Consider the following 246,029-nt stretch of genomic DNA (forward strand, 5'->3'; position numbering starts at 1 on the left):
TTTTTTTTTCTTTCTGGTTATATTGCCAAATATTCTCATTCAGATTCTGTAGGAAGTGGGAGTGAAGGCCTTTATTCCTCTTATCTATAACCTAGCAAGTGTACAGGCTCTGTACTCACCTTTCAGCACGGCGAACATACGTACAGTCCATCTTCTAGACTTAACCTAAATTCCAAGGTAAAAAATGAATCTGAGTTTGTAGTTCTCTCTACTCCTTCTCAGCTTTGCTATCTTGGGTTTAATGTCAAGACAGCATCATTGTGAATAAGGTCAATAAACGTGTAAGTAGTCCATAGCTAATAGGAAAATGATTGTTGTAACAAAGGCTCTCTTTTGCACTCAGACAAACAGGTTTACATAGTTCTGACCAAATACACACAGCAGTATATGGTAAGTCTGCAACAACCCTCCAGCCTGAAGACTCTTCCTTTTTTCTCCCATCACTCAGATTGGAATGACTATCTCCAGAATGTACATAATACAGGCCTGGAGAGGAGAACCATGGATCCAGAAGGAAAAATGCAACATGACTGATGTTTAAAGGTTCTTGGATACTAACAAAAGACAAATGCCCTGCAAAATAACACTATAAAACTCAGAAAACGTTAAAACTTATTTTTAAAATGTCATCAGTATACAGGTGAAGTGTGTAATTTTTTTTTAGATAGGGGAATCTGTGCCATTGGAGGCGGGGGATGGGATGGACACCGAATGACTCAAAAAGAGATGTTCACAGCCTGTCACTGAAAAGACTCACAAATTAGAAATATCATCTTCCAAATAATGTGCTTATTTAAAATTCTACAAATAAATGCCTGAGCAGTACCTGTCTCAGAGGTGGTGGTATCATTGTGGAAATAAAACCGGATGTTTCACGTTCTATTACATATTCTTTCAGAAAGGCCTTAAATAATTAGGCCAAATCTCCTAAATACACAACATAAAAACCATACATAAATAAAAAACCGTATTAAAACACTCACTCTAGAGATAATTTTAACTTCAAATGTTCCACACATCTTTGACTGTCCTTCTCTGGCTTCTACCACCCTCCCTGATCTGCTTGCTGCCTGTCATTAGGCAATGCCTGGCCACTCATTTACACACTATGGACTTGTCAAATAATTTATCATATATTTTCTCTCTTTTGAAAGCGAGGATTCAACACTGATTTTTTTGTTTGGGTTTTTGGTTTTTTTTGTTTAAATACACAGTACACAGACACAACATGCATCAAATTACAAGAAGGCTTTTACACCTGTCAAGGCTCAGTTCCTATCTGCTAAGTTTACTAGCCGATTTGCTCTTTCCTGTGGGGGTTTTAGTATTTGGGGAGTGGTGGCAGGAGCTGTTGGATCCTTTTAGACCATTCTTGCTTGGTTTGCTGCAGAAGTGCTCTTGTTGGCAGGACCTCCTAGAGGATGAGGAGCCTGAATGGCTAGGAGGCGATTTACTCCTCCCAAGGTGTGGGGATGAACTCTTCTGGTCATGGTGGGGCCGTCCAGCCCGGGATGGTGAAGAACTGGCTGTACGGGGTAAGGAAGAGCTCCTAGGGGAGGCACTGGGGCTGCGTCGAGGGATGACAGGGCTTTTGGGTGGCGTTTTTGGGCTATGTGGTGATCCTGGACTCTTGCACTGGGTGGAGCTCCTTGGCTTTTGAGATCCATTCTGAAGGATTTGAGCCAGACGAGAGATAAGGTCTGAGTCTGAGTTGCTGCTCCCTAGAACTCTGTACCTGCGTAATCTTAAAAAGAAATGAAGAGAGATTATTTCCACCATTTTATTGTGCTTTGTCCATTACAATGAATATATACAAACATAATATAAGTAGAAACTAGAGATGGGCCTTAGCTGCAGAGTTCACATCTGGATCTGAATTTACCTAAAGTTCAGAGGTATCTGGATCTAGGGTTTTAGTTTGTGTCCAGTTCAAATGGATACAGTACCCATGTTTGTGTAAGCCCCAACACATAACAAGAATGTCTTTATAAGTACTAGACAGAGGTGTCAAAGTGCATACATGCATACTTATTTTGCTGATAATACTGGAAGGAGCATACTGAAGGGCGGTGCTTATCAACTCCTTTTTTGGAGGGGTAGCGTACACTCCCTGTCTACCACTGTGGCTGCAATCTGTCAGTGTGGAAGAGGGCAAAGTAATCCTACTACACCTTCCTTCAGAGGGTATTGCATCACTGGTGACACGTACACTCCTGTTATACTTGTAGTCTACTCATACACAGAACAGGATTATGGCTGCCCATGCATAGATGTCCAGAGGTGAAGCAGAGCTTCTGGAATCCTCTCTGTGCTCCTTTTCATTCCTGTGCATAATCAGTCATGATCTGATCCTAACCAATTATGTCTAATATTGTTCATCAAAATTTTCAAAGTGTTAGGCTTCTAAATAAGAGTGCTTTGTTTGGTAATGGGTTTTGTGAGTGTTCAGCACTTTTGAGAATCAGGTCATTTTTAGTTAAGTGTCTAAATATAGCTATAACTTTAAGAACCCGGGTTTGAAAATTCTGGCTATCTGTATCTATTGGAGAGTTCACTGGAAGGCTGTCACATTCTTCTGTAACACTTCAAGATATTATTAATATCTAACTGACGTGTTAAAGCTAAAGCTTTTTAAAAAAAACAGTTAAGATATTTCTCAAATGCTTTTTTGTGGTCAGATCACTCAAATCCAGGATTTTTAAAAATAAATCGGTTTACAAATGACCAACGTTTTGGACAATCACACAAAACTCTTTGCAAGCTAGATCAAAGCTATTTTAAAATAAAATATGTATTTCTAGTTCATCTGTATTACCTGGCTTCTACCCCAGGCCTAGTTGGTGGTTTTCCTGGGGGTGGACGAGGAAAGAATTGAGCTGAGGTTGAACTGGTGACTTGATCAGTGGTAGCCCAGGATACTAGCCTTGGAATCTTGCTCTTTCTGGACTGAGAGCTACTTGGTGACAAAGAGCCATCCTCAGATTGTTTGCCCAAATGAGAGTCCAGTGTCACTCTGGAAAAGGAGGATAAGACGTCATCCTCTGAAAACGGTACAGGAGCAGCTGCCACTTTTTCCTCCAGTGACTTGTCAGAGGCACTTGAGAGGTCACCAAGGAAAGTCTTGAGCTGTCTCTTTTCCACAAGTAGCCTGACCAAATCTGTCTGATGGGCCTTCTTTAGGAGAAGCTTTTCCTTTGCTGAAACAGGAGAAGTGGACTCTGATGTCAAGTCTATTTCTTGTGCTAAAACTGGTATGCGACTTTGTCTGACTACAAAGGGTAACCTAACCAAGTCTTTCTTAGATTGATGAGAACTCTCGTTCTCAGAAACACAATGGAACAGCTCTCCATTTCTGGGGGTATTTTTCTCTCTTTTGCCCTCCTGGTGAAAAAATGTAGTAAGGTCCATCTGGTGGCATTCCAAGTCTTCACTATGATCAATTTCTTCATTATCATGGAAACCATTTTCCTGCATTATTACTATTTGACTTTCCTGTCTATCAGCAAATAGGTCTATGACTCTTGATGGTGAAACCTCTGATGTCTCAGCTGCTGCTGACTTCAGTACCTCATAGTTTGCATCTGAATTTGGCACCAAGCAGGAAGTCCTTGGCTGTGATTCATAAGCAGATTCAATAGCAGCTGGAGGTTTCCCTTCCACAAATTTTGAGCTCCCTGGTGGAGAAGAACTCTGCCCTTTGTGAGACATTTTTATGGCATCCTCAGAAACCACTGGAAGCCTTCCTTCTTCAGTTTCTACAACGAGATTTCCAGGTTCTTTTTCTTCCTCCCTACTGCTACATTGTTCAAGTAGGTCCTTTTGGCCACAGTCTGCGAGTCTGACACATTCTTTGACGTGCCATTCCCTCTCAAGCACCTCATGGTTGATATGATTTAATTGAAGTACCAGATCTGTTCTGCTGGTACTAGTGGGAAGTGCACCCTCTGTCACTACCAATCCAGGCAAATCCTCCTTGGGAGAGGAAAATTCCACAGTGTGTTCCATAGGATGGGTGTTTCTGTCCCTCTTCTCTAGCTGGTGGCCATAATGAAAGCTCTCAGAGACAGATTGGGTGGATGCCACTGATGGTCTGGGTACTGTTATCTATATTGGAAAATTAAAGAAAAAATTAAAAGATAGGAATATTATCTTATACAGATCATATTCTTTAAAATGCAGATTTGTTACTGTATGTTCAAAGTGTTATTGTTCCCATCAATCATTATGTTCATATTGGAAAAGTAACAGCTAATTTCATAAATGACATTTGATTTACAGAACTAGAAAATAAAATTCTCTACCATCCAAAATGTATGGCATGTGAAAACAAGCATTATCTCTGCTGAAAAGGTCACATTCACCAAGAACCCTGCTGGAGAACAGAGCCAGCCTAAGGAGTAAACTAAGTTTTGTTTGTTATTTTTATACAATTTTGCATATTTTTATAAAAGTTTTACACATTCAATTTCATAGTAAAAAGTAATCCTTAACAAGCTATACTATAAAAATTACAAGACCCTGCAGTCAGGGATGGAAGATGATGAATAGTATTTCATAGGCTAGGATTAAAGAAGTGAGATTTTTGGTCAAGGCAGCAGATAGTTCCCACTGAGTCACCATAGTGTATAGACATATAGTCAGAGCTTGTAATGTTCATCAGCAGTGGAAATGATTATGGAATGTGAGTCTGGCCACAAAAGCCTCCTGGATTCACCTCTGCTGGAAGGTGAGGCTGATGACAGTTGCCATCGAATCTGCAATTTTTATATCACACACTTCACTGGCACTTGCTGCAGAAATAGTCTTAAAGTGCTGGAGAGCTCAAAGGGCGTTTAGCATAATTAGCATAGTAACACCATTGGCTGGTAAAATCAAACTCACCCATTATATCCCAGGAACACATTTTGCATTTAATACTGGTGGTATTCAATCTACTTCTGTGAAAAACAAGCAAACTGGGATTTGATTGTGACATGCACCCTGCTGGGGAATCTGAATTCAACAGCTGCATGGAGACTCTCACTCCTTTTGTACATCCTCTTAATAGTCCCATGTAACAAACATCCATCATTATAGAGTCAAACTTACTTTCATCAAACACAAACATCCAACCGATGATGTAAATTATTCACAGGAAAAATATGGAACATTAGTCATGCTGCATCATGATACTGAGGTTACAGAAATTAATGTCATTTATGTTAAGGAAATTATTACCACACCATTCTGAGATTTATTACACTGATTTTCTAATGTGCCTCACTTTTGGGTCTTTGTTCCATATTTGGGCTTGAGGCTGGGTTGGGCAAGCTAGAAATGGGAGGTCTGGCTTGCAATGTGGTTTTTATACACCACTGTGTAGCTGGTCTCAGAGTAGCAGTGATTTGCAAAGCAGGTTCTTTGTAGTTCCACAGACAGCATGAGAGTCAAGCATTTTTCCTGTTACTTTTAGGGCAGAGAAAATGGGGTTTTCACTGAGTGCAGAGGGAGAGAAAGCAGGAAGTAGCACAGCAAAGAAGGCATCCTAAGAATTCCCAAATGGGACTGATTAAGCTGTATCTGCTGTTCTTACAGAGGATTTGCCAGGATCAATGGAGCAAGGGAAAACCCACACTCAGATGTCTGGAGTCCTTCTGCAGCAAGAGATAAACTTTTTTCTCGTTTACCTGCTAATTTGCTTCCAATGACTGGATCAATATGCACAGTCCTGGGTTCTTCTTGTTGACTGAATCAGAATGGCATGTTGACAACCTATCAAGCCAAAGAGTATTCACACCCTAAGGGACAGTCCTCACTTCTCTTATCTTAGTTTGAGTCTTTAATATGAAAGAAACATTATCTCCATTTTTGAGCAAGAAGCGTTTTTTTACTCCAGGATTCATGGAAAAATCCAGGATCTTTCAGGTGGGAGGGGGGATTTATGCTGTACTGATCCAATCTCAAAAAGCGAAGGGGAAGTAGGAATAAAATTTGCCTTTCCATGACTGGGTTCACTACTGCACAGATCCTGCATTTTAAACAATACCCTAGCAAGCACTCAGGGTGTAAAGGAAAAGGAACAAAGGACATTAGGGTTAAGAAAATGAGACAATTCTTTCTCCCCCATTCCCTCTCTGTCTCTGATTGATCTCTCTAAGGGATCACTTCTTTACGTATTCTATGTCTGAAAACTGGAGCTGCTCACCTGAACATACAGCCCACCTTTGTAAAGGTGTGGAGGAAAAGCCATCTGGTCACTTTATAAAAGTTTATTTACTCCTCTCTGTCTAGGAGGCCTAAAAACTGTGCAGGCTGAGTGTGATTTAATCCTGAGGAGAGAAGAGATCTCTGTTATTCTGCACACTCCTCTGGAAGCAGATTTTGATCCACTTAGAGGTTTTTTCCTAGATCATTCAAGCAGGACCAAAAATGAATCTACTCTCTCTAAAAGAATCCAACTCAGTCATGTACATTTTCAGAACCCTCCTATGGTAGGTTTTGCCCGAATTTTATTCTTAGAAATGAAAAAGAAGATAGGCCAAACAATGTCCTGGTCCAAATTAAATCAAATATGCAGGAGCCTGAAATAGAGCTGCTGTCCCCGGCTATACCTTCTAAGCAAAGATGATTGCTGTCAAAACCACTGCCTTAAGGTTCAGGAAGTGCAAGCTGAATGACAACAATGTTAAAAAGGATGCATCAGAGGCTCTCATATAATTTTTAAAAAACTCAAAAGGGCTACAAGACCTCAGAGGAACTAAAAAAAAGTAGATTTTTGTGAGGACCCAAGATACTAGAAGAAGGAACCTCCCCCCTCCTCCATGCATGCAGTTCCTTAAGGCACTAAGAACTGATGTCTGTACCTCTAAGGAACTAGGAGCTAAACTCTTATGAAAACCCTCTTGAAAGAAGTCTAAGACAAATGGGACCCTGGCCTTCTTGGATTAAACCCTCTAGCCCTACACCATGCTGATAAAATAGACTATACTAAATAGCAGGCAATGGAGGATCTGCTCTCGTGAGAGAGGAGCATAGTTTGAATTACCTTATCAGAAATCCTCAACACATTCAGAAGTGCCCTGTCACAAAGCAGGCTGTGAGATTTAGGGCATCTGGATTTGGGTGCAATATTTGTCTATATTTTAGCAGATCTGGACACAAGAGGAGAGGGAACTGAGCCACCTGAGAGATAGACTCAGAAGATCAGTAAAGAAGGTCCTATGTGGCCTCTCCAAAGCCAAAAGAATCAATTGGGTCCAGTGAAGAATTGTCTTTTTATTTTTAAGTATTTTCCAAGCAAGCAATACAGGAGGAAGTCATAAACAAAGTTGGTGTTCCATGGAATGGCAAATGTGTCAAGACTGTAGAGGCCCTAGAAATGGATACATGCCATAGAAATGAAAACAGCTTAATAGTTTGTTTTGCTGATGACAGAAATCTTGTGAAAAAATTCTATCTGAAGAGACCAATCCCTTGATGACATTTTTGACCTAACAAGCGGTCTCCTTGGCAATTCAAGTCACCTGGGATCCAGAGAGCTTTTACTGAGTACTCTTCCATTTATCTGAAGAGAAAGATGGCATTCTCCTAGAAGACTTGGGTTGTTGTGCCCCTGTGAGAGATAACCATAATTGTGTTGTCTATTTTTATGAGAATACTCTTTCCTTTATCAATTTCCAAAAGGACAGCAGTGATATTTTAACCATCCTTAGTTCAAGTCTGTTTATGTGGAAAAATCTTCTCTCTTTGAGCGTGCTCTCTGAGTCAACAGAATTGTACTGTCAGGCTACATTGGCTGTGATGTGAAGCCTGCTTTGTCCTTGAAATGGGAAGCCTTTCAACAGATCCTATTGGTTTTGCCACCAGAGAAGAGAGAGCTTCATGTTCTTTCAGATTTCTACTGGATAGTCCAGATATTCTCCCTAGGCCCAGGAGGCAGGAAGTGCTGGTTGTTGAAGAACCGTGGAGCAGTTAAGAGCAATATGTGACAGAATACCATAATGCTGAGAAAGGAGAGAACAGCTCTCTGGATGACTGAGCAGGACCATAGAATTAGAACTGCTAAATGATTTATAGCTGCACAATTCTCTCCTTGAATGGAAATATCCTTCCTTGAGCTCATCAGCAAACACACATAGCTCAAGTGCTCACAGGGAAAGGAAGTACTCATTTTGTGATTCACCATGAACCCAAGTCAAAAATGGCCATTGTCCCACTGACTCTCCTCAGAGCTTGGACTTTAGACTTTATCCACATATGCAAGTGATTTAAATAGCAGATCATGCAGAAGACTTTCCTGAAGATGGCAGCTGCAACTTCAGACATGGTGTTAATAAAATCCAAAGGAGCTTGTAATGGGGACTGGGTTTATCAGTGGTGCTGCATAGTTGTTTGGTTCCTGGGTTCCACCTCTCCTCCGTTTCCAGCATCCCTCACCAGCAATCACTCCAACACTGGGGCGGTCCACTTTTGGTAGGAAGTGATTCAGCCATTCCAGCTGGTCATCAGTTGAGTTCACCCCCTTCCGAGGTAACAGAGTCCAACAAAATATATATAGTTCAACTTCCCCACAAAAGAAAGGGTCTTCATCCCTCCTCTGAGCCCCTGTGGGTGCCATGCCCTTGACACAGGGCTTACAATGTCTCTATCCTCTCTTTCTCTCCAAGAGCAGGGGGAAAGATGGGAAGGAGTTTATGCCCCCTCCACGAAAAGGGTGGTTGGTAGGGGAGCCTGGGCTCTCCCTCTTCCCTGGGCTCTGACTCAGACCCCTGTGAGAGGCAGTGATAGCAAACACCCCAGAGTGTTTCAGGGCTGCCTCCCAAGGCCACTTCCTACCATTTGCTTCCTTGGTTCATGGTGTGGTCAAATGCCTTACCAATGATCCTCTAGAGAAGCTAGAGCAAATGTTTCCCTAGTCTTAGGGAAAGTCTAGCCCTTCCTGGTAGGGCCTGGGGTAGCTGTTACTGGCAGAACCTCTCTATAGCCAGGGCTCCAGCTTCATCATTATTCAGGAACTCATGAGATAGGTCTCACCTCCTCTACCATCCTCACCCTCTTTCTGAGTAGTCTGGCTCCCTTTTAAGCTCCTCCTATAGCTAGAGCAAGCTCTGCAGGTGTGGCAGGGGCGAGTCATCTGGTCCCTAACTCCTTCTGTCCCAGTGTGGGTCTTAAATACCCCATTGCAGAACTGACACCAGTCCAAAAGAAAAGATGCATTATTTAAAAAGCCAATTATCCAGAGGAAACCTTAGACCTATTAGATCAGATGAGACTATAAGGATGTAGAGGGAAGTATTTATTAACATCACAGAAGCAAGATATCCTTTTGGTCTCTAGTAGTCAGGGTGGAATCGAGGAATTCCATCTTGAATTTTGGTTTTGCTTAAGGCCCAGGATAAATCTGTCCCCCACACAGCTCTTTTGGGGACTATAAAGTACCTGACAAATTCCTAGAAAATATTGTTCCCTTAGCACAGAGATGATGGCTCTGACCTCCAAGAAGTGGGTCACCTCTGAAGAGCATGTCACCTTCCTTATTGGCTGAAGAAAGAGGAAGGTGACATGCCACTACCCTTGGGGAGAGGAGGAAACTGGAGGAATTTGAGAATATAAACCTGGGACACCATGGACAGAATACAACTCAGTGAGGAAATTCATAAGCCAACCAATTGGAAATCTTTCCTCCTTACTGTCCATCCCCAGTGCCTGTGGGTTTGATGAAAGCAGATCAGAAGCATTTATTACAAGTCCTTTACTGAGATTAGAAAGGGCAACAGGGATTTCTTAGGTCCATACTTCATGGTAGATTTCTGGATGGAAAATAATAACTCTTACCTGCAAAAGAGAGTTTGGGATTTCTCACACTGGGAAGCTGGGATTGGAAGAGAATCCTTATTATCTGAAAGTTCTGAGAGATTGGCATCTGAAATCTCATTAAAAAATCTCCTGATTTAGGAAGCTATAACTTCCCCCCAGTTTAATCTACAAAGCCCTGCAAGATACTGAAGACAAGATAAGAATGTTAGCTGCTAGGTAGAGGGAATCATGGATCAAGTCACTAAAGTTATTAACAACTTGAAAAAAACAAAACAAAACAGAAAAAGCCTCTCACTTTTCAGGGAAAGGATGTTAAAAAAAAAACCAACCCCCCGAAACTTCCTCATCCTGCCATACCTCTGACAACCAGCAGATGGCAGAACTGAGTATGCAAGGAATAAAATGCAATGGAAAACTTTAAAGCATTCAAATAAAAAATCTTTCTGGTGTTTTGACTCCTTTTGTTTTTCTGCGGTGAGACATTAGATTCCATAAGCAAGGCTTAGAGCATGACATAACATCTGAATCAAGTTTAGGTGATGAGAACCACTGGCCTGAAAAGTCCTTGGGAAGTTTAGAGATGTGTGAAGTGTTTCCATAATTTTGTGAACTGAAGGGTGAAAGGGGAGTGTCTCATCCTAATTTCCTTCCACCAGGAATAAAGGGAGCCCTTTAGAATCAATTTTTTCCCTAGGAGGACTCAGATTTCATAGTGGTGAATATACTTCTGACCAAATCTCAGTCTTTCTGAGAGACACTTTTAGCTGACTGATGAGATTTTGTTCTGAATGTGATAACATTTCTCTCCAACCCTCAAAGAGATTCTAAGATAGCAGAGGATGCAGAAAAACCCAGAGTGGACTTGTGCAGAGTTGTGTAGCCTTAGACATGCACTTAGACAAATACACTTGCATTTCAAAGCGCTGCCGCAGCAGCGCTTTGAAGCGCTAAGTGTAGTCAAAGCGCCAGCGCTGGGAGAAAACTCTCCCAGCGCTGTCCGTACTCCACCTCCCTGTGGGGAATAACGGACAGCGCTGGGAGCGCGGCTCCCAGCGCTGGGGCTTTGACTACACTGGCACTTTGTAGCGCCGCAATTTGCAGCGCTGCAGAGGGTGTGTTTTCACACCCTGCTGCAGCGCTGCAAATTTGTAAGTGTAGCCAAGCCCTCAAGAGGTACATGGAGGGGCGTACTGGAGGAGGTGCTGTGACAAATTCAATTGTATAGCCATGGCAGATGATGTTCAACACCCATTTGTCCCTTGTTATCACACTCCAAGTGTGTGAAAAGAGTGTTAAACAACCCCCAAAGCGGGTGGGATGGTCATTAGGTGGTAGGTGCAGCAGTTGGTGGCTCTTGGGTTTGCCTCAGAAATACTTGGCTGGAGATTGTATCTGTGACATTGAAGCCTATGAAAGGGGCTCTGGAAAGCAAGATCTGAGTCTTTTGCTGTTTTCTTGGGGACTCACAAGGTCTCTGAGGATAGAAATGGGGGGACCTATAGCACTGGATGAATGGTGGGCGGTGTAATTTGCACTTTGGGACAGGAGTGTAGATACCCAGTGAATAAAGGGTGGCTCTGGAGTCCTTGAGGGTATGTAGTTATTCATCTGTTTTTTGGTTAAGGGAGGTCTTCAATAGTGTTCTGCACCTCCCTCAGGAAAACAGAGGAATGGAACCAAGATTCCCTACACATAATTATGGCATAGCTATGGCCCTGGAAGAAGTATCTGCTGCATCCACTGCTGATTGGAGGACCGTCCTATCAGCTTCCCTTCCTCAATAAGCTCCTGAAAACAAGCTTGGTTGTGTGGTGGCAGTTATCAGTAAAGTCCCTGAAATAACTGTAATTCAGGAATCAGAGGGGTAGCCGTGTTAGTCTGGTTCTGTAAAAGCAGCAAAGAATCCTGTGGCACCTTATAGACTAACAGACGTTTTGCAGCATGAGCTTTCGTGGGTGAATACCCACTTCTTCGGATGCAAGTGGTGGAAATTTCCTGGGGCAGGTATATGTAAGCAAGCAAGAAGCAAGCTAGAGATAACGAGGTCAGATCAATCAGGGAGGATGAGGCCCTGTTCTAGCAGTTGAAGTGTGAAAACCAAGGGAGGAGAAACTGGTTCTGTAATTGGCAAGCCATTCACAGTCTTTGTTTAGTCCTGAGCTGATGGTGTCAAATTTGCAGATGAACTGGAGCTCAGCAGTTTCTCTTTGAGGTCTGGTCAGCACTAGCTAGTGAAGCTCCTCAAAATATCCCCAGATCTCCTTGTATAACAAACACACCTCTATCAACCTGTCCCACCTATTGCCTCCACTGTTCTCAACATCTACATCTAAAACACTGAAAGCAACTGGAGTGCATGCAGACAATTTCCCATGGCTCTTGCCAACTCTGGGGGGCAGAGTTAAGGAAGGGCATGTGGTATCACCAGGTAACCTTAACTCTGTTTTTCACCATTTAAACTATATAGCACTACTATCAACACTGCTGGCACAGTAGCTATACTGGAATTTGCTGCTCCATCCCAGCTGCATGACACTCCTCTGTTGAGATTTCAAATACTGTGCATCATAAATTAATGTTACTCAGAGCAGAAGTAACTTTAAACTGTAGGTTTATCTAGCCTCAGTTACACCTTTTTGGAGAGAGGAACAAGCTGTTCTGAGCAACTGTGTTCTGATTTCTCCCTTCTGCCAGGTTACACCCTATTTCTTTATACATCTATTTTACACAGAGGGATCACAGAGTGAGAGGAGGGAATGTAAAGAGTGTTTGTGATAGCTCTGTACTTCCATATTTTCTAATATATTGGGTGGTGGGAGCTGTGGGGGAAGGGTATTTTTATAGATTTACCTGAAGGTAAAATTTTCTGAGTTTACAGTTGTTGTGGTTTGAAAACAGCAATGTTCTTTTAAGGTGCTTTCTCCCTTTAGTTATTGATACAAATGTACAATCTTAACTCTAGATTAAGGAAGCTTTTGTGGTGTGACCTAATATAAATGCACTTTAAATGGATGAAATGAGTAACTGTTTTCAGAGAATATTAGTTACATCATTATAACAAGTGGTTAATAGGTATCCATATAACTACATGAGATGCTCACAAAATTAGAATATTTTTCTGGAAAATGTATTAAAAATTATAGAATGGGCACAGCATTTATTTACTGTTAATGGAGAACTGGGAAGCAGTTGCATTTATAATAGTATTACAGGATCTCCTGCTGTCACAGAATGATGGTAAAAGAAATATTTTTCTTGAGTGCAGTGGACATGTCTCCAAACATACAAGTCCAGGGTTTCACTTGACCCTAATTTCAAAAGGCCTGAAAGGATGGTATCCTAAGCTTCTTTCACCTTCAAAATTTCAGCCTTCCATTTTCACCTCTATAGTCGCCAAATTCCTCTCTCTTCATGGTTGCTTTCATCCCTCTGTAACAATGACTGAGGTAGAGACTATAATATAGCCAGAAGGATGGCCAAGTCATTGCTTTTCCTTCTAGAAAGTTAGAATCTACTGGCTTCATAAACAAGATCTTGGATTCTGTTGCAAAATCAACTGATGGGCAACTGCAGATCACACTTTTAGTACCATATATTATTAACTGTTTTTAAATCTAGATTTTACACAATAGCTAATAACTTCCAGTAAGATGTTAATTAGTTCCCAAAGGAAGGTTTTTCATAACTCTTACCTATATACTCTGCCTTTCTAATTAAGAAGCAACCTAAGTAAAATAAGACACTGAAAATTATAAAATAATATATTTTAACTCAATCACACACAGAGGCTTTACAGCTGAAATATAAGACGCTGTCCATTTGAAATTAAAAGGTTTACTTTACTTTAAATGCGAAATCATTGGTGCTAGCTTGCTTAAAACACATATTACTTATATAGCTGGATTCTTAAACAAGTTGAGTAGTAACTGCAGTGAGTGTGGATTGTATCAATATATATATTTTCCCTAGTTCTGAGATGGTTTCATTATATACAAAATATACGGCTGAAGTTAAGCAATTTATTAGTTCCTTCTCCAGCAGTTAAATCTATAATTATCAGAAACATTAAAAGCATAAGATAACACTATTCAGATTTTCCTTTCCAAGGCTATACTATAGCTCATTTCTAAAGAGCTACACTTTTCCAAACTGGATATCTGTTTTGGAAGATTAAAAAAATTAATTGTTCTGTTTTTTTTTAAACCCAGAGAGGGACCCCATTAACTCTAGTTTTAATTTGTCATGAGAGTGCACACATACCCTGGCACTCAATCACATGAAAACTGCTTTTATACATTAATAGTGCTGGTTTCAAGCAGCAAACTTGGGGTTGGATTTTGAATGCCTTCCAAAAGGTTTAAGATTTTTCAGATCTGGAGATGTGGTTAGGTCAAATATAAAGGTAGAAGCCATTTGCAAACTTCAGATCCTGGTTCAGATATTAAACACCCCAACATTTTGGTGCTCGTAAGTTTGAGTTCATTTTTAATTTTTGTTATTGCTCCTCTACACATGTATTTTTGTTTTAACTGTGTGCTATAAAAATGTAAAATATGGACCTTCAGCTTCAAAACAGGGCCAAAAGAGGTCTGTAAGGCCCCAAATCCTTCAATCAGATAGCAGGCCCATTCATGTGCATTGATCACTATTAAATTAAATGGGACTCTGCAAAGTGATACCCTCTCATGGATCCAGTCGTAGGACTGGCATTAAATTTACACTTGTTGCTCACAACTACTTTGTGCCTCAAAAAGGGAGAATTTGTGAAGAGAAACAGCATTTACAGGCATAAATTAAGCAGATCTCAGGATATTTGATCAGCATATGCAAATGCAGTTTGCATACACATTCTGTGTGTTGTAACATTAAAACTACTGTACACACAAAACTACAGGTGAAAATTAAGAATCTAGATCAAGGCTCCTTTGAAAATCTGATATGAAGTGACACAATCTTTAGGAGCTTGTTGAAATTGATAGGTTTCTCATACTCTTTTTTCCTTTCTCAAGATGCAACTTTTTCTCTTATCTCTCATTCTCTGTTTTTATTTATTTTTTAAATTAGCTGAACCAATGTTAGCAGGAGTGGGAGCGCTAATAAAGATAAGGCTTCAGCTGCTTCTTGCATTTTTACCCCCATGTTTAGTCAATGTCCTTTTCAGAAGATGATTCAGGAGGCAGGAGTCTTGTCTACACTAGGGCTTCCACCAATTTCAAAATGGGAAGGTATTTTTGTTGTTGTTTTCTTAACTTCTCCCCACCATTCACAAGCCTTTAGAGATGTGATTAGAGCCCAGTTCCTCCTACCTCAATGGTAAATTACTATATGATCCAGTCTGCAATACAAAATGTGTATATATGCACAGCGCTTAAACATTTTAGAGGCCCAACTATAATGTAGCATGGCTTTGCCTCTGTGGATACAAGGCCAGGGGCAGAGCATAGCTTTTTGACATAGTTATAACATGGTTAGGTGGTCCCAACCATGCTGGCAAGATCAAGTCATATTATAACACAGGTGATCACTATCACGTATAAAGCTCCATGTTTAGAGGAACACTATCAACTTTCTTCGATTGCAAGCTCTTCAGGGACAGGACCTTGTCTTCAAAAATATTTATATTGTATTTTCCACAGTGGGGCTCTGATTCTGTTTTGGTCTTCTAGGTGCTACTGTAATAAAAATATCAGGACTACTGTAGTGTATAGGAATGGGTAGTATCCCTCTAAATAGTTTTTGAGCCCTCTAGTGGCACTCATCATGTTCAGTGTTTTAGAAGTTGTCAAAAACTGGTCAGAGCTTGTACTTAGATCTTGAATGTTTGCGTATATGTAGTAAACAGTGTCCTTTTGGACCCAACTAAGTCCATGTATAAGAATAGGGTTGTATTCCTATACACTACTACTACTACTACTAACAACTTGAAATTGAGTCAGTTTGCAAAAATTAGGTATAGTTTAAGGTACCAGACATCTCCACCTAACCCCCCTGCCATTTTTTGTGGTTTTACCACATCAGCAATTTCCCTACACACACACACACACCCACACACACACACACACACCAGTTTTATGAACTAGTTACATGCAGTGTTGCCAATTTAGTGATTATTTGGAAATTTGAATTGAAATTGAAACATTAATACACTTTATATGCTTTTAAAGTGTGTATCATAAAATAATGTACCTGAAAAAGTATAATAGATTTGAAAAGTATGAACATAGACTCGCTTCCTTATACAGCTGTTTTTTATGACAACGTCAGTGCATTCATTTTGGTGATGTTCGCCAACCTAATATTTTCAAATTATGATTTCTAAGCGAAGTCTAAATGAGCTCTCCCTGGCAGCTAGTGATGAGCTGGGGGCTGGGGGGAAAGGCTTCAGGCAGGGGCGGCTCCAGGCCCCAGCACGCCAAGCGCGAGGTTGGGGCGACATGCCGCGGGGGGCGCTCTGCCGGTCGCCAAGAGGGCGGCAGGCAGGGCTCCGATGGACCTCCCGCAGGCGTGCCTGCGAAGGGTCCGCTGGTCCCGCGGCTTCAGTGGAGCCGCGGGACCAGCGGACCCTCCGCAGGCATGCCTGCGGGAGGTCCACCGGAGCCACGGGACCGGTGACTGGCAGAGCGCCCCCCGCAGCATGCCGCCGTGCTTGGGGCGGCGAAACGTCTAGAGCCACCCCTGGCTTCAGGACCAGATTGTATTTACATTCACACCTAGTCTACCTAGGTATCCAGCAAAAAGAGCTGTGTTGTCCAAGTGACAGATTTTGGCTGGAGTTGGGCTACAAATCACTTAATATGGGAGGGGAGGGGTAATGAAATGTTGTTATTCTTATTTTATGAGTAAAGGGCAGTAGAACTGTACTTAGCCTGTGCTGACTGAGGGCATCAAGAAAGAGGGTGAGGACTTGTGTTTTGCTCGATGGCCTGCCTGAGTCACAAGTACTATTTGACCTGCCCTTCTCCACTGTTTACAGACATTGCTGTTTAGGCTCCATAGATAGTCTTTTGTTTTGTTAAGTGACCACTACAGCTGAAATCACTGATAATCAGGTCTAAGTGCTTAGATCTGCTGTGAGACAATATTTCTGTGGAAGAGACGGCCCCCACTGAGAGCTCAGCTAAAATCACTGAGAGCTGGGTGGAACTTTAGGAGACCAACTCGCAGACGTCACAGTGGCAGCAGAAGATAACAGCGCAGGGCCATTGGCAACGAAGCAGTGGCACAACCAACAACAGTGGCCAGAGTGAACAGTGAGAAGCTGAAGGAATGAGCAAGGTGCCCTCTTGCTCCCCACCTGGGAGGTGAACTCATGTGAAAGCACCTCTGAACTCTGAGTCTCCACTGACCAAGGACAGCACCGGTGAGTGTTAATGAGGCTGTTAAGAATGCTGGAGACACAACACAGTTCATGCAAACAAACATGGCTGTGGCATCATACTTTCTATTTAAGCAAGAGATACCACACACTACAAACTGGAGGCCAATGTTAAGTGCATTGTTACTTGTTCATCCTGAAGTTGAACACTGGTTCTGAACAAGACCAGTAAATGCTCACTCTCTTTCTGCAAGAAACTCAACTAACTGGCTAGAAGCATGTGGTGCAACAGTGAAAGACTCAACAGTTGAAAAAGTGAAGAACTCTCTCACCACATTCAAAAAATTTGCATACATGGCTGATGAATGCGCTGTTGCAAATCGGCATCAAGTCATTGTGTACATTATCTTGATGTCAGTTGTAGGCCAGTAGATGCATTTCTAGATGTTCAAGTTATAGAAGACACATCAGCTGCATCTGTGACAACCCATATCTTAGAAGAGTTAAATGCTTGTCAACTGGACCCCAAGTAGTTGGCTGCTTGTGCATTTGATGGAGCTGCAAACTCCTCTGGAAGACATGGAGGAGTACAAGTTTGTTTCAGAGGAAAGTGTAACCCTAATCTCTCCGACACACACTGCAGAGGCCATCTACTCCAACTAGCACTAGTACGAGCTGCAGACTCTTCAAAAGACATTTTAAAAGCTATAAATGTAATGTCTTCATTATATTTTTTTTTCAGCAAGAGTCCAAAAGGACTGAATATCTTGGAAAATATAGAAGATACACTGGGACCAAAGTTCAAATTAGTCAAACCTGGGAAAATCCTCTGGCTTTCTCATGAGTGATCCTTGGCTATTGTCTTAAAATTACTCCAGCCGTTATTACTGGCTTTGGAAAGTATCTACCAAGATGGGATGGATCTAAGTAGTGAGGCTGGTGGATTACTTTTGCTACTACGTTCAGAAAAGACTATTTCCATTCTCTCTCTTGTAAGTCTATTCTTGAAACCATTTGGGTCATTAAACAATGCCATCCAGGCATCTGCTACAACAGTAGTAGATCTTTGCCCAGCAATAGAAGCTACATTTGGATCAATCAGAGAGCTGTCCATTGAAAAAGTACTGGAAGAAGCAAAGACTTCAGTCAAGAAGTTGACTAATAAAGGCATTTATATTGAATCTTTAAGTGAAGAGGACAAGAAGTGTTTGTTAAGACAACTGAAAAGAGTACACAGACTTGATTCTTAAAAATTTACAACAGCGACTTCTAGATTCTACTCAACCTCTACGTAGCTTTTACAGATCGCTGTCCTATAAAACACCGACAGTTGAGTGGAGTGAGGCACTACCAGCAATGGGGCTGCCATATGCTCAGAACAGAATAGAGAATTTGAACAGAGAGTGGAATATCATATAACAAATGATTGAAGATTTGACTTATCATCACTAGTGGCTCAACCCAATCTTTATGCTATGTTTCCTGGGATGAAAGAAGTAGGAATTCATCTCTTGCTACTCCCAGTCACAACAGCTACAGTCAAGCGTTCTTTTTCATCACTGAATAGAAATTTGTGCTCTGAAAGAAGTGGCCTTCTGCCTGATCATGTGAATGATCTAATGAGCATATTAATTGAAGGAATGGAAGTACCGGACACACGAGAAGCCACCAAAGATGAATGCATTGCATTCAAGAAGTTCATTAACAGAGTTGTGCAAAATTATAACAAGAAACCAAGAAATATGTAGATGCTGTGCTTCATAGAAGGCTTGAGTAGCCAACTTTAATCTGTGTGATGATTTTAAAACATGAGTTAAATCCAATAAAATGGTCATGAAACATTTTTCAGTTTTTACCATGGTGCCATATAGCCCACCTTCACCCTTACGGTCTCACCCCTCATTGGCCCTGACCCCCACCCCTGTAAATTCGAACACCCCTCCAATTTCAATTCCAGGGGAAAACACTGCTTTTCTCCTATTTTTAAAAATGATTTCTCACTCCTTTTGTTGAGTGAAAAACTTACACACACAACAGGGGAAGAACTGACTATGCAGAAAGTGCTAGTAAATTCACAAAGTAAACAAACTAAAAGCAGAAAAAAATTGTCCAATCTCTTTCAGTTTTAGTGATCTTAGGTGTTAATTGTAACAACAGAAGGTAAAATATTTTCAGACAGAAATGTGATTTTTTTTTAAGTCTGACAGTCCTTGGCATCTCGGCTGAAGCTGCCAACAAGTGTATCAATCAGTAACAGGCAGAATAATGGTTTTATGATGTATTAGGCCACTAAGCACAGGACCATAACTACCTACTCATTTCACATATGTCAACAGGATTTAGATTCCTAAGTGCCTAAATCTCATTAAAATGAGACATGCTCCTAAATCACTTAAGCATTGCAACGCTGACCGCAGCAATGACTAAATACCCTTACAAATCTGGGCCTAAATGAACCATCAGATGGTAACAATTTTTGGCTACCAAGGTAGACTAGCAAACTAGAGTTGAAAAGCTCCATATATCATTTCACTTCCTGGCCCAGCCTTCCCCCTACCTATAATAATGGATTTATGATGCAAAGAATATGTACCACATGACAATTATTTTGGAAGTGATTGGGGACTGGCATTAAAACTGATTACAATAGGGACAGATAGGATGGCTAGATGTGCAGGTGTGGAATTTTGCTCCCTCAGATACTGAGGTCTTGGAAGGACTGTGGGTTTAAGGAACTATAAATATCAGTAAAAAAATAAAACATCATTTTATATAATGCTTTTTTTTTTTAAACTCTACCACTAGGTACACATACATTTCCTCCTATATTTGGCTTGTCCTTCTACACAGAAAGCTAGTAATGCTGTATGTAAGTGCTGTTACTTTTACTATTTACTCTGCTAATCTTCACTCTGACCTTGTGCTGCCATTAGAGAAAGCTGCAGGTTGGGGGAAATGGACCAGAGGAATTTGTCACTGAAAATGGATGCTTTCACTGCTGATAGTACAGTACTTATTGTAACGTTTCATTCCATATTCTTTATGAAAATATGCTTATGATATGAATATGACATAACTGAGATGTACTTTATGCAAGATGGGTCTTGTAAGATATCATTGGAAAGGTTATGATTTACTGAATGTGATTATCCAATTTGTATGCCTGTATCATATCCGTATTTGAAGTTGGGAATATTGACTATGTATCTGTATTTCAACTATGCTACTTTGGGTGACGCCCACTGCTAACACTTCAGGTACAACAATGGAAAAGCCAGACAGGGCGGCTTGGCCTTCCTGCGGAGGCTCCATGCTGCTACTGACTCATGAATGCTGTGATACTACAGAGTCAGGTGGTCTTGTCACCTAACACTAAACATTACCTGGGACTTCTTGTAAGTTTCCACTCGAAGGGAAGGGGGGTGTCAAGTTTGGAAAACAAAGGATTCCCGCTTTATGTAAATCCTATTTAAGGGTGGGGAGGAAGGCAAACAGAACTCCTCCGCTCCATGACCTGTCTCCCCAAAAAGAAAGACCGCTAAAGCCACCTGAAGTGAAGGCAGGGGGGGAATCCAGACTGAGACTGAGACAGGGATCCAGTCTGAAAAGAAATATAACTGGAACTTTGCACCACAAAAACTTTGCAACCTGCTTAAAATAACATTTGGGGTACATTTTGTAACCTGTTTCTTAAGTATATTGAGCTTAGTTTACATATTGCTTTATTTGGAAGCAATCTGCTTTGTTCTGTTATCTCTTATATTCACTTAAAATTCACCTTTTGCAGTTAATACATTTATTTCTTGTTTATAATAGAACCTAGTTTATGTAATTTCTAGTGGGGGGGGGACACAAGACGTTGTGCATATCTCCCTCCACATTGAGGGAGGGAGCAAATTTCATAAAACCTTTGGGTTTGTACCCCATAAAGGGAGTGGGCACCAGAGTGTTGGAGCAAGCCCCTAGGGCTGAATTTTTCCAAAGTGGATCTCTGTCTCTCTGGGGGCCCTGCTTGTGTGCTTGGCTGAAAGAAGATTGTGAGCCTAACCCAGCAAGGCCAGGTAAAGGGGACCCAGGCTGGCAGAACAGGCTGACTCAGTGGCATCCCAGCACATCAGGTGACACCCCAAAGGGCCCAAACCTGTCACACTTATAAAAAATTAACAAGCTCACACTAACTGTCTTGTTGCCCTTAATTGTTTCTTCATTAATTTACAACTTGGAAAGCCTCTATCCTGGCATAGCTAACTTAACATGCTGTAAATCTGAATTTTTCATTGCACCAAAGACAGGTGTGATAAAAGTGTCGGAAGAGCTTCTCCATTTTCCAGAATTAAAAAAAATAAACAACCAAAAAACAAACCCTGCAGCACTACATTTCAACATGCCAAATAGTTGCATGCATCACCTGGACACATTAAACAAGCAAGAGAACTTTCTAAAGACCTGTCTGCAATAGAGGACAGTTTGTTGGCCACAACTGTTTATAAAAGGATACCACCAATCTGAAACCCACTTAATTAAAAAAATAAGGTAATTGCAGGTAGGGTGACCAGATAGCAAATGTGAAAAATCAGGATGGGGGTTGGGGGTAATAGGAGCCTATATAAGAAAAAGACCAGTAATTAGGACTGTCCCTACAAAATTGGGACAGCTGGTCACCCTAATTGCGGGTATTATGTGTGTCTTTGGATCTCCCTGCAAATGTCTGATTTTAAAATCACATTTTCCTATTCTGAGAATTTTTCTCTCTCCTCTACTGCCTACCCACACAAACAGGGGAAACTGACAAACAGTTTATTTGTCAACAATGAAACTTTTATTGGTGAATAGATGCTAGTGGCCACATTTTCAAAAGAGCCCAGAAGCAACCACCAATGAGAGCTGCTTTGTGCTGAGCTATTGTGAAAATCTGATCACAAGTGTTGTCAAATGCACAAAGTAAAAAAAAAAATGAAAAAATAGAGACATTTCCCCCCTTCCTAATTTCTTTCATTTACATTAGGTGACACAGCAGATTAACACTTTTGTCTGAAAATTGTCTTTTTTAAATTGGCAGTGTCTCTTTCATGAAAGGAGGTAGTTTAGTTTCAATGCACCTTTCCTGCTTTGCAAAAAGACTAAATCTACTCATGGACAGAAACTTATCAGCTGTGAGCTAGACTAAATCCTTACAGTTTCTATCATGATTAAACCTGATCTACTCTTATCCAAGGAAACTATATTAGCAACTTTCTGGGAAAACCCTTATTTAAGCATAATTCTTACACCGTTTCGCTACGATCTAGAGGGAGGCCTACATCCCTGTCCACAAAGGGATAACAACCATTTTAGCTACAACTGTGTCTAAACATGGTTGCTGCTAGCAGGACTCTAACAGAGCTTCACTACAAGGAGAAAAGAGTTTCCTCCTTCACCTGAGAGCCAGCCTGACCAATTTGCTAACTGTACTTGCAATACTTTATATCTGTGATGGAAAAAACTGAAGCTAAACTGTGCACGCACATTTAAGAAAATTAGGCCAATCTGCATCCTGGGATAAAAGCAACTCTAAGAAACATTATAGCATTAAAGCATAATTTTTAATGAGTTTATTTCTCTAACATTTTCATATCCTAGTAAATACAGTTCAACCACCATGAGGAACTGGATATTCTGGCTTCCCATGTGTTTCACAATACCACGTATCTAGTACCGGCACTTTCTAACCGACAGCACATTTGCCCATTTCCAAGTACCTGGGGTCCAGCTGGGAAGAGGGGCTAGCATTCTATATGGAGATGAAAAAAAGCTTGGTGCTGGAGAGAAAACACTGATTATTGGATTAGCTGACAAAATTCTGACATAATTATACCTACCGCACTGTTTGTCATCACCAGCCATCGATCCTATTAAAGTACTGTGAGAAGCTAACCATTAAACAAATCAATATATTTGTGCACACTTCATAGAAAAAAAACAAACATTAGATATATGCTATTTATAATAATAAATATGCAGAAAACAGAAGACAATGTGGAAATTCTTTTTAGACTAGATTAAACATTTATGGTGTAATGGTGAATGATGAGACGTTTGGATCTATGTGTAATCAATGTTATGTCACACTGCTTTAATAGTCATTGCAAGCTGAAGCTGCTCGGCAAATCTCAAATAACATCTTTGTAACCACAACATAAATTATGAGACACAAAGTATCATTCTGAATTCTAATCTCTTTTTTACTGGAAAGAAGCTGCAAAAATTGGACATAGCACAGAATGAGGACACAAGTTTCCCTATTAACTTTGCCAATAGCGATTCTCATTGATTGGTCCCAACATTATTTTATCCCCTGGAAGCAATGGAATGTTTTTAGATTATTAAGTGTTACAGATACCCAAAGAAAGCACACATGTGGTTCCTGATCCTATTTTTCTCCACTGAAAGCCTTCCAGGAGGGACAAATTGTATATTCCCCCCCCCTACAATTCATCAGATGTTCCTAAATGATCCTATTTTCACAAATGGAGAGTTCTTGGTTTTATTTTTTAAACCAAGAATCCACTTCTTGATTTATGCTCCCATCTTTTCCCACTAAAAATCCCTTGGAGGAACCTGAATCTATCCTCACCAGTAACGGCAGATCTACAGGACCTCCTGATCATGACTTCCCAAACAACAGATCCCTAAGTGATCTTGCCTATATCCTCTCCAGAAGAAATAACCACTAGATGTTTCTAACTGTCCTGTTCTCTGAAAGACTAGCAAGTATTTCTGACTCTATTTTTACCTCTTTAGGTGGTGGTAACTTATCTTTCTCAGGAAATGTTTCTGACTCTGTTCTTTGATGAAGTACACTGAGTGCTCCTTTAATAGATCTTCTCAATATGCTTTCACAAGAGAAATTTTATAGCAGCACGATTAGCACTTCCATATTACTGTGCTTTGCAAAGCACCTACGAACCATACAACTTAGCAAATGACTGATACAGTGCAGTTGCTTTTATGAAGACGAAGACTTATTCACCTGTTGGAGTTGTGATTTTGAGATGCGAATGACAGGGGGAAACTTGTTGCCACTGGGAATGACAGGAAGTTGCCTACGGCCAGTTGAGCGGGAAGAGGAGGAATGGCTCTCTGCTGATTGACTCCTGGGTAACCCAGCCTCTTTCTTAGGGTCCGAGTGGGAGGATAGATGGGCAATAGGGCTCAGGGTGCGGAGGATGGGACTTGAAATTCTCGGAGTGGAGAAATGCAGCATGTGAGATGAGTTGAGCTGTGAGAACAACATGGTGGGGAAAAAAGTAAGTTTTTCAAATATATTATTTTTAACAATTTATTTTTGACCTACTGCCCATGTAGCTTTCTTACAGTGACAGAATCACATCTCTCTCTCAGGCTAAAAGCTGATAATTTAAGAGAGAGATAAAAATCAGAAGCCTCCACATTTATCAGACATTAACAAATTAGTATCACAGTAAGAAGTGAGCATCCTTTTTCTCTTCGGCCATCTAGTCCTCTAACTTCACTCATATATTCAGCAAGCATACCTATAGGATAGGTATAAATATTAAACAAAGAAACTGTTGAAAAGATAATGAGTGCATGAAATTATTAATCATTGCATTTGTCTTTTCTACTGTTTAACATAGCAACATTGTTTTTTGACCAAACTATTTTTGCAGATCCATAAACAGCATGCTTTGCAACTGTGGAGGAACCAAAGCACAATGGGACTGCTGAAGCACCTAATTTATAAAGATAAGCACTGAGGCTGAAAGCAGCAACTTCTGGGAAATTTCCAAATCATGGGATGAAATTAAAGGAACAAACTAAAATGGTGAAGCTATAGCAATTGTGGATTCCTGTACTGTCTGGATGAGGCCTGAGCTAAAGAGTTCATCCCAAATGTTGCAACCAACAGGAAAAAAACAAACCTTGGAAAGAGCTTGGATGGCTGTGGTGTGTAGAATAGGCAATGTACAGGAACTGTAAGAACAAAGCCTTCCAGCTAGCAGTTTTTTGGAACACCTTTTCACTTAGGGTAGACAAAGCTCCAATAAAACCTATAGCCCTTGGATGCACAACTCTGAAGCCAACTACATCTTTGCAAGTCCTAAGCAGCACTGAAGCAAAACTGTTGAATATCTATTGCTTAAAATGATCAGATGAGATTATTATTTATCTCTTTTTTTGCAATTACTTTTAGACAAAATCAGAAAAGGGAGCAATATGGAAAAATTTCCTTTAAAGTTTATTCGATTTGATTACTTCTATTACTGCTATTCTTTTCATTTTCATTGCTATTTGGGAATCCCATTTGTCTTCTTATTATGATTGGATATTGAGAGTACTGTGGATGTACTGCACAGTTTCCAAGGAGAAGGTGTTAACAACAGCATCACTCCTAGAGCTTCAGTTCCCATACAGTACAGCTGTCATTCACTTAAAAAAACAAAACAAAAAACAAACAAAAAAAACCTATGCCCAATGAGTCATAAAAACAGCATGTGAAGAAGAAAGATACATTAAAATTAAAAGAGGAGGAACTCTAAAATAAAGGGAAGAACATTTCAAAGGAAAAGGAAAGGTAAAATTGTACAGCCTGTTTCAATTTGATACTAATACAGTAACAATACAACAACAGGTAAACAGCCTGTGAGGGGATACAAGCATTGTTTTGTCTGAACAGGAGTTTTTGTTGTAACTTATTAACAGGTGCTTTTTCTCTCTCTGTAGATCTATAAAATAGATAAAATAATTATAAAATAATAAATCTGACCAACACCTGATTATAACTGACCAACACCCATTACAACTTCACATATGAGACTTTGTCCCCATTATATTTAAAAACAATACTTGATTACAAAAAAAAAAAAAGAAAAGAAAAAAGAAAAACACTTCAAGAAATAAGCTTATATAGTATGACTCCTCTGGTGTGGATGGCTGAAGACACTTGGACCTTGGTCTCATGACTCATACTGCCCAAAAGTATGCAATTATCCTGGCAGTTTTCACGGTCCCCCACATCCTGTGGTGTGTTACTACTAATCAGCTCTGGGTTTTTTTGCCTTTTTTTTTCCCACGTGTGTGCATTTCCCACTTCTCTTTCTTACATAAAGGTTTCTCCTTCCACTTACCTACTCTGCCAATTTTCTATATACACATAGGTCTGGTCTACACTACGTGTTTAAACCGATTTTAGCAGCGTTAAACCGATTTAACGCTGCACCCGTCCACACAACGAGGCCCTTTATATCAATATAAAGGGCTCTTTAAACCGGCTTCTGTACTCTACCCGACGGGAGGAGTAGCGCTGAAATTGGTATTACCATATCAGATTAGGGTTAGTGTAGCTGCAAATCAACGGTATTGGCCTCCGGGCGGTATCCCACAGTGCACCATTGTGACTGCTCTGGACAGCAATCTGAACTCGGATGCACTGGCCAGGTAGACAGGAAAAGCCCCGCGAACTTTTGAATTTCATTTCCTGTTTGCCCAGCGTGGAGCTCTGATCAGCACAGGTGGTGATGCAGTCCCAAATCCAAAAAGAGCTCCAGCATAGACCGTACGGGAGATACTGGATCTGATCGCTGTATGGGGAGGCAAATCTGTCCTATCACAGCTCCGTTACAGAAGACGAAATGACAAAGCACTTGAAAAAATCTCCAGAGGCCACAGCAGGGACTCAGCACAGTGCTGTGTGACAAGCATAACGGAAAGCCAAAGAATCAAATGGATGCTCATGGAGGGAGGGAGGGGGTACTGAGGACTTCAGCTATCCCACAGTCCCCGCAGTCTCCGAAAAGCATTTGCATTCTTGGTTGGGCTCCAAGTGCCTGAAGGGTCAAAAACATTTTCCCGGCTGTTTCAGGGTGTATGTCGTCAATTTACACCCTTCACCCCCTCCCCCCGAAAGAAAAGGGAAAAAAATCGTTTCTCGCCTTTTTTCAATGTCACCCTATGTCTACTGCATGCTGCTGGTAGACGGGGTGCTGGAGAGCTAAACAGCAGCATCCTCTCCCCTCTCCCCAGTGGCAGATGATACAGTACAGTAGGACTGGTATCCGTTCTCGTCATCAGCCCTTGAGTGCTCCTGGCTGGCCTCAGGTGAGGCTGGCCAGGGGCACCTGGGTAAAAATAGGAATGATTCCCGGTCATTCCCAGTAGATGGTACAGAACGGCTGATAACCGTCCTCATCATAGCAACTGGGGGCTGAGCTTCATCAGCCCTCTCCCTTTCATGTGTAAAAAAAAAGCTTCTGTCCTGCCTGTACTCTCATAGCAGCGGGATGCTGGGCTCCTCTCCCCCACACCGCTTAATGTCCTGCCTGGACTATCATAGCAGCTGGAGGCTGCCTTCCCCTCATTTTATCTCACAAGTCACTGTTTCTTATTCCTGCATTCTTTATTACTTCAGCAAACAAATGGGGGGGACACTGCCACGGTAGCCCAGGAAGGTTGGGGAAGGAGGGAAGCAACGGGTGGGGTTGTTGCAGGGGCACCCCCCATGAATGGCATGCAGCTCATCATTTCTGCGGGATCTGACACGGAGCGGCTGTGCTCTCTGGTTCTCTGATACACTGGTTCTCTAGTACACTAGCCCCATATTCTAGGCAGGACTGATTCTATTTTTAGATACCATAAAGGAGGGATTGACTCAGGGAGTCATTCCCAATTTTGGCTTTGTGCCCCCGGCCGACCTCAGCCAGGGGCACCCATGACAGCAGCAGACAGTACAGAACAACAGATAACCGTCATCTCATTGCCAATTTACAACGGCAGCAGACGGTACAGAACAAGTGATAACCGTCTCTGCTATCATGCAAAAGCAAATGAATGCTGCTGTGTAGCGCTGCTGTATTGCCTCTGTCAGCAGCATCCAGTACACATATGGTGACAGTGACAAAAGGCAAAACAGGCTCCATGGTTGCCATGCTATGGCGTCTGCCAGGGCAATCCAGGGAAAAAGGGCGTGAAATGATTGTCTGCCGTTGCTTTCCCGGAGGAAGGAATGACTGACGACATTTACCCAGAACCATCCGCAACAATGATTTTTGCCCCATCAGGCACTGGGATCTCAACCCAGAATTCCAAGTGGGGGGGAGACTGCCGGAACTATGGGATAGCTACGGAATAGCTACCCACAGTGCAACGCTCCAGAAATCGACGCTAGCCTCAGACCATGGACGCACACCGAAGAATTAATGTGCTTAGTGTGGCCGTGTGCACTCGACTTTATACAATCTGTTTTACAAAACCGGTTTATGTAAAATCGGAATAATCCCGTAGTGTAGACGTACCCATAGTCTCTCTCTTCTTCCCTCCCACAATCATAGTTGTTTCATCACCCTCAATCAATCAGTTCTTCACAAGAGATAGGGACCAAATTCAGAAGCCCTCTTGAGGATGTCCAATGACAAGGGAAAAAAAAAAAGCAATGGTATGGAAATAATGAGCCAGAAATCTAGAGTGCAAGTGCGGAAAACACATACCTGCTGTCAATTCTGACACTTCCTACACTGTTCCACAGGATAATGATTATTATTATTTGAAAAGCAACACAAAAAGGCTACATAATTTTTTCCAAATAATTTATCATCTTTCAACTTCACTACATGGTTTGTACCATAAAACAGATGTGGGGACAGACAGAATGATTCTTTATTCCCCCACAGCATCTCGTGTCCAGTGTTCTCAGAGCTGTGTTCAGAATCATCTGGAGGAAGGAGGAAACTGAGTTGTTTCAGAACTTATATTAAATCCCCCAGACCCAGTGTTTTTCCACCTACTGTACTATTTCATATTTCTAGATCCGTTTTACCCCTTTTTTACTGACACTTTATTTGGCTCTGTAGTATTAAACTGAAATTTTATTCTTTGAGGCAAATTTTGCTCATAGCCACAGGTGCAATGTAACTGAAATCAGCATCAACAAGAGCAAAATTTGTCCCTTTGCTTGTTTGTAATTTTTCACATGGGCACACTATCTACATTAAATTAGAAAACAACTAAATATCAGTAAGTTTCATTTAAGGTTGCTATGATAACACAAACAATTCTGATACCAGTCTTATCACTGATTTTATCCACACACAAAACTTTTAAATCACCAGCATTCAAACGACATTTGCTCTACCCCTGGATTTGCTTTACTATTTTAGGGCCTGATTTAACATCTATTGAAGTTAATGCTAGTCTTTTCTTTCACTTTATTAGGAATTCGACCGGTCCCTTATGTACATTTTAAGCATCATACATTTGGATAACAGAGTACTGACATAAATAGCTCCTGTTTTAATGTACTAAACGTAGTTTTTTCATCTGACATAATAGTGATGTTTACTCTATATTCATACAGTAGCTTTTGTCTCTACTGATTTTAGTCTAATTAGGGGTACAGTAAATTATTTTGCTTAGTAAAGAAAGAATGCTATCTGGATGTGCTTACATACTACAGTGATAGAGAAACCTAAAATGATATATCTGGTATTCATATGTTCTTGAGTTGTTAAAATACATTTGATTTTGTCGATTGCTTACGGTTGTATGAATAAGATACGGTATTAAAGTTTTTAGGTACAATTCTGAGGGAAGTTATGAGATAAACAGATTAAGGTTAATTTCTACTTTTTAGTCATTCTGAATATTTTGTTACAGATGCAGAATCCAAGTTTTTTGAGTTGCGGTGATTAATATTAAATATTAAAATGCAGCCTCTTTAACAGTCTGTGGGAACACACTGGGTATTAAGATTTTTGTCATTTTTTAAACTTTAGCTTGCAATTTCCATATTTTTTAATATTTTGAGCTTTCTTAAGGATGTGTTTAATTGTATGCCTCGTCTTGAATTGCACAGTGCAACCTTAACTATAATAAAGTTTTTGTTATTTAATTTCTTATTTTTAAAAAATATTTTACAATGTTTTTGAACGTTATCAAAAGCTGGGTTAGAGACTAAGTGATAAACCCTATATGACCTACAGACACCATTGATGCTATGTATCCTAAGCATCTTCTATACCCTATTAAACTATTTTTAATCTTCAGGCTCTGTAGAATCCAAACTGTCGTCACTTTACACCTTATATACCATTTTCATCTAGACTTTTAAAGGCCAAAAGCTGTGTCATCTAAATCTGGAGATGACAATCTCATTTGTCAACAAATATACAATGGTATCTCTGATGTAGAAACACAAATAACTTAAAAAAGTAAATTTTATAATGATGAAATCTGTGAAAAGAAATCACAGCATATATTACAGTGCATTATAAAGTACATTAGAATGAGTTTCCAAACTTTTTCAACCAACCAGCATTCACATATCATGGGGTTATTTTTTTCCATTGTGAAAATCATTTTTTCTACTCTTTGCCATAAACCCAATTCAGATGCTACACTTCTGAAAACACACAATTCAGATCACTAATCACCTTCACTTAAAAAGTTAGAAGGAGGGTTACAATAAGCTTTATACATGTAATACTGGTTGCAACCTTAACTATGAAAGTGCTGCTCACTACTTCTTAATTATTCATAGATTCATAGATTCTAGGACTGGAAGGGACCTCGAGAGGTCATCGAGTCCAGTCCCCTGCCCTCAGGGCAGGACCAAATATTGTCTAGACCATCCCTGATAGACATTTATTTAACCTACTCTTAAATATCTCCAGAGATGGAGATTCCACAACCTCCCTAGGCAATTTATTCCAGTATTTAACCACCCTGACAGTTAGGAACTTTTTCCTAATGTCCAACCTAAACCGCCCTTGCTGCAGTTTAAGCCCATTGCTTCTTGTTCTATCCTTAGAGGCTAAGGTGAACAAGTTTTCTCCCTCCTCCTGATGACATCCTTTTAGATACCTGAAAACTGCTATCATGTCCCCTCTCAGTCTTCTCTTTTCCAAACTAAACAAACCCAATTCTTTCAGCCTTCCTTCATAAGTCATGTTCTCAAGACCTTCAATCATTCTTGTTGCTCTTCTCTGGACCCTCTCCAATTTTTCCACATCTTTCTTGAAATGTGGTGCCCAGAACTGGACACAATACTCCAGTTGAGGCCTAACCAGCACAGAGAAGAGCGGAAGAATGACTTCTTGTGTCTTGCTCCCAACACACCTGTTAATGCATCCCAGAATCACGTTTGCTTTTTTTGCAACAGCATCACACTGTTGACTCATATTTAGCTTGTGGTCCACTATAACCCCTAGATCTCTTTCTGCCGTACTTCTTTCTAGACAGTATCGTCCCATTTTGTATGCAACGATGCAAAGATGTCCTTATTTTCCCTGTCTTTATTTTTTCCCTCGCCCTCTATAGTTGTTTTCCTGTGTTGTGGCTGTGTAATACCGCAACATTCTTTTGTTTCCCTCTCTATGGAGCAGACCAAACCTCAACTACAATCACAACACAGGATATATGAAAGAGAAACTTTCCCAAGGAAGAGATTCAAATGAAGCCACTATGAATGAAAGTCATTGGATCTCCTCCACTCTTCCATTTTAGGATAGCATTTTACAATACATATGGGATACACTTTTCTGTTTATTCCCAGATACCGCTGTATGTGGATGAGATGCACTCATTCAGTGAACCTTGTTAAGGAGGAAGTAATAGTGGAGACTGAAGATACTGACTAAAGCAATTTTATTTTGGGAATGGGCTCTTTAAAGCCATAGTGCCTACCCTATAGGGTTCCAGAGTTACAGTTACTATATAAATGTGCCCTGAGACCAGCCGCGGCTCTATGTATTTTGCTGCCCCAAGCATGGCAGTCAGGGAGCCCTCAGCGGCATTTCTGCGGGAGGTCTGCCGGTCATGCAGATTCGGCGGCGTTTCTGCGGGCGATCTACCGGTCCCGTGCCTTCGGTGTACCCGCCACCGAATTGCTGCTGAAGCCGCAGGACCGGCGGACCTCCCACAGAAACGCCGCCAAAGGCTCCCTGACCGCTGCCGTCATGAAGACAAAACGCCCCCTTTCCCCCCCGAAGCTTGCCGCCCCAGGCATGTGCTTGCTGCGCTGGTGCCGTCCCTGCCTGAGACAACATATGTATAATATTCCACCTAGAAACAGAGACAGCATACAACAGGGCCTGTGGACAGTGATATTGACAACTACAGAACATGCCTAAGGTTTGCTGAATAGCACAGCACAAGAAGGATTCAATAAACCTGCCTGTACTTCAAAAAACACCAATCTTGCATGAAAATAAGTTTGTTGATTTATTGCAAAATGTTTTTTTGTTTTGTTTTTTTTTTGCTTTTTAATTGGAGATATACCAATCTCCTAGAACTGGAAGGGACCTTGAAAGGTCATCGAGTCCAGCCCCCTGCCTTCACTAGCAGGACCAAGTACTGATTTTGCCCCAGATCCCTAAGTGGCCCCCTCATGGATTGAACTCACAACCCTGGCTTTAGCAGGCTAATGCTCAAACCACTGAGCTTATACCTCTCCCTTACGGTCTAAACTGGCCTAAAAATGACAGTTTACGGATGACCTGAAAGTGCTCTTTTTAAAATTAAAATAAGGCAGTTATCAGGACAGATTTCACTGCCTATTCTAACTAGTGATTAAGCCAATAAAAAACTGCAATCTTTATGGATAAATACAATAAGACAAATTCTACTAAGCAAGGGGTCAAACCGTGGTTTCATGAATTATGTAGGCACAAAAGCCAAATCCAAAGAATGTGAAGACTCACAAATAGGTGAGTAGAATGCAACCATCCTCATTAAAACCTTTTTACACTAGAGTGTGCAAGATTTAGGATTCTTGTACTAGAGAAACAAATCCAGATATGGCTGACACATGGAATTTAACACCACTCAAAGATCGATCAGAGTATTTGAGTGATGAGAAATAGTTTAAAAGTAAGGGAACTGTAGAAGTTTACTGTAATATAATAATAAATCAGAACCCTTATTAGAGACCAACAAGAAAAACTTCTTATTTAAGGCAGAGTTCTTTTTCACAGAAGATTTATTCTCCACATGAATTTGCTGAACTTCTTGTAAGCAGCATAAGTCAGAATTCAGAAAGAGGTCACAATCCAAGCCAGCAGAAAGTTTCCCCTTCTCCTCTCCCTCCTTTTGTTCTGGTTGTTGTGTGCCTTGCTAATACCTTCTGGCCGAGAAGTAGCTGCATTTCAGTGGTGCAGTTATTTATGTATTGTATGAAAGGTGCTATGTAAAAATAAAATTCTCTGTCTCTCACATTAAATTCAGTTACTTCAGTTCATTGTTTTCTTATTCTCCTTACATGTACGTCTGTTATCATCACTCTATTCTGTTTCTCACTACCTTTGATTTTATTTCATTCTATATCTCTGCCACTATGTGCCCATTTTTCTATTTCCTGTTCTTCATCCAAACTTCTCCCTTGTTAGTTTATTCCTCGCTGTCTTTTCCATCAGAGCTGTGATTCATTTTAATACTTTAGCTGAAGTGGCTAGAAATTCAACTGATTCTGCTTTCCCTATTATTTCTGACAGTAAGTAAGTTATAAAGCCCTTCAGCTACAGTGCCAGGATTGGCATTTCAGACCTCTAGGAGATATCTGATGAGATGAGTAATGTACAATGATACGTGCACATTTTTGGTGGGCTGTCAAAATATTAGATTTGACTATTTTTCAGAAAGTTGGGCCCAAAGTAAGGAGGAATGGCACAGTTGTGTGGGATGCGGAAGTGAAATTACAGCGTCAAGCTGAATTTTATACCTTTAACCATGAATTCTCTTCCTTTTTTTGCTTTAAGTTGGATTCTTAATATTATTTAAGATGAGATTAATTCAACCACAAAAAAAGTTTATGTACTAAAAATTTATCCAAATTGCTTATCAATGGTCCCATTCACATTAGTGGCAAAGAACTGAGGTCCTAGTCACAGATTTGATCCATCCTAGTCAAACTCTAATCTCTCTCAGAACTGCACAGAAGTTACTGTCTCCAGTTCTCAGTTTACCTTCTTCCTTTAGATAATATCTAGGCTACGGGCTCTCATACTTTTTCATAACTTGGACCAAATCTTAATAAAAAGATATTTTAGTGGACATGTCATTTATCATTTGCACTATATGTATGTATGTCAACTAAAGCAAATGCTTACATGGAACAGTTATATTAGGGAAGTGTGTATGCATTTCTAATTGTTTTGAATGTGATAAGTGTTTTGCCCTTTTGGAAAAATGGTAATCAAAGTATTTACTTTTCATCTCTTCTTCTCCTTCTCCCGAACCCTTTCCCTCATCCATTCCTTCCTCTTCCCCATAATATTTCTCAACCCCTTTATTTCCCTCTCTCCTTGGTCCCCCGGGCATACTATCCAATGGAGTGGTTTTCTGCTCCCCTGGACATTCCATCAAAGACTTCAGACCCTGAAGACTAGTTCTATTTCTGTCCCCCTAGGTATGTGTGTGACCCCCATGATTATCAATCAGTGTTTCCTCCCCCTCTCTTAAGTAGCTATGAACCCTACTAGAGGTAAACTCTTCTTGCTTGTTTCCAACTGCTTTAACAGGAATCCAGGTCTCCTTTGAAATAAAAAGCCTACCAGCTGTAAAAGCAGCTAGAAATAAGGAGGAGGAGGCAGCACCATATTACCTACCAGGTATTTGTGGAGCAGCCTCACTTTGACCCTGATTCAAAGGCCACTGAAATAAAAGGAAGACAATCACTAACTTCAGTGGTCTTTGGGATCAGACCCTTTGAAACGCATTGTTTGGTAATCCTTTTCAAATTTACATTAAGTTACCCAAATCACCTCAACTCTTACTTCCAGATTCATTTTCAATTTCATACTGTTTATTCATTGTCAAGGCAGACAAGTTTCCTCCACTCACCTTCTCGGAAATGTCTCCCATTCCTGGTGCAGTTTAAATTTACCTGTACTTCTCTCTTTTTCCAGTTCAGGCCATAATCCTACCCCATTTACCATTTCAGCAAAAGTATCTTCCTCTACATAGTCCAATTCAAAAACCTAGATTATAGATATCTCCATTTCCCAGTGCATCTTCACTTTTCTCTCCAGAAATCCACATTGTTCACTACTATTTCAGTGAATGACAACTCCACTAGAATCAAGACAGTTTCAATCCCACCTATACTCAGAGTTTAAGTAAGCAAACCATTACCCATAAACTAGTACATTTGTATGAAGAAGGTCCATGCAAAATTGCAAACTGAGAACTGAAAATTAGCATTTTGCACAAACAATATTACTATACATTTATACATTGTCTACTATGGCTATAGTTAAAAAGCAACAGTTGAGCTGTAAATCAGTGCTACATCATTATGGAGTTCTCAACCAACTTTAAAACTGCAATATTTTGTGTTGATCACATTACTAATGTATGTTTCAAAATTCTTGTTCTCTTTAGCTTAACAGCAGCTGCATATTGTAAGGTTTTTTCTGTATATTTAATCTTTCTGTAAATTACACAATTTGCAAAGAATGGGTGCCTAAAAATAAATAACCATGGCTAAAATATTTCTACTGTCTTTAATATTCCATGAGAACATGGGAATATTTGCATATGTGTAGAAGAGATTAAGTAGAACTATTTAACTGCGTCTCTGAATTTTCCTAAAGTAATACAATTTCAGATTCCTGAATTATAAGTGATCAGGAGCATCAAGGGACATATATTTTTGCAGCCTCTCTTTTGGCAGAAAGGACTTCGACTTTTTAAAACTGTGGTATAAAGTAAGAAAGAAGTGAAACCAGGTTTATTAGGATTTATGAAACCTATCTGGGTTTTAACTTTGGGATTTATTTTGGAAAACAGAATATTGCCACCTCCACTGAAAAGAAGTCTCTTCTAAGCAATATGCTGCAGTTAACCATAATATAGAAAAAATAAGGAGTAGAGAGATTAAGAAAAAAAACTTTCAAATATGGGTACTTAAGGTTGCGTACTTAAATAAATGTGGCCTGATATTCAGAGATACTGTACACCTACAAATGCCACTGGTTTAATTTAAGTGCCTAAATATGGATTTCAATGCCTAACTTAAGGCACCCAAGTTTGAGAATACTGACCTGTGTGACCCAGTTGACACAGTAAGTGTAAAAGGCAAGAATTGAAATCACAAGTCCTGAGTCCCTATACCCTGGTTTAACCACTAAACCACACTCTCTCGCTAAGAAAGGAAGGGAGAAATGAAGTTGGAGGGAGCATTATTTGGTGATGGAGACATCTGAGGGGGAAGGAAAACTATTGGGAACTGTGCAGGTGAGGGATATATGAGACAGAAAAGAGAAACATGCCAACTGGAGAAGGAGCAGAGGAATCTGTTGAGCAATCTGTCCAGCAGGAGAGAGGCAGATGACAAGCAATTACAGAACTATTTCAGAAGTGTGAAGTAGCAGTGGAGTTAGAGAAGCCGGCAAGGAACTGTTGCTGGTGCAAAAGATATCAGGGGTTGCAGAAACATAACTATTACAGTGTCGGTGCACTAGAAGTTCCTATGATCTATAAACAGATTATAGCCAGTCAAACAGGGAAGCCAAAAAGTTGTTTCAGGGGCAGAAAGCAGCAGAGGAAATTCAGAAGGAAGAACCTAATTATAGGATGGAGGGAGCAAGGAACTTTGTTTTTTGGTACAATACTAGCTTCTGCCTTTTAGACTTTCTCTACAGGACATACCATACTATTGTATAGTACGGTATTTTACACATTTGTTAGACTTTCTGTTTATTTACTCACAACAACATACATATGTGTATATTTAATTGGTTAAAAGGTTCTTTTTAATGTATATTTTTAATTAAGCCCAGTTCTGAGGGTTGTCCACTGCTGAACCAATAGCAAACCTCTTGCAGAATTTAGACACAAATTTAGCAGATCCTGGGAAATCCCTGGTGCAGAGTCAAGTTCCATATCCTATAACCTAAACATTGCAGAACCCTGCTTACACTTTAGCCACTGCCTTTTCATTTACTGCTTTATTCTCATATAGCTCTGAATAGAGAGTAAAGATATGATTACAACTATGAGTTTTCTTACCAGAGTGAGGGCTCCTTCTGCTTGGGCCTCCATTGGACTTGAAGGTGTGGCTGCAAGAAGCTGGCCAGCAACTCCAGCCATAAATTCTAATTTATCTGAAAATTGTTCAGAAGCAGCAGTAGCATGATCAACAGGTAGATCTAATCCCACACCTAAGGCTTCATTCTTGGCATGGACGTTATTTTCTGCCCAAGTACTCAGTCTTAGCTGTTCCTCTTGGGGGGATTCCTCTAGGACTTGTAGCACCTCAGGCTCCTCATCTGAGGGACTTCCAGTTGTTTTATGTACTAAAGCCCCATTGGTCCTGAAATCCTGCAAATCCCGTTCCTTATCTACTATCACCCATTCCTTGGAATCAACCTCCTGCTGGCAGGAGCTTAAGTTGACAGCCACAAAGCCATTACTAACAATGCCATCAACTTGTTCTGGAGAACTGGCTGAAGCAGGCTTAGAAGCATCAGGAAGATATTCTTCATCATAATGCCAGACACGGTCAGCGCGGGCAGCCACAGCAGGAACAGACATTTTCTGAGGAAGAGGAGCAGCAGCAACAGCAGTTTCTTTCCCAGCATTTGAATCTTTCTGCATCTTCTGCAAGCTTAGGAGAGAAAGATATTACATATGAATTAATTAAGAATGAACTACACTATCTGAATTCTGCCATAAGAGCCAAGCTAAATTCACTTCAGAGTCTACTGAAGTGTTCCCTACCACTTTTTAGAACTAGCCTTCAACAGCTGAAACCTTCAAAATATGGGAGGGAAAACAAACCAAAAATAACCCACAGAGTTAACTTTGCAAGCATGTGCAGCATCAGCCAAGTGGTATGACTATGGTGAGTAAGGTGGGAAATGCTGGACAATACAGAGCTCCCTGTCCCAAGCCAGAGAAAGCTGGGGACATATAGGGAGAAAGAAAGAATTATTTCTTTTTTATTAATTTCTACCTCCCAGTTACCAAAAGATAACTCTGGCATCTGGTGACGATGGAAGAAAGTTCTTAGGGATTCTTATGTAAATTTCATGTATGTATTTAAACTGGGAAAATAAGAGAGAGCAGAGCATAGACATTAGTCAGGGTGGTATCAGATGGCCAGTGCAGTGCCAGTCATAGTGTGTCTTACAGATCCAAAGATGAGCATAAGAAACATAATTTTCAAGCAGCCGTTTTGGAGATGCCTGCAACCAAATGTTTCGCATGTAAACACGTTACTCCTGCCAAATAAGGGCTCTACAGCAATCTTACTGAAAAAGTCAGAGGAAAACTGGAAATAAAGAAAGGAAACCAGCTCCTCACCTCAGCATGAATTAATGCCAAAACATTTCAGCCTGGATTCAGTACTTCCCTTTTGCTATCGAATGAAAAAAAGGAGGTTGGGAGGCCAAGGGTGACATAAGAATAACCATGTACCCAATCAACTTTTTTTTGTTTCATAACTTTGTTATTACTATGTAATAAGCCAGCCTAAATATAGCTTTGCTATCTACCTGCAAGGATTTTCTAACTGCTGCAGTTTTGCTTTGTGAGAAACATGGACATTCGTCCCGTCTCTCTGCAGCACAGCATGTTTTCTTGTTTTGTCTGAAGAACACTAATGAGTTTTTATTAGTCGGGAATGTAAACCTCTCCCTTTGTTGTCCACTGTGAGTGAGGGGGTGTTAAGGAAATGATGAAACTTTAGTTCTATTACTGGTTGCCTTTCTTTGTCCTTAATTAAGTATGATGTACAACTCTATGTCTCAGTTTTAGTTTATACATGACTCATTCTTTGAACCTCTCTCGTTCATCCAAAATACTACTAAATTCCTTTTCCTCTCTGTCTACTCTGATCATGTCTTCCTCTACTCATGTAAGCTCTGCATCAAATTCAAATTCCTTGTTCTCATGTTCAAGGCTCTGCACAGCTCTACCAACGCCTAGATCTCAACTCTCTTCTTCTATTGCTTCCCAACTTAGCTTTATGATCTTCCAATACCCCCTCCCTCTAGCCTCCCTGTGTGTTATCCTTCCATAATACTCCCTTCAACTGGACTAAATTCCCTGATCCTGTACTCACACAACCTCATTCTCCACCTTCAAATTCTCTCTCAAAACCCACTCCTCCTAACAAGCTTTCCAGCACTGCTGCATTCCTAACAACTTTAGAAATATAAAAGTGAAACTAATGACACATGCACTACAGAAACAAGTCAACTCATTATTTTATTTCACATAAATCCTGCTCCTCGTACACATTACACCTTACCAGAGAATCTATGGCTATATCTAATTTAGTGCTTGATTCTGTAATGCTTATCCAAGTTAAGTTGCACTGACTCCCACAAGAAGTCCCACTGAAGTCAACAGGACTATTCATGAAGTGTGATCAACAGAAGTGTGATAGAAATGGGCACTTAAACTAAGAATTCCGTGAGATAAGGACTTTGTCTATAAAATGCCATGAACACCTTTGGCTTAGTATAAATAGTAATAAAAATTCAATAAAAATGTAACTTAAAAATGCAAAATGGGATAGAAGCCAGGCACGTTCCTCAGAGAAAATACTATGAATCCAGTAGACATTACTAGCCATACTTGGCATAAGCATAGCTCAGCAATTCTATTTCTGGTTTTCACTGACCACTGTCCATGGATACAGTACTAGAGAAAAGAAAATACAGTCTAAGCCAACAAGCCCCTAAAAAAATCCAAGCATAAATGCGAGATAGAAATTTTCTCTTTACCAGGTCTCAAGAAATTTATCAGTGTCTGGCTTTGACTCCAAGGTCAGGCGTTTCTCCAGTTCAAAGCTGTGGATTGAACGTAACTTTCTCATCAGTGGGACATCCCTGTCTGGCTGGGTGGTCTCTGAGCGGACTCGAACTGGAGAACCAAGGCTTGGTGCATTAAGCAGTCCGTTCACTGGTCCATGGCTGTTTTCCTCCTCTGTAGAAGCCTGTACAAATAAAGCACAAATAGAAATAAAAATGTAATTTTTAGGAGTTCTGAAATAGAGAAAGACACAACAGTGTATGCAGTGCATATAACCCAATGCTTCTATCCTAGTCCATCTGTCTTCTGCCATTTCCCCTTAAAAAACTAATACACATTAGCCAGGTAGAAAAATAAGTATTGCAGCAGTCTGGCCTCCCCCCAACACATTTTATGTATACCTGGAAAAATAATACACAGCCCTGTCACTAGATAGTATTTCGGCTTAAAGAACACTTCAGTAACACCTTCTTTCAGCTACTGATGACATTTTCACATCAGAGGAGCACTGGCTACAATTGTCTGAATATGAATTTTAGTGATTATGAGAGTGAGAGAGAGAGAGAGAGAGAATAATAGAAGTAATGATAGTGAGAGACCGGGATCACTGTCAAGAGCCAGCTATAATCCAGACAAGCACTGAGCAAGTTTCCCTTCCATGAATTAGTCAATGTATCTCAATTTTGACCCTTAGTACTTCTAGTTTTTCAGTAATGGCATTCTACTCAACAAAAACTGATGATATGTTACATTATGAAGACAAGCATGCAACATTGACTAAATGGAGAATACCAATCATTTATTTTGTTGACTGGAGAGTTAGTTCTGATCTATTTTCACATCTTCACCTTTAATTACTACCATGGAAAGTGCAAGAAAACACTTCTGACCTTATTCAGTGACTAGGAAACAAAACCATCTTTGAACCCAATATGAATCATGGCCTTTAGAAGTGAAAAGAGACTGATTATGCAGCCCTCTGCTTTGGAAAAACATTCTCTCTGGTCAAAATGCAGAATATTTAAAAGTAACAAATGAGCATTTGCTCTTCTATCACTCATCATGCCACATTATCGTGTTCCTGATGATGCCAGGAAATCGCTGAAAGAGGTTTTTCCCACTGCAGTTCTATAAATACCTTACAGATCCCCAGCTTTATTTTGTTTCTGTTGGCATCCATCTCCTCCCAGACATCTTTTTCCTGAGGACGTTGATGCCCAGGGGATCCAGGCAGTTTCTCTGGTGAGACTCCAACAAGAATACCATTCTCCCCATCACTGAGCTGCTCATCTGGAAACACCTCATCCGTGTTCTCTCGCAGCAAATCTCCTGGGATAGGTGTGGCATTGGCTATTCTACAAAGGAAGAAGTGAAAAATAATGCAGTGGAAATGACTCTGGTATTCCCATGCGCTCAAGGCACAGACTTCAGTATCAAAACTTCCAGTCAACATAAAATTTGAAAAATAAAAAATTACATCATACCATAAAACTGTATATACGTAATTCAGTTATGAGAATGAACTAAACCTTTTAAAAGCTATTTTTCTACTGACTTTGCAGTTACTTTCTAAAGCTGGAAATCACATTCTTCCTGATTCCTTATGTCAAAGAGACCATCTGGTGAACATATATGTTATATTTTATATTATATCCTATTGTATTATGTTGCATTCACATAAGTACAATACTTTTCATCTTTGGATCTCAAAGAGATTTGCAAGTGCTCCTCATTAGTGACTATTTAAAGCCCACAGAAGGCAACAGAAGTCTCTCAATGAGTTCAGTGGGCTAGGGATCAAGCCGTAGGTTCTTAACATAGGCCTTAGCAAAAGCTTGAATGGAGAATGGTAATCTAATAAAGTGATTTCTTAACCCAGGCATGTATCAACATTCATAACTGATGTTATATATATATAAAATTCTGTACATTTAGGACAGCAGCATTTTTTTTTTTTTTTTTGAGGAGAGGCTCAATAGTGACCAAGAGGAGACCTAGTATCCTGCAATACCCTATTAGTTAACACCCTGGAGAAACAGATGTGACAGATGACCTTCCCCTGGTGCTAAGTGGTTGTCTGTTTAGGTTAATATAGGAAATGCTTGAACATACCCAATTGCAGCTGGAGTCAGGCGAGTATGTAACTGAGGAGTTGTTGATGTCGTCGTCGTCGTCAGAGAGCCATCAGTTCCACTCTTCTCCCAATCAAAAGGGTCGCTTTCAATGACTCCAGAAGTTTTCATACTGTTGTCAAACACAGACATGAGAAGCTAAAGATAAAGAAAAAAGAGTTAATTAATTCTTCTTTCTTTGAATGAGAGAAAGACAAAGCACTCCAGACTCAGTTTCCCCTCAAGACTTTTCTAACATCTGGTTCTCCTTTAAAACGTTATCTGACAATTAATTGTTAAAAAGGTAAGGTTTATCAAAAGTGCTATATCAGCACTGCCCCATCTGTGGCTCAGAATGGCGCACTTGAAAATTATGAAATAGCTTTTTGTAATGCTTGGGTAGCATTACTTGTGTTTTGTGAAAAAAGCTATGCTTCTTAAAGAAAAAGGAAGCAAAAGAGCACACTGGGAGGTCTATATGGGTAGTGCATAGGAAGCCATCAGTATCTGTGAAGAAGTGTGGTCATCAGGAGTCTCTATAGAGGACTGTGGGAGTTTCAGTAATCATGTGCTTCTGTGGGAATGGGGGGACAGATGAGCACACTAGGAATGTCTAAGGGGTTGCAGAAAAATAAAAAAATAATCTCACTGCACATCTGCATTGCCTAACGATTAAAACTGACAGATCTACTATTTCTGTTACACAACATATTCCATGGTGCATGGTAAATCATAATACTCACATGGCATAAGTGTCAACATAAAAAATCTCACTGCTTTGTGACAGCAAATCAGAAGTGATGTCTGGTTGTTGTTTTTTTGTTTGTTTGTTTTTGTTTTTTTGATAACTGAGATGTCTTTGGCAGGTGGAAGTTGAATATATTTTTATAGTGTGCAAGCAAATTACACTATAAATGGATACGTTTTTAAAACGTCCTCATACTAGTACTGCTAATTTTGCTGAACCCATAGACAATGCAGAGCCAAGAAGAAACAAATGAAGAAGAGGAAGTTTGACAGAAGTTATACTGATTTTGGTTCTATGGAATTTAATGATGGACGCTGCAATGCATTGTATGCTTATGAATCCTATCAAATGAAGCAATGAAATCTGCAAAACTGAAATGACACCTCACAACAAGTTACCTGGAGTATAAAGATAAACCCAGAGAACTTTCTTTAGTGAAAGAAAGAAAGAAGAGTACAATAGACAGAAAACTCAAATGACAAACATTACATCGGTTCCGGGAAAGGCTTTGAAAGCATCTTTCTTAACAGCGCTTCGGACTGCAAAGAGTAAAAAATCCCATACCACTGGAGAACTACTGAGACTTCCAGCTACTGTAGAAATGTGCAAACTGATGGTAAGCAAAGATGCAATGAAGAAACTTAAGGCCACACCACTTTCTAATGACACAGTTAGAAGGAGAATTGAAGAGTTTTTAAATGATGTAAAATCCCAACTAACTGAAAGACTATGTACATGTGAACAGTTTGTAATTCAGCTTGATGAGACTACTGATACTGGTATTGCAGCACAATTATTAGTTTTTGTTCGTTATATCTGGCTGAGGGAAATTTTGGAGGATTTTCTTTTTTGTCAGGAATTAGCAGAATGGACAACAGGTCAGGAAATAGTCAAATTATTGGATGATTTCATGAAAGCTGAATTGCTGAATTGGGAGAAGTGCACTGCCATTGGCATGGATGGTGCTACCACTATGGCAGGCAATAGGAGTGGCAGTGTAGCAAGAATACGAGTCATAAACCTACATGTAATAGTACAATATATGTTGCATCACCAGGATCTTGCACCAAAGAAAATGAAACCCAAATTAAATGATGTGGTAAATGCAGCTGTGACAGTTGTGAATTTTGTGAAGTCCTGGCCTTTGAATTCATGCCTTTTTGCAAAGCTGTGTCTAGAAATGAGTGCAGGACATAAATTATTGTTTCATATGGAATTGTGTTGGCTATCTCACGGCAGAGTGTTGGAAAGAGTTTTTGAGCTTCGCAAATAGCTGCTAGGTTTTCTTTCTAGCACAATCCCAAGATTGCCGCAAATTTTTCTGACCCGATATGATCACAAAAGCTTGCATATCTTGCAGACATTTTTAACTTGTTGAATGCACTGAACCTGTCCACACAAGGGAGTGATAAAACCATACTTGAGGCGAGTGACAAGCAGAGCATTTCAGAAGAAAGTCAACATTTGGAAAACCAGACAGAGCTGTGGAATCTCAGATACGTTTCCACTACTGACAGAATTTCTGGATACTAACAACATAACAACTGACTGTGTGAGAGACAGGACTGTTGCTCATCTTTCAATTTTGGCAGAGTACTTCATTGTTTACTTTAAAATGTAAACATGGAGGAATATGATTGGGTTTGGGATCCATTCTCAACTTTTAATATGTGATCTTGCCATTTGAGTGGAAAAAACAGAACAGGAGCGGCTCAAAATATCCTGTGCCCACATACTGAAAATTAAGTTTCAGGAAATGACACCTTGCCTGTTTTGGCCAATTGTTGCTGCTGTTGGACAACTCAGTTTTAGTTTCAGAAGCAATGAAAGCATTGCTACCGTTCCCAACAAAATATATATGTGAAGCATCATTCTCTGCCATGACAGCTATGAAGACAAAGTTCAGATCCCGACTGGAAGTGGAGAATGATTTACGAGTTTGCTTGTCAACCATCACACCAAGGATAGACAGACTGCAGTAAGAAGCAGACACATCCATCTCACTGATATCTATAAATACTCGTATGTTCTTTTTCTTAAAGCATTACTAACAGTACATGTTTACATGACCATATATACTTTTGTCAATCAGTTTCTCAGTTGGGGGTCCATGATTAATATTGCATTTGAAAGGGGTCAGTCAACAAAGAAAGTTTGAGAACCTCTGTCCTATTGCATTGTCCACTGCTTCATTGCTCAGCTAGCAATGGCAACCTCTACTGCTCATTTCTGCCACAAACATCATCTTACTTTCTTTCATGCTACTCCCTAGACATTACATGTTCTCTGAACTAATCCATAAGGTCATTTCCCTTTCCCCCTTGAAAGCCCTTCTCAAGACTCACTTCTACTGCAGTGCCTACACAATATCAACTAAATAACGATGGGTGAAGACTGAGGGACACAAAGAGATAGCTGATATTTATTCTGATTGTTTTAAAAATCCATATATATGTACACAAACAACTGCACAAATTGAATGAGTTTTATGCTGTTCCTCTCTCATTCCTATCATAAGTTGTTGATATTTTTAGACAAGGCAGGGACTGTGTCAATTTACATGCTTGTTCAGTGCTCTTTAATAATATGAACCCAATCCTGACTGGGCCCTCTGGGTACCATCCTAACTTTATAGAATCGTAGAACTGGAAGGGACCTCAAGAGGTCATCTAGGCCAGTCCTCTGTACTCAAGGCAGAACTAAGTATTATCTAGACCATCCCTGACAGGCGTTTGTCCAGCCTGCTTTTAAAAATCCTCAATAAGGAAGATTCCACAACCTCCCTAGGCAATTTATTCCAGTGCTTAACCACTCTGATAGTTAGGAAGTTTTTCCTAATGTTCAACCTAAATCGCCCTTGCTGCAATTTAAGTCCATTGCTTCTTGTCCTATCCTCAGAAGTCAAGAACAACAATTTTTCTCCCTCCTCCTTGTCATGTTTTCTAGACCTTTAATCATTTTTGTTGCTGTTCTCTGGACTTTCCCCAATTTGTCCACATCTTTCCTAAAATGTGGCGTCCAGAACTCCCAATACTCCAGTTGAGGCCTAATCAGTGCAGAGTAGAGAGGAAGAATTACTTCTTGTGTCTTGCTTATAATACTCTTGCTAATACATCCCAGAATGATGTGGGTTTTTTGCAACAGCGTTACACTGTTGACTCATATTTAGCTTGTGATCCACTATGACCCCCAGATCGCTTTCCACAGTACTCCTTCCTAGGAAGTAATTTCCCATTTTGTATGCGTGCAACTGATTGTTCCTTCCTAAGTGGAGTACTTTGCATTTGTCCTTATTGAATTTCATTCTACTTACTTCAGACCATTTCTCCAGTTTGTCCAGATCATTTTGAATTTTAATACTAACCGCCAAAGCACTTGCAACCCCTCCCAGCTTGGTATCATCCGTAAACTTTATAAGTGTACTCTCTATGTCATTATCTAAATCATTGATGAAGATATTGAACAGAACCCGACCCAGAACTGATCCCTGAGGGACCCCACTCGTTATGCCCTTCATTAAATAGGGGACATAAAAGGCAATAAAAAGAGGTTATATACATACATGAAAAGCAAGAAAAAGACAAAGGGAAATGTAAGTCCACTTAATGGGGAAGGACAGCTAATAATGGATGACACCAAGAAGGCTGAACTGTTTAATGCCTTTTTTGCTTCAGTCTTCACTAAAAAGTTTAATGGCGGCAAAATGCTTCCACAATTAATATTAACAACAAGCCAGAATAGGGAAAGATCAGTTTAAAGAATATTTAGATAAGTTACATATATTCAAGCTGGCAAGATCTGATGAAATTTATGCTAGGATAGTTAAGGAACTAGCTGAATCAATCTTGGAACAATTAGCAATTATCTTTGAGAACTCACAGAGGATGAATGAGATCCTACAGGAATGGAGATGGGCAAATATAGTACCTATCTTTAAAATTGGGAACAAAGAGGCACCAGGGAATTATAGATCAGTCAGACACACTTCAATACAAATTATTATGCAATCTGTTGGTAAGCACCTAAAGGATAACAGGGTTATAAGTAATAGCCAATATGGATTTGTCAAGAACAAATCATGCCAAACCAACTTAATTTCCTTCTCTAACGGGGTTAATATCCTTTAAAAAAAACCAAATGCACAACTACAACATGGGGAATAAATGACTAGACAGTAGACTGGTGAAAAGGATCTGCGGGCTATAGCGGATCACAAATTGAATATGAGTCAACAATGTTATGCAGTTGCAAAAATAGCTAATATAATTCTGGGGTGTATTAACAGGAGTCAAGTATCAGAGGGGTAGCCGTGTTAGTCTGGATCTGTAAAAGCAGCAAAGAGTCCTGTGGCACCTTATAGACTAACAGATGTATTGGAGCATGAGCTTTCGTCGGTGAATGCATCCTACGAAGTGGGTATTCACCCACGAAAGCTCATGCTCCAATACATCTGTTAGTCTATAAGGTGCCACAGGACTCTTTGCTGCATTAACAGGAGTGTCGAATGTAAGAAATTGGAGATAATTGTTTCACTGTACTCGGCAGCTGTGAGGATTCAGTTGGAGTACTGTGTACAGTTTTGGGTACGACACTTTAAAAACGATGTGGTCAAACTGAAGCAAGTCCAGAGGAGAGCAATAAAAATGATCAAACGTTTAAAAATCCTGACCTCAGAGGAAAGGTTAAAAAAAACTTGAAAAAAGAAGACTGATGGGGGACCTGATAACAATCTTCAAATATATTAAGGGCTGTTATAAAGAGAATGGTGATCAATTGTCCTCCATGTCCATTAATCTGCAGCAAGGAAGATTTAGGTTAGATATCACGAAAAGCTTTCTAACAATAAGGATGGTTAAGTACTGGAACTGGTTACCAAGAGAGTTTGTGGAATGTCCATCAAAGGTTTTTAAGAACAACTTAGGCAAACACCTGTTAGGGATAGTCTAGATATACTTGTTCCTGTCTCAGCATGGGGGGGAAGGACTAGGTAACCTCTTGAGATTCCTTCCAGTTCTACATTTCTGTGATTCTATAAATAAACAACAAAGAACCAGGACACAAATCTGCATCACCAAACGTACTTTTACAACTGACACTAATTCAGGTAATCCAGGTATTGAATGGGCATGGAAAGTACAATACTCTCTTACCCCTAAAGGTATGGCCATCCAGTTCATAGTTATGGCACATGGGCAGGGTGGTGTAGGGAAGGTTGCACTGTAGCTGTAAAAATTCTATGAATAATCAAACAACATTAGTCTACAGGACTGTCATGGCTTTGCCTTGGAAGAGGTAAAATCTATAAACGTATCACTTTAATCTCTTATTGAGTTTCCGTGTCTACAACAGGGTGGGCCATATAAAGAAAGGTGGGGGTGGTGTACATACAGCAGACCTACACAGAAAGAAAGACAGAAAGAAAGATGCACTGGCGAATGAGGAACTTGATATCACTTGATATTTCCAGTTCTTATTTAAAATCCTAGATCTTGATTTATCTGTTAATGTTAGGAAGCCAAGTAATCAATAAGAATTAAAAAAGCAGCTGGCATTATGCTATGCAGCTTGATCAGCAATCTCGATGGCAGATAAAGGAAGTTGGTTTCCAGCAGAAGAAACAGTTTTACTGTAAATAATAGCTAAAAGGCTGCAGTGAGAAAGAAACATATTTCCCAGACAAAACTCCACAGAAAAATGTTGATGGCATTGGTCTCCTAGAGACAGACACAGCAAAGGTATAAGATAAATATAACAGAATAAACTGATAAACAGATGCAATAACAGAGCTTCAGTTGCTGCTGTTTTCTTCCTTCTTAGAATAAACAGTGATACATTAGTGGCCATCTAATCAGGTCGGCTTTGATTTGTCTGAATATGCTCTGTGAAAACAAGAGAACCAATGCACAATTTACTGATGTTACACATAAATAGTCTCTACTTTGGAACTGCACACGTATGAATATGGAACAGTATGAAAGAAAATTTTTCCAGAGGAAAGCTAATTAGTTTCACATGCCCAAACATAATTTAATGGTGATGATAAATATTCTTATCTGTAGTCTTCTGGAAGTTGTAATTCCAGAATTAGTTAATATAAGGCACTTATTCAGATTCATTCTCTGCAGTGTATGACCCAGCCAGTACATGGAATATCATTATCTACAAATCAAACAAGTCTATTTGAAAGGCCAGCAGGAAGGGGTTTACTGACGCTTAATTAGATCTTGATAGTTTTCCCACATCCTAGATAAAGGGTGGAGAAAGTGTGTGGAGGGGGTGGGAAGAAGGGGTTGGTCTCTTCTATTGCCATAGAACAAAATATGGAAATTTACAACAGAGTACAATTATTGTAGTCACACTTCTTGTCCTCCATTTTAAACCTATGAAGGAACCAGGGACTCAATCCTGCTCCCACTCAGGTCAGTGACAAAACTCCAATTGCCTTCAATCAATTAAAGGAAATGTTTACATCAGTGCCCATCTTGGTACATCCAGACCTGGCAAAACCCTTTGTTGTTGAAGCAGACACTTCCAACTATGTGATCAGAGCAGTTTTGTAAAGCAGCACAGGATCTATCACTGCATTTTATTCCCGGAAACTGACTCCCATTGAGAAAAAAAGACGGTTACTCACCTGTAGTAACTGGTGTTCTTCGAGATGTGTTGCTCCTATCCATTCCATGTAGGTGTGCGCGCTGCGCGTGCACGGCTCTTCGGAAGATTTTTACCCTAGCAACTCCGGCGGGCCGGCTGGGCGCCCCCTGGAGTGGCGCCGCTATAGCGCAGGATATATACCCCAGCCGGCCCGTCCGCTCCTCAGTTCCTTCTTGCCGGCTACTCCGACAGTGGGGAAGGAGGGCGGGTCTGGAATGGATAGGAGCAACACATCTCAAAGAACACCAGTTACTACAGGTGAGTAACCGTCTTTTCTTCTTCGAGTGATTGCTCCTATGCATTCCATGTAGGTGACTCCCAAGCTTTACCTAGGCGGTGGGGTCGGAGGTAGATGTCGCAGAATGCAAACTGCTAAGCCAAAGGCTGCATCAGCTCTGGACTGTTGGACCAAAGAGGCAATGGTCTGGATAGAGGACCAGGTAGTAGCACGACACAGCCCCTGGAAGGGTATTGGAGCCAGGAAGGCAGCAGAGAAGCCTGAGCCCTGGTGGAATGTGCAGTAAGGTGGCGCTATGGAACATGGGCCAAAACACAGGAGGTGCGTATGCACAACATCATTGAAGATGAAATCCTCTAGGAGGAGACAGGTATGCCCTTCGTCCGGTATGCCGGTACGATGAAGGTTTTGGGGGCGTTACAAGCGGGCTCTGCCTGCTAGATATAGGTTGCAGACGCCCTACGGATGTCAAAAGGAGGGCAATTGTTGCTCTCCACCGGAAGGAAGATATCCTGGTAGATATAAAAGGCAGACACCTCCGTAGGGAGGCAGGTCGGACGTGGTAATAACTGCCCTTGTCCTTGAGGAACACAGTATTTCAAGGAGCATGTTGACATTGGCTCGAATAGGGCAGTCGTAAAACTGGGCCGAACCAGAATGAAGAGCCAGGTTTATGGCGGGGCCCCACTGGGGGGGCGTAGAAACGCTCCCAGCCCTGAGGAACCAGATGGGATGGAGCGGGACCTCGGCGGGAGAAACATCGCGCGTTTCGGAGCAGTATGAGAAACGCTTCCACGCGGCCAGATACTTGAACCGAATGGACGATTGACTACCACCCCGGAGAATCTCGCAGAACCGAGGCCGAACAACGTAACTCGGATCGGTTTAGCCACGCCGGAGTCCTGCTGTGAGGTGCCGGGATTACAAGACCGGGTGGTGAAGGTTGTCGTGATTCCGCGTCATGGGGTCTGTGCCAAGAGGGTTGCTACCGACAGGTGTAGCAACATGGTGTGCCAGCGCTGCCCAGGTTACACTGGAGCGATCCCGATCAGGGGTGCTCTGTCCCTGCGGAGTTTGAGCAGGACCTCGTGAACCAGCGGGGACAGTGGACAGCGTACGGCAGATGGCTGATCCACGGCCTCAGGAAATCCTCCAAGACCGAGCCTGGGGAGAGGCCTTGGAGCGAGAGTCTCCCTCTCCCTTTCCGGTCTCGCGAGAGCGAGGAGGGCTATGCGGGGGAAGACCCACTTCTGGAAACGGAATAGATAAAGACGGGAGGAAACCACCACTTGTGAGACAGGAATTATCTGCTGAGACGATCCGCCAGCTGAATCGCCTGGTACACAAGGCAGACTGCTCTCAGCTCTCGGACATTGATGTGGAAGGCCAGGTCTTGCGCTGACCGAAGGCCGTGAGTGCGAAACTACACCAGGTGCGCACCCAGCCGAGAGATGGGCTGTCTGTCATGAGGGACCCTGAGGGGTGAATGAAACAGCAACCCCGGATACACCGGGGAGGACGCCGACTCCCGGTTGAGGGAGCCTAGGCTGCTCGGGGGGAACGAGACGACCACGAGTATGCCACCTCTGCCCGGGTGGCACACCCAGGTGAGCCACGATTGAAGTGAACAGAGGCGAAGCCTGGTATGTTTGGCTGCAAACGTATAGACAGCCATGTGACTCAGGAAACCGAGGCAAAGGCGAGCCCAAGCTGGCGGGAAGGTCCGTCGACCTTGTACAATTGTTACCCTCGCCTGAAACCAAGGCTGATGAAAGCAGGCTCTGGCGAGTCTGGAGTCCGGGGCGGTCCCAATGAATTCCTTTCCCTGTATGGGAATCAGAGTGGATTTTACTATTGATTATCCGGCCTAGACACAGGAATAGGTTCGTGTCGATGCCCATATGACTGGTACTTTGGGCCTGGGGGTTCTTGGAATGAGCCACTCGTCTAGACACGGAGAACGTGTATCAGACGGTGGTGAAGAAAGATGGCGACTACAGCCATGCACCTTGAATACCCCTGGGCTGCATAGAGGCCAACCGGGAGGGCCGTATACTGGGAACAACGATGGTAGGCCCCAAACCGAGGGTACCTGCTGTGTGGAAGAGAAAAGGCAACGTGAAAAACACGTGCCCTTCATATCGAGGGCGGCGTACCAGCCTCCGGGATCCCAGGATGGGATGACGGTCGGCCTGGGTACCATGTGGAACTCATCTGCATCGTGACCTGTTGAGTTCCTGCAGGCCTAGGATAGGTCTGAGACCTCCCTTCGCTTAGGGGAATAGGTTTCGCCCTTAGGCACCTCCTGTATAGCTCCGATGAGGAGGAGCGTCCGCACCTCTTGCCAGAGGAATCGCTCGTAAGAGGGGTCCTTAGGAGGGGCGAGGATGGGAAGGCTTTGCCCCATTGGTGGTCAGAAGGACCCTAATTCTGGCTCCTTTGGGGTGCGGATTGGTAGCCACGACCGTGTAAGCCACGCCCGCTGGCCATGTCCCGACCTTGTCAAGGCGTAGGGTAAGAGCGGAGGTTGGGGACGGAAACGTCGGCGCTGAATCACCGGCATGTGCATGCCGAGAGAGAGCAAAGTGACCCTGCTGCCCTTTAGGTTCTACAGCCTAGGGCCAGCGTTGTCAGAGAACAGGCCTGTGCCATTGAAGGTCAAGATCTTTATAGCGTGCTGCAGCTGTGAGAGAAGGCTCGATAACTGGAGCCCTGAAACGCGCCGCGTGGCAACACCCGAGGCCAGAGTCATGGCAGCGGAGTCAGCTGCGTCCAACGAGGCCTGGAGGGAAGCTCTCTCCAGCTCCGTCTTTTGCTGCAGGAGGGCCTCGAACTCGTGACGGGAGTTCCGAAGAACCGACTCTGAAAAGTTGCCCACCGCCACCCACAGTAGCGGATAAGCAGGGCTTGCTGGTGCGCTACACGAAGGTGTAGGGCCCCCTCCGGGTACATCGTATGGCCCAGTAAGACCACACGCCCAGCCTCTTTGGATTTAGGGGCTGGTTGCATTTCGATTAGAGGAGGGCCGGAGGGGTATGTTCCTGCCCCCGCCTCATCTGGGGAGGAGGAAGAAGAAAGGCCCGGGACAAGCGGGTCCTGTGTGGGCTCGAGCTCCTGGACAACCTCCTGATCCGGTGGGATCTGGGAGCCTGGTGCCGAACCGGGGGTTGCTCTGTACTGGTCGGACGGGGACGACTAATTGTCACCTCTGGCCCCCAGAGCTCAGAGGGAATGGAGCGAGATGGGATCACCGGTACGCCTCTGGTGCGGTAGTACACCCACGTCGTCCAGACTGACCACTGATAGGTCTCCTGGAAGACCCTGGAGGGCACATCGGAAACAGAGTGCTACGCCTATGAAGTGTCTGCACGGGACGACACTGATGCATGGCTGGATGGCCCTGGGGGAGCAGCAAGCTCTTGGTAGAGTCTCCGTCTGTAACTGACGGCGCTCGATGCGGCACTGGGGATCGGTACCGGTAGACCGACTGGTACCGAGAACGGGACCTGCCACCGAAGCTATGCCGGGCGGTCGACCGAGGGTGTGAGGCTCGATGATCAGGATTGGCCACGAGTGTCCCGGTGCCTGGGGCTTGATCGGTGCTGAGTGTCCCGGACCGGCGAATGGGATGCTGACCGGTGCCGTGAGCACTACTGGTACCAACATGGAGAACGGTGCCTAGACCTAGATCGGTGACGGGACCGAGAACATCTGCGGGACCGTGACCCTGAACGGTGCCGCTGTGCGGTGCCGAGGTAGGTGGCCTGATCAAGGCAGGCTTGCCCATCGACTATGCAACCCCCACCGGCGGTGCCGGGGGTTGAGGCAGCGTAGAAGCTGTCGTTGCAATCAGCCCCCTCGCTGTGGACACTGTCTCCGGCGTGGAGGGAACAGTGAGCTCGACCATAGCTGGCACCACGGATGCAGCTTCAGAGCGAGCTCCACCACGGTCCGTACCGGGGAGCTGTCCAGCACCGGACTCGACGGCTCTTGCCTGGCCGGAGTGAAAGGTGCGGATATTGTCGGTGCCGCGGCAGACATTGGTGCCGGGCGATCCGACTGAGCGTAGCGCTCGGCTGCGGAGCAGGCGGCTCGGATGCAGCTTCCGGGCGAGCTCGACCACGGTGCATACCGGGGAGCTTTCCAGCACCGGACTCAATGGCTCTTGCCTGGCCGGAGTAACTCTTCATCCTCCAGGAGAGAGGTCCATGCCGAGGGTACGTCGGAGTCAGCGACAGTGGTGCCAGGAGGCCTTGGCGGCACCGGCGGTCCGGTGCCGAGGGAGCGCGCCGTGAAAACGAACTAGCGGTCGGCGCCGAGAGCGGAGGAGCAAGAGCTGCCTCCTCAGGAGCTGTTCAAAACGAAAGCCCCGCTCCCCTTTGTTCACGGATTAAGGGCCTCACAAACGCGGCACTTATCTGTGAGGTAAGATCCCTCGAGGCACTTAGGAGAAGATCTCTTGTCGGCAGCGGCTTGTGGCCGGCCGAGCAGTAGAAAACCCTGTGGACCGGGCACCGGACCCGGCCCCGGGTGAGGGGAAGGGGATAAACCCCAACCCCTGTAAAATAAATACACTATTCTACAAACAAACAGGTTTAACTACCACTATAAACAGAACGAGAGAAAACTACGAGTAGCTAGGGAAGTGGAGGACAGCTAAGCTGTGCTCCACTGTTCCAACGGCCGTCACGGGCGGAAAGAAGGAACTGAGGAGCGGACGGGCCGGCTGGGGTATATATCCTGCGCTATAGCGGCGCCACTCCAGGGGGCGCCCAGCCGGCCCGCCGGAGTTGCTAGGGTAAAAATCTTCCGAAGAGCCGTGCACGCGCAGCGCGCACACCTACATGGAATGCATAGGAGCAATCACTCGAAGAAGAACTATAAGATATGTGACAAAGAACTTCTGGCCATAAAGCCTGCTTTTGAAGAATGGTTTCATCACCTTTATACCACACTGCAGGCATATGTGAATTACAAGAACCTAGAAACCCGAGAACAGCAAAAACTCTCAAACAATATCAGATCTGTTGACCCCTTTTTTTCCTCCACGTTTGATTTCACCATGACTATTGCCCAAGTGCCAGGAATGGTAAACCCAACAAGTTGCCTCATAAGAGTAAGTACTGGGAGAAAGGAGATGGGATTCTAGAAGCAGTCACAATCCGGAAACCCTGCCATTTCACCAACATGGTGATAAACAATACAGTAACTTGGGAACTCCCTCCTACTCTTCGATCCATTTGTGGTGAAATTTATGTTGACCGGTAAGGACCTAGCTCCTGACTCGAAATTCTCAGTCAAGAAAAGGAACCTTTTGTTTAAAGACCAGATTTATATTCCAAACAGTCAACCATGCCTAGTGATGCCCTGGCTATGTCATGATTCTCCCCTTGCTGTCCATTTCAGTCACTTGAAAATATTGAGGCTGGTCTCTTGAAATTTCTGGTGGCCAAAACTGCGTTTGTTCATTGAGTCCTACATTAACTCCTGTGACGTGAGCGCTTGAACAAAGACTCCCTATACCAAACCTCTTGGGTGCTTTGATTCCTCTGCCAACTCTGTCTCAACCCTGATTGTCCATCTCCATGAACTTTATCACTGACTTTCCCAATTCCCATTGCCACTCGACCCTGCTAGTTGTTGTCGACCTACTTACAAAAATGTCACATTTCGTGCCATGACTTCAAATTCTCTCTGTGGAGGTAACAGCCTATGCCATTCCAGGGTGCAATCAAGACCAATGAGGGGCTATGTCACCTTTGCCTTGAAACCTGGGGTGCCTCACAATACTTTGCTGCTGTAGCTCCCAATTTAGGCTCCTCAAAAACAGCCAGCGGAGACCCCTGGCTGTCCCTACGCATAGGAGCCGGAAGAGGGACATGCCGCTGCTTCCTGGAGCCATGCCAAGCCATGGCAGGCAGGGAGCCTGCCTTAGCCCTGTTGCGCTGCTGACTGGATTTTTTTAAATGGCCTGACCAGTGCCACCAGGGTCCCTTTTAGACCGGGCATTCCGGTCAAACACTGGTCACCTAGTGTGTAGGGTTTGGATGCAGGGGTGCATTCCGTCATATATCCCAACTGTTTTTCATCTATGTCTTCCAACTCTATGGTCAACTAACATTACATCTGATCAAGGATCACAGTTCATTTCATATTTCTGGAAAGAGTTATTCAAGCTTCTTGTGATGGGGTGACTAATGTACACACACCCTGCAGGGTCTAATGCAGGCCAGATGGGCCAATTAACCCATTAGGTGGCTGATTAAGGAGGCTCAGCTGGGCAGAAATAAGCAGGGCCTAATAAAGCCCAGGAGCTGAGAGGAGAAGAGGTGGCTGGGAAAAGGCAGACATTCCTAGGAGAAAGGGAGGTGTGAGCAGAGGCTGCAGTCACTCCCTGGGAAGAGGGAGGAGGCTTTGGGAACTGGTAGGCCCAGGAAGAATAGGGGAACCAGTGATAGGAAGAAGCCCTGGGATAGAGCAGTGAGGGCAGAGAGAGAAGGCCCAGGCTGCTGAGCTGAGAGTCCCTGGTCTGGGACCTGGAGAAGAGGGCGGGCCTTGGTTCTCCTACCAGGCACTGGCAAATGGCACAGAGGAAGTGAGCAAGAGGACTGCCTACGACTACTGAGGAGTTAATATTCCCCACAAGCAGGGAACATGGATAGTGATACAGCCAGAGGGCTGAGCCATGAAGAGGACGTTATGGTTCCTGAGGCTGCGAGAGGAGCTGCAGATGGACAGAGTGACAGTGTGCAAATGGCGGACGGGGGAGTGTTGGCCTCAAGCTAATCCCCAGAGTACCAGAAGGAGGCACCAGTCCAGCAGTGAGTGGTGCACCCCGTGACATTCCTGAATGTGGAGCTACGTGTCTCCTCATCTTATCACTCCAAGACTGATGGACAGACAGAATGAGTGAACCAAATTCTTGAGTAATACTTCTGTTGCTTTATCAGTTACCACCAGAATGACTGGGTTTCGCTTCTCTCTTTTGCCAAATTTGTGTACAATTACTCCAACCACAGATCAACCCACCAGAGTCCTTTTTACACCAACTACGGTTTCCTCCACCTGTCCATGCCACAAGTCTCCCACATACTTACAGCATCCAACTTAGCTGAACACCTGCACTGCATTTAGGAGGAGTTCAAAGCCCACCTAGAATTGGCCAAAAGAGATTAAAACAGTATGCAGACCTCTGTCTGCAGGGAACCTCTCACATCACAGTTGTAGATAAAATATGGCTCTCCACATGGCACCCTGGCTCTACCCCACCTTCACAAAAACTAGATTACTGATACAGTGGCCTATTGCAGGTCATCCAACAGATCAACGCTGTAGCCTTCAAACTATCTTAGTATCAAACTGCCAAACTTCACACCAAAGTACCTTATGGCCATTAAAATAGCTCTACAGTGGGACAGTCCATAATCATTATTGTCATGGACACAGGATCAGATCAAAGGAAGGATAATTATGATAAAATAAGGCAAAACAATATTATTTAAAAATCTGAAATACAAAAAAGTAAAAACGCTTACCTGGTAATCAGGTTTTGTACAGTAATCTAAATTGGAGATGTGATCTAGAAAGATGTTGAATTCTTGGGGGAGATGTTTCAACATGAGCTTGTGGTCATACCTCTCTTTTATGGAGCCCACTTGCTCCTAGGAACAGTTAGCACAAAAAAGCTTTAGCACACCACCATTCCCAACTGCAGAATATTCACATCATACATCACAGGCATCAAGTGCAATATTTTTGGTCAGAGTTGAAGGGTGTACGAAAAGGAGATTAATCCTTTAGGTTATAGCAGGGCCAGAGATCCTGTCACTGCCTTTAGCACCAATGTAAAATGTCCTTTATACCTCCAACTCAATACAGTAACTCCTCACTTAACCTCCTCCCACTTAACATTGTTTCAAAGTTACGTCACTGCTCCATTAGGGAACATGCTCGTTTAAAGTTGTGCAATGCTCCCTTATAACGTGGTTTGGCTGCCTGCTCTGTCCTCTGCTTGTAAGATTCTCTGGAAGAGCAGAGACTTTACAAGGGAGCATTGCACAAGTTCCTCGTCTTTGCCTCCTTCTCCTCCCTCCCACAGCTTCCCCCGCCACCAAACAGCTGTTTGGCGTCGCTTAGGACTTTCTGGGAGGATGCGGGAGGAGCGGGGAAGTGGCGTGCTCTGGAGAGGAGGTGGAGTGGGGGTGAGAAGTGGTGGGCCTGGAGTGGAGTGGGGACAGGAAGAGATGGGCCTGGAGCATCCCCCGGCAAAGTTGGCACCTGTTCTTCTGGGGGGGAAGCTGCCGCTGCTGCTGCACAAGGTGCTTCCTAGCGTCCGTGCCTGTGTGGGGTAAGCCAGGGGCACCTCCCAACCACAGTACAGTACTGTACAATATATAATGCCTTTTGTCTGCCCCTCAAAAATTTCCTTGGAACCTAACCCTCATTTACACTAAATCTTATGGGAAAATTGGAGTAGTTTAACATCGTTTCACTTTAAGTTGCATTTTTCAGGAACGTAACTACAACATTAAGTGAGGCGCCTAAGTGTGTGTGTGTGTGTGTGTGTGTGTGTGTGTGTGTGTGTGTGTGTGTGTGTGTGTGTGTGTGTGTGTGTGTGTGTGTGTGTGTGTGTGTGTGTTGTTGCTGTTTGACACCACTGATTATAATTGGGCATTACAACTCTACTAGAATCATAGACAGAGATTTAAAAGTTCTATTATGTCATCTACTTCAGTTCACTTCTGATACATAATTACTCCTCAGAGTAGACTTTTTTTAGTATTTTTATTTAGTCCAATATCAATTAGTCTGTGGTTTCCAAAGTCAGAAGAACAGGAGCAGTCCTTTGCGTGGCCCATCTTCATCTACCAAAATAGCTAAGTTAATCAGAAAGTGCTTTTGATTATGCTATACTTTCAAAATCGGTAGAAACAAGTAGTAGACACAGGCCATAAGAGGTTGCGTTTTCTTTGCATACCTCCCATAAGACATCTGCCCAACAGCATGACCACAGATCTACTGGGCTAACTTTGTCTAACAGCAAATACTGAATGTCTGTTTCCAAGATGAAATCTCAAACTATGAAATTTTGTACAAAAGGTTTGTGAAGGCAAAAAGCACTGGTTTCAAAATAGGGCCATGAATTAATGTATGTACATTTATATTTGCCCTCTATAATGAATCTGTAAAAATTGTAAGCTCTGTCTACATTCCCTTGCAAACTAAGACCATTTGTAACACTCCACAGCACTTTATGCCATGACATTAGCACTGTGAAGTGAGAGGGGGAAATCACTAGAAACTGCTCTAAAATATAACATTAGAATTTTATGAACCAATGATTCTTGAGCAGATTTTTCATGAAGGTGTTTATGTGCAATGCCCATCTAAGACACTTATTTCTAGATTTTACCTTGTCTTTTATTTTTCTCCAAGGCAGCTGTCCAACCACAAACTCTACTAACATGTAAAACAGGGACCAGAGGTCATCATGCCTTCCCATTTCCTGTGAAAAAGAAAAGGGATGGAATTTTGTTACTCCTCATAACTGCTGTTCTTTACCTTACTACTATGCAACCAGAGCTAATGGGCTTTGCTAGATCCTATATTGCTCTAGAGCAGGGGTGGGCAAACTACCGCCCAGGGGCTGCATCTGGCCGGCCAGCCATTTTAATCTGGACCTCGAGCTCCTGTTGGGGAATGGGGTCTGGGGCTTGCCCTGCTCCGGTGCTCCAGCTGGGAAGCAGATTCGGGAGCCGCTCTGCATGGCTTCCAGAAGCAGCAGCATTTCCCCCTTCTGGCTCCTACACGTAGGGGCAGCCAGGGGCCTCCACTCCACACGCTGTCCCCACCCCAAGCGCTACCCCCGCAGCTCTCATTGACCAGGAACCGCAGCCAATGGGAGCTGCAGGGGCAGTGCCTGTGGACGGGGCAGCACGCAGCAGAACCACCTGGCCACACTTCCGCATAGGAGCGAGAGGGGGGACATGCCGCTGCTTCCGGGAGCCACTTGAGGTAAGCACTGCCCGGAGCCTGAACCCCTGAAACACCTCTCACACCTCACTCCCTGCCCCAGCCTTCATCCCCCTCCCCCCCTCCAAACCCCTCGGTCCCAGCCCGGAGCACCCTCCTACACCCCAAGCCCCTCATCCCCAGCCCCACCCCAGAGCCCACACCCCCAGCTGAAGCCCTCAGTTCCGCCCCCCCTAGCCCAACCCCCCTGCCCCAGACCGGAGCCCCTTCCCGTGCCCGAATTCATCATTTCTGGCCCTACCCCAGAGCCTGCACCCCTAGCCAGAGTTCTTACCCCCTTCTGCACCCCAACCCCAATTTCATGAGCATTAATGGCCTGCCATACAATTTCCATACCCAGATGTGGCCCTCAGGCCAAAACATTTGCCCACACCTGCTCCAGAGACTTCAACTATTGTATATTCCCAATAAAACTGATTAGAAGAAAAATTGCAAAACATATCTCTATAATACTGCAAATAGGAAAACACTCTCTCCTTTTCTCATCACTTGAGATGGAAGAATAAAAAGCACAGAAAAAATTAGAAGAGGAAGCATGTTAACATATGATTACAGGGATGTACATCATTTTACCGTGAAGTGAAATGTCATCACACTGGCAATAGTAGTTTGTCCAAAATTCTCTAATACCCTGAGATCATGATAAGTGGAATATACTGTAAATATATCACCTGATAATTTCATCTTCCCTGTTATACTCTCTTGTGGTATGATTAAAACAGAGATGGTAATAATTAAAACAACTATTATGATTTCTGCAACCAGAACACCATTATGAAGATAAGACATTCAATTATCTACAATAATGTAAACGTGATCTATTCTTTCCTAAATATTTCCCACAGTCTAACATCTTTCTATATAATAATGACAGAGGGACACAGAAAATGAAGCAAGATTTATACTATACACACATTGACAGTGTTTTTAATTACTAGAAAATTCAGACAGGTATGATGTAAGCACAGATACTCACTCTGTTTCTGTGCGCATTGATTGATGCATATCGTACTGTTCCTCGAAAACCCGCAACAGCTCGTGGCTATCAAAGAAGCACAGAGACAAAAATCGAAGATTTTTCAGTATTACAGAAGATAAACCTCCTGATTACACACAGCAACATGTAAAACCTACTACAGCACAGAAGATGGAGCAAAGGCAAATGTCATTTAGATCCTCTGTCTACTTTCTAGTACAATATTACTGCAAGAGATTCATTGGGGGCTCAAATGGACATGACAAGATGGCGTGCCACATATCCACATATGGGTTAGCCCCAGGGGAAAGTTATCCTCCACCTAGGTTAGCTTTTGTTTTGAAGAGTGTCAAATCCTCACAGAAAGGCCTCTTAGGAAAAACAAGATGCATGGTGGGTTTACTAATATCTTTCTCCACTGAGGCTTGGTTCTAAATCTCAGGAAGTCTGAAGTTTAAACTATGAAAGGAACAGAAGCATACAAGTATCTTTGAACAATCTGAAGATACTGCTAGGTCCCAGCTATCTTACATCAGAGAACAGCTAGGGACAATTAGGCATTTGTTAAAATTATTTTTATCACCACAATTATTTTTCAGATCAAGAGGTCGTTGATTTCAGAAACTCCAAGAGGGAGAACCCATATAAAAGTCTCAAGGCTGTGGGCTGAGAAATAAATAGCATGTACTGAGCACCTCATTAGGCTAACAAAAGACAAAATATAGCTGAAGAAAGAAATGCATTTGCTGCATCAGATGTTGTAAGCCAGTAAGCACAATACCAAATCAACCTTTTTCCACAGGGCCAGAAGCACCTTCTTTGGCAGCTTCCTGGTCCCTACTATCTCTCCACAGAACAGGCTACTCTTTTATGGGAACTTTTTCCAGTGTGCCTTTCTGGTGCTGGTCATTTAAACTTGGCAGAACCAAGCAACCGTAGCCCTAAAGTGGCCATCCTTGGCACTGTAACTGGCAGCATCTCTCTCTTTCTTCTTTTTGTTTACTCTAAAAATTAATGCAAGAGACTTGTATAACCTACACCAGTTCTCACTTGATCTGAGAGGGAGTGAGGGTGCACTCTACTTGCCTGGGAACCCATGCAAGTTTTTAGATTTTTCAAAAATAATATGATGAAAAGTTTCTATTTATACACATTTGGAGACCACCACAATATAAAATTATTACCGTAATCAGGAAAAAAAAATTTAATTACCCAACATGGCTATCATTAGTTCACGTCCACCATTGCGAGCAACCTTGGGAGCCCTCACATCGGCAGGCAAGCAACTATTGTCATTGTTTGTAACACCACATTGATTAGATCTGCTCTCAAGTAGGATTCCATATCAGTGTTTAAAAAAAATATGCCCACAGTAACCAGTGGCCCATCTAAGCAATAGTGGAGCTGAACCAGGATTAGTAAAGGTGGGAAATCTTTTGCAAAAATTTGTAAATGTAGACAGGGTCTTTGAGTCTACTGTAAATAGACTGGGGGGTTTTTGCACTCTCACAAACAACCTTTAAATGACACTTGGAAGTAATTTTGTGGTTAGGTCTGCTAGAAAATTTAGTTTAAATTTCAGCCAAATTAGCTTTACAGTGTAAACCATCTTATAGTTTTTTTTATAATGAATCTTTAACTTGTACACCTCTACCTCAATATAACGCTGTCCTCAGGAGCCAAAAAATCTTACCACATTATAGGTGGAACCGCATTATATTGAACTTGCTTTGATCCACCGGAGTGCGCAGCCCCGCCCCCCCCCGGAGCACTGCTTTACCACATTATATCCAAATTCGTGTTATATTGGGTCACGTTATATTGAGGTAGAGGTCTATAAATAAAGGTACAAGTATAAAACCCCTGGGAAAGGAAGCGTGGTCCAGTGATTACAGGGGGGTTCTATAAGCCTCACTCTTCCACTCATTCTCTGCATCACCTTGGGCAAATCACTTCACTTCTCTGTGCTTTGGTTTAACCTTTCTGTCAAATGGGAATAATAATCTTTAACAACCTCTCACAAAAGCGGTGGAGTATAGCCAATCTTTGTGGGTCCAAATCCTGTAGTCCCAGCATTGACTTATTGAATCCCATTAACTTCAAAGGGTTTTCTGTCTGCACAAGAACTGTGGGGTCAAAGTTCCTGCATATCCTTGGATCAAAGGCACTATGTAAGTGCAAATTGTCATTAATTATGATCATACATGAGGTTTCCTCCAAGCAGCTCCACATATTAGATATGGATCCCTATCAGGCCAGTGGATCCTCAGAATTGCTGAAGTTCAGAGTACTTATGTTTGAGTCTTATATGTCCCTTGCTACCCCATAAGGGAGGTATCATGAGTTAGCCCCTTCTATCAAGTCTTTATAACAGATATGCCAGTGGTTGCATGTTATGCATGCTCTTCTTCATCTAACACCCAGCCAGGACTCTCTGAGAGCTGGTATGCCATTGGGCTTAGATTTTACCCTCAGTAAGAGGGCCACATAATTTCATGCTGCAGAAATTCCATGCTATAGTGTAAATTTAAGTAGGATCTTTCTGTAAGATTTCAGGAAAATCTCAGCTCCCATTTAAAAAAAAAATGTTTTTTTTAGCCCAGCAGTCCTAATGATAAACAAATCAGTCATCCAAGAGACCTTCTTATCTTACAGCTGTTTCTAAGACTGCTATAATTTAGGTAAATTTCCACAAGGATGTAAATAGGCTGAATGGTAGCACTTTTTTGCAGGGATGCTGATATATATCATATCCCTAAAATGCCAACACTTTAGTGTCCTCAGTATGAGCAAAGATGCAACCTGTAAATCCCAACAGCGCAGGAACCAAGAAGGTGAAATCCAATGCACTACTGACTTCAGAGTCTCCAGTTAGAATCTAAAAGCACAGCTGCACTAGAGACTTTACATAGCTGCATTGATGCAGATGCGCTGCTGTAAGCTCTCTAATGTAGCCACTTTAAACTGACAGGAGAGCTCTCCCATTGGTTTAACTACTCCAACCCCCATGAGTGGCAGAAGCTATGTCTGCGGGAGAAGCTCTCTTGCTGACATAGCACTGTCCACATTGGCGCTTATGTCAGTGTAACTTATATCACTTGAGGAGTGACTTATTCACCCCCCTAAGGGACCTAAGTTATGCCAACATAAGATGTAGTGTAGACATAGCCTAAATAAGGTCAGGAACATATTTACTATTACCAACTGAAATATTTCTCTTTTCATGAGGATAATGAAATACACATGGTGACTGGACAGGACAGGGACCCATCTTCTTAGAGTAATGACCTTCATTTTCACTAGATAACTAGCACACAACCAAATCATTCCCCCCCCCCCTTTTTTTTTTTTTTTTTTTACTTCGGGCAGTGAGATTGAACACAAAATAGTTCCTTTAGAGTTTTGATTCAAATTTTAAAGCGCAAGCTTCTCCACGCTCTATTGAATCCATTGGTTTGTTGTATCTAAGATCTACACCAGGACAAAAGAAGTTAGTCTTTTTTATCGTATCATATAAAGAAGGGAACTTCTCACTATGCCAGCTGCTTACTGAATGTTAAAACACCTATTTTAATTATACTCTAAGTTGCATCACTCACAAAACTATTGATTGTTTTGGAGGTAGAGTTAGTTGGGCCAGTTGAAAATGGGATTTCCTGCCCTCTGGGCATTTACTAAGCTTCTGAAACTGCTGTATCAGAATTCTTGATGCACATCAAAAAGCTTTATGTAATAAAAGATAAGTTCTCAAACCATCCACTTGACTGAAGTTTTCAAAGAAACCCCCCTCTACCACCAACTGTGAAGCTTATTTGTTTATAGATCCCCAAAATGGATGTGTCCAATACTGGTTCATCTACCAGCAACTCAGGATTCTCCACATGTAAAGGACATAGATTATTATGCAGCCACTATAAAATGACTAGTTATTTTTTTTTAAACTGGTACTTCCAAATTAAGGCATAGACAATACTTCAGAATGCTTACAGGATGCCAGAAAGGATTGGGTTCCCAAAAGCAGGATCCACAATTTTATCTTCCAGATTCAAGCTCTAAGAAATCTGCTTCAGCAGCAGCCGAGCTTTCTGATTAAAATGGATCACATCTGTGTCTTTTTCCATAAGAGGAGAGGCCTTTATGAGACCTCATCAGTACACGGCTGCTTTTTCACTTGGGACTTTGCAGACTGTATCTATCTAGATTGTAATTCTAGAGCAGTGGTTCCCAAACTTTAACAACCTGTGAACCCCTTTCAATAAAATGTTAAGTCTTGCAAACCCCCCCCCCTAAAAATGAATATTTCTAGGTATTTTCTCCTTTACCCGAGTATAAATTATAAAAGCAGTGATCTTGGAAATATAACATTTGTTTTTATGACATGCTTATTACACACTTTTAATTATTATTGATCACTACAGTATTTTTATTACATTATGAAAATGGAAAAATTCTTCTCACTTTTGTAGCTTGTATCACTTTGAATAAGCCTGTTATAAGACAAGACTCCTATGTTTCATCAAGGAGTATCAGATGTGAAACAGCATGAAGATATTTAAGAAGCCAACTCAAAGAGTTCCTCCTACACAAGCATTCAGGGCTTGAGCAGTCCAGGCAAACGCCGCACATTACAACAAAGCTTAAACTTGTTCTTCATAATAATTTTAAAAGCAATACTAGCTGCCTATTTAATTTTAAAAACAGCAAAAAATATCCACCTCCCTTTCCATTTCTTATAAGGAGTCTTAAGTTTAAATCTCCTCTTGATCTGCTTAGCTGCTGGTCCCTTGCTGCCAGGGGTCAGCTCAGGATTAAACAAAGACTGTGAACGGCTAGCCAACTACAAAAGCAGTTTCTCCTTCCTTGGTGTTCACACCTCAACTGCTAGAAGAGGGCCTCGTCCTCCCTGACTAAACTAACCTCGTTATCTCCAGACTGATTCTGGCCTGCATATTTATACCTGACTCTGGAAATTTCTATAACATGCATCTGACAAAGTGGGTATTCACCCAAGAAAGCTTATGCTCCAATACATCTGTTAGTCTATAAGGTGCCACAGGACTCTTCGTTGCTTTTTTACAGATCCAGACTAACATGGCTACCCCTCTGATACTAAGTTTTACATTCTCTAGTTTCAATTAGATCAAGATTTCATTTACAGAAGAAATATAACTATATTATTGGGGTTAAAATCAATAGTTGCTTTAATATGAGTGAATACAAAGACCTAAGGAATTCAAAAGTCTTCCTGGGACAATTCTCCCTTGCCTCAAATATATAAAGATAATACATCTCTAATCATTTCTTGGGCACGTACTGTGGATGCAGTCTGCCGACTTAATGTACTTAGAGCATTTTGTGTGGGGACACACACAATCAACTGTATAAAAATGATTTCTAAAAAAACCACTTCTATAAATTCGACCTAATTTTGCAGTGTAGACATCCCCTCAGACACTGAGCCTGAGACATAAATTTTAGGCTGAGTAACAAGAGAGTAGCAAAACATTTCTATTCAAGCAAGATAGCCTTTCAACCAACAACCCTCTCCATAATTTTCTAAAACTTTTACTTTTCCCTGCTCACTAGGAATATGTTAAATTTAAAGTTAAATTCAGAAAGTCCCATGGAATACAAGAACTCTTCTCTTCAATGCGGTAACATGTATTTTTGAATGGTGTCTCTTTTCTTTTTAACAAAATCACACTTTGTAATAAATTACTAAATATACACACAAATACACAAAAAACAAGATTACAAGAAGCATCTGTTCATTTAATAGAGAGTGGAATACGGAGGGCTGCAGTGAAAAATGTTTTGAGGAATGAAACAGGAACTCATTAGGAAAATAGGATTTCATTGTTTTATGAGAAATGATTAGATGTCATAATAAGAAGAAAGAGGATGATCTGAAGAGATGGGGTAATAGGCATACAAAGGCTATGTCAGATACAATACGGGAGAAGAATCCATAACTCCAATTCAAGAGCCATAAACAGAGATGAGAGAGGTCTGAATGAAAGTTTTGAGGATCATGAAGAATAAGAACAAAAAATTTTATATTGGATTTTTAAACAGACAAGCATGTGAAGATTTCTGAGTATGTGGCAATGTGTTCCCATTTTCAAGTATGGGTAAACTCCTCAGCTATTTCAGTGTCATGTCACACTTTGTACAGAAAGTCTGAATCAGATGGAATGAATGACCCAAAGAGGAGATCAGAAGCTAGGCCTCTGAGTTAGTGAGTCAGGAACGCCTAACTAATTATCAGGATGACAAATGGATATGTCATTAATTCACTGGCCCTGCAGATGGCTACATATCAGCGTATTCTGCATCAGCAGTTTTTGTGAGGAACTGGTATCTGCTAACTCCCGGGGGCTGATCCCTGGGATTGTTTTGCACTGTACTAGAAAATAGACATGTGGTGGGAAGGAAGGTGGTGGATGAAGGAATATGTAGGAGAGAAGAAGGAGTTAATAATTACAGTAGTGATTTCTTGGATTCCATCAAATGTCACAGTGTTTATCCACCAAGAAATCCTCCTGGGAGTCCTTTTTTTGTAGCCCCCAGAATCATTCGTATTGGCTCTTGCCTACTGTAAATGGAATGGAGGTCATTTGGGATAATCTAATCCAAAGGTGATATATCATGTTTCCTAATAGCAAATCACATTGGAGAGGAAGAGCACCAACAGTGGACACGCTCCACTGACACAAGGAACATTGTGTGAACATGCACAAGCAATATACTTACAGCGGTTTATGATCGTCAACATAACTTAAGTCCAATTAACTCTGTAGTGTAGACATGGACTTAAGAGAAAAGTAAGGGCGGGGATGAGAGCAGGTGCAATGGAGATAAAGATATAGGCTGGGATGGGGTCCACTGGGGCAAGTGGAGGGGTTACAAGAAGAGAGCAGATGAGAAATGAGAAGGTTACTTACCTGTAACTGGAGGTCCTTCAAGATGTGTGGTCCCTATCTATATTCCACTGAGGGTTATACCCATGCGCCATGTGTCCAGAGCCAGAGAATTTGAAAGTAGTAGTGTCCATTGATCCATGCATGAACCCTTGCTCAGCCTCATGGTTTCTTCTGAAACAATAATAGGTGGGGTGGACTGACTGCACCCTCAGTTCCTTCTCCACCACAAATCAAATAGATCCACAGCAGAGGGGAGGAGGGTGGGACTGGAATACAGATAGGAACCACATCTCAAAGAACCTCCAATAACAGGTAAGTAATCTCCTCTTTTTCTTCAAGTGGTGGTCCCTATTGTATTCCACTGAGGGTGATTAACAAGCAGTATCTAATTAGGAGGAGGGTGTGAGAAAGATGACAGAGCTGCTGAAAGAAGGAGAGCCACACCGAATGAGGCATCTATCACAGAGTCTTGCACCAAGGTGTAATGAACAGCAAAGGTATGTACCAAGCTCCACATGGCCCCCTACATATGTCCAAAAGCAGTACATCATGAAGCATGGCCATAGTTGATGCTTGTGCTCTCCTGGAATGGGCTCATACTCCAAGGGGTGGAGACAGTCCTGACAACCAACAGCAGAGCATAATGCGCCCCAAAATCCACTTAGAAATCCTCTGTGTATAAATCACCTGCACCTTAATCCATTCATCTTTTGCAATAAACAGTCTAGGGGATTTCTTGAATGGTTTTGTCCTCTTCAGATAGAAGGCTAAGGCCCTGAAGATGTAGAGGGAGCGAAGGAGCTGCTCCTTCACCAAACTGTGAGGCTTCAGGAAGAAAGCAGGTAAGTGTATGGGTTGTTTGAGGTGAAAGTGAAATATGACCTTTGGCAGAAACTTGAAATGCAGATGCAGAGAAATCTTGTCCTCATGGAACATGGTAAAAGGGGGTCCACCATCATGGCCCCAGTTCACCTACCCTTCTCGCGGAAGCAATAGCTAACAGAAAGCCAACCTTCATGAAAAGGAGAGACAGAGAGCATAAGGCCAAAGGTGCAAAGGGCAAATTCATTAAGTTTAAGAGTACATGGTTGAGATCCCACTTGAGGAGCCATAGATTGAATGGGTGGATACATCCAAAGGAGGTTTTCCAAAAGCTGATAGTCAATGGATGTGTAAACACACAGTACCCTTCCGCAAAGGGTGGAAAGCACTAATAGCTGCTACATGCACCTTGATGGAATTGAGAGCAAGTCCTGACACCTTCAAGGATAGAAGGTAGTCCAAAAGAAGGGGAATGTTCAAGTCCTCAGGGGCAAGACCTGCATCAAGGGGGTACTTGATGCATTTACTGTTGGTATGGAAGGGAAAGAGGTCCCATGTTGGAGTCCTCCATTGGGTGAAAATGTTGCTGGCTATGGTGTCATGGAGCTCCCATTGGTGGTAGGCCACAAATTTCCTGCTCAGAGTCTGCAATCACGTTCCGAGTCCCTGGAAGATCGGTTGCTACAATATGCTCTTGTGGGTGATGCACCAATCCCAGAGATGAACCACTTCTGCACAAAGTGCTGGCAACTGCATGCTGCCTTATTTGTTGATATAATAAAGGATGGTGGTGTTGACTGACATGATAAGAACATGACGGAAGAGAATAGATGAGAGAAACCATGCACGGTGCCCTCTGTACCACCCAAAGCTCCAGAATGTTGATGTGCATTCTGGACTCCCCATCTGGCAAGTGATGCATCCGTGATGACTTCTGTGCTCGGGGAGGACAGAAGGAAAGATATCCCAGTGCAGACCTGACCTGGGTCCATCCACCAGTGGAGGGAGAGAAGTACCTCTTGGGGAACTGTCAAAGGGAGGTCCGAGGTATGTCAGGAGGGAGAACAGACCCTCTGGAGCCAAAGCTGGAGACAGCAAAGGCAAAGACGAGCAAAGTTGGTGATGTATGCAGAAGCCACCATGTGGCCAAGGAGAGAAAAAGACGGTTACTCACCGTTGTAACTGTTCTCCTTCGAGATGTGTTGCTCCTATCCATTCCACGTAGGCGTGTGCGCCGCGCGTGCACAGCTCTTCGGAACATTTTTACCCTAGCAACTCCGGCGGGCTGGCTGGGCACCCACTGGAGTGGCGCCGCTATGGCGCTGGATATATACCCTAGCCGGCCCGTCCGCTCCTCAGTTCCTTCTTGCCGGCTACTCCGACAGTGGGGAAGGAGGGCGGGTCTGGAATGGATAGGAGCAACACATCTCGAAGAACAACAGTTACAACGGTGAGTAACCGTCTTTTCTTCTTCGAGTGATTGCTCCTATGCATTCCATGTAGGTGATCCCAAGCCTTACCTAGGCGGTGGGGTCGGAGTGAGACGTGGCAGAGTGTAAGACTGCGGAGCCGAAGGCTGCATCGTCTCTGGATTGCTGCACCAACGCGTATTGGGAAGCGGAGGTGTGGACAGAAGACCAGGTGGCCGCTCTACAGATGTCCTGGATGGGAACATGGGCCAGGAAGGCGGCCGACGAGGCTTGCGCTCTCGTCGAGTGAGCGGTGAGGCGGCATGGTGGCATGCGAGCAAGCTCGTAGCATGTCCGGATACATGCCGTCACCCAGGAGGAAATCCGCTGAGAGGAGACCGGCTTGCCTTTCATGCGATCAGCAACCGCTACAAACAGCTGTGGCGAATGCCGGAAGGGCTTCGTCCGTTTGATATAAAAAGCGAGGGCCCTGCGGACGTCCAGGGTGTGAAGCTGTTGCTCACAAGGTGAGGCATGCGGCTTCGGGAAGAAGACCGGAAGGAAGATCTCCTGATTGAGGTGAAAGGCCGACACCACCTTAGGGAGGAAGGCCGGGTGTGGTCGAAGCTGCACCTTGTCTCCGTGGAAGACGGTGTATGGTGGACCAACCGTTAGGGCACGGAGCTCGGAAACTCGTCTTGCCGACGTAATTGCAACGAGGAAGGCCGTCTTCCAGGAGAGATAGAGTAGGGAGCACGTGGCCAGGGGCTCGAAGAGCGCTCCCATAAGCTTGGCCAGAACGAGGTTTAAATCCCAGGCCGGGGTAGGACGCCGTATCGGCGGGTACAAGCGGTCCAGGCCCTTAAAGAAGCGGGAAACCATCTGGTTGGAGAAGATGGACCGACCTCTCATGGATGGACGAAAGGCGGACACAGCTGCCAGGTGCACCTTCAAGGAGGAGACCGCGAGTCCTTGTTCTTTAAGGTACCAGAGGTAGTCCAGGATTGTAGGGATAGGGACTAGGAAGGGATTAAGGCTGCGCTGATCGCACCAGAGCGCGAAACGCTTCCATTTTGCGAGGTAGGTGGAGCGAGTGGAAGGCTTCCTGCTTTCAAGTAGGACTTGCTGTACTGCCGCCGAACAGTCCCTCTCTGCGAGGGTCAACCACGCAGGGACCAAGCTGTAAGATGGAGGGACTGTAGGTTCGGGTGGTGGAGTCTGCCAAAGTCCTGCGTGATGAGGTCCGGCCATAATGGAAGGGGAATGGGATCCCGAACGGAGAGCTCAAGCAGCAGGGTGTACCAGTGCTGCCTCGGCCAGGCCGGAGCGACGAGTATTAGGTGGGCCCTGTCCCTCCGAAGCTTGAGCAGCACCCGGTGTATGAGCGGGAACGGAGGGAAGGCGTAGAGGAGGTGATCCGTCCAGGAGCAGAGGAATGCGTCCGAGAGGGAGCCTGGAGAGCGACCGTGGTACAAACAAAACAGGTGGCACTTCCTGTTCTCCTTGGAGGCAAACAGGTCTATCTGGGGAAACCCCCACCTCCGGAAAATCGTGTGCACCACATCTGGACGAAGAGACCATTCGTGGGAGAGGAACGACCTGCTGAGATGGTCTGCCAGCGTGTTCTGCACTCCTGGAAGAAAGGACACTTCCAGGCGAATCGAGTGGGTCACACAGAAGTCCCACAGGAGCATCGCTTCCTTGCAGAGCAGGGAGGAGCGGGCTCCGCCCTGCTTGTTCACATAGAACATCGCCGTCGTGTTGTCCGTGAACGCTGCCACGCAGCGGCCTTGCAGACGGGCGCGGAAGGTGAGACACGCCAAGCGGATCGCTCGCAGCTCCCGGACGTTGATGTGGAGGGAGAGCTCTTGGGGCGACCAGGGACCCTGGGTGTGAGGGTCGGCCAGGTGAGCCCCCCATCCCAACGCCGAGGCATCCGTGGTCAGGGTGACGGATGGGCGAGGAAGGCGGAACGGGACTCCTGCACACACGACCTCTGGGTCCAGCCACCAGCTGAGCGAATCGAGGGTTGGTTTCGTGACTGTGACCACCATGTCTATGGGGTCGCAATGAGGGCGGTACACCGACGCTAGCCAAGATTGAAATGGGCGAAGGCGTAGCCTGGCGTGAGTGGTCACGAATGTGCAGGACGCCATGTGGCCCAGGAGGCGTAGGCAGGACCGAACCGTTGTCGTGGGAAAGGCGTGTAGGTCCCGGATGATGGAGACCATTGTGTGGTGCCGAGGTCAAGGGAGGCAGGCCCTGGCCAAACTGGAGTCGAGGACCGCTCCGATGAACTCCACTCGTTGTGACGGAGTTAAAGTGGACTTCTCGGCATTGATGAGAAGGCCCAGGAACCGAAACAGGGATAGTATTTCAGTCATTTGATCCACTACCAGCTGTCGGGATGTCCCGCGAACCAGCCAGTCGTCGAGATACGGGTAGACGTGTATGCGACGACGGCGGAGGGCTGCGGCAACCACTGCCATGCACTTGGTAAAGACCCTCAGCGCGGTGGACAGGCTGAAGGGTAGCACCGCAAACTGGTAGTGCGCGCTGTTGACCATGAAGCGCAGGTAGCGTTGATGGGGAGGGTAAATCGCGATATGGAAGTACGCGTCCTTCATATCGAGGGCGGCAAACCAGTCTCCTGGATCCAGGGAGGGAATGATGGTCCCCAGGGTGACCATGTGAAACTTGAGCTTGAGCAGGTACCTGTTGAGCTCCCGGAGGTCCAGTATAGGTCGGAGACCTCCTTTCGCCTTGGGGATGAGAAAATATCGGGAATAAAATCCCCTGCCCCGCATGTCGTGTGGCACCTCCTCTATGGCACCCAAGCTCAACAGAGTCTCGACCTCTTGTAGGAGGAATTGCTCGTGAGAGGGGTCCCTGAAGAGGGACGGGGAAGGTGGGTGGGAGGGAGGGGGCGAAACAAACTGAAGGCGGTAACCATACTGGATAGTATGAAGTACCCAGTTGTCCGATGTTATTTGGGACCACGCCGGGAGGAAGTGGGAAAGGCGGTTGCAAAATAATGGGGTAGGATCCGGGAAAGAGTCTGATGGGCCGTCCTCGGGCGTCCCATCAAAAGGCCTGTTTGGGCCCTTGAGGGGCCTTGGAAGGCGCCTGGGCCTGGTTGCGCCTGTTGCCCGATGGTCTACGTCGGTTCAGGCTACCTCGCCGACTATTATACGGCCGCGACCTGGCCTGAGTAAAGGGCCAGTAGGGCTGTTGCCGGAATGACCTCCGCTGGGTAGCCGGTGTGTGCATACCCAAGGTGCGAATGGCGATTCGACCATCTTTGAGGGTCTGAATCCTGGAGTCCGTTTTCTCCTAAAAGAGACCCTGCGTGTCGAATGGGAGGTCTTGCAGGGTGTACTGCACCTCAGGCGGTAAGGTGGAGGACTGCAGCCAGGAGATGCGCCTCATGGTCACACCTGAGGCCAGGGTTCTGGCTCCTGAGTCCGCCGAGTCCAGAGCGGCCTGGATGGAGGACCGGGAGGCTTTTCTGCCCTCCTCAAGGAGGGCCGAGAACTCCTGACGTGAGGCTGCTGGGATTAGCTCCGAAAATGTTGACAGGGACGCCAAGATGTCAAAGGTGTAGCGAGTGAGGAGAGCCATCTGGTTGGCAATCCGGAGCTGGAGACCCCCTGCCGAGTAGACCTTCCGGCCCAACAGATCCATGCGCCTAGCGTCTTTATACTTTGGCGCCGGGGCTGGCTGCCCATGCCTTTCTCGGTCATTGACGGACTGCACCACGAGGGAGTCCAGAGTGGGGTGGGTGTATAAGTACTCATAGCCGGTGGGAGGAACCGAGTACTTTCGTTCGACTCCACGTGCGGTGGGAGGGACGGACGCCGGTGACTGCCAGATGGTAGTGGCATTCTTTTGGATAGTACGGATGAATGGAAGGGCCACCCGCAGCGGGGCCTCAGTTCCAATCACGTTGGTCACCGGGTCGTCATCCTCCGGAATCTCTGCCATGGGGAGGTCGATAGCCTTCGCCACCCGCTGAAGAAGGTCCTGGTGGGCCCGCAAGTCAATAGGAGGGGGGTCTGCAGTAGAAGCCCCCGCCACCGCCTCATCCAGCGAGGATGAGGAGGACAGACCTTGGACCACCGCTTCTGGAGGTGGTTCTTCCAGGGGGTGGGAAGCCGCCTCGGACCCCGGATGCTCTGCGGGACCAGGTGGTGATGGGGCCTCACCCGGTGGTGATGGGGGAGGCCTGCTCACCGTGGCTTCCGGCACTCTATGTTCGGCGCCTGCGTGCCACGGGGGGAAGGGGAGCCCTTGAGGCTCGTGGTAGGCCCAGGGGACCCAAAAACCCCACTGCTGCGGTCCACGGTCCTGGCCTTGGGGGTCGGCCCGGAGATCTCTCCCGCTGCCCGCCTGAGAGGTGACTGAGGGCTGACGAGAAGGCCATGGCGGGGCAGAGGCGCTAATAGATTGCGCCGTAGATGCCGGCAGTATGTCCCTGGACGGTGCCGAGGATCGGTGCCTGTCGTCGCGGTGCCGGGACGGAGAGCGGGACCATCGACTGCTTCGGTGCCGGGAGCTCGACCACGATCTCGACCGACGGTGTCGGGAGCGGCTTCGGGAGTCGCGGTGCCGGCAACGGTACCGGGATCCGGACCGCCTTCGGTACCGGCGGTCGGGTGACCGGGAGCGTCTCCGGGAGTGCGACCGGTACTGCGATGTTGAGCGGTACCGGGACTGCAACTGGTGCCGAGACGGGGAGCGGTACCGCGATGGTGAACGGTGCCGGGACCTGGATCGGCATGGCGGTGACCGTCTGCGGGACCGGGACCGTCGTCTATCCCGTCCGTCAGGGGAAGGTGGCCGCATCATCGCCGGCTTGCCCGCTGACTGGACAGCCCACACCGGCGGTGCCGGGGGCCGGAGGCTCGGTGCCTCTGTGAGCTCAATGAGCTCTCTCGCTGTCGAGAAGGTCTCGGGCGTGGATGGGAGATGTAGCTCGACTGCGGTTGGCACCGGGGAGCAGGGCGGTACTGGACTCAACGGCTCTTGCGGCGCCGGAGTCAACGGTACCGTGCACGGCTTGTGCACCGCCGCAGCCGGTGCCGGAGGTGGCTGGGCAAGGGGTCCCGGAGCATGCGGCTTAGAGGCCGTCTGCGCCGTCTTCCGTTTCCTTGCGGGAGAGAGGGAACGGTGCCAGCTGCGGAGCTCGAGCAGTCTTGGTACCGGAGCGGCTCGGGGCCGCTGGTGCGCTGCGCGCCGAAGACGACTTCGGTGCCGCTGGGGTCGGTGTGGGAGGGCGAAGTGTCGACTCCATAAGGAGCTGCTTTAGGCGAGAGTCCCACTCCTTCCTAGTTCGCGGCTTAAACGCCGTGCAGATCGGACACTTATCTGGCCGATGGGTCTTCCCGAGGCAGCGCAGGCAGGAGTCGTGCGGGTCCCCGACCGGCATGTGCCGCTGGCAAGCCGCACAGGGCTTAAACCCCGGTGCCTTGGGCATGAGCCCGCACCAGTTGTGGAAGAAGAGGGGTAAACCCCCCTAATTCCCTTACTACACTATATCTAACTAAACTATTCAACTAACTTAACTACTTAACTAACTTAACCAACTATATACACGTAGCAAACAGAGAAACGCTAGGGCTGTGGAGGTAAAGGAGCACTCCACTGTTCCAACTGGCCGTCACGGGCGGTAAGAAGGAACTGAGGAGCGGACGGGCCAGCTGGGGTATATATCCAGTGCCATAGCGGCGCCACTCCAGGGGGTGCCCAGCTGGCCCGCCGGAGTTGCTAGGGTAAAAATGTTCCGAAGAGCTGTGTACGCGCGGCGCGCACACCTACATGGAATGCATAGGAGCAATCACTCGAAGAAGAAGGGAAGTCCTTACCGTAACAGAAGGACTGGTGAACCATCTTGGCAATCAGCTCTTGTAGCGGTCTGGAACCTGTCCCTGGGTAGGTAAGCTTATGTCAAGACTGCATTGACACAGGCTCCTATGAATTCTAGTGTCTGTGTGGGACCCAAAGTCGATTTTTTAACATTTACACTCACCTCCAAGAAGGAGAGGAGTCTGAGCAGAACGGAAATCAAGGCTCAACCCGCCCTTCTTGATCACAATGCTAGCAGCCAGTCATCAAGGGAGGGGAATATGGGGACCCATATTCTGACACTGGAGAAAATTTTTTAGTGAAGACTCATGGAGCAGTGGTGAGTCTGAATGGTAAGACCCTTTATTGGAAGTGCTGATGGCCTACTGCAAATATCAGGAATTTTCTGTGGGTTGGATGGATGTCTATATGAAAATAGGCATCTGCATATCAAGAGCTGTAAACCACATGCCTTTTTCCAGCGAGTGCATGATGGCTGCTAAGATGACCATATGAAACTTGGGCTTGCATATGAACTGATTGAGACAACGCAGGTCCAAGATTGGTCTCCATCCACCCTTCTTCTTGGGTATGAAGAAATACGTGGAATAGAACCATGCACTGTGGTAAGTTGTCGGACCAAGTTCTACCACTCCCCTTTATAGAAGAGAGTTCACCTCTAGGCCGAGGACACTGTCATGAGAGTGGTCCCTGAAGTGGGGCTGGAGCAGAGTCATGCGTGAAGTAGCATTGTGAACTCAATCATATAGCCATGTTGAATGACATCCAGGACCCACTCGTCCGTTATCACACTCCAAGCTGGTAAAAAGAGTGCTAGGCTCCTCCCAAAGGGGGTGGATCAGGTGTACGGTGGGAGACAAGGTGGCTGTGGCTCTCTAGGTGCACTCAGAAATATTACTTTTGCAAAGACTAAGCATAAGATGTTGAAGGCTTTGATGCGGAGCCTGGAGGACAGGGCCCTTGGGTCTTCTGTCGCTTGAGAGGATGCTCATAGGACCATTGATGGAAAAACTGAGGAGTTCTGAATCATGTCAGTGACATGCGGTAGAACTTGCGCTTGGGTGCTAGTGTATAAATACCCAACAATTGTAGAGTGGCTCTGGAATCCTTGACAGAGTGGAGGGAATTGTCAGTCTTCTGATTGAAGCGGTGAGACTCATCGAAAGGGAGGTCCTCTATGGTATTCCAAACTTCCCGTGGGAAACCAGATGATATAAAACAGAATGATATGAGAGGTAGCACAATTCCCTCCTCATGATGATCCCCGTAGCCATTGTGTGTGAAGAGGTGTCTGCCGTGTCCACAGCGGAATTGGAGTGTTGTCCTTGCCACCAGTTTGTCCTCCTCTAAGATAACCTGGAAGCAGGCACAATATTGCTGGGAAAGCTTGTCTGCAAAGTCCTCCACCTTGCCATAATTTAATAAGTCATATTTAGCAAATAGCGCCAGGTAATTGGAAATCCAGAATTGAAGGCTGGCCAAGGAGAAGAGTTTGCAACCCAGAAGGTCCAGCCACTTACCCTCCTCGTGTACCACAATGAAGTGTGGGTGTTGTTGCCTGGCCCATTCCATTGCCACATGTATCAGATGTATGGAGGTGGGGGTGTTCCCCAACCTGGATATAACTGTGGCCTCATGGTAACCTCCATGAGGTGCTTCTTGAGGTGGAGAGCCCAGCCCTCCCAGTTATGGCTTGGGAACATAAACATAAGAACGTCCATACCGGGTCAGACCAAAGGTCCATCTAGCCCAGTATCTGTCTACCGACAGCTGCCAAGAAGAAGGAAGGAGGCACATGGGCAGTGGGTATCATAGGCCATGTAAATAGCCTGGCATAGCCCCACTCACGCTCCGCCCCCATAACTCCTCCTGCCTGCTTCCAGTTCCTGTTCTTCCATGGCCCAAGCTGGGGCAGGGGCAGACTAGGGAGGCTGGGGCTGGTGCGCAAGGCCTGGGGCTGCGGGGGCTGGGGCCAGGCCGTGCTGCCAGCCCAGCACTCCAGGGCTGGGGTTGGGGGAGCTGCAGCTGTGCCACCTGCCCAGCACTCTAAGGCTAGGGACGTTCGGGTGGACTGGGGCAAGGAGCCAAAGGCAGCCGTGGGGGTTCTCTGGGCTCTGGTGTGGGGGGGGAGAGGGAAGGGGGGTGTATCAGGACAAAGGGGAGCATGGGGGCTAGTCTCCCCCAACGGATGGTTCACTTACCACCCAGGTAGAGGTAGATACTGCACATGAATGAAATGTGAAATTAAATGAATGAGCTAAGGCAGGAAGCGCAGATCTTGACCCCAGTGTTTTCGGCATAATCCAGTACCTAGGCATGGGTCCTGGGGTGGGGACTGGGGTAAAACTGGTAAAAACAGTGTCTGAAAGTCCTTAAAATCCTAAAACTACTACTACTATTAAAACTACAGTAAAAGAACAAAAAACTCCACCTATGTACAATACTAAAAACAGTCTATTTTTTTTTAAGTATGTCACAGAGAGACAGAAGGAAAGCAGAAACTCTGATCTGGACCATGTGGCAGTGAGAAGGAACTGAGGGCGCAGTCAGTCCGCCCTGCCCTTTATCGACTCAGACAAAACCATGAGGCGGAACAATGGCATATGTGCAGACCAACAGACACTACTACTTTCAAATTCTCTGGCTCCGGACGTACAATGCGTATAACCCTTAGTGGAATACAATAGGGACCATCACTCAAAGAAAAGCTCTGACTGGGCGAAGGAAGAGAGAGTTGTAGGAGGGGAAAGGGAAAGGTTACATCGTATTTTGTTCTTGGGAGAAGTTGACAAGATCCTCTACAGAGAGAGAAATGGAGGCAGGGATAGGGGAGGATTTGAGGAATGAGTCAAAGGTGGTGAAAGGCGGCTGGGTTTGTGGGTGTGGGATTCAGTGAAGTTGGAAAAGCAGAGTTGTTTAATTAGGAAGATGACAGAACTGAAGGATTAAACAAATCTGTAGTGGAGGACACCAGCCTGCTCATATAATTTCCACCAGAGATGCGCTAGAGCAGCAGAGGAAGCGGATGCTGGGAGTAAGCTAGGGCTGGGGGTTGGCAGGGTGACCTTGCAATGGAATAGAGGGGCAACAGTGTCAAGGGTGGAGGACAGTGAACTAAGGAAAGAATTCACAACAACATCAAAGGAAGAAAGGGAAGAGAGGGCAGGGAAGAGAGGGCTGAGAGCAGACAAGTCATCAATGTTTATGGACTGGAAGTCACGGAAAGACCAATTGACAGGTCACGAGTATGGGGGCGGGGGCTGATGGGTGATGCTGAAAGAGAACAAACATTAGTCAGAGAGGGGATCAGAGAGACAGCAGTGCTCAGTGAAGACCAAGTCAAGTGAACAATGGTCCTTTTCATCAGTGGAAGTGTTGAACCTATGCTGAAGGTCTAATGAAAGTGAGAGGGTAAGGAAATATGCAGCCAAGAGGTCAGCTGGGTCACCAACGTGGAAATGAAGTCACCAAGGATCAGTGAGGGAGACTGTGAGGAGGGGAAAAGAGAGAGCCAGGAGTTCAAGTCAGAAAGGAAGGCTGACGGGGAGGAATTTGGTGGACGGCAGATGGAATTTGGAGGACAGCAACATGGATGCCAGAATACAGATGAGGAGTGTGGGGAGAACCATGGGTAGGGTAGCTACAGAGAGACAAGATTATTTTTAAAAGGTTCAGCTTACAAATGCTGGTAAGGGGTAAACTTGTAGAATTGCCAAAATCCTGCATCCTAACCTCTTCCAATAATAAACTGAGTTTTTGTTTTTACTTTTATTGCTGAAGTATAGAATCATCCATTTATTCTGCCATTTTTCTTTGCAAAATCCACTCTCTTGACTGAAATCATATATTTTCCATGGCAAATATGATCATCTCAGTCTTGTATCCTATTGTTCTTTACCATATTTTCAAGGCAAACTGAACCAGGGTAAGTGTACTCTTAGTATTATTTATGTCACGCTCATTACTTATGCTAGGGAGCAGAAGAGAATACAACAATCACATTATCCTTTGTCCTTATTTTATCTCATTGTAAACCATAATATAAAAGATTAAAACATGGGCTCATTCAGTTCAATGTAGAGCACCAGTTTTAACAGGAGAAACACATTCTCCGATGGATGAAGATCAAATCAGTATTAAAAAAACCAATCTACATAAAGATAGAAAAATTTAAATCTTATGCTCATGCTACACCACTTAGTATTAAATAAAGATTTCATGCTTTCTATGGTAAGGCAGGTTTCTAAAACATCATGGGAGCAATTTTTCCCTTAATTACATCTCCTTACTATAGAGAGTAATTTAATTTGTTACAGAAGCTGTAGCTGCTTTTAACTTAATTCTACAACCATATCAGGAAGGTAGAGGAGGATGATATAAAAAAACAAACTGCACTAAACTAGAGAATATCCAAAGCTGCTGTAAAATTTGCACAAAAAGAGTCTATGATCTCCCATTAAGACCCTGTGATTAAATTAATAGGATGTGTAGGGGAATAATTCTAAAGAACTGGATTTGGAGCATGACAGGCAGTTAAGTGCAGCTGCAGAAGTTGACATTTAGGATTTTTGTCTTTATACACATAGAAACAGAAGGTATAGAGGAGTCATCGGGAGGTGACTGTCTCTTCATTCTTTGTAAGGTACCTAACACAATGACTAGGGCCTTTGGGAGCTACCACAATAACATTAAACAATAGTAAGTAGGTACTGGAAAAGACAGCTAATCAATTCATTTGGACTGAATGAATCTCCATTTCCACTTTGCAACATAAACACTTTCTAATGGAGGTTTTCCTGAGCTTGGCCCAAAATTCCCTGCTCTTAACTGTTATAGAGCTTGCTGTGAAATGGTTTTCTGCCTGGCTGCCACCTTCGGAGCTTCATTTACACTGTATTATAGGCGGTGTAGGTAGAGACACCAATGGTAGGGTTGCCGGACACTGCCCATTACAAGCCCTTGTTTCAATTCCTTATAACTTTGCAAACTTTAATTGTTTGGGCAGAAATTTCCCATGCCAGATGTCTACTTCAGGCTGATTGATATATTTATTAACGTCAGCAAAACTAGCTCAATCATTTTTCAGAATGAAGTGAAAAGAAATTATGTCAATTTACTCACGTTAAAAAATTCTTACAACATTTTATTAAGAGGCTCTAGTACCTCCATGTTTTGGGGCAGGGTCTTGAAATTTTTCAAGAAGGGGGTGCCACCATGGTGTCAAAGCCTTTTGCTGTCCCCAGATAATTTGGCCACATTTGGACAAGCATGAGCTTCTGAAAATCTCAGTTCACATATACTCAACAGAAAGCTGTTTAAATTTGGCAGCTAATCTCTCCAAGGATTACATCTGTACTAAGTATGCTTCATCCTAGGGCTACGGGGCTGAGCACGCCTTTCCTGCAATTGCTCCTCTGGACAGCCATAGGCCACTGAGGTACCGAGCACAGGAATTGAGAACAAGGAGACTGCCTCTCCTGGACTTACAATATTCCCTCTGTTGGTACTCACGCAGGGAGGAGGAGACAGAGGAGATAGCCTCACTGGAATGCAAGGATTAGGAGCTAGGCCTAGGCAAGGGAGCTGGGAGGAGAGACAAGGGGCTTAGCTACACTTGAGAGTTACAGCGCTGGTGGTGGCTTTGCAGCGCTGTAACTTACTCCTCGTCCACACTGGCAAGGCACATACTGCGCTGTATCTCCCTGACTACAGTGCTGCATGTACTTCACCTCGACAAGAGAAATAAAGAGAACAGCACTGCTCTTGCAGCGCTGGGGTGCCAGTGTAAACAGTGATTAATCTTACTACGCTGTAACTGACCTCCGGAACCTTCCCATAATGCTTTTTAAGTAAAGATAACACTCTTTGTTTTGTTGTGATGCCTCTCTTTGTTTTGTTGTGAACTCAGGGCTCCCGGAACTGCTTATCTAAAAAAACCCAAAAAAACAGCTACTGTTTGCTCCAGCAGAGTCAGGCAGGGGGATGAATGTCCACAGCTAGTGTTTGCTTGAGGAGAGAAGCAGCCCGGAGGGGGGGGAGGGGGGGGTCCGTTTTGGAGCAGCTGCTTATCTGGTCTGAATGCATTTAGTGAATGAGAGAGGGGTGGGGGAAGGGGTTGAAAGTTGGTGCTGTGTATCTTCAAGTCCTTCGAACTTGCAAGGCAGGGAGCTGACAGTGTCAGCTCCAAAAATCCACTCTCTTTGTCTCCCCCACGCTCCCTGTCACACTCCACCCCACCCCCCTCTTTTGAAAAGCACATTGTAGCCACTTGAACGCTGGGATAGCTGCCCATAATGCACCACTCCCAACACCGCTGCAAATGCTGCAAATGTGGCCACACTGCAGCGCTGGTAGCTGTCAGTGTGGCCAGACTGCAGCGCTTTCCCTACACAGCTGTACGAAGACAGCTTTAACTCCCAGCACTGCACACCTGCAAGTGTAGCCAAACCCAAGGATACTGTCTTGAACCCAGGGCCAGCTGTACCTGCTGCTGCTCAGGTGACCCTAGGCAGCTGGCCCCAGGGCCAGCTGAGCAGCGGCTGATGCAGCTGGCCCCAGGGGCCACCGAAGCAACAGCGGCCCTGGAGCAACAGCAGCGCCCCCCCCTCACCAGAGTGGCAGCGGTACCATCTTCCCACCCACCACCTCCCCCGGAGCAGCAGTGGTGCCCTGGGCTGCCTCCCCCTCGAGAAGCAGTGGCACCCCAGAGCCCATGCAAGAGCAGCAGCAGCACCCCGGAGTTCCCTAGAGCAGCTAAGATTTAGTCAAGGGTATTTTCAGTACAAGTCATGGACAGGTCAGGGACTTGAATTTTTGTTTATTGCCCCTGACCTGTCCATGACTTTTATTAAAAATACCCATGGCTAAATCTTAGCCTTAATTATTAGCAATAAAATAGGAAAACACAAAAGCCAAGAAGAAAGTTTTCTTCCAGAACAGCTTTGAAAGAGAGATGTAATTTACTAGTTACATTCCTAGTAAACAACTTTTAAATAAGATGCTGCCTCTGGCCCAGATTTTCTATTTTAACTGAGTAGTGAGCTCGTTTTACACATATATGTTCAAAGAACTGCCAGTAGTTACCTAACAAAACAAAACACATCAATAGCAGAGAAAAACCTTTCAACTCACTAGAATACAGCAGTACTTCTCAGCCTTGAAGAACCAACTTTGTTATCAAATGGAGGAGTCAGCCTCACCTCAGTCCCTGGAAAAATCATGGAGCAGGTCCTCAAGGAATCAATTCTGAGGAGAGGAAAGTGATCAGGAACAGTCAGCATGGATTCACCAAGGGCAAGTCATGCCTGACTAACCTAATTGCCTTCTATGAGGAGATAACTGGCTCTGTGGATGAGGGGAAAGCAGTGGATGTGTTATTCCTTGACTTTAGCAAAGCTTTTGATACAGTCTCCCACAGTATTCTTGTCAGCAAGTTAAAGTAGTATGGGCTGGATGAATAGAAAGTTGGCTAGATCGTCAGGCTCAACGGGTAGTGATCAATGGCTCCATGTCTAGTTGGCAGCCGGTATCAAGCGGAGTGCCCCAAGGGTCGGTCATGCGGCCGGTTTTGTTCAATATCTTCATTAATGATCTGGAGGATGGCATGGACTGCACTCTCAGCAAGTCTGCAGATGACACTAAACTGGGAGGAGTGGTAGATACTCTGGAGGGTAGGGATAGGACACAGAGGGACCTAGACAAATTAGAGGATTGGGCCAAAAGAAATCTGATGAGGTTCAACAACGACAAGTGCAGAGTCCTGCATTTAGGACAGAAGAATTCCATGCACTGCTACAGACTAGGGACCGAATGGCTAGGCAGCAGTTCCGCAGAAAAGGACCTAGGGGTTACAGTGGACGAGAAGCTGCATATGAGTCGTCAGTGTGCCCTTGTTGCCAAGAAGGCTAACGGCATTTTGGGCTGTATAAATAGGGGCATTGCCAGCAGATCGAGGGACGTGATCATTCCCCACTACTAGACATTTGTGAGGCGTCATCTGGAGTACTGTGTCCAGTTTGGGGCCCCACACTACAAGAAGGATGTGGAAAAATTGGAAAGAGTCCAGCGGAGGGTAACAAAAACGATTAGGGGGCTGGAACACATGACTTATGAGGAGAGGCTGAGGGAACTAGGATTGTTTAGTCTGCAGAAGAGAAGAATGAGGGGGGATTTGATAGCTGCTTTCAACTACCTGAAAGGGGGTTCCAAAGAGCATGGATCTAGACTGTTCTCAGTGGTACCAGATGACACAACAAGGAGTGATGGTCTCAAGTTGCAGTGGGGTAGGTTTATGTTGGATATTAGGAAAAATTTTTTACTAGGAGGGTGGTGAAGCACTGGAATGGGTTACCTAGGGAGGTGATGGAATCTCCTTCCTTAGAGATTTTTAAGGTCAGGCTTGACACAAGCCCTGGCTGGGATGATTTAGTTGGGAATTGGTCCTGCTTTGAGCAGGGAGTTGGACTAGATGACCTCCTGAGGTCCCTTCCAACCCTGATATTCTATGATTCTATGAATAAAATATTGAAGACACCACTGACTTCCTAACGTTAGTTGACAATGTTTGCATTATGAACTTGCATCATCACAACTCAACATTTTAACACACAGATGCAAAAATCAGAATGCAATATTTGGACATTATGGCATGATTATATCGTGGATGTCTCCTTCTTGTCCCTCTGCTTCCTATCTGCTTGGAGAATTCAGAAGGAATCCTTGTAACTCGTGCGTTTTCCTCTCCGCTGTTTTTATAATTCCCATCTGCTCTACACAGATTCTTATGAGAGGAATCCCTAAAAAGAGATGAGGCACAGAGACTGTGAAGCAGCATGGAGTGGAATTAGACAATGTATCCAAGTTGTGCAATTCCACCCAACACAGAAAAGAAACAGACCAAACCGTCCCCAAGGGGAGTTGTAGATAAGAAAGTTAAACCTAGCTCTGTGCCACAAAGCAAGATATCAGTTTTGATGCCTCACTAATGCAGTAGACACATGAATGATAGATAAAGCAGCTGTCTACCCGAAGTATTTTCCATTATCCTACCTCTTCTCTTGATGCAAGGCTACCTTTCCTGAAATTGTGGTTGGAAACCCAAGGACACATGGAAAGTCTCTGGTACAAAAAGGAATTCAACAAGCAGACCTTTCTCTTTGAGGTGGTTGAAGGAGTATTAGAGTCCTAGCGATGGACTTGGTACACTTCATCTTCTCCAGTATCTCATCCATCTTGAAACTGAAGAAATCCTCCCTTCTCACATGGGAAATCTTCCATTCACGCTTGGGCCCCATAAAAAGGGTCCATTGACTTGAGCAAATGTACAGCCTCTCTTAATTTGTATTTGGATGCTATATGCTCCTAAGTCATCAGCTCCTTTATAGAATTTTTGTTCTCAGTAATTGTTCAATAAGAGTGTCTCTGGTCTTCAGAGCTGAAAATTATTCTAAGTCAGGAGCCTCAACCACACACCCTAATAATTTCAGACAATTTCAAGAGCTATCAGATGTGCAGATGGCATTATCCTTCAAAGAAGGGGAGATGAATAACATTTCTTGTTATTCAGGATTAAGTTGTTCCATATTTCCAACCCATTGTACTTCCTCAGACCCCAACAGGAGAGTCATTGCTACTGACCAACAGACAGAACCATGTCAGAAATGCCAGTAGCCCAAAGTAGCAGAAGCAGAGGAGATAGAGACGACCTGCTGGCTCTTTTGAAAAATGCAAGTGGGTGAGGTGGTGTCCCAGGTTTTAAGCAGGGCCAGCTCCAGCTTTTTTGCCGCCCCAAGCAGCAAAGAAAAAAAAAAAGAAAGAAAGAAAAGAAAGAAAAACCTGATTATTGAGCAGCTACTGAAATGCCACCAAAGAGGAAGAGAGGGAGTTAAGAACCCGCCGCTGAAGTACCGCCGAAGAGGAAGAGAAGTGCCGCCCCAATAACAAACGGACTGCCGCCCCTTTCTATTGGCCGCCCCAGGCACCTGCTTCCTTCGCTGGTGCCTGGAGCCGGCCCTGGTTTTAAAGGCTCATCTTTAAATATCTACCAATGACTACCAATGAGTTAGAAGAGAGTCTCAGCCAGTAATGCCACATGTAATGCCACCAAAAACAGAAACAAATTACAAGATCCTGTTATTTTAAAGGCATATTAAACTCTGCACAGTATTTTTCTGCTTTAGTCCAGTGTACTGGGAATTAAGCAATGGTCTTTAACTCACCAAAACTCTTTAGTATGATAATTTGGTGGGTTTCCCCATTTCCTCCTCCCATGGGTTTTCCAAGGGATAATGTTTCTACTTTCCCTTAAGGCCTTCCTCCCTAGCCTTCATGTACCCTCTATTTGTATCCCTGCTCCAATAATCCCACATTGAACCTCGTGCCCATTTTAAATATGGGGGTTTTATTATAATGTTTGAATTATATATTTTTGTAATTCCCTCCTACTCTAACCCATTTCTCCGGCATTTCTCCTCACCAAGGTCAACAAAACAGAATAACTTTAGAGTTTGAAAACCAAGACATTTTGGACATATGATGAGTCAAAATAATATTTAGCAAACTTTCAAAAAGTCAGTAATTGAAATTCTTAAATAGCATAGACCAGATTCCCAGGTCTAGCTGAGTTGCACTCAGGTCAGGATCTAGGCTCTATGACACCTTTCTGCTATCCCAGTCCTTGGGTTAACTGGAGGTGGGTTCCACCCATTTTAATTTACACAGTTCTGCTGATCAGGGATCTCCTGATTGAAGCGTGGCCCAGCCATATCCCCTCCTGCTCCAGGCCATGCCACAATTTCCCCTACACTGTAATAAGAAGCAATTGGTTTGCAGCTGGTAAAATGGCTTTATGACCCTCAGGAATTCCCAGCCTCAGGTGCCCTTTAGGGAAGCTGTCTAGCTACTTTGCACTGCCTAAGCAGCACAACGGAGCCAGAGAGCTGAGGACCTGGCACTATAACTTTAAAAGTCCTTTTCTGATTTTTACTAAACTTCCCATTACAATTCAAGGATTCAGAGACAATACATGGCATGAGAAGTTTCAGTGAGATTGGTTTCTTTTGGGGGAAGTTAGGGGTGTTGAAAAATCAGGCTTATTATAAAAAGCCAGAATCAACCTTAACTATGGAGCAGCAACCACCACTCCATAACATACATTGACTTTTATTATCATATTTTATTAGATTTTAAAAAATAATACAACTCAAAATTTTTGAATATTTTTTTACTATCTCCATATTATTTGCGAAATATATTGAGGAAAAACCTATAAGGAAATCTAGTGAAGATCAGAATAAGAATCACTATACGGCAGTGAAGAGACGATGTAAACACAGAGGATATTTTGCTTAAAGAAAATGCAACTCAGTTTTATTAGTAGTCATCTTGTTGGTGCAACAAGAAATACTTGCTATTTAACCGAAAGACACAAGTGATTGATTAGTGCAAATAAAAACTAATATGCATTTTCCTTGTTGATACTGTGTCATCATTACAGTATGCATTATACCATCAGAAAAGCCTGAAAATAGACTACATTTCATTAAATAACTACTTCAGTTATACTGCAGGGCACTACAATGAAAAACAAAGGCAACACATGGGTTTTTATAAGAGAGAAACAGACGTGTTAACTGCTTGCAACAGAAAATATAGTATTTCTCTCAATTTTCCTGAAAATACTACCATTGGTGGATGTATGTTTTTGAACTTATAGAATCTTAAGTATGTGTTTCATTTCAAAATTACAAGTCAGAAAAACAACCATAAACACCAGACACACAGAAAAAGACAAAAGCTTATGAAAACAAAAAACTACTTGCTCACCTTTCCAACAGCTGCAGCCACTCTGTTGGTCTCCCCTGCTCTTTGTTTTCATTGCAATGTCCAGCATTATGACTGAAGGAATAGAGTACAGCAGAACCTCGCTAATTTACTTTGCTAATCCACACACCTCGGAATTTGCACACACAAAAATAGCCATTTTACTCCACCTCTCAGCCAAGATTGAATTGTAAATGCTATTGAGAATGTTCCTATTACTCAACTTCATTACATGTACAAAATATTCTACATAATATTGACTACTACGTTATTCAATATTACCATAAACATTAAAACTAAAAACTAGTCAAACATATAAACTACATTTTATCATGTATTGTCATACATTGTGTTCACTTACTTCCCAATTTGCAAACTTCAGGAATTCACAATGGACTCCCAATCAACAGTGAATTAGGGAGGCTCTACTGTACTTATTGCGATGTTCTTATTCAGATCCCTGTATCTATGATCCTTTCTAAATCATAGTCATTCCCCAATTCCTAATTCATATTTGAAAATTACTATATTTCTTATGGCAATATTGTAACTAAATGTAGCTGTATTCTGTTTCATTCTACCATTCCACCCAATTCTTTCCTCTCCAAACCACTGTATGTTTTCAATGTACTGTTTGAATTTTTCTCCTCCATATTATTTTCTATAATTTATTTACTACGAAAAGTTTAGCTGTGTTGTAACATCCATTATTCAGCAAGATTGTGCTTTTTGCCTAATTTTCCAGCTGGACAGATTGATTGATATACAAGGCATTCAAGTACTGCCCAAGGGCACACAATAAATCTATATCTTAGGCCAAAGAAAGAACCCATGATTCTTCCTGATTTCCTGTCCTTTGAACTTCCCACTAGATCATATGGCATCTCTGTTCTGGAATGGAATGAACCAAATTTAGATACTGTTATCAATTCAGTCTCCAGAAAAAATTTAGTATATTATCACAGCAAATCAATAATCACTTACAATAATTGTGGAAAAAAAATTCTTACCGGTCTGACATCCCCACATGAGTTCGTAAACTGTCGTGCCAAGCCAAAATCCAGCATGTAACACTTCCTACACGTGCTAGGGAAACGTCCCATAGCAAAGTTTGACTAGAAAAAGAAACAAAAAAGTATACATTATTAATATATACATATTAATGCATGTCATTTTCCATTACTCTACATCTTCACTTCTGCCCATGTTCCATTCACTTTGGAGAAAAGAACACATTATATTGGCACTGCATACGCCAAGAGAGGGATGCAGAATGCTCCCTCCTCTTTTCTGGCTGCCTAGAAAAAAATCTTCAAAGACAAATGGGTTGGAGGGAGAGAGTGTGCATTTGTGGAGGCAGTACATTCTGAAAATTTCAGTTAGACGCAGTGGTTCTTAGAGCCGGTCCGCCACTTGTTCAGGGAAAGCCCCTGGCGGGCAAGGCCGGTTTGTTTACCTGCCACATCCGCAGGTTTGGCCGATCACGGCTCCCACTGGCCGCAGGTCGCTGCTCCAGGCCAATGGGGGCTGCGGGAAGTGGCGCGGGCCAAGGGATGTGCTGGCCGCCCTTCCCGCAGCCCCCATTGGCTTGGAGCTATGATCGGCCGAACCTGTGGACGCGGCAGGTAAACAAACCAGCCCGGCCCACCAGGAGGCTTTCCCTGAACAAGTGGCAGACTGGCTTTGAAAACCACTGAGTTAGAGTTCATAGTTCTTGGGTTTTTGTCTACATAGCCTTTTTTCCTAAAATTTCTCAACACTGCACTGGTTCAGCTCCTCTGATGTCAGCAACATTTCTAATATAACAGTCTGCCTATCACTTGTGTTTTAACCATATGACCTAGACTTGTTCAACAAGCCCTAAAAATTATCAATGGAAAAGAACAGAGCTAGCCCAAAGAGTTGAAACAAGAGTCTGTGCACTGAGTAAAACCCCTGTACAAGTGGGAGAACTCACCATATTGGAAATTTGGCACTGATGACTGTGGAAAAGCTATTGTTGATTTCTGATTCTCTACTGCCTGGTACTTCATGTACCCAGTTTGAATTAAACCAATGAATCCAGTAGCAGCCCTGGTCTTTATAAACTTTGGCCAGGATATCATCCATCTTGGAGCAAAGCAGGTCAAGTTCTACAAGAAAGAGACTGAACTCCTGTATCTCTGGAAAGAGACACAAGCCACAACGAATAATGCCAGAGGCAGAGCACAAGTTTATAGATGGATCAGAGAAAGTTAGTATAAAAAGAGTCGTTAGACAATTCTGACTCTTATAAGTTAGCTGCTTAAGTTGTCATAATTCACTGGCAAATGTTCTAGTGGCATAACTAATTACCAGAACCTAGTAATTTGCCACTCTTGTGAAAAGAGCCAAAGGAAAGAAGTGTTTATTTAGCTATTAAGCAGTCTAATATTCTATATTGTTTATTAGGTGCAGCAAGATGGAAAATCCTTGGAATTCCAAATCTATCATTTCCTGGTCTCACTCCCAAAGAATTTAGAAGAGTCAATTAAAAAAAAACATTAAAAACCTACACAGGGAAGCATTTTAACCATAGACTGGACTGTTGCCAAGTGAGTCTGTAACATATCGGCAGAGTTTAAAATGATAGGAGGACCTACCTTCTAGTCTAGGTCAGATTTAAGCTTGTTAACTGGTTGCAAGTCTTCTTCTGAATGAAGAAAGAGGATCATTTAAAGCATCTGAGAGCTGCCAAATTGTCACTTGTAAGATTTTACATCATCCATCAGAGATGATCAGATGAAACAAAAATTTGATCTTCAGGAATGGCAGGACCTGTCAAGTTCACCTTCCCACTCAAATCTAGACAGAATCTGAGATACGCTTACTCTGGAAATGAACAAAAGCTTGACATTAATTTAGAAAGATTCATAAAAAGACTCTTTAATGTGAATTAACTTAAGTGGTTCTGTAAACAGAAGGACCACAGTTCACAGATGTTATAATGAAGATCCACATGGGCCATGGCCAACTTAGAAAGGCTGGGGTATGCTTACTACCTGTCTCCCTCCATGCAGGACAAATACAGACAGATAATTGGGGACATACATTTCCTGATGATGAATTTAGACTGTTGACAAATGGACTTTTTTTTTTTTTGGTACACCAAAGGATTGCACTGAGAAAGGCTTGCCATTGAGATCAGAGGAAAAAAAACAGATAAGGAATATTACGCCAAGGAAGAGTACTTGGATAGTCTTTATAAATCAGACTTGGATGCTAGCAGAAATTCCACAGTAGAATTTGGCTTTGAGATGTGTCAAAGATAGTACCAAAGCTTGCATTGTAAGAACTGTACAGAGAGGGCATGGACACTTATAATATCCATTTTACAAGATAACTAAGATTTCATAACTTTGTTCTTCTCTTTTTCTGTGCCTTGTCAGATCACTCATCCACAAGTGCACATATAGATTCCTTGAGTATCAAGGCTTTTGAAGTGAGGCTAAGATTGGAAGACTTGGCATCAAGGCACTTACCAGGAACTACACATTTGTTTCTGGCTTCCCATGAGAAGCAAGCAAAGAATATGGCCCATCGCTTTTTACAATGCTTAAAACTATTTTTTTTATCATTTCAAAGCCAACCACTTTGAAACAAGCTTTTAGGCCTATAAGTTCTGTGTCAGGAAAAACACAAACACAAAGCCCAAATTTAACTATCAGTTTTCTAAAAACTATAAAAAGCATTTCTGCTCAATAAACCTGAAAAAACTAAAAATATTAGAAACATATAGCAGTTTCAGGTCCAATGGGTAGATGAAAAAAATAAAAATAAAACAGGAGCAGAAATGTATGTGTTCAGCAGTATCCTATTTATGCAGAGAGAGTTTCAATGCCCTCTCGTTCATGTCTACAGGTCTGTATCCACCACTGGACTTACTGCTTCTGGAATGCTGAAGGTCTAAGCTCTGGGCATTTTTCTCCAGTAAATAATGTGGACTTTTATCTGTAGGTAAAGAATACTCCAAGTCAAAAGTCCACCTTATCCCTAGCAAGTGAGGATTTGATCTAGTGTTATGTAGCACCTCTCTTAGAAGGAAGGAATAGTTCTAATATAATTTGGGTTCTCCCTATCGCTCCTGCTCCTGTCCTGGGTCAATATTTAAGTTCCCAATCACACCTCAACTCCAATGGCTTCATCCAAACTCTTTTCCCTACAGCTACCAGGCTGCCTCCATCCATCCCTTGCCCTCCCATCACACACATATCACCTTCCGCTTCCAACCTACCTCACAGTCTCTGCACCTTTCAAGTTTGATGCTCCATCTATCTCCCTCTCAACGTATTTCACTCAATCCTACCTGACTCTGGCTCCACTCACCACCCAAATGAAGTCATGGGTGACATACCATTTTTTTTTAAATATAATGCAAGAATGAAGGATAAAAATGAAAATTTCTTAATTCAAAGTGTCTTCAAAGAGGACTTACATCACACCATTCTGTGAACTGGGCATTATAATTAGGGCATGAAATTCAGTGTATACTGTCAGATAACATTAAGTCAGAAGATGAAAATAATAGTGACAAAAAATAGAAGACCTTTGCATGTATGGAATTCAATTGTACATGCTCACAGTAGAGTCTGATGACATTTTTAATGTACAGCAATATATAGTATGCATGTAGCAAATGCAGTGATAATCTCAGAGGAAACCAGAAAAATCAAATACCAAAAATAAGACCTACTTCACAGCAGAAAAGTATACTGTGTGATACTAACCAATAGATGAAAAAAAAATATTTCAGGTTCTCACTAAGTGCATGATCAAACAATACACTACAATTTATTGGGCAAGGCAGTAATTCTTATTAGTTATCACACTATACATTCAAAAGATAGTTCAATTTATTGTTGTTTATTAAAGGCTAACAATGCATTCATTGCTGTACAATGCAAAAATGTGAAGAAAGTCCCTGCATGAAGGAGCTTACAATTTTTGACATTCATAGAAAAGACAGGCCACAGTGCAATACCAAAAGAAGAGCGCAAAAGAAGAGAGGCAGGGGAATTTTTTGTATTTTAAAAAAAAATATCCCATCTCTTCCTCTCAGTAAGGTAGCAGTGGGAATGGGGCTTATTGTGGCAAAGTGTTCATAGGCTTCATGGAACAAGGGGTCATTAGGTGGAATGTGAGAGCCTGGTGAAGTCCCATGTTGTCTCTTATGCACAGAAGAGCCACAAACGTGGGAGTGCAAGAAGGGAATAAAAGAGGGCAGTGGAATTGACATCACTGACAGTTGTGAAAGGGGAGAGGATGTACACAATAAGAAATTAGATTTGATATATAGACTGAATCTTAGTCATGCAGGACTTTGAAAGGAAGGATCAGGTGAACAAAGGGCAAGAAGCTGGAGGTTTCAAATAGAGGAGAGATGTGTTCAGAGCAACAGGCAAGGAAAAGAACTTGTTACATTTTGACAAAATTAGTCAGTGATGTAGTTATCAGGGACTCCAAAAAGAAGAAGGATGCATTAATTAAAACAGAAGTGGCCAGGGTATGGACAAGTGTTTTGACTTTCAGACAAGAGAGGACGAGTTAGATTTTCTGTATGTTGTGGAGGAAGCAGGAACACTATTTAGTGACCCCTTGCATGTGTGGGGAGGAGGAGGAGTTAAAGATAACTTAGGGGTTGTGAATCTGTGTGACAGGGAGGAGGATAATAGTATTTTCTTCAGCAGTGTAGAACAGAAGAGACATCGAAGGAACCATAAAGAGCTAATTTCTGGCCATGTTTAGAAAATATATGGAATGCACTAAATAGCAAGGATAATACAGTCCTTTGGAAAGTCAATGGTTATAATTTTACAGAGGAAAAAGGCATGTTTAAAATCAATTATATGCTGAACGCAACACTAAATGCCTGTTATTTAACCTTAGTTCATTGTTAAAAAAAAAAATTAAAACACACTTGCTGTTCACCTTAAAATACAGGCAATATGCCAGCTTTATAGACATCTGTAGTTTTTATACTTCTCTAAAGAAAACATATACTTTGTAATTTAGAGAAATTTAACAACAAACCATAGGAGTAATAAATGGACAGATGGTCAGAGATAAGCAAGACTAGAGTGTTGTCTAAAAAAAACTTCATCAAAGAATATTCGCAATGGCTAATGCAAAATCTACACTTCAATAGAGGTAACTGAGAAAAAAAACAAATGAAAACACTTTGTAAATTAAAACAACCTATAAGCTATACCCACACTATACAATCTATAATAAGCTATTAACTTATTTAAGTAAAGTAAAGCTTATCATTCATCACTTTATGTTAGTCAACTGCCAGCTTGCAAGTGATGTAAAGGCAGTACTGTAGCTATCTTTTTTTGTGGTTGGAACAAAATGGTATTTACATGGTATTTAAAATAATACTTTTAAAAACCTAATCAGGCAAATATTTAATTTTAAAGGCATTGAGACCTTCAGGAGTTAGTCTTCACTGTTAGAGCCGACCATGTCTTAAATATCCTGCTTGTTTAATACTGTATCTTCTATTTAAATTTGTGCATACTTTTTGAAATTGAAAACTTAGTGTCTTTGCTGATGAATAAGACTTCCAAACGAAAACAAGTATAATATTACAGAATAATCAATTACCAGAACACCATAATAACTGCTGAGGAATTCCTTTAGAATTATGTATGGTATGTTGCTTTTCCCAAATAAAATTTCTGTACCTACACTTTACTCAAGCAACCAAAAGCTTTCTATTTTTAGTGGGTTTTATCCAAAGCTCGGGTTTTGACAAGATAGCATATCATGCATGCCATAACAGTTTTCTTCCATATGCAGAGATGGTTTGTTTTTCTTTGTTATTCATACATTAGATTCCATACCACAACTTAAATTAAATTGATTCAATATTATGAAATTACTATTAAAACTCTTACAAATATTTCCTATGGTTAAAGTTTACTCCCTTTGATTTCTTACATTAAGAGTCTGCTTCTATAGTCCAAATAATCTCTAATCATATTTTATTCTGCGGTGGGAGTTACTGCTATATAAGGTCTCTATAACTGACAGATGAAAATGCTAATTCAAGTTCACTTGGAGGACGACCGCCATTTATACCAGTTGCAATCTAGCACAAATTAAATAAATTTTGCAATGCCAACTTGAAAGATTCATATCTAATTCTCTTCCCCTTCTAACTTTTTCAAATTAACATCTAATACACTGCCCTTTCTTCTTAATGCTGTCAACTAAAGCCCACATATTCATTACTGGTTTTGGCTTAAGAAGGAATTTACTGGTTTAATGTCTCTGTGCAGGAATCCCACAGAGTGAATGCTCTCAATGGACTCAAGAATCTGCTTTCCCAGGCGCAGGGTGGTACTCATGGTGAAGGTCCCTCGAGACTGGCTCCGACGCAGATCTGCCAAATTCCGACCCTAATCAAAAACATAAGAACATTTTCAGGAGCAGTCCCAAAAACAGTATTCACAGATAAGTAAATAATGTATTAACGTTAATCTTAAACTGAGTCAAGGTGAGTGAGGTAATATCTTATATTGGACCAACTTCTGTTGGTGGGAGAGACAAGGTTTCGAGCTTACATCTCTCACACCAACAGAAATTGGTCCAATAAAAGATACTACCTCACCCACATTGTTTCTCCAATATCCTGGGACCAACATAGCTACAACACTGGATGGTTTTCTTAAACTGTTCACAATGGAAGTCTCAAGAAACGCATCCTAGAACTCGCCCCTCACCCATTGTACTCTTCGAGGACACCACATCTCATAGATGAATAGTTTCCAAGTCCAGAAGGGACCATTATGATCATGTAATTTGAGATCCTGTATAACACATGCCACAGAACTTCCCCAAAATAATTCTAGAGCATATCTTTTAGAAAAGCATCCAATCTTGATTTAAAAATTCAGTGATGGAGAAGGTGTTCTAAATTTATATGCAAAATTCTCTAAATATTTCAGACATTAAATTTAGAAGCTGTTTTTGAAAATGTGACTCACTGTTTCTGATTCCAGATAACCTGAATCACACCAACTTGGATCTAGTAGAAAAGTGATTTTGGCATATTTGTCAGTTATGATGAGAGCTGGACAACATTTATGGGGAGAAATTGCAGTTTCGGTCCATCTAAAACTATTTGTAAATTTACATTTGAGTTCGCAGAATAGTTTTGACCAAACCAAATAATTTTGGAAATGTCCAAACAATACGTTTCATGTTGACCTAACTCAACATTTTCCATTTTAGATTTTGGGCATTTTGATAAAAACAAAGGAGGACTAGATTCAAAAGCGGCTGGAGGTGGAGAATGAAGAGGTGGTCTCCTCATATCTTTTAGCCCAGTGATTAAGGCACTCACCTGGCATGTGGGAAATGCAAGTTCAGTTCCTCTCTCTTTCTGATGTGAAGTACAGATTTGAACTTGTCTCTCCCACATGCCAGGTGAGTGCCTTAACCACTGGGCTAAAAGAGATGAGGAGACCACCTCTTCATTCTCCACCTCCAGCCGCTTTTGCCCTAACCACTTAGCTATGTGATGTTCTGGAGAGAGTCTATGAATTTGCCACTATGAATTCAAATGGATAGTCTTGAAGCCAGGGAAAAAGGGTGAGAATGACTCTAGTCTGGTAGTTAGAACACTGACATAGGATATGGGAGACACAAGTTCAAGTCTGTGCTCCAATGATTATTTAATTATTTATAAGTTTTGGAACAGCTTCAACAGGAGAGACTGTGAAGGCCCCACATTGGACTATTCCATAGCCACATAGCTAAGGTACTCTACTGCACTGTGAGAGACCCAAGTTCGAATCCCTTCTCCATTTCAGAGAGAGGGTGGACTTGAACGTGGCCCTTTCACGTCTCAGGTGAGTGCCCTAACATTGGGTGAACAGTCATGAGGAAAGTGGAACCACCTCCTTTCCCTGCCATTTTGTGGAACTAGTTTTCCTTAGCTTTTTCAAATTCACCGAAATAGAAATGATAAAATCAGAGTCAGAACAAAACACATTTTGTTTCAACTCATCTCAAAGTTTAACTTTTCAATTTGCTAAAAATTTTGAAAGATCTTCTTTTCAATTCAACCTGAAACAAGAGATTTTTTTATTTTTTTGAATTTCCAGCAAAGCAGCTCTAGTTAGAATAGAGTCTTTTATCTGTAACCTTCTGAGTGCCTGGCAGCCACAGAGAATAAAAACACAACACGAGTTTTCACAGAAATCCTTATATGCCGTTCTTTTTTAATATCCAAGTAGCAGAATGACTAGCAATGTGTATCAGAGTCTACTGCTTTTTCAGGTTCTTTTAAATGTCAGGACATTTTTCTCTAAAGAAAAGTCCCATCATTTTGAGTCTCAGAGTGGTAGCCGTGTTAGTCTGTATCAGCAAAAAGAACGAGGAGTACTTGTGGCACCTTATAGACTAACAAGTTTATTTGGGCATAAGCTTTCATGGGCTAAAACCCACTTCATCAGATGCATGGAGTGGAAAATACAGTAGGAAGATATATATATATATATATAGAGAGAGAGAGAGAGAACATGAAAAAATGGGGGTTGCCATACCAACTCTAAGGAGACTAATCAATTAAGGTGGGCTATTATCAGCAGGAGAAAAAAAATGTTTGTAATGATAATCAGGATGGCCCATTTCAAACAGTTGACAAGAAGGTGTGAGTAACAGTAGGGGAAAAATTAGCATGGAGAAATAGTTTTTAGTTTGTGTAATGACCCATTGTAGAGGTGTGGGACTCACCCCTGCAGTGCCTCCCGCTGGCACGCCTGGGAATTAGCTTTGTCCTCTGCAGGGCGCCTTCTGCCGGTGGTGTCCCGTCCATCATCTGCTCCTGTTCTAGTGGCTGGCTGCAGCCTCAAAGTCTAGCCCCTTTGTCACAGGGGCCAGCCACAGCCTGTATCAGGCCACACTCTTCCTCAGCCAGGTATAGTGCAAGGCGAAGGGGGGGGACCCAGGCCCCCCCACTACTCTGGGTCCCAACCCAAGGACCCTCTAGCGGCAGCCTCCCTGCCCTCCTCCTCTCCCCTTATCAGACTTGTCCCTGGGCCACTTCCCCTTTGGCCCTGTGCACCCGCTCAGCCCTTTGTAGCCAGGCCTGCAGCCTGGGGTTTTCCCTGGCTGGAGCTCCCCAGCTCCTTCTGCCCTTCCCCAGCACTGCTCTGTCCAAGGTGCTACCTTCAGCCCAGGAGCCAGTCCTCCTCCCTTGGCAGTCAGGGAGAGACTCCCCTTTCTCCTGCTAGGCAGCCTTTATATAGGGCAGGGGTAGGCAACCTATCGCACGTGTGTCGAAGGCGGCATGAGAGCTGATTTTCAGTGGCACTCACACTGCCCGGGTCCTGGCCACTGGTCTGGGGAGATCTGCATTTTAATTTAATTTTAAATGAAGCTTCTTAAACATTTTAAAAACCTTATTTACTTTACATACAACAATAGTTTAGTTATATATTATAGACATATAGAAAGAGACCGTCTAAAAACATTAAAATGTATTACTAGCACACGAAACCTTAACTTAGAGTGAATAAATGAAGACTCAGCACATCACTTCTGAAAAGTTGCCGACCCCTGTTATAGGGCCTAACCCAGCCCTGATTGGTTGCCTCTGCCCTGCCCTGATTGGCTCCTAACAGGCCTCTGTTGATTAGCTGCCAGCTTGTGCAGTGTCAAAGGCCTGTTCCAGCCTTTTTCTCAGGGGGTGGGGCACCACTCCACCACACCCATCCACTCCCAGTCTTTATTCAAGCCTAATTTAATGGTGTCCAGTTTGCAAATTAATTCCAGTTCTGCAGTTTCTCATTGGAGTCTGTTTCTGAAGTTTTTTTGTTGAAGAATTGTGACTTTTAGGTCTGTAATTGAGTGTCCAGGGAGGCTGAAGTGTTCTCCAACTGGTTTTTGAATGTTATAATTCTTGACGTCTGATTTGTGTCCATTTATTCTTTTGCGTAGAGACTGTCCAGTTTGGCCAATGTACATGGCAGAGGGGCATTGCTGGCACATGATGGCATATATGTGCAGGTAAACAAGCCCCTGATGGTTTGGTTGATGTGATTAGGTCCTATGATGCTGTCTGTGGACAGAGTTGGCAACAGGCTTTGTTGCAAGGATAGGTTCCTGGGTTAGTGTTTTTGTTGTGTGGTTGCTGGTGAGTATTTGCTTCAGGTTGGGGGGCTGTCTGTAAGCGAGGACTGGCCTGTCTCTCAAGATCTGTGAGAGTGAGGGATCGTCCTTCAGGATAGGTTGTAGATCCTTGATGATGCGCTGGAGAGGTTTTAGTTGGGGGTTGAAGGTGACGGCTAGTGGCGTTCTGTTACTTTCTTTGTTGGGTCTGTCCTGGAGTAGGTGACTTCTGGGTATTCTTCTGGCGCTTTCAATCTCTTTCTTCACTTCAGCAGGTGGTACTGTAGTTTTAAGAATGCTTGATAAAGATCTTGTAGGTGTTTGTCTCTGTCTGAGGGATTGGAGCAAATGCAGTTGTATCTTAGGCCTGGTCCACACTAGGACTTTAATTCGAATTTAGCAGCGTTAATTCGAATTAACCGTGCACCCGTCCACACCACGAAGCTATTTAATTCGACATAGAGGGCTCTTTAGTTCGACTTCTGTACTCCTCCCCGACGAGGGGAGTAGCGCTAAATTCGACATGGCCATGTCGAATTAGGCTAGGTGTGGACAGAAATTGACCTTAGTAGCTCCGGGAGCTATCCCACACTGCACCACTCTGTTGACGCTCTGGACAGCAGTCCGAGCTTGGATGTTCTGATCAGGCACACAGGAAAAGCCCCGGGAAAATTTGAATTCCTTTTCCTGTCTGGCCAGTTTGAATCTAATTTCCTGGTTGGACATCGGGGCGAGCTCAGCAGCATCAGCAGAGGAGTTAATGCAATCTCTGAATAGAAAGAGGGCCCCAGCATAGACTGACCGGGAAGTGTTGGATCTGATCAATGTGTGGGGCAAGGAGTCTGTGCTTTCGGAGCTGCGCTCCGAAAAACGGAATGCAAAGACCTACGAGAAGGTCTCCAAAGCCATGAGAGACAGAGGATGCAGCCGGGATGCAACGCAGTGCCGCGTGAAAATCAAGGACCTGAGACAAGGCTACCAGAAGACCAAAGTGGCAAACGGACGCTCCAGAGCCTGCCACCACTGCCCCACCAGTGACCGTGGACTCTGACGATGGGATAGTGTCGACGGCCAGTTCCTCGGCGATGTTCGCAGACGGGGAAGATGAGGAAGGTTTGTGGAGGACGAGGCAGGCAACAGCGCTTACAACGCTGGTTTCCCCGACAGCCAGGATCTCTTCATCACCCTCATGGAGATCCCCTACCAACCCTCCCCGGCCGTTAACCCGGACCCTGAATCAGAGGAAGGATCAGTCGGTAAGTGCTTTAAACATGTACACTTTTATTATTAATGGAACAGGAATCTGAACTATGTGAAAAGGAGGTCTATATATATGGGGATAGAACAGAAATCCTCCTGGGAGATCTCCACGAAGCTCTCCTGGAGGTAATCGAAAAGCCTCCGCAGGTGGTTCCTGGGGAGATCTGCCTTATTGGGTGCTCCGTGGTAGCACACTTTTCAGCGCCAGGCTTTCATGAGGTGTTCAGAGAGCATTGCCTCCCCGAGCATGGCAGCATAGGCCACTGGTTTGTGCTGGCTTTCACGCAGCATGCGCTCTCTATCTCCTTCAGTGACCCTCCTCAGGGTGATCTCGCTCGGAGACTCCTGCATCTATTTACGGGAGTTACTGTAATGTTATGCCTGGTCCAGAGTATTTTCAAAAAATCTCCAGACAGACGGCATAGCAGAGACTCAGCACGCTGCTGCGTGACAAGCGTAACGGAAAGACAAAGAATCAAATGGACGCTCATGGAGGGAGGGGGGACTGAGGACGCAAGATATCCCACAGTTCCTGCAGTCTCTGAAAAGCATTTGCATTCTTGGCTGAGCTCCCAATACCTGTACGGTCAAACACATTGTCCGCGGCGGTTCAGGGTATAGCTTGTCAATGTACACCCCCCATCCCCAGAAGGAAAAGGAAAATAAAACGTCTCTTGACTCTTTTAAATGTCACCCTATGTGTACTGAATGCTTCTGGTAGACGCGATGCTGCAGCACTGTACTGTAGCATCCTTCCCCCCCCCCCCCCGCCTCATGGGTGGCTGACGGTACAATATGACTGATATCCATCGTCATCATCAGCCTTGCGATAGATGGTGTAGTGCAATACGACTGGTACCCGTCCTCATCATCAGCCCATAAGTAGACAGCCTGCTAACCGTCTTCATCATAGCAACAGGGGGCTGAACTCCATCAGCCCCCACCCTTTATGTGTAAAGAAAAGATTCTGTACTGCCTGGACTGTCATAGCAGCAGGATGCTGTTCTCCTCTCCCCCATACTGCTTAATGTCCTGTCTGGACAATCATAGCAGCTGGAGGCTGCCTTCCCCTCATTTCATTTCACTAACAAGTCACTGTTTCTTATTCCTGCATTCTTTATTACTTCAGCACACAAATCAGGGGACACTGCAACGGTAGCCCGGGAAGGTTGGGGAAGGAGGGAAGCAACAGGTGGGGTTGTTGCAGGAGCACCCCCTGTGAATGCCATGCAGCTCATCATTCCTGCATAATCTGACACGGAGCAGCTGTGCTCTCTGGTTCTCTGATACACTGGATCTCTACTACACTTGCCCCATATTCTATGCAGGAATTATTCTATTTTTACATACCATAAAGGAGGGATTGACTCGAGGAGTCATTCCCAGTTTTGTCTTTTGCGCCCCCGGCTGATCTCGGCCAGGGGCACCTATGACAGCAGCAGAAGGTATAATGCAATACGACTGGTAACCGTCATCACATTGCCAATTTACAATGGCATGGTAGATGGTACAGTATGGCTGATAACCATCTCTGCTGTCATGCAAAAGCAAATGAATGCTGCTGTGTAGCGCTGCTGAATCGCCTCTGTCCGCGGCATCTAGTACACATACGGTGTCAGTGACAAAAGGCAAAACGGGCTCCATGGTTGCCACACTATGGCGTCTGCCAGGGTAATCCAGGGAAAACGGGCTTGAAATGATTGTCTACTGTTGCTTTCCCGGAGGAAGGAATGACTGACGACATTTACCCAGAACCACCCGCGACAATGATTTTTGCCACATCAAGCACTGGGATCTCAACCCAGAATGCCAAGGGTCGGGGGAGACTGCGATGGGGTGGAACAGGGGCAGAGTTTATGCTTTCCAGATTGCCTGCAGCAGGAGTGCGCACGAGATAAGTGCTGTGCATGGTCTTGTTCAGAGACAGACTAGACTGTGTTCATTGTTCGCAGAAATGTATCTTTGCAAGGAATTCACTCGCTTTTTCCCATCACACAGCTTCGACTGTCTCCAGATGTTCGCTGAACTTCTCAGCTGCTCCCGAGCCGAGGAGGACCAGCAGAGCCAGTGGAGGGAGACCCTCTCTCTGTACCAGCACTCACACAGCGAACGGGAGGAGAGGTGGCATGAGGAAGACAAGCAGGCGACTCAAACACTGCTTGGACTAATGAGGGAGCAAATGGACACGCTCCGGCACCTTGTGGATGTTCTGCAGGACCACAGGCAGGAGGACAGAGCCCCCCTGCAGTGTATCTGCAACCGCCCTCCCCCGCCACAAAGTCCCATTACCCCCTCACCCAAAATAACCAGAAGGAGGGGCGCCAGGGGCCGTGAAAACTGTCACTGCACCCCAGCAGAGTGCTCAAGTACCCAAAAGCTCTCATACCCTCAATTTTGAGAAGTCCTTCCCTTCCTGACTCACCCAAGCCCCAATCCAAGTTTCATCCCCTAACTGTCTAGTTAATTATTAAAAATACTTTGCTGTTAATTACTGTTTCCGTCATGTGGGTTTTTTTTTGTTTTTTTTTTTACAGAAGACTGTGTTTGAAGTGGGGTGGGGTGGGGAAGGGGGTTGGTAATTGCATAGGGCAGTCACCTTTACCAGGGTACAGACACGGGGGCAGGATCAGCAGCAGGTCACACACACAGTGCAGTCAGTAGGCACCCTGGTTGGTATGGGAGGTAGTTTCCAGGTTCTGTGTGGGTGGGGGGGGGGGATGTGACTTTGTAGCGGGGGAGGGCGGTTACAGATCTTATGCAGCGGTCCTTGTCCTGGACCACAGGGCCACGCAGCAGGGGAATCTGTAACCGTCCTCCCCCACCACAAGGTCACATAGCCCCCGCACACAGAGTCCCAAAAAGGAGGGATGGCAGGCTCCGTTGAAACAACCAGTCCGGCACTGCGGACCGCTCTAGGAGCAGGAGCCTGTCATTCCTCGAGTTCAGAGGCGGTCTTTACATCACCGCACACCCTACCCAGCACAGTCTGCGTCCCAGTTTCAACCCTTTAACGCAAAGTCATTAATAAAGAAACCTTTGTTAAGTAACAATGGAACATGTATTTTATTTTTACACGTGTGTTGGAAGTGGGGGAAACGGGGTATGTAACTGCAGAGGATAGTCAACAGTAACTGGGTAAAGAATCAGGGGCAGGTTCAGCTTCTCTGTAAAGAAACTGAACAGTCACAGGTCACGCTGCTCGCTGGTACTTGAAGAGTTCCTTGTCGCTGTGCAAGGCGCCTGTATAGGGCTTCATGAGCCAGGGCATTAGCGGGTAGGCTGGGTCCCCGAGGATCACTATAGGCATCTGCACATCCAACAGTTATTTTGTGGTCTGGGAAGAAACTACCTTCCTGCAGGTGTCTAAACAGACCACAGTTCCTGAAAACACGTGCGTCATGAACCTTGCCCGGCCACCCGAACGTTGATGTTGGTAAAACGTCCCCTATGGTCCCACCAGTGCTTGCAGCACCATTGAAAAGTAGCCCGATTTCTCAGCAGCTGACTGTGGAAGAGGTGGACGATAAGGTGCGAGGAGGTGAAAACGGCCATAACTGCAGCGGGCTCCATGCTCGCAGTGCTGTGGCGTCCACGCTGTCACTGACCAGAAAAGTGCATGAACAGATTGCCCGCAGGCGCTTTCAGGGAGGGAGGGAGGGCGTGATTGACGGTTCAATGATGACAGTTACCCAAAACCACCCTCGACACATTTTTTCCCCCCAGCAGGCATTGGGGGCTCTACCCAGCATTCCAATGGGCAGCGGGGACTGCGGGAACTGTGGGATAGCTTCCCACAGTGCACCGCTTCCAAAGTCAACGCTTGCCCTGTTAGTGTGGACTCACAAAGTCAAATTAGTGTCCTTAGTGTGGATACACAAATTCGACTTCGTACGGTCGATTCCACAAATTCGACTTAAGTTGAATCAAACTACTCTTGTAGTGTAGACATACCCTTGGAGCTTGGCTGTAGACAATGGATCGTGAGATGTGGTCTGGGTGAAAACTGGAGGCATGTAGGTAAGTATAGCGGTCAGTAGGTTTCCGGTATAGGGTGGTGTTTATGTGATCACCGCTTATTAGCACTGTAGTGTCCAGGAAGTGGATCTCTTGTGTGGACTGGTCCAGGCTCAGGTTGATGGTGTGATGGAAATTGTTGAAATCATGGTGGAGTATCTCAAAGGCTTCTTTTCCATGAGTCCAGATGATGAAGATGTCAGTGTAGCACAAGCAGAGTAGGGGCATTAGGGGACGAGAGCTGAGGAAGCGTTGTTCTAAGTCAGCCATAAAAATGTTGGCATACTGTGGGGCCATGCGGGTACCCATAGCAGTGCTGCTGACTTGAAGGTATACGTTGTCCCCAAATGTGAAATAGTTGTGGGTGAGGACAAAGTCACAAAGTTTAGCCACCAGGTTTGCCGTGACATTATCAGGGATACTGTTGTAGTTCGTCTTTGTGTGGAATGTTAGTGTAGAGGGCTTCTACATCCATAGTGGCCAGGATGGTGTTTTCTGAAAGATCACCAATGGATTGTAGTTTCCTCAGGAAGTCAGTGGTGTCTCGAAGATAGCTAGAAGTGCTGGTAGCGTAGGGCCTGAGGAGAGAGCCTACATAGCCAGACAATCCTGCTGTTAGGGTGCCAATGCCTGAGATGATGGGGCGTCCAGGATTTCCAGGTTTATGGATCTTGGGCAGCAGATAGAATACCCCTGGTTGGGGTTCTAGCGGTGTGTCTGTGCAGATTTGTACCTGTGCTTTCTCAGGGAGTTTCTTGAGCAGATGGTGTAGTTTCTTTTGGTAAACCTCAGTGGGATCAGAGCGTAATGGCCTGTAGAATGTGGTGTTAGAGAGATGCCTAGCAGCCTCTCGTTCATATTCCGACTTATTCATGATGATGACAGCACCTCCTTTGTCAGCCTTTTTTATTATGATGTCAGAGTTGTTCCTGAGGCTGTAGATGGCATTGTGTTCTGCATTGCTGAGGTTATGGGGCAAGTGATGCTGACTGGGAGTGGATGGGTCAGACACAAACTAAAAACTATTTCCCCATGTTAATTTTCCCCCTACTATTACTCACACCTTCTTGTCAACTGTTGGAAATGGGCCATCCTGATTATCACTACAAAAGTTTTTTTTTCTCCTGCTGATAATAGCCCACCTTAATTGATTAGTCTCAGAGTTGGTATAGCAACCTCCATTTTTTCATGTTCTCTGCATATATATATATATCTTCCTACTGTATTTTCCACTGCATGCATCTGATGAAGTGGGTTTTAGCCCACAAAAGCTTATGCTCAAATAAATTTGTTGGTCTCTAAGGTGCCACAAGTACTCCTCATTCTTTTTATCATTTTGTTAATCCCCATTTTAACCCCTTTCTACAGGAAAGAAAGGTTAGTCACCTTTTGTAACTGTTGTCCTTTGAGATGCACCGCACATGTCCATTACATTAGGTGCGAGAGCAACTCGTGCACCAGTGCTGAAGAGTTTTCATAAACGGTACCCTGAAGGGCGGCCACACCCATGCTCTGGGCTCCTCATAATCCAAACAAGAAGGCATAAAGGGAGTAGCCACATTTCCCGCTCTTCAGTTCCTTCACACCAGACCCTTAGATGAACAACTGATGCATTGGGGAAGGAGGGAGGGTCATGTAATGAACATATGTAACACATCCCAAAGAATAACAGTTATGAAAAAGGTTAGGAACCGTTATTTCTTCTTTGAGTGACTGTATATGTACATTATACTAGGTGACTCCCAATCTCCTATGGAGATGAGGCTAGGAGTCTTACTGGAAGAGGAACTACAAAAGTACTTTCCTACATTAGCATCTTCCCTTGATGCAGTAGCAATCACTCAATGTCTAGCAAAGTTGTGGATTGGACTGCATTGCTGTTCTGCAAATGACCACAATGGGATGTTACTCAAATACTGTGGGTGCTGAGTGAGCTCTGGTTGAATATGTAGACAACTTTTCTACAGGACTAACACCCATGGCATTGTAACACATGACAACAGAGCTGGTGACCCATTTGGACTGCCACTGCACTGTTGCAGGATGACCCCTCATTCATTCTGCAAAGGAGACAAATATAATTGGAAAGAGAACCAAAAGGGCTTTGTTCTTTCTAAATAAAAAGCCACAAACGTTTTTTGAACATCCAGCAGGTGGAGCTTTTATTTGCCCCTATGACTCTGTGGCTTTGGAAAGAAAACTGGTAAATACATATACTGATTGAGATGAAAGTCAAACACTATTTTGGAAATAAACTTGCAACGTGGCCTAAGTTGTACCTCATCCTTGAAGAAAATAGTACATAGAGGATCCATTACTAGGCCATGCAGCTCTCTTAGAAGACATGATGGCTACTAAAAAGGCCACCTTAATTGAAAGATGCCACCATGAGCAAGTGGCTTACAGTTCAAAAGGGGAACCCACGAGGGCAGATAACACTAAGTTCAAATCCCACTCTGGGAAAAGGTCCCTAATGTGAGAACAGTCTATTTAGATCTTTTAAGAACCTAGTAGTCACTGGATTAGAGAAAACAGTCCTTCCCTCCTCCACTTGAAACACTGATCTTAGAATAGAATAGACTTGTTGAGGGACCACTCATGATCCAAGGTGAAGGACCTGCGTAGTTTGTCCACTACATCATTCTGAACCCTCGGCAGGTGTGATGCTATGAATATCAAGCAATTTTATATATAGAAGTTCCTCAGCCTGACTGCCTCCTGGCACAGGCTGTCTGATCTGGAGGCCTTCTGATTAGTGATGTAGAACACCACTGTGGTGTTGTTGGCTGGTGCTTAGACAGTTCTGCCACATATATATGGCAACAACATGCAATAGCTTGAGAATGTTTATGGGTAGGCCTCGTCTTTGGAGTGGACCACAAGCCTTGAACCTACATGGCTCCCAGAGGCACTCATCACTCTATGTCTGAAGTGTCCATTACCAGTTATGGAAGAAAGGCAGGTACAAAGAAACTCCCCTGCACATCTTGTCTTGGCTCCTCCACCAACCCAACCAGGGTAAGATTTTGCCAGGGATACATATTAGACTGTCCAGGTGATGTATATGGGGGTGGTATACTGACTTAAGTCATGTTTGTAACCCCCTGAGATCCAGCCTGGCATGTGGGGTCACATATGTGCATGCTGCCATATGAAGATGGTTCTTGAAGGATAGGCAGATGTCTCATATGGCTAGACATCTTGAAAGCAGCAGAGAGGTCCTGGCTAGAATTGAATCTAGGACTGCTCTGATTAATTCTATCCTTTGGAGGGGTGATAGACTCAATTCCTCTCTGTTCATTACCAGGCCTAGGCATGAAAACTGGTGGAATGTTTGATAAATACTTCCCTATACCTGCTGACAGGAACTCCTCACAGCAGCCAGTTGTCCAGGTAAAGATATTCTTGGATGTCCCAGCAGCAGAGCCATCACAGCCATGCACTTAGTGAAAACCCTCAGTGCAGATTAAATGCCAAAGGCTAGAACTGTAAATTGAAAATAGTCCCCTCCTACTACAAACTTTAGACATTTCCTGTGGACATGGTGAATGGTCATATGGATGTGGGAACATGCATTTTTCAAGTGAAAGGCAGCAGATCAATCTCCCAGATCTAACAAGGAATAATAATTGTGAGGGAGACCATGTGGAATCACAACTTCTTGATGTATCTGTTTAGGTTTTGAAGGTTCAGAATGTGCCTGGGACATTCTTTTGCTTTGGGTATTGGAAAGTATCATGAGTAGAATCCTCTTCCTTGATACTGAGAGAGCACTTCTTCTGTGGCTTCCAAAGAACATAGAGTCTGCACCTCTTGTCTCAGAACTGATTTGTTAGATGGTTCCCAAAAAGGGACAGGGAAGGACGACAGGAATTGGAGGGTATATCCTGATTCCACTGTGCTGTAGCACCTACTTCTTGGAGATGATGGATTGCCATGCACTTAAGAAATATGACAACCCACTCCCAAAGGGAGGAAGACAGTCTGCAAGATCTTATATTGTCGGTATGCTGTCCTTGACAGAAGATTCAAATGGGCTGTTTAGAGAGGTGCGGCTGCCCGGATGAGGGGGAAGTCTCCTCCTTTCCTGCTTGTATGCCCACTTATACTGATCCAGGTGTCTACGCCAACCGTACTGCTGACTTGGTGGAAGCTGAGAACAAAACTTCAGTCTTTTGGGGATTGGTGACTACAGACCCAGGGACTTGAACACTGTCCTATAGGGTTTTTTTTTAAATGTATGCAGTTAATCATCTGTTTTCAAACAAAGCAATTCACAGCCCTAAAAGGAGAGGTCTTCGATAGTCTGCTGGACTTCAGTGAGAATCCTGGAGCCAAGCTGCACAGTGCATGGTTACCACCATTGTCATGACTCTGGCAGCTGAATCTGGCTGCATCCAAGGAAGCCTGTACTGCAGACCTTGCAACTGCATAGCCTCCCAACTCTCCCTCAAATTTTTCTGACAAAGAGATCCAATTTTTTTGTGTCCTTGTCCTTAGGAGTCACTTTTGCTCTACCATAGTGGTGCTTTTCATTTACGACTGCCAATGCTAGGGATCCCTATGGAATATGAAAAAACTGCTCAGATCCCTGAGATGGAACCTGGTACTGGGTTCTGGGTACTTTGCCACTGGCATGAGAGATGATGGAGTTTGCCACAACATTTTATTAGGCTGCATAACTTTCTCATTTATAGGGAGAGCAACTTTCCCTGATGTAGACAGGTGTAAAATGTCTATGAGCTTCTGTGGATTTTCTTCCACAAGCGTCATTTGTATCCCCGGGTTGTAGCCATCCTTTTCAGGAGCTCTTCGTAGGCCTTTAAATCATCTGGTGCTGAGAAAGGGTTTCAATACCAGTGCTTCTTCCAGAGAGGAGGTGGAGTATGTATTCAAAGAAGGCAGGCTAGAACTCTCCTGGCGCTGGTCAAGAACTGCAGATGTAGAAGTCCTGTCTAAAGCCAACAACAAGCCATTCTGATTCTCACCTCATCAATGACGGTCAGAACCAGGATCAAGAGGCCCATTGATACCACGTGGGGAGACTTCATTGCTAAGGGATATATTTCTGTAATGTAGCAGCTGCTGTGTACCGACTTCCTGCAGTCTGTCGATACTGGGTGGAGAAGCTCATCTTCTCAAGGACTGATTTCTGCAGTGCATCTGGGATGATTATCTAGACTCTGGAGGCATCCGCCACTGTACCTAGTAAGGCCAATGGTAGGGCTAGTACAGTTCTGAAGGACAGTCATGCCTAAATCAGGCCCTCAATTGCCTCGGTCTGCTCTTATCAGGACAACTCACATGTGAGGGTAACAATGACTCCCTGTTGTGGGAGATGTAGGAGCCCACTTCAGAGTCTGAGGAGGAATATGAGTACTCTGCCGGCCAGGGAGGCGGAGTACCAAACAACATCATCGGAGATCAGGTCCAATATCTTTGACTAGACTGCAGTACCAGTGGCAACCTCAGTGGCTCTCTGTCTATCGGTACTATGCACTGAGGCGGTGGTTGCTGATGATCTCAGAACCAGCTTCACAGTAAAAGGATGTGGTACTGGACACCGGCATGGGAAGCAACATGTGCATACTGTACAACAGCCCTGGCAAGACACTACTGGTCTGAATAACTGGAAAGAGCAGTACCGAAAGGCTCAGCCACGTAGGCCTCCAGGTCAGTACTGAAATAAGTGTTTGCTCGGTGATAATAAATCCTCTTCCTGCACCTGCTCTGAAGAAATATCCAGCCTTTAAGGTCCCAACTGGGGAACTGGAATCAATGGCTCTGCACTGATTGAGCCACTAGAAAGAAATACCAAGGCCAGCAAGCTGGAGGATCCACTCTATCTTCAGTACTGGAGTGGGTCACGTCTGCAGCTAAAGAGTCCTGCACTGAAGACTTTGATACCATGGAAACTGTTCCTTTCTTTGACTTCAGATGCTGAGAGGGCTCTGAACACTTATGTTTCTTCAAGGAGCATCCTGGTGAAGGAGATCTCCTCCATTCCCTGCCTTCCGGTAAGGCAGGGGAGTGCTCCTGGATGGGAAGGAACTCCCTCTATCTGACCAAGGCAGTACCAATGCCAGCCAAATGGAGGCCTCCATAAGGATATACCTGAGGCATTCTTAACTTCTTGGTTCTGCTCTTGAAGCCCTGGCAAACTGGACATGTGTCCTTGATGTGACCCTCATCAAAAAACTTGAGGCAGCAAGAGTGACGGTCACAGTCAGTTTGCAACACCCTGAACAAAGTTTAAACCCAAGGGACCAAGGCATAGGGTCCCCCAATATTGGGCAGAGCTCTGAGTTGAGAGAGAGAAAAGAAAAGGAAAAGAAACCCAAAATGAGTACCATTCAGAAGCAAAATACTTACAACATGTTCACAAAGGAACAACTGGCAGCATGCTCTGACAACTGATGGTAAGAAGGAAGAGAGAGGAGGGTAGTGTGGCTCCACATTCTATACCCTTGGTTTGAAGCACAAGGAGCTCAGGGCACAGGCATGGCCACCCCTACAGGTACTGCTTGGGAAAATTCTCCAGCACAGGTTCATGATACATCTAGTATAACTGACATATACAATCACTCAGAATAGGTCTTCTGATCCTCTGGATTGAGTCTTAACCTACACAGGAAGTTTATCATCAATGTATTTTCATTAGTGAAGTGATCAAAAACTCATATTGAAAAAACTAATCTATTCCAGAAGCAGTTGGGCACATCTTAAGCTATCTTCCAACTTCAAGTAAAGTTTTCAGAGAGATGTAAACTATCTCAGAAAACATCACACCTCTCTCACTAAAATATTCAGTCTGTTCTGAAGATCTGTGAGATTTCTCCTTCTTTCTGGCAGAGGATGGTAACAATATGAAATATTCAGTTTACCTTGGCTCACCACCCCACTATAACAATAGCCTGTTTTCTACTACCCACTATGCTCTAAAATTTCACCGTTATTTTTTGCTAAATACATGCTTGGGGAAAAAATAAATCCTTAAAATCTATTTAGTTCAACTCACCTGCAGCTGCATGACCACATAGTTAAATCTGTCATTCCTTCCACAGCCAATGAATCTACAGACATGGTCTTTTCCTGAGGGGAAAAAAAGAAACAAGTTAGCCAACAACAACTAATTTCTGTCTTTCTTCATTTACATGTCTAGTAAAATACGAAAAAAAATGTGCCTATGTATTACTCTAAGTGCCTTTAACAAACTTTTAAAAAGGCATTCACACTAAAACAGTAGTGAACCCAGTGGCAGTTCTGCCTCCAATGAAACAAAACTCCCTTCTGCCACAAACATCAGCTCCCTTAGTAGTGAGGAATGGTCTAGGTCAGGGGTCCCCAACGCGGCGCACGCCAGGGCATCTAAGAGTGCCCGCATACTGGCTGGTGGACGAGCATCCGCCAAAATGCCACCGACAAGCAGCGTCATCCAGAGGTGTCGCCGACAAAATGCCGCCAATTTTCAGCGGCAACACCTCTCGATGACACTGCTTGTCGGCGGTATTTCGGCAGCAACACCTATTGACGTTGCCGCTTGTCGGCGGCATTTCGGCGGATGCTCGTCCACCGCCACAGTCCTCCGTGGCTCGCCATCTGGCACCCGCCAGACGAAAAAGGTTGGGGACCACTGGTCTAGGTATACTTAATCCTGTCTCAGTACAGGGAAAGAACTAGATGACCTTTTCCAGGCCAACATTTTATGATTATAAGTTCTTCAATATTTACTGCACTATGCCTACAATTATTACCAGGACACCTGAGAGTCCACCCTCCATCCCACATGGCTACAGGCTTTGAACAGTGTCCCATATACTCACCTTCCTAAAGCAAGCATCCCTGAAGCAAGTCAGACACAGTTCATACTTTTATGAATATCTTTATGGGAACTTTTTAGGGAGTTTCTGACTTATCTTTTTCTATCTAGTAAGCCTTTAAATCTAACAATATCCTTCTCATTTGTTGTTTATCAGTGGCCTAAGCCAGGGTACCATTGACAGGCACCCCCTCCATTTCTGCTGAAACATTGACCATAATCAGTAGAAAGAAGAATGGACAGGGGAGACATTTTCAGATCTTCTCAGGATTCTGAGGCCAACTCACAAGAGACAATGGACTGGAGGAAATGCATGCTCGAGGAAAGGCTGAAGAAATGAGACATGCATTGAGAAGCACACCAAACATAATGCAGTGCCTCAAACAAACTCGGATACTGAAAATCATTACAGAGTAAAATGTCTGAAGATTGACACCCTAAAGCCATTGCAATGTATGGGCAATTCTATGTTCCCTGGCCATGTGCCATAAACACACAACCCAGGCAAGGCACCAGCATAGCCCATGCAGAAACCCTTCCACTCAACCCCAGCAGAAAACAAGAAAAATTATATGAGTACACGGACACTGACATGTGGTTCATATAGAAGCATTTTCACTGTGCACTTTGTAAATATTTTTAAATACTTCAATTGTTGATTACTGTTCAATAAAGTTGCATTTTGTGAAAATAATATTTACTTACTTTGTCTTACAAAATATCATTTTGATCCCCAAAAGAAGCATATCTTCCATCTTGGGTTTTAACAGTACATGTACAATTCATATAGAAGCAAAGTAAAGTTTTTCATAAATACACAAAATAGCACACAGCAGCACACTTTCATGCTATGACACACTATTCAAAGTACACTCTCAAAGCTTCCTCAGCCATACAGCATCTCAAAGTCCTCATGTGACTGCCCATGTATCTGGCTATTCAAAGTCAGCAGTCTTTCCACTTACCCCTTTCACCCTACAGGCAACATTTCCTCCTTTGCTTCACAAATATTATGTAAAACAGTCAAATGCAACATGCAGAAATAACAGTAAGAATATTTGGCTCAATGAGAGCTAGCCTAGTCACTCAGGACATTTCCAGTATCCTTTCAATTTACTAAATGCACATTCCCCAATTATCCTGCACCTGCTCAGGTGGTAGTTACATTTTTCTTTGCTGCTGTCCAGTTAGTCTGTGTATGACTTCACGAGCCAGAGAAGCAAAAAGGTAGGCTGGGTCCCAAAGAATCAGTATTAGCATTGTAATCGAACACATATGAATGTGCCAATCTGAGGGAAAAGTTTTTGTTTCCATCCATTCAAAAAGTCTTTTATTCCTAAAGATGCAATCATCATACACCTTCCTGACCAGCCAACATTAATGTCCGTGAAATATCCCCAGTAATCCACCAGCACTTATATAACCATTGAAAAGTACCCCTTTCTGGGGCATGGTTAAACCAGCAAACAAGATGGTGGTTTAATCCAGCTCTCTGCAATAAAGGGGGAATAAATGAAAGCAATTTAAGAAGATAAAAAGAAGCAGCCACTCTGAATCCACTGATCTGAGCCATAAATACGAATAACCACCCATGAAGCCAGCTTTGAAAAGAAAAAGAGAAGAATGAAGAAAACTTGCAGATCTCAGTCCCAGAGAGCAGCCTCAGGAGGAGAATATCCAGCAACAGAATACAGTACCACCAGCCTGCAGAACATATTAAAAATGACTCTGCAAGCTTAGAGATGTTGAACTGGACCCTCATTATCCTGCAAAGAGAGAGTAGGTGAGTGCAATGAACTTAAAAAAAATAATTAAAATTGTACTATTGTGGCTGGGGGAGTAAGTATGGCAGCAGCCATTTGGAAAGGTCAGACAAACAAAGGGGGAGTGTGGCAGCAGCCATCCTGAGAGAGAGACAACAAGAAAAAAGGAAAGACAAGAAGATCTGGATGTTCGGGAAAGGAAAGAAATCTTCCAATACAAAGATCAGTCGTCCCCTGTCCATCCGTCCCCTCCAAAAAACAAAACAACAACAAAACTCAAAGACATGGCCATGAAAGAGAGTAACTCCCACTCCAGCAAACAAACTATGCAAGTGGATGGAGAATCACAAGTCACTAAGACTTACCTGGAAGATCTACTGTTAAAAATTGAAAAGATGAATAAGGAGATGAAGGATGAGTTCTAGGCTTACATTAAAGATAAAAAACTTTAATTAATGAGATTAATGGAAAAATATCAGATGTGGAAACAGGATGAAATGAGCCATCAGACAGCATGATTAATCTAGATCAAAGAATCCAAATAACTGAAAAAAGAGAAAAAGAAATAGAATTACAGCTGGAATACATGGAAAATAGAGAACGCATGACTAACATAAGGATTAACGATATTACAAAGGAAACTGAAGGGAGAACTCTGCTGAATGCATTGAACGATATTGTCCATGAGATATTAAAAACTGGGAAATAAAGACTGCATTCATACTGAACAGGCTCACAGATCCCTTTTCCCCAGGGCCTCAGCTGGCTCCTGACCAAGAAGTGCGATCATTTATCTACACTACTATCAAGACAAGGATAAAATACTGAGGGCAATGAAGAGAGAGCTGAACCATTAATGATTCTTAACCACCCCATAAAATTTTTCCCAGATCTGGAAACCTCAACCCTTAAAAAGCAAAGAGAACACCACCACAGTTCTTAGAAAGAACAATGTAAGATACAAATAGAGGTTCCCATTTAGACTGTCCTTTCAATGGAAGGAAAGATGCATGTCTATTTCAGATCCAAATGAAGGAAAACAGGTACTTCTAGACATGAGAATACGCAAATCAGCTCAAGAACAATCTGAATGGGATCAAGGGCATCAGTCCTACAGGTCACCAAGACATCACTGGGAAGCAGTGAGATCAAAGAGAGCCAGAACAGCTCAAAAAGATGCATCATTAAGACAACAGGACAATCATGAGAGTAGAAGAAAGAGTCCTGATCCAAAAGAATAATATTAGTATATGGGCTATGACATTATAATAGATAATGGATATTATATCCATGAGGTTATAATGATAAAGGTGTATTGTTAAATGGGAACTGGGCTGTATAGCTTGGAGGATATTTTACTCTATGTGAATACAGTATACTTAATGGGTAAATATTATAGTTAATTGAATGTTGTGATTTATATTATGAAAAAAAGTTAACAAAATAGGAGACCCAGATCTCCGCAAGTGAAGCAAGTTTGATTTTAGAGTTGTCACAAACATTCCAAAATTTATATAAACTGGAGAAGGGTCATCTGTAGTGGAAAATTTTAAGACTATATGAACTCAGAGATGGTATAATAATCTCATAATGCCCTATGTTTAATAAGATTTAGATAAAGATTGGTTCTTACGAATATATAAAAAAGACACCCTCCCCAACACAATAGGCTACTAATACGTCCATGAAGGAAGGAAGGTGAGCTCAGGCTTCCACAGCTAGAAGGGACATGGTGACAATGGGGTCAGGGCACAATAATATAGGTGTTAAAGAAAGATAAAGCAATATATGTGGTAGTGTTAAAATTATTGTGTATATGATGGGAACTATCTCTAAAATGTCTTATTTAAAGAAGAGAAGCAAATGTAATAGAGACCTGGCATCTAGCTGGAGGGTCTCACTGCCTTTAACAAAGAGTAATATACTTGGTGACAGAAGATGTAGTACTCATGGGTGAGTTAATGTCATTGCTAATGCACATTGTTAATGTAAAGGGGATGAACAATCCAACAAAGAGGAAAGAGGTATTCTGCTCACTGAAAAAAAGGATTTTCCTAGTATAGTCTATTTACAGGAAACACCCTTGAAGAAATATGATGATAAACACCCAAATACTTCTTGGACACAGCTATTGTACGTCTCTCCAGGGAAATTAATAGGAGAACAATGGCAATTCTTTTTACTAAACACTTCTCTTTTATTGTTTCAGCCCAACTCATAGATATGGAGGACAGATATATTTTAATTAGGCTTGGAAGGATTAGATTTTTATTGGTAAAATATTGGTAAACATCCATTTCATTGTACCCACACAAACCAAGGGAAAAAATATTTCCATCAAGAATAATCAAAATGTACAGATAGGCAAAGTAAGAAAAATGCTGCTTGAGAACTTATTAGAGTTTGATTTAAAGATATTTACTTTTCATATGTTGACAATTTGTGTTTTAATGGTTATAAAGCTTTAACATTTTGAATCTCAACATCTATTGTCATTAAATAAATTGTCTGACTCCCCCATGGTCTCATTCTCCCCAAATAATTTTCCGTAACTGTGAAAATTTAAGTCAGTAAAAATCTAAAAAAAACCCAACCCTAATTTCCATAATTTTGCACAATTGTGAACATTTAATAAGATAAAAATCAGAAAAAATGCTTAAAAATAACAAGTATCCATCAAAATTAAAACAAATACAAATTGAATTCTGAGAAGGCTAATTTTAATTAAGGGGCCCTAGGAAGTTAATTAAGGGGCTCTAGGAAGTTTCAGGGAAGGGGATATTATCCTGGGGGAGATTTTAATGAAGTGCTTAATTCCACTTTGGATCAATTGAATGTTCACAGAGGGCATTCAAGAAGAGCAAGTGCAAATTTGTCATATCACTTAGAAAATAAGGATCTGGAGGATGTCCGTCAGATGAATGTGGATGTCAGGGACTATATGTATTATTCTGCTACTCATATATCTTATGCCAGGATTGATATGATTTTAGTTCTTGCACCTTGGCTAATTTGGTCAAAAAAGCTAATCTAGGATTTATAAATTGGTCTGATTATACCCCTTCTTATATTAGAATAAAAGATTGAATGGATTGAGTGGAAAAACAAAGGACCTTGGCAATAGAGTAGTGCTTTTCTGTATAATCCCATTTGAATTAAAAAACTGGTAAAAAATCAGAAATATATAGAAGAAAATAATAAGGAAGAGATCAATTAAAGTATTTTCTGGGAAGCTGGAAAGGTAGTAATGAGGGGGATCCTTAAAAATAAAGCATTATACCTCAATACTGAGCAATAATGGAACCCTGGCCATACCACTCCTTCTTTCCCCTGCACCCCCCCCCTTTTTTTATTTTATTTTTTTTTAAATGAGAGCCAGGGAAAAAGTCAGGTAAATCATTTTTTAAACACTGTTACCCAGAAGAATTAGTCATCTTGTTATGGCTGAAAGCATTATTTATTAAGTCCCAAAATCAGTATTTATATATAACAGCTCTTTGTAAGAAAAAGTTTGCAGCAAATTTCCCGAAATACAACTGTGTAGCTTCTCTGCTGCAGTTTGCAGCTAATGAGGTCTCAGTTCAAATATTTACAACTTATTTTGTAGCAGCTGTGGTATTCTGGAGAAGCATATTTGGAGATGTATTACTGCATTTTGCTTTTTCTGCCAAGTGCAATACAGGTGTCCAAAACCTTGACTGCCCTGGGAAACCACTTTTTAACTGGAGTAATAACTCTTTCCAGCCAGTTTGACAAGTGCTTCTGAAATTAACTTTTATAACAATTTGAGGAAATGGTACAGTGTGGACAGAAGCCCTATTGACACAGTTAAAACAACTGAGTTTTACAGCCACTGTTACACTCTGATGTGGTTGAACCTGGTTCTAAAGCCTTTTTTTTAAATCAGATTAAGAAGAACCATCTGTTTTAGCAGATTTCATTTAAAAAGCAGAGATAGGTTTAAAGAGTTAAACAGCACTCTGCAAGCAAAAGTTAAGACATCTTTGTTTCTTCTGATGGGAAAAGAAGTGCTTCCAAAATTATCTCAATCTTTGCTGGGCTGATGGCCAATTCCAAAGGAAGATTGTATATATCTGACCCCTAGATAATCTATAAGATTTTGTATGGAAATAGTTTTGAGCTCAGAGACCTGGCCAGGGACTTTGTGGATTTCATCTTTTCCCAGAACTTGTCTTCTGAAGGCATAGACCCTCAGGTCTGAGTCAGACAAATTCACAATTTTAGCCTGGGCCTTCACAGTAAGACTACAACTCCTGAGCCAGGAACATCTCTTAATGGAGACAGATGTATACAAGACCATTGTGACTGAAATATCAAAGGAAACCCTAAGGTAATGTTTGGATGCCCTCTGGTCTTCCCTGAAGAATTCCAGAAACTCCTTTTTTTTGTCTTCAGGAATGTACTAGTTTTAAGTGAAAGGTAACATCTGGCCATAACTACCCAATAATTAGCACTCCTTAAAACTAGAGCAGCCAAGGAATAACCTTTCATCAAAACAGATCTAGTCACTAAGGGTACATCTACACTACCTGCCAGATTGGCGGGTAGCGATCGATCTATTGGGGATCAATTTATCACGTGTAGTGTAGACGCGATAAATTGATCTCCGATCACTCTCCCGTTGACTGCTGAACTCCAGCTCGGTGAGAGGCGGAAGCAAAGTCGACAGGGGAGCTGCGACACGCCATGAGGATGCGAAGTAAGTAATTTTAATTCAATCTAAAATACGTTGACTTCAGCTACGCTATTCTCGTAGCTGAAGTTGCTTATCTTAGATCGATCCACCTCCCAGTGTAGACCTGGCCTTAGAATGCCTGTTCATAGGAACTAAGGCAGTGGTTTTCAAACTGCGGGTCACAACCAAGATTGTGGCGGTTCTTGTCAGCACTGCTGACCAGGCCGTTAAAAGTCCTGTCAGCATTGCTGCCCAGCTAAGGCAGGCTAGTCCAGTCTTCTTCTGACACCGCGCTGTGCCCCAGAAGCGGCCAGCAAAAGGTCCGGCTCCTAGGCGGGCTGGGGCTCTGCATGCTGCCCCCACCCCGAGCACCAGCTCCACACTCCCATTGGCTGGTTCCTAGCCAATGGGAGCTGGGGGAGGTGGTGCCCGCGGGCGAAAGCCGTGAGGAGCTGCTTGCACACCTCCACCTAGGAGCCGGACCTGCTGCTGGCTGCTTCTGGGGTGCAACGCACTCTGCGGTGCCAGGACAGGCAGGAAGCCTGCCTTAGCACCCCCGCTGCACCGCTGACTGGGAGCCGCCCAAAATAAGCCCACACCCCAACCCTGCACCCCAATCCACTGCCATGAGCCCTCCCAAGCTCAGAGCCCCCTCCTGCACCCCAAACTCCTCATCCTCGGCTCCACCCCAGAGCCTGCACCCCCAGCCCAGAGCCCTGACCCCCTCCCACACACCAACCCCCTGCTCCAGCCCAGAGCCCCTCCCCGCACCTCAAACCCCTCCATCCTCAGCTCTGTTGGGTCATGGGCATCAACAGTTTTCTTCAACTGGGTCGACAGAAATAAATGTTTGAAAACTACTGGAGTAAGGTAATATCTTCTATTGGACCAACTTCTGTTGGTGAGAGAGACAAGCTTTAAAGTCACTTGGTTGAATACAAGATATTACCTCACCCACCTCATCTCTCTAATATCCTGGGACTGACTCAGCTACAACTACACTCCATACATAGGGAGTGAAGACACCTTCATAGCTCCAAATGTCTTATTTATTATAGCAGAAACCACAAGTGAGCCTAGGATAGGATGCTTTAGGAATAGAACTGAATCCATCCATGGGAACCTGCCATAAAAGAGAAAAAGCAAGACTTCACTGAATATTACATACCCAGCTTTTGTGGGTAAATATATAATAGAATATAGTTCACAAACAAACCTGATTTCATTCTTTGATAGGATTATTATTAATAATAAATAATAATAATAATAGGGCTCTCAAGCGATTCAAATTAATTGTGATTAATCGCACTGTTAAACAATATTAGAATATAATTTATTTAAATAGTTCTGGGTTTTCTAAATTTTCAGATATAGGGTTAGGGCTGGGGGCTCTGGAATTCAGCCGGGTGTGGGGCTCAGGGTTTCAGCCTCCTCAGGGTTTGGGGCTTCAGCCCCTCTAGAGGTGTGGGGATATGGGCTCCACCCTGGCATGGGGGTTCAGCTCAGCACAGGGCTTGGGGCTCCAGCCCCTTTCCCACCCCCGCCACCTGGGAAGCTGCAGGCTGGGGCTGGGGCTGGGGCTGGGGCTGGGGCTGCTCCAACCCCTCCGCCACCTCCAGAGCTGGGCTGCTTTGCCCCCCTCCCCCAAAACATACACACACACCCCCTCCAGAACTGAGGGCTGAGGCTTCAGCCCCCCAGAGCCCATGCCTCCCGCCCTGCCCAACAGTATGCGATTAACGCATTAAAAAAAATCAACATGTTAATTTTGCTTTCAGTTATTCACAGGCATTAACTGTGATGAACTGACAGCTCTAAATAATAATGTTTATTACAGTACTGCCTAAGGACTAAGCAAGAATGGGGCCGCATTTTCCTAAGCACTGTACGAAAAAAAGTAAGACTGTAAGCTACTCAAGGCAGCTACTATATAAATAGAAAAGACAGACACAGAGTGGGGAAAATAGACAGAACACAAGCAGAGTGAACTGTGTGATGGCAGCAAACATTATGTTAGTCCCATCATTTTATGGGGTGGGGTGAGGTGTTAAAGAGAATAAGTTAAATGGAAGGCAAACTGAAGGGAGAGGGGACATTGAAGAGAAGGGAGATAAGGCACACAGGGTAGGGCAGACGAGAATAAGAGGGGCAGGGTGGAGTGAATCTGAGGTGAAGTGACTGTGAGGGAGGGATAAGGGGAGCACTGGAGTAAGCAGCCAATCAATACAGGACAAATAAAGTCCGGTCAAAAGCATAGGAAGTTCTATGAATGTCTGAAGGTCACTGCTTTGGCTGCTTCTGCAGCTGCTCTTACCTAAAATCTCTGACAGGTTCCTCCCAGAGTTTTCCCCCCAATGCCACATGGTGGAAAGGAAGGGAAGCATTACATGGGTCCTAGTACCCCACAGGGGGTATGGGTCTCCCTTGCATAGTTCTGGTTCCAGGAATGTGCTGGAGGTAGGGGTCACCTCAGCTGGATACCATTTTTAACCTTCTCCCCCTCAGTACAGTAGTCCTGGCTTTGGCTGCTTCTGCAGTCACTTCTACTGGTTTGGTTGATAAAGGCAAATGCATAAAGGTAATATACTTAGCCTTTTGTAAGGCATTTGACTTAGGCTCACACAACATTCTGATTACAAAATTTGCATTATATAATATCAATCAAGCACATATTAAATGGACTAAGAACTGTCAGTTCTCAAAAAATAGATGTCAATGGCAAATCACCATCTAATGAGGGTATTTCTATTGTGGGGTGGGCAAACTACAGCCCACCGGTTGGATCCAGCCTGCCAGCCGTTTTGAGCCAGCCCTCAAGCTCAGAGTGGGATCTGGGGCTTGCCCTGCTCCAGCACTCTGGCGCTCCAGCTGGGGAGCAGGGTCGGGGGCCACTCCACGCGGCTCCCGGAAGCAGCCGCACAGCTCCGCTCCGGCACTCCAGCTGGGGTGCAGAGTCAGGGGTCACTCCACGTGGCTCCCGGAAGCCATGGCATGGCCCCCCTCCGGCACTAGAATGGGAGCTGCAGGGGCAGTGCCTGCAGACAGGGCAGCATGCGGAGCCGCCTGGCCACGCCTCCACATAGGGGCCAGAGAAGGGACATGTCTCTGCTTCCGGGAGCCGCTTGAAGTAAACGCCACCTGGAGCCTGCACCCCTGAGCCTCTCCCCTAGCCCCAATCCCCTGCCTCAGTCCTGATACCAACCAGGCAAGCAGGTTAATTTTTCCCACGCCCCTGCCTATGATCAAAGGTTCATTAAACCATTAGAGATCCTGACCTAGAGAAGGGAGAGAGGGGGTGGATGGGCATCAGCAGTTGGAGATGAGTCTCTGAGAATGCTGCAGGGACTCTCTCTCTCTCCTAGGTCAGGAGCCTGGTGGTCTTACCTAAAACTTTATTCCTTCCTTGCAACTTTAAGGTAAGTTTAATAGGCCTTTTGTTGTGTTATCCCTTTTCCCTGTATCTGTGGGTGAACAATTAATGTTTTGTTCTGAGTCACTTTAATCAGCCACTAGTCAGAGGTTCCCAGAGAAAGAGGCCTTACAGGTGGCAAACTCATTTGGGCCAGTACGCGGTGTGGGCTGCAGCCCAGAGACCCATCCTAAGTGTTAGGACTGCTTGGTTCTATCCAGAGAAGGGTGAAGGTAATGAAACCTGTCACCAGATAGTAGGGCTGCCAACTTTCTAGTCGCACAAAACCGAACACCCTAGCCCCACCCCTTCCCCAAGGCCCCGCCTCCCACTCACTACATTCTCCCTCCCTTGGTGGCTCACTCTCCCCCACCCTCACTCTCTTTCACTGGGCTGGGGCAGGGAGTTGGGCTGCGGGAGGGGGTGAGGGCTCTGGTTGGGGGTGCAGGCTCTGGGGTGCAGGAGGGGGATTGGTCCTGCTTTGAGCAGGGGGGTTGGACTAGATGACCTCCTGAGGTCCCTTCCAACCCTGATAGTCTATGGGGCCCTTGGGCCAAAAAGTTTGTCCACCCCTGTTCTAGTGGGATTCCACAGGGATCGGTACTTGGCCTGATGCTGTTTAAAATTTTTATTAATGATCTGGAAATAAATACAAAATCACTGCTGATAAAATTTGCGGATGGCATAAAGATCGGCTGAGTGATAAATAATGATGAGAATACAACATTCATGCAGAGTGAACTGGATCACTTGGTAAGCTGGGCCTGTTCAAACAAAATGTGCTTTAATATAACCAGATGCAATATTATACATCTAGGAACAAAGAATGTAGGCCATTCCTACAGAATAGGCAAATGTATCCTAGAAAGCAGTAATTCTGAAAATGATTTAGGGGTCTTAGTGGACAAGCAACTCAACATGAGCTCCCAGTACAATGCTGTTGCAATAAGAGCTAATACAATCCTTGGGTATATAAACAGGGGAATAATGAGGAGGAGTATGGAGGTGATTTTGCCTCTGTACATAGCACTGGTGAGACAGATACTAGAATACTGCACACAGCTCTGGTGCACACATTTTAAAGAGGAAGTTGAAAAACTGGAGAGGGTGCAGAAAAGGGTCATAACATGATTTGAGGGCTGGAGAAAATGGCTTACAGTGAGAGATTTAGAGCTCAATATATTTAGCTTATCAAAAAGAAGACTGAGAGGTGACTTGACTACAGTATAACAGGACCATCACAGAGAGAAAATACCAGGTATTAAAAAGCTCTTTAATTTAATGGAGAAAAGCTTCACAAGAAGCAATGGCTAGAAGTTAAAGCCAGACAAATTCAAATAGGAAATCAGGCACAAGTTTGTTGTTGTTTTTTTAACAGTGAGGGTGATTAATCACTGGAACAAACAATAAAGGGAAGTGGTGGATTCTCCATCTCTTGTTGTCTTCAGATCAAGACTGAATGCCCTTCTAGAAGATATGCTTTAACCAAACAGAATTTACTGGGCTCAGTACAGAGGGTTGGATGACTGAGTGAAATTTAATGGCCTGTGATATACAGGAGGTCAGACTAGATGATCTAATGGTTCCTTCTGCCCCTAAAAATCTGTGAATGAATTTATTCATCTAGAACAAAAAAAAAAAAAGTCAGGGGCTGATACAAAAAATATTTTTTTTAAATTAACAATATTTCCCATATAAGCACATTTTCAGTATGTATAGTACAATTTATCTTGGATCAGACTTGCTCTGGATAATCCAAGAATGTGTTCATTTTAGAGGAAATTATTTCAAAATGTAAACTCCCCAGAGTTTAGAAAAAAGGCTGAAACCATACAAAGAGGAGTAGGTTTCAGAGTGGTAGCTGTGTTAGTCTGTATCAGCAAAAAGAATAAGGAGCACTTGTGGCACCTTATGGACTAACAAATTTATTTGGGCATAAGCTTTTGTGGGCTAAAACCCACTTCATCAGATGCATGCAGTGGAAAATACAGTAGGAAGATATATATATTGTGGCAAAGTTCCTCCTCTCCTTCTAGTAGGTCCTGCGCTTATTGGCGGATTTCTTCCCCTTAGTGGTTTTCCCCTTGGATGAAACCCATAGTCTGGATCAACTACTCCTATGTCTGATTAGGAGTAGCAGGGCTAGGGGGAACCCGGGCCCGCCCTCTACTCCGGGTTACAGCCCAGGGCCCTGTGAATTGCAGCAGTCTCTATAGTGCTACGTGTAACCGCTGCTTGACCGCTACAGCTCCCTGGGCTACTTCCCCATAGCCTCCTTCAAACACCTTCTTTATCCTCACCACCGGATCCTCCTGGTGTCTGATGCTGCTTGATTGTATGGTGTTTTCCTCAATCCTCCAGTAGTACCCCCTCTCAGTTCTTAGTTCCTTCTGTCTCTTGCTCCCAGCTCCTCATGTGCACTTCTTTCCTCTGGCTCCTCCTCCCTAGACTGGAGTGAGCTCCCCTTTTTATACCAGGTGCCTTGATTAGCCTGTCCTGATTGGCTGCAGGTGCTCCAATCAATGTAGCTCTCTCCAGTGCCTTCTAGAAAGTTCTTAATTGGCCCCAGGTGGCTTGATTAGCCTGGAGCAACTGCCATTTTGGTTCCCATGGTACTAGGGATTTGCTTAGCCTGGAGCTAACATACCTGCTCCTCAGTACCTTCCTGTAGCCATCCGGCCTTGCTCCATCACAATATACAAAGAACATGAAAAAATGGGTGTTGCCATACCAACTATAACGAGACTAATCAATTAAGGTGGGCTATTATAAGCAGGAGAAAAAAATGTTTGTAGTGATAATCAGGATGGGCCATTTCCAACAGTTGACAAGAAGGTGTGAGTAACAGTAGGGAAAAATTAGCATGGGGAAATAGTTTTTACTTTGTGTAATGGCCCATCCACTCCCAGGCTTTATTCAAACTTTGGCCAGCTTCCAGAACACAAAAGTAAGGAGGCAGGATCAGAGAAGCCAGCTCCAGTGGCAAGTCGCATCTTTATAAGCAATATGTTTTTGGGGTGCAATATATGTTTGAAGTAATTTATAAACAATCATTCTGAATTGTGTGACTAAAACTGAAAGTTATATTAGCATAATGTTCTTCCCATTTTTTTTATTAATCTGCCTCACTATCTCTGTGTCCCCGTAATTTGGGGTATTTTTCTATCTGATTTCAGAAGTGTTCTGTACTGTGTATATAATATGCTATTTGCATCAATAGGCAAGTGAAAAAAGGATTGAAGTCTTAAGTCATTTGTTTTGTTCTTCCATTGTTTGGTATGAAACAATATGACGGTGCGGATTAAAACTTCGTTTATTAAAAGTGAATATTTCAGATTTATTGCTCTCAAGGGATCTATTTTAATTAATAAATCCAGTTTTTTATATTTTCTAGAGATTAGGTAGGACTTTCTTGTGAAGCATTATTTATAAATGTATATGTGAAATCCAGTAAACCAGGTCCTAGAGCCCAGATCTGGTTTCTAAATTTAGATGTATTAGTTAATATTAAAACAAACTATAGTGCAAACATATTGTTCTCTAGTAAACTTTTCAAATACTCATTTAAGGCCCTGGCTCAGCAAAGAATTTAGGCACTTGTATAGTCCCACTGACATCAATAACAAAAACAGTTACATACCTCTCATAATGCTGTTCTTCGAGATGGAATGGACATGAGCAACACAAGAAGGTGTGCACGCCACATGCACAGTCCTCAGAAGGTTTTTCCCCTGAGGAGTACCTGTCGGGTCAGCTGTGGAGCCCCCTGAAATCATGCCTTCATTGCAGTTTATATAAGGGTATGTCTGCACTACCAGATTAGTTCGATTTAACTTAATTCAAATTTGTGGAATTGACCTTACAAAGTCGAATTTGTGTGTCCACACTAAGGACGCTAATTCGACTTTGAGAGTCCACACTAACGGGGCTAGCGTCGACATTGGAAGCGGTGCACTGTGGGAAGCTATCCCACAGTTCCCGCAGTCCCCGCTGCCCATTTGAATTCTGGGATTTCCCCACAATGCATGCTGGGGGGAAAAATGTGTCGAGGGTGGTCTTGGGTAACTGTCATCATTCAACGTGCTTTCGGACGTCTCAAGGGGAGATGGAGGAGCTTACTGACTCGCTCGGATCTCAGTGAAACCAATATCCCCATTGTTATTGCAGCTTGCTGTGTGCTCCACAATCTCTGTGAGAGCAAGGGGGAGACCTTTATGGCGGGATGGGAGGTTGAGGCAAATCGCCTGGCTGCTGATTACGCTCAGCCAGACATCCGTGCAATTACAAGAGCCCAGCGGGAAGCGCTGTGCATCCGGGAGGCTTTGAAAGCTAGGTTCCTCAGGGAGCAGGGTAACCTGTGACTGTTCAGTTTCTTTACAGAGAAGCTGAACCTGCCCCTGCTTCAGTTAGGGTACGTCTACACTACGGGATTATTCCGAATTTACATAAACCGGTTTTGTAAAACAGATTGTATAAAATCGAGTGTACGCGGCCACACTAAACACATTAAATCGGTGGTGTGCGTCCACGGTCCGAGGCTAGCATCGATTTCTGGAGCATTGCACTGTGGGTAGCTATTCCGTAGCTAACCCATAGTTCCCGCAGCCTCCCCGCCCCCTTTGAATTTCCGGGTTGAGATCCCAGTGCCTGATGCGGCAAAAATCATTGTCGCGGGTAAATGTCATCAGTCACTCCTTCCGCTGGGAAAGCAACGGCAGACAAGCATTTCATGCCTTTTTTTCCCTGGATTGCCCTGGAAGATGCCATAGCATGGCAATCATGGAGCCTGTTTCGCCTTTTGTGACTGTCACCGTATGTGTACTAGATGCCGCTCACAGAGGCGATTCAGCAGTGGCACACAGCTGCATGCTTTTGCATGATAGCAGCGATGGTTATCAGCCATATTGTACCATCTAACATACCATAAATTGGTAATAAGATGGGCATGGCTACCAGTCCTTTTGCACTGTTCCATTTGCTGCTGTCATAAGTGCCCCTGGCTGCTCTTAGCCAGGGGCGCAAAAGCCAAAATTGGGAATGACTCCCTGAGTCAATCCCTCCTTTATGGTATCTAAAAATAGAATCAGTCCTGCCTAGAATATGGGCAAGTGTACTAGAGAACCACTGTATCAGAGAACCAGAGAGCACAGCTGCTCTGTGTCAGATCCTGCATAGATTATGAGCTGTATGCTATTCACAGGGGGTGCTCCTGCAACAACCCCACCTGTTCATTCCATTCTTCCCCAGCCTTCCTGGGCTACCATAGCATTGTCCCCCCACTTGTGTGATGAAGTAATAAAGAATGCAGGAATACTTGTTAGTGAGAAATGAGTGGAAGGCAGCCTCCACTTGCTATGATAGTCCACATAGGACATTAAGGAGTGTGGAGGAGAGGAGCCCAGCATCCTGCTGCTAGTCCAAGGGCAAATGAATCTTTTCTTTACACATGAAGGGTGGGGGCTGATGAAGCTCAGCCCCCTGTTGCTATGATGATGATGGTTATCAGCCATATTGTACCATCTACCAGGAAAAATTAGGGCCAGGCGCCCTTGATCGACCTGACCGATGCTAGTACGCATGGTTACCAGGCCTTTTGCACTGCCCCATGTGCCAATAGGCTGATGATGACAATGGGTATCAGTCTTATTGTACCATCAGTCACCCATGGCGGGGGGGGAGCAAGGATGTTGGTGTTGAGTGCTGCACCATCGCGTCTATCTGCAGCATTCAGTAAAGATAGGGTGACATGTAAAAGAGTCAAGACAGGATTGTTTTCCCTTTCACTTCTGGGGGTGGGTGGGGGGGTGCGTAAATTGCCTAGCTATGCCCTGACCCACCGCGGACACTGTTTTTGACCCTAGAAGCATTTGGAGCTCAGCCAAGAATGCAAATGCTTTTCAGAGACTGCAGGAACTGTGGGATAGCTTGAGTCCTCCAGTCCATGAGCGTCCATTTGATTCTTTGGCTTTCCGTTACGCTTGCCACGCAGCAGTGCGCTGAGTCCCTGCTATGGCGTCTGTCTGGAGATATTTAAAAAATGATTTTGAATTTCGTCTTCTGTAACGGAGCGCTGATAGAACAGATTTGCCTGCCCTTACAGCGATCACATCCGCATGGTCCGTGCTGGAGCTCTTTTTTTATTTTGATTTCGGACTGCATCGCCACCCGTGCTGATCGGAGCTCCACGCTGGGCAAACAGGAAATATTCAAAAGTTCGCAGGGCTTTTCCTGTCTACCTGACCACTGCATCCGAGTTCAGATTGCAGTCCAGAGCGGTCACTGGTGCACTGTGGGATAGCTCCCGGAGGCCAATGCCGTCGATCAGAGTCCACACTAACCCTAATCCGATATGTTAATACCGATACTAGCGTTACTCCTCTCGTTAGGGAGGAGTACAGAAACCGGTTTAAAGAGCCATTAAAATCGATATAAGGTGCCTCCTAGTGTGGACGGTTGTGGCGTTAAATCGGTTTTACGCTCCTAAAACCGGTTTAAACGCCTAGTGTAGACCAGGCTTTACTGTTGACTTTCTTCTGTGGTTACATACCCCGTTCACCACGCTTCCCCCCTTCCAACACACGTTTAAAAATAAAGTTAATGGAACATTGTTAATTAACAACGTTTTCTTTATTAATGAATTAGCGTTAAAGGGTTGAAACAGGGATGCAGACTGTGGTGGGTAGGGTGTGCAGTGATGTTAACACCGCTTCTACACTCGAGGAATGACAGGCTCCTGCTCCTAGAGCGGTCTGCAGTGCCGGACTGGTTGTTTCAACGGAGCCTGCCATCCCTTCTTTTCGGGACTCTGTGTGCGGGGGCTACGTGACCTTGTGGCGGGGGAGGACGGTTACAGATTCCCCTGCTGTGTGGCTCTGTGGTCCGGGACAAGGACCACTGCATAAGTTCTGTAACCGCCCTCCCATGCCACAAAGTCACGTACCCCCCACCCACACAGAACATGGAAAACACCTCCCAGACTGACCAGGGTGCCTACTGACTGCACTGTGTGACCTGCTGTTGATCCTGCCCCTGTGTCTGTACCCTGGTAAAGGTGACTGTCCTATGCAATTAACAACCCGCTTCCCCGCCCCTTCACAGACAGTCTTCTGTAGAAAAACTTGACGGAAATAGTAATTAACAGCAAACTACTTTTAATAATCAACTACACAGTTAGGGGATGAAACTGGGATTGGGGCTTCGGTGAGCCAGGAAGGGAAGGACTTCTCAACATTTAGGGAATGAGAGCCTTCTTGTATTTGTGCACTCTGCAGGGGTGCAGTGACAGTTTTCACGGCCCCTGTCGCCCCTCCTTCTTGTTACTTTGGGTGAGGGGGGTTTGGGACTTTGTGGCGGGGGAGGGCGGTTGCAGATACAGTGCAGGGGGGCTCTGTCCTCCTGCCTGCGGTCCTGCAGAATATCCACAAGGCGCCAGAGCGTGTCAAATTTTCCCTGGGCATTTTCTGTGTGGCTGGTCAGAACATTCAAGCTCGGACTGCTGTCCAGAGCATCAACAGAGTGGTGCACTGTGGGATAGCTCCCGGAGCTACTAAGGTCGATTTCCGTCCACACATAGCCTAATTCGACATAGCCATGTCGAATTTAGCGCTACTCCCCTCGTCGGGGAGGAGTACAGAATTCGAACTAAAGAGCCCTCTAGGTCGAACTAATTAGCTTCCTGGTGTGGACGGGTGCACGGTTAAGTCGAATTAACGCTGCTAAATTCGACATAAATTCCTAGTGTAGACCAGGCCTAAGTCACTGACGACCCGCCACCTCTTCAGTTCCTTCTTGCAAGATACTTCAACAAAGAGGAGGCAGGGTGGGTCTTGGAATGGACATAAGCAATACATCTCGAAGAACAACAATTACGACAGGTAGGTAACTGTTTTTTCTTCTTTGAGTGCTTGCTCATGTCAATTCCAAGTAGGTGATTCCCAAGCCTTACCTAGGAGGCGGGGTCGGAGTTAATGGAATCACTGATTGTAGCGCTGCTTTGTCAAATGTTGCATTATCTCTGGCCTGCTTTGTAATGGTGTAGTGTGACATAAAGGTGTGGATCGACAACCACGTAGCTGCCCTGCAGATGTCATGAATAGGAACTTGTGCCAAGAACGCCGCTGAGGATTCCTGCGCCCTTGTGGAGTGTGCCATCAGTGCAGGGGCAGAAGTCTTTGCCACATCATAGCACACCCAGGTACGGGACATGATCCAAGAAGAGATCCTTTGGGACAATACTGGAAGCCCATCCATCTGCTCTACAAACTGCAAAAATGAGTTGTGTTGGTTTTCGAAGTGGCTTCATTCTTTCAATGTAGAAGGCTAACGTTTGCCTGACATCCACGGAGTGGAACATTCATTCCCTGTTGCTAGCTTTCAGCTTAGGAAAGAATACAGGAAGAAAAATGTCCTGCTTCATGTGGAATTGCAAAACTACCTTTGGGAGTAAGGCCAGGTGCAGTTTATAGAAGACCGTGTATGGGGGCTCCAATGTTAAGGCCTTACGCTCAGACACCCTGTTGGCTGAAGTTGTCGTGTTGTCGGTCAATACCGATACACATCTGCCCTCCAGAAGGGCCTGGAACATCTGGAAAGCAAGGTGACCGCTCTTAGCTCCCAGGCGTTGAAGTGCAGTGAAAGTTCTGCCTGGGACCAGAGGCCCTGAGTCTTCCTAAGTGCTCCCCACAACCTATCGCCAATGTGTCCGATACTAGAGACAGTGAGAGTTGGAGTCCGGAGAAGGGCACTCCCACACACACTGCTTGCAGGTCGAGCCATCATTTGAGGGACTCGATAACTGGGGGAGTGAGTGTGATCAGCTTGTCTAGGTGGTCTCAGTTCAGCTTGTACACCAAGGCTAGCCAAGCCAAAGGGGATGGAGCTGCAGCCTAGTGTGCTGTACTACATGCTTGCGGCCAAATAGCCAAACAGCTTCAGGCAATTTTGTGCCATAGGGGTGGGCTATCGCCTGAGTTCCTCTATGATGGCACCCATGGTAAGAAAGCAAGTTTCCAGAAGGAATGCCCTGGCTTGACCAAAGTCTAGGAGAGCTCCAATGAACTCTATTCTCTAAATTGGGATTAGGGTCGACTTGGCCATTCAGTATCAGGCTGAGCTTGTGGAACGTCATCCAAACTAGGCGCACAGGGATCTCCACCTGGGCCCTGGAGTGGCCTTTGATTAGCCACTCGTCAAGGTACAGGAATACTTGCACCTGCCATTTCCGCAGGAAGGCTGCCACAACAGACATGCACTTGGTGAACATCCGAGGGGCCGCCAAGAGGCCAAAGGGGAGAACCATAAACTGAGAGTGAGTATTGTTGACCACAAATGGAGGAACCATCTGTTGGACGGGACAGGACATGAAAGTATGCGTCCTTCAAGTCAAGTGCAGCGTACCAGTCCTCTGGATCCAGGGAGGGGATAATAGAAGCTGAGAGACCATGAAGAACTTTATCCCTTGGCCTTCGGGACTAGGAAATACCAGGAATAGAACCCCCTACCTGTGAATTCTAGAGGGTCCTCCTCTACCGCCCCAAGTTGTAAGAGCATTTGCACCTCCTGCATGAGAAGCTGCTTATGAGAAGGACAGGGAAGGAGGGTGGGAGGAAACAGAATTGGAGAGAATATCCCAATTCTACTGTCCTCAAGACCCATTGGTCCGAGGTAATTTGTGCCTAGGCAAGGTAGAAATGGGATAGACTATTCACGAAGGGAGGGGAAGGATCTGGGATCTGAACTGGTGCATCGCCCCCAGGAGTGCCTTCAAAAGTTTGGCTTGGAGGTTGAGGGCTGCTTTGCTGAGCCCTGACCCTGGTTAGAGGAGGACTGAGAGGGTCTCTGTCTGTTACTCCTGCCTCGCTTCCTACTATAGTCCTGTCTAGGAGGAGCTGGGTAGAAGCGAGGGGCGGGCTGCGGTTTAAAATGCTTCCTTTGAGGGGATGGCATACAAAGCCTCAGGAACCCGTGAGTCCTTTAGGCTGTGGAGCTTAGTGTGGGTTTGCTCTGAGATGATCCCTACACAGTCGAAAGACAAGTCCTGAATGGTCTGCTGGACCTCATGCGGGAGTCCTAACACCTGAAGCCATGAGCTCCTTCTCATGGCTATGGCTGTCACCATGGTATGAGTTACCAAGTCTGCTGAATCTAGGGAGGCCTGTAAGGAGGCCAGCAAACTCCGAGTGGGAGTCAGACGGAAGTAGCTCCTAAAATTTGGACATGTCCCAAGAATAAAAACTATAGTGGCTAAGGACTTCCTACCGAAGAGGTCCAGCTTCTTCGCCTCCTTGGACTTAGGAGTCGATCCCAGTTGTCCCTGCCTTTCCCTTTGGTTGGCAGCCTCTACCAGAGTGCCCAGCTGAGGGTGAGTGAACAGGTACTCATACCTTTTTGAAGACACAAAATAGTTCTTTTCTACCCCTTTAGCTGTGTGTGGGGGCGGGGGAAGAGAGGCGGGAGTTTGCCACAATGCTTTACTAGTGTTATGGAATGGTCTTAATGAGGGGCAAAGCCACCCTCAGTGTCTTTCAAGCAGCAGAATGTCAACCATGGAGTCGGTCTCCTCCGACACTACCTCAGCCTGCATGACCAAATTTGGAGCCACCCTTCTGATCAACTCCTGGTGGGCTCTGTTGTCCATGGCTGGCAGCATGGTGGCTGTGCCTGCCACCACTTCATCAGGGGAGGATGAGGAAGATGCGCGCGGGAGCACTGGATCTTCCTGACCCTCTGGCTCATGGGGATCCCCCTGCACCAAGATGCCCTACATGGTGTTGGTCTCCAGACCCGGGCCCGTCTCACTACCAGCCTCTGAAAGCACTGACAAGGATCTGGACCCAGGCCCTTGGACTTAGTGGTAGGTCCACAAGGTCCAGAAGGGCCACTGAGCTGGCGCCTGCCACTGCGGGGGCATGACATCATAGGCAATGGCTGCCTTTCCTCTTGTCTGCAGCGGTGCAGAGATCAGTGCCAGCTTCGCCTAGAGGCATACAATTCCACCTGCAAGTCCAATGAGGACTCAGATCCTGGCAACTAAGGCAGTGCAGAGCAAGATGGTGCCAGGGAGCAGTGCCGAAGTGAAGGCAAGCGGTGCCGCATCATCGCCGGCTTGCCCCTAGAGGGCAGGGTGCCTCTTTGCGGTGCTGGTGCCCGTGCAGGGGACTGCACCACATCGCTATGAGGTCCCTATCAGTCTCAACGGTGTCTGGCATGGAGGGAAGGTCCAGGTCCTCTTCCTGACACTCCCGCACTGGGGAGTCCATTACAACCAGACTTGACGGACCTCCCTGTGAGGCCAGAGTCGATAGTGCCAGTTGAGTCGGAGCCAGAGCAGAGTGTCCCGGCACAGGATGCACCCCGCTGGTGCCTTCTCACTCCACTGCTTTAGTGGGAGAGCAACCTCTGTTAGTCTTCCTTCTTTTGTGTGGCACTGGCAAATGGGAACAGTGCTAGGCACTCACACTGCAGGAGGTCTTCAGCACCAGGGAATGGTGGTGCCGAGAGTCCCTGGAGCCAGAGTCCTTTCTTGGCGCTGCAGCCTCCCTTACTAAGGCCAGTGCGCTCTGCACCAAAGTGCTGGGCTTAGGGTCAGATGCCGCCTGTACCAGCTGGGGACGAAGGGCTGACTCCATGAGGGGTAGTTTCAGCTTAAAGTCCCTCTCCTTCTTAGTCCTTGGGCGGAAGCCTCTAAAGATTTTGTACTTCTGAGTCTGATGGGCTTCCCCCAAACACTTTAAGCAGGAGTTTTGTGGATCTCCCTTTGGCATAGGCTTCAGACAAGATCCACAAGGTTTGAACTGAGACATGCCCCAGTCAGGGAACCTGATGGGGGAACCCCCCAACTGAAACTTATCTAAACTAAGAACTACTTGAACTAACTAATACAAAATTTTCAACTATTTACAGGTACAACAAGAAAGAGTCCACTAGAGGATTGCTTCCCATAGCAAGAGAAGAGCTGCTCCAACAACCATCACTGGCGGTAAAAAGGAACTGAAGAGGCAGCGGGTAGGGCAGGGACCTATATACACCGCCATGAAGATGCACTCCAGGGGGCTCCACAGCTTACAGGTGGGTACCACTAGGGGAAAAACCTTCTGATGACTGTGCACGTGGCAGGTGCACACCTACTTGGAATCAACATGAGCAAGCACTTGAAGAACTACTCATACTTAAGCATGTGCATAACTGCTTTGCTGGATCAGGACTATAAAACAGTTTCTTTGCAGCTCTCCATTACTTACTGTACTGTATACCTATGATACTACTACTTTCACTTCATTATTGTAGTGTATGAAACATGTCCACTGTATTACTGAAAAATTCTAACAGTAAAACATTCAATACTGATTTTGCACTCTAGCACCTATCTTCAAGGATCTGCATATCTTCTTATGCCTGTTCCATTTCTTCTTATTTCCCTTCTCACCCACTTCACTATTCCTCCCTCACCACTTCCTTTGAAACCTTCTCTCATGTATTTTCATTTTTTTTCCCATGCCAAGTTCTGTGCTTGGAATAGTTTCTCACTTCTTGTGCAATAAGGCCCTGATCCAGTAAAGTACTTTGGAACAAATGTAATTTTAAGCATGTGAGTAGTCTCACTGAAATTATTTGGACTATGTGCGTGATTAAAGTTACACGTTTGCTTATGTGTTTTACTGGATTGAGGCCAAACTGCCACCTTCTGTTCTTTCAAAGCATTCCTTAAAGCTTACAACTTCCACAAATCTCCTGAGAATTAATCTACCAATGAAATATATATTTAAAAAACAAAACAAAAAAAACTCTAAGAGCATTCTGTGTGGTACTATCAGTGCTGAGACAATGACTGTCTTCCTTTATGTATTAATTCAGCAGCAAAGAGACAACACTCAACAACAGCAAAATTAGAATCCTGCAATTAGTAGCCCAAGTCTACTTTCTAGGGGCACGACACACAGCAGACAGGACAAAAATATTCTGCAATAAATAGCTGTAACGCTGTTTTGCAAGTAGCATTTTCTGTCCATTTTACTTTTCTTTTTTTCCTATTTGAAACTTTTAGTCTGTGCATACTGAACCTGTGAGGTAGAAAAATGAGTGGAGATTCTTGCTGCTAGAAGCTAGACAGCAAAAACATTTTCTGGCATTTGTCTAATTTCTTGTCTGTCAAGCAAAAAGTAATCCTATCAACTTGGATCCAAAAAATGGTAATGTGTTTATATGTCTATCCATACTATGGATCCCTTATAGTAAAAAAAAAAAATAAAAAAAAAAAAATTATAATGCTCTAACCTCTGGGTTAAAATTTGTAAGGGCACCTCCTCCTTCTCTCTGTTTCTCAAAGCAGTACTAATCTGGCTTTGGCACCTAATTCTGGGACAGGGTTCGTAACTGTGAATTCTGAGTGGAGACAAGTGCTTAACTTCCTCTCATGGCAGGGTTTAGGCCAGGGGTGGGCAAATTTTTTGGCCGGAGGGCCACATTGGGGTTGCGAAACTGTATGGAGGGCTGGGTAGGGAAGGCTGTGCCTCCTCAAAGAGCCTGGCCCCCACCCCCTCCCACTTCCCGCCCCCTGACTGGCCCCCTCAGAACACCCGACCCATCCAACCCCCCTGCTCCTTGTCCCCTGACGCCCCCTCCCAGGACCCCCACCCCAACCACCACCACCCCCAGCTCCCGGTCCCCTGACTGCCCCACCCCTACCCACACTCCCACCCCCTGACAGGCCCCCCAGGACTCCCACACCTATCCAACCGTCCCCTGTTCCCTGACTGCCCCCTGGGACTCCCTGCCCCTTATCCAGCCCCCACGCTCCCCGCCCCTTTACCATGCTGGTTGGACACAGCCGCATAGCAGTGGGGGAGATGGGACAGCAGGGGAAAGGCTGGGGGCAAGCCTCCCCAGCCAGGAACTTAAGGGCCAGGCAGAACAGTCCCGGGGGCCGGATGTGGCCTCTGGGCCGTAGTTTGCGCATCTCTTATTTAGGCCAAACCTCTCTGCTTGTTATTTCCTACTGGCATGCTTAGGTGGCTCCCCAGTCAGCCTGCTGGCTTTTGTAGATCCCATTCTTAGGTGCCTAATTCTCCCTTTCATTGTATCAAGAGCCTGGGCACCTAAGTCGGCATTCTGAATTCTACTAGTTGGATAGGTGCCTAAAAGATAGGGACTGCAACACTCGATACTGCAGTGCCTAAATCCCCCTTGTGAATTCCACTCTTGGAATGAAATGGCCTATTAAAGTACTTGTATAATTGCATGAGTGTGCTTGGTGTATTAAATCTATATGGAGCAGAGGCTGCTATTGCTCCTGCAATGTGACCTTGTCAGCAGATTGGATAACACCATATGTCTTGCAGTTTTTGTTTTGTCCAAACTAAGAATCTAAAAAACTATAAACAGCAAGAGAGATTGGCAGTTGCACAGATTAATATTGGAGCAGTCTCCAGTTTTTTTGTTTTCTTAAAGAAAATTGTATTGTTTAAAAAAATAAGGTAATGTTTTAAACTTCACTGCTCTGAATAATAACAAACAGAAGCCATTACCTTTCTCTCTGTACAAGTAGCCTGCTTTTGCCTTTAAAAAGTTTGAATGTTAAGCTAATGAGGTGATCTAATTATTGAACACGCAAGAATCACCAGTCAATCAAACTATGTAGTTCTGAATGCTCGGCCAATTGAGCTCTAACTGGCTGACCATCCAAAAGTGCTTCAGAATTCTAAATATCATTACTTCTGCCTCTCTTACTAAAGTGGAAACAGCCATAGATGTGCTCTACCAGTATCACAGAATCATTGAGAAACCCTCCCTTTGAGAAGACAGAAATTATGAAATACTGGTAAAAGTATTCCTGTGCTGGATGTCAGCTGGAGGGCCTCAACCAAAGAGGCAGACTTAAGCAAAAGTTTAGAAAACAAAACAAAACCAAAAACACACACGCACACACCCACCCACCTACCTCTGGGGCAGAGTGTCTAACAACAAAGAGACAGGATCCGGAGAGAAGCTAAAATTGCAGATTAAGAGAACTTCCGCTTTCTAAAACAATTGAACCTGTCTGCTAATTTTCTCTTATCCTATTCAGATCATAAGGGCAGCTCCATCATAAGCTTCCACATACTAGAAGTGAATGATTTCCCTGCCCAGTATGCCAAGAACTAGAAGCTTCGCCTCACCATTGCTGAAAATCAATATACACAAAGGGCCAGATTCACCCTTACTTTGATTGGCCCCATTGAGTTCAACGGTACTACTTACAGAATAAGGAAAAGATAGCAGAATATGGACCCTAGTGACTGGGAATGCAGTTGTGGCTCTTAGCCACCTACCATACACTAGCTTTTTGGTATACCAAGGAAACAACCTTACCTTGCAGTTTCTTCAACACAGCCACTTCCATTTTCAGGACTTGCTTTGGTTGCTGAGCTGACTCGACCTTTAGTGCAACATTTTCCCGGGTGAGCAAGTCCAGAGCATCATAAATTTCTCCAAACCCCCCACCTCCTATCTTCCTCAACTGCATTAAAAAGAAGCATATAGGGGAGACAAAAAGACAAAGGAAACAAAATATATTAATATTTCTATGCATTGTTCTCCTAGTAGGAAACTATATCATGTTACTACCACTTTTTAACTAACACGATTTCACCTTTAGTGTGGGCAAGGGGAGTCATGTTTAAAAATGTGTTAGCTCATTGTGGTACCATAAGAGGACCCTAAGGTTAACAACTATCAGCTAAACCATCATGTCCCCCCATCTACACTAGGTTTTACATAGTGTTTACCATCATGTTAGTTAAAATGTTTTAGTAACATAATAAAATTTCCTAATGTAGAGATGGTCAAAGAAAGGACTCCACAGTATACCCAATATATTAATTCCTCATATACTAAAATAGCACCTAAACCCCAAAACAAACAAAACATTTCATATATCAATGTACAATGACATTTTTAAAAATATGCCCTCTTTCTTCTTTGAGTGTACACACACGTATAAGTTCCTTGGGTCTCTGAACAGAACCAGCATAGCATTCTCTATTGTGTGCAATGACCTTTGCATAGTAGTTAAAAATAAAACCACAACAATTTAGAAAAGATCTTTAAATTTGAATTTTCACTACTGCTCACAGTACTTTCATCCCCCAATTCCACTCATATTAACATAAGGCATATTACAAAAATTTCAACAAAACACTACAACAATACAAAATCTCATAAAGAACATAAGAATGGCCATACTGGGTCAGACCAAGCTATCTAGACCAGTATGTGGTCTTCCAACAGTGAATGGTGCCAGATGCTTCAAAGGGAGTGAACAGAACAGAGCAATTTATCAAGTGATCCATCCCCTGTTGTCCAGCCCCAGCTTCTGGCAGGCAGAGGTTTAGGGGCACCCAGAGCATTGAGTTGCATCCATGATCATCTTGGCTACTAGTCACTGATGGACCTATCTTCCAGGAATTTAACTAATTCTTTTCTGAACACACATATACTTTGGGCCCTCACAACATCTCCTGGCAACGAGTACCCCATGTTGACTGTTCATTGTGTGACAAAGTATTTCCTTATGTTTGTTTTACATCTGCTGCCTATTACTTTCATTGGATCCCTGGCTCTTGTGTTATGTGAAGAGATAAACAACACTTCCTTATTTACTTTCACCACATCATTCAGGATTTTATTGACCTCTATCATATTCCTCCCCTCAGTCATCTCTTTTCCAAGCTGAACAGTCCCAGTCTTTTAAATCTCTCCTCATATGGAAGCTGTTCCAAAACCCTAATGATTTTTGTTGCTCTTCTCCGTACCTTTTCCAATTTTAATATACCTTTTTTTTAAGATGGGGCAATCAGAACCGCATGAAGTATTCAAGGGATGGGTGTACGGATTTACGTAGTAGCATCATATTTTCTGTCTTACCAGCATTAGGAGGAAGTAACAAGAAGTGTCACAGAATATTTAGCTGTCACGTGATATGTTCAAAGACAGTATTAGAGGGTAGCCTTTCGGCCCCTGCTTTGGGGTTCACAATGGGCAAGTCTGTTCTTTGGTATGGTAAAAATTACATTTGTTTCAGCCAGTGATTTAATTGATATTGTACAACTATCTCCTTTCACCCCTACTGTTCCAAAGCTGTTAAAGTAGGAATGCAGTGAAGAAGGGTGCCGGGCCGGGGGGGTAGGAGAAGGGGTCACATTAAGAAATATACCCCATTGCATTTGCTCTGGTCATCATTTTCTAAGCACTATTTGCTGGGGTCACCTGACTACATTACCCTGAATGCCATCTAAGTATTCTGAGAATCTGGAAATCATCCAGTTAGAAATCCAGTCAGCACATTAGCCTCTCTTTAGGATTGGAAGATGGATCTAACAAGATCTACTGTATGTGATTAACCTGATGGCGAAGGGCAGAGTAATTTTTTAAAGTAACTTAAGTTCCTACTAAGAAGGAAGAATCTGATGATACATCAAATATGATTTATTCATAAATTTTACTTTTATTTTTTAGCTCATAAACTGTAGCACCCCACCCCAATACATCTGTCTGTATCGAGTATCAAAAAATGAGGACATGGAATGCCAAATATGGAATTTCTGGGAGTTTCACATCACAGCACCTTTCAGAAGACAGGTTTATTAGGTCACTTTTTTGCAGTCTATAGCAACTGTCTCCTTTACTATAAAGAATAAAGTACACCAAAATCTCCAGACAGGGACCTTCATAAGTCACATGAATCTTTATCAAATAAATACTTTATGTTCTTCTTTGCTAAGAGCATATCATTTTGAGTAAAACATGTTACTGGTTGCCTGGGCTCTGGACAGTTTGCATACATTTATAATATGCCATAGCTTACTGAATAGAAGAAGCAGTTCATTTCTGTAATTAAGGAGGGTACTGCTAAGTCAGTGGCTTGAATATGACCTGCAAAGGGTTCATTTAAAAAAAAAACAAACAAAAAAACAAAAAAACTACATACAAACAAAACTGAGTTTGGACTATTTTTCAGATGAATAAAAGTGGCATGAAATATTGAAAACTGAGCATTTTGGAAGGGAAAAGATTTTTAGCCAGACTGTTCATAACTATTTTAACACCTATTTAACTTCAACAACAAGTTAACATTAGGAGAAAAAAAGTCTATTAAAGGGACACTGTCACCTTGAAATAAAAAAATAAAAAAACCACAAATCAACATCACATCTGTACCTACTATGATTACAAGAACCCTCCCCCCCAAAAAATGCAAACAAATATTTTCTCTTTTCCTGCTTTATTTTATTCATTTGACAGTGCTTTGTATTTAGTCAATGGTTTCTCACTTGTTCTCCCTTGCAGAAAGGCCCCGTATAATCAGCAGAGTAACAAAAAAAATCTCTTAAATATAAGGAGTTATACACACACACAAATCGGGACATAACGGTGCTCTGAGACATTGGAAACTTTTTAAAATGTCAGTGTCCCTTTAATGACTCAACACCCCTTTCTTTTTCATTTAAAATGTTAGAGTACACAATGTACAGTAACTCCTCACTTAAAGTTGTCCCGGTTAACGTTGTTTCACTGTTACGTTGCTGATCAATTAGGGAACATGCTTGTTTTAAGTTGCGCAGTGCTCCTTTATAAAGTTGTTTGGCAGCCGTCTGCTTTGTCCACTGCTTGCAGGAAGAGCAGCCCGTTGCAGCTAGCTGGTGGGGGCTTGGAACCAGGGTGGTGGTGGTTTGTCTGGTGAAAAAAATTTCCCTGGAACCTAGCCCTCCCCCACCCTGCATTTACATTAATTCTAATGGGGAAACTGGATTTGCTTAACATTGTTTCACTTAAAGTCACATTTTCCAGGAAAATAACTACAATGTTAAGCAAGGAGTTACTGTATACTCATATGTATAACATGTATGTGCATACATGAAACGTGTATGCACAAGAGCCTTTGTAGGAGAGGGGGAAGATGAGGAAGGACTAAAGAGAAGACCAATCCTGATACTTTAAAGGTGAAAAGAAAAAGAGTCATTTAGAAACCAAAAGACAAGTCCAATTTTAAAAAAAGAAGTCCTTTACAGGTCACTTTTAAGATGGAAATCATAGAGACTAAAGATCAAACTAATAACAAAAGGGCAAGGTAAAAAGGAAGATAGATAGAGCACACAGCACAAAATCATGATCCAATGGCTGAAAGTTGAAGCTAGACAAATTCAGACTGGAAGTAAGGCAGAAATTTATGACAGTGAAAATAATTAACCACTGAACAATTTTAATTTGTCAATTTTAATTTGGGGTGTCAGGCGTCTGTGGAAGCATCAAATGGAGAAGCGTTTCCACTTTTGCAGGTAAGTTTTCCGAGTGGAGTCCCTTCTACTGTGCAGGAGGACGTACTGGACCTGCCCTGAGCAGGCTAATTCATGGAATTGAAACCATGAAGGAACCACGCCATCAGATGGAGTTTCCGGAGCTGCAGATGAAGAAGCCGACCGCAGTTCTGGGAGAGGAGATCTGATCTGTCGGGGAGAGTCCTTGGAAGACGGATGGACATGCGTAGCAGGTAAGGATACCATGTCTGTGTGGGCCGAGCTGGGGAAATAAATATGACCCAGGCCTTGTCCTCTGTGATCTTGCATAGAACCCTGTGTATCAGTGAAACCAGTGTAAAAGCGTACATGAGGGAATTGTTCCAAGGAATGAGGAATGCCCATCCTTTAGAGATGCATTCCCGAGACCCGCTCTGAAGCAAAATAGATGGCATTTGTGGTTTTGAGGAGTGGCAATCAGATCTATCAATGGAATATCCCAATAGGAGAAGAGCTGTCGGAGTATCATGGGATGTAATTCCCATTCGTGTTCCTCGGAGAAGTGTCTGCTGAGTGTGTCAGCGGTAGTGTTGTGACACCCAGGCAGGTAGGAATCAGTGATTTCTATGTGATGTTGTATGCACCAATTCCCTTGTCGGATGGCTTCTGTGCCTAGGGAGTGAGATCGTGCTCCCCCCTGCCTACTGATGTAAATCATACATGCTATATTGTCCGTCAGAACTTGGATGGACTTCTTCTTTACAGTGGGAAGAAAGTGAAGGCAAGTGTACCTGACGGCTCTGAGTTCTAGAAGACTGATGTGTAGACCCTTGTCTGATAGGAACCAGCGGCCCTGTACCTTGTGGTTGCCTAGGTGCGTTCCCCAACCTATCAGGGAAGTGTCCAAGGTGAGCATGAGTACCCGGGGGTGTGGATGAAGGGAACACCCGTCCATAGGTTTTCTGTTTTGTCCACCAATATAGGTAGGCCAATATGTTTGGTGGTGGAGTCAGTGTTATGCAGAAACTGTATGTGCTGGGTTTGTAGCTGGAGTTGAGCCAACCCTGAAGGCATCTCATATGCAGCCTGGCATATTTCATCATGAAGGTGGTGGCTGCCATGTGACCAAGAAGCTGTAGGCAGATCCATGCCTGTATTCTGGGGCGAACCGAGATTGTGCGTATGAGATGCATAATAGTGAGGAAAAGACGGTTACTTACCTCTTGTAACTGTTGTTCTTTGAGATGTGTTGTTCACGTCCATTACAATTAGGTGTGAGCGCGCGCTACATGCACGGATGTCAGAAACTTTTTCCCTTAGCAGCTCCCATCAGGATGGCAGGTGAGCCCCATAGAGTGGCACCATTATGGCAGTGTATATATATTACCCTGCCGGTCCGACCTCCCTTTGGTTCCTTCTTGCCGTTGACTCCGACAGAGGGGAAGGGGGGTGGGTATTGTAATGGATGTGAACAACATCTCAAAGAACAACAGTTACAAGACGTAAGTAACCATCTTTTCTTTGAGTGATTGTTTACGTCCATTCCAATTAGATGACTTCCAAGCTTACTATTGGAGGGGGTAGGAGTCATGGAACGATTGATTGAAGAATAGCTCTGCCAACCGCCACATCATCTCTGGCCTGTTGGTTAACAGCACAGTGGGCTGTACATGTGTGCACTGAAGACCAGGTGGCTGCTTTACAGATCTCCTGGATGAGCTAGAAAGGCTGTCGAAGATTCCTGTGCTCTGGTTGAATGGGCTATAATCGCTGGGGCTGGGACCTTGGCCAGCTCACAACACATGCGAATGCAGTCTGTGATTCAGGACGATATGTGTTGTGCAGAGAGAGGAAGGCTCTTTCTTCTGTCAGCTATGGTGGTGAACAATTGGGTCAACTTGATAAAAGGTTTTGTGCGCTCTATGTAGAATGCCAAGGCTCTCCGGACATCCAGCGTGTGTACGCTGCAGTGACTCAGGCTCATATGGGGTTTTGGAAAGGACACCGGTAAGCAAATGTCCTGACCCATGTGGAATTGGAAGACCACCTTGGGGAGAAATTTGGAGTGTGGTCTAAGCTGCACCTTGTCCTTATGAAACACCATGTAAGGTGGTTCGGAGGTGAGGGCTCTCAGCTCGGACACCCTCCTTGCTGGTGTAATGGCTACCAGGAATGCCACCTTCTAAGAAAGGTAGGAGGGGGGGGGAACAAGTGGCCAGGGGCTCAAACGGTGGGTTCATGAGTTTGGAGAGGACCAAGTTCAGGTTCCAGGTTGGGACTGGTGGGCGAGAATACGGAAACATCCTCTCCAGCCTTTTGAGGAATCGCCCCATGATGGGATTTGAAAAAACACTGACCACCCAGACTCCCCTGGACGGAAAGCTGAAATGGCCGCCAGGTATACTCTGGAAGAGGAAAGGGATAGACCCTGTTGCTTAAGGTGTAGGAGGTATGTTGTCTTTAACTCCAGGCTCTCCATGTGAGTTGGGTTATTGCAGTTATTCCCCCATCCCACTCACAACAGAAACAATTTGTATATCAGGGAGTAAAGACTTTAGGAAGATGCATTTCCTGCTTAAGGCAGGGGGTAGGTAGGTACAGTAGTGGGAAAGGGGCCAGGTTGGAGGGGGGAATTAAGAGAATGGGCAGGGGCATAGCTGGAAAGATGTGTTGTAACAGGGTTGGTGGGGCCCAGCTGATGGGGGGGGATGGGAGAGGGGGCTGGCTGGTTCAGTATGCAAATTGCAGGACATGATACGTATAAGACAACTAATTCCTACCAACAATATATCTTTGCCATTAATTTCCTATATTTTTGAACCAGAAAAGAACTCACCAATACAGAGTTAAATTTGTGTGGTGGTGTCATCCCCTTGCAGAAAGCTGAGTCGAGCAGAATTAAAATTTCTGAAAACCAGGAAATGCAGAGGTAAGGTTGGCCATGAAATTCAGGTTTTGCTCAACTCAACTTTTTGCAAGTGGACAATACGCTTACAAGCAACCTGAACTCTGAATTAACATAGGTTTTTGCTGCTGAATTACACAAGTTTGTGACTACTCTATGCAATTAAAAAGAGCAAAATACAGTCATAAAAAAATTCTGATAAAAATGTACTTCTACTGAAAATCTTTACCTAACTCCCAGATGTATTATTTTCTACATGTTTAGAGATACACAATGAATTATTTAAGGCAGCAAATTCTAGGATTTTCCAAAGGGAAAGAAAAGCATTGAACTGGGGACACTTTCCCCTCCTGCCCCCCCCCCCCCCAAAATCAGGAATAGCATTTATATTGCCATCATAAATGTAAAAACCAGGCTTCCCTCCACCTCCCGGAAGTACAATTTTAAAAAATTAAAAACTGCATTTGCACAGCAAAAAAATGTCAGTTCCTAGTAGCCAAGTGAAGAATTCTACATCACAGGCAGTCTGGTAATTTTGAAATTTACCCTCTACTGCCTTTTTCACTGGCACATTTTGCAAGGAAATCCTGAGTGCAAACAGTTAATTAGCTGAATTTCCTACCCCAAAACATGAATATTAGCAACTACAGGGAGGAGTTGCCCACAAGAAACTTTAGGGCTTCAGGCAGTCCTGAAGTCATAATTACATCTGTGTCACAGGACTGGCCTTTAAGAGGTGGGTCAGAGGCCCAGCCTACCTGTGGCAGGCTGAAGGGAAGGATCCAACCTAGCTTCACCTGGGGATCATTAACTAAGTAGCTTGAAGGCAGTTAAGTAAGGAGCTCCTGGGCCTAATCAAAGGCTTGGGAGCAGGGGTGAGCTGGAGCCAGTTCGCACCGGTTCCCGCGAACCCGTTGTTAAATTTAGAAGCGGTTTTAGAACCGCTTGTTAACTAGCTTCCCTGCGAGGGAAGCTTTGATGGGCTCTGCCTGGGAAGCCTGTAATTCCTCCTCCCGGCCGCCGGGGGGCGCTGCGCTGTGCTGCGAGAGCCATGTGAGCTGCCTCCTGGCCCTGTTGCTGCTCCTGCTCTTTGGACCTCTGGCCCTGGGGCTCCGGCTGCTGCCTGGTGAGTCCCTGGCTGCGTCCTGCTGCTCCCAGCCCCCCCCCTTGTGAGTGTCTGCGCCCCTCCCCCGCCTTCCCTGCCACAGCCGCCCCCCTGCTCCCAGCCAGCCCCAGCCACCCCCTGCCCACAGCCACCCCCTGCCCCACCCCCTGCCCCCAGCCGCCCTCTGCCCGCAGCCAGCCCCTGCCCCCAGCCACCCCCTGCCGCCAGCCCCAGCCCCTGCCCCCAGCCGCCCCAGCCAGCCCCAGCCCCCAGCCGCCTCTTCCCACCCCTACCCCAGCCAGCCCCTGCCCACAGCCGCCCTCTGCCCACAGCCGCCCCAGCCACCCCTGCCCCACCCCTGCCCACAGCCACCCGCAGCCAGCCCCTGCCCACAGCCACCCCCCTGCCCACAGCCACCCGCAGCCCGCCCGTCTGCATCACCTGCCCACAGCCAGCCCGTGTCACTCCCTGCCTCCAGCTAGCCCTGCGCCACGCCCCTATCTGCAGCCAGCCCCACATCCACTGGTGCCCTGCAGTTCCCAGGGCAGTAACCCTGCACACCTGCTTCAATGAGGGGGGGGGGGACAGGGAGCAGCTGGGACCCACACATGTGCACACCCTAGAGTGACCAGACAGCAAGTGTGAAAAATCGGGACGGGGTGAGGGGTAATAGGAGCCTATATAAGAAAAAGACCCAAAAATTGAGACTGTCCCTGATCACCACCCACACATGTGAAACGGAGCTCATTTCTAGTTCAGCCCCATCTTTTTAAAAAAGAACTTTAGGTGGGGTTAAAATACATCTGTATTTTCCTGGACATGTCAGGCTTTTCAGTTCTTAATCACCTCCTGGGAAAATATGGACGTATGGTAACCCTATTGGTACAAAAAAATACATGCTGTCGCACATCCCTTAAATCAGAAATTTTTATAGGGAACCCGTTGTTAAATCAGAACTTTTTATAGGGAACCCGTTGTTAAGATTTTAGCAGCTCATCACTGCTTGGGAGCACTCCGCTGTAGACAAGGCTCCTCAGAAGAAAGGAAGCTCTGGAGGAGAGGAGCTCCTGGGGAGATTAAGCCAGGCAGAAACTGTGCTCCTAAAGCAGGGAGAGTGAGCAGATTACAAAACTCTCTAGGCCGGGTGGCCTGTGAGAGACCCTAAACAAGCAGGGGAAATACTGCAAAAACTCTCTAGGACAGTGTTTTTCAAACTTCGGGTCACAACAAATGTCAGGTACTGGGTCGCTCTGGTCAGCACTGCCGACCGGGATGTTAAAAGTCCCATCAGTGGTGCTGCCCAGCTAAGGCAGGCTAGTGCCTACCTGTTTCAACACCACTCTGAGCCCTGGAAGCGACCAAGAGTGGGTCCAGCTTCTAGGCAGGGTGGCCACAGGGCTCCGCGCACTGCCTGAGCACTGGCTCTGCACTCCCATTGGCCAGGAACCACCAGGTAATGGGAACTGGGGCGGGGGGAGGGACAGTGCCTGTGAGCGGGAGTCGTGCAAAGCCACTTGCATGCCTCCACCTAGGAGCCAGACCTGCTGTTGGCCACTTCTGGGGCACACTGCAGTCTGTGGTGCCAGGACAGGCAGGAAGCTGTGCTGCTGACCAGGAGCTGCCAGAGGTAAGTCCGCGCCCCAACCCTGCACCCCAATCCCCATCCCTGAGCCCCCCCAAACCCAGAACCCCTTCCTACACCCTCAACCCATCATCCATAGCCCCACCCCAGAGCCTGCACCCCCAGCCTAGAGCCCTGACCCCCTCCCACACCCTAACCCCCTGCCCAGAGCCCCAGCCCACACCCTGAACCCCTCATTCCCAGCCCCATCCTGCAGCCCTCACCCCTGCACCCCATCCCTCTGCCCCAGCCCTGAGCCCCCCACCACACACCCCCCTAGCACCTCATCTCCAGCGCCGTTGGGCGAGAGGCATCAACAATTTTCTTCAACAGGGTCCCCAGAAAAAAAGTTTGAAAACCACTGCTCTAGGAAGTGGAGAAGCCTGATGCCTTACAGCAGAAGGAGCTGCTGCTAGAGCCTAGATACTTTTGTTTTGGGACTATTAAGTTTTGTCTGAGCTTTGAAATAAGAGCTTATAAAACCACCATACAAGTGCTCCTTTCAGAAGGCTTTATTAAAGGGCGATATACTGCTGTAAAGTCCAGCATTTGGCTTCTCTTTGACCAGACAGTTGAAGTGACCTCATTGTTGCCTCACCAAGGGGAAAACTGAGGCAGGACGCACTCTTTTATAGAATATGATCTGATTTAAAACGACTGCTAGAGTTTCTACCTACATTAAATTGCTCTCTTTCTTAACAATACTTCTTTACAACGTTAAATGTATTTGCTTTCCAAAGGTTGTGTCTTAGGCCCCATTTATACTGGGTTAACAATCCATGTTAGACAGAACTTGGTTATAAAACCAGAATCAGCCTTACTGAGATTTAAAGTACTTTTCCTAGTCAGTGTGGACTAGAGACAGATTGTTGGAAATACTTTTGCATGATGGATTTGAAAGTAACTATAAATTTATTATCAGCTTCTGTGCTCAGTGACCATTAAAACTGCGTTAAAACAATGGAGGTAACCGGAGTTCACTCAGGATTTAAACCTTTTTAACTGAGATCAGAATCTGGCCCTTTTGTCATAACTGTTTTTTTGCAGTTGGGTTTAAAAAAAGTTTTTTCAGATCCTAATCAACCAGTGAAAACCTCTTAAATCCATGCAAAACTGAACTTCATTTTAAAATGAGAACAGGTAATTCAATGCATTTTCCATTAGAGACTGGGGCTTTGTGATAGTGCAGTGTAAGCATTAGTGAAGAAGTCCAATAAAAGGGAAGGGAAATCAGACTTAAGAGGAATTTGGTACGGGCAGATAAACAAACATTTTGGTACTAAACAAAAACCACCTCAAAGATTTTTTTTTTTAAATAATTGAAGAAATGAAAGCAAGACATACTCACCACTTTCCATCTTTCTTTGACCAAGATTCCCACACTGAGGATGTCTGGCTGCTCCCCTCCCCCACTCATTGCAATCTCCAGATGTGGTGGAGCTGCTATGATGAGTCTCTGTCAGTACAGATCATCCAGCTCCCAGAGGTAGATTCCATTTAACCTGAGGCTAGAGAAACAAATAGCAGCACATCAGATGTCATTAATTAATGCAAGGGCCCCATAAGCATCAGTTGTATTCCTAATCTAACAGACTTGAGCTAGGCCATTCTGATGCAGAAAAACTAAATCTAGAAAATTTCCAATTAACAGACATTTGACTAAAAAAAAAATCTACCCCCTCCCAAGGTTTCAGCCAACTCTACCTGGAACTAACCCAAGTCTAGCTCTAAAATGATATTTAATGGACAGAAACCATTTTAAAGGAGCAAAGAGAGGAAAACAAAAGTTATATTCTGTAGCAATCAGAACACACTGGGAGTTTGAAATAGCTATAAGTCACCATTACATGCAAAAAAAATTGCATTTAAATGCAACTTTAGAGTTGCACAATTAAAAGTCACAAAAATAATGGGGGAAATTAAAGAAGTTAAAATTAAAATTTAGAAGTTACAGTTCCTACACTGTTGGACATCATGTATATTACGCCGGGGTGGGGGGGTACACACATTTATTATTTAACAGTACAAATTAAACTGCACATTTAGCCAGAAAAATACAAGTATGAAAAAATTTTAAGCATGAACAAGGCAGCCAGTTTAATTTATGAATTTACTGACTTTTGGTGATCTTATCTTAGATTTTTATACAGTGATATAAATGTGGTATCTTGGAGCCTACTCCAATTCCCAATTAAATCAATGGCTCCCCATATGATTAACCATGATGAGCTAATACAGTGGTTCTCAAACTTTTGTACCGGTGCCCCCTTTCACACGTCTGTGAGTAAGACCCCCCCTTATAAATTAAAAAACACTTTTTTTATATATATTTAACACTATTATAAATGCTGGAGGTGAAGCAGGGTTTAGGGTGGAGGCTGACAGCTCACGACCCCCCATGTAATAACCTCATGACCCCCTGAGGGGTCTCAACCCCCAGTTTGAGAACCCCTGAGTTAATATGTTTTTTAAGTTGATAAATTATGGGCTTGTCTACATAGTTATAGTATAGTTATACCAGTTTAACTCCCGCAGTGGACACACTTATTCCAGAATAAGAATCACTTTTTTTTTGTTTAGTTTAAACCCTTCCAAAGATCATCCATAAGCTAAAACAAAAAAGGCATCTTATATCAAAATAACTGTATCAACATGGGGAGTTACACCAATATAGATCTGTGGTTTAAATTCACACCTTAGCTTATACTAGTATTACTTTCCTTTGTAGACAAGCCCTCTGTCTACCTGAGGTGCACAATTATGTTTACAATTTTTAAGCACACCCTATTTCCTAGTCTAAACTTGCCACTCCTATATATTTTTAGGATTGTTAGGATTGAAGAACTTCAAAAAAGATCTCACAAAACTAAGTGATTGGGCAACAAAATGGCAAATGAAATTTAATGTGGATAACTGTAAAGTAATGCACATTGGAAAAAATAACCCCAACTATACATACAATATGATGGGGGGCTAAATTAGCTACAACTAATCAGAAAAGAGATTTTGGAGTCATCATGGATACTTCTCTGAAGACGTCCACTCAGTGGGCAGTAGCAGTCAAAAAAGCAAACAGGAAGTTAGGAATCATTAAAAAAGGGATGGAGAATAACTTATTGCCATTATATAAATCCATGGTATGCCCACATCCTGAATACTGCGTATAGATGTGGTCTCCTCATCTCAAAGAAGATATACTGGCACTAGAAAAGGTTCAGAGAAGGGCAACTAAAATGGTTAGGGGTTTGGAATGGGTCCCACATGAGAAGAGATTAAAGAGGCTAGGACTTTTCAGCTTGGAAAAGAGGAGACTAAGGGGGGATATGACAGAGATATAAAATCATGAGTGGTGTGGAGAAAGTGAATAAGCAAAAGTTATTTACTTGTTCCCATAATATAAGAACTAGGGGCCACCAAATGAAATTAATGGGCAGCAGGTTTAAAACAAATAAAAGGAAGTTCTTCTTCACACAGCGCACAGTCAACTTGTGGAACTCCTTCCCTGAGGAGGTTGGAAAGGCTAGGACTATAACAGGGTTTAAAAGAGAACTAGATAAATGTATGGAGGTTAAGTCCATTAATGGCTATTAGCCAGGATGGGTAAGGAATGGTGTCCCTAGCCTCTTGTTTGTTAGAGGGTGGAGATGGACGGCAGGAGAGAGATCACTTGATCATTACCTGTTAGGTTCACTCCCTCTGGGGCACCTGGCATTGGCCACTGTAGGCAGACAGGATACTGGGCTGGATGGACCTTTGGTCTGACCCAGTGTGGCCATTCTTATGTTCTAAACACATGTTGTTGTTGTGCACATTTAACTTCTTACTATTTGTTTGAGGTTTTGATTTTTTGTTTGTTCTTAATAGAACAATGGTAATGTTCCCAGTTAGACTTTGAGGTTAACTCCTCATTCAGATGAATGGGCAAGTGAGCGCCAGTTCCCACATTTCTACTACTATGCTTTGGCAAGAGTTTTTTTCAAAGGTTACAGAAAAAAGATGGAATTTTTTAAACCCCTTCCCTGTTGATAACAGCTTAGAATTTTACTCCTGGGGGAATTCTGCACCACTGCACGTGGGCAGAATTCATGTCCCACAGAGAAGCAAAGAGGAGCAGCAAGAGCAGTTACACACCACTCCCTAGCTGTGCAGGTACATTGTTTCAGGCACCCGGAGCAGTCGGTGATGAGGTAAATCACTGCAGGACTGGGGACACCCCAGCCAGTGGCTCCTACCCTGAGCCGGAATCAGCTGCTAGTCCTGGATGGGCTGGAGGCAGGAGAGGATGGGACTTCCTCTTCCCCTACAAGGAGTGGCTGGGGCTGTGTCAGACCCACCCCAAGAAACCTCCCCCAGCTGCAGGAAGCTCAGCATCCTCCCCTGCTTCCTGCCCCCATCACTCCTCAGCTGCAGGGGGAAGAGTCATTGTGCAGGGGAGCTGCTCACCCATCCGCCCAACCCCCCTGCATCCGGACCTCCCATATCCAGATACGCCCACCAAGCCTCATTCCATACACCCAGAACCCCCTCACTCTCCATACCCGAACCCCACACCACTGAATCTCAACCCCTGCTTCTGCAGCCGCCTTGCACCCAGACCCCTTGTCTCCAGATCCCCACCCTGACAAGCCCCACCCCCCCCTGCATCTCTACACTCAGACCCTCATACCACTGACCCCCAACAAGCCTCTGTGCATCCAGATCCCCCCCACACATAACCCCCTCACTGAGCTGCCTGCACCCAGAATCCTCCCACCCCACCCCTGGATCCTCCCCCACACTGAGCCCTTCCACATTTGGATCCTGCCCGGTTGAGCCTGTCTGCCCCACACCTGGTGCGCCTAGTGCGGAGGGACAGGGCTCCAGGGTGTTTCTGGGGCAGGCCCAGGCCTTGTGCTGTGTCATGGTCGGGTGCAGCCTCACCACTGAGTCTGTGTCCCGGGGTGGGGAGGATGCAGTGTGATCTCCCACCTTCATACAATCAGTTGCATGTGCTCCCCATTCCCATGCTGGAGCCTGCATTTATTTATTGACAAGTAAAACTTGCAGAATTTTAAAATATTGTGCGTAGAATTTTTATTTTTTTTGCACAGAATGCCCCCAGGATTAAGAATTTGCACAACTCAGCAAAAATTGTGAAGACATAGACCCTCAAATCATATAATGGGAGTTTTTTTCCACCCACACCCATAATTTCATCCTTTCCCAATTTGTGAGACTGGTTTTCTTGGTAAGTAATTGCATGTGTGTTTTTAAAAGTTTGTTACAATCTCCTTGATTCAACTGGTCTTTTCAACAGCTCCAGTAGCCTTGTCTACATTAGGAACCGTTTACAAAATTTTTCTACCACTGCTAAAATGTTTTCAACTGTACTTGTACAAGCAACCTTGAGATCTTAGTATAGAGCTTTTTGCTTTCAGCTGTGTCAGTTAAACCTACTCTAAACAAGTTTAAGGCTTTGTCTACACTGGAAAATTAGTCTGGATTAACAAAAAGTATGAATTCAAACAGGAATATGTCCCTGTGTGGATGCTCTCTCTCAGAATAAAAGTAGTCTTAATTTTGTTTAATTTAATTCAAGTGAATTAAGATAAAACGAATGAAGGCTACTTTTATTCAGGAGTATCCCCCACAGTGATTTAATCTGGTATTATTACACCCATAGAGTAATGCCAGTAAATTCTCTAACCCCCATTAGAAAAGGTCATACTGAAGCTATGCTGAAAATGGATGCAAGAGCCAGAGAGTCATTTGTACCAGGCTCCAATGTTACTAACCAATGTTACAAACAATGGACTTTTTTTTTTTTTTTTTAAATAAAGCTCCATAATGTAGACAAGGATTAAACGGGTCAGGGCTGGGCAGAGAGAACGTGTAATAATGTCATAAAAGGGGCAGCGCTCCATTAAATTCTTCTCAAATTAGATGCCCACTGAGCATTCTCGGTGATTTTTCATTAACTTAAATCTTTATTCTTCCCCCTCCAACACACGAAGCAAAGTAAATTATCCTTACTACGCAACATGCCCATGCCCAGTTTGAGGCTTCAGTTTTGCTGTCTGCCCTGTTCAAAAAGGTGTAGTTCAAATTTCTTTACAATGGGGAAAGTACTCCATTCACTGTCCCAATAACCCAAAAATAGCAGAAAGTATTTTGCTCAAACTTGCAAATAAAAACTACTACTGGACAGACACCAACCATGTCTGCCTAAAATTACTAAACTGTGAAATTAACAGCTTGTTATGAAGCAAGCAGTTTTATATCAATACTGCTACCAGTCCTGATTGAATACCATATTTCAATTACAATTTATCATCACATGTATAATAATTAAGGCTACATTTATGTCACGGAGGTCATGGAAGTCACCAGGAACTCGCCGTGCCGAATTACCCACCGCCGAATTGCTGCTGAAGACCTGGAGCCACAAGGTAGCAGGCACCCCGCAGCGGGCACAGGGAGGAGCATCACCTGGCTGCCACAAAACGAGGGCAGGGAGAGCAGGAGCTGCCACCGCAAGATGCACGCAGAGGAGCCCGACGACTCAGATGTGCTGGGAAGCACCGAGTGTTCCCCCACCTAGCTACGCTACTGCGTGACTTTTGCTAAAAATAACCATGACAAAAATCTTAGCCTTAATGATAATGAACCTTTCTGAGTGCTGAACTCTGTTCACTCTGGATCCTGACTGCATTTAATGCAGCATCATTAATTTGCATGAAATGCAACACCACCAATACGTACAGCCACAGAGCTATACATGGAACATCTTTATATTACTGCAGATACATTTGGTGTTGCCATTGTATTTGACAGATCAGGAGTATTAAGTTGTCTATTTTATGGCCAACAGCAATAGAAGTTTCTCCACATGTATAGAATACCTCAAAACTGTTTTGATAGGACTAATTCTATGGGCAAGAGGTCTCTTTTCAACAGATTTAATGATAAAGTAATAACTAAGGCCCTACCAAATTCACAGCCATGAAAAACAAACACCTCACAGACTGTGAAATCTGTATAGTATAGGATAAAAGCACACAAGATTTCACAGGGGAGACCAGCATTTCGCAAACTGGGGGTCCTGACCCAAAAGAGTTGCGGGGGAGAGGGGGTTTAAAGGTTATTTTAAGGGGGTCGTTGTATTGCCACTCTTACTTCTGCACTGCATTCAAAGCTGGGTGGCCGGAGAGTGGCGGCTTTTGGTCAGGCACCCAGCTCTGAAGGTAGCACCCCACCAGCAGCAGCACAGAAGTAAGAGTAGCAATACTGCTATCTCCCTACAATAACCTTTCGACCACCCCACAACTCCTTTTTGGGTCAGGACCCCTACAATTACAACACCATGAAATTTCAGATTTCAGTAGCTGAAATCATGAAATTAACAATTTTTAAAATCCTATGACTAAGAAACTGACCAAAATGGACTGTGAATTTGATAGGGCCCTAGTAATAACCCTGTTCAGTATTAAAATTCTCTTGAAGTAAAATAAGACTGAAATCTTCTAAGTGAATGAGCCAAATGCAATGCAACATATGACTATGCAATGAACAACAACTTTCCTCTAACACACTATTTAGACTGCAGAATAAATTTAACTTGGGAATATATGAATTTGTACAAAAATGCAATGTGCATAACCTCTTTGCATAAGGACTCAAGATTCCCATCCACCTTTTGTAACCAGAATTGCGTTAGTCATTCCAAAAGGTAGGATATATGTCTTACATTTTAACCCTGAATTACAAGCCCTAATGGTTGTGAAGAAAACCTTCCAAATGAGAACAAAACATAATTAATGCAATCTTGTGTCTTCCTTCCTCAAGCTCACGGGTGCCAAAAACCCAACTGTCTCCTATTCAGCTGCCAAAACCTCCAGCTTCCCTTTTGGCAACTTCTGCATTACAGTTATGTTGTCACTACAAGAGTCTGTAGCACTTTCACAGTTTGAGGACAAAGTTAAATACATTGAATTTAGTATCAAAATAACATTAATTTTAAAAAAATAAACAAGAAAGCACAACATACACTTGAAGCCGCCACACAATTTCCAGTTTGAAATAGAATTCAGCAACAAAATGTTTTTACTTTGAAAATGACAGGATGAGAACTACCTTACCTTCTGTAGCCTCCTCTTCTTGTCATCTGGTGGCGACTTGTGTTACTGAGCCTGACCAGACAGGTTTTTTGGAGCAGCTCATGCTGCCCTCCCACCCATAGGTCTGCGATTAACGTGCATTAAAAAATTAACGCATCAATTGTGCTGTGCGTTAATCACAGGCGTTAACAGCAGTTAATTGACAGACCTATTTTTACTACAAATATTTGCACTGTAAAAAACAATAGTATTTTTCAATTCACCTAATACAAGTACTGTAGTGGACTCTTTATCATGAAAGTTGAACTTACAAATCAGAGAATATCAGGGTTGGAAGGGACCTCAGGAGGTCTAGTCCAACCCCCTGCTCAAAGCAGGACAAATCCCCAACTAAATCATCCCAGCCAGGGCTTTGTCAAGACTGACCTTAAAATCCTCTGAGGCCTGGTCTACACTAGGACTTTAATTTGAATTTAGCAGCGTTAATTCGAATTAACCGCGCACCCGTCCACACCAGGAAGCCATTTAATTCGACCTAGAGGACTCTTTAGTTCGAATTCGGTACTCCACCCCGACGAGGGGAGTAGCGCTAAATTCGACATGGCTATGTCGAATTAGGATAGGTGTGGATGCAAATCGAACTTAGTAGCTCCGGGAGCTATCCCACACTGCACCACTCTGTTGACGCTCTGGACAGCAGTCCGAGCTTGGATGCTCTGACCAGCCACACAGGAAAAGTCCCGGGAAAATTTGAATTCCTTTTCCTGTCTGGACAGTTAGAATCTCAATTCCTGGTTGGACATCGGGGCGAGCTCAGCAGCACCGGCAGCAATGCAGAGCTCTCCAGCAGAGGAGTTCATGTAATCTCTGAATAGAAAGAGGGACCCAGCATAGACTGACCGGGAACTCTTGGATCTGATCAGTGTGTGGGGCGAGGAGTCTGTGCTTTCGGAGCTGCGCTCCAAAAAACGGAATGCAAAGACCTACGAGAAGGTCTCCAAAGCCATGAGAGACAGAGGATGCAGCCAGGCTGCAATGCAGCACCGCGTGAAAATCAAGGACCCCAGACAAGGCTACCAAAAAAATCAAAGCGGCAAACGGACGCTACGGAGCCTGCCACCACTGCCCCACCAGTGACTATGGACTCTGACGATGGGACAGTGTCGACGGCCAGTTCCTCGGCGATGTTCGCGGATGGGGAAGATGAGGAAGGGTTTGTGGAGGACGAGGCAGGCGACAGCGCTTACAACGCTGGTTTCCCCGACAGCCAGGATCTCTTCATCACCGTCACGGAGATCCCCTACCAACCGTCCCCGGCCATTAACCCGGACCCTGAATCAGGGGAAGGATCACTTGGTAAGTGCTTTAACCATGTAAACTTGTATTCTTAATATAACAGGAATCTGAAGTATGTGAAAAGGAGGTCTCTCTATATATGGGGATAGAACAGAAATCCTCCTGGGAGATCTCCACGAAGCTCTCCTGGAGGTAATCGAAAAGCCTCCGCAGGAGGTTCCTGGGGAGAGCTGCCTTATTGGGTGCTCCGTGGCAGCACACTTTTCCATGTGAGCTTTCATTAGGTACTCAGGGAGCATTGCCTCCCCGAGCACGGCTGCATAGGGCCCTGGTTTGTGCTGGCTTTCACGCAGCATGCGCTCTCTATCTCCTTCAGTGACCGTCCTCAGGGTGATCTCGCTCGGAGACTCCTGCATCTAATTAGGGGAATTACTGTAATGTTACGCCTGGTCCAAAGTATTTTTAAAAAATCTCCGGACAGACGGCATAGCAGAGACTCAGCACGCTGCTGCGTGACGAGCATAACGGAAAGCCAAAGAATCAAATGGACGCTCATGGAGGGAGGGGGGACTGAGGACGCAAGGTATCCCACAGTTCCTGCTGTCTCCGAAAAGCATTTGCATTCTTGGCTGAGCTCCAAATGCTTCTAGGGTCAAACACAGTGTCCGCGGTGGGTCAGGGCATAGCTCGGCAGTTTACGCATCCCCCCACCCCCAGAAGTGAAAGGGAAAACAATCCTCTGTTGACTCTTACATGTCACCCTATCTTTACTGAATGCTGCAGATAGATGCGATGCTGCAGCACTCAACACTGACATCCTCACTCCCCCCCCGCCATGGGTGGCTGACGGTACAATATGACTGATATCCATCGTCATCATCAGCCTATTGGCACATGGGGCAGTGCAAAAGGACTGGTAACCATGCGTACTAGCATCTGTCAGGTGCCCCAGTGTCAAGTGAACCTAATTTTTCCTGGTAAATGATGCAGTATGGCTGGTAACCGTCTTCATCATAGCAACAGGGGACTGAGCTTCATCAGCCACCACCCTTCATGTGTAAAGAAAAGATTCAATTGCCCCTGGACTAGCAGCAGGATGCTGGGCTCCTCTCCTCCACACTCCTTAATGTCCTATCTGGACTATCCTAGCAACTGGAGGCTGCCTTCCACTCATTTCTCACTAACAAGTCACTGGGTCTTATTCCTGCATTCTTTATTACTTCATCACACAAGTGGGGGGACAATGCTATGGTAGCCCAGGAAGACTGGGGGAAGAATGGAATGAACAGGTGGGGTTGTTGCAGGAGCACCCCCTGTGAATAGCATACAGCTCATAATCTATGCAGGATCTGACACAGAGCAGCTGTGCTCTCTGGTTCTCTGATACAGTGGTTCTCTAGTACACTTGCCCATATTCTAGGCAGGACTGATTCTATTTTTAGATACCAAAAAGGAGGGATTGACTCAGGGAGTCATTCCCAATTTTGGCTTTTGCGCCCCTGGCTAAGAGCAGCCAGGGGCACTTATGACAGCAGCAAATGGTGCAGTGCAAAAGGACTGGTAACCATGCCCATCTTATTACCAATTTATGGTATGGTAGATGGTACAGTATGGCTGGTAACCATCTCTGCTGTCATGCAAAAGCAAAAGCATGCTGCTGTGTAGCGCTGCTGGACCGCATCTGTCAGCGGCATCTAGTACACATACGGTGACAGGCACAAAAGGCAAAACAGGCTCCATGGTTTCCACACTGTGGCGTCTGCCAGGGCAATCCAGGGAAAACGGGCTTGAAATGATTGTCTGCTGTAGCTTTCCCGGAGGAAGGGATGACTGACGACATTTACCCAGAACCACCCGCGAAAATGGTTTTTGCCCCATCAGGCACTGGGATCTCAACCCAGAATTCACAGAGACAGACTAGACTGTGTTCATTGTTCGCAAAAATGTATCTTTGCAAGGAATTCACTCCCTTTTTCCCATCACACAGCTTCGACTGTCTCCAGACCTGCCACAGCATCCCCCTCACAGAGGCTGGCAAAGATTAGGCAGCGAAAGAAAAAGACACGGGACGAGATGTTCGCTGAACTTATGGGGTGCTCCCGAGATGAGACGGACCAGCAGAGCCAGTGGAGGGAGACCCTCTCTCTGTACCAGCGCTCACACAGCGAACGGGAGGAGAGGTGGCGTGAGGAAGACAAGCAGGCGACTCAAACGCTGCTTGGACTAATGAGGGAGCAAACGGACATGCTCCGGCGCCTTGTGCATGTTCTGCAGGACCTCAGGCAGGAGGACAGCGCCCCCCTGCAGTGTATCTGCAACCGCCCTCCCCTGCCACAAAGTCCCATACCCCCCTCACCCAAAATAACCAGAAGGAGGGGCGCCAGAGGCCGTGAAAACTGTCACTGCACCCCAGCAGAGTGCTCAAGTACCCAAAAGCTCTCATACCCTAAATTTTGAGAAGTCCTTTCCTTCCCGCCTCACCCAAGCCCCCATCCCAGTTTCATCCCCTAACTGTGTAGTTGATAATAAAAAATACTTTTCTGTTAATTACTGTTTCCGTCATGTTCTTTTAGAGGAGACTATGTTTGAAGGGGGGGGAAGGGGGTTGGTAATTGGACAGGACAATCACCTTTACCAGGGTACAGACATGGGGGCAGGATCAGCAGCAGGTCACACACACACTGCAGTCAGTACGCACCCTGGTCGGTATGGGAGGTGGTTTGCAGGTTCTGTGTGGGTGGGGGGGTACGTGACTTTGTAGTGGGGGAGGGGGGTTACAGATCTCATGCAACGGTCCCTGTCCTGGACCACAGAGCCACGCAGCAGAGGAATCTGTATCCGTCCTCCCCCGCCAAAAGGCCACATAGACCCGCACACAGAGTCCCAAAAAGGAGGGATGGCAGGCTCCGTTGAAACATCCAGTCCGGCACTGCAGACCGCTCTGGGAGCAGGAGCCTGTCATTCCTCGAGTTTACAGGCGGTCTTTACATCACTGCACACCCTACCCAGCACAGTCCGTGTCCCAGTTTCAACCCTGTAACGCAAAGTCATCAATAAAGAAACCTTTGTAAAGTTACAGTGGAACATGTATTTTATTTTTAAACGTGTGTTGGAAGTGGGGGAAGCGGGGTGGGCGGGGTAAGTAACTGCAGATGCTAGTCAACAGTAACTTGGTAAAGAAACAGGGGCAGGTTCAGCTTCTCTGTAAAGAAACTGAACAGTCACAGGTCACGCTGCTCACTGCTCGCTGATACTTGAAGAGTTCCTTGTCGCTGTGCAAGGCGCCTGCACACAGCTTCACGGGCCAGGGCATTAGCGGGTAGGCTGGGTCCCCGACGATCACTATAGGCATCTGCACATCCCCAAGACTTATTTTGTGGTCCGGGAAGAAACTACCTTCCTGCAGGCGTCTAAACAGACCAGAATTCCTGAAAACACGGACGTCATGAACTTTGCCTGGCCACCCGACGTTGATGTTGGTAAAACGTCCCCCATGGTCCACCAGTGCTCGCAGCACCATTGAAAAGTTGCCCTATTTCTCAGCAGCTGACTGTGGAAGAGGTGGACGATAAGGTGCGAGGAGTTGACAACGGCCATAACTGCAGCGGGATCCATGCTCAAAGTGCTGTGGCGCCCGCGCTGTCACTGAGCAGAAAAGTGCACGAACAGATTGCCCGCAGGCGCTTTCAGGGAGGGAGGGCGTGATTGACGGTTCAATGATGACAGTTACCCAAAACCACCCTCGACACATTTTTCCCCCAGCATGCATTGAGGGGAAATCCCAGAATTCCAATGGGCAGCGGGGAGTGCGGGAACTGTGGGATAGCTTCCCACAGTGCACCGCTTCCAAAGTCGACACTGGCCCTGTTACTGTACACTCACACAGTCGAACTAGTGTATTTAGTGTGGATACTAACTTCGACTTCATAAGGTCGATTCCACAAATTCGAATTAAGTTGATTCGAAATAGTCTTGTAGTGTAGACATACCCTAAGGAAGGAGATTCCACCACCTCCCTAGGTAACGCATTCCAGTGCTTCACCACCCTCCTAGTGAAAAAAAGTTTTTCCTAATATCCAACCTAAACCTCCCCAGCTGCAATGTGAGACCATTACTCCTTGTTTTGTCATCTGCTAACCACTGAGAACAGTCTAGATTCATCCTCTTTGGACCCTCCTTTCAGGTAGTTGAAAGCAGCTATTAAATCCACCCTTATTCTTCTCTTCTGCAGACTAAACAATCCCAGTTCCCTCAGCCTCTCCTCATAAGTCATGTGCTCCAGCCCCCTAATCATTTTGGTTGCCCTCTGCTGGACTCTTTCCAATTTTTCCACATCCTTCTTGTAGTGTGGGGCCCAAAACTGGACACAGTACTCCAGATGAGGCCTCACCAATGTCGAATAGAGAGAAGTGATCATATCCCTCGATCTGCTGTCAATGCCCCTATTTATACAGCCCAAAATGAAGTTAGCCTTCTTGGCAACAAGGGCACACTATTGACTCATATCCAGCTTCTCATCCACTGTAACCCCTAGGTCCGTGTAGAATTATGTACAAAAAAAACAACACCTGTATTCAAAAATAAAACCATGTAAAACTTTAGAGCCTACAAGTCCACTCAGTCCTACTTCAGCCAATCACTCAGATAAACAAGTTTGGTTACAATTTGCAGGAAATAATGCCACCCACTTCTTGTTTACAATGTCACTTGAAAGTGAGAACAGACATTTGCATGGCACTGTTGTAGCCAGTGTTGCAAGATATTTACATGCCAGATGCACTAAAGATTCATACGTCCCTTCATGCTTCAACCACCATTCCAGAGGACACGTTCATGCTGATGACAGATTCTTCTTGATAACGATCCAAAGCAGAGCAGATTGACACATGTTCGTTTTCATCATCTGAGTCAGATGCCATCAGCAGAAGGTAGATTTTCTTTTTTGGTGGTTCAGGTTCTGTAATTTCCGCATCAGAGTGTTGCTCTTTTAAGACTTCTGAAAGCATGCTCTCCACCTCATCCCTCTCAGATTTTGGAAGGCACTTCAGATTCTTAAACCTTGGGTAAAACGCGATAGCTATTTTTAGAAATCTCAGATTGGTACCTTCTTTGCATTTTATCAAATCTACTGTGAAAGTGTTCTTAAAATGAACATGTGCTGGGTCATCATCTGAGACTGCTATAACATGAAATATATGACAGAATGCGGGTAAAACAAAGCAGGAGGCATACAATTCTCCCCCAAGGAGTTCAGTCACAAATTTAAATTAATGCATTTTTTTTTTTAAATGAGCATCATCAGCATGGACGTATGTCCTCTGGAATGGTGGCCGAAGCATGAAGGCGTATATGAATGTTTAGCATATCTGGCACACAAATTCTTTGCAATGCTGGCTACAAAAGTGACATGCGAATGCCTGTTCTCACTTTCAGGTGACATTGTAAATAAGAAGCAGGCAGCAGTATCTCCCATCAATGTAAACACACTTGTTTGTCTTATCGGTTGGCTGAACAAGAAGTATGACTGGGTGGACTTGTAGGCTCTGAAGTTTTACATAGTTATGTAACAACAACAAAAAATCTACATTTGTAAATTGCACTTTCACGATAAAGAGATTGCACTACAGTACTTGTATGAGGTGAACTGAAAAATACTATTTCTTTTATCATTTTTACAGTGCAAATATTTGTAATAAAAAATATAAAGTGAGCACTTACTTTGTATTCTGTGTTGTAACAGAAATCAATATTTTTGAAAATGTAGAAGAACATCCAAAAATATTTATTAAATTTCAATTAGTATTCTATTGTTTAACAGTGCAATTAATCGTGATTCATTTTTTTGACTTAATCACGTGAGTTAACTGCGATTAATCGACAGCCATAAAAAATAAATCTTACTGGCCAGAAAGCTATATTTCTATGTATTGTTATCTACAAACCGAAACTAAGCTAGAAGAGGATAGTTCAATTTTTATCATACAGTTTTTATTTTAATTTATCTCCCAGGGAAGCTTTCCATAAAGAAACCATTTCTTTGCTTGTTTACATTGAGCATGCACTTTCCAACATTTGAAGCATAGGCCAATTTTACCAGTTCCTAAAACGAACAGTATTACAATATTTCTTGAGCTCTTCGAAAACATCAGCAAAAGAGAAGGGTTAAGTGTTAACAAAACATAATGTAAACACCAGTAGTCCTAAGATACATTTTCATTGGCTGATTGGCCCTTTTTTGATGATGACACAACTGTGCAACAACTTCTAATGGTTCAGAGCTGGGACCATATAATCAGAATAAAATTTCTTATGTCCGTAACCATTTTACATATTGGAGGAGTCGATTCTGTTGGAGATAAAAGTCAGAGACTGAGTCATTTATCATGAACCCTAGGAACTCCAAAAAGATTGATGTTTTGACACTCTACAATGTACTGTCCTTTCTAGTACTACTATTTATTTGTATTACTTGATCTGTCAATTGTCCAAATAGGGGAACACGTTCTCCCAGCCTTTACCGTTAAGGAATGCTGATGGCTAGGCTTTTTGGGAAAATACATTGCTCCAACACAGTCCAAAATCAGAAGCTCTTGGACAAGCCTCTTAAGTAATCTGTGTTTCTCTCAAGGGTGGGGGGGGGGAAAAATCAACTAATCTAGAAGATTTCTCCACAGCTCCACTGACCTTTGGCAGTGAAGACCTAATAGTACACAGATAGAGGGTTGCAGCTGTGTGGACTGGTTGGCCCAGTAAAGTGAGGTTCTACACTCAACTTGGCAGCATTTCTGTCTGTAGGATATAACATGATAATTTTTGACACCACATTCATTCTATTCCAATTTTTCATGAAACTTTCCAGGCAACAGTGGGCAGAATATTATTGATTTTAATGAAAATCTGAAAACCAGAGTGGGGAAACAGAGAATACACAAAGTCCTCTGCATCTGGTTAGCACACCCAGCAGTTTCAACCACCTCTGTAACTGTTTATAGATCAAAGAACCAGTTGATGGCAGCCATTAACACCTTCCAGCATAACAATATCCTGCATCTCAGATCTGCTGATCCTTCCAATGGAGGAGTTTAAAATATTGACACCCTAAATGAGTTCTATCCCAGACAGAAAAAAGGAATAAGAACGGCAGGAGGTAAAAGAGCTCACACAGAGTCCTTGGCATGGGGAGGGTGAATATCAGATCGTGATATTGGGGAGGAAGAAATAGGGAGGCACACAGAGCTCCTGCCATGGGGTGTAAACAGTGCACCTGGAATAGAAGAGCTTTGTATAGGGGAAGGAGACATGGGAGAGACACACCGCTGCCAAAGGGAGGAGAGGTGGAAGGTTTACAAGAAGCCCCTGAAAAAGGAGGCGGCAAATCAAAACACACTAGGGAAATTTTAGTGTACAGCAGCAGGGTCCATACTGACAGCTAGTGAGCAGGCTAGCATGAGGTAAATGTACATCCCAGCTTGCAGCACACTAATTGTTCCTCTAGACAAGCCTTCGATGAATCTATTTGGCTTTGCATCCACACCCAGCATCCAACTCCTGATCTCCTCTTCCTCTTTGATGTATGCTCCAGGCTGATTTCCTTGGAGGATAATATGCTTCAGCTGTTCGGGCCCCAGCTCAGAGTCCTAGCCAGAAACTCTGGGGCTTTTTGATATGGCCATCTACCGCACATTCCACATAGGAGTCAGCACTAGTGGAAAGTGCACATGGACAACGCAGCTCAATGAACTCCAGTTACTGTACTTGTAAGTAATTTTCCTAAGCAATGGATCACTGCAATGGAGGGAGAGCTCAGAATCTTAAGAGAACAAAGATTGGAAAACAGCCTTGCCAAATGCAGTATCTGATTGTAAGGCTTCAGTAATAACTTAATGTGTCAAATGTGTGACCAAACCCCAAGTGGCTGCTTTATATGTAATATCCAAAATATATGTATTCTTCAGTGATGCTGCTGAGGGAGAGAAAACTCAGTGTGGCAGGAAGGTTTACTTTGCCCACCTCATAACCAGTTCTCACACTATCAAAAGTCCACCTCCATAGTTTCTGAGATGAGATGGTTTTGACTTTCATCTTCTCTGTGATGGAGACAAAGAAATCCCGGCAAAGATCTAAAAAGGTTTGTTCTTTTCAGATAAAATGTATGGGCATGCCTGACATTCACAGAGTGCAGCGTAACCAATTTGCTGGTTCAGATGAAACTCTGGGGTTACCTTTGGCAGGAACTTAGAAGGTGTCCTCAGAGATACCTTGTCTGGATAAAAGATGGTATACAAGGAGGGCCAGCAATTAAAGCTTTGATTTCTCTGACATCCAGAGAGGCAATAGCCATCAAGAATGATGTTTTCATTGGTAAGTGTAATTTGTGAACACAACACCGTCAGTTTGGAGAGTAAGCCTCTCAGTGCCAAGAAAACCAAGTTACAGTCCCATGGTGGGATTGGCTCTTTAACAGGTGAGAACACCTTAGCAAGACTTTTAAAAAATCTGATCACAGCTAGATGAGAAAAAAATTGTGTGTCCATTCACTGGAGGATGAGCAGAAATAGCCACAAGGTGAACTTGATGGAGCTAAATGACAAGTTATGCTGTTTCAAGTCAAGCACATAGTCTGACTAAGATCTCGGACGCAGAAGCTTCTTGCAAAGACAGGGACTTTTGGAGACACCAACAGGAAAACATCGTCCATTTCACCAGGTAAGTTTGTCTTAAAGACTCTTTCCTACTGTTCACTAAGATATTCCAGAAAGACAAGGAGCATGATTGCTCTACCTTTGATATGCATCCAGTGGCCAAGATGTGAGATGAAGGGACTACAGATCTGGATGCATAATCTTCCCTTCCCTTCATTCTGTGATAGCAGGTCCAGAAAGAGAGGCAAGGTCCTTGGCTGGCAGGTCAACAGAATGTCTGGGAACCAAACCTGCCTTGGTCACACAGAGAGCTATTGATATTAGCTTGGCTGAGTCCACTCTGATCTTGCAAAGCACTCTGGGAATCAATAGGACTGGTGGGTAAATGTACATCAGGATTCCTGACCAAGAGATTAAGAGGGTATCAAGCAGGGAGTCTGGGTTCCCCTACCCCCAGCAGAAAATCTGACACTTCTTGTTTTGTGTCACAAATATGTCTATCCATAGACAACCATAATTCAAAGGTATATCCTGGAGGATAGAGTCCTTGATCTCCCACTTGTAACTGGATGAGAAATGTTTACTCAGATTATCTGCTGTGCTGTTCTGCAGACCACGTAAGCATACTGCTGAGAGGGAGATTGGAACTGGTGCATCACATACCAACAGTCTAACCATATCTCAACATAGCGGGGAAGATCTTGCCCCACCCTGTTTATTGATGTAGAACAAAGTGGTTGTATTGTCCATTATTATTTGGACAGACTATCCTCAAATGTGATGCAGAAAGGACTCGCAAATACTATGCAGTGCCCCAAGTTCTAGCACGCTGATGTGCATTCATATTATTGTGTGGTCCAAAGGCCTTGTGCCTGTAGATCACCCATGCATGCTTCTCCCCTAGACTGAGGCAACCGTCACCATTGTTTTGGATCAGAGAACAGATGCAAGAGTTTGCAAGCATTCCTGTGGGTCTGTTGTCACAACTGGGCCTACAAATTTACCCAAATTGTGAGTTCAACTACAAAAAGCATATAAAAGTTCTTAAGACATTACAATAATCTATAACAACAAATGTTAATGGGAAAAGGTATGAAAGGGAGTTAAAATACCTGAATCTAAAACAAAAACAAAAAAAAATCAAGTTAATGTGATTCAAGGACTGTATTAAAATTATGTTTGTTAAAGACAGAATATTTGAAGCTGAAAATTATAGCTGACAAGCTAAAACTGGGATGTCAGATATTAGGCCCAATTAATATTAGGCCCATTAATGATGGGCACAGCACCCTCACATGAGGGGCAGTATTTGAATCTAGGATACTGGACTGAGGCCATCGTGGTGGCAGCAGAATTTTAATTTTGGAAAAATAAAGCACCAACAGGCAACTAACTAAACTACACAATCATAATGATTCTATGGATACGCTTGGCAGAATTCAATTTTTATTTTTTATAATTTCAATGGATAATATCTATGTTTATTTAACTATTTTTTCAATTTTTATCAATTTAAATGTTCACAGTTGTGCAAAATTCTGGGTTTTAAGCATTTCTTTTTATTTGAATCTAATTAAATGTTCATAGTTGCAAGAAAATATTGGGAGTGGAGGAATCCGACAATAGGGAGGCCAGATAATTATTCAATGACAGTAGATGTTGAGATTCAAAAAGTCAAAGCTTGAACACTGTTAAAACATCATGTGTCAAGATATACTAAGTAAATATCCTTAAATCAAACTCTAGTAAGTTCTCAAGCAGCATTTTTTCTTACTCCACATATCTGCACATTTCTATTATTACTGATGGAAATATTTTTCATCAGTTTGAGTGTGTATAGTGAAATTGACATTTATCAACGTTTACTGATAAAAAAACCAATCTTTCCAAGCCTAGCTATATACAAGTTTGAAAAAGGTGCTAGCAGTTCATGAACCACAGACTGCAAGCTGTTCCCTCTTGAAGCCAAGAGATAGGAAGAGGAACTGAGCGGTGGTTGTTGCACTCTACCTTTTCATGTCCTTGACACAAGCCACAGAGAACACTCAGGGCACATATTTGGTCATACAGACACTGATGGCAAAAAGTCTCCTAATTTGAGCACATAGGGCACATGTGCATCATTAGTGGAATGTACTTACGGACAATCACTCAAAGGAGAAACATAATATACCCGGTCATGGATCTGTTTCATACACTGGTGGGGAAAAAGTGGCCTTAGAAAGCTAGAACAAACAAGTCTGATAAAATTAAACTGAAAACTAAGAAGCCATATTTTAGCAGTATCAAACCACACCAGGACACCCATTTGTAGGTTATTGGTGCACGTCTCAGGAAGCTGACGGCTCACAAAACACCACAAACATCCACCAATATCCTGTTAATGCACAATCTGGGATGATTTATTATCATATCCTTTAGCACCAACAAGAGAGTTCTGTCAGCAGCACTATGGTGTCAGCCTACTCCTCAGAGACAGTGGAATTTTCGTTAAGATTGCAATCGAATAAAATTCTCTCCCATGCTAATGGCATACATAAGGTATTTTCTTTTATGACAAATGAAGTCCTTCATTATGGTGAAGTAACACTTATTTCAAGCAAAAATTTAAAAATATTCATCTTAATGAACAGCCAACCAAATTAACTTATTAATGTACTAAACTGGGGCGTGAGAGACCTCAAGACTTTGCTTCTTAGGGGCAGCTTTCTGTCTTTGGCTGGAAAAAACTAAAGCTTGTGGAGTGATGGTACTACACCTCTGCTGAAGCCACATGCTCACCCATCCAATAACACATTAAGTGGATACATCTGACAAGATTATAAGGGAGAGGAAGACAAAGGAATCCAGAAAGAATGGGTATAGCAACATTCTACAAACCTCACTCAGACAGGCTCAGATGTATTGAGCCACTGCCTCAAGAGAATAGCTTCTTTATATGTATTCTAATTGGGGTCAGGCAGGGTAAATGAAAACTGCACTATTGATGCACAGTGCGTGACAAACACAGAGTGCATTGTTATTTAAGAAACCCAGTACACTGGAACTTGATCAAAATCCTGACATGCAAAATCCTGACATTCAACATCACTAACACTGCATCACTGCTCTATGTTGTGTGCGCTGACACACAGCACTTCACAGCTATTTATTTCCCCAAAGATTATATTGGAGCAATGTCAGAGAAGCCTGGCAGATCCCTCATTGCAGGGATATGAAAAGAAAGGTGGGATAGCAGGATGACTGAAAGGGGGAATATAATTAATGGGGTATACTGTCAGGATTTTGACTAGTTAGAAATGTAATTTATAAATATTTTATTATATACTATAATTTATGACTGTCTTTTTGATCCTTTCAGGATTATGTACTAGATTACCAAAATACTATTTTGGCAATAGTCTCTGCAAGTACAAGGCAGTAAGCCAGCCTAATGATAACATTCCAATATGCCCAAATCTATGTAGAGTTCCCTTAAGTACATACAACAGAACTTTACTATCTCTCTCATTCAGAGTGTAGGAGTGGCAACAGTTTCAACCTCTCAGTATCAAAAATATTTAAAGAATAGCATATGCTAGGTCAGGGGTGGCCAATCTGTGGCTCTGGAGCCACATGCGGCTCTTCAGCCTCATGCAGCTCTTCAGAAGTCAATATGTGGCTCCTTGAACAGGCACTGACTCCAGGGCTGGAGCTACATGCGCCAACTTTCCAATGTGACGGGAGGTGCTCACTGCTCAATTCCTGGCTCTGCCACATACCCTGCCCCCACTCCACCCCTTCCCACCCCCTCCCCCTGAGCGTCCCATGCCCTCGCTCCTCCCCCTGCCCCTCCCAGAGCCTCCTGCACGCCACAAAACTGCTGATCGGGAGGTGTGGGGAGGGAGGTGGTGGTGCTGATCGTCAGAGCTGCTGGTGGATGGGAGGCGCTGGGAGCTGATGGGGGGCTACTGACATATTACTGTGGCTCTTTGGCAATGTACATTGATAAATTCTGGCTCTGTCTCAGGCTCAGGTTCGCCACCCCTCTGCTAGGTTATTTATCCAAGTCCTTGGTCTGACAGGTTAAGATCATCTCTTTGATTGAAGTTCATAAGGCTGAGCCTGAATGCCAGTCACTCTACTAAAAAATCAGTTCTTGGCAACAGTGACCAAGCCTCTCTCATCTCTACCTACTTATTTTACCATATGATTTTCATGCCATTCAGTAAGGTTTTTTTTAACTGTCAATGTCTCAGAAGCCTAATTCACCAGCAATTTAGCAGCAGAGGTGAAGGCTTGCAAAGCCTAAAAACTCAGCAGTGTTATGATCAGTGTAACTAGTATAATATTATATCAAACAATAAATATGGACCAGGAGAGAGTTACTATGCAAAAATGTTGAACATAAATAGTCAAAAGTAATTTTAATCAGATATTGGTGGTTCAAATATAAGACCCACTAAAATGATGTGCAATACTAATGTATGGAAGAGCCATAAACTACCCTCACTGTGATTAGTGATATCTAATATTCATGCACGATTAGCAGCTAAGGTAGGTGATTCATCCACTATATGTAAACTTGATTTAATCTCAAATTAAAAAATTAATAGAGAAAACACTGGAAACTACTCTCTCAAAATAATACACTGCTGAGCGTTGAAGAGATGCTCAGAAATTGTAGTGATGGGGGCCATATATGTATCTTGACAGATCCAATATTATATGCAACTGAAAGCCAAACATTTTGGAAAAGGTGTATCAGCATAACATACCTGTTTAAAAAAAAATAAATCAGAAATCTCCTCTGACAAGGCAGAAAATATGCTGGAGATTTAAAACAAATAATAAACACACACTCTAGAAACTAAGCAAGTGCCTAGATTGATTAGATGACCCAAATCTTTTGAAGTTCTCTAAATAGACAACATTATTTTGATTTACATCTGAACACTGAATGAAAAGCTCCTCAGAACCAAGGTATACCTGAGATTAGAGCAGTGTTTCTCAAACGGGCTTCGCTGCTTGTGTAGGGAAAGCCCCTGGCAGGCGGGGCCAGTTTGTTTACCTGCCCTGTCCGCAGGTCCGGCCGATCGCGGCTCCCACTGGCTGTGGTTCACCACTGCAGGCCAATGGGAGCTGCTGGAAGCGGCGGCCAGCATGTCCCTCAGCCCGCACCGCTTCCAGCAGCTCCCATTGGCCCAGAGCAGCGAACTGTGGCCAGTGGGAGCCGTGATCAGCCAGACCTGCGGACGGGACAGGTAAACAAACCGGCCCGGCCCAGCAGGGGCTTTCCCTACACAAGCGGCAACCCCAGTTTGAGAAACACTGGATTAGAGGCAGAGATAAAAGGCAACTTCTTAGGTCAGAAAAATTGCAAGACTTAGTATCTGTGGCATTCCTTCCAGATTTCTGCAATATAGCAATGATAGAGGTAGTAGAAAAGAAAAAAAATAGTCAAAGAGAAAAATACAGAGAGAGAGAGAGATCCTTGCAGAACAGAATTTGGGTAACCACACAGCAGAGGAGGAGATCAGGCTGGGCTGCTCAAAGCATCATTGTAGTGAGGTGGCTGCCCCACTCCCTGAAAACGTGGGCTGCGGCAGGCCAGGGCGCCTGCACAGACAGGGAGCCAATTAAAGAAGCACTTATTGTGAGCCAATCAGGGCCCAGTTTGAAGACAGCCAATCAGGGCCAGGCTCAGCCCTATAAGAAGGCTGCCCAGGAAGGGAGCAGTCAGTCTGTCCCAGGCCTTTGAGAGGGGAAGGGTCAGTCTCCAAAGGTGGGAGACTAGCACCGCGGACAGAGCAGTGCTGGCCAGGCTCAGGGAGCAAAAGGGAGCTCTAGACGGTAACCTGCCAGGCTGCAGGCCCTGAAGGGAAGGGCCTAGCGGGTGCAAGGGGCCGTAGGGGAAGCGGCCCAGGGAAGCAGACAGGAGGGGAGAGAAGGAGGACAGTGAGGCTGCCATTAGATGGTCCCTGAGCCGGGACCCAGAGTAGAGGGCGGGCCTGTGTGTCCCCCATTCCCCCTTTGGAGTACACCCTGCCATCGGCTGTAGGGAGCGGCCATCATGGACTACGCCAGATCCCTGACAAGAGGGATTAGACTTTGGGGGGGGGGGGGGGTTGTACGTGGTGGCTGGGGCGCAGAGAGACTGCTGATCAACACCACCACACACACACACACACACAGACACACACACACGGAAGGGGGTGTGGATGGACTAGGAGGCACTGCCGGAGGGCAGTGGCCTCAAAGAGGACGCCACCGAGCAGGGAGCGACACGGGTCCAGAGACGCCAACTGAGGGCAGGACGACAGACGGGACACCACCAAGAGGGGACGCTCCACTGGAGAGAGCCAATTCCCAGAGAGACAACCAGCAGGAGGCGCCAGGTGGTGAGTCTCAACCGTTACAATCATATATATCGGTGTCAACAGAGAAAGACTCAGCACTTAGTAGATCTGCAATAGAATACCAGACAGTACCCAATATTTGAGAGATAAGAGATGTAGACAGACAGTGAGTAAGACAGTAACCAACGATATAACAAGATTAAACTCTAGACCAGTGCATCAAAGTTTTACAGTTACAAGCTGTGAATGGAGTAGTGTTTGAAGATATGTGGTAGAATATTATTCTATTCTGTGTTACCAGAAGTGGTTTCTCTAATAGCCCCACGACACTGTCCGTCATAAGCATTCACTTCTGACTCTGTAACAGCTGTGGAGTTGTTTGACTGGAGGCAACTCAAACAATATGAAAACAGAAGAATGGTATGCAAATGAATAAAAGGAAATGTGGAAGGGAAAAAGAGACGAGACGATTGGCTTGTTTACCTCTCACACCCCAATACCATTTACCAACAATAGGTGCAGAAGAGGAGAGAGGCAAGGAGAGAGCTTCTCCTTTGTCACAATATTAACATCCTACCCAAAGTCTCCAAAATACAACAAGCAGAAAGTAGTTATCATAGACCTTTCCTTGCCTGGAGACTGTACAAGAGGTGTACAAACCAGGCTCCAGAGAAGTTAGAATGCTCCACCAAGGACAGAGTTAACAGGGCACAGAGAAGGGTATGTGATAATGGCCTTGTCTACACTGGAAAGTTTCTGCACAGTAAAGCAGCTTTCTGCGGTGTAACTCCTAAGGTGTACACACTGCCAAGCCACTTAGTGCACAGAAACTGCACAGTTGCAGCGCTGTTTAAAAAAAAAAAAAAACACACCCACCCCAATGAGAGGCATACAGCTTTCTGTGCCAGGGTTACAGCGCTGTGGTGCCAGTGTAGACCCCCCTGCTCAATTACAGCACTGCGATTGGCCTACGGGAGGTGTGCCACAATGCCTGTTCTCACCTCTCTGGTAGTCAGTTAGAACTCTACTGCCTTGCCCTCAGGTGACCAACAGTGAGCCCCACCCCTTAAATTCCTTGGGAATTTTGAAAGCCTCTTCTTGTTTGCTCAGTGTCACGTGCAATGGTCTCAGCACATCTTCCAGGTGACTATGCCTTCTCCACGGACAAGGCGATCCCCTGCTTGGAGCAATGCCAAGCTGTTGGACCTCATCAGCATTTGGGGAAAGGAGGCTGTCCAGTCCCAGCTGCACTCCAGCCATAAGAATTATGATACCTATTGACAGATTTCACAATGCATGACAGAAAGCAACCATGAGGACACATTGCAGTGCAGGGTCAAAGTGAACGAGGAACGCCTACCACGAGGTGCGGGAGGCAAACCACCACTCCGGTGCTGCGCCCACGAGTTTCCGGTTCTATAAAGAGCTGGATGCAATACTCAGTGGTGACCCCACCTCCACTGTGAAGGCCACTGTGGATACTTTGGTGGCTCACGTTCTAGTTCAGAGTGGACCGAGCCAGGAGGAGGGGGAGGGGGAGGGAGACCCAGAGGCAGACGACGACTCGGAGGTCAGAGATGCATGCAGCCAGGAGCTCTTTTCTACCCCAGAGGAGGCTAGCCAGTCACAGCAGTCAGAGCTTGGCAAAGTACAAAACAGGAGTGGAGGCATCTGATAAGTGGCTTTGATTTTGGAAATCACTGAAGCAAGTTGTTGGGGGCAGGAGGGTTGCAGAAAGCAGGATTGTGTCTGTATGATGCCCATACCATCACATGCCAAGTCTGAGTGGCGGAACAGGGTGTTGACTGACTCCCTCACTTCACAGGAATCTTTCATGGAGATCTCTGAGGAACTCCCATGGAGATACTGGGAAATCCGCTGCCACAGGTTCTTTGACAGAGCTGCTTTGTTTCTTGCCCCATTAAGAATAACTTTCCCGCACCACTCTACCGTCACTGGGGGAGGGACGGGGGACAGTCCATTGCTGCCCACAGGCGAGCCGCATAAGGGCCAGGGCAGAAGCCGCAGTCTTGGAGAAGACCCTCCCTTGATTCCCTGCTCACCCTCAGCAGTGAGGTATCTTCCATAATGAACACAGCCTGTGGAAAATGTGGGGACAGTACAGAAAATGTGGGGACAGTAATTGATCTTGCCATGCGTAGCGGGACACCGAGAAGAGGGACCAAAAGGAGAACGCGGCACGCCAGAATGAAGCCACGGAGCAGCTCTTAAAAGTTATGGAGTGCCAAGCGGACATGCTCCAGGCGCTACTAGCACTACAAACCGAACAGCTCTGCGACCGCCCTCCCCTGCAGCCGCTGTCGCAAAACTCTTTCCCATGCGCCTCCCAGACACTGCGTCATGCATCTTTCTGACCCAGCCTGCGTTAAATGTCTGTGAAAGGCCCATGTGATCCACAAGCGCCTGGAGAACCATAGAGAAATACCCCTTCCAATTAATTTACTCAGTGGCTAGATAGTCTGGCGCCAGAATTGGAATGTGTGTACCATCTATCACCCCTCCACGGTTGTGGATGGCTTTGCACAAATGGGCTTCCCTAATGTCACGCACATTGCCCAGAGTCATGGTCTTTCGGAGCAGGATGCAATTAATGGCCCTGCACACTTCCATCAACATGAGTCCAACGGTCGACTGTCCCACTCTGAACTGGTCAGCAACCGATCAGTAACAGTCTGGAGTAGCCAGCTTCCACAGTGTAATCGCCAAACACTTCTCCAATGACAGGGCAGCTCTCATTCTCATGTCCTTGTCCCGCAGGGCTGGGGCAAGCTCACCACACAGTCCCATGAATGTGGCTTTCTTCATCCGGAAGTTCTGCAGCCACTGCTAGTCATCCCAGATGTGCATGACGATGTGATCCCACCACTCAGTGCTGGTTTCCCGAGCCCAAAAGTGGTGTTCCACTGTAGTCAGCACCTCTGTGAATGCAATGTTGTGTCATAGCCGCTACGCATGGCAAGATCAATGTCAAACTCCTCTTGCCTTTGTCATTTAAGGAATAACTCCACTGCCACTCGTGACACGTTGGTCAGAGCAAGCAGCATATTGGTCAACAGTGCAGGATCCATTCCTGCAGATCGAAGAGGCAGAGCGTGCAGTACACAAACCATTGAAAGATGGCACCAAATGCAGATGGAAGCACAGGGATTGCTGGGATGCGAAGCAATGCATCACAGGGCATTGGGACAGGACCCAGGATGCCCTGCAACCCCCTCCAAATCCCCACAACTCTTAGTGCCAGAAGAGGAAGAGATGATCTGTTGGATAGCTGCCCAGAGTGCACCACTCCGAACACTGGTGCAAGTGCTGCAAGTGTGAACACACCACTGCACAGGCAGCTGACAGTGTGAACACACAACAGCAGTTTCCCTTCAACGCTCTCTGAGCAGCACTGTAACTGCCAGCGATGTAACTCTGCCAGCGTAGACATATATAGTAACCAGTCACTGGGTATGTCCAAAAATGTAATAAAGACTAGAATTCAGCACATATTTGAGGTAACAGAGCCATGTGTGATCCCTGCAACCAAACGTCTTATACTCAAATAATTCTCTTTTCTCAAGAACTGTTAGAAACATAGCTTGAAATATAATCTCCAGTGTAAGTGTGAGAAAGATGTCATTAATCCAGACGTCAGTACTGAAGTACTGAGCTATATTAACGGTTTTATAAGCATACTGCTATCTTAATATATGCTCAACTCCTTTTAAGGAGATGGCAAAGAACACTCTCTATATCATCTGCCCTACAGAAAATAAAAAAAGCTCTCCTTGTGGCAGATGGGATTTATTTATTTATTTTTGTAAGAGCATAGAAACATGCTGTAGCCAAGTTACCAGTACCTTGACTGAGATTATGATGTCATCATTTTTCAGAGATATCTGGTGAACCCGCCCCCCCCCCGGGCTTTTTAAAAACAACAACAATGCCTGCATTAACAGTACAGTAGGCAAAACAACAATTTTTCTTTCGACAACTTAGCAAATAACACAAATATTCAGGGAGGATCAAGTCAGGCTAGTAAATTTTTACTGCTGTGAAAAATCAGAAGTATTTGTAAATTATTACAAAACCCTGTCAAGAAAATCCTACCTGATTCAAGGCAGGACATGTCTATTGTTTACCTCCTGAGAATGAGGAACAATGCTAACAAATAGGATTTCCACATATTGTGGGTTCAGACATTCAATCCAGAAATGGCACAAAGTGGCTTTCAACCAGCTAGAGATAGCCATCATAGAACTCCTCTTCAATGGCAGAAAGCTAGCGGAGGCAATGTAAATTAAAGCTGCAAGGAAGCAGCACTAACTTACACTGGAGCTGTATTATGAAATCACCTAATATCATATACTATCTTCCATTTCAAACTTGCTAGTAAGTGCACCAACAAGAATCTGTGAAGGGACAGTAGCAACAGCTGACTCCTATTGGAATAAGATAGACTACTGTCACAGCTCTATTCCAACATCAGATATCTCCAGTAAGGCAAGATTCAACTTGGAAATAAATTTAGATTCATTTCAGAGCATTAAAAAAAATTGTTACAATAATTTAGAAAACAAAAAACAGTTTTAGCAATGCTGGTAAAGCAACAAAAAAGATTTGATTAAACTGCACAGTCAGATACCAACCCTACCTCCACTCTCTATAAAGTAATCCATTATATAAATGAAAACTTAGTATGTGTTCCAAGTTTCCTGGCAATCAAGCCACTTTTTATATAAAATATTATACAGTATCTCCCATACCAAAAGATCCCAATGTGTTTTTCAGAAGTCACTTCACCCACCTCTGAAAAGCTGGTATGGAAACATGGTAGCCATTCTGTGGTGGTTTTGAGGAGGGAGGGAGGAGCAAAGATTATTAACTGAATCTATACTCCACCTTACAAATTTCCACTCACCTGCTCACTTGGGACCAGTAAGTTCTGGGGCAGACAATAGGAGACTAAGGTTTTCAGTCTCGTAACACAAAACCACAACCTGTAGCATATTTTGGAACCAGTTCAGAATTCATAGTGTTCTATAGCTGTGTCATGGATGCCTTATAGAGCACAGCTCCATCCTTTGTAAAACAAAAGGGGAGAATGCAGGGGACTGTGCGATGCAGAGGACAAAGAGAACCTAGCAAGAGTGGATCCCCTTTCCTGCACCTTTTTTCCCCTCGCAGCACAATATCCCACAAACATACACACAGTCTTCACCTTTCTTCTTCCCCATAGATGTGCACAAACTAGGATAGATGGGCCAGACTGCATTGTCATTGTCATGGTTCAGACAGCCTAGTAGATTTTCACCTGAACTAGTGTGTATATGTGTGTGACAATTTTGCAAGACTGCCATAACATGTTATGAAGTCATCCTAGCAGCTCCACAACTAAGGTTGCAATGACTTGTACGATTAAACCACATGAAAATGCAACTGAGCAATGTTCCAAAGTGGCCTATTTCACAAACTTTAAATGTCTGTAAATCTGTATAACACATATCTGAGCAATACTTAGAAAATGAAACGCTTAACAATCATTTTTGAAATTTCCAGACAGTACAGAGTATCTCAGGTGTCTATATAAATAATCCATATGAAAGCTAGTATACTTTTCCCACAAAGATTCAGTTCCTGAACTGTACACAACACAGAAGTAAATTGAAAAAAGAAAGGAGCCTACCAATGTATCTGTGACACAGATATGCTCAGTTTTGCCCTGGCAGGTATATTACATCAGCGGTTCTCAACCGGGGATCCATACGGGGCTGAATCCTGGCGCCCCAAGCCCTGATGCTCCCCATGGGGCAGAAGCTCTGAGTGCATGGACAGAGTTGGGGGCATGGAGGGCATCTCCCCCGCCCACCCCCCAACTGCAGAACAAGATTACGGCAGCCCTGGGGGCAGCTCACACCTCCCCCCCCCATCTCCCCACCACCTGGCCAGGTCAGAGGCAGGAAGCCAGAGCCGGGCAGTGCGAGGCAGCTGTTGCTCTGGCTGGTGCCATGTAGCAGGCAGTGGCAGCATTCCCTCCTCTCCTGCTGGTGCCTCAGGTTGAAGCTGCTCCTCAGCTCCCAGCCATCTTTGCTTCCACAGAGGCAGTCGGTAAGAGTACCCCCCGGGGGGGGTCCAGCCCCATGGCTGGCAGACCCCTCCAGGAGTCCTCCCAGCACACTGCCCTTAATACCCTTCTCCCTACACCCTGAGCTACGCCCTTCCTCACACACAGCCCCTAGTACCCCTCTCCCTGCACACTGTGCTACCCCCCTGCCTGCACACAGCCCCAGCTACCCTCTCCCTGCAAGTTGAGCTACCCCTGTTTGCACACAGCCCCTAGCAACTCTCTACCTCCATCCTGAGCTATCCCCTGCCCACACACAGCCCCTAGTGAGTCCCTTCCTGCATCCTAAGCTGTTTTCGAACTTTTTGAGCTAAGCCCCACCTTTGAGTTATAATTTTTGGTTGCACACCCCTCCCCAACCCAGACAGCCTGGGTGGCCTGCTGAGGTGAGTCAGGGGGTGGAGATGGCACTCCCTCCCTGGACCCTGCCATGTGGAGGTGGCTCGAGCCCCGTTGGCCCCTCCCCCCCACGCCACCAATAAACTATGCCTATGCCCAAGGCCCTGGCCTGAGGCCCCTCCACCCCCGCTGGGCCCTGGAGTTTTTATAGCATGTCAAGGGGGGCCTCAGAGAAAAAAGTTGAGAATCCCTGTACTACATGTCCAACCATTTACTCCATATTACACTGAAGGAGGTAATGTGCGATCTCTGCCAAAAGCCAAGAACTAGCTGATTGTGATGACTATTGCAAGATGTTTTTATAGGAATCAATTTTAGAGTTATGTAACATGTAGGATATGTATGTTCCAAATCTGTTGGGAGTGAAACCTATCACCCAAGAAGGGAAAGTCTGAGAGCAGACCCAACCAACATGAGAACAATGAACATCCTTCAACTGAGCCAGTTTATGTTTACTGTTTGGGGAAGATGCAGTCTTGAGTACACTCAAAGACAAACAAACCCCAGGAGAGTTCTCAGAAGAGCTGGCCCTCTGGGACTAAGAAACAATAGCTTGTGACTGTATAAGAGAAGAAATGGCCCAAGCAATGATCCATTACAAAGGAAAGACTTTAAAAGCAAGAGTGACTCATGAAAAGTGGATCGCAGCTTTCAAAACTGGACAAGTGCTGAAAGAACTAACCATTGAGTGAGAAGTATTTTATAAGACAGGAAAATAACTTGTTAATAAATATAAGCTATAGAATGTGTTTTATGTTTTTCTTTTACCTGTAACCTTTTGTTTTCAAACTCTTATCCTTGTTTTTATTTGAATCTTTATCCCAAGCTCTGTTAAATAAACTTCCATTTGGTTTTACCTGTCAAAGCACCTCGTGCTAAGGAGAGTGAAACCTGTGAACTAGGGTGCACTGTTTCCAGAGGCTGCAGACACCAGGAGTGCACTGGGGTGTCAAGACGATAGGGAATGGGGGACTCCAGTGTAACAGAGTGGAATGTGTAAATTGCTAGCCTGCAAAGAGAAAGAGCAGGGCTCATGGAGCCCAGAGCAGAGTGCCTGCATTGCCAGTAGCTGGAGAGAGTTTCACCTGGTGGGCAATGGTGGCTCCCTCCCATTGTGAACAGATGGTAGCGATTCATTCGGGACACCTCCGCTAACCCTGAAACGTGTCACAGTAGCATTGTCAACAGGATCTGCACCCAATTTATGAGCTAACCAATGTTCACACTCAAGGCACTTACAAAGTATACTGATACACACCTCCTAAAGATTCATAAATAATAAGGTTGGACAGGAAAGAAAAAGGTTGTTTTGTTGTTTTCTGATTGTTTATTTCAAGAGAGGACAATAGAACAAAAGGCAGCACAAAATAAGCAAACAAGAAACATATGCCAAACTGACCAGAGCGCAGTGTGAGCATCTGTTCACAGAACACGGATTAACTGCAGCAGAAAAGAAACATACATGAGATGAGAATTATGCTCATGGCACAAGGTAAGTAACATGTAGAGCAGTCATACCCCTCAAAGAAATAAGGGTGTGGGGAATGCAGCGGTACAATTCCCCTAGGAACAGTGGGGGTCAGCCTGGCATAATCCTCAACAAAACAGCTGTTCAGTTGGAGTTGGCTGAATTAGTGCTGAGGAAATTGAAACAACAACAAGAGTACCAAATGCGGAGAGCCGCAGAGAATGGGCAGTGGAGAAAATAGCCTCTGAGAGAGGAGCTGGAAATAGCCACAGAAAAATGGGCAGCAGCTGGATAGAAAAAACAATTACGAGTTGCAATCCTACTCAAATATCTGTTACTACTAATATATCTCTTTAGTATTAAAAAGATCACCTTACATAAAGGGAAGTGGAAGGAAACATGGCTTGAATAGTGAAGTAGTCATGAGCACCATAACATTTTAAAAATAGCAGGAGATAAACTGTTCACAAGATACTAAATGGGTCTTACGTTTTGGTGACATCATAAGCACTGACTCATTATGTCACCAAAACATCTTACTGTATTTATATCCATAAGTAAATATCTGATATCGCCCTGTAACGTTACTAGTTTTTCAACCTTGTAGAGGGTAGTGTGATGTAATATATTAATGATAAATTATTCCATATTGTTACAGAAAAAGGTCAAATGCAAAATATTTCAATTTACTACATTATAGCAAAAGGGTTTTCAAAACTTCAGAAATGTACATTTCATCAGGAGAAGTATACAAACTAACATCTACAGGAACACAGTCATTTTTAAATACAAATTAATACATGTGCTTCTAATAACTCATGAAATTATAAAAAATTGAAGTAGTTTAATATACTATAGTTTTCATTTTTCAGTATTTATGGAGTTTACTTCTTGTATTTCCTTATTATCAGAAGTGAAACCAGCCTGGTCAGTTTCACTTTCTTATCTATATACATTAACCCAAAGTACATGGCAGATGATGCAGGGGAAAGTTTGGTTTTTAGCATTGTAACTCTACTTTTTAAACAATTCCTTAAGTACATTCTAACTAAAAAGTATGAAGTAACTAAAAAATGTACACACACACACACACTCAGGAGCATGGATTGTCATGTTGAGTGCATTTGTGGATGCGTTGGAGGGGCAAAAAACAAAAACAAGACCCAAAAAACCCCATGCTTTTGGTATGTACCCACATCCTGAGCTCCATGATGACAGCCCCCAATTTCCCAGGGGATTCTGAGTCCTTGCACAGGTTGATATATGCTAGGAATTCTTACTGAGGTCATTAATCTTTACCTTCCAACCTAAAAGAAAAATTGCTCCAGTATTTTAAATTAGATTTTTCCACTGAAAAGTAGCATTGGGTCTGCAAGTCTGAAGTAAGGGAGGTGTCACCAGACCACTTTTAAAAATCAGATGGTAGTATCCCCAGAACCAAGGGGAATCTGCATTCAAAAAAGATACTGGAGGTAGTACCTGAACTTGGGGCTGAGAGGAAGCACCACACAGTCAGATTCACTCAGCAACATTCAACTATAGCATTTTTCTGGCAAAGAACACTGGAGCAGAATAATGCAACACAAGATCTCCTCTTTGAAATACAAAATTTGGAGAATCTGCACTATATGAGAAGCCAGGATTTTAAAATAAATAAATAAAGGGTGCAGAACTTAGCATAATAAAATTAACTAGGGTGACCAGACAGCAAGTGTGAAAAATCGGGACAGGAGGTGTGTGTGGGGGGGGTGTGGAGAGTAATAGGAACCTATATAAGAAAAAGACCAAAAAATTGGGACTGTTCCTATAAAATCAGGACATCTGGTCACCCTAAAATGAACTGAAACTAAAGGTAGATTCCAAAACTAATGAAGGACACTATGGCTACAGATTGTCAACTGGAATATTGGGGAGAGAGGGAAGAGAGACAAGGAAGAGCCAGAAATGTAGGAGTGCAAGTTTCCCTTGAGGGAAAGTCTATTCAGACCTACTTTCTTGTATCAAAGTTCTGAACCTGGATGTGAAAGAAGATCCTATCTATGTATAAAATGCTTATCACATTCCCATAAGGAAAGAGCCACAAAAATTTGCATGGAAGAATCATCGTTGTCGTCATACTATATGATTAGGATAACCAACACAATTCTGCTCGCTGCACATACTATAAAGGAAACAGAATTGAAAGGGGCCAAAATACTATTTTTGAGATCTCAGGCCAGCGACAAAGGCTAGAAGAGACTTCACTATTCTGAGAATTATTCTGGGATTTGACATCAGTGACCCGATTACTTAATACTTTTAAAGATAGTGCTTCGGGCAAGGACTTTGACACAGATGAAACTAAGGACTGAGACAGTATTCATTCCCTACAATATCAGCCTCACCACTTTATTGGCATAGGCCCTTTCTTCCTTCAATAACTGGAGAACTTGTTCTGTGTATTTTGCAACATCATTTTTAAACAAAATGTAACCTTGGGTTATGTATTATTTGTGTGAATTTGTATAAATGATTAAAGAAAGTAATTAAACTAGTACGGGTTTGTGCCATGATCCCACACAGTAATAATTCATCAATCCCTTAGCATATGTTTCGGATAGGAACTGCTCCCCAGCAGGTTATGGTATTAATGGTTTAAGTATCCACTGAAGACTTAAGGGGCTCAGGACCATGCTTTAATGGTACAATGTTTGTAATGTACTCAGCTGTAACAATTGGTCTGGCACATCTTTAATAATGGGATATTATTTCTGATGTGTTTGAGCACCTCCCCCGCCCCCATTCCATGAGTCTCAGTTCGTGCTAGAAAAACCAGTGCCTGCGCCCACTCAAGGAGAGAGTCTGGTTTCAAATTGTAGCAGTACGTAAGTGAAGTTTTCTAAAAGTCAGAAACTGGAGGCTTACCTCATAAGAGGAGGCCACGACATCCCTTAAGCAGGGGACTGGACTAGATGACTTCCTGAGGTCTCTTCTAACACTAATATTCTATGATTAAGCAGGGGTTCTCATACTGGGAGTCGGGACTCCTGGGGGATCGCGAGGTTATTACATGGGCGGGGGGGGTCACAATGTCAGCATCCACCCCAAACCCCACTTTGCCCGCAGCATTTATCATGGTGTTAAATATGTAAAAATTGTTTTTAATTTACGGGGGTGGGGGGTCGCACTCAGGCTTCCTATGTGAAAGGGGTCACTAGTACAAAAGTTTGAGGACCACTACTCTTAGGGATAGGATTGTAATGAACATTGCTAACAACATGGCTAATTTTCCTTTTCCTGTTGCCAGGGAGAAAAGGTTTTGGTAGTTGCTCCAGAAAAGAGGTTGGTCACTATAGCAAGGAGTAGCCATGGACTTGGTGTGCAAGAGGTTTAGCAACGGCAACTCACTCTAAGGCCCTGAACATTTCACAACCATAAGTAGGTTTTGCATGCTTCTTTCCAAGCCCGGATCAAAGATCCATTAGTCCTTACCACAGGAAACAAATAGTAGCAGGATATCTTAAGCCACTGGAGATTGTTTCCATGATCACCAGGTGGCAGAAGACTTGGGCTAGGTATCAGGGCATGTAGATGCTCCCATGCTCTTCCATTTTACCATTCCTCTGCTGTGCTGCTTTTAGGAGATATCCAAGTTCAATAAAGTTGAAGCCACTTGGCCAGAAAATATCATGTCTCTTTCCTCATTGGCCCTTACCATCTGCAATAAGAATTAGAACACGATGGAGGCACTTGTTAGCAAATCCAGTTAGGAATGCTGATCACTCTCTCTGTCTTTAACACTTTTGACCTACTCAAATTGGTAAAGAAATGGATCCTGATTAGTTCTGGTGCATCAGGTAGTTGTTTTATTAAAAAAAATTAGATTTATATTAGTTTTTTACTGCTGTTCATATTCTAACCAAAAAGTTTAACCATACATACCCAATTAGTTGACAGTGGTCACGTGCATGTAAAACTGACTGGTGTGTGGGGGACAAGCCTCACCTGAAACCTTCTCTTTTGGGATCACTATTTTCCTGTCAGATTTTATCCTACAACAAAGAATGATTAATACACAGCTACTGACAGATAAAATTCTCCATCAGCATCTGCATTTTTACCTCCAACAGGACCACCTTCCCACCTTCTCCAATCCCCGCATCAAGTATTTAAAAACCTAGGAAATTAATATGCAAAAAAAAAAAAAGAAAAGAAATTACCTGTGAAGTACTTAAAGTTGCTCAACACAAATCCACAAAGGAAACGAAAATTTAGCCCACATAAAGGTAAATAACTCTTCCACCTACAAGCACACAAATTACTACTACTACCACAAGTACTAAACTTCAACTCTGCCACTCTATGGGTGCCAGCCTTCTACCACCCATCACCAAATTATCCTTTCCCTACAAAATCAACTACTAGTGTTGGAGGGAAATAATCTGGTACAGTGGTGTGTGCAGAAAGGTGAAAAGGGGGGAGGGGCAAAGGGAGTTAAATTGCACTGCCTGGGCTCCCCTCCGGTATACAGAAATTGTGGTAATGGTAAGGTATGAGCTTGTAGATAGACGAGTTATTTACCGTTGGGTGACTTACCTTTTCATTTCCTTGATTTTATGGGTCATACGCTGTATAAGTAGAAAGCCCAACTACTTTATAATTTTTTTGTGTATTTATTATATTTTCAGGAGCAAATCCACAATCATTGCCCTCCCTCCCAAAACAATGGACACTGACAATTTATTTGTTGCAGAATGGTCTTTATTTGCTAAAAGTGAAGACTAATTTTTATGAGCAAGTCTTACAATAGGAATTTTTCATCTCTTCTTGGATTGCACTGACGTTTACTGTTTTATTAAAAAAAAATGAAAAAGCTGATTATAACCCTGATTTCTACAAGTTTGCATCATGCTTCCTGTATTTTTGGATGCCTACTCAAACCCCAAAAATGTAGCTTCTTCATGATTTCCTTACACAATTTTTTTAAACCTAAGGAAGAAGACTGATTATAGTGATGCAACTGAAACATCTCCAGGGACAGAAAAATAAAGCCTAAAACGAGGGAAAAGAAAGTGAATGAGAGGAAACGGGAGACTCAGTCCTAGATCTATTACAGGAGAGAATAATTAAAGGCATTTGCCAGTTAAAAGAGCTGCAAATTCACCATATTGGGAAACCATTACAAAATTGAGGAGTTAAGAATGGACACAATATTAAAAAGCCACTGAGCATAAAACTCTATAAAAATATAAAACTGTTGCATAAGTGAAAATACATTTAATCCTTATAATAAAAAGATTGTGCTAAAAATACTCAGATCAGATTTTCTTTCAACGGCACTCAAAGCAATAAACAAGTTATCTCAACATGATGCTCTGCAGAGATTCAAGGTGGTGTTAAGAGAACTGCAGACAGTGACTGAAAGTGAACTTTGTCCAATATTGACAAAAAGGAATTAGAGCCTGAATTTTTTTGGTAAAACAGAAGACAGACAGAACAAGCAGCTAAAATTTGAGTTAAAAGAATTAAGATTGAACTTTTTGAAGTTTAATTGTCCTTAGTATTGGGGAAGTATTTTTATAAAAACAAATCTGAAAATAAATCAAATTATAGTCCAAAAGAGGGAATTTTGTAGATAGAGCATCCACAGAACACTCTTGTCATTAAAAAACAAATCTAGACAGTAGCCAAATGAGAGAATGACTTCAAAAAATTCTCTCAAACTGAGAAACTCAAGAAAATGCATTTAAACACAAGTGACTGAAGGCACATTATGTGAACTTTTTAACAAAAAAATCACCCAGAACAAGCAAAGGGCTACCAACAACAATCAAAATATGGACGGTTACTCATCACATTCATGTAAGTGTTCAGCCAGTGGGTGCAGGGGCTTCTGCATAACTGCTACCCTAAGACTGCGAAAAAAAATAATTTTCCTCCATGGCATTCAGATATAAAGGAAGCATACGTAATGGTCTCTGGTAGAGACTGGACAGGTTTATTGCGGTCAAATACAAACCAACACTATACCATCCCTAACTTGCAGCCTAAGAGAATGCAAAAGTAATATATACAAACCATTCTTTTTGTGAGTCTTAAAGACAGTATCTACGGTTGGCATTTTTAATGCAGCCACTTCAGTGGCATTTAGAGATCTGTAGCAGGGTGGTTACCTGCTCCTGCCCTGAGGGGTTTAAAAAACAGCCCAGGAGAGGGCTGTGGCTGGGGCAAGAAGCCTGGGCTGATTGGGGAAAGTAGGCTCAGCTGTGGCCATGCCCCAATCAGGCCCAGCTGGCCCCTATAAGAGGCAATGAGCCAGGACCCAGTCAGTCTCTCTCTGCTTGTAGACAGAAAAGGGCCTGGCTGCAAAGGAGCTGAGCAGGGTACTGGGAGTGGAGCAGGGCTGGGGAATGCTAGAGGAGCTGGGGAGCTCCAGCCTGGAAAACCCCCAGGCTGTGGGCCTAGCTGAGGGCCTAAGACCAGTACCGGGGCTGCAGAGGGGCAGCCCAGCTACTGAGAGAGGCAGCAGGTCCAACCCAACCTTGCCTGTGATGAGTGGCATGTACTGCAGTCTACCCCAGGAAGTGGGGCTAGATGGTGATTGGCAGTAGCCGTACACTGAGGTGAGGTGGGGGTTCCCCTGGGAGGGGAGACCCTGAGACTGAGGGGTTCTGGAAGGGGGGCAGAACCCAGTGGAGGGACACGGGCCAGAGTGAGGTAAGGCGGATCACTGGCCTGCAGAGGGTGCTCCTGGCTGGAAAATGAGCTAATTCCTGGAGACAACTGGTAGGAGGACTCACCCCTGTGGTGCCAACCCCTTACAAGTTTTAAAGTATCATTGTCATCTGAAAGTAAACTAAATTTCCATCACTCATATCACTTTCTTCTGTGAAATGTTCTTGCTTTGTCTCCTTGACGGACCACATCAGCTGTTCTGTAGCCATCATTATTGAGGGAACAAATAGATGCATTCTGCTTTGTATTTCAAGGTGGTAAGAGCCAGGCTCAACCTGGCCTTCTTCGGTAAAGAATTCCACAATTGAGGACTTCAGCTAAGAACATCTAGTCTCTAAGATGCCAGAGTGAAACCTGGAGCAAGAAACAGTTTCTAAGAGAGCCTGACTACAACTGATTGAAAACATTATAGTTAATATAAGGACACTTCAAAGAAGATCTAGAACTGGATGGGGAGCTGGTATATACAAAAAAGATGTGAGGTGCTCATCAATTTACATTGCACAAATGAGCCTTTTCATGATGGACCATTTGCCATTGCTACATGGCCTGAGACTTGGCTACCAGAAGCAGCCTGTTGCAGCAGTTCAGCATGGAGGCAATAAAGACATGGATCGCTGTGGCTACATCTGGATCCAAAGAATGAGATGCAAAAAAGGCTGAAAAAGGTAAAATGCATTCCTGACTACAGCTTCTATTTGATTGCCAAGGATTTAAGATGATTACCCAGGTCTTCATATCACCTTGACCACAGGAAGGCAAATACCCTCTATAGAACATGAGGCAAGAGCTCTTGCTAGTCCCTCAAAGCTAGTTCCTTTCATCCAGCAATGCTTCCATCCTTCTCAGCTTGAGCCAACTATTTTTTATTCTCGTACTTCTCTCATTCAGCCACTGGAACATCCAAGTATTAGTGCTAGCTATGTCTGATGAAAATGAGATCTGGAACTCGGTGTCAACTTCCTAAGTCCACACATTCTCATGATCTCCCTTGCTATTCGGACCTATACTGAATAGCGAATGCGAGAGAACTGAACTCCGAGTGACACCAAAGGTCAGATATTGGGGAGAAGGAGGAGCCCATCGTGATTTTAGGTTACCTAATCAAAAGAAACCAGGAAAGCCAGCTCTGTGCAACTCATCCCATTCCTGATAGGTCTCTTGAAGGCAAATCAACAGCAACATGTGACTAATGATATTGAAGATACATAGATCTAGTATCAACAATTAAATTTGTCTTCTGTCCATGAGACTAAGGAGATTACCCTTCAGTTCTATCCCCATATCATAACCTGGTCTGATATTAGCCAAAGCAGAAGAGACGTGCTGCTGAAGTCAGTTTGCTACCAGCTCTTTAATAACTTTACTCAAACTCAGATAGTGAAGCTTAGATATATTGCAATAGCTGACAAGATAATCTGAATTGAAGGATGGGTTTATTGATAATTTTTTTATTAGCAATAGTTTATTTAATGAACAAGACAGTCATTTAAAAAAACAGATGCAAGATAGAGTTATATAGATATGATCTGCTAAAAGATTATCAGTGAGAAAAAGGCTGCCTTTTAGAGGTCAATTATAGGACACTGATCAAAGCAGCACAGAAAAAAAAATCTATGGTCAGCAGAATTAATGACAATAAAAAGGAATCATATGTATATCAGGAAAAAAGTAACACTAGCAATAGTATTGGTCAATTATAAGCTTGAAATGGTAGAACTGTTGATAATGCAGAAAAGGCAGAAGAGTTCAATAAATATTTCTGGTCTGTTTTGGGGAAAAAGCTACCATATCATACCTGATGATAATGATGAAATATCAGTAAGATATTTTTAAATCAGCAAGTCTGGGTAATTTGCATCCAAGAGTTTTAAAAAGAGCTGGCCTGATTTTAGTAAGTCTTGTAACATCAGAGAACTGGAAGAAAGCTAACGCTGTCTTACTAGTTCAAAAGTGTAAACAAGATGACCAAAGTAATTATAGGTCTGTCAGACTGACAACAATTTCTGGCTAAATAATGGAACAGTTGATACCAGCCTTTATTAATAAAGAATTAAGAGGGTAATTTTGTTAATGCCAATCAACATAAGATTATGCAAAACAGATCTTGTCAACATAACGTGATCTTCTTGATGAGAGTATGAGTTTGGTTGATAAAAATATAGTCTTGATGCAATATACTTAAACTTCACATAAGGCATTTGAATAAGAAACTAACATGATTCAAAATTAACACGGTGAATATTAAACAGATTCAAAACTGGCTAACAATAGGTCTTAAAATGTAACTGTAAATGTGGAATCATCAAGTGGGTTTGATTCTAGTGGGGTCCTATACAGATCAGCCCTTTGCCCTATGATATTTAATATTTTAAATAGCTTACGTTTGTGTCCTCTCCAAAGATTGGGGGAGAGGTGAATAAAGAAGAGGATAGGCCACTGATACAAAGTGATCTGGGTCACTTGGTAAACTGGGAGCAATCAAACAATATGCATTTCAATATGGCCAAATGTAAGGGCATACATCCAGGAACAAAAATATAGGCCACACTTGCAGGATGGGGACTTTCTCCTAGGAAGCAGTGATCCTGAAAAAGACTTAGGAGGATAGTCAGCTACACATGAGCTCCCAGTGTAATAATGTAGCTAAAAGGCCTTGTGTGATCCTTGGATATATGTAAGCAGTTGGCCTGTCTCCCTACTCCAGGAAAGACTAATACTAGGCCAAAGTCTGTTTCAGGATGTTCTGTGAGGACATGGTTTATTAAATAAATAAGATACACAAAAACGCTTGACCAACAGAATCTAAAGGGGCCCAGAGTCACTTTACTCTACACCTCTTCCTCTGCTCCAGGGCCAGTCACAGAAGCCAAACTGCCTCCTACAGCTTCCTTGCCAAGTGAGCTCTCAGCCCTTCCCAGGCATAACCTGAACACTTCCCAGCTGAGTCTGATAACTGAGCAGTGCTAGCTGGCCCAGGTCCTTAAAGGAGCAGAGCATCCTGTTACCATGTATTAACAGAGGAATATGAAGTGGGAAAGTTATATTACAGAAGTGGCCAAACTTACTGATCCTCTGAGATGCACATGACAATCTTCAGAAGTTTGAGAGCCAGGGCAGCCTGTCAGGGTTTCAGCCCTGCGGTGGTGGTGGTGGGGTCCTCAGGGCTTCAGCCCCATGGGAGACACCTGCGGGGGTTTGGGCCTTCTGCCCTGCTCCTGCTGAAAGTCTGTGCCCCAGCAGCCACGCCCCATGGGGCTGAAAGCCCCAAGATTCAGCAGACATGCCCCATGGGGCTGAAGTCCCAAGACCCCCTTATCTGCTAAGCAGAGGTGAGGCATGGGTGGGGGGGTCACATACGCCCCAGATTTTTGCCAGGGTTTGCTTGCCTCACTCGATCACATGGTGGCACAGGACTCCCTCCCTGCATGGCAGCTGCTGTAGCAGGCAAGCTGGGAGTTGCGGCAGTGGGGAGAGGCAGCGGCAAACAGCTGGTAGTTCCAGGGAGAACCTCTGCTTTTGCTGCTGCCTCTCCCCACAGAGCTAAAGCAGTGGGCCCTCCCCGCAGCTCCCAGCCGTTTGTGGCTGCCTCCTCATGCAGCTAGCACTTAGGAACTGCAGAGAGGGGCCATTGAGGATAAGAGGGGAGACATGACTCAAGCTGTTGGGGGGGGGGGGAGGACAAACCTTTAAAATTGTGTCCCCCCACTCTCAACAGGCACTAGTCATCTCTGCCAGAAGCTCCTAGTCCCACCACCCTGTAGCAGGGCAGAAACTCTGAGCCCCTCCCTCCCTCCCTCGTCTGGTAGGCAGAGAATAAGAGGAGTATGGGGGAGCACCGCAAGACGCACTTTAACTGTAAAAGAGCAGCATGAGGCTCGCGAGCCACGGTTTGGCCACCCCGTTATATTACTTCTTTGTTTGGCACTGGTGCGACCGCTGCTGTAAAACTATGTCTAGTTCTGGTGTCCACACTTCAAGAAGGATGTTAAAAAATTGGAGAGGATTCAAAAGAGCCATGAGAATGTTTAAACTTAACTTGACTACAGACTGTAGGTTCTCAAATGGGGAATCAAAAAGTAATGACTGAGGGCTCGTCAATTTAACATGTTTGGAACCAGGATTATAGGCAGCCTTATCTAATGATCAGAGCAAGAGTCAGCATCAGGAATCAAACCAAGAGGTCAGAGCTGGAGTCAGAGTCAGATATCAGAGCTGATGGTCAAAAGTGAGGCATAGCAGCAGGAACCAGATATGAGACAAGGAGCAGCGGTAAGGCAGGAACTGAGATTAGGTGCTGGAGTAAGGCAGGAGAAACCAAGAACAGGACAGAAGCAGGTCAGGAACCAAGAACAGGATTGGATGCAGATCACAGGACACAAGCAAAGAGTGGGGTCCAATGTGGCAGCAATAGGAAGTCTGCTCAATTGTTTGGACAATCCAACCAGGTCACTTCCTGGCTTAAGTCATGAGTGCAAGCCAGTCAGGCACTCTAGACCTTGGATGTACTGACAGGACTTCCTCTATGACCTGACCTTTCAAGATTAGTGAGGTGCTGCTTCATCTGTCTCTCCTGGTGGTGACAAGGGAGTGTCAGTGACCAAGGGTCCTCAAAGCCCCAGATTCTAGACCCACCTCCTTCAGATCCTTACACAGCTGACATAAGGTATAACAAGATCCAATGCCCGAAAGCTGAAGATAGCCAAAGTCAGGACTATAAACAAGATGCAAATATTTTAACAGTGAGGGTAATTAACCATTGGAACAATTTGCCAAGGGTTATGGTGGATTCACCATCACTGGAAATTTTTTAAATCAAGATCAGATGTTTTTCTAAAATATATATTCTAGTTCAACCACAGTTATTGGACCTGAAGCAAGAATTAATTCAGGGAAGTCCCATGATTTGTGTTATGCAGCTCAAACTAGATGATCACAATGGTCTCCTTCTGGCCTTTTATATATACACACATATATACACACACACACACACATATATATATACACACACACACACACACACAGTGAGAAAGTGTTTAGGATGAGATGGCTGAAGAGTCTGTATCGATCATCAAAAGATGACTACGAAGTAGCATTAGTAATCAAATAATAATCTTCCCATGTAAATTTAGTTTGCCACAACACTGCTCTTAGATCACAACAGTATACCTAATAGTCCAACTGTTAGATGACCAAAAGGCTTGTAAGTCTTTTGGTGACCTTCTCTGTAGTTCAATTTGTGTATTGCAAACATACGGTTCAATATGCCAAAGAAGTCATGTCACACAATTTCTTACATAATAGAAGAGTCCTGGTCCAAGCGGAGATGTTCTTTTTCACCAGCTGAGCTGCCAAATAAAACACATAAACAAACCTACTCCCATTATTAATCTAACAGACAAGAAGAGTTTCCTCAAAGCCGTTACAGCCTTTCATGCAATCCATATTTAGAAAATAAACAATAAATATTAAATATTCATACTACATTTTAAAGTACGTATTGTATTGTGCTGCCACCAGCAGCAGTGCAGAAGTAAGGACAGCATGGTATGGTATTGCCACCCTTACTTCTGCACTGCTGCTGGCAGAGTGCTGCCTTCAGAGCTCGGTGCCCAGCCAATAGCCACCACTCTCTAGCGACTGAGCTCTGAAAGCAGCGCAGAAGTAACAGTCGCAATATCATGACCCCGTTAAAATAATTTTGGGACATGCCCCCCCTCCAACTCCCTTTTGGGTCAGGACCCCCAATTTGAGAAATGCTTATTTCCCCCATGAAAGCTGTATAGTATAAGGTAAAAGCACACAAAAGACCAGACTTCACAGGGGGAGATAAGATTTCACGGTCCAGGACGCATTTTCTATGGTCATGAATTTGGTAAGCCCCTATGTATCACAGAACAACATATTTTAAAAGTCAAAGTAAAAAGGCTAAAAGAAATAAAGTTTTTGACTTAAAAATGGAGTGACTGAACAGAGTTTTTTTCATTTGTAAATTAAAAAAATATCTAAAGGTCGTTTTTATGGGATAGTGATTCAGTTTAAAAAAAAAAAAGTTTGCATAATGACGACAGAACCCTAATAGTAGTACAGCATTTTATAATTTCTAAAGTTACCTATAGCAATGAGTGCTCCACCAGCAAAAATCACAAGTAATCTTTTTAACAAATTTTTCACCATTTTGAAAGCATTATGCAGAAAGGAGTATGCCAAAACCGGCATGAACTGAATTTCTACTGCAGAGAGAACATGCTCAGGAGAAGACTATCACATGGCAAATAAAGTCATGTGATTCTGTGGTGACAATCATATCAATAAACAGGTTCACATCTAAGAGGATATAGTAAATATAATAAATAGACAAACTCCTCACAAAAAAGTCACCAATGCTATTTAAAAAGTAGAGTAGGTTATTTAAAAAAAAAAAATTATTAAGTCCACGTTTAAGACCCAGAACAATCCAACTGCCCTGGATAAGTTATACCATTTTCTGGCATCCATCCTTCTGTGATTCCAGATCTTGTTATTCAGAACCAGACATAATGTGAGAATAGGAGATCCCAACATCAAATATCATTAGTAGTGTTGTCCCTTTTGAACTGTAGCAGCTCAAAGTTCAAGGCCATGGGAATATTCTAATTGGGGGCAGAAATTGACAATAGAGTCCCATATTTTCTTTGATGCAATCTTGTTTATTTACAAGTAATGTGCAAAGTCCTACTTCTCCAAATGCAGGAGGAACCAGAAACACAAGAATAGTTTCTTAGCTTACGGTCCCAAACCTTTTAAACCTTTCCTCCCCCACACACTTTACCCCAAAACAATACTCAAGCAAAATCCCCTCGACCCACCTAGCCTAAAACTCCTTTTTAGTTGGGGGTTTGTGATTAACTGATGTGTGCATTCAAACCCATCAACGTCACTGAGTTGTTTTTTTAAACTCAGCCCATAACAAGGTTTCATCCAGCTCAGTCATAACAACATGTATTGTGTTCTCTTATGAGCATACCGCACTCCATACCTAGCTCAGGATGAAAAATGTAATGGGGTTCAGCACATACCACAAATTTTTAATAAACGGGGTGGAAGAAGCTGTCAAATGGAGAGTATACATATATCGAAAGTTGGAGAAATCTGACAATTTAAAAAAAAAACCACACACACCCCCCCAAAAAAAACCCATCCTGAAGGTTTTGATTATAAACTAAGACCAAGTAAAAGGCTAGGTGATGTTTTGAGAGAAGGGATATGTAGGGGCATCACAAGGCATGGTGTAAAAACTGTCTAGACCTAAATTTTGCTTTACAAAAACTATTTACATTATGTGGTGTTCAAGATTTTCAATGAAGACCTTTGTTAAATGTTGTCCTGTAGCATACACAGTCCAACCAATAAAGAACAGGGCGGGTGCATAAGAAATTATATTATCCTGTCTAGTTTCACTTTCTAAACTGAGTGAAATGCAATAGATACAAAAATTATGAAAGATAAATCAGATATTTAATTCCTATGTTAATATTCTAACAAGTCAAAAGAGGTAACTATATATATTTTATTTTAATCTGATGAACAAATCTCTTTCACCACTAATGCCAAGAAGAAATCAATACATTGTCTGGTTGATGGCAAGTCATTTTTAACCAAAGCATAATCTACAGTTCTTGGATATTTTAGTGTGCAATTTGTAGTAATCTGATTCTGCAAACTTTAACTCTTGTATGATTAGTACATTGTCTACTAAACATGATAAATTTTGAATGGTCTGTTAGGTTCCTGGTTTATCTGTCACTGGAGGAGAGGGTGTTTCAAGAGGTGGAAAGGGGAGGGGGAAGAGTGGCTGGCTGGCCGGCCCATATACCAGGCATCCCTCTGAGATTGCAAAGAATAGTATTGTCTTAAATTGAATATGCAGCTGTCTCTCTGCCCCTTTAGCCAGATTCTACAGTTTTGAATAGTGGTTTAAGAGAGCAGAAGGTGACGATGCAGAAAATGGGAATACACAGAAACTATACAGAAGACCAGCTTAGACTTGATCCTACTGTAAGAATACACTGACAAGTCTTAGTTTAACAGGAGATATAAAAAGAATATTGTTGATTGTCCATTCCAAATTGATGTTTAATACTTTATATACAAAAATAACTGGCTGTATCAGGGCTCTCTAATTTTCTTGCAATAAAAGTTAAAATATAGTTATGCATAAAGAAAAGTGTTTTCCTTTTAGAAAACAAACCAACTTTTATTTTAGTATACATATAACCCTCTGTGGCCTGAAAACTGCAGTGTTACAATTTAACAGAAAATGCAACATGCAGTACTATATAACTCCATCAGACCTGATTAATGTCTCATGGACTTCCACTCTCACACATTTTCTATCAGTCTGAATTTCTCTGCCTAATCCCCCTATTGCTTCCAAAATACCACAAAGAGGTTAAAGACACGGTGGCTACCAAGTACACAGTAGCAGATCTGAAGCAAATCAAAATAAAAATGGAAATGTTTTCTGAAGAAAGCTAATAATACATTTCCATTGTATACAGTATTAGATATACTGTGCCAAAAATAACTTTATGAAAGCCAAATAAAAAGCATTAGCAAAAAGTACATAGTCACTTTTTTATACACATCACAAATCACTTTGCTCATCCTTTACAAATCAAACTGATGTTAACAAGACTACCTCTAGAATAATACTTTAACTTTAAGACTTAGTACTTTGCTTACTCAAATACATTACTAGGGCATTTCACTGTATAATCCTGAGAAGTCATTGTCAAGAGGTGAAAAGATTTTGTACTGAGCTACGCCGAATATTGAATACATTTGTCCCACATTTCACTGTTGAGAGTCAATGCTACTGTGGACACACAAAAAATTGCAGGACGATAGAACAAGAGGTTAAAAGTGATGTCAAGTACTGTAGCAAAAATGAATTAACACACACCCAGATACACCCCAGCAAAGACACAGCATTACCTACAGAGGATTTATAACAAAAACTAAGCTTTTGGCAGATCTGCAACATTGAATTCATCCTTTCATTTCAATGCTAACTATATTTAAGAGGTATTAAACTGAACAATAAGCAGTACAATATTCTTTGCATCCCCCATCCCAATAATCAATATATCTTATTGGCTTTAAATTATTATTCTGATACTGCAACTTCACTGCTCAACTTCAGAATCTCCACTCATTCTGAGGTTTTTACAGGACCTCATTTCTTAATATTAAAAAATGTATATAGCAACAAATGTATCAAGCCACTTAATAAATTTCTCTCATTTAAAATAAAAGCAGCTTGTTAATTTTAAATACTGTTTCTCCATGTACACTGTCTGCATAAGAAATGTCTTCACTATAATCCATTTCACACATTCCCTTTCACCTTCATCATAAATACCTTCAGCATAAATACCATGCATTGTATAGAAGATGTAAAGCTATAAACATGCCACTTCTTTTGTTCTTACAATTTCTAATGAACTATTGTATGTCAATTGGAAGTCCATCCCTGTCTACACTAAGGAGTGTTTCCTATTTCCACAGCATATTTAACCGTCAAGGTTAGAAATTCCATACCAATCTTTGTCCTCTCACTGCTTTTGCTCTCATGATAACAGAAGTGCAAGGATGCTGTAACACAGCTTTCAACCCTCATCTATACATTCAGAAATAATATATTTTGTTACATCCTTAAATACTACCAGTAGCAGATAAAATCGTATTTTTAAAAGGCCCTTGCCATATTAGGTTTGTTTGTTTGGTTATTTGTTACAACTGTGGCCTACTGAGGCATATCTCATATCTGTATTCATATATTGATGCAACTGCTGTTAATGTCTCTAGTGCTTAATGTGACAGACACCAGACAGATTCTCCATCCATCCTTGCCCATACATGTATATAATACACACACACGTCCATAGCATATTTGTATAAGAAAAGGAAACAGACAAAATCTATTATAAACTTGGCTGTTTCAACATCAAGTGACAAATATCTGCTAATAATATTGTGTATTCTCTTCTAGTAAGAGAAACTAAAAAGCATAATCATGTCCCTATAAATTTAACTTCAAAGTAGAAAGGCCAAGGTGGAGAGTAAGGCTGCTGGACTCCAGTACCTGGTGACCTTATATCAAATAAAGGAGTAACTATTCTCCCCCTCCAATCTAGACAATCTGTGCTGTACAGTAATAACAATATCTTTCAGAGCATCCTGTAGCATGCTAAAGCTTCTGTGCACCTTTTATGCCATCAGCATTACACCATAACTAAGATTTCAATAATAATCGTCTTACAATATATAACAGCACCTCTCATCCAAACGACCCAATGTGCTTTTATGCAGCAAAAAGCCATCCGTCACTGGCAGTCCATCTGCAACCAGTCGGGAAATTATCTAGCAATGGGATCTTATCTTGCCGTAGCCCGGAAGGTTCCTCCCTTGCCCCTTAGCGCTCATCACCCTTATGTCATCGGTTATTACCCATTAACGGGCACACACAAATTACAATTCTCCCCTAGCTCCGGCACGGCCAATCCTGAATGGTCCCACTCGCTTTCCAGCCCCAGTCGCCATCTGCTAAGGCAGGGGTTCTCAAACTGGGGGTCGGGACCCCTCGGGGGTCACAAGGTTATTACATGGGGGGTTACAAGCTGTCAGGCTCCACCCCAAACCCCGCTTTGCATCCAGCATTTACAATGGTGTCAAATATATTAAAAAGTGGTTTTAATTTATAAGGGGGGGGGTCACACTCGGCGGCTTGCTGTGTGAAAGGGGTCACCAGTACAAACATGTGGGAACCACTGCGCTGCGGGATGCGCCAGCGAATAATGCCTGGACATTTCTAGCTCCCCTGGCATCCCGCCCGCCCGCGGGCCCTGGGCCCCCGTCCCCAGCGTGGAGACAAAGGACCAGCCATAAACAACAACAACACAATAGTAAGGCGGCGGCGGGGCCCGGCGGGGGGCAGGTCTGGACCATCTGAGCCTCGCGGGCGGCGCTCACCTGGAACGCGGCCGAGCCGGCGGCGGCGGCGGCTCCTCCCCGACTGGGAGTCAGACGGCGGGGGGCCGGGTTAACGCCTGCGGCCCCTCAGCTGCGGTCAGGGCTAGCGCCGCGGGGCCCGGCTCAGCCGGCTGCCCATCGCGTGCGGTCTCTATGGTGACTGGCGGGCTGGGAGGGAGCCCGCCGGGCGGGGTGACTCGTGCCGAGGGGCAAGGCGCGCTAGTGGGGTACTGCGGGGCCCGTGCCCCGCCCCAGCAGGGTTAACCCCTTCTCTGCCGCCCCTCCCATGCCTGCTGCAGTCCCCGCTGGACCCGACTGGTCCCGCTACCGTCGCAATAAACGCCCCCCACTCCGAGCGCCAACTAGCCTGCCGTCTCTGAGAGCACCGCCCATCTGCAGTCACGCTGGGCGCTGATTTGACGGCTACCGAGCTTCTCGCCCGCCGATTGGCTGACAGGAATATCACTGATGATGACAGGAGGGCGTACCTTGGAAATACCGCTGCCTTCAGGTTTGCTTGAGAGCAGCGGTAACCAGTTAACAGAGTCACAATGGCAGAAATGCATTCTGGGTATTGTAGTTTTCCGGCTGCCGCGGCGGAGGTGATGGGGGGCCGGGAGGCGTTGAAGGAGGCGGGAGGCGATAGTTAAAGCCCAGGGCTAGGAGCCGGGACTCCTGATTTCCTGTGACTTACCCAGGCGGAGTGAGGTGCCCTCTGTTCCGTGCAGGGTCACGGTCTGCGCTCATCACCGCAGCGTGCCAGCGCCTTCCCGGGGTGCGTTGGGAGCATCTCGCCTCTGCAGCCCGGGCTCTGGTTCCCCTCGCTCGAGTGAGAGCAGCAGAGTAGCTGCGTCCCCACTGCATTGCTAGCTCCACCCTCAGCAGCACTCCAGCTGCAGCCTGCGCTCCCCCAGCAGCCGGCGAGCTGAGTGTTACCTCTGCTAGAGGTGCGTGTGGATGCACAGGAGTGGGGTTAGTGCAACCGTCGAATGATGCTTTGTGCTAACACTGCAGAGAAGACAGGCTCTAAGAGACGTGACTTGCAGCTGTTACATCCATGTAGTTTATTCTCCATCTCCGCCTGCGTCTGCCGGTGTGGGGGTTAGGGTTTGTTTTCTGTACTTACACGCTGCTCTGTGTTTATAGTAAAGGAAGGTTCAAGAGTGCACCTTGCATTTTGTGGTGAGGTTTGTGACAGTTCTTCACTCCGGTGGGAGTTCCCTCTGTATTTTTGGCCCAGCCTTGAATTAGGCTCCATCTCTCCAGCACCAATGAGCCCTTATCCTTATAGTAGAAAGTTCCATAGGTGAGGCGTGGAGGGACATGCAGAGTCAAGTGCCCCCACAGAGTGCTGCTTGGCATGCCTGGGGGGCGGGGGATGGAGGGGAAGAGAGAGGGGCTCTGTCCTCCTGATGCATCTGCCCCCGGGCACCCTATGCCACTTTCTCTGGCAGCCAGGCCCCGGCCCAGAGTGAAAGGGGCAGGACCCCAGGAGCAGCCAGTTTTCACACTGGCTGCTCTGGGTCACTGCTCTGTGCAGCACATCACAGCTGCTGCCTGAGAGAGCCTGGCTGGGAGGTGACTGAGTTGGGGACAGGGGCCGAGCAAGCCAACATCCCCTCTCCCCACCAGCATGGTTCCAGCTTGCTCATCTCCTGTGCCCAGCAGCCAGGCCTGGGCAGAGAGCAGAAGGGGTAGCCTGCTCCTGCTACGACCACCTCCTCAGCCTGGGAGGAGGACAGACACCCACCCCCACACAGCCCCGCAGGTAATTCTGGTGGGGCAGAGACAGCATGGTGGCCCCTAGCTGGGCATGGAGGGGTGGCAGCACTGGACAGAGGAGACACATGGTGGGGGGGGGGGTCGCGTATCCTCTCCTTTATATTGTGCCCTCTCTGCCGTATAGGAAGGCTGGAGGCGCCTGCTTCTTACCTCTTCTCATATGTCAAACCACCAATTTCTCTCCAAAATTCCTCCCAAAAATATAAATAGCAGCCTTTCCAAAATTACTTCCATTCATTTCCAGGATCAATCCCACTTATTCCCCATGCACACTATTCATATCTGTACTATATAGTGCACATATGCTACTCAATTTAGAGATTCTAACCTTTCTATCTCAGGGTTTTATATTGCCACCAATCACTACAGTACTTGCACACCTCTATGTAAAATCAATAATAGCACAGTGAAAAGTTCTGCTTGGAGGAGAGTGTGTATTTATTTTTATATTAAATTTCTGGGTACACGTCTGGCTCTGTTGATCTGTTTCCTTATTTCCTCATGCAGGTACTGTAGTTTTGAGAATACACCTACAAAATCTCCACCAAGCATTCTCAAAACTACAGTACCCGCACGAGGAAATAAGGAAACAGATCAACAGAGCCAGAGATGTACCCAGAAGCCTCCTACTGCAAGACAAACCCAAGAAAGAAACCAACAGGACTCCACTGGCCATCACATACAGTCCCCAGCTAAAACCCCTCCAGCGCATCATCAGGGATCTACAACCCATCCTGGACAATGATCCCACACTTTCACAGGCCTTGGGTGGCAGGCCAGTCCTCGCCCACAGACAACCTGCCAACCTGAAGCATATTCTCACCCTCCTGCAGCAAAAAAACTTCAGGACCAGACTTCAAAGGGAAACTGCTGAGCTTCAGTTCATCTGCAAATTTGACACCATCAGCTCAGGATTAAACAAAGACTGTGAATGGCTTGCCAACTACAGAACCAGTTTCTCCTCCCTTGGTTTTCACACCTCTACTGCTAGAACAGGGCCTCATCCTCCCTGATTGAACTAACCTCGTTATCTCTAGCTTGCTTCTTGCTTGCATATGTATACCTGCCCCTGGAAATTTCCACTACTTGCATCCGACGAACTGGGTATTCACCCACAAAAGCTCATGCTGCAAAACGTCTGTTAGTCTATAAGGTGCCACAGGATTCTTTGCTGCTTTTACAGATCCAGACTAACACGGCTACCCCTCTGATACTTGAATGGTTTAAGTTACTTGAGCAGTGTTTCAGACTGCAGGAGACTTGAAAGTAGAACCTAGATCTCCTACTTCCCTTAAAGAGAAGGAAGATAAATGGACTTGTTTTGAAAATTCCAGTTGAAAATTTTTCTAAAGTTTAAAACTGGGCTTAGAATAGAGTGAGTAAGTATGTTGGTCTACTAGTCCTCCAGAAAAATTGACACTGAAATCAATAAATGGATTGCTCAAGAGATGCCCAAGCTACTGAAGTAGCAGGTCAGGATTAAAGTGTTTCAAAAGAGCCACGTGGGGGGCCCAGGATTAGAATAGCAAAGTGTAACTCGATTTAGTTATCTTGATGTAAAAACGTCCCTCTTTTTGCAGTGAAAACATAGATGTAGTCTGATGTTTAGTCACAGCAATGTGCACTACTGCCCTAGTCTGGTTATTGTATGCTGCATATGCAAGTTTGTCATGCAGCCTTTGAAATTAATAAATCAAAGATAATTGAAGTAAGTGCCACTTCTGCATCTATTTGCCAGAAGTGATGAGTTGTTTAAACAGAAAGATCTTAAGCAGCACCTATTGAAATCTGTGTTAGAAGGCCCCTCCCCCAGCCTGAAGGAGAAGCTACTGGACCCAGGGTTCAAATAATTACAGGGGACAACTAATGAATAACAGGATCAGGAACAAGTGTCACAAGTACAAAACCAGGAATCAGGAAAGGGACACCAAGCAAAGAACTTTGGACAGCACCCACTGCTCCTCAAAGGTGTCTAGAGAGCCAGCAGATGCAGCCCAGAGGACCACTGCCCGGATACATGAGCCAAGAGAGGAACAGAGATAGGTCCCATAGGCGCAGAGCACCCCCTCGTCCAGCATTCTCCTCCTGGTATTTTAGATGGCCATTTTGGCCAGTGCCAGGAGGAGGTTAATGAGGAGGTCTCGCAACTTTGTGGAGCCATGGACAGGGTGTACATAGATCAGAAGATGTGGGAAAAGTGCAGCTAGAACCTTAGAAAAAGGTTCTGGAAGAGCCAGAAAAGGGGGATCTTAAGCTGCAGTGAAGGAGTCAATAGCACAGATATCAAGCCACTGGTTAGCAAGTTGACTCTAGCTACCTCTAACTTGGCTGTGAATTCATCAAGTCACTTTACCTAACCTTAACTAGTACTAGTCCATGCAAAGAAAAGGTAATCCAGTTTCCAATGCTGCTATTCATCCATATTTCAACTTTCTTTCACTACCTACTGATTTTACATTTGACAGAGATTATAAAATGAGAAAAAATAGATACAAACTTCTCAATTTGTTAATTTGTGCAAGAAGTTGTCAAAAATCATAGAATATCGGGGTTGAAAGGGACCTCAGGAGGTCATCTAGTCCAACCCCCTGCTCAAAGCAGGACCAATCCCCAACTAAATCATCCCAGCAAGGGCTTTGTCGAGCCTGACCTTAAAAACCTCTAAGGAAGGAGATTCCACCACCTCCCTAGGTAATCCATTCCAGTGCTTCACCACCCTCCTAGTGAAAACATTTTTCCTAATATCCAACCTAAACCTCACCCACTACAACTTGAGACCATTACTCTTTGTTCTGTCATCTGGTACCACTGAGAACAGTCTAGATCCATGCTCTTTGGAACTCCCTTTCAGGTAGTTAAAAGCAGCTATTAAATCCACTCTCATTCTTCTCTTCTGCAGACTAAATAATCCCTGTTCCCTCAGCCTCTCCTCATAAGTCTTGTGCTCCAGCCGCCTAATCATTTTTGTTGCCTTAATAATTTTTGTCTTTCCAATTTTTCCACATCCTTCTTGTAATGTGAGGCCCAAAACTGGACACAGTACTCCAAATGAGGCCTCACCATGCCAAACAGAGGGAAATGATCACATCCCTCAATCTACTTATACAGCCCAAAATGCTGTTAGCTTTTTTGGCAACAAGGGTACACTGTTGACTCAAATCCAGCTTCTTGTCCACTGTAACCCCTAGGTCCTTTTCTGCAGAACTGCTGCCTAGCCACTCAGTCTCTAGTCTGTAGCAGTGCATGGGATGCTTCTGTCCTAAGTGAAGGATTCTAGTTGTCTTTCTAGATTCTAATTTCAGATGTACTGCAGGTCTCAGAGTCTATTACTGCTATGAACATTTATGCAAACTATAGTGGATATATACTATCCACTATACAATGTTACTGTGCACATTGGTAATTTACTCTCCCTATGCTTGTAAACAGTTTAGGAATATCCTTTCTTCCTATAACCCTCACATCAGTTTTGTTGTGTATTGTTTTGTTTATATTTTTAATTCTAAATTATTCTGCAAATGTCATGTTTTTGTATAAAGTGACCAAGTTCACTCTGCTTGGCACAAAAAGAGCAAATTGTACTTCTGTCTCAGCGAAGACCTAGATGCTTGGTGGGGAGAATTTCACCTGGGGAGGAAGGACAGGCAGGGGCCTAAATCTTTGCTGGTGTAACTCCTCACAAGTAAATTAAATTAAGCCAGGAGAGAAGGTGGCCTAGTTTTCCAACAGAGAGGAGAACTATCACAATTGTTGGGGGTTTCATAATAGCATCACCTAGTGGATGAAAATTATCAAAACAGGAGGCGGTGGAGGTCACCTGTGTTGGTGATTGTATGTTACTATGGGTGTTGATGTCCTGTGATGTGTCATTGCATTATCTTGTGTGGTGGGATATGGCCTAGGGAAGAGAACTGAGACAAGGCAAACATATCTGAAAGAAGTCTGTGTCTGTCATAAATATACAGGGAAGGGTAACAACCCTCCTGTATACAGTACTGTAAAATCCCTCCTGGCCAGAGGCACAAAATCCTTTTACCTGTAAAGGCTTAAGAAGCTCAGGTAACTGGGCTGGCACCTGACCAAAAGGACCAATAAGGGGACAAGATACTTTCAAATCTGGAGTGGGGGGGAGGCTTTGTTTGTCTGTTCTGTGTCTGTCTGTTCTGGGTGCTTGCTGGAGACAGATCAAGAAAACAAGCAATCCAACTCCATTAGAATTAGTAAGTACTAGCAAGGAAATGTGTTATCTTACTTTTATTTTGGCTTGTGATTTTCTCTGTGCTGAGAGGGAGGTGTATTCCTGGTTTTCTTTTTGTAACTTTAAAGTTTTGCCCAGAGGAAAATCCTCTGTGTTTTGAATTTAATTGCCTTTGAGGTTATCTTCCATTCTAATGTTACAGAAGTGCTTCTTTTACCGTTTTTCTTTCTAATAAAGTTCTGTTTTTTTAAGAATCTGATTTTTTTTTAGTGCCCTAACAAAAAAAACAAGCTTGGTCTATGCTCATCTTTTCTCAAACCTCCCCAGGAAAGGGGGTGTAGAGCTTGGGGGGATATTAGAGGGGAGTAGGAACTCCAAGTGGTCCTTTCCCTAAATTTTGTCTAATTACTTGGTGATGGCAGCGTTACCTAATCTAAGGTACAAGGGAGAATTTGTGCCTTGGGGAGTTTTTAACCTAAGCTGGTAAAAATAAGCTTAGAGGGTCTTTCATGCGGCTCCCCACGTCTGTACCCTAGAGTTCAGAGGGGGGAGAAACCCTGACAGTAGCCCTAAGCATACCCACAGCCAGACAGACTTAAGAGAATAAGTGTGTATGTACACTTATACAGAACATGAAAGAGGTAAAAGAACAACTTTTGTGCTCCCAACGATCTTGGCCTCCCACAAACCTCACTGGAGAGCTCCAAGAAGCGAGAGAGACTTTATAGCGCCATTACGTTTCCCCTAGAATTGCGCTAGTGGATGGATGTGATATGCTCTCCCTCTTTTTCCTCTGTGCCACATTGGCAGAGAGGGGAAATGTACTGGAAACAGAAGTAAAAAGAGAGAGAAGCTTGGATCATTCTTCTCCCATCAGGTGCCAGTGTAGCTCCATCTACAATCAAGAAGGCTTGGAACCCCACAAACTCCCTTCCTCCACATCAGCTCCCACTTCAGAATTTCCTGCCTAATGAGTTTCCATTTCACAGCCAGTAAAGCAGCAAGAATTGGGTGCAGAGTCTCCATAGGTTGACCTACTAAACTCAAGCTAAAGGCACTGAACTGTGCCTACCTCAGTGTTAAGTGGAATTTCAATCAAATTAAGTTTGCGCCATTGAAAAAAGCATCTTTTTACCTGTCTAGACAGGGTGGCTGTGGTCATCAGCTCAGCACTTCCAACTTTGTGGACTGATTTCAAGGCATGGGTTTTTGTTAGGTTCAGCATCTGTAGTTTACTATGATGAATGCAAGGGGCAGGCCTTTGTGGGGTTACTTGTTCAGCCAGTGTAGCTTGTCTTTCTGCCATACTTTCTCTCCATAATAACCATTAGCCACCACCAGCAGCACAAAATTGTGCTCAAGCAGGGAAGCACTTTACAGATATAGCCACCTGCAAAGATAAAACTCATTGGGAAGGAGGACTGGATAGAAGAGCCAAACCCAAGTAAGAAAGATAGGGGGAGAGGCGCAAACACGACAAACAGAAACAACAATGGTGATCTTAACACTGGTGTCCCACATTTTTCCCCCCCGAGGGAATTATGTAGGCCACAAACTTAACTGTGAGCTACCAACATATGGATGTTGGTAGATCAGTAGACTATCATTCAGAGAACCATCCTTGCTACATAATCTAAAAGGATTCAAACATACAGCAACATCTCACAAGGGAATCCCACCTTTGAGCCCTTCAGATATTTCTTTGTATTGTGCTAGCATGTCATTACCCCTACCCTAATTCCTGCCAAAAGTGATGGAGATCAGAAAACAGCATGACAACATCTAAATCAGGGGTAGGCAACCTATGGCACGGGTGCCGAAGGCGGCACGCGAGCTGATTTTCAGTGGCACTCACACTGTCTGGGTCCTGGCCACTGGTCCAGGGGGATCTGCATTTTATTTAATTTTAAATGAAGCTTCTTAAACATTTTAAAAACCTTAATTACTTTACATACAACAATAGTTTCGTTATATATTATAGACTTATAGAAAGAGACCTTCTAAGAACATTAAAATGTATTACTGGCACACGAAACCTTAAATTAGAGTGAATAAATGAAGACTTGGCACACCTCTTCTGAAAGGTTGCCGACCCCTGATCTAAATATAACAATATAGAAAGGAATTAAATTAATGGACTTAACTTTAAGACATTTGGAGGGAATGCTCTTCAGATTCAAGGTGAGACCCAAGTGGGGAATACATGTAGGGAAATGCTCAGGTACTGCCAGGAATACAACTATTTTACAAAGAGAAGTCCAAAAATGTAAAGTGCATGTCTCTGAAAACTGACTCTCTGAAAAAGACACCCTCTTATTCAGTAGATCAGATCCTTCTATCACATCTGCTGACTTTAGTGACAAAACTAATTTTTAACTGCACTTTACTCCTGTTAGCCCTACAAAGCCAATAAATACAGCTAAGCGAGAGGGAGAGCTGGATTCTGTTCCTGTTTGTGCAAGATCAACAAAATTGATCACTAATGTACCAAATCAATTACACCTGTGCAAACCTATTGGCAGTACTGAGGTTGTGCAAGTGTCACCGAGGGTATAATACGAAGAGAATTGAGTTACGCCAATTTAACAGAGGACAACATTTGACCTGCTTAATCTTTATTCCGTGCTATGATGTTTAGGAATGAGAGAATCTAGCTTGACTTTCAAATCTCAAAAAGGAGCTGGCAGGGCTGGCAACAAAACAAGGCATCTTTTTACTTGCAAACTGAGTGCCAAAAACAAAAAAATCCCATCACCACCTCCGCTATTCTTCCTTATTCCCCTCTTTGTTTGTTAGGAAAGATGTACTCAAAAACAAGAGATTCTATTTACATTATTTTTGTATTAAATGTTCTACGATGCGGTAGTCCTATAATAGCAACCTTGAGGCACAACTGGGAATGTTTTATTAGTTAATATTTGTAAAACACTTTAGAGATGGAAAACCTATGCATGTGCTGAAGTTTAATAAATCTCTCTGGTGGCCAAAGGCATGAAGTAGACTAATAAAACATGCCTTGTCATGTCTTAAGGCTATATTCAAGAGCTCACTTGGCTACAAATTGAAAGGAGAGGGAAGTCAAGTGCTGAGAATCAGAGCTTCAGATGGAGAGCCAAGAGGATAGATGCCATTAATTATAGCAAATGCCCAAAGGTTCATCTGTCAAAACTTCATTGTAACATATGTTACTATTGAAAGTTATAAGTAAAGGAAGGAATAAAAAGTTTAGCAGGGCTAGTGTGTGAGAAGGCAATGTAATTTACTAGTTTGTGCAACTGTGAGAAAGCAGCCCAATATTGCAAATAGGTCCTTACACATCAATTGTAAATTACTTATTTAATAACAAGTCTCCCATCCAAGGATCCTTTACAAATGTAAGTAGCAGTAATCCCGTTTTACAGGAGAGGAAACTGAATCAGATGTGAAGTGACTGTCAATCAAGTCAGTGGAAGAGTCAGAAATAGAATCCAGCACTTCCGATGATCAGTCCTGGGCTATAACCACTAGACAATACTGCATTATTTTATTTAAGTGCAAAGAGTATGTATGTTATCTTTTATCTTAATTTACACAGTGCAAACAAAATCTTTGGCACAACCTTAAGGGAAGAATGGACACAAACTTCTATCATTTCTTTCTCTTCTTTTCAGAAATTGAGAGCGGAGTCATCTGCTGGCCAAACCCCAAACAGGATTCTTCTGATTTGATGGACTAGAATAGAAAACTCTTGGGTTCTCTATAGGTTGAATACAACCCATTGAAGGTTTTCAACTGCTGCTTTATTGGATTTATATGGACAAACATGGGATGATAAATATAGTTTCCTGGATTTCCATGGGTAACTCTTTTTAACAGGGGAACAGTGGAAGAAGAGGAGATTGTTTTCTCTGGTATTTTTCTGCCTGGAATTTATAGAATATGTATATTCTAAAGGATTGCATATCACTATCTAAGCCTTAAAAATTACAGGCATGCCTGTATACAAACATGCACACACATCTACCCATGGAGAGAAACTCAGCAACTGATTAACAATGTGTAGAAACTCTTGAAATATACTAGCTGAGGAGATAAATTTACCTTTCGTAAAATGAATTAGTGTATGGAAGCAAATAATCCATTCTGAAAAAATACACTATTGTCAAGTAGTTTTAATGGAATTTCTCTTTGGCAAGCTAGCTACTATTTTTTATTTGATTAGGATTCAAAAGTTCTTCAAATTTGTTTATGACTCTATGGGTGGATAATTTCAAAGGGGAACCCATATCTCAGCAGTAATTATTTGAGTGAAATAATTTTGTCTTGTGTCCAAATATGTCTTGTTTTTGGATAAAACATCTACCAATCTTGTAACTGCTGACAAACTTACGTGAATATGTTTATGCTCAATCACTGGCCCTGTATGTGGCAAGCACAGTCTCAGAGAAAAAAATTAAAGCAAGGAGAAACAAAAGAGAAATGATCAAGAATAAGGCAGGGATGCACAAGATTGATGCATGTTAATTCCCAAGAGAAGACAAATTTAGAATTAAGATAAAATCATCTGACTACCCAGCAAACGAACATCTGCCAGTCTTATAATTTGTTGGAAGTAGCAGGTCATTTTTTAAAAGTAAGGAGGCAGGAGTAATGCTTTAAGTGAGGAACAGAAGAGAAAATTTTACAGGATGGACATCCTTCAAAATCCAGTGATCAAAGGAAGCACCAGCTGAATATAGTGTATCTGCTTTATGTAGTTTAATAGAAGTATGGAGAGGTACCCAAGTCACAGCTCCTCATAAGATGTCACATTTCTCTCGGCCCATGAGGTTGCCATTAAACTGGCAATGGCACATAGATCTCTTTCAGAGGAAATTTATGGATATTTGGCTTCTCCAAACACACATGGAGCTGACAGCCTTGGGACCATGTGACTTACTTTTTGAAGGATACAACTACAGAAGACTGCCTCAGATTTTCTAAAACAGGATGCCCTATCTGGGTAATATTTTATGGTTCACATGATATTTAAGGAGCAATGAACAACCTTAGGAGAAGGTTTGTGATGAAATTACAAAAAGAAAAATGTCTTGATTAATGTGGAAGGCTGAGTTGACCTTGAGAAGAAATTCAGGAGAGGTTCTGGGGATAACTTTGTCAGAGGAAAAACAGTTCCTTGATAGTATAGGGCTCCTAACTGACTGACCGTATGAAGTGTAGCACTGAGGAAGGTAACCTTAAAAGGAAAAGTAACATAAGGAACTTGTCTTGGTTATTTAAAAGGCGGCTTCCTTAGAGCCCTGAGAATGAGGTTACAATTCCATTTAAAACAGGTTTATTGATTACTGGCCTGTGATGTTTTCCTGACTGTAGAACATGAATGTGAAGACCAAGGCTATTGCTTGGCATGGTTGGGTCCAGTGCCACAGGAGTGGGCAATTGCCATAGAAGACAGCCGGACCTGGCCCACAAGTTTTAGCCTGCTAACAAATCTAAAATATGGTTTAAATTCCCAGCTCTGACACAAACTTCTGGTGCAAGCTTGTTCTATGTTTCAATTCCCCATTTATAAAATGGGGACAACAACAACTTCCTTTCTCCCGCCTTTTGTCCATCTCCTCTGTTTAGACTATAAGGTCTTTGAGGCAAGGGATTGTCTCTTACTCCATCTGTATAGAACTTGGGGGGGTGTATGGGGTGTTCAGGGAGGGGTAGCACCTCTGGTGTAGGGGCATGTCGTGCCCTTCTAGGGCAGCTCGTCCACCTTTGGTCCCCACCTGTCACTCAGCTCTCACCTGTGGCTCCCAGCAGCTGTAGCATGCGCAGCGGCCACACCCCGGGCAACAGCTTCGACAGGCTGGCCAAACCAGGTTGAGGGTAGCCGTCGGGCACAGGCCTCCGGTGAGATAGGGCCTTGTCTATCCCGAGCATGTGAAGACAGACTCCGGCGGATTGAGTGGATGAGACCTTTCAGAATAGGACCAATGGTCATGAAGGCAGTTTCTGCAAGCGATGTGGTACGCTAAGAGCACGGCAAGACGCGAAAGACGCCCTGGTCAACCACTGCGCCCAGCCCATCTCCAACCGTCTCGACTCTTGTCCTGCCATTGGAGCAAGATGGAATCTGGGAAGAGAGAGTGAGGCTGACTATGCGCACCTCTCCCTCACTTTAATCCAATTCACGCGCAAGTCTTGACATCCCCCCAACTCCCGTAAACTTCAAAGTCCTGTGGCGATGGGCGAGCGACGAAGCAGCAGGTGTGGATACACTGGGAGCTGTAGCCACGGACCTGCACACAGGCGGCTCAGGTCTAATGGTCGTCTTCTTGCTGACCGAAGCAACAGCTGGATTCGGCATCTACCTGAGTAACTGAGCAGCCCTTTTTAGGACCGCACTGCTCACCTCTGTAGTAAGAGGAAGGGGCTAGAAAAGGTGCCCTAAACATTGTTTGCTTCACAGAACCCTGGCCAGCTTACCGCGGCTGGAGGGGATCCCATCTTATGCGGTGGAACAACAAAACTTCAAATAATAAAACGTAAGATGACACCACTCACTATTGGTACATGGAACGTACGCACACTTCAAGACAACCCCTCAGCAGATCGACCAGAAAGAAGAACAGCCCTGGTCGCCAGAGAGCTCGCAAGATTTAACATCGATATTTCAGCCCTGTGTGAAACTCATCTAGCCAACGAAGGTCAGCTCATAGAAATAGGAGGTGGTTACACATTCTTCTGGTGTGGACGCAGCAGTGACGAACGTCGTGAATCTGGAGTTGGCTTTGCCGTTAAGAATCATCTTGTCCGCAAACTTGCCAGTCTTCCCAAGGGCGTGAACGATCGATTCATGACACTGCATCTTCCACTATCGAGAGGAAAGCAAGCTATACTAATTAGCGCTTACGCACCCACAATGACGAATCCGGATGAAGTAAAGGACAAGTTTTATGAAGATCTCGATGCCCTACTTTCATCCGTGAAGCGCATCAACAGGCTGATTCTACTTGGCGATTTTAACACGAGAGTAGGATCTGATCACTCTGCCTGGGATGGCGTCATTGGAAAAAATGGAATCGGCAAATGCAACAGCAATGGCCTACTACTACTACTGAAGACATGTGCAGCTCATGATCTGATCATCACCAATACCATCTTCCGCCTGCCCACTCGCAAAAAGACGTCCTGGATGCACCCACACTCCAAACACTGGCATCTCCATGATTATGTCATTGTGCGGAGGAAAGACAGACAGGATGTAAGGGTGACCAAGGCCATGCCGAGTGCTGACTGTTGGACTGATCATAGACTCATCATCTCCAAATTAAGCCTTTACATCAAGCCAAAGAGACGTTCGCAGGGAAACAAAGCTGTGATGAAAAAGATCAACGTCAGTAAACTGAGGAACCCCAATACAGCAGCTTCACTAGCAGAAGATCTTGACAACCAACTCTCAGAGCTGCAATTAGAGGAAAATGCTGAGAAGGACTGGGAACGCTTCCGGAATATTGTGCACTTTTCTGCACTAAAGGTTCTTGGACCCTCACACAGGAAACAGCAGGACTGGTTTGATGAAAACAATGAAGAGATCAAGGCCTTACTTGCTGAAAAGCACCGCCTTCACCGTGCTCATCAGAACAACCCGTTGTCAACAGCTAAGAAAAATGCCTTTAACAACACTCGCAGGACCGTACAGAGCAAGCTTCGTAAGATGCAGGACTCCTGGTTGAGTGCCAAAGCAGATGAAATCCAGAAGTTTGCTGATAGAAATGATGCTAAACGGTTCTACGAAGCCCTCAGATCCTTGCACGGACCTCGGCCCTCAGGGAGCTCCCCTCTACTGGACTCAGATGGTGCAACTCTCATTACTGAGAAGACTCTGATTCTACAGCGTTGGGCTGAGCATTTTCAATCCGTGCTGAACCGCCCATCTTCCATCAATAACGAGGCGATTGACAGAATGCCCCAGGCGGATATCAGCTACAGCCTGGACGTTCCACCATCAGAGACTGAAACCTTACAGGCCATCAGTCAGCTGTCCAGTGGCAAGGCTCCAGGATCTGACGCGATCCCAGCAGAAGTCTATAAGGATGGTGGTGCAGTGCTTGTCGACAAACTCACTCAGCTGTTCCAGTCCTTCTGGAATCAAGGGTCCATTCCTCAGGAATTGAAAGACGCATCCATCGTACACCTCTACAAGAGGAAAGGAAATCGAAAAGTCTGTGATAATCATAGAGGAATATCACTGCTTTCTAGCGCAGGTAAGATCCTTGCACGAGTGTTGCTGAATCGCCTGATTGACCACCTGGAACAGGGTCTACTACCTGAGACACAGTGCAGCTTCCGCAAAGAGCGTGGCACTGTGGACATGATCTTTGCAGTCCGACAGCTCCAAGAGAAGAGTCAAGAGCAGAATCGTGAACTGTACACCATCTTCGTGGATCTTACCAAGGCTTTTGACAATGTCAGTCGTGAAGGTCTGTGGCGCATCATGTCGAAGTTTGGGTGCCCTGACAGATTCATCCTGATGGTACGTCAGTTCCACGACGGCATGACGGCTCGTGTTCTGGACAACAGAGAAGCTTCAGAGGCCTTTCCCGTCACAAACGGCGTCAAGCAAGGGTGTGTGTTGGCACCAACCCTGTTCAGCATAATGTTTTCAGCCATGCTGTCAGACGCCTTTCAGAACAGTTCCTTGGGAGTCAGCCTGAGATACAGGACTGATGGGAAACTGTTCAACCTGCGAAGACTCCAGGCTGTCACCAAGATAAAGGAGACTGTGTTACAAGACCTCCTTTTTGCTGACGACTGTGCCCTGAATGCTGGATCAGAGCAAGAAATGCAAGCTAGCATGGACAAATTCGCAGCAGCATGCGACAACTTCGGCCTCCTCATCAACATAAAGAAAACCGAAGTGATGCACCAGCCAGCTCAAAAGCCCAACACCAAGAGCCCATCATCACAGTGAAGGGACAAAAGCTGCAAGCAGTGGACCAATTTACATACCTTGGCAGCACCCTCTCCCGCGCAGTGACAATTGACATCGAGGTCAACTGCAGAATCGCCAAGGCAAGTTCTGCATTCGGCGGACTGCTGACTAACGTGTGGGACCGCCGTGGAATAAGCCTTGCTACAAAGCTTAAAGTCTACAGAGCAGTAGTGCTAACTACCCTGATGTATGCCAGTGAGACTTGGACTGTATACAGGAGGCACGCTAGGCAACTGAATCACTTCCACACGACTTGCCTCCGCAGACTTCTGAGGATCCGGTGGCAGGATAAGGTGCCAGACACAGAAGTCCTCTCCAGAGCAGGCCTGCCGTCGGTTCATACTCTGCTTATGAAAGCCCAGACACGCTGGGCAGGCCATGTTGTAAGGATGCCAGACCACCGCATCCCCAAACAGCTCTTCTATGGTGAGCTGTCTCAAGGAAAGCGATCGCATGGGGGACAAAAGAAGCGATACAAAGACACGCTGAAAGCCTCTCTCAAGTCCCTGGATATCGACATCACCTCCTGGGAAACCCTGGCACAAGACCGATCGACATGGCGTACACTGATCCACCAAGGCTGCCAGACATCTGAAGCCAGAAGGATAACCATAGCACAAGAGAAGCATGCACTCCGTAAAGCCAGAGCTGCAAATGCTGTAACAGTGGTGCCCACACATGTCTGCCCGACATGTGGCAGAACATTCTGTGCCCGTATTGGCCTTACCAGCCATTTGCAGATGCACCGTGGACAGCTCACAGCCTGTTAGATGTCAAGGTCTTCTTCGAACACGATGGACGAACATCATCATCATCATCATCATAGAACTTGGGGCCTCAATCATGATTTGAGCCTCTCAGCACTACTGTGATATAAATAAGTTATAAATGACCTTGTTTGCAATCTGCCTTGCAGCATTCTAGCACATAAATTAGGTTATTTTTTTTGTTTTAATTTCCACCATCCCCGTGGTTACCACCTCTGACTTTTAGCATTACCTCTGTTTCCCTCTCTCTCTGCATTTCCTTGGAAAACTTTAGCAAAGTTTGACGGTCTAAGAACAGTTCTTAGTAGACGTGTCCTCATCAAAATACCACCACCATATTTAGCACACCAACTTTTGTTGACAATCTAAGCAAAGAAGCCAAGGAATTAATGGATCATGAAGTCCTAACTCTTCCCCGCCCCCCTTAGCACCTTTTACCAGTCACAAAAATTCACATGACAAAAAAAAAAGCTATCGAAGTGTAATAGTAAAATATTTGCTTCTGGAAAGAGATTTCTTGTGTATTTTTGCAGCATAAACCATTTTCACATGCATGTGGTTAATTGGGTTAATACATACACAACCCACATGTCACTACATATCTTTATCAGTGCTAAGCAGCTAAGTAATATATATTTGTTAACTTTGTTGAAAAATGATAAATATTTTTCATTCAGATCCCAAAGCCACTGTTCTATCAGCAGAGCTATCACCATTAGCATTCAGTAGCAGTACTACACTTATCCTCTATCCAGGCCTCCAGCACTAAACGGTAGACACACACATACAACTACTCCTGCTGGGTCCCAAAGTGCTATTCTAGCATATTATGTACTTGGCATACAGACAATGCCAGCAAGCATGTTACTAAACTGCATCAGATATACCTAGGCTTGGAAGGATTAGCTTTTTATTGGTAAACATCCATTTAACCATACACACACAAAATTATTTTTTCCATTGATAATCATCCAAATTTACAGATTGGCCAGGTAAGAAAAATGTGCTTGAGAACTTAGAGTTTAATTTAAGATTATGTACTTTGTATATTTTAACATGTGATGTTGACAATTTGTGTTTTAATGGTTATAAAGCTTTAACTATTTTAATCTTACCACCTACTGTCATTAAATAATTATTGTCTGACCTCCACTATCTGACCCTCCCCCATAAGTTCCCACAACTGTGAAAATTAAAATGGATAAAAATTAGGGAAAAAATGCTTAAACCCATAATTTTTCACAACTGTGAAAATGTAAATGGATTAAAAATAAAAAAATCTTTAAAATAAACATTGATATCTGTCAAAATTATATTTAAAAAAAATCAAATTCTGCCAAGCCTAGGTATAATCAGGTTTGCTCCTGATCCAAAATCCTAGATCTGAATGCTCCCTGCTTTGTATCTTCACTTTGTAGCTTGAACCCATCACTAGCTATGAAACCAGACGGTAAAAAGCCAATATCCTTGGCCTCTAACAGCACCAAGGTTGGATTTATGTTATTTCTTGAATTGCTGCTTCCTTGAGCATCCACTTGGGTGGATTCTACTCTATTCTCTGTAACTAGCAAATGCAGTCTTCCTATAATACAGTCTATAGGCTGGTACATGCACCAACACTGCCACTGGCTGGACCCTCTGCTTCAGTGCAGACAAGCACCAGGTTTACATTTCAAAGTAAAAGGGAAGATGCCTTGGTCTGTTAGCACAAGGCATTTGAGGCCATATCATCCCTAGATATTCCCCCTGGAGGGGGCGAAAGGCATGGAAAATCCACTCCTACTGTAGCTGGGCTCTGCAGATATTTTGGATGGGGATAGTGTAAATTTTTAGCATAAAAATTCGTTAAAATATTATCTTGGCTGTACTGGGAAGGGATGAAAGTGGAAAAGAATCTCTCTCTATGGCATCATCCTTCAAGAAACATGAAGATTTTCCGGAGTAAATTAATGCTGGCATTGACATTATTATTTATGCAAGTTTTTCAGGCACTGTGACAATGTACAATGCCTAGCACAATGAGGCCTTGATGCTGATAAGCCCGTTTCTTTTATATTATAGTAGAACCTAACAATGATCTCCCATCTCTGAGGAAATCACTAATGACTAGTGCAGGGAACTGGGAGTCTGGACTTTAAGGATCTATACCAAGCTCTAGTATGAAATCCATGAGACATTGGGCAAATCAGTTACAGTGACTTGAGGCACAGAGAGGCTATCTGTAAAATTGAAGAACTACTTAACTTTCTCACAGGGGTGTGAGAAACATAATTCATTAATGTTTGTAGAGTACATTGAGATCCTAGGAAGTAAAGGAAGTTTTAAAAATAATAATTTAGAACTTTGGCAGCTCTCCTAACTTGATGATACAAAATTTATTATTTGATGGTTTGTTTTCTGGGGCTGACCTCTCCCCCTTTCTGACACATTTGGAATATGCCTCTTTCAGCAAACACTAGAGTAATCTCAGACTTGTTTGAAAGGCTCTAGGTCTTATTTCAGATGAGCACTTCCAAAGCATTCTGGAAACCCTAAATTCTTATTAATACAGTTATCAAACTTCTTAACAACAACTTACTCTACCACATTAACTATATGAATGGACTCTGCAGAGGACATCACCTTAACTCAGTGTCATAAGGTACGGGGTTGCCAACTTCGGTTGGATGAATTCCGGGAGATCTCATCATATGACAATCTTTAATTAATGATTAATCTTTAATTCCTGGAGATTCCAGGACAATCCTGAAGGGCTGGCAACTCTAATAGGGTAGGGGCTAGATGGAAAGAGGTAAGTTCCAGAAAATAAATAATCAGGGAACAACTTTTCCAGTCCAAGACACTTTGGATACAGTGAGCAGTAAGGAGGCAGTAGTAGGAAGGGAGAGCTAGAATAACATGATTTCCCCTTGTGAGACAGGGATGTATCATTTATAGAAGTGCAGGAAAGTTACATTTAAATTCCACAATTTTGTTTGCTTCATATTTTGAGTGTCTACCCTGAGAAAACAGGGGCTGATTTTCAGAGAAGATGAACATCTCCAGCTTTTATCAACTGCAACTGGAGTTCTGGGTACTCAGTATTTATGAAAGCCAGGCCCATGGGGTATAAATAGGTGCACTCCAAAATTAGAGACTATTTATGAAAACTTGGGCCTAAGTAACTTGCCCAGCATCACATAGTTGGACAGTTGCAGAGCCAGACTGGAACCCAGGATCAATTCCTTGCTATAACTATAGATAACCTTGGCTTCAGCTCTCTACTGTATATTACTAATACAAAAGGACATAATGTAGATGCACATGGTGCTATAGTCATAGGACAAAATTTTCAAGCTTAGGTGCTTATACACTTAATCAAGCCACCTTCATTTATCAGAGGTGCTGAGCACCTGCAACACAAATAAAAATAAACAGGAGCTGCAGCTGCTCAGCACCTTTAAAAGATGGGTCTTAAGGGTCTAGGGGGCAAGCGCCCAAAATTAGTGGATAATTTAACATTTTTTGTCCTCAACCTTTCTGTGCTTCAGTTTCTCACAATGTTGTGCATTGCAGTTCTTTGATGAATGCATGGAGGGTGGTAACACTTTTGAATTGAATATTTTACAGATGGTCTTAGTGCATTGGTGTGATGAATGCCATGATAGCAGTATGTGAATGCTGGGAGATTTGTATATGTTGGATTTAACTTTTGTGTTAACTTATGGTTCCTGGCTGTTAGTGTTTGCTCTGTGCAGAAACACACTTGAACAAGCTTATCTTTAAGTGAGAGAAATGTTTTGTACGGACATTATCTGTGTAACCCTTTTGACAGGTGTCAATGGGAGAAACAAAGGCCAGGTTTAACTGCCCAGGGATCCTTTTCTAAAATAAATAAAACAATGGCTTCAAGTCCCAACCCACAGCTGAACACTTATTTCTGTCTCTGGGTAAACTCCCTGTTCACCTTTCTAGGTAGTTGTTCCCCTTCACAACCACTCTGAAGTCCTCAGGGATATGGAACTATAAATAGGGAGGAGTCATGGGAATTGTCTTCTCTACTGGTCTGTTCCAGCCCAGAGAAGTCTGCAGGTCCCAGTCTAACATGCAGCTATGGTCTACTTCTGTGACATCTGATCTGGTGCTGTCGCTGCCACCAGTCCAGTCAGGCTTCACTGTAAAGTCAGCTCTGTCTCACCTCCATTAGCCTGGTCAAGCCTTACTGTGAAGTTAATTCTCTGCCACCAGCGCTGACAGCTCAGCATGGTTGCATCTGGTACAATCTCACTGAATCACTCCATGCAGGGTTCAAAAGCTCCACATGGAGAACCCAGAACAAAATAGGATCTTTAGACAGAGTCCCTGCTGTCTGGTATACTGCTCCCTGTCTCTGGGACAAAGCCCTTTATCATATTCCTATTGAATCTGAATACCATTCCCAAACCAGAACCCATTACTTGTACAGTCAGGGTGAACCACTCACCCCAGGGTATGTCCTGTACAATTCCTATGCTCTCCATGTTTACAATTACAGTAACAATTTTTTAAATACTCAGACAAATTCCAACTAAAACAACAAAATACCACATGTGGAACTATGGGTAAGCAACATTAGAATTCACATAAAAGAGGAAGGCCTGAGCTGACTTTCCATTCTAGAAAGAGCTGAGACTTTAATTACTCTAGCCTTTTAGCTTTGGGGCATATTTATATTCGAGAGAGAGAACGTGTGTGTAAGAGTGGTTTAAGAGATGGTGAATAAATCAGGGTACTCTATGTGAAGTGGCAATATTAATTGCTTACTGCCCCAGGCCTAGAGGTGGCTGATAAAAGAAGCTGCCATAAGTACAGTATGTCACAAAGGTCTCAGATTAAATTTGGTTAAGTGGCCTGTTTTGCAGGATTTAACCTGGTGGCATAAGAACCCTGCAATAAATCTCTTAGCCATGATTAGAAATGCAGCAGGGATTAGTATGGGTAGGAGAGTTTAAGTCTTTCCTCATCTCCCTGGGTAAGTGTTGTGTAAAGATTTTAGATGGTTGGATATTGGTGGCTGATTCTTCTTCAGGATGCCTGATCCAGTGACCCCCTATACCTGGTTACCCTTTATCAGGAAGGTGCCAGTTTTGAGATGGTCTCCAATAATCTGAAACAGGTTAGTGGTTTCCTTTGCAACAGTTGTACGATAAATAAGAAAAAACGAGGTGTCCTTCTGGTACCTTAGAGACTTAAATTTATTTGGTCATAAGCTTTCGTGGGCTAAAACCTAGAAGACATGTGTGACTAAAGAGGCAGGTTTGAGTGAAGCTTGTGAGATAAGATGTAGCTAGTTTGTAACATAACTTTGAGGCAATTTTCCTATGTTGATTTCCATTCCATAAATAATTTAAAACTAAACAATTAGTGCCTGTCATGTGACAGGCAAGTGTAGTTTGACATAGCACAAGCAGTATATAGTGAACATCCTGAAATGAAGGTGCAATGCACTGCAGAAGGCCCCATTTTTAAAGGTGGTTTTAGTCAAAATAGGGAAAGTGTGACAATGGTATCATGGGGATTCCCTGTTTATTGAGTTTCAGCTGTTGGAAGAGAAATATTTCTCAGTGAACAGAACCCAGAATGCTCTCCCATAACTGGGAGAAATAAATAAATCTTTATCTACACATTTATAATTTTGGAAGGGAATCAGTGGTGATGTGTATTTCCATAGTCTAGACAGACGGTTGTGTGGGATCTGAACAGCTAAAAGGAATAAAAGCTGATTTATAGCAGTAAAATTTGCATATGTAACTTGAAAACACATAGGAACTGATGGTGAAATGTAAGAGAATATAATTTTTGCAGTAATTTTTTACACCATAACTGCACTTAAATTTGTATGCTGGAGAATGAGTCTTTCACTGTGATGCATTAAGAAAGGCTGACATGGGGCACTATTAATGCTGTATTCCATTTTGAGCTAGATGCCTGCATATACCATTTAATTGAACTGTTAGTGGAAGTATAACAATAAAATAATTCCTCCCCAAATTATTACAGTGGGGAGGAATGCTAGGAAAGCATCACCTGGTTTAAAAGTTTAACCCCCTAAGGAATTTAATAAATGACTAGCATAGGAACAATTTGTTCCTATATGGGAAATATCCACAAAGGGTCTAGGAAACTCTGACTTTCAGTTTGAAGTTTCCTGCAGATCAGTCTATCAGGTATGGATGGAAGGGTTGTCCCCCAACTCCAGGGTAGGTGAAGCCAGAGCTGCCACATACCCAGGAATATCCACAAGATCTGTGGTGAAACGCCACAGATTTTACAACACTTGTGGAGAACAGGGGAAGTCACACAGAGCCTACTGCACTCTTCCATGGGGTCTTTCCCCTTCTTGCCCAGAGTAGTATAGCTCTCAATGGAACCCTCATGCCAGACAGACATTCTGTTGCTAGGAGTCTGCAGCATGGGTTTCACTGACAGATGCTAGTGGAAATATAGTGTATCGAATGCTTCAACTAAAATCAAATAGAAATATTGGGGATAGTTTATAGGGAGATAGTTACTTGAGGGGGGGGTGGCCTAGTGGAGTCACTCCTTAATATGAAAATTTAATTGAATTATTATAAGCAACCTCAAGGGATGAAAAAACAGGGAATTAAGTGATGTGGCAGTAGCTACATAAGATTAAAGTCACCCCATTACACAGGGCCTCTAGTGGTCCCCCTGCACTGCAGCAAATTTCAACCAGAGTTAATCTATGACTGTTCAAGTATAATACATGCACTTACTTTGGTTCAATTATTTTACCCTGAGCCATGCATCTCAACTCAAGTGGATAAAGGCGAAGGGAAAGGTGGAATATAAAATTTAAAGTTTAGATTGCAAATTTTGCTCAGATGTAAAAGAAATATTTTGTAAGTGGTCTATCCAGTGCTGCAGACATACACTACATACTGCCAACAAAGAGGCACCTGTGTGGCCTGATGCAAGTGCCTCCTCACATTTCATAGAAACTATGGCGATGCATTAAAATAGCCTGGCCCCTGAATGTGCACTGCATGTCAGCGGCGAAGAGATTTTAAAACGGATTCTCTTTGACGTTGTGTTTGCAAGATCTGAGTATCAGTGCGAGATAAACCCATTTGCAACAGCTGCATACAGCTATTTAGGTTCAGGTCATGAACAGCTTAATTGGTGAAACAGTCAAAGATACTGTCATCAGGCTCAGCAGACAGTCCCAGTATTCAGCTTATACATAGGCTAAACTATCTGCACACCTGTAGAGATGGTGCAGTCAGAACAGTGTTGAGGCACATTGTTGAAGAATGGTGTGAGGGAAGCATACTCTCTTGCTGCTCCTTGGAGAGCTGTTTTGTGGACAAACAGCTTTAATCTCCAGGCCTGTCAAAATTTGCCACCCTTCATGAGTATTAAAATTAGGACCTGAATTTCAGAGATGCTGAGCAGGTACAACTCCATTTGACGTCAAAGGGAGTTGCAGGTCTCAGCACCTCTAAAAATCAAGCCATTAACTTTTTAGGAAAATCACAGACATGTAATCCTGGGACCAAATTCATCCCTAGTGTAATTGAATAGAGTTGCACCAGGAATTAATTTGGTCTCATACACATTAAGACATCACACCAGTATTCAGGATCATGAGGACACCCACCCACCCACATCCAAATACAAACAAAGCAACCCACTCCACGGATGTGCAAATAGAACTGCTCTCTTCTCACATGTGCAACTGAAGTCAACTGAGTATCATCAACGATTAGTTTGTTTCCATTATGTTTTTTTAACTGATACATATGTATTTATAATGCACCAATCACAATGGTGTCTAGGCACTAAATACATGTCTTTCAAGCTTCAGGACACATCTATATTCTCTACTCTATGGAGTTCTAGTTCTGTGGGTTGTCAGTTCCTTAGGGCTTGCCTACACATGTGTTTTGTACTACTGTAACTGTATTGGTTTCAAACAGGTATAGTTAAAGCAATATAAGCCCCTCACGTGGATGCAGTTATATCTGCATAAAAACGTTTGCACCAGCATATCTTATTCCTATAAATGTATGGGATTAATCAATTCCAGGATAAACATCTTTATACTTCAAGTATCAGAGGGGTAGCCATGTTAGTCTGGATCTGTAAAAGCAGCAAAGAGTCCTGTGGCACCTTATAGACTAACACCACTAACACCTTATAGACTAATTTGACACCATGCAAGGCACTGCATTTAGCCGAATGGAGTGGAAATCCATCCATCCGAAGAAGTGGGTATTCACCCATGAAAGCTCATGCTCCAATACGTCTGTTAGTCTATAAGGTGCCACAGGACTCTTTGCTGCTCTTTCCATCTTTATACTTATATAACTGCATCCACATTTGGGGTTGCACCAATTTAACCATATCAGTATAAAAATCTCATCCTTAGTTAAATCAGTTCAAGAACTGTGTGTAGACCAGGCCTCAGGGTGGAATGTTTTGCAGGAGGGGAGGAAAAGAGAGAGTTCAATGTCATCACCTCTGCAGAGGAAAGCCTATTGCAAACAGTTGAGTCTTGTGCTCTAAAGGAGGTGAAACAGGAGCTGATTTTAACCTGCTTCAGCAGAGTTCCCCCATGAAGAAACCCTTGTTTTCATCTCCGGCAACCTTTGTCCCTGGGCACCATCAGCTTAAGTTATATCTGTTGAAAAGAATGTTACGAGAGAGGTGCAGAGGAAGACACATTCTTGCCCTAAGAAATTGAGGGCTTTGATGGGGAAGACCTTAAATTGGATCAGATGCTGATACTTTGTAGCACTGAGTTCAAAAGCTCTGGAAGCATCATGACAGATAGGACCAAGGAATCTCCAGTAGATTGAAGCAGTAGTGGCAGTTGTAACCAGTGTGGAAACTCCTCCAGGAACCCCCAGCAAGTGGCAGCAGCTGTGGAAGAGGGCCCACACCTGACACAAAACAGGAGGCTGGCATCAGCTGTGATCCTGTCCAGCTCCAGGCAATTCCCACACTACCAGGAGTCCATTCAAAAGAGTGGCAAACCAGCAAGATGGACAGGAAAGAGGTACAAAAGGTAGGGAACTGGGAGGCAGGAGAAAGAGATGGGGGGAAGTAGGCAAAGATCCTAGAATTTGGGTTGAGGTGCTGAATCCATGGAGGATCCAGGCTCCACTTCAGTCAACCTGCTCCTGGAGCACTGCAACTTTTTAACACCACCACTATACAACTGCCTGGGGAGGGAAATGAAGAATTCTTTATCTAAATGAATCTATAGGGGGAGGTGAGATAGGAGGAATGTAATTACCTTAGTTTAAATCTGGCCACAACACTGGGGTTATAAAAACCCTGCTCTTGGAGAACGTATAATGGAACATTTGATGACAAGTGATTAGGACCTTAGATTTCATCCAAAAGATAATTCAACGTATATCCAATTTAAAGAGGACAATGAAGGTTAATAAAGAAAGGGAAAAGAATATATCAAAAGTAAGAAAGTGGTATAGGCAAATGATGGGGTATCAAGTAGCTAGTGAGTTCCTTACATTGATCAAACCAGCAACCTCTGTGACTAAGATATGGGTGGCCTCTGAAGACAGCCTTTTCCGGTCTTCTTTTGCCAAAAAGATGGAAGCCCTTCTCAAGGGCCGTGAAGGTGGCACGGGTGTTAAATAAATTTGGGGTGGATTTTTAGGGCTTTGACAGGAAGGTGGGGGACTCATTAAAAAAAATGTCTAGGGAAAGGACAGTGTGGTGGTTGTGAGAAGACGTGATAGACAACTAATATATTGCACTGTTCCAAACACTCAGTTTTAATAATTACCTTTAAATGCAGAGAAAAGGCAGTCAGACAGATAATCTTAGATGATTTAGTTTCATTTTTATTTTGTGAGAATTTGTTTGTTCTTTCTGGGGTGACTTTTTTTTCAGCCGATGGAAACAGAGTTTTTGTGTCAGATCAAGTTACTAAAAATAAATTGTGGGGGAGGGGAGTTTATCATCTTTCATGAGGAATTCATTCAGCTTTTCACACTATAAAAATAAAATGTATTTTTAGATATTCCAAAAGTTGGAGAAGTTTGGTCTTAGAAAAACAGCAGTGTAAATGGTATTTTAACAAAATGGAGCAAGTTTATTCCTTGTGTAACTGCACTGAAGTCATCTTTGTTGCTGGGCTTTAAACCCCTTCTGTTTCTCTTCTAGCCTCATTTAGACAGGGTGACCGGAACAGACCACAGTATTCCTGGTCTGGGCATACAAAATAATATTTTCACTACATTAAGTGAGCACTCCCCAATCAGTGAAAATCCTAAAACCACCCTTGTTGGTATACTGTGTTTTTTGTTTGCTTGGAAGGCTTTTTTTTTTTGGTTGTTTTGTTTTGTTTGTTTTAACTGTTTCCAATCTCTCCCTAGAATTATATCTTTCTAAATTCCTCCCTCATGGAGGAAATTCAAGCAGGAGCTAGGGTGCTCCTGCAGATCTTCAATACAGCTTCAAAATGTATAGAAAGTTCTCTGCAAGTTATATAAATATACAACAAAGGACAGACAGTAATCTCTCTTCCTTTCCTTCACAGGCATCTACAGCATGCCTTCGTCACTCTAGATACATGCTATTAATCTGCTTATGAGCTTCCCCTGATCTACGCTTCTTTTTCCAATGCTGATCTGACCATGGCTGTCTTTAAAGTAAAATTCACAAAAACTAAGAGAGACAAATTGGCTCAGATCCTGTGGATCCTCAACTGGGTTTCTGTAGCGACCGGTGTCATTCTCTTCAGCCTGGGTCTCTTTCTGAAAATAGAGATCAAGAAGCGCAGTGAGGTGATGGCAAAAGGGGAGATTAACTCTGTTCCCAACATGCTCATCTCAGTAGGGGTCATAGCTTGCATCATCAACTTCCTTGGTGGCAAAATCTGCTATGACTGTTCCGACACCACCAAGTTCTCTCGATGGAGGCTAGTCATGCTCCCTTACATTGTGTGCACCTTCTGCTTCACCTTCTGCATCCTGGTGGGTGCTCTCATGTGCTACACCATGAGGAATGAGCTGGAGGAGTCTCTTTATCTGGGATTGAGAGATGCTATTAAGTTCTACAAGGACACAGACATCCCTGGACGGTGCTTCTTAAAGAAAACCATAGACCTATTACAAATTGGATTCCAGTGCTGTGGAAACAATGGCTTCAGAGACTGGTTTGAAATTCAGTGGATATCCGTTCGTTATCTGAATATGGCCTCCAAAGAGGTTTTGGAGTAAGTATTCATTGGTCATGATAGAAAACTAGAGAAGGAATAAATCTCCCCCACGCAAAAAAACCCCACCTCACTCAAAAAGAATTTGTATTGAGCAAAAGGTAAAGGCACAATATATGAGGATAAGCACTGAAGGGTGGGGAAAGCAGGGCAAAGCTGGCTGTTCCACTTGCATTTGAAGATCAAACTCCAGTAGTTAGGATTAGGACATTTTGGGGGTGAGAGAAAGAAGAGTTCTTCCAAAGATCACATTGATCAATTCTGGTGGTGTGTCCATCTCAAGGAAAGGAAGTACTTCTGTGATCAGATCAGCACAGAGATGTCAACATAACACATGCAAAGTCTGTGTAATGCATCTGATGGTATCAGCCAGGTAGATAATGACAGTAATAGCACTTTGTTTAGGCCACATCATCAGCCTAAGACCAAGGATGAACATAAGCTTAGTGTGGTAGCCCTTAAGGGCACTATCTTGCTCACATTTTAAGTCACTGAGAGTTTTGATGGACTTATAAGGGAGCAGAAGCAAGCCCTAAGTCCGCTGGACTTCTCTCTTTGAATAAGAGCTGTAGAGTCAAATCTGGAATTATCATTCTATCTACAAAATGTGTTAACTATGTGGATAAAAAGTTGCCTTTAAAAAAAAACTTTTGGGTATATTACACAATGCATTGAAATGTTCACTCCCTCTGTAAGGTGGCAAGTCAGCTATCCTGAAATTCAATCATAGCAGTCTGCTAGTGAGTTTTCTGGAAGTGAAGGAAAACCATTGATTGTGCTGCCACCACACTGTCTGGTCATCAATTGCATTTAAAAAAAATTGAAAGCTCTTCCTTCACATACACAACTCTACAACTTTAAGTTAGAGGCTCAGTGCGCTTCCACTCTGGAGAGTTAATGACATTGCAAACACCATATACATTACATAAAAAGATGTGGGGGTGACTGGAAATCTCAGGAGAAAAGTCGCATGTGTTGGTGCTGTTTCCCATGAAAAGCATGAAGAGTGAAGTTGTTCACTTATCTAAGAAAGAATTACTGCAGTCTTCTTTTAACATAAAAAGTAATAATCAGAATGTTAAAGAAGCAGCTGACAAAGCAGTAATAATTTTTTAAAACCTTTTTCAAGAATTTTCACTGAGGAGATTTGTGTAGCTGTGTAACCTCTGACAGCTGACCATATTAATGATAATTCCAACAGGAAACAAAGTTTGATGACATGTATCAAGACAGAAAGATCAGAGATGCAGCTAGACACAGGAAGTTTTATCTTTTCCCCTCCGCATTTAATTTCCCAGAAGCCTAGAAAGTCTGCATAAGAACCCAGGGGGAAAAAATTGCATTTCTCGACTTGTAAGAAGACAGGAAGACATCAAACTGATACTTTGGCTGCTTCCTGCTCTATTATATAAAATAATTAAATACACATATGACTCTTCAAAGAAATAAATTAAAGAAGTTATGCTTTTCACTGGTCCAAACAAATCAACATTATCTGCAGTTTTTCATTCACACACAAGCAGCAGGAAGAGAAAAATGTGTTGTGAGATAACCCCATGATTGGTGGGGAGAGAGCAGGACTCTGATGAAAGAACTAAGTAGGGTTAGCCAAGGCTGTGCAAATGTTATTGAAACCTGCCTGGTTTCAGCTTTCATATCAAGCTCAGAATGTGGGCCAGCTTGTCAAAAGATTTGAAAACCTCTCAGGAAAACCTCGGCCCAAGGTCTGATTGATAGGTTGATGTCAAAGCCATTCAAAACTCAACTTTTGATAATTTCAACATGAAGCTACGGAAAACAACACACTTTAATTGGATAAGAGTGAGTCTCTGGCTATGTTTGAACTCAAGAGTCAGTGGGCATGAACCCAGGTGATGTGAAACCAAAGATCCAGTTTGCATAAAGCTTGGAAATCGAAATTGCAGTTATTATTATTAAGCATTTACATAGTGTTGGAGGTTTACCAGGGTCTTTAGAGAGCATATGTAACCCACACACCTCCTGGGTGTGGTGTTCTGTCCCATCTAGTGTCACCAAGACCACTTAGAGAGAGATTAATGAGTCTGCTCTACAGCCTTAGCTAACAGCCATATGGCTTTTAGCTCATGCAATAGAGGCTCATGCACTAAGCTCCAGAGGTCCCAGGTTAGATCCCGCCCGATGATGATTAGGGTCTGTCTGTGTTACACATAGATAAGACATCTTTCCTGCCCAGAGCAGTTTACCATGTAAATAAAATAAGGCTTAGGATAACTGCTTAGGAGAAGGAGAATGTGGGAAGTATTGACAAGAGAGGGCAGATTGATTGTAGAGGTGTTTTAACGCATGGTTCTACTTTGAAAAGTGATATAACTTATGTTCTTGATGAGATGTGACACAGAACAGTGTTGTTTCTGCAGGACTGATAGGAGTGAAAAAGCAATTCACTTTACTTTTGTCTCGAAAGGTCAGCCGATATTGTTTGGCATTCCCATGGAGAGCAGATCTGCTGAATATATTTGCTTATACGGCACCATTAATGCACATGATGCACTGCGTAGACAAATAAAACAATGTCTCTGCTCTGAAGAGCCTCCAATCTAAATTAAACCACACTGGGACAAGAAATGGTAACAAACGCTGGAAGGTGTAAACAGGGGTGGCTCTAGACATTTTGCCGCCCCAAGCATGGCGGCATGCTGCGGGGGGCACTCTGCCGGTCGCCGGTCCCGCGGCTCCGGTGGACCTCCCGCAGGCGTGCCTGCGGAGGGTCCGCTGGTCCCGCAGCTCCACTGAAGCCACGGGACCAGCGGACCCTCCGGAGACATGCCTGCGGGAGGTCCACCGGAGCCACGGGACCAGCGGACCCTCTGCAGGCATGCCGTCGAAGGCACCCTGCCTGCCGCCCTCCCGGTGACCGGCAGAGTGCCCCCCGCGGCATGCCGCCCCAAGCACACGCTTGGCGTGCTGGGGCCTGGAGCCGCCCCTGGTTGTAGAAGGGGGACAAAGGCGCTAACAACAAGATGATGAGATTGCTTTGGTTAGTTACAAACACATTGTTGGAGTATAAAAGTAAACGGGGTTACCTATCTGTTTTTGTTCACCATAAAAATGCCTGCCACAAGAACCCATGTAATTTGATTAAACTGAATTAAGGTAGTAAGTTCTAATGAGCATCTCCCCACATTGCCCAGTCTTCTTACCCATTTACTTGTCAGAATTTGCTATTTGCCATCACTGAGGGAAATACTATGGCAGATTTTTGAACCTTCTGTTGCAGATATTAGAAATAGAGTACCCTTCTCACCACAGCTACTTGGAGTGAGTAACAAGGAAATGAAAAAACGATGGCTAGGAATAAAAGAATGCTTAGGGCCCCAGAAAATGAGTGAATTTTAACCTTCACCATGTAGCTAATGGAGTCATGGCACTGAGATACAGGAGCCATTATTCTATCATTTTAGACGTGGCGGGAGACATTGGGAGTGAGGCTCATGAGTAAAGGGAACTATAGGCCAAGGTAGGAACCTCTTTCTTCCCCATTTGATCTGTCCACCCTCTCCTTTCCCTTCCACTATGGTTTCTTTCCTGGCCTCAGTTCCATGTCTCTTTGGTTCACCTTCCTGTTCTCCTGGCAATTTATTGCTCTCTGACACTTACACTACTTATACTCCATGCACTTTCAGGCACTTGACTGATGAGGTTCTTTTATCTCTGTTTCATTCTGCTCCCATTAGCAGGAGTAGAATAGCCCAGAGAATCAGAGGAGCAAAATTAAGGTAGAGACTTTACGAGATGGAGGAGTTCATGCTTACCTCAGTCCTGTAGTTGATATAGCAGGAAACCTCCCTGAGATTTGGTAGTAGCTCACTGAGGGATAACATTTTGACAGGATGTTAAACAAGCAACTTCAGTATTTCTAATAGGACCACTAGCAAAATAAAAAGATCAGACATTCATGTATAGTAAATGGTCACGGAATACATGTAATTCCAGCCACGTCAGATGGATACAATGTTCAACAGTCAATAAGCAATCTCTCATGGTTACTGTGGCCCACATTTGTTCCTGTATTAGGTGATGGTTTTTAGACATTCTTATGTTAAAAAAAATCACTAGAGAAGCAGAGATGCTAGCAAAATACAGCATTATAATGCTCTGTCCTGCACTGGAATTGCACCAAGAAAACCAAATTATAGTTTTTGCTTTTTTAATATTCTCAGTGCAGGTGTCTAGAAAGATACCTTGTCCTGTTCTCCATATCATCATTGAATCCACTCCCTGCAAATGCAGGACACAGCCCCTCATCAGAGGTCATATTTAACATAGAACTGATGCTACACTTGGAAACACTTTAGCAGAAGAGAAATTTCTCCTTTCCTCATTGAGCAGCATCGCATATTGGGGAAATGTATTCTCATTCTCCCTACTCCACCTTTGAAAGGTCTGCAGCTATCCAGAGTTAGGATGTAGCTTCTAAACAACAGCAACAGAAATTGCCAATGTATCTATTGCTGCTGCTACCAGCTTTATAATGCCTTTACTTTCCATCTTGTTGCAGCCGTCTGAAAAGTAATGTTGATGGGAAGTTCTTGGTGGATGGAGTGCCCTTCAGCTGCTGCAATCCAAATTCACCACGACCTTGTATCCAATACCATCTTACAAATAACACCGCTCACTATAATTATGATTTTCTGATGGAGGAGCTCAATATCTGGATGAAGGGATGCAGGCAGGCCCTTCTGGATTACTACACTGATATCATGAGGTCAATTGGGCTCACAGTGCTCATCATCTGGTTGTTTGAGGTAAGGCTTGAGAAGGTGGGTTGTGAGAGATTCCTATATCAGAACTTGGAGATGAATAGTTTCAGGCTGCCTGATCTCTGGAAATAGGAATGGGAATGACTAGAGTGTAATGCATGAGAGGCACATCTGCAATCATCCAGTGACTTGGTCAGCTAATGTCTCCAATACAATTCCAGAAACACTTTCTTGAGTACAGGCAGCTTTCTCCAAGTCCATAAGAGGAGAAGCAAATCTCACTGAAAATTATAACTACAAGAAATCATGTATATAGCATTGTAAATGTATAAACAGATTAAGACACATTCCTTGCCCTGAAGAGTTTACAATCTGAGACAAACAGGACAGCAGATTAGGTGAGGTAGGTGTAAAGATTATAGATGGGAAAAGAGAAAAATGGCTTGAAAAAGTGAATTTTAAGAAGGAATCTGAGGAAAGAGAGGAAGACTAAAATAAACTGTTAATTTTATCTATGAATAAAGGTTTGGATTAATATCAATATCTCAGAGTGCCCTGCTGAGGGTTATCAAACAGCTAGAAAATACCATTATGGAACACATATTCAGCTGCAGCCTCCAGCTCTGCAACCAAAATAACCATGTAGACAAAGTGCTTGCATCTGCAAAAATGCATTCATGCTATTGTGGGCTGCAGCTTTGAAGCTTTGACCCACATTCAAAGGAGCCCAATGGCAGAGATTAAACCCAGTTTCCATCCCTCTTTAATACTAGTTTGATTTTTTCTGATTGTTACTTTATTGTACAAGCATTAAACATTTTGTTTTCAACATTACACAGTAACAATTTTCAGATAAGACAGTTTCTTGCATCTTCACTGAAATGCATTCATGCAATATGCATTTATGTTCTGGGGAAGGATCTGCCTCTGAGAATTTCACTATGCATTTTAAAGGTTCCAGAAATTATCAGTACTGCTCTTCCTGCCAAACCAGCGCTCATTTGCCTTTTAAAACAGTCATCACTTCAGTTCCAATGTACCTTTGGATACTTTTGAAAATTTCAGTCTCAGGAATCCACCAGGAAAACTACCCTCCAGGTTGTCATTGATCTATGGGAGTGGGAAGCTTTTTCCCCTAAGATTAGACTTTACCCTACATTTAGGCTATCCCCTTTCAATTCCTGCATTGAGATGTAGGTACATGACTGAATCCTGAATGATGAAAGCGCATTAATAAAACTGGGGCTCCATGGAAGCGAATGGCAAAATTCCCATTTACTGAGAGGAATCATAGGCTTCAAACCCAGGCCCATGGGTCTCCAGGTAGGTCCCAGTCCACAACTGCCTCCCAGCTGCTCATATGAGTAACTAGGGAAAGATCCAGTGAAGCATTAGCTGATAGTGGGCCCTGCCCCCCAAAACTCCCAAGAGGGGGAACATCCAGCCCTCCAATTGGCTGAGGGACTCTATATAAACCAGGAAGTAACAACAGGAAGTTGTCAGCAGTGGTTCTCAACCTGCAATCCATTTGCAGCCTAATCATAGGATTACCACCTTTTTAATTGCTGGATACCAGACATATGAGGCCCTGCCCCCGCCCCGCCTCTTCTCCCCAAGGCCCACAATGGTAAATAGGTTGAGAACCACTTAACTAGAGGAATCCCTGGCTGGCTGCTACTATGGACCCCTCCTGCTTACCTGACTCCTGAGCCCTGCATTCCTGCCTGATCCCAGTTCCTGTTTCCCCACCTGCTCCTGGTTCTGGTCTTCCTCTCCCAGACTCCTGTTCACTCCCAGTTCTTGCTGTCTTGCCTTACTCCAGGTCCCTGCTCCCCTGCCTTCCACTAGGCGTGACTCAGCCCCAACCACTAGGTCTAACTGCCCACACCCCACTCACTGCATTTACTTCATTTGGTCCAGGATTTCACCCCTCATGCCTAATGGTGCTAGTAAGTAATGGTAGCTCTTCTGTCTGAAGTACTCAATAGAAATTCTATACTATCCTTTGCTGTACTGAGAATTCTAACTGAAGTACAGAGGTCTAATAAAACTGTCGGTGGTATAATTTTCTCTAACACTTTCAGGAGACTTGTTAGATCTATTACTGGATCTCAACAGTTCTACCCAATACTAATAATCACACTAATGTCTAATGGACACAGCCAGTTGTCACTAGTGGAATTCAGGCTGTAATATGCACTCCATAGTTAACTATTATCCTTTTCTTACAGATCTCTGTACTTATTGGGGTCCGTTACCTGCAAACAGCAATGAAGAATGTTCTCCTATTGGGTGATCCAGAGTGTGAATCAGATGGCTGGTTACTGGAGAACAGCTTTGTAGAAACTGCCAAATACAACTTTAGCATCATTAAGAACCTTGGCAAAGCTAATCAGATCTCTACTGTCTCAGAGATGAATGATCCCAATATGGATGTTCAAACTGCAAACTATGGTCCTGACAATGTTCAATCAAAATCCATCCCCACAGCTAGCTAGACATGACAGATGCTTTATTAAAGACCTAAATATGGTGAGATACCTTAACTGCAATCCTGAAGTTACCAGATTTTTCACCGGTGGGGACAAAATGAGAACACTTACTGGGTAACTGGACAAATCACAGAGTGGTGGCAAGTCCAAAAGTTGAGAATCCTTGGGCTGGATATAGCTTCTGTAGGCCAGAGTTCCTGTCCCCCTGGCTTCTTTACTCACTCTTGTGAAAGCCTCACTTTTTAATACTGCATAAAATGATATGGCATGGATTAAGTTTTCTCCAATCTCTCACTGCATACCCTGCCCCACATATTCCTCGCATGGTCTGAAAAACATGAAAATCAGAGCGAAGACTATATAGCGGAGGAAAGTCAGAATGGACACCTACAAAGGAACTACTATTTCAGTCTTTCTACACTTGAATTATAACGTTCTTAAATAAATGACAAACTATCGTCAAGTGAAAGTGCTGTTACAATAAAATCCAAGTGAACCTATTAAATTTTAGCACCATGGACAAATTCCCAGTGTATTACTGAGCTTCAAAGGGAATTTATTAGCTAACCACAATCAAGTTGAAATGGTAGAGTGAAGAAAAAGCAAGTTAATTTTTAAAGAAAAACCCTGAAATCTGTCTTCAACTATGACTGCTCTTTCTCACACTTTAGAGGATTTCAGCGGTCCTTAGTCTTTCAAAATCAATGGAAGATGCTAAAAGAAATCCCATTCAATGAAATTTTATACAGGAAATAAATTGAAGTCTTAATGCTAAGGCTATTAAATGTTGAAATTAGAGTCATACCAACAATAAAACACACTAACAGAAAGCAAACAGCACTTCTCATAAGCAGATGTATTGTAGAATAAGATATATTCACTTCTTCTTGCCCTCACCCCCACAAAAATCCCCTACTCTGTCCAAATAACTGCTACAGATTTGGGAGGTGAAATACTGGAGATTATTTGGGCCCAGTGAAGACAGAATGGCACTCTCTTTCCCATTCTGTCACTTTCCTAGATGACCAGCCTGGTCCTTTGAATGTTGGTGTGAGATTCATCAATAGCATGACAATATATTGCACACATCACATACTAAGCTGATTAATATGTAACTAAAGATACAGAACAGGCCAAATAAAACATTTTTACTTCATACTTTGTTAACTTATTTGTTGGAAAGAGGTATTGGGCACCTAATACATTCATTTAAATAACCAAATACAATAAAGAAACAATTTTCTGTATCTCCCTGCATCCCATTGTTATATTGTACAATAGTTACAGTGAAACTATTCCCTTGAATATCCAAACTTATTCAATGTCTCCTATAACATTAGAATAATCAAGGATGTACTGTAGATAAGATGTATCTTGTGATAATTTAGGCTTTTTGACAGCAAGATACTTAAGCGCACATCTAGGGATTACAAATCGGACTACTCAAATGTTTAGGTATGGGTTTAGGTACTTTGCTGAATTGGGGCCATAGTTAGAACCATCCTCCATCAGTGAGAAACTATACACAGCCAACATTAATCCTTGACTCCAAAGATCTGAGGGTCCCTGGAATAACTGTTCATAGCAATTTACATCTGTGCATCCTATCTGAAAACAGGATATTCAAGTTACAATGTCCATAGTTTGAATTAAACTTTTATTTTCATAGTCATCACTTATTTAATGAAAAACATTAAAATAAGCATTTGCAGTTAAAAACAAAATCTCTGGAAAAAAGGTGGCATTCAAATTCTCTGCCAGTTTTTCATTTACTGTAACAATTACTTACTTGGAATCTGCATTTGAGCAATTCAAGAAATCAGCTCAGTTGGAGTGAAAATATAATTCAGCTTTGGTAGGCCACCACATAATGTTTCCCAGAACTGGCAAACATTGCAATTGGTTGTCTGTGTGCCAATCCTCAGTGCAAGTGCTGAAAATTCCTTTTCTGATTATATTGCATTGCTTAACGAGAAATGTAGAGATATAAAACCAGACCATTTGCATCTAGACAGCATGCTGTAGTTCAATGATTTTAACTGAACAAAAACTTTATTACAATACAAACTCTAGGATGTTTGTTTAAATTGATTTGATTAAAATTTGTTTTAAACAGATTATACTCGAGCTAGTTTTTGATTCCTGGAATTTTTCAAAGTAAAACCCAACAAGCTAAAAGCACATGGAAAATATTTTTCTTTAGGTGGATACTGAAACAATTTTAAACACTTTATAAATGCATCATTGTACCTTGACCATTAAAATGTGTTGTGAAATTTAAATAGTTTCCTGTAAAATTTGCCATGTGGTTCAATGAAAAAATGGTACTTTCCCCTCATTAAAAAAACTTTAACAATAGAGATATTAGTCTAGCTTTTCTGGGCAATGGCTTACTAAACTGCTACTAATTTAGGACAAATAGTGCATACCCTTGAAGACAGAGAAATAAAAGAAGATTCAGTTTGGGAAAAAATCCTTAAAAATATATATAAATAAAACATCTTGGGGAAATAGTCTGGAACACAGGGCAGGGATTGTTTCTTTTCTGTTTTTATACAGCACTGAGCACAATGGGGACCTAGACCTTTGGATGCTATCATAATATAAATATTTACCATTAATAATTAATGGGAAGGATGAACATAGACAACAGTAATGCTAAAAGAAATTTAGGATTGATACTGTAGTGGATAGAAAATTAGAAAGGAATTTGAAATGGAATATGGTGAAAAAATTAAATGTGTTTTAGAGTTGAATATGTAGGTACAATACCTGGAATCAAGGGCATCAGAATGGGGGGGGGGAAGAGACGGGGACATGGCCCCATGACTTTTTACCTATCGTAAGGTCAAGCAACAGGTGAGGAAAGGGCGGAGAGGAGTGAGCAGTGAGCGGAATCTTGAGGGAAGAGGCAAGCCAAGGCCAGGGCATCAGGCAGGGGATGAGGCCACAGTTCAGACACTTGTGACCACCTGCTTTTAGGAAGCGTCCACCACTCCTGCAGTTAATTCCCTCCTCTAAACAAAAAATAACAAACAAAAAAAAAACCCTGGTATAACCACACCTGGAAGACTGGAATTAGTTCTAAGCATCTCATTAACTTCTGTACCTGAAAAGATAATGGAGCAAATAATTAAACAATCAATTTGCAAACATCTAGAAGAAAGTAAGGTGAGAAGTAACAGTCAGCATGGATTTGTCAAGAACAAATTGTGTCAAACCATTCTGATAGCTTTCTTTGACAGGATAACAAGCCTTGTGGATAGGGGGAAGAGGTAGATGTGGTATATCTTGACTTCAGTAAAGCTTTTGATATTGTCTCACATGACCTTCTCATAAACAAACTAGGGAAATGCAACCTACATGGAGCTACTATAAGGTGGATGCAAAACTGGTTGGAAAACCATTCCCAGAGAGTAGTCATCAATGGTTCAGAGTCATGCTGGAAGGGCATAATGAGCGAGGTCCCGCAGGGATCAGTCCTGGGTTCTGTTCTGTTCAATATCTTCATCAATGATTTAGTGAATAGCGTAGAGCAGAGGTGGGCAAACTTTTTGGCCTGAGGGCCACACTGGAGTTGCTAAACTGTATGGAGGGCCAGTTAGGGAAGGCTGTGCCTCCTCAAACAGTCTGACCCACGCCCCGTATCCGACCCCTCCCACTTCCTGCCCCCCTCAGAACCCCCAACTGATCCATAGGTTGCCCCCCTGCTCCTTGTACCCTAACCATCCACTCCCAGGACCCCCAGCCCCTAACTGCCCCCGGGACCCCAGCCCATATCTAACTCCCCTGCTCCCAGTCCCCTGACTGCTCTGACCCCTATCCACACTCTCCGCCCCTTGACAGGGTCCCCGGGACCCCACATCTAACTCCCCGCTCCCAGTCCCCTGACTCCTATCCACACCCCCGCCCCTGACAGGCCACCCCAGGACTCCCACACTTATCCAACCCCCTCCCCTGACCACCCCCCAGAATCTCTGCCCCATCCAACCACCCCCTGCTCCCTGTCCCCTGACTGCCCCCCCGAGACCTCCCGCCCCTTATCCAACCTCCCGGCCCCAGCCCCCTTACCGTGCTGCTCAGAGCAGCCTGTCTGGCTGCCTCGCCGCCCGGCCAGACTCAAACATGCTGCCGCGCTGCTCGGCAGGAGTGCACAACCCCACCACCCAGAGCACTGCCCACGTGGTGGCATGGCTGCAGGGGGAAGGGGAAACAATAGGGGAGGGGCCGGGGGACTAGCCTCCCCGGCTGGGAGCTCAAGAGATGGGAAGGACGTGGCCCCTGGCTGGATGTGGCCCATGGGCTGTAGTTGCCCACCTCTGGCATAGAAAGTACCCTTATAAAGTTTGCAGACAATACCAAGTTGGGAGGGGCTGCAAGTGCTTTGGAGGACAGGATTAAAATTCAAAGTGACCTGGACAAACTGGAGAAATGGTCTGAAGCAAATAGATGAAATTCAGTAAAGACAAATGCAACGTACTCCATTTAGGAAGGAGCAATCAGTCGCACACATACAAAATGGAAAATGACTGCCTAGGAAGTAGTACTGTGGAAAGGGATCTGTAAGGTCATAGTGGACCACAAGCTAAATATGAGTCAACAGTGTAACACTGTTGCAAAAAAAGCAAACATCATTCTGGGATGTATTAGCAGGAGTGTTGTAAGCAAGACACAAGAAGTAACTCTTCTGCTCTACTCCGCGCTGATGAGGCCTCACATGGATTATTGTGTCCAATTCTGGGCACGATATTTCAGAAAAGATGTGGACAAATTCGAGAAAATCCAGAGAAGAGCAACAAAAATTATTAAAGGTCTAGAAAACATGACCTATGAGGGAAGATTGAAAAAAATTGGGTTTGTTTAGTCTGAAAAAGAGAAGACTGAGAGGGGACATGATAACAGTTTTCAAGTACATAAAAGGTTGTTACAAGGAGGAGGGAGAAGAATTGTTCTTCTTAACCTCTGATAGGACAGCACAAGAAGCAATGGCCTTAAATTGCAGTAAGGGAGGTTTAGGTTGGACATTAGGAAAAACTTCCTGTCAGGGTGGTTAAGTACTGGAATAAATTGCCTAAGGATGTTGTGGAATCTCCATCAGTGATTTTTAAGACCAGGCTAGACAAATACCTGTCAGGAATGGTCTAATACTTGCCATGAGTGCAGAGGACTGGACTAGATGACCTCTCAAGTTACCTTTCAGTCCTACGATTCTATGATTAACAGAAAGATATAGGTAAAGGAACTTATTTTAAAAGGCTGTAGGTTTGACTTATGAGGAAAGATCAGAAAGTAAATAAGTAATGACTGTGCAAGAATCTGCAAACATTCAAAGGGTGCAATGCTTAAACACCAACAAGGTTGAGGGCTTTTTAGCATGATAAATATGGGTATAAAACAAGGAATAATAGCATGAATTTTAGAAAAGGAAAATTTAAGCTATATGAAAAGTTTCCTAACATTAAGATATATTTGAATGTAGAATAGTTCCCCAAAGGGAAAGGAGGAAGCACAAGCCCTTGTGCTATTTAAAAAAAAAAGTCTATCAAATATGGCCTCCATCACCATATCATCTGAGTGGCTCACAAACTTCACACCACAACTTCTCTTGACATTTCTGTAATGTAGGTCAATATTATTATACCTGGAAAAGAACTGGAGGATAAGGTGAAGAAAAAAATCGTGTACTGGCCTAGAGGAGGTGACTTAATACACCTCTACACCGATATAACGCTGTCCTCGGGAGCCAAAAATATCTTACCGCATTATAGGTGAAACCGCATTATATCGAACTTGCTTTGATCCGCTGCTTTACCAAGTTAGATCCGATTTCGTGTCATATCGGGTCGCGTTATAGTGGGCGTAGAGGTGTAATTTTTTTCCCACATCTCTAATTTCTTTGACAATTGTTTCCCCTCACAAAACCTTTTTTAAGAAAGGAGCTTTTGGGGCTATGTTCACTATGAAGTAAGGCTGAGCCTTCCACTGTCTTTGTAGTGAACACAACAGGCAACATTTTCAGACTTAAGGCCCTAAAGTGAGGCTCCTAAATAAATTCAGCCACATTTTCAGAAGCACTGAATACCCTCAGCTCCCACTGATGCTACCTTTAAGGGCCCAGTTTTGAAAAATCTTGTCCTAAGGCTCAGTTTTCAAATGTGTTCTCTAACTGAGTTCCCAACTTCAAACTCTGAGGCTGGGATTTTCCAAGGAGCCTCAGTGATCCAAAGGCTCCAAATCCCATTGAAAGGGAGTTGGATACCCAATCTCCTTAGGATCCTTTATAAATCCCAGGTCTAGTGCCTGATTTTCAGAAGTACTAGAGCACTCATTTCTCTACCTGAAGTAAATGGGAGCTGCTAGTGTTCAGCCCCTCTGAGGCCTCTACATGTCTAAAACTAGGCCCCCAATATGTTTGCTGAGCTTGTTCCATATCCTCATATCCAAGTTATGAGTCCTAGCTCCACTAGCCAGACTGAACCTTGACATTTCTACTTTGACTCTGCATTCTACTTCTATTCAATTGAGTTATCTCACAAACCAAACAATGAGGCATGAATATACCTCTTGAATTCGTGTGTTTTGTTTTTGTAGTATGGCATGATTTGGTGTCCTCTTTGGCATGAATGCTTCCTCTTTTTAAAAGTGTCTTTGCACCCAGGGCAAAGTAGCATGCAGATAGTTGTGAAAGTCCCTAGAAATTCACAGGACTTCAAGTGCAATTTTCCCCGCTAAGATGATCCTTGAAATTGATTTTAATACATTTTGCCAAAGCTACAAACTATTGCTATCCATCTCTGAATGCATGCTTGGCTGCAGAATTCCTGGCACTTCAACTGTAATTTACCCTTTAATTTAAATTGGGTTTTTGTGTTCACATGCGTATACACAACATGTATAGGAAAAGAAATATGTTCTGCCTGGCATGGCAAAACACATTAAGATATGGGGGAAAACACAACCAGATGCTCTTTGTTGTATTTCTTTCTCCACTATAGCAGGGATAATTGTCCAGTAGTTTAAAAGTGACATAGCCAGTCCCACACTAACAGAGCTGGTAAATTCTTCATCATATAGGCTGATATAAAATTATTTCCAGTGCAACCAAAAGAAAATTATTTGTGGCCCTTTAAGGAACATAGTATTCTATATTAATAGTCTTAACACACTACATGTTACAATAAAGGTACTAGAGTGTTTTAGTTGGGCCATTACTATAGAACACATTTTATTAATAAATTGGAGAGAGGAGACTACTTAAATGTTATTTAAAAGCCATTTAAAATCCATGTCCTTGACCTTACCTATATATGCCATCCCTCCTGCTGCAGACTGGATATGCAATTTCATTCTTGTGTGAACGCCGAAGGCTGATCTTTTGTGCTGTCACAGACTGTAGAAAAATCAGCCCTAATTAAAGCACAGAGACATGCTGAGAAAGGGAGAATGAGAACTTCTGGTATTTTGCAGCTTTGAAATAAATATATGTGATGATTCATTTCTAAATATTAAATACTTAAGATGCAAGACAATTCCATAAAATGTGCAAGTCACTATTTAGTAAAAAACAAAAAACCTACCCTTTTCTTCTCATATGTAAACAAACATCCATTTGTATTTTATGATATATGAAGTGATTTTTGGGGTCATAGGAAGGACAGCAAGAACCTCAGTATAATCCAAATACAGATACCTCTTCCTCTTAAATATTAATCCCCAGAACAGAAAGAGGATGATAGCTGAGGATACTGGGGAAAGGCTAGTTTGGTTTTAATGCTTTTAAAATTTCATTTTAAAACAGCCATGATAGTATGGGCTACACACTAAGGCTATGTCTACACTTGGAGCTGGGGGTGTGATTACCAGCTTGAGTAGACATACTTGGGCAAGCTCTCATGGAGCTAGCGTGCTACAAATAGTAGTGTAGCTGCGGTAGCGGCAAGTGGCAGCACAGGATAGCCACTATGAGTACACCTTCCCCACCCTGGACCCTGTGGATATATATTTGTGGTGGCTAGCCCATTCTACTGCTAGCCACTGCTCATGCTATTGCGACTACACTACTATTTTTTAATCATACCCATAGCTCCAGGTGTGGATGTAGCCTAAATTGTTAGGCAGAGTTTGTATTGATCTCTCCCTCAATGCAACAGAAAATTGGCAGACCCTTGCTGAAACACAGAACTGACTGATCCCTTGAGAGCCTGAGTTCTTATTTCTATGCACAGGGCCCATTCCTAAACAACACTGGGCCAGGGATGTATTTTAAATCTCCTCTTCATTTTATTGATGTATTGACTCTAAAGTCCATTTTAAATCATCATCTCAACCAAAAGGGACACACACACCTTCCCCCCCCCTTACTTTTTGCTGCTGACAACATGCTATATTGCGCTGGCAGTTCTGTTCTTGTTACAGTAAGCAACTAAACTAGTCTCAGTTCTGGAGGTTTGGGTTTATATTTATTTGGGTTGAAACCAATATTTTTGCTTTTAATCTCAGTCTCTACTATTCATCTATCCTCTCTACAATTGTATCACACTACGATATAGGACTAGACTACTGGCACTTATGCATATCAGGATTGAGGTGCATTATTAGAGCTGTGCGGGGAATCTCACAAAAACCTCTAGCCACTATTCTTAATCCCTCACTTTTATTAGCACTACTATTAACAAATGTCATTTTAAAAAGATGGTTGTTTTTTTTGACAGATTCTTTCTGACTGTTTAATTCATGATTCCACCAGCAAAAACAATGATTTCTTCTATGGACAAAATACTGCTATGGAACTGACATCTTAAGGAAATAGCCAGACAGAACACTAGGGGGAATTTTAAAACTAATATATTTTCTGCGAAAAGAATTCAAGTGACAAACATTTTGAGTAAAATAATTTTAAAAGTAACTAACCAATTTCAATTGGTAGAGAGAATACAAAATGTTTATTTCATAAATATACAAAATCCATATCTAGGAGCACTGTACATGATTGATTCAAATTCTTCCACACAAATGGAAAAAAAAAACCCTAACATTATGATTAGTTGAGATTTCATTAAAAACTTATGTAAAGTCCAGTTCTAGTCTGAAAATATGACTGTAAAATAGATTAGATTTTAAAGCCAGAGGGGACTACTATAATCATCTGGTTTGGTCCTCTACATAAAACAGGCCAAACAATTTCACCCAGTAATTCCTGCAACGGAGGGAATTTTTCTTCACTGCTATGTAAATTAACACTATTAAGTACTCTAATTTGTAGTTTAAGTAGGCCATATATTTTAGACAGACCTCCAGTCTCAATGTAAAGATTTCAAGGGAAATGAAGTTCTTTGGTAAGACATTGCAATGATTAATTACCCTCAATAAGAATTTGCAATTTATTTCCAATTTGAATTTTTCTAACTTCAGTTTCCAGCCACAGGAATTTGCTCTGCTAGATTAAAGGGCATTACAATCTCAGTGACTGCATATCAGATGCACTCAGTTTACCAGTAAAAAGATGTTTAACTGTTAGCCCTACAGACTCATCTGGAAGTTAAATGGTTTTTTTCTTGTTGCATTGTCATCAGTATTAAAAGGTTCTGAGGGCCAGATTAGGACCTCATTAACACTTGCTCAGCCCCGTTATTACACAAAAGATTGAATCAATAAAATTCTTTACTTTATTCCAGGAGGAGGAATTGCATCCACATCTCTCTCTTTTGTCTCTACAAGGCTAGCAGGAGTAAAGAACCATCACATTTTGGTTACTCAAGTCAGCAAATCTGACTGTTATTACATGTAAGGAGAAGATTGTTTAGCATAAAGGTACCATTTTACATAGTCACTTTTCAGAGTAAAACCACACTTACTTTATTCTGTCCTCTATCCACAGAGGCATAGTGTGAGCAGTAGTGCAAATGTCCTCCAGTGGGAATACTGTGGTTACTCTATCCAGCCTTATACAGGCAGGACCTGCTCTGGGAGTAAAGTCTAGTTAATATTTCATGGTTTAATCCTTCATCTCTCTGATTATGATGCCAACAATGGCACCAGCTGTGAGAATGGTTTTGTGATGTGAACACCTGGGTATGGAATTGAGGATCAGTACACATTTCACAGAGGTCCATTCATAAACAGCCGCATGGCAATGCTTTTGATCACTATTGGTAAAGATTGGAAAACTTCTTACTGATAATTTATTTTATGCAAGCAGTCACCCTTGCAATTTTGGACATCTGGGCTGCTCTCCCCTCTCTGCAGCTTCACAGAGATGGATCACATTTTGGCACTGTACACTCTGGCCACATCCCCTCTGCTTCTCCTTGCCATCATCCAAGTTATTCCCAAGATGTAAAACTTGCATATCATTAACAAATATTCCACAGATAATGAAATAACTGTACATTAGACCAAGAAATATGGTTCTATGGTAATGATTCCACTTAATACAGTAGAACCTCAAAGTTAAACACCTTGGGAATGGAGGTTGGTTGTAACTCTGAAATGTTTGTAACTGAATGTTTTGGTGGTTGTTTCAAAAGTTTACAACTGAACATTGGCTTAATACAGCTTTAAACTTTACTGTGCAGAAGAAAATGTTGCTTTTAACCATCTTAATTTAAATGAAACAAGGACAGAAACAGTTTTGTTACTTTGTCAATTTTTTTTAAACTTTTCCTTAAATGTAAACTACTAAAAAAACAAACAGTACTGTATTGTATTTGCCCCCTCCCCTTTTGTCTCTGCTGCTGCATGACTACATACTTCAGATTCCAAATGAGGTGTGTGGTGGACTGGTCAGTTCATAATGCTGATATTCATAACTCTGAGGTTCTACTATATATGACCTGTAGCTCATCAGCCATCTAGGGTGGGTAGAATTGTGAGATGCTGCTTGCAAAAAGGAAATTATCGGTAAGAAGTTTTCTGTTCTGCAGCCCAGTGTCCCCAATAGTTTTGGATGTCTGGAAAGTAGCAAGCAGTGATCATATGTAGGGAGGATTATGAAACAAGAGTTTGGTACAAAAATACCACCCCCTTTTTAGGTACTCATTCAAAAGTCCATATTATTTCTGGGCCACTGACCTGCAGAGTCCTCCTTTGGCAGGAAGATGCTGCAAAGATAGAAAGTCCACATTGAACTGCTTAGCTGTAGGCCAAATGAGCACTTTTCAGATTTCCAAAGTGGATGCACTAGCTTGCTCCGCCCATGAGGTTAAGGATCTTGTGGAGTGCACCTTGATCCCTTCTGAGACAGGAATATCTGATGATTTGTAGGCTTCCACAATACATAGTCTAATCCACCTAGTGACGGGAGACTTGGAAACACTAAGTCCCTAGCATTTTGAGTGGAAGGACATGAATAGAGAGCCTGATTTTCTTATGCTTTCTGTACTCTTGAGATAGATTTTCAAGGCTCCTCTGTTATTTAAAGATTCTGGTGTCATTAACACCACCATATCTTCATGAAACACAAAGTAAGGCTCCTGCATAGAGAAGGCTATCATGTGAGTGTTGGAGCTGGCAGACATGACAGCTACTAAGAAACAAGTCTTACTGGATAAATAAAAGGCTGACACTGACGTCAAAGGTTCAAAGGGATGGCTTATCAGGTTCTCAAAATCAGCAGAAAGAGTGCTCTGACCACTGGTCTGGCAAAACAAACTGCTCCACGGAATCTGGCTATCTGTGGATTGTCTTCCAGGGAGCCTCAGGAGCCTGCAAATAGCATACTACTAAGAGCAGACAGCTGACATGCAACTGTACTGCGCTGAAAATCTGTCTGTGCCTTCATGGAGGATATCCAGAATGGTCAGAATTCAAGGATTGCTGGGATTTGCATTATGCTTCTGTAGAATCTGGACTAGATAAGAGTATGCTTTTAATGTTGATAACTATCCTAGACGAAAGCAGTGTCTTAATCACTCTGGAGGAGTTAACTGACCCAGGGAGGAGGAATAATGTTGAAGGAGAATGCTGCTCTCCACTGCCCAAAAACTGGGCAGAAAGAAACCTAAAAATAGAAGAGTCAGGTGGGAGCAACAGAAACTGCCATTGTCTTCTGCTGCAAAGGCAGAGAATCTGGTGGCAAGCAGAAACAGAGGATGTGTGGCCAGAGAGTGGAGCGCCAAAACAGTGATCCGCCTCCATGAAGCTAGAGAGAGAAGAGCAGTCCAGAAGTCCAGAACTGTGGGAGATGCTGGTTGCAGAAATTATTCGTTATTGTATAGTGGTGACACTGACAGCCCCCAGTCAGGATTTAAGACCCATGTATAGCTAGGCACTATACAGATGTATTATGAAAAGATGGCCCCTGCCCTGAAGACTTTAGGATAAATCTCCAGCACTGATTTGGAAACCTCAACCACACATTGACAAAAAGATATACCTTTTTAATGAACATTTTCATTACTTTGAAGATTAATTTCATGAAACTCACAATGTATTATTTGTTTCCTCTTTATTAGATTTGCTAGTCAGTGAACCTGTCATATCCCAGAGATCTAACCTACTGTGTTGCAACCTGCTGGCAAAGTCGTTTTGGCTCTCAGAGTTTTTAATATCATAACTACGGTACCAAGGAAAACAAACTAAATTAGCAGCACAGACCCTCTCCCTAATTCTCATTAATTTACAAAGACACAAAGCATTAGCAAGCCAAGCCTGTAAACCATGGCATCTGCTCAGGTACAAAAATAAATACGATTTGCAGGAGACTTCTTATCCTATTTGTCATCAATGCTTAATCCAATCAGAATTAACAAGGACAATACATTTCTGCATTTAATACTTGAAACTTCTTGGGTTAGGAACTCACTTCTGCCTCAAAAAGACCCCAATCTGTGTAGTTAATAGAGTTGAAAACAAAACCAGTGATTTAATACTCAACTTCTTCTGGTGAAGGAATTACAGCAGTTCCCTAATAAGATGCAAGATGATGATCTCTAGCCATTTAAAGGTTTCTGGTCATCAACTGAGGATGCTGTAATAAAAATCCATCTTCAAACTTGCTCTGGGTTCATAATGAAATGGAAGGAAAATACTTACATGATTAACAGATTTTTTTTTAAAATGTGGATACACCTCTTGGATATAAAAATATCTTTAGTTGGAAAGGACATTTTTGTTGTAATTCTCTGTTCCTCATACCATCTAATAAAGTTTTAAACTGATTTGTTCTTTAGGATCTAGCAACATTTCTCTTAATTTTTTTAAATTTTAAAATTTTGTTTACTATAATACATTGCCCCAAGACACATGAAACATTCAAAGTTAGTAACAATTTGCTGCAAGCTTTCAAATACACATTTGCTTTATAGCAAAATACATCCAGGACAATGTTTTAGGTTCTACATATGAAGGTATTTTTCATCCAATGATAGTAGATAAAAGTAAAGGGTACTCGAGTACAGGTGGAGTCTTCAGCTATAAGGTGGTCCTGGATCACTTAGATGGATGATCCTTTATTCCAATACACACAGGTGGACTCTTATTCCTGTGCAGACACACACACCAGTGCAGGACCAGGGCTTCCACATGGCACTGAATTAGGGAAATACACATGCCTAGGTCATTTTGATAACTGATTAAGACATTTTAATTTCATCACCACCACCAATGAGAAACATGACTTGCAGAAAGATCAATAATGGGATAAGAAACCACAAGACTTCTGCAGCTAAAGTCAAGTGTTCCTACCTCAGACTGCCAATGCCTGCTGCACTCCATTAGTTCAAGCAGCGATTCTACAATGCATTGGGGTGAACTGTGCACGAAAACTAGACCCATTCTCATCTTATCCCAGAACTCTCACAATATCAATACAGTATATTTTATGCATTTTAGAGATGAGAGACATCCTGTTCTGTAGGCTTGGACACAGCCCCTCAATGTTGATCCCATTATGGCTCATGTTGCATCAAATTCCCAGTTAGCACCAGCTGCACCAGAGCACGCCATGCAGTATCATCCAACCAAGTGCAAAATCTGAAGCCTCCTCCTCAAATTGTGCTTGGTAGAAGCCATATTGATCACCAATCTAGTATAAAACAATACATACTGAAAACTGGGATTCTCAATCCTTGACAACCCAATCTCGAGAGATGAAAAACCAATGAAACTAAATATCAATTTCAGCCCCAATTTACACCTCTTTTAACACTTTCCCATCTTGCCTCCCTCTGTGCTCATCACTACAAGTACCAAGGCACTCCCAACTTAACCCCCTTCTCCTCAGGGTTGTATTTCCTCACAGTTCTACCAGCTCAGGAACCCTAAAAGGTGACTTTCAAAGGGCTATAGCTAACCACAGAAAAGGAGTGTAGCAGCCTGCCATGGAGGGTAATTTATATTTTCTGTATTCAAAAATTACATTTTGTATAACAGCAAAATACAGTTAAAATAGTTCAAACTGACCATCCATCACAATTAGGAGACTGAATGGAAGAATAAGGCCAATACTTTCTTTGAAGAAGAATATAAATATGAACTAGGCAAATAGATAGTTAGGAGAGTTGGATGACTCATTTAGGTTTTCATCCTATACCTGAAAGAAGAGACTTATGATTATACTCCATGAAGTCCAGAAATCTTAAAGTCCAGAGTATAAAGTGGACTTCAACCACTAAATCAAAGTGTGTGCTGGCTAAACTCTTGTATCTGGAATTTTGCAAGTTGTATCCCAAGATATGTGAAATATGTAAGAATTTTTTATTCCGTAAGAAATGCAGCCATGTTTTTTCTAAAACAGTGGATCTCCACCTCTAATAGACTTTAAACCAGGGGTTGGCAACCTTTCAGAAGTGGTGTGTCGAGTCTTCATTTATTCACTCTAATTTAAGGTTTCATGTGCCAGTAATACATTTTAACATTTTGAGAAGGTCTCTTTCTATGTCTATAATATATAACTAAACTATTGTTGTATGTAAAGTAAATAAAGTTTTTTAAATGTTTAAGAAGCTTTATTTAAAATTTAAAATGCAGAGCCCCCGGACCAGTGGCCAGGACCTGGGCAGCGTGAGTGCCACTGAACAATCAGCTTGCGTGCCGCCTTCGGCACACGTGCCATAGGTTGCCTACTCCTGCTTTAGACCATTTTTGCAGAAGATTCTTACAGACTTCTCTCTCTTCCAACCTCCCACCTTGATTCTAAAAAATTATGTAATTTTTTGACCCACCAGGAAAGATCACATAGGCCATTGTTATAATTCACAATTATCTTCTTATGCTTCTTAATGGTGGCTGATGTGAACATTAAAAGCAGTGAGAGTGGGCTGATGCCTAGCTGCTGGTAGCACGTACAGCTAAAAAGACAGTTTGAGAG

General features: G+C 43.6%; 2 protein-coding genes across 8 annotated transcripts; one reads left to right on the forward strand and one right to left on the reverse strand.

Annotated features, from left to right (window-relative positions):
• Positions 1-1,233: 1,233 nt before the first annotated feature.
• TTBK2 (tau tubulin kinase 2) lies at positions 1,234-197,032 on the reverse strand. Of its 7 annotated transcripts, XM_039536219.1 has the most exons (18): positions 196,547-196,919; positions 190,831-190,881; positions 147,802-147,961; positions 143,659-143,729; positions 136,900-137,047; positions 110,886-110,959; positions 94,735-94,875; positions 88,465-88,569; positions 60,616-60,681; positions 59,020-59,112; positions 57,143-57,268; positions 41,969-42,126; positions 40,995-41,211; positions 39,829-40,040; positions 37,106-37,703; positions 24,120-24,368; positions 2,816-4,104; positions 1,234-1,744 (listed from the first exon to the last, which is right to left on the reverse strand). In XM_039536219.1, exons 3-18 carry the CDS (start codon positions 147,809-147,811, stop codon positions 1,276-1,278), a joined length of 4,026 nt encoding a protein of 1,341 aa, XP_039392153.1. In that variant the 5' UTR covers positions 147,812-147,961; positions 190,831-190,881; positions 196,547-196,919; the 3' UTR covers positions 1,234-1,275. The 7 variants fall into 7 exon arrangements, with proteins under 7 accessions (XP_039392153.1, XP_039392152.1, XP_039392155.1 ...); XM_039536218.1 differs by lacking the exon at positions 190,831-190,881; XM_039536221.1 differs by lacking the exon at positions 143,659-143,729 and having other exon boundaries at positions 196,547-196,918.
• Positions 197,033-222,907: 25,875 nt separating this feature from the next.
• LOC120404870 (photoreceptor outer segment membrane glycoprotein 2) lies at positions 222,908-231,888 on the forward strand. Its single transcript, XM_039537920.1, has 3 exons — positions 222,908-223,488; positions 228,029-228,275; positions 230,462-231,888. The coding sequence occupies exons 1-3, from the start codon at positions 222,908-222,910 to the stop codon at positions 230,726-230,728; spliced, it is 1,095 nt and encodes a 364-aa protein (XP_039393854.1). The 3' UTR covers positions 230,729-231,888.
• The last annotated feature ends 14,141 nt before the right edge of the window (positions 231,889-246,029 follow it).

The sequence above is a fragment of the Mauremys reevesii genome, linkage group 4, assembly GCF_016161935.1.
Source record: "Mauremys reevesii isolate NIE-2019 linkage group 4, ASM1616193v1, whole genome shotgun sequence".
Taxonomy (NCBI): domain Eukaryota; kingdom Metazoa; phylum Chordata; order Testudines; family Geoemydidae; genus Mauremys; species Mauremys reevesii.

Bases quoted from the DNA above. Each gene is read 5' to 3' on its own strand.
- TTBK2 (XM_039536218.1), bottom strand. The intron at 40,041-40,994 runs GTATTTATAGAA...TTATTTGTACAG, and splicing joins TAAAGCTGGGGATCTGTAAG to GCTTCTACAGAGGAGGAAAA. The intron at 37,704-39,828 runs GTAAAGAGAAAA...TTCTCTCCTAAG, and splicing joins GATAAATTTCTTGAGACCTG to CTTGCAGAAGATGCAGAAAG.
- LOC120404870 (XM_039537920.1), top strand. From the start codon at position 222,908: ATGGCTGTCTTTAAAGTAAAATTCACAAAAACTAAGAGAGACAAATTG. The intron at 223,489-228,028 runs GTAAGTATTCAT...ATCTTGTTGCAG, and splicing joins GCCTCCAAAGAGGTTTTGGA to CCGTCTGAAAAGTAATGTTG. The intron at 228,276-230,461 runs GTAAGGCTTGAG...CTTTTCTTACAG, and splicing joins TCATCATCTGGTTGTTTGAG to ATCTCTGTACTTATTGGGGT.